This window comes from Oryctolagus cuniculus, chromosome 11, assembly GCF_964237555.1.
Source record: "Oryctolagus cuniculus chromosome 11, mOryCun1.1, whole genome shotgun sequence".
In the NCBI taxonomy this organism is placed as follows: domain Eukaryota; kingdom Metazoa; phylum Chordata; class Mammalia; order Lagomorpha; family Leporidae; genus Oryctolagus; species Oryctolagus cuniculus.
This window is the reverse complement of record NC_091442.1, coordinates 101,500,544-101,788,901: the sequence shown is the minus strand read 5'-3', so window position 1 is coordinate 101,788,901 and position 288,358 is coordinate 101,500,544. Positions and strand designations below refer to the sequence as shown.

The 288,358-nt window shown below is 42.8% G+C and overlaps 5 protein-coding genes, 1 long non-coding RNA gene and 1 other non-coding gene across 42 annotated transcripts in view; 2 read left to right on the top strand and 5 right to left on the bottom strand.

Annotated features, from left to right (window-relative positions):
- ANKS1B (ankyrin repeat and sterile alpha motif domain containing 1B) overlaps positions 1–80,229 on the top strand; it is a 1,216,905-nt gene extending 1,136,676 nt beyond the window's left edge. For 8 of the 28 annotated variants that reach the window (XM_051846539.2, XM_017342041.3, XM_070052746.1 and 5 more), the window contains 10 exons: positions 4,151–4,258; positions 6,194–6,373; positions 25,462–25,536; positions 31,612–31,740; positions 33,891–33,962; positions 49,502–49,513; positions 50,430–50,516; positions 57,442–57,579; positions 73,819–73,986; positions 78,369–80,229. In XM_051846539.2, the coding sequence (XP_051702499.1) occupies positions 4,151–4,258; positions 6,194–6,373; positions 25,462–25,536; positions 31,612–31,740; positions 33,891–33,962; positions 49,502–49,513; positions 50,430–50,516; positions 57,442–57,579; positions 73,819–73,986; positions 78,369–78,479 (1,080 nt within the window). In that variant the 3' untranslated portion in view covers positions 78,480–80,229. Of the gene's footprint in view, positions 1–4,150; positions 4,259–6,193; positions 6,374–7,124; positions 10,896–25,461; positions 25,537–31,611; positions 31,741–33,890; positions 33,963–49,501; positions 49,514–50,429; positions 50,517–57,441; positions 57,580–73,818; positions 73,987–78,352 lie in introns of those variants that run through there. The other 20 variants (XM_051846548.2, XM_070052748.1, XM_051846542.2 and 17 more) reach the window with 15 other exon arrangements.
- A 15,132-nt stretch (positions 80,230–95,361) lies between these two features.
- APAF1 (apoptotic peptidase activating factor 1) lies at positions 95,362–218,529 on the bottom strand. 4 transcript variants are annotated; one of them, XM_070052732.1, is made up of 27 exons: positions 218,279–218,529; positions 214,319–214,497; positions 213,998–214,187; positions 206,984–207,181; positions 194,359–194,542; positions 188,939–189,051; positions 188,680–188,811; positions 184,476–184,714; positions 183,568–183,735; positions 181,704–181,835; positions 179,993–180,106; positions 179,369–179,553; positions 175,592–175,718; positions 173,873–173,998; positions 167,138–167,269; positions 164,192–164,317; positions 144,507–144,668; positions 138,943–139,071; positions 127,166–127,291; positions 124,016–124,132; positions 118,072–118,188; positions 114,856–114,981; positions 106,864–106,983; positions 106,092–106,217; positions 103,884–104,009; positions 101,495–101,641; positions 95,362–97,641 (listed from the first exon to the last, which is right to left on the bottom strand). In XM_070052732.1, the coding sequence occupies exons 2-27, from the start codon at positions 214,454–214,456 to the stop codon at positions 97,495–97,497; spliced, it is 3,747 nt and encodes a 1,248-aa protein (XP_069908833.1). In that variant the 5' UTR covers positions 214,457–214,497; positions 218,279–218,529; the 3' UTR covers positions 95,362–97,494. The 4 variants fall into 4 exon arrangements, with proteins under 4 accessions (XP_069908833.1, XP_069908834.1, XP_069908835.1 ...); XM_070052733.1 differs by having other exon boundaries at positions 218,262–218,400; XM_070052734.1 differs by having other exon boundaries at positions 218,024–218,316.
- LOC138844414 (uncharacterized) lies at positions 207,598–208,191 on the bottom strand. Its single transcript, XR_011380220.1, has 2 exons — positions 208,071–208,191; positions 207,598–207,715 (listed from the first exon to the last, which is right to left on the bottom strand). It is a non-coding gene; the product is annotated as an uncharacterized lncRNA (long non-coding RNA).
- Positions 208,848–213,815, bottom strand: LOC100351148 (importin-7-like). The gene is given in 6 exon segments (XM_070052742.1): positions 208,848–209,944; positions 209,947–210,128; positions 210,575–210,751; positions 210,753–211,201; positions 211,552–211,696; positions 212,065–213,815. Coding segments are annotated over 6 exon segments (3,492 nt in total). The 5' UTR covers positions 213,654–213,815; the 3' UTR covers positions 208,848–208,994.
- Positions 218,530–218,534: 5 nt separating the features above from the next.
- On the top strand, positions 218,535–238,706 carry IKBIP (IKBKB interacting protein). Of its 3 annotated transcripts, XR_007919762.2 has the most exons (4): positions 218,604–219,050; positions 224,943–225,060; positions 231,562–232,505; positions 237,790–238,706. XR_007919762.2 is itself a non-coding variant. In XM_017342039.3 (3 exons), the coding sequence occupies exons 1-3, from the start codon at positions 218,875–218,877 to the stop codon at positions 232,396–232,398; spliced, it is 1,131 nt and encodes a 376-aa protein (XP_017197528.2). In that variant the 5' UTR covers positions 218,535–218,874; the 3' UTR covers positions 232,399–234,194. The 3 variants fall into 3 exon arrangements, 2 of the variants coding, with proteins under 2 accessions (XP_017197528.2, XP_051702524.1); XM_017342039.3 differs by lacking the exon at positions 237,790–238,706 and having other exon boundaries at positions 218,535–219,050; positions 231,562–234,194; XM_051846564.2 differs by lacking the exon at positions 231,562–232,505 and having other exon boundaries at positions 218,590–219,050.
- Positions 238,707–244,783: 6,077 nt separating this feature from the next.
- Positions 244,784–251,301, bottom strand: SLC25A3 (solute carrier family 25 member 3). Of its 4 annotated transcripts, none has more exons than XM_002711215.5 (8): positions 251,166–251,301; positions 250,779–250,939; positions 249,371–249,495; positions 247,339–247,518; positions 246,620–246,801; positions 245,804–245,976; positions 245,220–245,330; positions 244,784–245,125 (listed from the first exon to the last, which is right to left on the bottom strand). In XM_002711215.5, exons 2-8 carry the CDS (start codon positions 250,933–250,935, stop codon positions 244,965–244,967), a joined length of 1,089 nt encoding a protein of 362 aa, XP_002711261.1. In that variant the 5' UTR covers positions 250,936–250,939; positions 251,166–251,301; the 3' UTR covers positions 244,784–244,964. The 4 variants fall into 4 exon arrangements, with proteins under 4 accessions (XP_002711261.1, XP_002711260.1, XP_051702525.1 ...); XM_002711214.5 differs by lacking the exon at positions 249,371–249,495 and adding an exon at positions 249,080–249,201; XM_051846565.2 differs by having other exon boundaries at positions 250,779–250,935.
- LOC127491237 (small nucleolar RNA SNORA53) lies at positions 246,044–246,289 on the bottom strand. The gene has a single exon (XR_007919823.2). It is a non-coding gene; the product is annotated as a small nucleolar RNA SNORA53 (small nucleolar RNA).
- Positions 251,302–288,358: the final 37,057 nt, after the last annotated feature.

Sequence of the window (288,358 nt, the reverse complement as noted above, 5' to 3'; positions counted from 1 at the left end):
TTTAGCTCCTTGATCAAATATAAGTTGCTTGTAGATGTTTGGATTGATTTCTGGTGTTTCTATTCTGTTCCATTGGTCTGTCCATCTGTTTTTGTACCAGTACCAGGCTGTTTTGATTATAACTTCCCTGTAGTATGTCTTAAAAATCTGTTGTTGTGATGCTCCAGCTTTGTTTCTATTGTATAAGATTGCTTTAGCTATTCGAGGTCTCCTGTGCCTCTGTATGAACTTCAGCATCATTTTTTCTAGATCTGAGAAGAATTTGTTTGGTATTTTGATTGGTGTTGCATTTAATCTGTAAATTGCTTTCAGAAGAATGGACATTTTGAAGATATTGATTCTTCCAATCCATGAGCATGGAAGATTTTTCCATTTTTTTGTATCTTCTATTTCTTTCTTTAATGTTTTGTAATTCTCATCATAGAGGTCTTTGACATCCTTGGTTCAATTTATTCCAAGGTATTTGAATTTTTTGTAGCTATTGTGAATGGGATTGATCTTAGAAGTTCTTTCTCAGCCATGGCATTGCCTGTGTATACAAAGACTGTTGATTTTTTAGTATTGACTTTATGTGATGCTACTATACCAAACTCTTCTATGAGTTTCAATAGACTCTTAGTGTAGTCTTTTGGATCCTAGATATAGATATAGATATAGAATCATATCATCTGCAAATAGGGATAGTTTGACTTTTTCCTTCCCAATCTGTGTTCCTTTGATTTCTTTTTCTTGCCTAATGGCTCTGGCTAAAACTTTCAGGACTATATTGAATAGCAATGGTAAGAGTGGGCATACCTTTCTAGTATTAGATCTCAGTAGGAATGCTTCCAACTTTTCCCCATTCAATAGGATGCTGGCCATGGGTTTGTCATAAACTGCCTTGATTGTGTTGAGGAATGTTCCTTCTGTATCCAATTTGCTTATGGTTTTCATCATAAAATGTGTTGTATTTTATCAAATGCTTTCTCTTCATCCATTGAGATAATCATATGGTTTTTGTTCAGCAGTTTGTTAATGTGATGTATCATTGATTGATTTGCTAATGTTGAACCATCCATGCATACCAGGGATAAATCCCACTTTGAGTGGATGATCTTTCTACGTGTTGTTCGATTCAATTGGCTAGAATTTGTTGAGGATTTTTGTGTCTATGTTCATTAGGGGAATTGGTCTGTAATTCTCTTTCTCTCTTGCATCTTTTTCAGGTTTAGGAATTAAGGTTATGCTGGCTTCATAGAAAGTTTAGGAGGATTCCCTCTCCTTATTGTTTTGAATAACTTGAGAAGAATTGGAGTTAATTTTTCTTTAAATGTCTGGTAGAATTCAGCAGTGAAGCCATCCAGTCCTGGGCTTTTCTTTTTGGGGAAGGCCTTTGTTACTGATTCAGGTTTTGTTTTGTTTTGTTTTGTTTTGTTTTGTTTTGTTTTGTTTTGTTTTGTTTTTGACAGGCAGAGTGGACAGTGAGAGAGAGAGACAGAGAGAAAGGTCTTCCTTTGCCGTTGGTTCACCCTCCAATGGCCACCATGGCCGGCGCGCTGCGGCTGGCGCACCGCGCTAATCCAATGGCAGGAGCCAGGTACTTATCCTGGTCTCCCATGGGGTGCAGGGCCCAAGTACCTGGGCCATCCTCCACTGCACTCCCTGGCCACAGCAGAGAGCTGGCCTGGAAGAGGGGCAACAGGGACAGAATCCGGTGCCCTGACTGGGACTAGAACCCGGTGTGCCAGCACCGCAAGGCGGAGGATTAGCCTAGTGAGCTGCGGCGCCGGCCGCTGATTCAGTTTTCATTTTGGTTATGGTTCTGTTTAGGTTTCTGTGTCTTCATGGCTCAATTAAGGTAGGTTTATGTCCAGGAATCTATTTCTTCTAGGTTTCCCATTTTGTTGGCATACAGCTCTATGTAGTAATTTCTGATGATTCTTTTTATTTCTTTAGTGTTTGTTGTTACATTTCCTTTTTTCATCTCTGATTTTTATTGATTTGGGAATTCTCTCTCCTTTTTTTGGTTAGTTGGGCCAGTGGTGTGTCAGTTTTGTTTATTTTTTCATATTGTGAGCCTTTTTTTCAACAAACCCTAAGCAGTTTACAGGGTAGGAAAAGGTCCAGAGAATGGCAACTAAAATGATCTTTGGGAAAGAGGAGCTGCTTTAGGTTAACAAACTTGCAATGATTAGGATGCATCAGATTGGGAAGATAACAGTTTATAAAATCGTGAGGGTATGGTGCATATACACATTTACCTTGGTTAACACTTACCATCCCATCATCATCAACTGACATGGGGTTTGGGAAGATATAAAGGGGTTGACATAGTGCTAATTAAAATCTAAATCAGTTAAGGCAGAAAGACCATTAGGCTAACTGATAAATAGGTAAATAAAAATTCAAGGTACCAAGGGATGTGTACCAAAGAAATGCCCACCTCTCCCCAAAAAAACTTGTAAAGAGAGGAGAATTTTTACTTAAGTTGTAATTACTTTGGAAACTAATGACAAAGCCAAAGTTGCTGTATCCTGGCACTATACATGGGGGTGGAAGGAGTAAGTACATTTTTATGAATGGATTTACAATATATTGATTTTAAAAATCAGTAATATTTAGAGACATACCCAAGCTTTGCGGTGTATACCTTAGAATGAAACAAAAACCTGATTCAAATCCTGTAGTACTAGCTCTTGCGTAAGCAGTGTAACCACTCTGAACCTCCATTTCTCCATCTGTGACATGAGAAAACCCCTTCTACAAAGAGATCTTGTCAAAACTGAAGGGAGTGGCGTCTGTAAAGTATCAGGAATAGGACCGGGGCTTGAGGATCTGTGCAGTGCTTAGTTCCCTAAGACACTGCTTGCACAGCATCCTTCAACAGCATGGTCAGACTCCACAGCCCAGCCTGGGGAGACGCTGAGTCCACCCCAAGTAGGCAGCATTTGATTCTAACCCTCATTTTTCTACTTTTGTCCTTACATCCATTCTTTCAGATACATTGGGCACATATTATGTCAAGTATTGCTTTATTACTCAGGAAACAGTAGTGATAAACATAGATCTGTATCCAGGCCAGCGCCGCGGCTCACTAGGCTAATCCTCTGCCTTGCGGCGCCGGCACACCGGGTTCTAGTCCCGGTCAGGGCGCCGGATTCTGTCCCGGTTGCCCCTCTTCCAGGCCAGCTCTCTGCTGTGGCCCGGGAGTGCAGTGGAGGATGGCCCAAGTGCTTGGGCCCTGCACCCCATGGGAGACCAGGATAAGTACCTGGCTCCTGGCTTCGGATCAGCGTGGTGCGCTGGCTGCAGCGTGCTGGCCGCGGCGGCCATTGGAGGGTGAACCAACGGCAAAAGGAAGCCCTTTCTCTCTGTCTCTCTCTCTCACTGTCCACTCTGCCTGTCAAAAACAAACAAACAAACAAACAAACAAACATAGATCTGTATCCTGTTCTTAGGGAGCTCACAGAAGGAGATCGGGTTCACGAACTAGAAATAAAGTGATTTCATAGAATGGTCAAAAACAGGGTTTGTAGGGTCATGCACAATGAGGGTTGAGGCACAGCCCTTTTCCTGAAGAGTTGGGGGGGGGGGACACAGCATTTGAGCAGCCTCCACAAGGGTACAGTCTCTGGTTGTTTGAAAACATGCAGCATTTCCAGAAAATGGAGGAGCACGGGGAGTTCCCCAAGGCAGGAATGAGTAGGGAGTGTTCAAGGCCCAGAGGAGGCCTGTATGAGTGAGCATCCTGGATGGAGAGGGACAGGGACGTGGTTAGAGAGGGACAGAGGACAGCTAGCCCTAGGTGCTCAGGGCCAGGCCAGGACTCAGCATTAGCAGCCGTCAGAGTTTTCAGCTGATTAATGATGTGAGCTGGTTTGTATTTTTGAAAGGTATCCTGGCTACTGGGTAAACAATGGGACTCTGAGGGCAGCGGGACTCAAAGGAGATGGCTCTGTGCCTGCTTTTCCAACCCCACGCTCGTCCCTCCAGATTTCCTAGAAGCTGCTCCGTCCTCTTTCTGAACTTGACAGTCACACTGCCTTCAACGCCGCATCCCTCGAGCGTGGGCTACCTTGACACAGATGACTTTTGTGCTTGTCATGTTTTAGGACATATACAAGTTATGTTTTCTCAGGTGAGATAGTTAACCCAAATCATGTCGTTTCAGGTTTTAAAAATCAATTTGATTGGCCACAGGAAACGCATTTTGGCCTCTCTGGGAGACAGGCTGCACGAGGATCCACCGCAGAAGCCCCCTCGGTCCATCACCCTCAGGGTAAGTGCCAAGAAGTCCTCCGTGTCCTCTGCTCTTGGCCTCCAAAATCTCATCATGCAATAAAGCAGCTGAAGCTATGGGCAAGGAGTGCAGTTCCCTGTGGAGCTCACAATCCCCCTTTTGGTTGTGTTTTATAAAACGAGCTTTGTTTTTGTTGATTGGTTAGATCTGTGTTTTTGAGCTTTAGATGATACGCATCTGTCATGGAATTCAGTCTGGCCAACCTCCGCCTTTAGGAACCAGCTCCTATCCCACACTCCCGTCTACACCAAGAGAGCGGAAATGAGTTTTCTGTCAGACCCCTCAAACCCACAGAAAGAAAATCAATAAAGAACTGGAGTTAAGTAAAGATCAATTTAAAATTAACCTTAGGGTCTTCTTTTTTTCAAGACATGAAAATTGTCCATCTTTACCCCCTTCTAAAAAAATTAAGAATAGAGAACTAAAACTTTATTTAATGAACTCTTTCAGCTATATTTTAGGATTACAGGGAGAAGCAATAAGAGGAACCAAGGAAGGGGGAGGGAAATAAACAGGAAGGGAAAGGACAGAGAGAGAAAATGAGAGACGATTTCCAGGAGGAACAGCAGTGCCAAGGAGCAGCCGACATCTCCTGTTTTCATGGCTTCTCTAAGAACCTTTCCAACATTCATCTCAAAGTTGGGCTCTCCCTGGCAAGCTGGAGATTCCCCATACTGTTCTCTTCAGTCCTGTGCTTACTTCAGATTCCCTTTTCTGCAAGGTGTCAGGAAAGGCAGTGCGACAGTAAATGGGGGACACAGGCATGGCCCTTGGATGTAACTGTCTCTAAGGAGGCGCAGCAGAATGGTGTAGCTACCGTCAGGGTGGCAGGGGGCTGGGCAGGAGATAAGCTGTGAAGCTTCTGAGTCTGACTGAGCTTGGAAAGAGAAGAAAATATACCGAGATGTCAGGGAATGCCAGAGAATTGGCTCCAGGAGGGAACCACGAAGAAAATTGATTACTGGGGGAATCAGGATACACTGGCATGTTTGGAAGCTACTTGAGGGCTTTGAGAGTAGGGGAAGTAGAAATACAATTCATTTCCCCCCTCAGGAAGAGCAGCCTTAAATAAATTGAAGGAAAATTAGGCTAGAAAGGGATGAGGTCTTACCTTCCTTTTTTCCATAGAAGGGGAAGAAGCTGTAGGCGCCATCACTGTAATGACCTCAGAAGGACTCTGCAGAGAGCGATTTCCTGCTGCTTGCTGTGTTCCCTTCCTGAACCTCTGGCATTAACTGTCCAGAAGAGATTTAGGGGAGAAACAGATGGATCAAAGAGATTTCCAAAAAAAAGTGCAGGACCTAAATCTGTCAGAGAAAGTTCAGAACCCCTGGGAGACACATGCCGGGCAGAACCAGCACCCCAGCTCAGCCGTTCTGGACTTGGGGCAGCTCTCTGTGCTTGAGCACCCTCTGTCGTTGCTTGCCCTGCTCTGCAGTCCTTGCACGCGACATGCTGTGTGGCCCTCCTGTGTCCTCTCCTGGGTCCTACTGTCAGAACACTCTGGTGGAGGATCAACACCCATTCAGTTCCATGTTAGCTTTCCCATGATTGCATATTCCATGGTGAGGGCTCTGCCTATGCGAAGACCCCCTTCTCCCCTTGTGAACACACGTGATGGTGTCGGGGTGCCCAACAGAGCTGTGCTTCCCTACTCAAATCCCCATAGCTCTGGTTTAAGAAAACAAAGCCTGATTCTTGATACTTTAAGCCTTTGACCAGAAATGCTTATGGGGGAAAGCATTGACTAGATCATGCTGTTAATAAAATGACAGATGTCATCCTGTCCTTGGCAGTCGGTTCAAAAACCACTCCCACCTCCCCACGGGTTTTTGTCTTGTCAGTGTTTCGCAGTTTTGAACCAAAGGTTAGCCACAGAGCATGGTATTTATTTCATGATGTATTTCCATTCAGGAACCCAGTGGTAATCACACTCCTCCTCAGTTGTCTCCATCACTTAGCCAAAGCACTTACACCACTGGTGGCTCCCTAGACGTTCCTCACATTATCATGCAGGGCGATGCAAGGAGGAGAAGAAATGAAAACTACTTTGATGATATTCCCCGATCAAAACTGGAGAGGCAGATGGCCCAGGTAAGGTGTTCAGCAGTCTGTGATGTGTTTGCCTTTCACCCATATCAGGTAATGCATTCGAATATTGAACAGTGGCTCACAACAGATGCTTGTTGTCCACTCCTAACTGGAACTCTGCTATTTTATGGGGTATTTCTCATTCCCTGCTCACTGGAACCAGTCTGGAGCAGCCCTTCCTAGAAAAGGAATGTATGTACATATCCTTCTTACCCATTCTTCCCTAGGAAGTGGTGTCTCATCTCATTGCCCCACAAAGTCTTTGCCCTAAAGGGAATAACATCGAACCAGAATCAAGTTACAATGCAAATGAATAATAGAAGTTAGATTATAAAATGTAAACTGGTTGAATAATGGGGCAGAAGCTAGGGGATGGGGAGGTATTATTAACTCTGTGTCCTGTTGTTAGTATTCTCCTACATTTACACGTGTGTATAAAACTGTGCTACAGGGACTAGTTGCGTCATCTCATGTTGTCATCTTAAATATTTGAAAACGATGCTTCTGCCTGGGCCAGATCATTGAAAAGAGGTCTGTTGCCTTCAGACCTTGCCATGTTTTTGGTGAGGATGTCCCTGTCTAGCCTACCCTTGGATCACTGCTCAGACGCTGGAGTCAACCATAGCCCAACTGTGACACTGTTGTCAAAGCACATTCTGATGGACAGCTAGCTCTGCAGATTTGCCCTGCGATTCAAAGATATGGATTTGTTGATGACTATTGGCAGAATCCACTCTTTTCCTCCTCATTCTAGGTTCAAACTGATGTGCTAAGAGACTTCTCTCTGCCTCCCACACCTAAGATGAGAATCTCGAGGTGAAAATTTGACTGTAATTGCTTTGCCTTGGTTGTTAAATATTTTTCTCAACTGTTTGGTGAGATTCTGTTTTCAAAAGCCTTTTGTAAACATTCTGTGCTACAGCTCATAAAGGAAAAATGTGAAGAGAATGTTCTGGAAACTGTGACTGTTCCGCCTGCAAATGCCTTGGATTAAAAGAGCCTGGGATTTTGGTCTCCTTTGTGCTGTCTTGGTATAGAATTGTTCTCAGGGCCCTTTGTGCAGGGAATTGCAATGTTGGGATTACAGATCATGTTTTATTGAAGCAAGATGGAAAATGTGAGAGAGACATGGAAAGAATAATTTTCCCTTTCTCTTGTTAGGTGTTGTCTTTTAATCTTCATCACTGTTTTCGCTGCTGCTCTTTTAAGACAGTCTGAAAGCTCTTGTCTCCATCCAGCCCATTTATTTCCAGCTGCTTGGTAGTGTTTGTAGATCACATATGTGGTTAAATTTCCCTAATGACAGCATTTCAGAGACAAGAGTTGTTTTCATCTTAATCATGTAGTCTTTATATATTAATACAAATGAAATAGTTTTGAACCCTTATCTTTCCCGGGTAAGGAAGGGTGGTCCATTCATGAGCATTAGTTGTTATTGTCTGTGTTGATCTTACTAACAGAGATACCTGCTTGTATGATTTATGAAATTTCTTCTCATAGGACAGTTTTTTCAAGTATTAATTACTCTTAAGTCTAAGTGTGAACACTCAGAGGTAGTCAAGCAATGTTGCTCACGGACAGGGGCAATGTTACCTTTGGAATAGCCCAAATCTTTTTCCTGTCACTCCAATCAAAAATGCAGTCTGCTTTCTTTTACTGGGTGAGAAAGAAAGCCTTTCAGGAGTGTCTTGCCTGGAGAAAATAGAACAAACGTTTATCTGGCCAGGTAGGAAAAGCCCACAAGCAGACAGGAGAGTGAGATAAGCAGGTTGATGGAATGCGGTGATCTACAGGGCATCAATGAGAGAGTGCTTATTTCCCTACTGACGATCGAATGTCAGATAGAGACATGGCTCCATCCAAAACCAGCAGCTTATTAGAGGCTTTCTAAACTCCTGCTGTTTGATACAGCTTTTTTTTTTTTTCTGCAGAGAAAATCAGAGATGGCACTTCAAGAATCTGATCAATAAGAAAAAGGGATTCTGGGATTGTAACTGTTTAGGTTATGTTTTTTTGGAAATGTCCCCTAGTCTGACAAGACCAAAACTTAGGAATCAATGACGAGCATACCTCTTAAAAATTGTATCATTTCAAAGTGTTAACCTTTCAAAATATGAAATATTCAGTGATCTTCTTGTTGAGAAGTTCAATTTATGTGACTTTTCCACCATTCGCTCAGCTGATTTTTTTGTATATCCCCGCCCTGCTTTTTTGCTCATTTGCAGTAATACTGTATGAAATTCATTTGCTTTTATAACAACCTGTCACTCATTCTGGACTGTATTCTTCTCTGAAATTATGTGTTTAGACAATAAAGCTGGGTCTTCCTAAAGGCTTGAATTAGCAATTGAAATCCCTGTAAGGAACAGTTATACCTCCTTGCAACCCAGAGCTCAGTTCCTGTGGTACTTCCTCAAGGGAGTTCTCCCAGGAGGTTGACGGTGGCTTGCTTAGCGCTGTCTCCACTCTGTCTCCCACTGAAATGCACAAGTTCACCTTGAGGCTTTCCTTCTTTCCCAGGAAAAGAAAGCAGAATGCAGTTGAGGGAAAAAAAATCACTAAGACCGTTTCATGTTCTTAGAAACCCCTCTTTCTCTCTACATTTAGCTGAGCACACCACTAGACTGATTTGGAATTCTAGCCTGAGGCCAGAAACCTGAACTTCTTGGTGGCTGTAATAATTCATAGGTGCTTTTGCCTTCTTAAAGTCTACTCAACAAATGTTTGGGGGAGCTTTGCTTAACTTAGAAAAACACTGCCTAAAGTTAAATTGAGATAAATTTAATGTTCTTTCCATCTCTTAAATTAGTGTGTTAGCAAACATTGAGAATGTACTTCTGGAGGGACATTCAATTGCCTGTTTTCAATTTGAAACATTATTAAAAGATACCTGTGTTGGAATACAGGGGAATTGCAAATATTGTGGCCATTGTTTGCTTTTATTCTGATATAAGCAATATTCTGGCCTTTAATTGTCTTAAGTGAATATGTGAGGAAAAAAATTGATATCAGCGCTAATAGCATCTTTCAAACCACTGAATTGTAATGATGTAAACATTGCTAAACAAGGGACATCCTATCATGCTGAACACTTAGCTTCTCTAGCCTATAATCCTCAATTGGACTCATTAGGCTGAAGGTTCTTTTTTCTTTATGGACAGGCAGAGTTAGACAGTAAGAGAGAGACAGAGAGAAAGGTCTTCCTTCCATTGGTTCACACCCCAAATGGCCGCTATGACCGGCGCACTGCGCCGATCCAAAGCCAGGAGCCAGGTGCCTCCACCTGGTCTCCCATGTGGGTGCAGGGTCCAAGGACTTGGACCATCCTCCACTGCACTCCCGGGCCACAGCAGAGAGCTGGACTGGAAGAGGAGCAACCGGGACAGAACCAGCGCCCCAACCGGGACTAGAACCAGGAGTGCCAGCGCTGCAGGTGGAGGATTAGCCTAGTGAGCCGCGGCGCCAGCCGGCAGAAGATTCTAAAGTGCTCCCCCATTTCCATTCCCTAGTAGATAAATGCTACACTCACGTTTGAATGATGATACCTTAATGTACATAGAGCGTTTAAGTAGTCAGAGCACTTTGATATGTTATCGCATTCTACACAGTGTGTCCTAGCATTATTAATATGTGTATACACATTATTTCTGAGTTCTATGGAGACGACATAGAAGGAGGTAAAAGTTTCCAATATTGAGGGTCAAATTGGAATCCTTGGAAGTTTCCTTGAATGAAACTTAAAAGTCATTGTAGCCTTAAAATGAATAACAACAGATACAAAAGTTACACTTTGTAAATTCACATTTATTAAATAAAAAAATAAATAATAAAAACAGAATGAGTGATGCAGAAGAGAGAATATCGAACTTAGAAGACAGAGAACAGGAAAGTATACAGTCAAACCAAAGAAAAGAAGAGGAAATTAGAAATCTACAGCTCAATAGGCTAATCATCCGCCTAGTGGCACTGGCACACCGGGTTCTGGTCCTGGTCGGGGCACCTGATTCTGTCCCTGTTGCCCCTCTTCCAGGCCAGCTCTCTGCTGTGGCCCAGGAGTGCAGTGGAGGATGGCCCAGGTACTTGGGCCCTGCACCCCATGGGAGACCAGGAGAAGCACCTGGCTCCTGGCTTTGGATCAGTGCAGCGCGCTGCCCACGGTGGCCATTGGAAGGTGAACCAATGGCAAAAAGGAAGACCTTTCTCTCTGTCTCTCTCTCTCACTGTCCACTCTGCCTGTAATAAAAAAAAAAAAAGAAAAAATCTAAAAAATATTGTCGGTAATCTACAGGATACTATTAAAAAAACCAACATTTGGGTTCTAGGAGTTCCTCAAGGCATGGAGAGGGAGAAAGGATTAGAATGCCTTTTTAGTGAGATACTAGCAGAAAATTTCCCAGGTTTGGAGAAGGACAGAGACATCCTAGTACAGGAAGCTCATAGAACCCCTAATAAATATGACAAAAAAATGAATAACAACAGAGAATAATGGAATTCATAAGGCTTGGGGACCCCATTCTCCAAACTTATGAGAAAAGGAAGAATAGTTTAAGATGCTAAAACTTAAAATCATTTCTGGGCTTCCATTTATAGAAATGCATATAAAAATGAAATAGTATTTGTGGTTTCACAAATGGAAAAACTCTGCAACAGTAAGAAAAATACATATCTTTGCACAAAATTTAGTTTAAGCATTAGTGAGGCAAATCCATCATGTAGAAGTCCTTGGGTTTTAAGTGTTCTCGTGGAAATATATTGCCTGAGGCAATAGATCAGATACTGTAAAGACCTTTTCTAAATCATTAAAAAGTCAATTCAATTACAAGTCTACTGTTCCTCAATTTAAACAGTATTACATACTTAGGAGCAAGAGAGGTCTTCCATCCACTGGTTCACTCCCAGAAGGCTGCAACTGCTGGAGCTGCACTGATCTAAAGCCAACCAATTAACTTCTTTATTCGAAGCACTTGACATATTATATTAGTTCTACAAACGTTTGATCTTTTGATATTAAAGGAAGGGAAATAAGAACTGAGCCATGTGGAAGCCCCACAGTGGCCAGGTTCATACCTGGGGTTCCCCAGACGATGTCTGTTGAATCCCCATAACTGCCCATTTACATGGAGGAAGCCAAGGAAATGAGTCTTCCTCATACCCGGAAAATGGAAGGGCTGGAATGCAATTCCTGCTCCGCCTCAGCATATCCCCAGATGCCCCGTGGGCTGCTCCCATCAAAGTGAGAAATATTTGTAATAGTTCCACAGATACTGGTGTCCCATATATTGTAATGAATTACACTTACATAGGCAGCAGGGGACAAAATCATTAGCAGTGTAGTGGAAACTCAGTGAATCAGTACATGGGTATCACTATTCAACCCTTTAAATGCAAAAGTACAGTGATTACTTGTTGGTCCTTTGAGTGGAGACCTGCCCACCTTGGCAGAACTCTGCCTCTCCTGTGTTAGGGCAAAGTTTGTATGTAGTTGTGGGGTTTACTCTGTACACAGAGAAGTTGCTGTCTGTGGTCTCTCTCCAAACAACGCCATTTCCTTAGTGCTCCTTCAGTTGTAGTTCTGAACTGGTTTCTTTTTGTCTGTGTCACCTGGACAAGTCATGTGGTGTCTCTGAACTTCAGTTCCCTTGTCTTTAAAGTGTGGGTAAAGCCTGCTTCTCATATTTATGTCTAGCAGATAATTCATGCGAAAGCATATTCTAAACTGTAAATTTCTGTCATTTGATAGATAATAAATAGGTAGATGAAATGGCTATCAGTTCAGATGTATCACCTGCCAGTCCCTAATTCAAAAAACCCTGATTCATTGTAGAACAGAGTTAACAGCAGCAATATAAAAATGCAAGTGCTCCCATGGTTGTACCGTTCTGTGAAGACCAGCTTTTTATTCTTGTTATCCACACTGAGAATGTGTTCTGAGAGCAGAATTGGAATCTTCCTCTTTATCATTTTAACTGTATGAACACAAAGTCTGCGGTGGAGCATACCACACGATGAGGCAGGAGCCTCTGTGTGGAATGATCTCAAGCCAGGGAATGCTAAGGATGGATGGACTCCTCTGCCGGGCCAGGGTGTCGAAGAATACAGCAGACGCTATCTTACCACAGTAACATATTAACCTTATAGCATGGTTATAAAACACTAAGTGAAAGGAGGGGATCTTTTCCTTAAATAAATTCTAGAACCTTCTTGAAATACACAAAGTTGCTAACTAGAGAAGCTTGGAGATTCCAGAAAGCCATGAGGCAGACACATCAACATCACCGAGAAAAAAAGAAAAAGTAATTTATCCACCTATACTTTTATATATACTGTACAAGAAATTCTACTCAGCATGTCAGTGTTATTGGAATTTATAGAATCAGCCTTCAAAAAAGAGTGCAACTGTGTTGAAAGGAACAGCATTTTACAATGTTTCCCCAATTCATAAATATATCCCTTGACTATAGAAGTTTTCTTATTACCATGCCACCTCAGATTTTTTGATGTTAGTGGCTTGTTTTCTTTTTCTTGTTTTTGTTTTTGTTTTTGTTTTTTTTTTACTTTTTTATTTTTTTGACAGGCAGAGTAGACAGAGAGAGACAGGGAGAAAGGTCTTCCTTTTTCCATTGCTTCACCCCCTAATGGCCGCTGTGGCCGGCACACTGCACTGATCTGAAGCCAGGAGCCAGGTGCTTCTCCTGGTCTCCTGTGCCGGTGCAGGGCCCAAGCACTTGGGCCATCCTCCACTGCACTCCGAGGCCATAGCAGAGAGCTGGACTGGAAGAGGGGCAACCTGGACAGAATCCAGCGCCCCAAATGGGACTAGAACCCGGAGTGCTGGCGCCGCAGGCAGAGGATTAGCCTGTTGAGCCATGGCGCCGGCCATGGCTTGTTTTCTTAAAGATTTATTTATTTCAAAGGCAGAATTACAGAGAGACAGAGGCAGAGAGGGAGAAAGAGAGGCCTTCCATTCACTGGTTCGCTCCCCAGATGGCAGCAACAGCCAGAGCTGCGCCGATCCAAAGCCAGGAGCCAGGAGCTTCTTTTGGGTCCCCTCATGCAGATGCAGGGGCCCAAGGACTTGGGCCACCTTCTTCTGCTTTCCCAGGCCATTAGCAGGAGATGGATCGGAAGTGGAGCAGTCGGGACTTGAACCAGCACCCATATGGGATGCCGGCACAGGTGGGAGCTTTACCCGCTACACCACAGCACCAGCCCCCGTAGCTTGTTTTTAATTTAGATTTCCATCCCCTCTCTACTGTTCAGAACACCTCAATCTGTCCATGATTTCAAAATTTTCTTTCACTAATATCTAAAGAGTAACTCCTAATACTCAAGCACATATAATATGTAACCCAAAAAAGAAGGTTAGGAATAAACTGGGGAAACTTTTCCATCAGGAGCTCAAGTTTGACAGCTTGTCAGACTGACAAGCTGATGCGCTGGCTTCAGAGATAACTGGGGGTGTTGATGATATCTGTGCTCTGTTTCAAGCCAAGAACTCGAGACCAGTGACCATCTATTACCAAAGGCAGCGTTACCGAGCACAAGTAGAAAACGGAATTTCAACCTGTTGTGTGGTACATTTTGTTTATTAATGTGGTCAGCTAATTGCCTCTTCTCAAAGCACTCCCTGCTCTGCCTGTGACAGTCTTGAGGTTAGAAATTTCAATGATTTGTGTCATTCAGGCAACATTAATTCCAATATGATTAGTGTCTTGCATATCCCATACATCAGTCTTAAATGAAAGAATCAGAGATGGATTCCTTTTCAGGTTTTGATGGTCATCTTACAGGGCCAGATTCTTTCATTCTCTGTCAAGTCCAGCAAGGAGGCAAATTAGATGGCAAAGTTTTGCTGACAGGAGAGGCTCTGATGCCCCTGCCCTCCCCCTCCATGTGCTAATGCTTAACCAAGGTGACTGTTTTCAATTAAAACCGGACCATCAATTTTTTTAAAAAATCAATAAAAGAGATTCTATTTTCAGTTGAATAAATAAGAAATATGACAATATATAAAAGTCCCATTTCCGTGGAGTTGCCCTTGTGATATTTTGTAGTGCCTTAGGCTTGCTGACACTGAGCAGCTTGTTCTCAAAGAGGCACACCAGGCGATTTTTCCACTTGTTAAATTTTTGGAATGTTTCTCATTATATTCAGTCCAGTTTCTAAGTCCAGGTCAGAGTGTTGGCTGTTGTCATCTGACCTTGCTAAACTTTCAAGGGTAGAAGAATTCTCTTTTTCTTCTTCTCCATTTTCTGTTTTCAGTGGTAAAAGCAAGAAAGGTTTTTTAAAGTCTAGAGGAAATGGGACTGATCATGTAGTCTCAGCTCACTCTGTTTGAATGTGACTGAAGCACTCTTCTGGGCACAGGAAACTGCAACCCCACGCACAACAGCTTCGGCAGCAAAGGGCAAGTGTGTGAATCACGTCTTGGCTCAGTCTGGCTGTTCTGGATCCACGCACTTTTCCTTACCGCGCTCCCTGGGTCCACATAGCTTGGTTCTGCTCCCTTCTGCATCAGCCCTTTTCCCCAACAGGCCTTCTCTGCATGTTGGTGGGAAGGAGGGGTCTCAAGCCCAGCTCCTATTAAACTTGGCCCCACAAGAAAACAGAGCTTATCATTTCCAAGTGTTTCCTCCAATATTCCATCCCATCAGTGCAGGTCAACCTGGTTCAGATCATTTGTTCATCCCTGAGCCAATCACAAAGGAACATGGGGAGGGAGCTAATTATCTAGACATAGGTTGCAGGCCTAGAGGGGTGGTCTTAGCTCCCGGTGGAGCTGAGGAGTAGGGCGAGAGCTCCTCCCATGGACAGTCTCAACTCCTGTTACTAGAAGTGGGACTGATTTCTAAGACAGAAATAATAGGGGGCGATGAATAAACCCATTTTGACTTCCCAATTCTGACAATGTCTGGTGGAAAATTGTTGTATCACGTGGGTATCAACTCCTTTTTTTTTTTTTTTTTTTTTGACAGGCAGAGTAGACAGAGAGAGAGAGAAAGGTCTTCCTTTGCTGTTGGTTCACCCTCCAATGGCCACCGCAGCCAGCGTGCTGTGGCCGGTACACCACGCTGATCCGATGGTAGGAGCCAGGTACTTATCCTGGTCTCCCATGGGGTGCAGGGCCCAAGTACTTTGGCCATCCTCCACTGCACTCCCTGGCCATAGCAAAGAGCTGGCCTGGAAGAGGGGGCAACTGGGATAAAATCCGGCGCCCCAACCGGGACTAGAACCCGGTGTGCCAGTGCCGCAAGGCGGAGGATTAGCCTAGTGAGCCGCGGCGCTGGCCAGTCAACTCTTAATTTGATGAGCTTTGTTAGAATGCCAGATTTGAAGCCATGAGATCAGAGTTAAAAATCCTGTCCTGATACCTGTTAACCTCTGTAACCCTGGGACAAGCCTCTTAGTCAGAACCTAGTTTCTTCTTCCTAAAATGAGATTGGTAACAACCTGACACACACCATTGTCACAAGACACAAATAAAGCAATTTTTGTTGAAATATTTTACAGACTCTAAAGCTACACATTTTGGTTGTTTTAGAAATTATTATTTTGTGGTAATTTCTAGGCTACATCTGCATTATGCCTTTGCAGCTGCAGCTGAGTAAAGTACATTTTAAAGTTTATAATAATTAACTACATCATAACAAAGCCATTCTGTTTTCCAACTCAAACTAATACTTTTTCATTAATATAGAAACAGTTTTCTTATCAATGCAAACACTGTTCAAGAAGTTCCTATCCATGTTATAGTCTAATTATCATTGGAGCTCTGTAGTGAAAGATTGATGGATGATATCTACATTTAAATAGTTTAAAATATAAAATATCTTTACAAGTTAGTGTACTTCAAAATATGTACTTAGATTTCATTTAAAATGCACTCTTTTGGCTTTCAATTTATGTTGGCTATGTGGGGGCAAGGCTTGACTCATCATTTTTTTAATTCCCCTATAGTAAACAGTCCACAAGTGGAGTACTTGGTAACCAAATTACTTTATGTAACATCATATGCTTCTTAAAATGACAGAGCCCTAGAACATATCAGATTGAAGACAAATTGGGATGATCTAAGATCTTTTAGGGAAATAAACTACCCAGAACACGTAGCCAGTCACCTACCTAGCTTAGATCTGGTTCATGGGCATCATCTGAAGACTCAGCACTGATTAGCACAACTTTAATGTGAGGACTCTGAGTTTGGAGAGTTAGGTTGCTTGCCCAAGGCCACACAACGATCATAAGGAGTAGAGCCAGGATTTGAATCTAGGCACCATGGCTTCACAGCTTTCACTTGAACCACTGTAGTGATGAATGTACCAGCCTTTCTCTATAAGCTGGGTGCCAGCAGATATGACACATTCTAGAAACTCTAAAACTCCAGAAGGCTACAAGGCAATGTTCTAAAACTCTATTAATAATATACAATGCTTGATACAAATGCAGGGATAGTGGAGAATTGATTCTCTACAATAGCATGGATGAACCTTGTATTTAAAGAAAGGCCCTTGTTCTTGACATCCAGTTTTTCATCCCTTGCAGAGCAAGGATAGCAAACAATTGCTGCATGAAATGATGCAAACCCCCCCACCTTGTGAGTGGGTCTGTATCCTAATGAGGTTTGTTTATGTGACTGCAAGGTCGTAACATTTGCAATAATTCACATTTCTCTGTATGCATTAGTGGTTAGAGGATTGTTCTGTACTTGTCTTAAATAAAAGCAGAATTTTAGAATCAGAAGAGGCCAGAAAATCTATGCAGTCCTCTCTCTGAACTGAGTCAGGCACCCTTTCTCATACATCCTTAGCAGAAACCCACCAGTTTCTGCTGACACTTGTCACTGGAAAACTGCCTCCCTTTGAGGCAGCCCCGTCATTGGAAAGGTTCTTACTGATAATAACTTTTGCCTTATATTGAGATGAAAGCAGCCATTCTAAAACCCTACATAGTTAATGCTCTCTTCTGGAACAACAAAGAATAAATCTGCTTCCTTCTGCTGAGAATAGTTCCTTAAGACTGAAGACAATTTGATACCTCCTCCTCACTACATTAAATATACACAGCTCCTGACCAATGTCGTTCTCATAAATGAGATAGGGGCCCGTACAACATCATAGTTCCCTGGCTCTGGGCATGTCTGTTTTGTTACTGTTCATGCAGAGCAACATTGACATATCGTTAATCCTACCAAGCTTTTCTTTATGAAAAGTTCCCAGCCGCTATCAGTGTGAACCATGCCTCCCCTCACAGCCCTCAGCAGCACTGGTTGTTCCATTTACATTATTCTTTTCCAGATAAGATTTTCTTAGCAAGTTGCTTTTCCAAAAATCCTCGTCTATTGATACCTTCTTAGAACTTGGTTATCACTCAGTGTGTCAGTGATGCTGTGTAATGTGCTAATTTAGAAGCTCCCACCCCCCCAAAAAAAATACCTTCCAAGTCATCCAACACCGTAGCAAGTGAAGTGTTGAAGAGGGTAGAACTAAAGAAGAAACTGTAGACTTCTCCCAGAGACCTCTTTGGGTGGCATCATTCAAGATGGTTTTTCAACCAGACCTTGTTTTTCCATGTTTTTCACAAGAGTAAAATGAGGAAATGGAGTGTCTCAGTAAACATCATTGCATGAATGGCTTTGTTCAATGCCTCTTTTTTTTCCCCACCAGAAATAAGATACAAACATGGAGCACGTAGTTAATAAATGGGTGGAAGTAAAGGAAATGACAATCTCCATTTGCAAGCAGGGAGGATAATGTATATTTTAAAGAGATGTTATAGACAAAGAACAGCATTACTTTGCAAAGGCGAGTTTCTTTGCAGCAATTCACATTGAGATAAAAAGCTGATCGTGCCTTTCTGAATGTTATTAATATTTCTGCCTTTTAGTGGTCTTGAAAAATGTGTGTATCAGTAGTGATGGCATCTGAACTTTGAAATAGAACAGGTAAAATAGCCTATACTGCTAGAAACAGCATGAACCCAATTGTCTTAAATGCCCTGCAATACTCAGGGAACCTGGAGAGCTCTGCCATGAGATCTGGGTTGTATAATGTTCTTTCTTCTTCTCTGTATTTTTTTTTCCTGCAAAGAGATTTCATAAATAATTGTGTAATGCCACTGAGGGCTACAGCTGGCCTCTCAGGGAATGCAGGTTATAAATGATCTCTGCAAATGAAGAATAGGAATATCATAAACCTGTCATTCTCTCCTACTTTGCCAGCTGAGGACTTACTCTCTGTGCTCTCAGTTCCAGAATCAAGGTTAACAAGGGAGGGGAGGGGAGGGGAGGGGAGGGGAGGGGAGGGCAGGAGCACAGGAAAAAGCCTTAAACCTGAACAAGCTGTATCAGAATGTTCATCATGCCAGTGGACTTGCGATGGAACCAAATGTGCCGTTTACTTCCTCCCACTTGGGGTAGGTTGATCAACAGTGAGACCAGGAAGAGAAGGTCACACATGCAGATGCTGTTGGAGAAAGCAGCTGTTGGCCTGGCTTTTCCCTTCCGGCAGGTGATGACTGATCTGTCAAGAATCTTCTCCCTAGACACCAGGGGAAGCTCACAATCATGAAATTTTGAAGGGACTGCTCTTCATAAAGGCAGAAAAATGATGGGAAACAGCATTTTCTTGAATTGAGCATTCACTGCAAATAGAAGAGCTTATCTGAAACCTTTAGTTAAAAGGATCAGTTGTGCATTCATTTCTGTCTTTCACTCTTCAGAACTAGAAATCAACAAATTGGAACTATGCACATGAGAGGCTGACAGTGTAGCTGAAGAATCCAGATTGCATACAGGTGTTAAAGAGAGCCAAGTATGGTGTATCCTGAAACTCACCTGAGAGGAGAAAAGGAGGCTCGTTCAAATGCTGACCTGCAGCCTCTGGGTAACACAGGAGAAACAAAAACTTCCCTTATTTTCTGATCTCCAGGCAGGGTTCCATTCGTGCCCATGGAAGAAGCAGCAGTGGGCCTGTCAGTGCTGGAAGAAATATGTGTACAAAGTGTTTGGCGTATTATTCTTGCTGCACTGAATTTGTTTGACTTCATCCTTTGACAGATCTCACCTAAGTCTCTGCTCCAGGAGCTGCCATGTTTGCCAGCTCCTGACCGAAGCGTCCATTGCCGGAGTGCCCCTTTTCCTCTGCCTTTGAAGCTGTTTTCTCTGCTCTTCAAGTTTGTTTTAGTTTGATTTTAGTGGTGCTGTCATCCAAGAGATGGAATGGATTTCATTATTCCTTTAGCTTTCACTCTGAACCTTTCATATTTCCTGTTGGATTCTTTCTGGTCGATTTCTGTACACCTTGAAGTTTAAAAGTATTATGGCAAACGTAAGGGAGAAATGAGGAAAGGCCATTTATTTTTAGGGATTGAATAAGGCAGAAAATTTCATATCTGATAGACTCTGACTAGAGGATGGAATTCATGAAAAGCTGTTTTCTTAAACTAGCTACACAGCATCGGCAGACTCCCAGAAGGTTTCCAGGGCCTAATTGGTATTGTAGAATAGATGGAACTGTCAACAGCTTGCTCCATTCCGAGACCCAACATCAGCCTTCCAATCCCAGCCTACTCTTGGGTCTTACCATGGAACAAGGATCGTGTACAAGTACAGTTTCCATTCTATAAACATTGATTAAAAGCAGGGATGATCCCTATTCACTCTTGTGACCTGTGCTTTGCACACAGATGACCAGGAACTATCTTTGGTCTGGGTACCAGGGAGATAGATTCTTAGGCTCTAAACGTTTTCCTCATTTTAAATTCTACTTGAAAGGTTACTCCTCTCACAACGTGGAAAGCACAGCTGGGATCTGGATGTAAGTGTTCTCTGGGAAAGTGATGTTTGAGTAGAACCTGCAGGAAGTGAGGAAGCTGGTCCTGCAGTGTCTGGAGGAAGATCGTTTCAGGCAACGGAAGAACAAGTACAGAGGCCTTAAAGGAAGGCTTTGCTGTCCAGAACCAAGCAAGTAGGAGGGAGAGTATAGGTAGGAGTGTAAGTGGAAAGGTGAGCTGATCCACTGCCTGGAGATGGAGAACCCTGCAGGCCATTGTGAGGACTCTGCACTTTTCTCTCGGGAGAGAAAGGGAGCTGAGTGGCATGATCAGGCTTTCATGGTAAATGGATCATTTTTGACTCTAAGATTGAGAATTGACACTAAGGCAGCAAGGATAAAAGGAGTGGGACCAGTTAGGAAGCTAATGGAATAACCCACATGAGAAAAGGTAGTGGCCAGGAAGTAGATTTGCTGCTGGACTAAAGATGAAATGTAAGAGAAGGGTTGAGTTCAATATCTTAAGAGAAAGGGGGCTACTGTTTGTTGAGATAAAGAATCTTATAGGGAAAGTGAGGTCACTGGGGACTTGGTTTAGGGCATTTAAAGTTCAGATGCCTGTTAAACATCAGAGAGTTCAAGTAGACGTTTGGATGTCAAAATCTGGAATTCAGGGCAGAGATTTGGGCTGGAATTCCAAACTTGGAAGTCAGGAGTGGCTAAGACCACCTGGTATAGCCAAGAAATACTGGAGATGATTGAGCACTGACACTCCAGGGATGGTCAGACAATAGGGACGAGCAGCAGAGACTGAGAAAGGAGAGGGATGATGGAGTATGTGCAGTAGATCAAGGAATAGAAAAAGTGGTTCCAGGTTGCGAAGGATGGGCTCACTGAGGACAGGAGAAAAGGAAGTGGAGACCATGTCCACACCTCTCGGGGAGTTCTGTTTCAGGAACAGAAACACTGAGCAGGGCTGTGTTGGGTCAAGGGTTTATTTGCTTTTAATGGAAGATGTTACATCCCTTTTGGAGAATGTTCCATTAAAGAGGGTAAAATGGATACTGAAGAGGAATAATATACTGTAAACTACTGGATTGCTACCAACTGAGTAGAAAAATCCATGTTTAGGGGAAAATTTTGGAGATTGATAAGATTCTTTTTATTTTGTGTTTAGAATTGAATGCCAATTGTGTTTTTCTGAAATGAAGTCATAGTAATATGAGGGACAAGATGATAACAGGAAAGAGATATGTGTTAACTTTTAAGAAAATATTTCCAGAGTTAAGGGTGATATCTAAAGATAAAACTGTATACTGTTGATTTTATTGGCAAAGAAATAAATATGACATTCTTATAATTATTTCAGTTATAAGACCACCACATGTTTACCCCCATTTGGTTGGATTCCGTAGTAATTCAGGTTCAGGTAAACTGAATTTGCCTTTACGGTGTATGTGGAAAAGGAGTTGAGAGGAAATTAATAAGAAAATGAAATTGCAGAGGAATAATTATCATTCTTGCACCAAATTGCTTCTGAGCTCTCAACAAGCTGCCCTTTGACATATAGGTGTGCTAATGACAGGTGTTCCTTCTCTCTGTAGCAGGACTGACAGTCCTTTTTCAGCCTTTACCAGGAGAAATGAGGACTGTTCTAGCAAGAAGTCCGCAGCATTAATTTTGAGTGCATTTTATCAGCGGTGTGTTGGCAGTGACTTCCTCTACCAAAGGCATAAGTGGCAACAATAAAGCAGACCATTGACAAAGGATGACAAATAACAGTAGTAATGTTTGTGTAGTGCTTTACTGTGTACCAAGAATTTTTGAATATATTACACAATTCCATTCATTCAGGATGGAAGAGGGCTTTCTGTGTTCCATGCTCTAGGAATTTAGCCATGGAAAAGTCCCCTGTTTCACAAAGCTTAGTATGAGCTGCACACAACCTGGTGAAATAAGTAGGTCAAGCCCTATTATTATTCCTCTTTACAGATGAAGACATTGTAATGCCTAATTAAAACTCAAATTTAAATCACCACTTTTCTAGGAATTTGGGGCTTAGGTGAAATTTTATCACCTGTATGCTATTTTTCTCTCTCAAAACTTCAAAACTCAGTACCACCATACATGTTGTCCCCAGAAATATCATATTCATGAAGATAATGAATTTCTGCCATGGAAACCCTCTTGCATTTAAAAATATTCATTCTAGTACTCAGTCTGATAACCCTGTGTCTAGAAGAAGAGTCATTTTAGATTACGAATACACCAATTACAGCTAGTCCACCTTATGTTGCTGTTCTGTGAGCCTAATAAATCATTTACTGTTAACAATAACTGTGATATCTGGATTTATCAGCTTTATTATATAACAAAAATAGCTTTTATAACACTGACACAATTAACTGCCATCAGTGTAAGTTCTATTTTACAAGCTAACATTTTGCCATTTGCACTAACTCACACAATTATTAGAAATTCTAGAGACCTCACTTTTTCTGAGTTTAAAACATCATTGGAACTCATAAAAACTGTGTAAGAGCAACACATGGACTCTCCTCAGTGTACATGACTTTGTGCCTTGGGAGTGCTGAGTGGAAGTTGCAGGGACCCATGCTGGAGCCAGATCTCTTGTACACGAGACTGTACAGTGGAGAGCCCTCCAGAGACTTCACCTAGGTGCATAGTAGAACTAAGGTGGGTGCACCTGCTCCACAGAAGGCTGTGGATGCCACATGGGTGTTATCAGGAAAGCAGTGACAGCCATCGGGGAATTCAGCCACGGCCAGACAAGAAAGAGGATCCTTATCCTCCTGTACCCTTCTCCCCAACTCTTCCCATGAAGAAGGGAGAGCTTAGGGTGGGGGACAGCCCAGGCGAGATCATGCTGTGCCTCCCTCATAGAGAAGAGCAGGGGAAGAGAAGACAAAGTGTGGACCAAGCCTCTCCAATCTATGTATCAGAAATAAGATGGAGTTTTATACAGAATGGATTCTGTGAGCAGAAAGTTATGCAGTCTGCCTAGACTAGGCTGTAGTTTGATGCCAGTGAGGGCAAGGAGGTTGGATAAGGACCCATTTGGAAGGATTGGAAAACAAGCTTTTAGGTGTTTGAGCCCATGTGGAGTTGACACTGTGCCATGAACAGGTTATAGTTAGATAGATTTGTCTCAGGCTCTGTAAAACAGTCTCCATAAAACCAGGCTTCCCTCTGCTCTGTGATGAAGTCGGGATCAGGCCTGCCCTCCATCCAGGTCATCCCAGTGGACTGACACCTACCTCTCCCTGTATGACCTGAGCAAGCCACTTAACCTCTCTGAACATTTATGTCTTCATCTGTCAGATGACAGGTGGCCCATGGGTTATTGCTGGCATGAGACATGAGTAAACATTGCAAAAGCTGCAATTTATGTAAGAGAGTTAGCTCAAGACCACGGCTGATAGTGCTGAGAGGGTCAAGGGAACCCTGGAAGTGTATTTTGTGCCAATTATGCTGGTAATACAGCAAAAGCACAATCAGCTTTCCATATCCAAGGATTCCACATCAGTGGATTCAGCCAATGGTGAATCAAAAATATTTGAAAAAAAATTTGAGTCTGTCCTGAGCATGTGTAGACTTCTTGTCATTATTCCCTAAACAATACAGCATAACCACTATCTACAAAGCATTTGCGTTGTTTTAGGTGTTACAAGTAATGTAGGATGATTTCAAGTATACAGGAAGATTGTGGGAGCTATTTTTTTTTTTTTAAATAAAAGACATCAGCACCCATGGATTTTTGTATCCAAGGCAGGTCCTAGAATCAAGTTCCCACAGATACCAAGAGACCACTGCGTGGATGAAGCGGATAGTGGCTACTAGAGACAAGACCAGGGGGATTCATGGGCCCAAGATGTAACTGGCTAGAGAGACTTTGAAGATAGCAGACACTAGACCACCCACTGAGAAAACAGCATGACATTTAGAGAGGGAACTGAGAATACCAGAGTTGATTCAAGTGGGAGGCAGTTGAAGGTGCCCTTTGGTCAGACCTGGGGCTCTAACTTCCTTAAAAGAAGGCCGGTTACAGCCTGTCCTCAGCAAGCCATCCAGATGACTGAGGGGTGGAAAGCAAAAGTGGGTGTGGCAGGGATGTGTTTGTACCTGCAGAGAGAGAGCTTACATTTCTGGTGGGTGCTCCTGGGAGGGTAGGGAATAGGGAAACTTTCAGGCAAGGTAAGCTTGCTTTTCCATAATTTGGTTGCTGGTTTTCTAAACCGAATTGTGTGGATGTGCCTGTCTCTTTCCTGCAGTGATCTCTGTAGGAATCTGCTTGTGAATTCTGAGGATGCTCACCGTGCTTGCTGAATTAATCTAGGCTCTCTGCCATTTCAGTGATTGAATTCCACAGTGTCTTTTAGAACGATCGAATTCAGTAAAAGAACTCCGTAAAGGTCAGGCCGAGAGCCCCATCTCTTTCTGCTGTTTCCTGTAACTCAGCTGCATGGTACTTTCTGCCGGCACTCCAGGAGCGAGTGTCCGTGGGGTGTCTGTGGGTTTGGTGCTTCGTTCTGAGCAAACATTATTGCCTTAGATGGTTATTGGTATGGTAGAGCTCAAGTTATAGAGCTGATTCATTAGACCCATGAATGCTGTTTCTGGAAGTTTCTACTGGATTAACAGTGCTGAGCTTCCCTGACCCCAGACCCTCCCTGCTCCAGCCACCCTCCTGGCCTGTCTACCACTATGCCCCCTCCTGGGGGCAGAAGGTCACTACTCCTTCTGCTATCCAGAGTTTTGCCCTTTAGAACCCTGGAGAACAGAGTTTTTCCCTGAGAACTCTATTTTCTAGATTCATCAAATGGAGCAATGACTAATTTTTTAAAAAAAAAAAATCCTTCTATTGCAATATTTGCTCTTGGTCATTGAAGATAAGAAAATAAAAATGTTTAACCTGTTGATGGTTTTTCCCTCATCTTTCTTGAACTTAATAAAAATATTTATTCTGTGAAAGTAACCACATAAAGGTATTCTGTTCTTTTTGGCAAATGTAAGACACAGTTTGGTTTTTCCTAAATTTGAATGTGTTGGTAATTTCACTTGGTATAACACTAATATATAAATGGTCTTCTTTCCCTCAGCCAACCCAAAATGTTTTGTGCAAAAAGAATGATTTAGAAGTCAATGATTAAACCTTGGGTACCCTAAAACAGTTTTTAGTTGTTTTTAAAGAAATATGATTCTTTGCATTTTATTGTTTTCCTCTTTCCTTCCTGGATGCTACCGTGGTAGCTGTCATGTTTTAAATATTGACAAGATGAGATAGTTTTCTGTTTATATCAGCAGTCGTCTGTCTGTGAGATATGGACCAATCAGAACGCTGGATTTCCTTTCTCAGCAATCCATCAGGTTCATAATGTAAGGTTACATGTGGTTATTTCCTCTTCCTGAACTTGCGCTGTGTACTGTGTTGCAAAGTGTTGTCAACGGCTATAGGTACCATGTCCTGGCAATGCAGACAGTGTGTAACGTCTGGTGACTTCTGAGGTTCTTCGTCTTCTATACTTCATTTACTGTGCCTTGTGACTAGTTGATGTGCAAACATTGTCCTAAAGTGATAAACATGCTTGGTTTTAAAGTCCACGGTTAAAAATCTGTCCCATGTGAGTTCTGGCTTTCATTCCAGGCATCTGTGTTAACTTGCTTTCACAGGAAAAAGGAAAAGGGTAAATCGATATATATAAATATATATTTATACACACATACACACACGTATATATCAGTGTTATTCTTCCACACTTTGTACTTTCCCATGTCCATAGGCTCTTCAACCCTTTGTGTTTAATGATTCTCAAAGATTTGTGTGCTTTACTTGTGAGACATATTTGAGTATGATTTGCATGAAACCCTTACACATTTTATGCAAATGTGGGAGGAAGTTAGCAGGGGAGAGGCACTGTTACAGCTACAACGTGGTTCTCAGCCTTTTTCCACTTGAAAATACCGAATTGATCTTTGAAATGTGTGTGAAATTGTGACCCATTTTACTCTGAGCTGCTTAATATTCAAACATGCACATTTCGCCTTTGCAGACTTAAGAAAAATTCTTCTTTGGAAAGTGAACATTTTAATATTTGAGGTTTTTTATGTTTTCTATTTTAAAATACATTCTTATTCTCACAACCTGTTAAATTGTTCCCGCTGGGTAGTGTGCTGAGAAGTGGAGACATTTGGTTGAGAATCACTGAGTGAAGTTCTCGGAGTGGCATGCAAAGGGCCTCTGCTGGGTGCTGCACCAGGCGTTTCTGTCCTCCTGTGCATGGGCTGTGGCTCCTGAGGACCATGGTGTCTGAACATCGGTGCCGGTTCTTGTGACCCGGAAACTCCTCCTGAACCTGTAATTGCTAACCAAAGCTTTTATGTGTTCAGAAGTGGCCATCTCTGCTCTTTATCATCAAAAGGAACACATTCAGTATAACCAACTGCATTTGACCAAACTAACATTCTGTATCCTTGGAGATTTTTAGAAAGAACTGCAGCATCCTGGGTATGAATGTCTGCAGGAGATCTGTCCTTATGTGCATTCACACATTTGGATGCGTAGATCTGTACACAGCAGTGAGCATGGAAAGTCAATGTGATCACATCCACCATGGATATGTTGGGTAGCCCATCTCTGAAATGGATCAGAATTATTAAAAGTATAAAACCTTAAAATAACAGTTGTTGCTTTAAATCAATTTAGTTTTTCGTTAAGTGTTCTGAAGAAATAGAGAATAATAATTGTTAATATTCAGATCTAAATTTACTAACAGACCAGTGGGAATAGCAGAAAAACTTCTATTGAAAAAATGAATACTAATTCTAAAAAAATTTAAGAACAATAGATTCAAAGCTTGAAAACACCATACCTTTTCTGTTAATGTTAGAATGCTAAGTCATAATGATGACTGTTCATTATTTGTTGATATACTTATGGAGTTTTCCTCTCAAGAAGAAGATACAAGTGTGCAGGGTTTTCCCCTGTGCATTCTCAGAGCCTACAGAATATGTAATACTCAGTTTCCCTTTTTGGGGAGAGATCCAGATGATGTGATCTGATTCTGAATTTCCCCGAGATATCTGGTGCCTGTAAACTAAAGACTTATAGCCATCTAACAGCTTTTGAAATAATGGAAAGTTTAAAAGCTTATTTTGGAATCTGTCACCCAGTAAAATCTGTCTCTATAGACAGCTGTAAATGTCTTATATGTAATGACTACATTTGGCTGGTGGTTTTATATTTTTCATCTGATGATATAAGAGAGTGTTTGCTTTAACCACATTATTGTATGTGGCCCAGTTACAATCCATCACACTCAGCCAGACTATGAATTTATACTTCACAGTTGAGAAATATCTGCTAAACAGAATCAACTCTCCATTTAAAACTATAATCTCAAATTATGTTTCCCATTTGTGTTACAAGTTAATTTTTGTTTAAGTTTGAAGAGATAGTTAATGATGTTCATTGCCCTCTGTTGAATTGTTGTGTTTTAGTCTGCTTATAAAAAAATTGAAAAAGCCTAGAGGCATATATATATATATATATATATATATATATATATATATATATATAAAATAAATACCAAATAAATGAGATTTTAAGCCATGACCAAATTCTTAGAATATTGATCACTTAAATACATGAACCTAAAGGAAAGATTTTTCTCCAAGTATTTTAAGCTCTAAAGAAATAGCCTGAAGCACATATTACAGATTCCTTGAATTATTTCAGTTTCTCTTCTGTAACTACTTACAGAAGCCCTCTAAGCATATCTGTGTCAGTTATAGTTTAAAATGTGATGGAATTTCTAAACCAAACTTTTCCTACTTCATTTTGTTATTCTAATTAAGTATTCTGCCATCATTGTTACCCATGTTTAACTTTTTATTAAAGTTTTGATTATAAGCCATTATTTGAGGCAAGACTTCATAAATCTGCTTGATTTTTATTTAATATGTCATAAGCATTTTTAAATGGGGAATTATTTAATTTAAAATATTGACTGAGCAAATGCAAGTATTCTGTAGATATGAAGGTACTACTTAATAAGACCTAACCTGTACTTACAGGTCAAAATTATTTGATGTTTGAGATAAAAGCCCTTATTTATTTTTTGGTCTCTTCTACCACTCCACAGACTAACCACTCCGCTTAGCTCCTCCTGCAGCGTATTCCTGCTGTAATTCAGCCTCCAGGAGGGTTGAGACCTAAGGCACCCTTCTCTGAATTATTTTGTTCTTGCTGGTGGTGAACCTGATAGAGCTGAATCCCAGCCAAGGGCCAAGGTTGTAGCTGTCCTTTGCAATGGTGTCGAAGTCCTGCTGTTGGAGTCCATCCATTCCCATTTAACTAATTCCAAAGTGAAAACTCAACATCTACAGGTTGAGTCTTCTAAGTATTCTTAGATCTAAGCTTTTAAAAAGGGACAAAAGTTGATAAAATTACCAGGAAGAAAAGAAACTTATTTTCTTATAAATGCAATCTTAAAAACACTTTTCCCTGGGTTTGAAAATGAATTTCTGGAAATAGTACTATGTATGGCAGAACTTGACATCTATTCCAAAAAAGTAGATTCTGGCCTGTAGGGAATTTGAGAATATTTGGATTGAAACAATGTTTTAAGGCCACAAGGAAAATGAAGTAAGGATTGTATTTCTCTTCATTAAAATTATCTCTGAACATAGTATCTATGGAAGGTCCTATCAGATCACTCCAGATTCAAAGCAGGTGGTTTGTGGCTTTTGAACAAAGTAGAGTTACAGAAGAGCAGATGATGGCTCTACCTAAGTGGAGTTAAGTGGGTGCACTACTGATTTCTTCAACTGGCTTCGAGTAAGAGAGCCTGATGATTTCCAGACTGAGGTTGTATAGGTTGTCTGTTCTGGGGCTTATTATTCCCAAAGTGGCTGCTACAGTTTCTGTGGATGATGTAAATATTTGGATCAGCATTTGGCTGTAGTTTGTGCTTTAAGTGTATGGAACTCACATTAAAGTTTAATTATAAAAGTGCGTGAGATAATTGAACAATTAGAGAATGGATTTGCATATGATTTGCATGCTTAATGTACTAATACACGAAATGTTCCCATAATCTTAGCTTCACCCCACCCATTCCCACCACTGCCCTATTCCCAGTCCTTTCCCTGCAACCCATAAACCCCCAGCTCCTGCCATGTCTGTTCAGGCTTTTTGAGAGTCTGCCTGCTGAGCCCGGCCAAGCTGTTCCTCTGCTAAACTGGATCAGGGCTAACATGAAGATGCCATGCTTGGTTTGAATGGTCACATCAGCAGACACTGGATCAAAGGACCTTTTGATGCCAACCAGATCCTCCTTTTGTATCATTCCTCAGAGTTGTGTGCAAACTTCTGTTGTTCTGTTAACAGTGTTACCTGTGACTTAAATGTATAATACCTGTTTGCTATGTTGTTGTTTCTTTATCAGGGGAGGGGAGAGAAGTGGGGAGAAGCTAATGGGGCAACTTAGAGGATCTGGGGAGAACTTTGAGAACCCACAGCAGCACGTTTATAGAGTTTTAAGCTGTTGTGACTTAAAAGTTACTAAACTCAGCTTCAAAATCTTAACAAAATCCAAATATCCTCCATTTTGTATCTTCTGGTAGCTTTTTGAGAGCAAATCACAGCCAGTTGAGGTAGACTGGAGAGAGAATAAAGATCCAGACATTTTAGAGACAAGGAAACAAAAAACTCAAACTAGGAAGCTAGAAAAAAAAATTCTAAAATTGCATTCAGTTGTTGCTTTTTCCAAAGAACAATTCATATAAGGAGAAAACCTCAAGAATGGTCCAGGAACAGCTCACAAAACATGAAAAGATGCAAAAGTTAATATTAACAGGTAAAGTCTTAATACTCTCAACAGATAAGGAATGGGAGTATCAAGTAATGTATTAGTAAATCAGTAAATAGAACCAAAATAACAGAGTAGGTGACAACAGAGCAGAGAGACAGCGGGTGGGGCTCTGAGTGGTCACAGCTTGGAAGAGACCCACCTTGAGACAGCTGCCTCTAGCTGTCTACTGCTATGAAAGAGCCTCTGCATTTTTCTCTTGTTCAAAACCAGTTAGAAACTTCCAGGAGGCAAGGTCTTTGCCTGGCACTTTCCATCATTGGCAGCTGCCTCACATCCCATCTATCGTAAGCCCAAACTGCACAGCAGAAATTGCTAGGCTGCGAAGCTATTCCTGGATGACTGTGACTCTTAAATTTGGGAAGTATCTTCATGAAAGCCATGGACTTCCTTTCTCCCCCAAAACACGCACCTTCAGCCAAAATTTCACATTCTTGTCCTGAACTCTGAAAATTCTCCTTAAGAAATCCTACACCAGTGAAGCCAACCGCTACTGGTTCTATAGAACTTTGTCTCTCTCCAAGGTTTTATTTGGTTTTGGAGTTCATAAGACATTTTTATTCTGTTCCTCAATTTCTCATCATTCTGTAAGACCAGCCAAATCAAAGTTAGAAGAGAGTGTCTTCCAGAATCTGTTATTGTTTAGTTTATGTCCCCTTGAGAACAAAGTACTGGATTTTGAGAAATGAGAAAACAATATGAAATATCCTAGGTATACTATGTAAATCAGGTTAGAGCCCAGAAAAACCATGCCAACAGAGACCTTTGACTTTACAGATGCTCACACCAACCATTACAGTAATAAAACTGGTTGATGCTGACCTCATGGAAATTGATAAATATTTTAGGTCTTAGTGGGCATGGGTATTATGAGATACACTACCAAATGTGCCTGTGCTTATTCTCATAAATGAGGTTCCTCAGGTACATGCATAGGCATATCTGAGCAACCTTGGCATTTAAGCGTTTAGTCATCATTGGTGTTTTGGGTTTTCTGAGCAGGGTAGCTAAATATGTCCAAGACAACCATGGTGGCGCTAAGTCAAACACAGTTGAATTCAATGAGAGAAACTACTTGTTAGTCATTAGTAAACTTTTTGCTAAAATTGTTCATAGTATCATACTTATCTCCAAAAATATAAAATTATTCAAAGAACATGGTACATGTCATTATTTGGGAACTGAAATTTATAGAACTCTGCATTCTGAATGTAAAAGCTATTCAAACTAAAAATTTCAAATAGTCATCTAAAAACAGAAAATTCTTTCAAAGATTACAGATTTGTTTCTGTTGTAACAGAAACTAATAAACTAATAGATTATTTCTTAGTATCTTCATGTTTTATTTTAAAATTTTCTAACTTAGGCTGTTATTCTAAAAATGAATCAACTTCTTCACGCTTCAAAAGTTAACTTGGAGAAACGTGCTAATAAGTATACTCAAAAACTTAATAACCAATAAAAGTAACCAAAATGCATTTCACATTTGCAGCACATGTGTTAGAAAGTGAACTCAGGCTAGCTATAGGGGGTGAACTTTGCTTCCTGCTTGTACTGCCTCTAGAATAAATGTCATTTTCAGACAGGAGACTGGGGAGAACCTTCCATTACCTTGAGACCTCCAAACGAAGCCACAGCCTCAACTCCAGTACAGTACTGGCAACATCACCCAGAAAAGCTCATCTTCCAATCATGCGATTACAAAGCTTTTGTAAGTTACCCTGAATTCAGTCTTTGGGTACAAATGGGGATAGAAGTTATGTTTCTTATTTGTTTTCATTTATATTGAAAAAAATACCAAAATGGCCATGGCTGAAATTTCTAAAATGTTTCCCCTCCTCTTTTTCTTAAAGCATCATTCTGTCCAAAGTCCAAACAACCAGAGATTTATAACCCTTTTATTCTTGAAAGCTTAAGTCTGTTTTCTGCCTTCTTATACAGTCGTGTGTCTTAGAGTCAGTGTACTAAAGCAGTCTTGAAATGGAAACAAGTGTGAGTATAGCGTAGGTGCACCCTTTTACTCATTCCCTGTGACCTCAGAACATGGGGTCCACCACTTTATATAAATACCACATTCTTTTCATTGTCAGCAATAGTAGGGTTATACTCCTCTTTCTTTTTAGAGGTAAAGGAATAGTTAGGCTTAGGTGAGAATTGTGAGTAATAATATGCACCAGGTAAATGTTCAAAAAATACTGTGTGCTTGGGACAGGTGGTGGTTGTCATGTCTACAGCAGAAAAAGTGGCTGAACTCTTAAGCAGTCTTCTGAAACTGCCTGTCTTAAAGAAACACATTTCAATTAAGGCAAATTTTCCTGATAACTTAGAAGATAGGGAACCTTACCAAGATCGTTTTCCTTAATTTCATTTAGATGTGGCATTTTGGTTATCTCGTGGCAATTTGGACTGTTTTCCATTTTTGCGCTATCTGCTCCTTGACTGCTTCCTTATCTTGCAGCATTGGAATTATTTTAATAGCAATCACTCAAAACGTATGAGGTTGAAGTGGCTCCTGCCTTCAAAATGCAAGCCCAGTATTCCCTCAGCCTGTCTTCATGGCCTTCGACCAGGCCTGTGCTGTTGTGCCTTTGCATGTGCTACTCAAGTCAGGACCTCTCTGGTCTACAAGGCTGATCCCAGCCCTGTTTCTACAGTGTACCAGGGTGTCTCTGGTCATGGCAAGAAGTATTTTTCAAATCTCTCCTGAAATAATTATATTAATTCACTTTTTCAAAAGATGTATAGACCCTCTTTTTTTCTTGAAAGGCATTAGAGAGGAGGGAAAAAATGATAAAATGAAGGAATCCTGTTGAAGCTTAAAACTATCTACCGCCCACCAGAAGCTAGAGCATGGATGGCACTTTGCACCAGGCTAGTGTCAGATCCGCCCACCTGATGCATGATAGTCCCTGGGAGAAGATATTCTCATGCTTACCCTGCCTCCATCTAGCCATCCAAGCCCACCAGGGGCTCAACTCTGACTTCTGTAAAACTGAGAATAGCCTTCCCCTCCCCACCCTCCTATCCATTCTCAGGTGGATTAAACGTGGGGAACACAGCTGTGAATGAAAAGGGTCTAAATCTGCTTCTCTGCCTAAGAGCAGCCCAACACTAATTACCTATGGAGCTGAACAAGCCCAAATAGGGGGCATGTTGCTTGGTTTCTCAGCTGTCTCATACAACCCTGTAATTACAGAGAGAGTAGCATGATTTATTTTTACAGACATTACTGCCTCAAGGAAAAAAAAAGGAAAACATTTTTAGATGCCCCCATTTTGCAGTTAAATATGATTTGAACGACGGCAACTTTAGAAAATGCTGCCGTTTCATTATAAAGAGCAATTTTCAGCCTCCAAAACTCATGGTTAATTCTGCTGCATTCTAATTACAAATGTATTTATTTGTTAGGATTAGTTACTGTTTGCTTTGGGTGGTTTTTAGTTGGTTGGTTTTGTTTTCCAATGTGAAAGGCAGAGATCTTCCATCCACTGATTCACTCCCAAAATGGCCCCAACAGCTGAGACTGGTCCAGACTGAAGCCAGGAGCCCAGGACTCCCTCCAGGTCTCCCACGTGAGTGGCAGGGACCCAAGACTGGGGTCATCCTCCTCTGCCTTCCCAGGCACCTCAGCAGGGAACTGGATAGGAATTGAAGAAGCCAGGACTTGAACTAGCGCTCTGATATGGGATGCCAGTGTCGCAGGTGGCAGCTTAACTCGCTGCACCACAACACCTGCCCCTCTGTTCATTTTTAAAAGTCAGGCAATAATAAATAGGCAGGAAATCTAGCCAGTAGTACTTCCAGTTTATTTTTAAATTGTTATACTTTTCTTCATAAAGCATTGTATTTTTTATATTTTAGTATTTAGGTTCTATGCTGATCAAAGAGCTCAGGGGGACAGAATCAACCCAAGATGCTTGTGCAAAAATGCGGGTAAGTTTTCCAAATTGTTTTCTCTCTAGTAGCTGAAATACTAAATACTGGGTAAGGATACAAATTGCCACCTTTCAAATTGCTATTTTCTTCATTGGCTGGTCTGCTGGATCACATTGGGAGTGTATTTTAAAAAAAAAAAAAAAAAGATGTTTGGACTTTGTTCTTGTTCATACTTGAGCTTATTTCCCTGTGGTTTGAGTTAGTGTCTGTTTGACACAGTTATCCCATATTGCATTCCTCTTAAAGTTTTAAAGGTTTAAGGTGAATTGTATGAACATTGATCATTCTCCAGATTAGAGGAAGTATCTTCAGTTAAACAAGAAAATGTTTTAAGCACCCACATGACTGTCTAAGAATATTTGTTGAAAAGACCACCAATTAACTAAAAATTACTAAAGCAGAGGCATTGGGAGGATATTACATAAAGCTAATGATTTTCATGAGACCTCTTAACTATTCATCTTTTTTAAAAATAAAACATTTAACTCTGAGTGGAATGAGCCAGAGGCAAAATTCCAAATGTCTGATTTGTGGGTGCTGGTTCCCTTGGAGTCTGTTTTTGCCAAAGCAAACCCCTCTCATACTGCAGAGCCACCTGGGCACCTACCAGCATGGGTTCGTAAGCTTGCTTTCTTCATGGCACATGTGTAGAGGATATGGCAATTATCTGACAGTGCAAGTCAAGAATATTGAGCTCATTGAATACAGCAAGTAACCAAAGTCAAACTTAAGATCACTAGCAAGTGAACCCTACCTTTAATTTGGGACAGGTATACTTTGTCATTTATTTTAATATGAGTAGCTTTGGTTGGAAAATATTTCACAACATATAACTGAGCCAAAGCAATTATGAAGGTCAACATGAACTGTCCATTGTTCATGGAAAGCTAAATATGTACAAGTGTTCGTGAAATTGAGACCTCAGGATGTAATCACTAGGTTACTTTTCTGATTAATAGCAAAACAGCTATAATAATTGCCCTTCTACTAGATGTAAAGTTAATGCTTAAATTGTCAGTACCAATGATTTTTATCCCAGGTACTGACATTCTGCTTCTGTTGCTGCTCACTTGCCTTGGAAGTCACTTTTAATAATAGTAATAATAATAATTAATAATACTAATAAAGCTGCTCACATCCACTGGATAATCACAGTGTGTGCTCATACAGTTATTATTCCCATTTTACAGATTAAGAGCAGAGTTAGGGAAGGTATGTAACTTTCTTGAGGTCACACAGTTTGCCAATCTGGGCCTAAAATCTAGGTTTATCTGCCTCTGGAGTCCAAGCTTTTAACCACATTCTCCTGTTTCTCCTGAGCCTCTGCTGCTTACTTAGAAAATGAGAACCTTGGACTCGATGCCCTTTAGGGTTCTTCCCGCTTTTATAATTCTAGAAATCTTATGTTCTAAATATAGTTATCTGACCTAAATTGTGTCACCAATGGACAATGAGCAAATGCAAAAATTTTTCAATCATCAAGCCTCAGAATGACTTTAGAGATATTTATGAACATGTCTAAGAAATTAATTTGGCATCTCTGATTTAATACTATTAACTAAATTACCTGAGACCCAGCTACTTCCATGTTGTAATCAGCATAAATACTGCGTAGTGCTTGTAGCACCATTTAAAATACACCAGATCTGTGATTTGAACTTCAGCCAATTTCTTGAGATTGAATGTATCTGAAATTACATCCTGCTAGTGATAGCCAAGCCATTTTAATAGTCTCAGTAGAGAATAATTTAGTTAAATACTTGTCTGTCGCTTAAAATGAAACCTTGAAAAAGCTGTCTATTTAGAAGGCATTCTTCTATTCTTTGGGGCATTTTTCTGGTTTGCTGCCCTTGATGTTTGTTTTAGGTAGTTTATATGAAAATAGTAATTTTATTGCTTCTTAGACTGTCATAAACCCTTAATTCTCATCTTGATTAAATATATCTCAGTCCTTGATACGGTAGCTAACTTTGCATTCACTGGAACCACTAGAACCGATTTTGAACTGTTATCTGGGACTGTTGCATTTGTGAATTAGAATGTTTGCCAGCTAAAAGTGGAATGGATCTCACGTGGCAGTTAATCTTCAGTTTGAAGCCAAAGTGATAGTTTTCTCCATTTTCAACCTGGTGACATTATAGCCAAAAGTCCTAGTACTAGCAGATTTCCCCATGGAAAATACATTATGATACCAAAGATCTTAAATTCTGCATATAATAATATTATTAGGTCAAAATATTGTGAATTAAAATGTTACTCATTAATTTAAAAGACTCTCAACAGTATGAGTGTACTTGAAAAAGTTCATGGAAACTAGAATTAAAAGATAAGTGTATTCTGATGCAAAAAATGAAATCCATGCATACCTATTTAATAATACACATCTCCACTAACTTTATAAAGACCCCTCCTGTGCATGGATTTAAAAACAAAAATTTGCACTGAAGTACACTTAATATTTAATTTCATTTTCTGTGAACTTTCTGAGGAACACTGTTTTACATTTTAACAAATTAAAATTTCTTTCCTAATTTGAGGTAGTTCAGTATTTTGAGAAATATTTCTTTATTTTATCAACAAAGTGATTAAGATTCAGCCTCTGCTCTCACTGAGCTGACAGTCCAGTGGCAGAAACCAAGGTGTAGACATTGACCCCACAATGGGAGAAGTACCACCACGGAGGTGCTCACTTTACCAATCAGCCCACGGGCTAGTTAGAGGTGATCCCAAAAATGACATAGGCAAGGTCTCCTGAAATCAGTCTATCAGAGCTGGCCCCACATAAGTGAAGAATGTACACTGACTCATTAATCCACAAGGTAGGTATTGCTGTAGCCCTGCATTATACCTAAGGGAACAAAGACCAAAGGAAGCTTAGTAACTTTTCTAAGGTCCCTTCCCCGCTAAACCTGCACTGATCTTTTCACTGTCTCTCTCTATAGCCCTACATTTTCCAGAAGACCACACAGTTGGAATCACACAGTGTGCCTTTTCACACTGGCTTCTTTCACTTAGCCTTGTGTTTCAGGTTCCCCCATGTCTTTTCATGGCTGATTACCTCCCTTTTCTGAATAATATTTCATCACATGGATCTACCACAGTTGATCCATTTATCTATTGAAGGTCATCTTGCTTGCTTCCATGTTTTGGCAATGATATAGAGAGATGCTATACACATTTGTATGCAGGTTTTTATCTTAATGTTTTTCTTGGATCCAACCCTAAATGATGGCTCCTCTTAAATTTATCTTCTAAATTGTGTTTAGTGAAGAAAAAACTTGTGTTAAACTTTATTTTTTTTTAAGAAAATTGCAATTTGTGCCTTATCTTCTGGAGTTTCCTTTAATAAAAGCTTGAGGCTGGCTACGCTTTTAATAATGAGGTGTACTTTTAGGTAGAAGCAATTCTTTTTTAGAAAAATTTTTATTTATTGGAAAAGCCAAATGTCAGAAAGAGGGTGACACACAGAGCAAGAGAGAGAATCTTCCATCCACTGGTTCACTCTCCAAATGGCTGCAGCATCCAGGATTGGGTCAAGCCAAAGCCGGGATCCAAGACCTCCATCTGGGTTTTTCAGATGGGTGACAGAAACCTGAGCATTTGAGTCAATACCTGTTGCCTCCCAGGGTGCATTAGTGGGAAGCTGGATCTGAAGTGGAACAGCTGGGGCTCTGTTGAACCAATTCACTGTGCCAGTGTCACAGGCAGCAAGTTAACCTGCTACACCACTATACTAGCCCCTAAGTGGAATCATTTCTATGAACTATTTTGTTCCTTAGTAGTATAACGTGGCTGCTTATGTCCTTTACCATGGCATCTTAACAAGCATTTCAATTCAAAATTAAAACGAAAAACACATATTAGTAACATATGAAGAATTGTCAAAAATACCTATTGAATCTGAACACCATCATTTAGTGCTGCCTTTTATAATACTGGTTGGGTTTTCCAGCTCAGTCTGTGCTCAGAGTCGCATACTTCATCTTTGAAAGGATTCCTAAAGGAAGCATTAACTGGAATCCTGAGTACAATGCCACCAAGACATGGTCCCGCATAGGAGCCTTTCTTCTGCTATGCTTTCCTTCTGCCATGCCATACATCACACTGTACACATGCCTGGTTATCCATACCTCCTGGAAGGCAGGGACCATGTGTTACATCACAAGTGGAATTCACTGTTGGCCCAGGATACTGATCTGCTGACTGTTCATTGCTGAAGTCTGCCATGATAACATGTAGCCCAGAATATTCAGTTATGCTCACAGACGCTGATTTTACTTCTACTCTTCCTTGTCAGTGGGATGCTAATGCTTTGGAAAGGGACGTTGTGAAACATCCAATCTCAGATTAATAGTATGGCACTGAATTATCTTCTGTAATCCCCACAGCAACTCTACAAATTGGTTGTGGTATTAACATATCCATTTTACAGATGAGGTAACAAAAGCACAGCGTTGGCAAGAGATCAAATGAAGCCAGTACTCCAAACATGGCTTCCTGTGCTCCTACTTGCTGTACTGCAGTGCCTCCTAGAGGAAGGAGCTCATCCCTGGATTCCTTTGTAAATTCAAGATGACCACACACACACACACCCTGAAGTGTACTTACACCTGATAAATTTTAAAACTGTGTTTCTCACACATTTGCAATTTGCTTTTTAAACTAAAATCATACATTTCAACTTTGTTTCTTCTAAGATGTATTTGTTTATTTTGAAAGGCAGAATTACGGCGGGGACAGGGGGCAGGCAGGGCAGAGATCTTCCATTCACTAGTTCACTCCCCAAATGGCTTCAGTGGCAGGGCAGGAGCTGGATCCACCCAAAGCCAGGAGCCAGGAGTTTCCTCCAGGTCTCTCATATGGGTGCAGATGCCCAAAGAGTTGGTCTATCCTCCACTGCTTTCCCAGGCACATTGGCAGGGAGTTGGATTGTAAGTGGAGCAGCCAGGACTTGAACTGGCACTCATATGGGAAGCCGGCATCACAGGTTACAGCTTCACCTGCTACGCCACAGTGCCGGCCCCAACTTTGTTTCTTATTACAAAGGCACCGCATGTTCATTGTTATATATTATAGAGATATCCAAAGGAAACCGTTTGCAGCTGCCTAAGCCACTAAAATATGGGTGGATGTTTGGTGCAGCAATTAATACATTGGTTAAGGAGCTCATATTGGATTTCAGAATGCCTGGTTCTGACTTCCTGCTAATGCGTACCCTGGGAGGCAGCAAGTAATGACTCAAGTACTTAGGTTCCTGCCACCCCCATGGGAAACGTGGCTTGAGTTTCTGGCTCCTAGGCGTTTGGAGAGTGAATCAGTGAATGGCAGGTGTGTCTATTTCTCTCTCAGGAAATTAATTTTTTAAAATTTTTTCAATAATAAGCTACTAAATGTAGAATGGCTGGGTCAAGTTTCATCTTGAAACTTTGGATAACTGTTGACAAATTGCCTTCCAGCAAATTTGTCCCAGTGCGGTCACCCAGAAGCAGCACACAAGCATGTGTTAATGTCTGCCTGTCACATCTCTCAGTGTCGTGTGCTTGATGTGTTGGGTTTGCTCCTAGCTGAGGGACACTGGGGAGCTTTTATGAGAAGCCGTACATCTTCACCATGACCCCCAGTCTTCGCAACTTTCACTCGTCAGCATCTGTTCTAGATGTAGCTCTGGAATCTCTCTTCATGGCTTGTACTCTTTATTGTATGTGAAGAATGTTTTCTGCTTTCCCAGTCCCTGAGAAACCTGAAGGATTAAATAATTCTTGTTAATTGCTCTGAAGACCAAGAGCTGTAACTAAATGCTAACTAAGGATTTTTGGAAATCACTTGTCAAGTAGAGAACAGTGTGTTTTGATAAACTAGCTTCTCTCTGAATTAATGGAGGCTGCAGTACAACCGAGTTTATATGCAGAGCAGCAGAGGACGGTTCTGACAGTGGCTTTCCATCAAACTGATCAACTACATTTTTGGAGCAGTCATTGCTTGAAGTGTGGTCCCCAAACATGCAGCATCAGCAGCATCTGCAGGCTTGTTAGACTTGCAAATTCCTCAGCCCCACCTCAGATTACTGAATCAGAAACTCTCATCACTGAATCAGTCTGTAATGTAGCAAGCCCTCCGTGGGATTCAAATGCACTCAAAAGTTTGAGGACCACTGCCATGGTCCGCTGGGCCTTCTGCCAAGACTGCTGCGAAGGTCGGCTGCTCTCGGTAGAGTCCTCCTGCCCTGTGCCTGGAAACTGGCTGGGGCTAGAGGAGCAGAGAGACAAGGGCACCACTTTGTGTTGCACCAGACTTTAGCCAGTTCATGCATTACACAGGCAAATGTGACTCTCTTAAGCAGAGATGGGGTTTCAGTGGCCACTTGCCTACTACCTGTTCTTGTCACATGGTCTCAGGGTTCTGTGTTCCCCCCAGCCTTTGGGCTAGAGTCCTCGAGAGATCATTTACCCTCACTTCCCAGCCAAATGAGACTTACTCCTAAATCAGTAGTGACAGATGAGAGCCCAAACTTTATTTAAAGATGTCCAGAGGGAGAGACTTCCCAGCCACCCCTAGTAACCATTCTGCCCTCTAAGAAGCTTGCCTCTCAATGCTTGTGATCGGAGCCACTTTCCTGCAGTGTATGTGGATGCCTGACCCTTTTCTCCTTGAGGCTAAAAAAAATAAAATAAAAAATCACAGGATCTTTGAAGCCCTCCCCCACTCCAACAGGAAGCTCTGATTACCCTCTTGTCACATCTGGGGCTCTCCTCCCAGCCTCCCAAGGCCTCTGCTCAGGCTCCAGGCACCAGGGCTCTCTGCAAAGTTTGCTGAGTTCTCAATATGGTGAGGCCAACTCTGGTTCTTCTTTGTAGTGTGGACTCTGTTCTTGTCCCCAAACCTTAATTCATTGGATCGTCATTCCTTGAATCATCATGGGTTTCATCAGCCACTAAAATGAAGCCTTTGAAATTGCTGCTATTTAGCCATATTTTTCCCTGGAAAGATGGTGACCGTGGGGTCAGGCATCTGGCACAGTCATTAAAGAGCCATTTGGGATGCTCACCTTCCATATCAGAGCGCCTGAGTTCAAGTCTCAGCTCTACTTCTAATTCTAGCCTCCTGTTAATGCGCATCAGAAGTAGTCTGTAATGGCTAAGGTATTGGGTCCCTGCCACCCATGTGGGAGACCCAGATGGAGTTTCTGGCTCCTCATTTCGACCTGGCTGAGCCCTGGCTATTGCAGGCATTTGAGAACTGACCCGGTGGAGATATTCATTCTCTCTCATTCTCTCTCTCTCCCCCTCTCTCTCTCTCTCTTCCCCTCTCTCTCTGTTGTGTGTATATATCTGTCTCTCTCTCCTTCTCCCCTTGTCTCTCTTCTTTCTTTTTTTTTAAAGATTTATTTATTTGAAAGTCAGAGTTACACAGAGAGAGGAAAGGCAGAGAGACAGGTCTTCCATCTGCTGGTTCGCTCCCCAGTTGGCCACAAAGACCAGAGCTGTGCCGATCCGGAGCCAGGAGCTTCTTCCGGAACTCCCACATGGGTGCAGGGGCCCAAGGACTTGGGCCATCTTCCACTGATTTCCCAGGACACAGCAGAGAGCTGGATCAGAAGTGGAGCAGCCAGGACTAGAACCAGCTGCCTATATGGGATGCCGGCACTGCAGGTGGTGACTTTACCTGCTATGCCACAGTGCCAGCCACAATCTGACTTTCAAATAAATATATTTTTAGTGGTGACGTCATAGAAATCAGTGTAAGACTTGGCACTGGCAGTCCTCAAGGGATGTCCCATGCAGTAAGGCATCCAGAGCTCCCAAGAGCAGGGCAGTGCACTTGAAGAGCCAGTGACAGAGATGAGGAAGCAGTGCAGTCCGCCTGTGAGGCTGCAAAAGCCTTTGTGACCTTTCCCTGAGCTGCAGAGGGCGGGCGCACATTCCACATATCTGCTTTGGAGTCTGCTTTTATCCTTTTTTTTTTTTTTTTTTTTTTGACAGGCAGAGTGGACAGTGAGAGAGAGAGACAGAGAGAAAGGTCTTCCTTTTGCTGTTGGTTCACCCTCCAATGGCCGCCACGGCCGGCGCGCTGCTGCCGGCGCACCGCACTGATCCAATGGCAGGAGCCAGGTACTTATCCTGGTCTCCCATGGGGTGCAGGGCCCAAGCACTTGGGCCATCCTCCACTGCACTCCCTGGCCACAGCAGAGAGCTGGCCTGGAAGAGGGGCAACCGGGACAGAATCCGGCGCCCTGACCGGGACTAGAACCCGGTGTTCCGGCGCCGCAAGGCGGAGGATTAGCCTAGTGAGCCATGGCGCTGGCCCTGCTTCCTGCTTTTATCCTTTATAATCCCCACAACCTAGCTGGTTTTTGTTACATACAAAATCATCATAATAATGCTTGTTTTGTGTATGCTATAATCATTTGAAAGACAGGACTTCCAGGCAAAAGTATTTTATGCTATTTTAATTTACTTGCTGAAACTAAATTTAATAATTAAGCTTTGCAACTAAGGAAATAATACATAGCAAAACTAACAGTTATGACTCGGCATTGGGTGTCTAACCAGAAAGCATTCTGGTAGCCACAAGACTGTAGGTTAAAAATACTCTGGAAGTTGGATGGCCATAGACCATCTGGAAATCTCCTCCCAGTCTGCAATTTTTTTTTCCATCACTACTATTTTCCCTTTCTCTCTACGGGTGGTGGGCACAAATGATTCTTACGTGGAACATAATCATCATCCCACACTCACACCCAATATGACAGCTTACAACTGATGTGCTCCCAGTCTTAAACTTCTCTGCTCTTGTACAAACTCAGGAAAGTTGTGCTGTCAGATATTCCCATCTGTAGATTCTGCTTTCAAAAATGAGACACCACAGTCAGCTCTCCATAGCTGCAGGTTTCACATCTATGGATTCGACCAATCACAATTGAAAATGTTCAGAAAAAAATGGGTGTACTGAACATATGAAACTCATCTTTCTTATCCTTCCCTAAATGATATAACAACTATTTACATAACATTAAAATTGCATTAGATATGATAAGTAATCTAGAGATGCTTTAAAAATATACAAAAGGATATGCATAGGTCCTATACCAATAAAGGACTTGAACATTCAAGGCTTTTGGTAACTAAACACCCATGGATACCAAGGAATGACTACACCTGTTTTCAAGAATGCTTTAAAACTAAAATAAAAGTACCACTCTCTCTCTCTCTGCCTTTCCCCCTCTTTCTAACTATGCCTTTCAAATCAATAAAAAATAAATAAAAGCACCAGAAATTATTTCTAACCTGCAACCAAGAAGTTCATAATTCATAATTTAAAAAGAAAATAAATCATTATTACTTTTCCTTGACGAACCCCCAAACCCCTCCTTTTATAAAAATGTTCTAAAAGTGTTTAATTACTTACTAAGAATGACACTTCAAGTGGCCATACCTAGATATGAAGTAGTGATTTGATTATAATGATTATAGATTATGATAAAAATCCAAGTGCTAACTATAAAGCTATCTTTGAATTGAAGATTCAGATTTTACTTTAGGTTTCAGAAATGTACCATACCTGTATAACTAAATGTTTATGTTTCCCTGAGAATAAAAATCTGAATTTGGGAAATTATGAGCAAAATACAGTTGAATGCTTATTTGCAGGAGAGCAAGATGCTGCAAAGGTTAAGTTAATGTTGGGCATTACCTTTGAGTATTCAGAAGTCCTTGGTATAAATTGGTCTCGTCCTCACAGCTGGCTCTGAATGGGGAAGGAACCTGAGGATTCTGGGAAATCTCAGGAATCCCACCCAGAGCACAGCATAGAGTAAAGCAGAGAGAAAGGAGCCACAAGTTCAGGTCCGCCTTGAGCATCTTACTAGGCGAATGTGCCCGAAGAACAGGATCCTGTTTGTGCGCGTAGACAGAGGTTGAGTCCTCAGTGTGGACATGTGGAGGATTCATTATGCAGATAGCAGAGCACGCAGACAGGGCATAGGAATGTGTGCTTTGTAACCTGAGCAGGGGTGCTCAGGGAGGAAGAGAACATGGTGGTCACAGCACTAGAGGGGAAGTGGGAAAGGTGGGGCTTTGACTGCCTGAGGTTGGACTGAAGCTCTGTGCTCATGTTGCAATGGCTGCAGAGCCGTCATGAAGTGAAATGGGCACTTCTAGGATTTCTTGAGTCCCCCCTGGCTTAAGCCAGGGTATTTGCTTTCTTTCTGTGCATTCTCATCTTCTGCTATAATTATGTCTGAAAGATCCCTCCATAAGCTGTCACAGTACAGTGTTGGAAAATCCCCCTTGAAGAGATTGAGTATAAATACCACACAGGGGGGACCCTTCCCTTGAAGATCTTCCAAGGTCCCTTTGAACGCCGTGGCTGGCCAGGATCCCTCTTGTCAAGGGCCTCAGTGGGGAGAGGAGTACAGTGTGGGCTCTAGATTGGGATGTGTCGCCATACTAACTCTGCCATTCCCAAGGCCTGTGCTCAGCCAGCATCATTGACACCCCAAGAAGAACAGAGATTCTTGGAACACGTGAAAGAGAAAGAAACAACCACCCTGTGTCTTTGCCTTATCTGTATTCCGTTTGGCTGATCATCTAATGTGGAATCTTTGTATCATAACAGAATCACTGCTGGTGCCTGCATTCAGCCTAAGAGTGTATTTCCTGAGCTGGCCATTGTCCCAGCTGTCTTTTACTGATATCCCTTGCGAAGCTTGCCCTGTTCGTTTCTCTGTGCCACCATTCTCCTGAAGCTATTCTTAATCAAGTCAGCAACATACTTTTTTTTATTGCTACAGTCTGGGCTTTTACCCAGTAAACTCAATAAAAGCAGCTCCAGAGTGTGCCAACCACTGCCCTGGGCACAGGTTTTAGACCTTCTTGGTCCTAATGGCCTTGGGCACTTCTCTTGTGGGTGATCCCCACCTTGGCCCCTCCGATGCTGCACTGTGAGTGTCTTCCAAATCCACACAGGTCCTTCGACAACTCCATAAGAACTGATCTTCCCCTGAGGGGTTCTCCTTTGCCCTCTTGTTCATTGCTTGCTTGTTCTACCTCATATGCTCCCATCTCTAACCATGACTCAGATCTCATTTCTAATTCTCCACTGGACATTTCTACCTGGTTATGACATTGAGCACAAGCAAAATCATTTCTGTTTATGCAGAAGCTTGTTCCCCCCAGGGCACTTCATCCAAGTTAACAACTTCTTCACCCATGGCGTCGTCCCCTCATTCATTTTCCATAGCCAATCAAGGAACGCATCTTCTGGATTCTCCCTCCTCAGCATTGTGGCTCCTTCTGTTCCCCCGTGCCTCTATTTCAGCTCAGTGCTTAGAGTCTTTCCTTTGCATTTGCACAAAGCTTGCACCCAGCCTCGTGCTACTACAGTCCATCCTCCATATAACCACGAGAGCCATCTTTGTGGAACACAGATCTGGCCTATGTCCAACTTCAAAGCTTTCTGTGGATCTTAACTTGGCCAAGTAGGTGATAACCTTCCAGACCTACTGTACCACTCTCATTTCCCACCAGTTACCCAAACCACCATATTATTTCTCATTTCCAGGCCTCCATGTATGTGTGCATGCATGTGTGTGTGGGTTCTTCTACTAAAACAGCCTTTAAAAAACATATATTTATTTATTTATTTATTTATTTGAAACTAAGTGACAGAGAAAAGAGAGACAGAAAGAGATCTTCCATCCACTGGTTCATTCCTCCAAATGATCACAATGACTGAGGCTGGGTAAGGCCAAAGTCAAGAACCTGGCTCCATCCAGGTCTCCCATGTGGGTGGCAGGGGCCCAAGCACTTTGGCCACCTTCCACTGCCTTCCCAAGTGCATTAGCAGGGAGCTTATGTCAGAAGAGAAGCTGCCAGGGGCCTGGCATCGCGGCACAGCAGGTTAAGCTACCTACTGCAATGCCAACATCCCATATGAGATTCAAGTCCTGGCTGCTGCAGTCAGTTATTTGAAAATAACTCTACCTATTTTTCATTATTCTGGAAGCACTCTCTTCATCCCCTTATTGTTGCATTGTTCAACACTGTCTTATAGCTGTTCTTTTTTTTTCTTTTTTTTAGAAAACTTTTATTTAATAAATATAAATTTTGAAAGTACAACTTTTGTATTATAGTGGTTTTCCCCCCATAACCACCCCCCAAGTGCAAACCATCACATATCCTACTCCCCTTCCCATCCTATTCTTCATCAAGATTCATTTTTAATTATCTTTATATATAGAAGATCTACTTAATATATACTAAGTAAAGATTTACTATTTGCACCCACACAGACACACAAAGTATAAAGTACTGTTTGAAGATTATTTTTACCGTTAATTCTCATAGTACAACACATTAAGGACAGAGATCCTACATGGGGAGTAAGTGCACAGTGACTCCTGTTGTTGATTTAACAATTGACACTCTTGTTTATGACGTCAGTAATCACCCGAGGCTCTTGTCATGAGTTGCCAAGGCTATGGAAACCTCTTGAGTTCACAAACTCCAACCTTATTTAGACAAGGCCATAATCAAAGTGGAAGTTCTCTCCTCCCTTCAGAGAAAGGTACCTCCTTCTTTGATGCCCCTTCTTTCCACTGGGATCTCACTCACAGATATGTTTCATTTAGATCATTTTTTGCCACAGTGTCTTGGCTTTCCATGGCTGAGAAACTCTCATGGGCTTTTTAGCCAGATCCAAATGCCTTAAGGGCTGATTCTGAGGCCAGAGTGCTGTTTAGGGCATTTGCCATTCTATGAGTCTATTGTGCATCCTGCTTCCCGTGTTGGATCGTTTCTCTCCTTTTTAATTCTGTCAGTTATTATTAGCAGACACCAGTCTTATTTATGTGATCTCTTTGACAATCCTATCTTTATGATTAATTATGAACTTAAACTGATCACTTTAACTAGTAAGATGGCATTGGTACCTGCCAACTTAATGGGATTTGGAGTCCCATGGCACGTTTTTAGCTTTACCCTTAGGGGTAAGTCCAAGTGAGCATGTGCCAAACTGTACATCTTCTCCCTCTCTTATTCCCACTCTTAATAGGGATCAATTTTCAGTTGGATTTAAACTCTTAAGAATAATTGTGTATTAATTAAAGAGTTCAACCGATAGTATTAAGTAGGAAAAGAAAATACTGAAAAGAATAAAATAGTAAGCTGTTCCTCGACAGGACAAGGGCTGATCAAGTCATTGTTTCTCTTAGTGTCCATTTCACCTTTTAGGTGCTCGGTTAGTTGTCACCGATCAGGGAGAACATATAATATTTGTCCCTTTGGGACTGGCTTATTTCACTCAACATGATGTTTTCCAGATTCCTCCATTTTGTTGCAAATGACCGGATTTCATTTTTTTTACTCCTGTATAGTATTCTATAGAGTACATATCCCATAGTTTCTTTATCCAGTCTTCTGTTGATGGGCATTTAGGTTGATTCCATGTCTTAGTTATAGCTGTTCTTTATATGTGGCCTGGCCAGGAATGGCCATGTATGGCTTGTGTGTGCTCATTCCCCTCCTTCTCCCAGGACAGACATCATGCCCAGCCTTCCTTCCCCATGATCCCAGTCACAGATTCAGAACCCTTCTCAACACAGCATTCAGGCAGCCATGTTTAGCAAATTGACGTTAGGACACAATTTGAGGCCTGGGTGACATCCCTGAAATAGACTCTTGCTTTTCCAGGGATGATGACCATGGACTATCAGAAATAACTGCCTAGTTACTTGAAGAAAGGACAAATGGGCTGTTCTTTTTTTTCTTTTTAAAGATTTATTTATCTATTTGAAAGAGTTACACAGAGAGAGAAGGAGAGGCAGAAAGAGGTCTTCCACCTGCTGGTTCATTCCCAAAATGGCCACAACAGTCGTAGCTGCACTGATCCGAAGCCAGAAACCAGGAGCTTCCTCTGGGTCTCCCATGTGGGTGCAGGGGCCTTAGGACTTGGGCCATCTCCCACTGCTTTCCCAGGCCATAGCAGAGAGCTGGATTGGAAGTGGAGCAGCCAGCACTCAAACAGGTGCCCATGTAGAATGCCAGCACTGCAGACGGAGGCTTTACCCACTATGCCACAGTGCCGGCCCCAGTGGGCTTTTCTTATAATCAGATAAAGTGTTGGTGTTTTCATCTTAATGTTAGCTATGTAATATTTCATGTCACAGATGGATCTGTCCAGGAGAATGCATTCATGGCAAGAGATGAGCAAGGTGATTTGTTGAAATCCATTGTTAACACTTTGTAGGGAGTTCTTCACACACACATTTAACAAACCATTAGCCCATGCAGCCTCAGCCTTCTCTATTTTCAGAATTCAGACACTGCCTTGCCTTAAACTCATCAAACTGCACATTGTGTCTTCTACTCTTGCCTTTGTTTCATCTTGCACATTTTTAAGAAATTGTTGAGAAAGGCCATTAGAAAGATAAAAGTTCCTAACTTTATATTCAATTTTCACAATATCTCTTTTTGGCAGTCACAAAAGAAAACTGGAAAATCTACATATTTTATTGCTAGCTGAAAAACTCTTCAAGAGGACTGCTTTTGTCCATATTGTGTGAAACAATAAATATTAAATAATAATACTGGTAGGAATCCATTTTTGAAGTCTTTGAAAGAGGTATAACTCTCAAACATATGTATAAAACAGCCAGAAAAAAAAAAACAAACACCATTTTCGTGGCTCAACTGAGAAATTGTATTTACAATTATCATTACTGAATTCAGTGAGTTTCATTCACACTGTCCAGTGAAAAGCCTTCTTCAATTGTGGTCACATTTCCGAATTTAAAAATGGAAAGCTAGGTAATTCAAATGAAGAAATCAAAGACCACATTTTTTTCATGATTCCAGTAATACACATAACAGCTGGTTGCCTGGAGCTCAAAGCAGGAGGTTCTTGTGTGTCATTCCTAAGATTGTGCAGTGCAAGCCGGCGCCGTGGCTCAATAGGCTAATCCTCCACCTTGTGGCGCCGGCACACCGGGTTCTAGTCCCGGTCGGGGCGCCGGATTCTGTCCCGGTTGCCCCTCTTCCAGGCCAGCTCTCTGCTATGGCCAGGGAGTGCAGTGGAGGATGGCCCAGGTGCTTGGGCCCTGCACCCCATGGGAGACCAGGAAAAGCACCTGGATCCTGGCTCCTGCCATCGGATCAGCGCGGTGCGCCGGCTGCAGCGGCGGCCATTGGAGGGTGAACCAACGGCAAAGGAAGACCTTTCTCTCTGTCTCTCTCTCTCACTGTCCACTCTGCCTGTCAAAAAAAAAAAAAAAAAAAGATTGTGCAGTGCAGTAAACAAAGTGATGAGGAAACAGGGAAAGCAAAGAGAGATGGGTGCTGACAAAGCCCAAAGCCATTTCTGAAACAACAGTCGCACTCTACCTACAAATATCTGTAAAGCTGCCTGTCTTTTTATGGCACTCTTTACTTTTTAATGAATCTGTGCTATTGGTGAATTATTGAAATTGTTTCCTCTCTCACCTTTTTATATGTTTTCTCCCCTATTATGTTCCCACCTGTCTTATCTGGAAAATCCATCAGGCTAACTGTCAGGTAGGTTCTCCTTGCTATTTAATGTGACTATTACGATTCTCCAGTGATGGAAATGAAGTAATCAGACTGTTGGTGACTAGTGGTGAATGAGAAAAATGCAACAGAAAAGGCCCACAGGAAATGACAGAGAAAGTTTCTGCAGATGTGTAAAACTGTAGAAGCTATAAACCCTAAGCGCACTAAAGCAGTGTGCACATCTGTCATGAGAACTTAGCCTAAGGGAAGAAAGCCACTCCAAATGATAATCTGGGCTACCAGGACTGGCCGGCGTTTTGCTGAGACTGGAAACGCAGACTGCTCCTGCAGGACTTAGTTGTTGTAGAGCAGCGTTATATCCTCTGGTCGCGTGTGACTCTGCTGTGCGTGTAATATGTGCTTTGAAGAGTCTGGCCAGGTTGAAGAAGAATGCACAGACCTGTATTTTCAGTTTGTGTTTTAAGTACATATCTAAGCAGTCCCTGTGCTTTGAAGAGTGAAGGATGACTAGGAAGATGGGGTCAGTGGTGTCACATGTTATGTTAGTGCTGGTGTACCCTTGCAGTTAAATCTCACATGGTCCAGCTCTTACCAAAGGAATGATCACTTGAGATTGCAGCAGGAAACAGCTCTTCATTCTACCTTCAGCATCACAGAACAGCAGTGTCCCTTCTCCAACATGAAGCCACAGAATAGATTCTCTGCAGATCCTCAAATATGAGGGAGATACTTTATAAGCCCCAAGTATGGTTAAACCCAAGGGAAGAAAGAGAAACATTTAAATCAGAGTGTATTCGGTGTATGTTTGATGTGTGTGTGTGTGTGTGCACATGCGTTGTTTTTAACTTGAGTTCATTTTTATCTTTCAAAAGGAAAAATTATGTGCGTCAGTTGCCATGCAACACAAACTGCTCTAACAGCTTTCTAATTTTAATTGCAGAAGTCTACAGAGCAAATGAAGAAGGTCCCTACTATTATTCTTTCTGTCTCCTATAAAGGAGTCAAATTTATTGATGCAACAAATAAGGTAGGCACCACACATTTCTCTTTGGTTTAGATATCAGATGCAGTCCTGAGTTTGTGAACTAAAATCTTTTGCAGCTCCACATGGCCATTGTTCCCCATTTTAATCATTCCTCACCACACTTCCATTCTTTCTGCTCACACTGTGGCAACATGCATGTACATACAGAGAAACACTCATATCTATGGAAGGCACATTCTATTTGGGGGACGTTATCTAGGACTCCTATGCATGTTTTGTGTACCCTTTCATAGTGCCTTCTCTAATAGAATGTGGCCACTTACCTGGCATAACTCTTTGACACAGAAAAAAATCGCCTGTACTTGGGGTAGTCAAAGTTCATGGAAAATGTTTATTATGAGAAAACAATGCTTGGATTTCAAATTTTTTGCACCAAAATAAACATCTTTTAATTCCAGTTTTCCACAAAATATTTAAGTCCCCTGGTAGAATGAAAGGTAGCACTGTCATCATCTACCATTAGGTGAAGGGCTAGCACGTTTGTGTTTCCATTTCTCTAGGTGTATATATACTTTCTTTGATGCTGTGATTAATACCTCACACAAGGAACACATTCTGTGACTTCTATTATAACTGCATTGAATTTCCAGATACTTAGATGGGAGAGAGAATCTCTACAGAATTGTTTTCTTAAGAGACACAATCAGAAAAGAAAGTCAGGCCATGCTGTGACTGTGTACTCACAGTGGGAACAGTTTGAGGGCTCTGATGTCAAATGTAGAAAACTGGGTTGCATTTTTACTTTAAATGTGTTCTAGAGTTCCTTTCTGGGTGAAGACAAGAGTCTGGGTGCAGAACTAGAACGCTTGGGTATGACCGCTCTCGCTCTCTGTAGACTCAAAGCTGACTGTCATCTCTTCACAAAACCCCAAATGGCCGTATATTTTATTCCTGCATCCTTTAACCAGAGAAAGTATAGAAAGAGAAAAACGAGGTGGTTCTCCCTGGTCAATGCCATTTGCTTTCTGGGCTGTCCAGCCAGACCTGCTGCTGCATTCTGGGGAAAGGGAACCAACTCTTGAAGCAGGTGGACTTAAGCAGTGGTAATCCAGTCAAGCAGCTGGCTTTAGATACCAAGGAAAAGCCCAAGTGGCAATGGTTCTGGTTTCTGTAGTAAACCCAAGCATCTGAATAAGCCAATTAGAAGTTTTCCTGATTAGTTTTCTGAAGCATAGAAGGTTGCTGCATCAGCAGTCAGATGAGCCCAAGCTCCCCAAATCTACTTAGGAAACAGCTTCCCGGTTTTAGAGGAAATTCTGAAACCCAGGCAGAAAGCTTGGAAGCCAGCATCATGCTGGCTAGCGACATCCAAAGAATCCTTGGGGTTGACTGCCTGATAGGTGGTGATGACGCAGATGTGCAGTGTGCTATTGACAGTGACTGTTGTCATGGTCCAACTGTGGAGCCTCAAATCAGAGCAATTCCAACCAATGTGCTTTTTTGTTTCTTGGAAGTAACTTTAGTTCCTAGTACATAAAATTACCTATCCTTAGGTTATATTCAGTTGATTAAGAAGGGCATTGGCACTTGGATTTTTTTTTCACCTAACCTGGCTTAACTGTCTCTATCTTATTTACATTTGAAAACTTGAATAGCAATATATTCAGTGGATATGTTTGACATTATTTTAGATGAACAACTTTGGCAGACTTGGGTTCTGACAATTTCTAAAGAAGTAACATTTGCCCTGAGAAACTCGTGCCATCCTGAGGCTGTCATTCCCATGATGCCGGTAGGGTGACTGGGTCCATCCATATTAATAACTCCCCCTCTAGCCCACTCTCTACCATCAGAGCAATAAGGCAAGCACTGTCAGTTTTATTGCTTTTTGCTATTGACACATCAAGGGACCTAGTGCTCCTGTATCTTGGGGAATCATTTGTAAATAGGTGAGTTATCTGTAGACCTCTACTTTCCCAGGACTGCTCTTTGGAAACATTGACACAGTAAGATATGCAAAAGATAATTCTATGTATATAAAGATACTAAATAAAGAAGGACAGCATGTCCTTCAAGTCTTTGCTGTGTGGTTCTCAGCATAGTTTATTTTTTTAAGATTTATTTATTTATTTGAAAGGTAGAGTTAGAGAGAGGCAGAGGTAGAGAGAAAAAGAGAAGGAAAAACACAGAGAGAGAGGTCTTCCATCTGCTGGTTCACTCCCCGATTGGCCGCAATGGCCAGAGCTGCACTGAACTGAAGGCAGGAGCCAGGAGCTTCTTCCAGGTCTCCCATGGGGCTCAAGGACTTGGGCCATTTTCTACTGCTTTCCCAGGCCATAGCAGAGAACTGGATCGGAAGTGGAGCATCCAGGACTCGAACCGGCACCCATATGCGATGCCAGCACTGCAGGCAGCAGATTTACCTGCTGTATCACAGCGCTGGTCCCCATATTTTCAAACTCTAGATAGAGCAAATGCAAAGTGCATATGTTGATGTCAGGTGTTGTGACTGCAACAAAATGTGCTTGGCTCTTTCAAGAATTTAGGGACTTGAACCTCAATTGGCTATGCAGGGTCCCCAATCCCAGTGTGACAGTGAGTAGGAAGGGATTGGGTAGGTGGCTCAGAGCCCAAGTGTTGGATTTGCTGTGTGTAGCCAAAGACCATTCAGAAGGAAGAAAGGAGGAAATATGATACAAAGCCACATGAGTGAAGTTTGACCGTAGCCTAACTCTACCACCAGCCAGGGCTCAGCATGGGCTTTAAAAGGTGAGGAGGAGCCACAGGTGAAGGCTCATCCTCTAGCTGTGGTGCAGGAGACGTTGTGCTCAGAAACCTAGATCTGTTCATGGCTGCAGTGGCGTCATCATATGCCCCTTTGTTCTGGGGCAAAGGCCACAGCAGGAAAGGAGCACACTGATGAACCGCAGAGTCTGTTCGCTGTTTTCACCAGGATTTCCCCCACTACGAAGTGTTGACTTGGTGAACCACTGTGATTTGAAGTGAAGGACTTGGGAAACACAAGCATATGTGAAGATTTCACCGTTTCAGGTACTAGTGCCCACCAAGCCTGTATGAAGGCACAACCGAAAGACGCCTTATTATTCAGACTTTATGTTTCTGTTTTCACCATTGCACCCCTTTGCCACTGTCCTGGTAAGATGGAGGAGTTTAATGTGTACCATACAGCATCCGGGGCTTCTGAATGCCTCAGTACATTGGCTAAGTGCTTCCCAGGGCCACCCACCTACTGGTCACAGAGAACCAGAAGTTGAGTCTCCCACTTCCTAACCTATTGCTTTTCCTGTTACTCCACAGCTACCTTGCATCCATTAGTTTGAAGTGCCCCATCCTATAGCCCCCATTAGACTAAGTAAAAGATAAACCCTCCAGCAAAGCATTTCCTTCCTTTTATTCTAATGAATAAATGGCTTTGGCTGAGTTCATGAGGAAGAATGAGGTGCTTAGTTATAAACTCACAAACGAACTGCCTGGCAACTCAGGAAAAGAATTGAATCACTAATCCTGATTGAACAGAAAGCAATCTTGAATTAAAAATGGAACTTGAAGTAGACTTAGCACTAGAATGTCTTAGATAAATCACGTCATCAGCTTCCTGTAGACTCATAGCCCACAGGTAGCCCGCACAGGGAATTTGGCCCCGAGGACTGTGACTGCAGCGCCAGACCCTTCTGCCAAGCAGCAGTGTCTCCCAAGAGGTGACCCACTCAGCAGAGGGTGGGGTGCCACTTTGTCTCCTTACACTGACTCCCTTCTCAGTCTTCCTCTCTGACTAAATTAGAAACAATGCAGAGCTTAGTCTGCTTTTTTTTTTTTTTTTTTTTTTTTTTTTTTTGCCTTTGTTGGTAGGTTTTTTGAATGCCAACTTCCAATAGGGCTTATGCTATTTTTAAGGCACAAAATAATGCAGAACATTGACCTAAACAAGTGTCCCCCCCCCTTTATTTGGAAGTGAGTACTTCCTCTAAGAAGCTTAGAGTCAAGTTCAGACCACATTAAGCAAGTGTGCTGTTCTCATCAGCCTGGGGGCCCTACAGGGTGTCTCCAGCTAGCCTCAGCCTGGCCACTGCCTCTACCTGGGAGACCCTTACTGAAGGGGATGCTGCAGTCCTTCACTTGGGAAAACCTGGTCTCGGGGGAAACTTGGAGGAAAAGCCCTACCTGGCAGAGCTCAGATGGAAGGCAGCAGAGAAGGGCGCATTTCCAGGCCACGTCCGTTCATCATCACACACGCTTCGTAGAACTACACGATTAATTGGCCCTGCCAGACAATTCTGTTTCACACTTGCCAACCAGACACCTCTTTAGCTGTTTCTCAGCTAAAGGCAACAGATGGGCAAACAAAATCTCTTCCTGTTGAAGGTACTAAGCTGCCCAACTGTCATAAAAAAGAGAGTGACCCCCTCCCAGGTCCCTCTCCTGGACCTCTGGTCTCCATAGAATATGCTTAGAGCTGGAAGCTGATTGATATACAAGGAGTCCAGTGTTGAACTGAGATACATCCCCTGTTCTTCAAGATGAGGTTTCCTTTAATCTGTGGAGGAGCCACTAATTGATGCCCAGCAGGAGGTGGAAAGCAGGTAATGTTCCTCGTTAGCTCCTCCTCCAAGGAAGAAGCCAACTCTTCTGTCTCCCTGTGGACTACAGCTGCAGTATCCTTGGTTTTGGATTCATCCTAAACATAGGCAGCTGGCTTCATTCTGCAAAGGCAGATGGTGAGAGTGACAGAAGTTTCAGTAGTGACAACCCAGATCCTCACCACGTTCCAGCACCAGAAATAGATCACTAAGTTCTGTTCACAAATACCTCCCCACAGAGGCCATCTATAGGAGCTTAAGAGCATTGTTTTTTAAATACCCATAAGAATAATTAAACGTATCAGTTATGTTAATATTTCTATTAGCCTGCTTTCCTCCTTGCTTAGACCTGGAGAATAGAAAGCTGAAAAGTTTCAGAGGTAGAGGAGGCTGACTCTGGCACATGGGCCATCACAGAAAGCAGCCTTGATGGGCACTTGAACCACTTCCCTGGGCCTCTGGGGAATGGAGAAGGGGGCTCCAGAAAATTGAGGCAGAGAGACACCCAAGATACACTTTGCGTCCTTTGCAGTTTTGCCCAGGGCTGTGATGCCGTCACAAACCACTGAAAATTGACAAGAGTAGCATCCTGTGAATTAGCAAGATTCAGAGAATTTGGTACAGTAAAAATCACAGGACACTGCACTGTCACACTTCCCCAGAAAGTTGAACTACCACATACTAGCAAAGGATCTCAAGAACACAATATGCAAACCTAACTAAAAGTTGCAGTCAGTGCTGTATTTTCTGGCAAGGATCCTGGACAGGTGAGGCCAGACTTCCCAGTTAAGGGCAGGCCTGAATCCAAGTGACAGTGGAGGCTCTACGCACCTGTTCACGTCACACCCTTAAAAGACTATGTAGATCTCCTCATTGAGAAATTCATTGTAGGACACATTGGTTCATTTTCTACTTGAAGGATTGCTATCTGAATTGCAGAACGTGATCATGACCTCATGTTCTGAAACCATTTCTTTCTTGCAATAGCATGCTACTTGTTTATGGGATTCCAATTTCAATTTGAGTTCTTGTTTACAGAGCACTGCATATAATATCAACATACGGGGTACAGTGAACAATGTCTTAATTTAATTTTCTTCTATGTGTTAATTCTGTAATTGCCTTCCAGTCATCCAGCTCAGTAGAATGAGGGACAGGAGGTTCTTGCTGGGGGTGCTGGCAGGGAAGGACATTTTGTAAGCATTTTCAGGCATTGATGGGTGTCTGCAGAGCACTGTACTGATGACAGGTTATTTAAGACTGTGCAGTTAGAAAGTAATTAGAGTAACTAAAGCACTGAGGACTTCAGCTCTGTGACAGTGGCAGAAACCACAAATGAGATAAGTTTTAAAAAGAAGACTGCACTATGATGAGACTTTTTAGCTTTTTAAATAAGCATGTATCAAAAGAAGTTTCTAGCAGGGTTTGCAGCCAAGATGATGCTCCGTGATTATTTTGTGCTTCAGGACAACAGTACTTAAATCTTTCCTCCCACCAGCTCTTCTCAAAGGCAAGTAGGGATGGGGGGGGGGAGGCAGCATAGAGAAATGTTAGGAAAGAGAATGTAAATCTGATACGCTGGTAAGGAATAGGTGGGTTTGATGAGGGGCACTGTAATGTGTTTGTTTGAAAGACCCCGGGTTCTCTAGCCAGGAAACCCTGACTTTCAGTCCCAGTTTCACCACCTGCCCTGCGCAAGGCACTTAAGCTCTCAGAGCAACAGTTTCCTCACTCCTAAGAGAATGATGGTAACCACAGCACCGTTATCCATGGTGGGTCTTGTTAGAAAAGTGGTGTTATGGCAACAGGGTACTGAGTCAGGCCAGGCGGCCAAGACCTAACATTGCACTGTGGAGGCACCCTCACCCTAGCCCTACGCCTGAGTGTCCACGGAATGTTTAGTAGCCAGCTTGTTGTGACTTCCACCTGCCTGCTTGATTCTGTACTTGCCTTTGCTCTGGTGGAATAGGAACTGTGGGCAAACTCAGGCACGAGGGTTTGGACAGTCACCTGGGGTTAGGGTTCCTCCCATGTGTACGAAGTGACCGAACTAGCAGGAGGCGGTGCTGCATGTCTATAGGTGGACATGGGTAATGGAAACAGTAAAATCCTTAATTATTGGTTTTTTAAAAGTGTCTGCCACCCAGACAGCACGTGGTGAGAACTGCTGCTCCAGGGTGTGACTATCTTGAGATGTTTTTAATTAAATGAAAACATTCCTTCCAGACCGGATGTATATTGGCCTGCAGAGAGTGCACTGGATTGCCTTGGAGAAGAAAAGGGAATGCTTCCCAGTTACTTCTCTTGGCTCTAAAATATGATGACTTGCAAAGGAAGACGACAACGTTCATTTCTGTCGTTTCTTCCAGAACATAATTGCTGAGCATGAAATCCGTAACATTTCCTGTGCAGCCCAGGACCCGGAAGACCTCTCAACGTTTGCTTATATCACTAAAGATCTGAAGTCCAATCACCACTACTGTCACGTGTTTACTGCCTTCGATGTGGTGAGTACCTGCCCTCTGGGGCAGATTACATGCTCTCCAAATTGTGGCTGGGTTTTATCAAAAGTCCAATTTGTAATTAACAATCTTCTGGCTTGGTTATGTAGTTTTGAGGTATATCAAGTGTACTAGTGTGATAGGGCTGTCCTAACAAAATGCCACAGCCTGTGGGGAGGTGGGTGCCTTAAACAACAAGAAGTTACCCTCTTATTGTTCTGGAGACCAGAAGCCCAAGGCCATAGGTGTCAGCAGGTTTGGTTTCTTGGGAGACCTCCCTGGCTTGCACGTGGTACCTTCTCACTGTGGTCTTTTCTCTGTGGGTGATGTCTGTGTCCATATTTCTTCTTATGAGGACACCAGTCAGATCGGCAAACAGTCACCTGATACATCCTGAGATTCTAGAGGTTAGAGCTTCCTCGTGAAGTTTTATTCAACCCATAAAACCAAGTATATTTTGGTAGGATCAGCTTTTCCTGTATTTTAACTCTTCCTTCCAGCTTAGAACTCCAAGCCTGCTCGATGTTTGATTATTCAGCTGCTAACATGCTTCACTTTGAGACATTCCCTTCTTTATCTGGTGGCAAAGTGTGATACAGATTTTTGAGCCTCCTTGTTCCTTCCATACCTGTGTCAGGTCCTCCAGTAGCCATGTCTAAGGCATAATAGGTAAGTTAGTCTCATTTGGTATTTGTAGTTTCTTTTTGTTGAATACAAGTCCAGTCAGACCCATATAGATAATAACTGGAAAATCCGGGGTTTGGCTGGTTAGTCATAAATTTAGCAGAATTTGAAAATGCGACTTTAGTATGGTTATTTTGCCCTGCTCACTGGGTTTGAAATGGACATTGCAGTGTATAATATTTCTGAAAGGCCAGCCCAGGTTCAATGTCATTCATAGAAGACCCCTTGAAATAATATTTTCCAGTTTCTGATAGATACCATGGGCTGAGGCCAACCATAATCCGAAACTTATACCACCCCAGGGTGCATCAGTCAGGCTCATGCCCAAAACCTTTGCATCATGCTCACCCTGTTCAGTTTTTGAAAATTGAAAATGGGAAAGATTGCTCACAGGCCTTTAAAAACATTCATTCTATTTTGGGAGCCCTGTGGAGAATCATATGAGAGTGGTAGGAGGGAACAGGAAGACCTGCAAAGCAAAACCCTCCTGGCTGCTGAGAGTAGCTCAGGCTGCCTCTCTGCACAGGATGCTGCTGCTGACTGAAGCCATTCTGCTCCAGGCTCACCAGGATGCGCAGCATTAGGACTCTGGTGCCTTAACTTGCCATTCTTATGAAATTCAGACAAATGAGGTCCTATCCACATCCACTTTGGTCTCTAAGATTTATTTTATCTATTTGAAAGGCAGTGCTACAGTGAGAGAGAGGTCCTCCAGGTCCCCTCTGTGAGTGCAGGAAGCAGGGGGCTGGAGAAGTAGAGCAGCCAGGACTTGCACTGGCACCTGTATGGGAGGCTGGGGCTGTGCGCAGTGGCTTATCCCCTATGCACCAACCCCCAGCTGCAGTCTTTTGTGAGGTCTTTGAACTTGTATTTCTCTTGGACAGTCCAGTCACCAATAGTGGGGTAACACTTTGTGGCACAATTCTTTCAAAGAACAGCAACTACTTTTCAAATCTTTTTAGTAGACACTTAAAATTAAATCTAGTTTTGGTACCATGTGATGTTTTGATACATAAATGCATGTGTAGCATTCAAATCAGGGTAAACATACCTATCTCCTCATTTATCATTTCTATAAGGAAAACACTCAAAATCTTCACATTTTGGAAATATACATTATCATATCATTATCTGTGCAGTAGACCACCAGAAGTTTTTCCTCCTAACTAAAACTATGTAAACCCATTAATCAACCCTTCCCCATCCTTTCCTCCTCTTACTCTGCCAACTTCTGGTAACCATTATTCTACACTCAACTGCTACGATACCAGCTGTTTGATTCCCCATATGACTGAATCCATGCCATATTTGTCTTTCTGAGTCTGGCTTATTTTCACTTAACATAATGACCTCCAGTTAGAGCCAGGTTGGCAGCATCCATATTGATTTTGGTTTTCAGGAGTTAGAGGGGTGTCCTGAAAAAAAAAAAAAAAAAAAAAGGACCAAATTTCACATCTCACACCAACTGCCTCCTCACACCCAGATCTTAAACCTTCTCTGAGTCCTGATTTCCTCACCTGTAAAGCAAAGATAAGGATTTGAACCTCACACATTTAAAAAGCAGAATGTATATAGACTGCCTCATAAATACTAAATGTGGAGTGTCGGTTCCTTCCCTTTCTTGTTGACTACTGACAGCCCGACCCTTCTGCTCAAAGGGCAAAATAGACTTCCTTGAAATATATTTTCTACCCAGTCGTTCCACTGTCATTGTAAAATAACTGAAAAAGTAGGAACAATAAATAAAAATAAAAATAGAAGCAACAGGAGGACGGCATTGACTCCACAGACCTTGCTGCCTCTTTGCAGTGTTTTCATTGAACACTAGCATTGATATTGATACTTTTCAGCATAAATCCCAGCCTTTCCCCAAGCGTGGTAGTAATACATCATTTTCCTAAGTAAGAGGATAAAAAGCATTGTTCTACACCCAGACCAAAACGATACCTAAAGGGCATCTGCCTCCTTAAGTTTGTTAGCTGTATTATGTGACACCAGGAGATTGAAGTGAAATGTAGGGGTAAAAATTGTTAGACTACAGTTGTTGAGTTTTATCATCAGTATTTTGTCCCTGATACATTTGGAAAACATATGGAAATTGCTTCCGTTTTTATTTTTCATCCAGATGTTTGCTTTAGGATCAACATCCACAAGCTTAGGGTTCTCACATCAGCGCCGAAGGATTTTCATCTTACACAGATCCACCAGTTTAATCCTCTAGGTGAACACGGTTTGTCCGACTTCAAAGACAGTAACAAAGGGCCACCAGCCATGACCTGAGCCTTTGAGCACTTTTGAGGTGCAACAAGCTATGCGCGCACTAAAAAAAGCTTCTTTGAGCATGGGTTTTATATAAGGCACTTCAGTGTTTCAGTCCAGCCCCGAATCCATTTTATGTGAGTCAGTCCCCTGGGCTGCTCCAAAGGGCAGAAAAGTAAAGAATACCTTTTGGTACCCCAAGTATACATTTAACCTTTTCACTAGTACAGACAAGTACACGTATATTTCTAACTGCAAAGTTACTGCTGCTTTTACCTTGTAGACTTTTTATGAGCCACACGTATGTTTATGTACTAACATCACGTATCTTTAGCTGCTGTCATCAGGAAAATTCAGTGGTATTCAGGAAGTTTCTAGTTTATGAATGGTTAGAATTTTCCCACACAGAATCTATGGTCTGGGAAGGAAGGCTCAAAGCCAGAGTATGAGTTTAACATGGTTTACCTACCAGAGACAGTGCTAAGCCTTGAGTGGGCACAGGTATGAGGCAGAGTGGAGTATGCTGTACTTCCCAAGTTCACTTGGCACTGAGACCCTCTTTTGGAGAGCATCTCACAGGGGTGGCATCTGACACATTTTGGGAAAGATTATACCTGATGATCTATGAGCCTATTTTTATTACTTAGAATCTACTATAAATTCAGTTTGTGTTATTTGCAGTTGTAGATGAAAGGCAAATGCCAATAGGACTAGAGCAGAAACGGAATGAGGCTTGTCAAGAAAAAAGCCAGCACATACCCCTAGGTGGGCAACCAAGCCTGCTCTGAATTCCAGCATCTATGCTCTCACTGCCATGAGAGCCGATTTCTATTCATGTCTATACTTGCTAGGCCTGGAACACGCCTCACCCACTGAATAACGAGACATGTCCCAACTCTACCTTGTTGGGTAGAGAGGGAGAAGAAAGGGTGGGAAGGAAAGAAGGGTATGTTCTGAGACTCAGAGTTGTGAGAGTTAAAACACATTCAACTTTCTTCTCCTCCACTCTTCTCAAATGTGTGGTGGGAAATTCCACGCAGATGGGATTAAGTGGGAGAATGGCCCCTATAGGTAAGCAGCAGGTATAACTAAAATAATTTGGATACTATTCTCTTCTACATTTTCTTCACTTCATTCAAGATTTCTCAGTAATTTGAGGTGCCTTTGAAAAGTTCATGGAAATGTGTATTACAAAAAAAAAACTAGGTATGCATTTCAAACATTTTTGTACCAAAATAAAACTTATCTTTTAATTCCATTTTTTCCAAGAATTTTTTGACATTGTGGAGTTGATATAGGTAGATCAGAAAAAAAAATTGATGCAGTCTCTGTGGGAGTATAATATTTGCTTTAAAAAGCAGGGAAGGACCTCATCCAATAGCTTGAGTTGTTGAAAATTAAAAAAAAAAAAAAAAACTTAAAAGCTGTGACTCTGCTGCTAGACCCTTGCTAATTCTCACTCTGGGAAGAACACATTTGCAGTCTTTGGTATTTTTAACCATGCTTATTTTTCTCTTACTTGCAACTCCCAAATTGTGTCATCTTCAGTGTGTGGCATGTGGTACAGCCGAACCAGGCTCAGGCATACGTAAGAAGCGAAGGCCTTGGAGCCGGTAGGAAGTGCAGGTCGGAAACAGAGCCTCCTCTTCCATGTGCTTTCTTGCCTGATTACGGGCCATGAATGGATCTAAGTGGGAGAGAAATGAAAGCCTGCAGGGAAACGTGGTCAGGGACTGTGTGAGCGCACCATGGTGCCCTGCCACCAGTCAGTACCAAGCAAACCAAGACAAAAGAGAAAGAAACTTCTAGAGTCGAGACCTGCACCAGCTTCTGACTTTGGCTCTGCTACAATTTTCTCAGTCTGTTGAAATTTAAATTCCTGAGCCCTTTCTTAAACACTGAGATGATAGCCATGGAACAGTTTGAGGTTCCTGAAGCCAAGTATTTATGGCTTATGTTGCAAAGGTTGTTCTACAAAGTGGGAACTTGGAGATGCAAAAGTATGTTTGTTGTCGCTGATGACAGTGGACATCCTACAACTACATATAGTACCTGGAAGGAGGTGGTTTCCACTTCTATTTCTCCACCTAAAAATGGCCCTCAGACCATTTGTGCTACTGTGAATATAAATGTCAATTTAAGAAAATGCTAAAGCACAGAGTGCTTAGTATTGAACTGTAACACATTCCCTGGCTGGTCTTTCACGTTGAGAGTGAAAGCCCTCTCCAGCCAGCTGAATTCCATCCGCAAGTCAGCTGCTAGAGATACCCAGGAGCTCCAAAGAGCAGCAAATGGCCCTCACTGAATAAAAAAGTAGCAGTCCTGGTCCTGTGGTCCATCCACACCATCACCCCTCAAAAAGAATTAGTAAATTCACACTGGTAGGGTTCGTTCATCCATAGCTCCTCTCCACTGGCATGAATCACCAAGAATTAACTAAGGCCCCCATAAAGCCAAAGATGAATGTGTATTCAGAGATTAATAGTTTTTCTTTTTTTCTCATGATTGTTACCAGCACCTTAGAGGGAACCCATCTTTTTGTAAAGTTAGAAAACAGGCATTCTGAAAATTTTTCCCAGGTAGACTGCTTGAGGATTTTTATGTATCTAGTCATCCCTCAGTACAGGGTGTGGAGGTACAGAGAGTGGGTGGGATCGATTTCAGGACCTCCCCTATACCAAATTCTGTAGATGTTTGAGTTCTTACATATAAATGATATAAGATTTGTATAGCATCTACATACATCCTATTATATACTTTAAATCATCTCTGGATTACACATGATACAATGTAAATGCTATGTACACAGTTGTTATGCTGAATTGTTAAGGTAATAAGAAAAAAGCCTGTCCATGTTCAGAAAACATGATTTTTCTATTATTTTCTGTCCACGGTTGGGTTGGTTTAACCTACAGGTGCAGAAGGCGTAGATACCAAGGACCAACTGCATTCTTTATAATCCCCTCCTAAATAACTGAAAATCAAGTATCATGTTGAGGGTTGCAGCCCTTAGAATCATCCTTGTCTCAGACTCCAAGTTGGCTGTTCTTAGCTTCACAGTTTGGCAAGAATACCTTTAAGCCTCAGTGTCCTTATTTGTAACATGGAGATCACAACAGCACCCAGCTCCTATGGAATTACAGAGACTGAATGTGGTGACTCGGACCTGTTTCCAGCGCATGGTATTCAGTAAATCTTAGCGCTAAGCACAGGGAGAGTGGCAGTAGGTGTCATGGTAATGCTGGTGCCCTCATAGTCAGACCTGGGTGAGGATTTGCATCCCAGCGCTGGGTTTGCAACGTATAGTTTACTGCTGCCAGTGGTCCACATCTGAGGGGAAAAGACAGAGGCCATAGGAAACACATTCCTGCAATTATGGAGGGCCTACCAGGAGTCGGCACAGATCCCTGCTCTTCAGGAGCTCACAGTCAGCTTGGAGAAGCAGCAACAGAAATGAATAGTTTCAATAAAATCATACCTATTCTGTCCTGGAACTGTGCCAGGACCCAGCAGGGCAGGATCCCCCAGACGTGGGACACTTAGCTGGATGTGAACATTTGGTGACTTTGGAGGTGTGACAACTCACTTCGAAAGATGATCTCAGGGCATAAGGTAGGCATCTGTGGTAAGAAAAAAAAAAGTCATTTATACTCATAGTCAGCCCTCTGGTAGCCAAAAGTTTAACCACATCTGGGGATTCAACCACTTGTGGACCAAAAATATTGGAGGGAGTGGGCATTGTGGTTTAGCTGATTAAGCTGCAGCACGGGGCACAGGCAACAGGTATTGCAGAACCTATTTGAGTCCTGGCTACTCCACTTCCAAACCAGCTTCCTGCTGATGGTCCTAGAAGCAGCGAATGTCTCAAGTGCTTGGCCCCCTGCCACCCACACTGGAGATTTGGATGGAGTTTCAAGTTGCTGGGTGCTGTGTAGGCATTTGGGACATAAACCAGTAGATGGAAGCTCTCTACCCATTACTCTGCCTTTCAAGTAGATTAAAATAAGCTTTTTAAAAAAATATTTGAGAAAAAGATTTGTCTGAACTAAATATGCACAGACTTATTTTCCTTCTCATCATTCCCCAAACAATACAGTATAAAGCTATTTCCACAGCATGTTCATTGTATTATGCATAACAAGTAATCTGGAGATGATGGAACGTCTACAGAAGGCTGGGATACTACGCTGTTGTATACGAGGGCCTCGAGCATCTGCAGTTCTGGTATCGTGGGGGTCCTGGATCCACTCCCCTGAAGGTGCCAAGCGATGACTCTGCTGTGTTTACTAAGTCAAGGAAATGGACACCAAAGGGCAAATGAGAAGAGCCTGAACTGGCGAGTGCCCATTTCCAAGGTCCAGCAAGGCAGGTCAAGTTTACTGCAGCTTCAGCTAGGAGCTTTCATTCTTGCAGATCGAGAAGTCGGAATTTGGCAGATCTCTGTCCTCCACACTCCCTCTACAAATCCTCACCAAGTAGCAGGATAAACACTGTTTCCTCTCTGCCTTGGCAGGCCAGTCCCTCTGGGGTGGGTGTGAGAAGCCTGCCAGCAACTGCCTTCAACTGTGGTTCTGTGAGGACAGAGGTGACCATGGCCCACATTCCATGGAGCACCTGGAACGTTACAAGAGAGCAAGTCATGATTTAATGAGCAAGGCCTGACTTCCTGTACTTGGGTGAGACATGGAGTCTCACACCCTGGCAGATACAGTGGCAGAATGTTCCTGGCACCCTTAGAAATCTGGTTTTTAAGAACATTTAATGACATGCAAAAATAGTTCTATAACATTAGGTGAAAAAAGCAACTTATGAAACAGCACATAAAATATTCCAACTTTGTTTTTAAATCCACACATATAAATATTCATATAGCATATAAAAGTATGTGTATAGACACAAATATAAAAAGAAAATACACCAAGATGTTAGCAGTAGCTGTTTCTCCAACAGTGGAATTTTACAGGTGAAACTTGTTTTTTCTTCTTTATTCTCTGTTTAACTATTTTCAAAATTTTCGGCCAGTGCCGCAGCTTAATAGGCTAATTCTCCGCCTGCGGCGCCGGCACACCGGGTTCTAGTCCCGGTCGGGGCGCTGGATTCTGTCCCGGTTGCCCCTCTTCCAGGCCAGCTCTCTGCTATGGCCCAGGAGTGCAGTGGAGGATGGCCCAAGTCTTTGGGCCCTGCACCCGCATGGGAAACCAGGAGAAGCACCTGGCTCCTGGCTTTGGATCAGCGCGATGTGCTGGCTGCAGTACGCCAGCCGCGGCGGCCATTGGAGGGTGAACCAACGGAAGGAATACCTTTTTCTCTGTCTCTTTCTCTCACTGTCTAACTCTGCCTGTCAAAAAAAATTTTTTTCTACAAGTACTCCTGTTATATTTAGTGTGAAGAAAATATTTTCATAACTCTTTGAATTAGCAGAAATTATCCGTAAAGAAGCAGTGTGCATTTTGGACAGTTGATATCAGTCCTATCCTAGATAGGCTTGTTAGCAGAATTCCTGATATTTATTTTGAAATGCTGAAGACCTGTGGTTGGACAATATTTACATCTCTAATCTATTAAGATTACTTTCTGGCTGCTACTTGAGAGAACTGACTATGGGCAGAACTAAAGAGATGTCAATTCTGTGCTTATGCCTGGAATGTTCTCCAAGCTATCTTTGCCTCAGGACATGGGTGAAGCAAGTTGTAGATGAGGCTTACCCCAGGTCTTAGAAAAACAAAAAGTAGAAGCAGAGTACAGCCTGCAAAGAAATGGGGTCCTTCTCCCTGGAGATTCCACCCAAGACTTAGATTGAGAAACACTTTCCTTTGGCCAGTGCCGCGGCTCACTAGGCTAATCCTCTGCCTAGCGGCACCGGCACACAGGGTTCTAGTCCCGGTCGGGGCGCCGGATTCTATCCCGGTTGCCCCTCTTCCAGGCCAGCTCTCTGCTGTGGCCAGGGAGTGCAGTGGAGGATGGCCCAAGTGCTTGGGCCCTGCACCAGCATGGGAGACCAGGATAAGTACCTGGCTCCTGCCATCGGATCAGCACAGTGCGCCGGCTGCAGCGCGGCGGCCATTGGAGGGTGAACCAACGGCAAAAGGAAGACCTTTCTCTCTGTCTCTCTCTCTCACTTTCTACTCTGCCTGTCAAAAAAAAAAAAAAAAAAAAAAAAAGAGAGAGAGAGAAACACTTTCCTCTAAAACCCTGCTCACCTTTGCTTCACTGTGAGAGAAGGCAGAATGGAGGAATCGGCCCTGGCCATGGACACTCACCCTTACCTTATCCTTACGATGCAAGGCCCCTTATCTCAGGTACCTCTGAGGCGACTTCCTTGCTGCAATTCATCTAACAAGCTTAACGTAACAAGCGATACTTCATATATTCTGAGCCAGATTCATGCAAAACCAGATGAGACTAGCACCTGCCAGGAGCTCAGCCATCCGGGGAGTCAGACCTATAAAGAGAAAATCTGGACAAAAGCCACGAGAGTCAGTAGAGCTATGACCACCTTACTGAGCCTGGGGGGACACAGACAGGAAAGGAATTCAGAGACGGCTCTTCAAGGAATCGATGCCTCAGGTTTGTCTTCTAGGCTGAGAGTCATTCGTGCAAAGGTGGGAGAAGGGCAAAGGATATCTTACAAAGAAAATGGGTTGTTTTATAACAGACAACTGCTTGGCCAATTAGAATAGCTAAGCCAGCCTCTTTCTTAGGCACTGCCTCCTGAAGCACTAGCAGGTGGACTGCTGACCCCTGCAGTCAGGCCTCTGGGCAATGGGCTGCCCTTTCACCTGGCTTCAACTGTGCATGAATCGCAAAGATGAATGTGTAGTTGAGTAAAAGACAACAGCTTCCAATCAGAATCCTGGACTGTCAGGTGGAAGGGACAAGGGGTTCCCTGGGCCAGACTAGCTTCTCAGGGCTGTCCCTTCGGGGCAGTGGTGGGTGATGGAAGGCTTTGCCTATGGCCTCTGCTCACCAACACTGGCTTCTCCACACTGGGCTCTGTGCAAACTCAGTGCTTTCCTTGAATGTGTCCAGATCTATGCCTTCTTCACAACATAATGAACCTCTGCTGACCCCTGGAGGCCAAAGAACAGCCAAGTCTGGGCCTGTAGGTTTCTGATGCTTCAATTCTAGCAGTAGAAAATGGGGCTTTTGTGTCCATAATGCAGCGTTGCTGGAGAGGTCAGAAGGCCCACTGTGAAGCACAGTCTCACAGCCTGGGCTCAGAGGGCCACCTCCCCTGGGCTGTCTCCTCCCCTCTCACTCACTTCCCTAAGACCACATGCACCAGGCCAGCACCGCGGCTCACTAGGCTAATCCTCCGCCTAGCGGCGTCACCACACCGGGTTCTAGTCCCGGTCGGGGCGCCAGATTCTGTCCCGGTTGCCCCTCTTCCAGGCCAGCTCTCTGCTGTGGACCAGGAGTGCAGTGGAGGATGGCCCAAGTCCTTGGGCCCTGCACCCCATGGGAGACCAGGAGGAAGCACCTGGCTCCTGCCTTCGGATAGGCGCGGTGCGCCGGCCGCAGCGGCCATTGGAGGGTGAACCAATGGCAAAAGAAAGACCTTTCTCTCTGTATCTCTCTCTCCTTGTCCACTCTGCCTGTCCAAAAAAAAAAAAAAAAAAACATGCACCAGATGACGGGGAGACTTGGGGCTGCATTGGGCCTACCTTGTCAACCACACTGGCAGTAATGGTTGAAGAAAGTAAGCCCTGGAGCAATAACATCTGCTCATTTGAATTTGAAAATAGCAGCTCTTCCTCTAACCTGAAACCTCAAAACCTCTCTACTCCAAGTCCAGAGAGCTGAGCACATAGGGACCCAAGCTGGCACAGGGAGCCAGCCTCGTCAGGCTGCAAGAAGAGATCAGCTTCCAGGAGCTCGATGGAAATGGAAGGGGACAGTAGGAAGTCGATTCTTCACCATGTTCCATGTCCAGGGATAATGGTGAGAAGGCTGTAGGAGCAGCAACACAGCAACTCACACGAGGTGTCGCTTCCCGCATCCCAGGAACAGGGCTCGGAGCCACCTTGGAGAGCAAGAAAGGGAGACTGATTAACTTGGCCGAGTTCACATAGCTAGAAAGTGGCAGAGCCAAGATCCAAACCCAGACCCGGCCTCAGTGAGCCCATATGGGATGCCCCTGGGCTGTCTGCCTTCAGTGTTTCCCAGAGGCTACCAGTAATGCCTGCCCTGCACTTTCATTGAGGGACCCTCTAGGAAACCATCTCGTGTTCTAGAGACTTACAGTGTGGAGAAGAGACTCGTACACAGTATCTCTAGTGAGACCCAGGACAAAACTTTCAGATGTCAGTGTCTCTGAGGCTTTGTTTTCTGAGAGGAAAAAGCATACTTCTCCTGCAAGGAAATAAGCAGCATATAATTATCCTATTTCCCTTTTTGCCTTGACCTCCAGGAAACTCAGGCTCAGCCCTAAAAACAATAGAGAACTCTCTGGTCTGCATATTGATGCTGTAACTTTCCCCCTGGTGTACGCCTTCCGTTTAGTCTGTGTTGTCCTGATTCAGCTGTGTATCTGTGTGTTCTCACATATCCTACCTAGCCATGTCAGCTGCCTTAAATCCTGCGTAGAACGGGGCATGGGGTAAATAGTCTCCAAATGTTCACTTAAATAGCTGCCTAGAATTCCACTGCATGGAACTACGTAGTATACGTAAGTCCCCATTAATGAAAATGTTATACACTATACTGAATATTCTTGCATATACGCCATTGAGCCTGAAAGATTTCCAAACCACGAATGGAAAAGCCCTGATGATGTGCCAGGTCGGTATGATAACCTGAGTGGCCTGAACTCTTCCTAGGGGACAGGAGGCCCACACTCTGATGCAGTCTAATACCCGATGGAGCAGTGTGCTGGGTAGGTTACCCTCAGTGACTGGCATACAGGGGACAATGGGGGACACCTCTTGGCCTCTATATGAGCCTCCATTGGAAAGAACAAGAGACTTGACAGATGCTCTCACAACCCTGTGTCACTCGATGAGCTCGTCCCCACACCACAGGCCGGGCACAGAGGAGCCCATGGCAAATCCGGCTAGCCCTCCTGCTCCGGAAGCTTGCCTCTTCAGGTTCCTCTACTGAGGCTTGGTCCACAGATCTCAGTGCCTGGCAAAGAGAAGGGAAGGGGACCCATCACAACATCTGGGTTCAAATCCCAGCCCGGCTAGGTGTTGGCTTCATTAGAAAGTTACGTGATTGCACGTATTTACTCCTTTTTTTCATATGAGAGAATAAGTAAGACTAGACCTACCTAATAGAGGTGCAATTGAGATTAAATGGGATAGTTCACATAGAGCACTTAGCATAGTATACTGCACAGAGATTATAAATGTTGGCCAGTATTGACATTAGGCTAGCTATTAGTCGTGATTCTCAGGACCATCCAGTAATGTGATATTAAAAAGGATTTTTAATCCCCACTGCAAATCAGTGTCATCACTGATCAGGGTAATCACCCTCCCCATGCTCACAGATACACACATGTGTGCTGTCTTTCATTGGTTGGCTCGGGAAGGTAGGAAGTACTTACAGAAGACCAGCACGCTACCGAGGCAGGAGCCAAGACAGGGTCTGGGTTACGGCACTTGAGAGGTGTGAGGAATGAGCGCACAGCTAGCCAAGGTTGACTTCGTGCTCAGGGAAGCAGTCACTGGAGCTGAAGCATGACTGTGCCGACTCGAAGGGATGCTCCAGCTCTGTGGCTGCAGCTGGCAGATGTGACCCTGTCACCAGCGTGGGTCACAGTCATCTGCTTCCCCACGCAAGGGCCGGGGCTAGGAATGTTCCTGCGTGCTCAGTACTGCTCCTCTCGCTCACACTGCTGGCCCAGGGTGCTCCAGTCATGTGCCGGGAGACAAACTGTCCCAAAACATAGGGCACACAACAGCCTCCATTTCATTACACTCCTAACTCAGAGTCCGGGGTGAGGCTGGGTACGGCAGTGCTGTTCCCGGCTTGAGAACCCCTGGGGCCATCTGCCCAGAGCTCCCAGGTCCAGAAGGCTCCTTCACTCCCTACCTGGGGCCTCTCACCATGCCAGGCTCAGACAGCTTCATAGTCTGGTGATCTCCGCGTGGCCAGACCTCTCCACCAGGACTGATTCTCCCAAGGCAGTGTCTCCAGAGGTCCAGACTCCTCACAGTCTGTATTTACAGTCTTTATGTTAACATTAATACATGTAATATTGTTATTAATATGTAAATGACTTACATTTCGCTGCTATTGGCAGCCTTGTCCCAGTAGAGCTCTTTGCTCTCATAAGAACTCTCCTCCCGTTTTAAGTCGTGGGGCTGCTCTTTAGAGAGGCAGGAGAAATGGCCGTGCACACAGGGCTTCTCCTCCATCCAAACGTGTGTCCTCAGGCTCCATCAATGAGTGCCTCGTCCCCGCAGCAGCCCTGGGATGCTGGGAAGGTAACAGGGTAGGCGTGCCTCCGTGCCCAGGGGCCCTCCCTGACTTGCAGGTTGACACTTCAGACACAAAGGCTTCAGCAGAGAGGGAGGGAACAATGCCCAATGCCCTTTCCATATGGAATCACAAAAGAACACTGTAAAGCAGTCAAAAATAAAACCAAATTAGACGTCAAAGAGAATGCAGGCCAAACCAGGGGAGGCCGTTTGGCAGGAAATCTTAGTTCCCAAGGCTGCCTGTGTGTCGACTTTGAGCAGTTTTCTAATACGGAACTAATTAAAAATGAGAGGGCAGAACTTGTCTCCTGTTACCTTTCAAAAGCTTTCGGCTCCCCGTAATAGTCATGTGAAAAGTCTCACTTGCTCAAGTGAGCATCTCTGACTTTTATTTGAAAACACCGGAGCTTTAAGGAGATCTCATGTTCAGGAACTTGTTTTTAGATTGATAAAGAAATTCACACTCAGGGAGCCTCACTGTTCCAGCGTCTGAAGCTGCGTATTAAGGAATCCCTGTATCACTTTTCCACCAGTCCAGTGCCAGCCCAGAGCACGGGGTGTCTGCTGCATGTCCCTAACAGGTGGCCATTCGCCCTCTTCTGCAGTAGTGGGGAGCGGGATCAAGAGCCCTCGACCTCATTCTGAGCCCACAGAGGTCGGGACCCCCACCCACCTTCCCGAGGGACCCATGCAAGCCCGGAGCAGCAGAGCCAAAGCAAAGTGAGTGCTGTGCTGCGTGTAGGCAGTGGAGAGGCTCGGCCTCCTCGCGCAGGGACGGTCAGAGCTGTCTCTCGGCCTCCTCCGCTATCATTTGTTGATGTGTTACTAATTTACCGCCTGACTCATTCTGCGAGGCAAACACAGGCTCGGTGCTCATGGCCAGGAAGTGCTCTGCTTGCTGTGCACGGGGCAGGGTCTCCAACAAGCAGCTGTCTGCCTCCCAGGCCATCGTTTCCTAACAGGGAGCCCAAAGGGAGCAGGAGCATCCTCCGTCAAACCAACCCTTGAGCTCAGAGAGTGTTCCCCACTAAGGCAGTTACCATGGACCTGGCATCGATCTGAAACCTGACCAGTCCAGAACTCCCGGGCCTCCTTGGAAGAACATCGTGCATCTCCCTGTCTATCCTCGTCCTGTGACACCTGTCTCAGATACTTCTGCCCAGAAACCAGGGACTTGACTCCCACGTGCTTAGGCATGAGGAAGGTGTGGTTGCAATGTCCACAGAAGCAGAAGCACTGTTTTTTTTTTTTTCTTTTAAAGATTGATCAATTGATGGATGTGAAAGGCAGCTCTACAGCGGCCGATGCTGTGGAGTAGCAGGTAAAGCTGCTGCCTGCAGTGCCAGCATCCCATATGGGCACCGGTTCAAGTCCCTGCCACTCCACTTCTGATCCAGCTCCCTGCTAATGTGCCTGGGAAAGCAGCAGAAGATGGCCCAAGTCCTTGGGCCTCTGCACCTAGGTGGGAGACCTGGAGGAGGCTCCTGGCTCCCAGCTACAGATCAGCCCAGCTCCAGCCGTGTGGCCATTTGGGGAGTGAAGCAGTGGATGAAAGACCCCTCTTTCTGCCCCTCTATAAATATTCCTTTCAAATAAATAAGTAAATCTTAAAAAAAAAAAAAGCCAGGGCTACAAAGAGAAAGAAAGATCTTCCACTTGCTGGTTCACTCCCCAAATGGCTACACAGTCAGGTCTGGGTGAGGCAGAAGCCAGGAGCTCCATCCTGGTCTCCTGCATGGGCACACGCACTTGGGCCATTATCTGCTGCCTTTCCACTTAGGGAGCTGGATCGGAGGCAGAGCAGTCAGGACTCAAACCAGCACTCTGATATGAGAGGCTGGCATCACAAGCAGTGGCTTAACCTGCTGCACCACAAGGCCAGCCCCCAGAACGGGCCATTTCTGTGTCCTTGAGCAAACCAAGACTAAATGTACCAGGGACAGGCTCTAGAATGCAGACTGGTGACAGACTGTGCTGCTCCTGGCTGGCGCAGTGACCTGAGAACATCCTCTGTGGCCAGCATGGGTCACTTCCAGGATACACTGTGACCTCATGAAGTCCCAGTGCAGAAAGACCCTGCGTCCCCAGTAAGTGGAGACGGGAGCCGTTCTTGGAGGCAGAAATGGAAGATCCAACCTCTCTGGAGAAGAGAGGAGAAGAAAACCTCGTGAGAAGGGCCAGAGAAAAGATCTTTTCTCCAGGTGCTACGTGGCAAGGCGCTCTGGCCTACAGCCTCCTGTCTGTTGCTGATTTGATGATAAAATAGAGAGTGGACCCACAGGGAGTGCAGAAGCCTCCAGAAAGAGCCAGATAATTGGCTCTGTCTGAGCCCTGTTTGCATGCGTGCCGCCCTGACTGTGAGACTCCACAAGCATGACTAATGCCTCTCCCCTCAGCTTAAATTAGATTTTGATTGTGTTTCATAGATGTTCACTGAATCCCAGATGTTTGAGGTAAAAAGACCCAGGCTTGTCAGGCACACCTCCCATGGTGTGTGTGGGATGTCCTGGCAGGCAGGGCAGGCTCCAAGGACTGCACTGAAATGCCACCGGTAACCCCTTCCAGTCCACAGCCCTGGGAGCACAAGGCAGATCTGCACGGAGCGGGCTTCCGGGGCCAGCGGGCTGTGTGTGGGCCCTCGTCCCCAGGAGGTTCATGGCTGTCGGCAGGTATGCTGTGCCAGCAACCAGCGCCTCAGGCAGACCCTCAGCTGGTCTTGGAGTGTCCTGTTCCTCATAGACACCCACCGAATCACTGCTACCTTGGGTGGAGGAGTTCAAGGCCCCGGCTGGTCCACCTCCCGTGGTATTCCTCTCACATACTACCAGTTCTGACTTGCAGAATGCCCGTAGTAAAGACTTTCTCATTCTTCTTGCAGAATTTAGCTTATGAAATCATCCTGACACTTGGACAGGCATTTGAAGTCGCTTACCAGCTAGCACTACAAGCAAGAAAAGGAGGCCATTCCTCCACACTTCCAGAAAGCTTTGAAAACAAACCCTCCAAGCCCATCCCCAAGCCCCGCGTCAGCATTCGCAAGTCGGTGGTAAGTAGAAACCTCAGATGGGAGGGAAGGGGTAGGGGTGCTGGGTGTGGGTACCACTTAGACTCCAGGGTCTCCCCTGCCTCCTCCTTCCTCTTGGCCTCCTCCTGGCAGGTGTCAGTACTGTCTCAGGTTCCTGCAAAATCTTAGGGAGCAAGTCTACGAACTGGGAGGCTTCAGGGAAAAGTCCACTCCTCTGTCACCTGCAGGGACCAAGAGGGGTGCCAGGTGCTGCCACTGCCATTCCTAGTGAATCTGACCTGAAGGCCCAGGAAGGCTCCAGTGCAGTGCCCTGAGGCTTCAGTTGCCATCGCCAAGGGGGCAGAACCTCTACCCAGTACCCCCCAGCTCCCGGTGCTCTCCCTGGAACCCCAGAACTCCAGTCCATGTTGAATTTAGCAGATACCTGAAACTCCGTATGTCCAGAACAGGGAGCTTACCCTGCCCTCAGTAGCCTCTTCCTCCATATATTCCCAAGCTCAGTAAAGGGCACAGCTGTTCACTGTGAGGCGTGTACCAAGAATCCCCCACCCCACCTCTAGATCCAGCCCACGAGCAAGTCACGTCCACCCACTCTGCCCTAAAACAAGTGTCCCTTCTGCCGCCCCTGGCGCTGTGCTAGTCTAGGCTACTTCCTCCCACCCAGCCTCCTCTGTGCACTCCTGACTCCCTCCACACACAGATGTCAGACCACAGCACCCGCTGGGCCCAGACACCTTGAACCTAACTTCCCACCACGCTTCTCTTGGGAGCACAGGCCCTCCCTCTCCTAGAATATACCAGGCTCCCTCTGAGCTGAGGCCTTAGTGCCACCTGCTCCAGCCACCTGGAGTCTCCTGCCCTGACTTCTGCAGGACTTGACCCTATCTTGTCAACTTGACTGCATGGGGAGGGTATTCCTGACACCCAGTCACACTTAAGCATGTCACCTGCTTGTAACTACCTAGCATTTATTAATGGAGATGTGTTATCTTGTCACTTACTTGCTCGTCAGTCTCATGTACACTGAGATCTCAGACCAGACCCATCACAGGTGCTCAGTGAATGTCTGTAGATAAAGAAATGAGAACCTGTGGATGGGTTTAACACATTCAGCTTTAAGAATGATTAGGCAAGAATCTTCAGAATGTTGTGGGGGTTACCTGTCAGACTACTATATTCATTCTTTTGTGGGCTGGATAGATCTGTTCACAGCAGATGCCTGCTTGTGGCTTGCCTCTGACCTCCATAGACTTCTTCCAGAAAAGCATAAAGGGTTGGTTGCCATAGGGCTTACAGAATGTTCTAGACACCTTCGCTGGGATATAGGAAAACAGACAATAAATAACACTGGTGTTCTTTACCAGCCTCAAGATCCATCCCATTCAACTGGCATCCAAATTCCATTTATTAAGAAATAACACCCTTAGAAGAGATGTATAATTTGGGACATGCTCAAGCTGACTTGCCCCAAATGGTAGAGTTAAAAACATACCAGGGGATTCCAATTCAATCCCATCAAGGTGGCATGTACCAATGCCATCTCACTATTCCAAGTGATCAATTTCAGTTCACAATTGATCATAATGAAAGGACTAAGAGTCAAAGGGAGCACATAAACAAGTCTAGTACCTGCTAACACTAACCGATGGAATAAATAAAGGGGAGAGTGATCCAACATGGGAAGTGAGATACTCAGCAGACTCATAGAATGGCAGATGTCCTAAATAGCACTCTGGCCTCAGAATCAGCCCTAATGGCATTCGGATCTGGCTGAAAAGCCCATGAGAGTATTTCAGGCATGGAAAGCCAAGACACTCTGGCAAAAGATCTCTGCAAGTGAGATCCCAGTGGAAAGAACAGGTCATCAAAGAAGGAGGTACCTTTCTCTGAAGGGAGGAGAGAACCTCCACTTTGACTATGACCTTGTCTAAACAAGATAAGAATCGGAGAACTCAGAGGGCTTCCATAGCCTTGGAAACTCATGACTGGAGCATAGGGAGACTACTGATGCCATAGACAGGAGTGTCAATTGGTAAAGTCAACAACAGGAGTCACTGTGCACTTACTCCTCATGTAGGATCTCTGTCCTTAATGTGCTGTGTATTGAGATTTAATGCTATAACGAGTACTCAAACAATATATTTCACTTTGTGTTTCTATGGGGGTGCAAACTGTTGAAATCTTTACTTAATGTATACTAAACTGATCCTCTGCAAAAAAAAAAAAAAAAGAAGAAGAAATTATCAACTCCCAACTTGACTCTCACTGGGATTCAACTCCCAACTTGACTCTCACTGGGATTAAACATGACAATAGGTCTGATCTGATTTCATCTTCATTTTAAAAAAATCATCTATTATTTTTCACTTTATGTTTCTGTGTGAGAGCAAACTGTTGAAATCCTTACTTAATGTATACTAAGCTGATCTTCTGTATATTAAGATAATCGAAAATGAATCTTGATGTGAATGGAAGGGGAGAGGGAGTGGGAAAGGGGAGGGTAGTGGGTGGGAGGGACGGTATGTGGGGGAAGCCATTGTAATCCATAAATCGTACTTTGGAAATTTATATTCATTAAATAAAAGTTAAAAAAAAAAGAAATAACACCCTTAGAGAGACACAGTCAGAACATGGAAGAAAGCAGCCCACGGCATGGACCCCAGAGCTCACAGGGCAAGAGGAGTGAGGGGGGCCTCCGCTCCACCCCTGACCTCTGTGTCCCTGTGCAGAGCAGGCAGCCTGACATGGCAACAGCACAGGATGAAGCAAGCAGTGTGGGGAAGGTCCGGCCCCAGCCCTCTGGCAGAACTCAACCCTTGCCCCGGCAGTAGCTGATGACCTTGTATGCATGAAGACTAAGGCATTTTAGAACACAGTGGGGTTAGGTTCAAGACCGCCTGATAGGCCCCTTCACTCTCAACTGTCTCCCCTTCTGGGAACCGACACGAGCCCCAGCATGGGCACTTCCCTTCCCTCGGGCACCCCAGAGTTGCTGTGCCAGCTCCCTCCATGCCCTCCTCCTGCTTTCCCAAGCTGACACTTGCTGATTCTTCCGTTCCATTTAAACATCCCCGCATCCTTTTAATAATGTTTATTCAACAGTACTCAGTCCGTGGCTGTGAGTTACTAGGTTGCCAGGAGCTTTTCTAAGTTCTGGGGGAAACAACAGGGACCAAAATAGACAAAGGCCACCTTCATGAGTGTCCACTGCAGTGGAAGATGAACAGATACAATGTACATGGTGCCAGGCATCATGAAGAATGAAGTGAAAGCAGAAGGCAGGAAAGCCAAGGGACCGTTTTATATGGGGTAAAAAGTAAGGCTTCTAGGAGAGGAGGTGGTGTTGGAGCTGGGGCTTGAATGGCATTGGGGCATAAGCATGCGGGTGGCTACCTGGAGAAGAGCAGGAATCAGAGCCAGTGATGTGGGCAGAGTCCCTAGGAATGGGCCAGGGTGCAGGGAACAGCAGGGAAACCGGCATACCGCAGCCAAGAGGGCAGGCGGCAGGGCCGAGTTAGGACTCTGTTCCAGCTGTGATGGAAACACTGGGGGTGACAGCTACAGCATGGCAGGGCTTGGCTTCCTGGTGTGGTCTTTCTGGGCCCTACAGGGCAAGGGCTGTGTCTCATTCACAGTCACCCTTCCAGTGCCTTACACAGCAAGGGTTTAGCATAGCTGTTAAGCCACTGCTTAAGATGCTCACATCCTGAGTGGGAGTGCTCGGTTCAAGTCCCAGCCCTGCTTTCAATCCAGCTTCCTGCTAATGTCACGGTGGGGGGGGCAGCAGGTGATGGCTCAGGTACTTGGGTCCCTGCCATCCCTCTGGGAGACGTGGATTGAGTGCCCATCTCCTGGCTTTGGCTTGGACCTGCTCTGGCTGTTGTGGCATTTGGGGAATGAACCAGTGGATGGAAGCTCTATGTCTTCCACTTAAATAAATTCTTTAAGAATTTATCTATTTATTTGAAAGGCAGGGTTACGGACAGTGGGAGAGACAGAGATCTTCCATCCACTGGTTCGTTCCCCAGATGGCTGCAATGGCCAGAGCTGGGCCAATCCGAAGCCAGGAATTTCTTCTGGGTCTCCCATGAGGATGCAGGAGCCCAAGCATTTGGGCCATCTTCCACTGCTTTCCCAGGCACATTAGCAGGGAACTGGATCAGAAGTGGAGCAGCTGGGACTCAAACAGGCACCCATACGGGATGCTGGTACCCCAGGTGGAGGCTTACCCCACTATGCCACAGCACCAGCCCCTAAATGAATTTTTAAAACATATGCCATGATGTGTGCTAAGGAACCTATCAGAGGGAGCCTTCTGCATGGGGCCTGGGTGGGTGGGAGTTCACAAGGGTCCCAGTGGTTCCAACTACCAGATAACAGGAATTAGCCTTTCTGTTTTCAAGCAGATCGACCCGTCTGAGCAAAAGACTCTGGCCAATCTGCCGTGGATTGTGGAGCCAGGGCAAGAAGCCAAGAGGGGAATTAATACCAAGTATGAAACCACGATTTTCTGATACTCACCGTGCTCCCGTCCTCGCGGTGCCTTGCTCACCAAGCCGTCCCGGAGCAGGCTCTCCCTCGCCTCCGTTTCCACCCTGCCCGGGAGGAAGACTGCTCTGCCAGTGTGGCCTTGTCATGGGCGAAAGGCCGCTGGCCATTCCTGGGGAAGTTCTTTCTGCACCAGTGACGGAAAACGCAACCAAGACTCTCCGGCCGCCACCCTGGAGAGGTGGGAGTTGAGATGGGTTCCCTGGCGCCGGGCTCCCCTCCTCGCCACCTCCCGAGGTATTTCCAGAGACTCCACCCCAATACTTGCTTTGATTTGGGGATAATACCTTTAAAAAAAAAGTTAAGGGGATCTCTAATACTGCCTAAAAGAATACTAATCGAGAGTTTAGCGTACACTGTCAGCAGCTTGAAAGGTAAAATCAGAACAGAACTACCCCATAAAGCATCTGTAAAATCATTGCATCACAGACTATGGTTTAATGCAAATGACAACAGAAACGACCCCCTATGATTGCCAGGAAATTCCGTTCCCCAATTTCTATATTTGTGGCTTTTATATGTAATCAACTATGTCAGATAAAGAGAACCTTTAAATCTAATGATTGAGTCAAGATTTAAGAATGATTTAAAACAGAGGAATTTATTATGCACAGAAAAATGTGTCTTGTATTACATATTTTTATTAAAAGAATGTATCATTAATGCATTGATAAGAAAACTAGTTAGTTGTGAGGGATGTTTCTGGTTTCAGTTCAAATAACTAAATTTCTACTGCTACAACCAAGCAGACAGGCTCGGGTGTGGCAAATCCTGGTGACGCCACCAGAGCAGGAGAAGCGGGCAGGCAGACTGGCCTGGAACCGGAAGTGCTGACGCAGCCGTAGCTGCCAGGATGGTTTTTTAAATCTTCAGTGTTTTAAAGAACATGTTCAAAAAATAATCTAGGGCTCCTGCTGTCAAGATTTCTGTCATGGAAACCTTGCTTGAGAAAGGTGTTAATAAAATTCTATTGCAAAAATTTTTTTTCTAGAAAAAAACAAATACAAAAAAAAAAGAAATTCCAAAGTAATAAAATTTTTCTTGAAACAAACAAAAAAAGATGTTTGCTTACTATTTGATTAAATAAAATTTACTTACATTTCTTTAAGGTATTTTAATTTTTTTAATGTCTCTGTGGAGTATTTGTATGATACCATAATGTATATTTATGTAGAATCAAATTATATAAACAATACCAATATCATTATAGAGAAAAATAACATTTTAATGTATATTGTTCTAACCAATCACATTGTGAATCATTTTGAAATTCATTATAGCGATATTGATAAATTGTGGAATTGTCTTAATGTTTTTTTATTAACCAATATTATTTTAAACCTGAGATTATCAGTTACATTCATCAGTTGGTGAGTTTTGGAGGAAAATAACTAAATTTTATTTCAAACTGACAAATGTATATGGTTTTAGTTCAGTGTTGGAAAATTTTAATACAATATTAAATTACTTGAACTGAACAGTTCCTTGTATATATTTTGCCTATTCACTGTTGATATGTATGTAGTAAATGGAGAGGAAAATAACACTAAAATATGGTACCAAAAGGAGACTGTATAGGAGCAAAGTCAATAGCAGCTTTGCTGAAGCAGAAGCATATGTGTAAATAAGCTTGGGCTTCCAGTTATAAATTTTGTAATTTTGTCATTATTTATATCCTATAAAAAAGCACACAAAATAAAACCGAAGTTGTAGCCACCGGTGCTTGGCATCGTTCTATGAGCATGTCCCCATTCCACACAGAGCAGAACCAAAGCTCTGGCCTTCTCAGTATCCACAGTGAAAGGGATTTTCACAATTAGCAAAATCGTTGAGAAAATGTACTCATTTCCAAGTCCAACCAGTCTCTTAGAAAGATACTCTGAAGTTTGAATTTCAGCCGAAAGTCCCCATTACCTTTGTTTACAGATCAAAGGAGGTTGTAAAGGAGGAACTGCCAAACTAGAACTTTGGAAAAGAGAAATGACAACCAAACTGGATCACTTTTGGAGGATGATACAGCATGCGTGTTTGGAAAAACGTTACACAGCCAGTCCTTTCCTTGTCCTACAGCAGTGTGCCAGCTGTCAGGCGAGCGGCAGGGGCCACAGATAGAACCCGCTGGGTTCTACGCTCAGTGACACGCAGTAGCAAGACATTCTGAGGCCTTGGGGAGTCGATCTGCTGTTCCAAGTCTGTTACTCTCAGAGCAAGCCTGGGGTGCTCCCCACCTGACATGGAGGCCCAGGGTTTTGAACCCCCAAGAGTTCAGACCAGCCCGAGCCAGACAGGTTTCCAGAAGCTCTGGGCTGGGTTTTAGAGCAATGCTTCGACTAAGCTACTGTGGCCCCTTTTTTCCTTTTTGACCAAAAGGGGTCAATAATCCTCTTCTTCCCTCTGCAGATTGAACATGGTCCCAGCACAAAGCACACATTCCAATCAGGATAATTTAAGGATTTAATAGACTTTGCAAAGGTTTTGGCAGCCCTATAAAGGAAACCAGCGGGATGGGATGGTACCTCTGGGCTGGTCATGGCCCAAGGGAGAATGAGAAGAAGATTGGGGGTGGGGGGAGGAGGCTGCCCAGGTTGGAGGACGTAGCCAACTGCAGTGACCCCCAAGAGAGGGAGCTGAGGATTAAAGATCCTGATCTTGCTCTCCACCTGCATCCCGCATGACCTGAAGCCACAGGGTCTGCAGAGCAGGGAGGAGCAAGGAGTAGGCCTGGAGGGACAAACAGGAGAAAGCCAGCCCAGCCACTGAAGGAGAGGTTTGCAGCTCATTTTCTTTAGGGGAAAATTTGACAAATGCAATAAACATGGGATGGGAGGTTCTTTAATACTAACATTCAAAAAAAAAAGACATGTCTTCAATTAGTTCATTTAGTTTTTCTTCTTAGATTGAATTCTGTGATAAATTCAGGTAGATGAACCCTGTGAAAATCATGCCTAGTTAATTCAGCCGGCGCCACGGCTCAATAGGCTAATCCTTCGCCTGCAGCGCCGGCACCCCAGGTTCTAGTCCTGGCCAGGGCGCCAGCTCTCTGCTATGGCCCAGGAGTGCAGTGGAGGATGGCCCAGGTTCTTGGGCCCTGCACCTGCATGGGAGACCAGGAGAGGCACCTGGTTCCTGGCTTCAGATCAGCGTGATGGCGCCGTGGCGGCCATTGGAGGGTGAACCAATGGCAAAAAAGACCTCTCTCTCTCTGACCACTCTGCCTGTCAAAAAAAAGGAAAAAAAAATCATGCCTAGTTAATTCATCAATAAGTCATGAAGTGATTTTTCTCAAGACACACCAGATTCTCACATTGAAATACTTGGGAATATTGCCAGTACATGTCATATTTGTATTGGATGGAGCTGAGGGGAGGCTGCAATAAAGAACACATGGCCAAAGTCTCAACAATCAATAAAAAAATTCACACTTGGACTCCAAGAAACATTGCTCTTAAGCTATTTCTGAAAAGAAATGGAAATCTGATAAGTGGTCTAGCCACCAGAGAACTGAAAATCTATATGGCATAGTCTTTCTTCAGGATATTGTATTTTTCAGTTCTCATTTTACGTAGGCTACTAAGTGGGTATTTCCTATCAAAGCCAAGGAATCTGATGGTTATGAACATATTTACTTAAAATTGGGTAACCACAAACAAGCTAGCACACACTCTACCTGTAGCACAGCTCATCAGTCCATTCTACTCTCCCTTCCTGGCTCCCAGACACCAAGCCCAGCCCCACACCCATTTACCGCCGTGCTATCTGTGCCTTGAGGCAAACAGACCCAAACATTGCCAAGCCCAGCAACAGAATCCTGCTACCCACAGAAACCATTTCCAAAACAGCCACGCACGTGCTGTGAGCCTGCGTAGGCTTGATGCCAGGCACCTTCCTGCATACAGAACAGTGATCATCTTTCAGCTGGAACTTATTTTTGTGGCTGAATTAACCCAAAGACTGTGGTGCCACTTAACTGATTCCCATCTTCATATCTCATCAGTCTACTTAATGAGAACCATGTGCTCGGTCTGGGGCCATTTTCCTTCAACTTGCTTCTGCAGAGATGACCTTTGCAAACCCAACTTACTGTCCTCAGTGTGTAACTCAGAGGAGCACAGCTAAAAAGTACGCATTATCCAAACAGCTTTGGCTGCTCTCTCCAAAACTCCAGACCTGTGTTTGTAAAAGCTGCGTGGGCATTTAGCTTTCCAAAAGTAGCTAATGATCGGTGATGTAAAGATGTAGTCACTGGGCTGACATTGAGACCCTCCATTTGTCAGTTCCTGGGAGTCACCCTGGCTGTAGGAGCTGAGATTTCTCGGGGGCTGTTACTTGGTTCAGACAGTGGAGGGTGCAGAGGTCAGTAGAGCTGATGTGCGGGTGACAAGTCCTGCCACGGAGGAAATTATACTATCTCATCACACAGTGCAAGCATACTTGAAATGCAGTCAGCTCACAACGTGGTAATAAAAACCATTCAAAGCAATCCATATTTAATGCCCAATTTAATTGTCCTCTGCATGACTCAGTGCCTCAAACATCCCAACAGCTGCTCCCTGGGGAGCTGTATGCAGCCTGCAGCTCTCCCAAGCAAGTGGCAATAAGGCGTGTGGTGAGGGAAGTCAAGACGCCCCCAAGCAAGAAGCCACATCAGCCGCTTTCCAATATTGAAAGGCTGATTTCTCTCCAGTTTTCAAAAGTGTATGCTCAGTTTTCTGGGAGAAAAAAAAGAAATCCTGATGTGCGAAGTGTTGAGTCAGGAGTGAGTGGTACAAAGATTCAGAAATTCCGTGTTAGCCATTTCCAGGGTGTAGGTTTGTGAGAGGGGGAAGATGTTATAAACAGGTGCCATGAGTGAGTGGAGTGGGGGCCATGATGACCAATGGAGCTCCTGCCTCAACTTGGAGCAGCTGTTATTTGTTGTTAAGTAGAAATTTTCGACCTCAGGTCACCAGATTTTCTAAGTCTAGAACTTTATGTGAAACCTCTGGGTTTTGAAAGGTTTGCGACAGATCCTGTATTTCTACAGAATAAATGTAGGAGGCAGGCATTGTGGCACAGTGGGTTAAGCCACTACTTGAGATGCCTACATACCATATTGGAGTGCTTGGGATTGAGTCCCACCTCTGCTTCCAATCCACCCTCCTGCAAATGCACCTGGGAAGCGGCAGCGATGACCCAAGTGCTCAGGTTCCTGCCACCCACATAGGAGACCCAGATGGAGTTCCTGGTTCCTCGCTTTGGCTTGCTGTAGCCTTGGCTGTTGCAGGCATCTGGGAAGTGAACCAGCAAATGGGAGATTGCCTCCCTCTTCCTCTACTCTCTCCTCTTTCCCTGTTACTGTGATTTTCAAATAAATAAGACTTTTAAAAAATGTGGATGGGGGGCTGGTGCTATAGCCCCAGTAAAGCCACCACCTGCAGTGCCAGCATTCCATATGGACACTGGTTCAAGTCCTGGCTGCTCCACTTCTGATCCAGCTCCCTGCTATTTTGCCTGGGAAAGCAGCAGAAGATTGCCTAAGCCCTTGGGCCCTTGCACACCCCATGGGAGACCCTGAAGAGCCTCCTGGCTCCTGCCTGGCCCAGCCCTGGCCTTTGCGGCCATTTGGGTAGTGAAGTGGCAGATGGAAGATCTTTCTCTGCCTCTGCCATTCCTTCTCTGTAACTCTTTCAAATAAATAAACTAAGGTTAAAAAGTGCAGAGGCAGGAATTTGGCATAGCAGTTAAGCCCCTGATTAGAACGTCTGTATCTCTTATCAGAGTATCAGGTTTGACCAGGCTCTGACTCCTGACTCCAGCTTCCTACCAATGCAGATCCTGGGAGTAGCAGTGATGGCTCAAGTAACTGGGTTCCTGCCACGCATTCCCAGCTCCTGGCCATCTTCAGCCCCCTAATTCCAATCATTGCAGGCAACTGGGGAGTGATAGGAGCACTCTGTTTCTCATTTTTTTAAATGTAGGCCAAATAAGACCCACGTGTGGATTGGGAGACGTCCATGCCTCATTCATCTGTCAACTCTTTTACAGGTAAGTATCCCTTATCCAAAGTGTTTGGGACCAGAAGTGTTTCAAATTTTGCAGTTTTTTTTTTTTTTTTGTATTTTGGAACATCATCATAGAATACTGGTTGAGTGGGGCCGGTGCTATGTAGCAGGTGCTGACATCCCATATGGGCACCAGTTCAATTCCCAGCTGTTCCACTTCCAATCCAGCTCCCTGCTGATGGCCTGGGAAAGCAATAGAAGATGGTCCAAGTCCTTGGGACCTATATCCACATGGGAGATCCGGAGGAATCTCCTGGCTTCAGATCCGCTCTGGCCGTTGCGGCCATCTAGGGAAGTGAACCAGCGGATGGAAGACCACTCTGTTTCTTTGTAACTCTGTCTCACAAATCTTTAAAAAAAAGAATGCTAAATTAGCATCTGTAATCTAAAAAAAGAATATAAAATTCTCCAAAATCCAGAACTTTCTGAGCAGTACCTTTGGATTTCAGAGTATTTCAGACTTGGGGTTTTTGGATTCGGGATGTTCAATCTAGCAGCTTTCTGACTTTCTGATGTTCCACAAAGCTTCAGTAGCCTCCCAATTACTAACCAGAAGCAGAGCTGTGTGTGTGTAGCTGCAGCGAGGGGTAGAAGAGGCAGATTAGGCAACACTGTCATCTGCTGAATTCTATTCTACACCAGCTTGGTTTAAGACACTGTCAGGGGGCCAGCGCTGTGGCGCAGCAGGTTAAAGCCCTGGCCTAAAGCACCGGCATCCCATCCCATATGGGCACCAGTTCTGGTCTCGGCTGCTCCTCTTCCAATCCAGCTCTCTGCTATGGCCTGGGAAAGCAGTGGAGGATGGCCCAGGTCCTTGGGTCCCTGCACCCGCATGGGAGGCCCAGAAGAAGCTCCTGGCTCCTGGCTTCAATCAGCGCAGCTCCGGCCATTGTAGTCATCTGGGAAGTGAACTGACAGGTGGAGGAGCTCTCTCTGTCTCTACCTCTCTCTGTAACTCTTTCAGATAAATAAAATCTTAAAAAAAAGACACAGGAATTAAATTCAAGGATTAAGAGCAAAGATCGAATGAGATATCTTAAAGGAGGGATTGAATTTTCCCTGACGTCACAGGAACCTCAGAAATGGGCAGTACAGGGATAGAAGGGTAGCTCTATGATATAATCACCCCAAGATCTGTGGCTATTTCTACTCTACCATCCTTAACAAAGTAGCTTCCATCCTTAAGGTCAGCTCATCATAGAATGCCTCTAGCATCATCCCAGATTCACTTTCCAGGCTAAAAAAATAAATAAATAAATAAAGACAAAAGGATGGGAATGTTTCCCTACTGAGTAGGCAACTTTAAAAAATGTATTTTCATTTTTATTTCGAAGGTAAAGAGAGAGAAAGAGAGAAATGTTCCATTTGCCGGCTTTCTCCCCAAACGCCTACAACATCCAGAGCGTGGCCAGGCCAAAATCCTGAGACTAGAATTCCATCCGAGTCTTCGATATGCCTGGCAGGGACCCAAGTAGTTGGGCCATCACTGCTGCCTACCAGGGTGTGCATTAGCAGGAAGCTGTAATCAGAAGCAGAGCCAGGAGTCCTACCCAGATACTCTGATATGGAATGTGGGCATTCCTAGCAGCGTCTTAACCACTGTGCCAAATGCCTACCACAGGGAATCTTTTAGCTCTCCTGCGATCTCCATCCTACAACTTCTACCTGCAGCTCGCTGGCCACCCTTGCTATGTAGTTGCTGTTACTATTAGTTTTAGCTGAGCATGCTGCAGCCCCCAACAATACAGGGGTTAGTGAGGTCAAGGGAGATACTGGATATTGAGGAAGTCACTGGCACCATCTGCCACAATGAGTATCATTGGTCAAAGGCAAAAATTGCAAGCACACACAGGTGAGACACTTGAACAGAGAAACGGTGATTGTAGGAGGGATTTTTATAATCCTGGCAAAGCTGCCATATAAATTGGCCTCCAAACCCTCCAATCAAGATCCCCACAGCTGTGTTAATATCCATACCTGCACTGCCCACCAACACTCCTGAGAACATCGCAGGCAGAGCAGGTGCAGTCAGCTGAGACGGGGGAGGGAACTGTAAGTTTGGTTAGTCATCAACGGCAGCTGCTCCCAGCCTTCACTACACACTCGTCACCTGGGGAACTCTCAAAACTATTAATGCCTGGGCTGGGTCTGCTCTCCAGAGCGCCTGAATTCATTGGCTTGGGGAGATTTTTAAGTATCCTAGATAATTCTAGATGCAGCAAAGTGTGAGAAGTGTTGCTCTTGGGTGCACCAGGCCCTGTGGATCCCATGAGAAGCTGGGCAGCCCACTAGGAAGTAGATTCCTGAGATTACACAATTTGCTGACGTTAGTGCAGCCAGGCTCTGAACTCAGATCTACTTGACAGCAAAAGCTAGGGAGATGCCTCAACGTTTCTAAGCCAATGGCCCACAGTCCTTCTCTCATTCCAAGACCCTACCACTGGATGAATGCATGCGTAACCCAAAGAGTAAATGGGGGACACTCAGGAGAAAGTGAGAGCTTTCCTGTTCAGTCATTAAAAGTCAACAGCTATAAGGCGGTGAGGGAAAGAACTGCCCAGAGAGGTGTGTGACATGAAGCGGAAGCAGCGGGGTCCTAATCTGTAAACCATGGAGACTCGGGCAAACACAGGAATGGGGAACAAAATATGTCATTTACTGAGATCTGTCAGATGCTTAACATACATTTCCAAGCATCACGAAAGGCCTGTATGTTAAATGTTTTCTGTATTACAAATAAAACTAAGATTCCAAGGGTTTGTACCTTTTCAGATGGAAGGTTTCAAAGAAATAGGTTTCAAGGGGAAGGCACTAGCAGGACTGACAGCTCCCCCTGCTCAAGGGCTGAATCATCTAACAAGTGAGAGAGGTTAGGCAGCAGCCACCTGCTGGCAGATCCAATGCCTCCCCCAACCTCTGCCATCCATGTGGCTCCTATCAGAATGGCCTCTGCTTTTTTCAAAGAGCACCCTCTATGGGCACAGGATGGGTTAATCACACTACTAAAAGTAGAAGCCCTTGGGAGCACAGATGGCATCTAACGTCTCTCCAAGAGCTCAGCACTGACGCATCCATCCTGACGCACGAAGTGAATGCATGAAACTAATGAATTAAATGCAGAACTGAAATGATGCTCTTGGGTCTTTCAGCCTAAGGGTTTCAGAGAGGAGGTCCAGGCAGTGTTACCCAGTGGAAGCAGATTTCCATGGGCTGAAATCCAGCTCCAGGGCCAGCATTGTAGTGCAACAAGTTAAGCCGTAGCATGCAACACCGGCATCCCATATGGGCACCAGTTTGAGTCCCAGCTGCTCCACTTCCAATCCAGCTCCCTGCTAATGTGCCTGGGAAGGCAGCAGAGGGAGGCCCATGTCTGGAGTTCCAGGCTCCTGGCTTTGGTCTGGCCCAGTCCCAGCCACTAGGGCCATTTGGGGAATGAACCAATGAATGGATGATCTCTGTGTGTCTCTAATTCTGCCTTTCAAATAAATCTTAAAAACAAAACCAGCTCCACCACTTGACAGTGGGGCCCTCATAACTTAATTTCCTTCACCTGTTCCCATATCTATAACAGGGGAGGCGAGTATTTGGTGTGCTTGGGATATCTGTATCCCGGTTTGAGTCCTGTTTCCAATCCTGTATCCTGTGAATGTGTACCCTGGAAGGCAGTATGTCATGACTCAAGTAGTTGGGACCCTACCACCCACATGGTTTGAGCTGGATTGAGCTCTGGGATCCCAGCTTCTGCCTAGTCCAGCCCTGGTTATTGCAGGCATTTGGGGAGTGAACCTTGTTACTGGTCATGGAGGAGAGGCCAGTTGCTGGAGCGAGTCTTGTGGGTTCTTTTCCTCAGCTTAGTATAGAAATAAAAAGCCAAGAAACAATTTGAAAAGAGGCGGAAAATTTTATTAGACAGAAAACAAACTTTTGATTGGCAAGGACAGAGAAAGTGTCTGGTCCGAGAGAAGACCAGACGGAGTACCCGAGGGGGACACCAGCTTTGAGGAAGTGTCCCGGGTTTTTAAGGCATTACTATCTGTTTATTGGGTTATCCTATTGGGGGTGCCCACTGGACAGGGGGTTTCACATATGTTGATTAGCTTGGGGCTCAAGGAGATAGCACGGGTCTTTTGGAGACTGTCCGTCTCTTTAGGGGCTCAGCCCCCTCCTCTGCTAGCTCTGGGTGAAAGACTGCAGCCACCCTGGAGGTGTGATTTAAAACCACAAGGTCACACATGCAGCCCAGAAAGCTCTTAGAGGGGAGATGCCAGTTGGTCTGGAGACAGGCTTTCCAGCTACAGATGACAGCTTGCTGTGAAGGGCATTCTACCTCTGTCTGAGGGGCCCACAGACCCCCAGCCACACTGGACAGTCTCAAACCTGGCATGGGTAATGAATATATGGGCATATTAATTTTTTTAAAGAGTTATACAGAGAGGAGAGGTGTGGGGTGGGGGTCTTCCATCCGATGGTTCACTCCCCAATTGGCCAAAATGGCCAGAGCCACACCGATCCGAAGCCAGGAGCCAGGAGCTTCCTCCAGGTCTTCCGCGCAGGTGCAGGGGACCAAGGACTTGGGCCATTTTCCACTGCTTTCCCAGGCCATAGCAGAGAGCCAGATCAGAAGTGGAACAGCCAGGACTTGAACTGGTGCCCATATGGAATGCTGGCGCTTCAGGCCAGGGCATTAGCCCGCAGCGCCACAGCGCCAGCCCCTGGACATATTAATTTCTAATCCAGGATCTTGTCTCCCGCAGAGATAAATACACTAAGAAACTAGTACTATGTGCAAATAGGAACAGAATTTACTTAGCAGTAAATAAGGAATAAACATACATTCACACTTGAGTGTGGGCCACTCCACACAGAGAAATACCCAAAACAAGTGGTCAAAGAGTTGTCCATAAATGAGAGGGAGGAAAACTTTTTATAGGGAAGGGGGTGGTGCCTCCCCTCCCCTCATCAGACATACAAATGGGGTGGGGTCTGAGCATGTGCCCTGGATGTGGATGTGACAGGTGCACCCTGGGAAGGTGGGCATAGAGATAACATCACTTTTCAGGGATACAAAAGTTCTAACTCACCTAAACTTTTTTTTTTTTTTTTTTTTTTTTTAAGATTTATCTGCTTGAAAGACAGGTATAGAGAGGTAAAGGCAGAGAGAGGTCTTCCATCCGCTGGTTCACTCCCAAAATGGCTGCAACAGCTGGAGCTAGGCCAATCCAAAACCAGGAGCCAGGAGCTTCCCCGGGGTCTCCCACATGGGTGCAGGGCCCTAAGAACCCAGGCCATCCTCCACCGCCCTCACAGGCCATAGCAGATCCGGATCAGAAGCAGAGCAGTCGGGACTCCAACAGGCACCCACATGGGACGCTGGTACTGCAGGCGTGGTCTTAACCCACTGCACCACAGCGCCAGCCCCATCACCTAAATTTTAATTAACTGCGTGGTTACACCATATCAAACCAGTGGATGGAAAACTGACCTTTCTCTGTCACTCTGCCTTCCAAGTAGATAAAAATAAACATTAAAAAAAAAAAAGAGCTTTTCCTTCCTCCTAAAAAGGATTCAGTATGTCTCAGACATTTAACTGACAGAGTAGGGCAATAAAACCAAGGTGAAGGGTTTACAATCACTGCTAATTGAAGGTGAATTAGAAATAAGAGCTCCAAAATCCACCACGTAAGCTAATGGGTTATCTTCCCCAGCTGCTGAAACCCAAGACTTTTAACCTCTAGCATGGCATTGATTCATGCTCTACTAATTCCAAGCGTATTCTACTTCCAAATATGACTGACAGTCCAATATGTCTGGGCCTTTCTATAAAAGAAAATCAGACTTAGATTCTAGCCCCAGCTTTTTTGCTGGTGAGCTGTTCTTCCCCTTAAGACTGGGGATGCTTCATCTGCGATCTGCCCAACTTCTATGAAGATGAAGGGCTGAGAAGTGCCTGAACAGACAGGCAATAAATATTGGAATGCAGGGCTTGGGACACTCACATTCCATACTGGAGTGCCTGGGTTTGAGTCCTGGCTCAGCTTCCTACTAATGCATACCCTGGGAGGCAACAGGTGATTAGTACCTGGGTTCCTGCCATCCACATGAAAGATTGGGATTGAGCTGCAGGCTCTGGTTACAGCTGGGCCCAGCCCTGGTTGTTGCAGGTAGTTGAAGAGTCAAAGCAGTGAATGGAAAATCTTTCTCTGACTTTCAAATAAAGAAAAATAAATTCATTTAAATAAATACTGGAATAAATGAGTGTTTGCTCCAGGTCCTCCAAACAGCCAGGCAGCAGTCTTCACTCATTTGCTAAGTTTACCAGTTTGATTATTGGTCAGAACACCAGGCCTAAACTCAGGCCGCGCATGCTCTCTGTAGATTCCTATTCTAGCCCTGGGTGATGGGAACTACAGCGGCAGATTTTCTATTCATTTCTATAGAAGCAGTATTCCCAGTGCCGAGGGCCTGACCTCATAAATGAATTTACAATGAACACCAGCAACTCATTTTCCTGAATCACAACTGAAATGAAAATTGCTCAAGCTTTAGCCCCCTCACACCATCTGACTCAGGAGCAAGTCACTGATGCCAGATGACTTCAAAGGCCTGCTCTCTGATGAGCCCCCGTTTTGATCCAATTCTTCTGCTTCTTCCATATGAACATACACAGTAATTCTTCCATGGCTGAACTCATAGCCCAAGAGCCACTGAGGTTCTAATTCAGGCACTTTAATAACTGTATAGCATATCTGTAGTCCTAAGGGGAGGGGTTATGAGCAAGCAATCTATTCCAGTGACAATCTTGAGAGACTCGGATTTATTAGAAAATCATTTTCTCCTTCTCTAAAGGCCAGTAAGTAAATTATAATATAAAATGCTTGTTGAATAATAGGCGGCCATGCTTGCTGACTTAAACACCCAGGGATGTGTTTATTCATTTCATATAATTTGATAGCAACCCTTTTATTCAAATTAAGCTTTACTTTCCCCTAATGATGTTTCACAGCAAAATGCCAAACTAAAATGGGAAGATATGGAAAATTCTGACAATATGCTACATCTTACTTTGACAGCCCCATGATATCTTCATGGAGGAAGAGAATGTAGAAAGTGCTGTGAATGTATGGGCACATAGGACTTTTCAGTTATTCAGCAAACATTTATTGAAGTTCTAACTGCATGTCAGCCTATATTGGGCTCTGGTATAAAAGATCTGGCTTTCAAGGAGCTTGCAATCTAATGGAAGACTCCAATAAGTAAACAGACAATTCCAATACAAAGCAAACAAAGACACGACAGAGAAAAGGTAGTGCTACAAGAGGGTAGGGCAAGCTCTGAGAAGATGCAGGATTTTATATGGAGAGGTTCAAACATGATTAAGATGAGCGCTTTAGAAAGATAATGCAGAGGGGAAGGAATGGTGGCGGAGAGAGCATTCGGGAAACTTCCCAAAGGTGATGGAGCCCACATAAGACCAAGGCAAGTTCACTGAGCACTTTCATAGTGCAGTGAGATAAGTACTTCATAAGCACTACCTCACTAAATCCTCAAAACCCTGAGGGAGGAATTAAAACTCATTTTACAGGTAACTGCTGACCCCTTCTTGTTTTCTTATTATCTATTGTTCCCCTTTCCCCCAACAATAAAATATATCTACTTATTGCTCTGTCTGGTGTTCAAAGTAGTGACTGGTATTTGCTCAATGTTCATGGCATACATAGGTGGTTGGGCAAACTGGTACAGGAATTTTCCCAATATCACACGAAGGAATCCACACTCACTGCCTTCACTATACTTACCACACTAAATTGCTATTTTTAGTTTTTGCTGGTTCCTTATCTTACTAACTTCCAGATTGCCCTGGACTCATTCTTAGGGCCTCCTGTCCTTCCTACCTAAACTCACCTCATTACTAACTTCATCCAGTCCTGTGGGTTTAAGTCCCACCAATTCATTGATAACACTTTGGTTTCTAACTGCAGCATGGACTTCTCCCATAAATTCCATACCTTTGTATCCAACCACCTCCTCAACATTTCCACTTGGATTTCTCACAGGCATCTCAAATTACTGCCTCTGAAAACCTGCTCCTTTCATGCTGTCCTCCTCTCAGTTGCTAACAATAATGCTTCCAGCTGCTCAGGCCAAAACCTGGGCATCAATCTTGTCTTGTCTCTCCCACAACCTTTATCCCATCCATCAGCAAATCCTATTAACTCTTCAGAACATATCCAGAATCCAACTTGTCACAACCTCTGGCCAGCTTCATTCTGCCCAGATTATTGCATGAGCTTCTCCTGGATCCCCGTTTCAACTGATTCCCACTGTTGCTCAGACTCCAACGTGGGCTCCCCCATCTCAGCATCAAAGCCAAAATCCTCCCAGTGGTCTAGCAGGCAGTCGTCAGTGCGGCCCTTATTCCTCTCGGCCTCCCTTGCCTCTCACCCTCCCCTACCTTGCTAAGGTTGATTTGTTTCTGAGAGGATTCGTCTGAGAGGAGGAGCGTGGTGTGGGCAAGAGGCACAGAGTCACCACACAGACCCCGGGAGTTGGGTGAAAGCAGGCCTGAAGCAGCAGCCCGCAGACTCATTTATTTCAGTTGCTACAGCTGCTTATATAGCCAAGGCAGCCAATCCGGTCAAGGGGCAGTCTATGCCCTAACCAATCACAGTCTGTTGCCAGTCAGGCTCTGTTGCCAGGTAGTTTCTGAAACCATCCAATCACGGCCTGTTGTCAGTCAGGCTTTGTTGTCATGTGGTTTCCGAAGCCATCCAATCACGGCCTGTTGCCAGGCAGTTTCTGTTGTCAGTGGCCATCTTGGCATGACCTTTTCACCTCCTCATTCCACCACATTTCCCCCTTTGCGTTTATTTTTGAGCAACGGGAGGCATGATTCTTTGCCATACCATTGTTGACCCCGTTTCCATGTGGTCTCCGTACGTAGCTGTGCCTGTTTTAGATTGTCCCCCAGGGGATCTTACCCGTCATTGACTAACAAGCACTCAAAACGAGAGACCACAGGATTGCTTGCTCAGATAGAGGTAGGAATGAGGAATAATGGTAATCAGGAATGGCATGACCGCACACAGGCTGTGGGCCGTTTGAGTGGCTGACCAGAGCTAGTGGGGTATAAAGTAGTAATGGAGTGGCTATGGGCAGTTTCTCGGGGTAGGATGATAGGGCAGGTGCATCTGCTAACAAGGCGGAGTCTCAGTCTTTTTTCAGCTGGTTGGGGTTGGCTGTCAGTTGCAGGCTTGATGTTTCTGGCTGGTACCCAAATGGGCTGTTCCGCGTTCTCTGGAAAGACACAAGCATATCCTCTACCCTTGGTTAGCAGAAGCCTTTTTACAGGCGTTGGAATCCAGGGCCTGAATTTTGCATACACTTCAACATTAATGGCAAACATGCGGGTGGGATGGGGTCTAGCGGCTGCCCTTAGAGCCTGGGGTGCCTGGGGACTGCCACAAATGTGGGGATCCTCACTGGGTGCAGATGGGATGACCTCGCATGGGTTATTGTCTCAAGGTCCTCTAAGTTCATCCCATGGGTATGTGGGCGGTGGCTGACTAGGCACTGCTACATTGTTTGCTACCTTGTTTGCTACTTGTTTGCTGCATTGTTTGTTGCACTGTTTGCTACATTTTTTTTTTTTCACTGTCCGAGTTCTCTCCCCCTAAGTTATCAACTGTTGTCTGTGAGACAGGGACCTGGAGTGTCAGGCTCTTATCACTCACAGATTCACTATGTTTGGTAATCTGCATGGGATTCTGAGAGGGGAGTGCGCCACACCAACTCTAGCCAAGGAGACACCCACAGCACTGCTGCCATAACAAAGCAAATTCCTAGCATCTCAGCGGCTGATGGCATTCTGCAGGGGGTTCCCTACGTTAGACAAATAGACAGTGGTGTATCAGGTCGTACGTATGTCCTGTGCTTAGTGGGGGACTTCCTTGTTTCGTTAGGTCAAGGCCGTTTGCCCACACGGTGTCTCCGGAGCGTCACCTCTCTCAGTGAGGGAAGATGACTTGGTTCTGAATTCTGGGATGATCAGTCCCTTATAAGAATTCGCCGGGCAAACCGAAAGTAAAAGGAGGAGCCGAGAAGCAGCGTATGCTTCTGGGTGGTGTGTGCTAACCTGGGGTCACTTAGACTGAGGACAAGGACAAGGAAAGGGGCATAGGAGGGGGTTCTGTGCTCACCCTCACAGAACCAAACAGCACACAAAACACCGAGGGGCCTACTTGCCAAAATCAAGGAGGGACCTTGCCGAGTACGACATGCTGTCTCTCTCTGTCACATTGGCACGCCAGACAACAGAAACTGCCTGGCAACAGGCCGTGATTGGATGGCTTCGGAAACCACATGCCAACACTACCTCTCTTCTCCAGCCACACTAGCCTCCTTGCTGGTTACGGAACTCACTAGCCCCTTCCACTCTACAGTCAGACTCCAGAGCCCACACCACCCACAGCTGTGACCCTTGCCCTCTATTTACACTGCCTGCTTCACTACAGTTCTTTCTGCCCCAGCTGCAGCAGGACAGGGACTTGGCTCATTCCTGTATCCCGAGGACCTACGGGAATGCCAGGAACAGGAGCGACCTCAGTAAATATTTACTGAATGAATAAATGCATTCTCATTTTCACAGATCTTCCCCAAGCCTGCCACACCAGGCAGCCACCACAATGAGGCAACACTCAGATAATTCTGAGAGAATTTACAGGTAACTGATAAAGCAGACAGAAAAGCTGATAGATATTTAGCCTTCTAATCAACAGTTAAGCGACAAGCAGAGTCTAAAACAAAAATGTTGTTTTTCAAAAATTTTAGAAATTTTATTTGTATAAAAATTTGGTAAATTCATATCTTAAAATATATGTGAAGGCAAAAACAAATCAGGTAAGTTTTACATGAAATACAAAACCAACAGTTTCCAAAACATACAAGACACATAAATGTAAAAAAAATCCAATGTAATTTCTCTTAAGAAAAAATAAAGTAAGGAAAATGCCACAAAACAAAATCCACTTCTTGGCAGATCCCATGAGCTGCCATGAAACTTGCAACTACATCATATTAAGTATTTCTTCTTTCCTTGTGTTATCTTGTTTTTCGTCCCATTTTTCTTTCGAACTTCTTTTTAAGACAAGGGCCAATCAAGACTTTTTAAAAGCTCATGTATTGTTATACTTTAACCAGTACTTAGCTTTTAATTCCAAAAGTCAATATTTAATATTCAGAACTACAGATACGCACCTAAACAATGTAAACAAATTAAAGTATAATTGGAATATGCTAGGCAAAACATAACTATTTACAGAAATATTCTATAAAATTAAGATTTTCACTGATCACATTTGCTTAAATCACATTTGCTTAAATCACATTAAGGCCTATAACCTAGTTTCTTAAGTTAGCACTTAAAAATTAAACAAAAAAATTAACAATGTAAAACATTTTATTCACTATATTTATGGTTCCCTCAATGCTACACAGGAAATCTACATAGGAATATCTAGTCAAATACATCAGGTAAAAAAAAATATATATATATATATAGCCTGGTGGTCCATTCCCCAATTACTAGTAAGTACCACCAACAAAAACAGGTTCACTGCTATGAACTATTAGTGCTAATATGTATTTTATTTATGAGTTCTTATTGTAAATAGAATAACAAAAATCTCGCATTTTGGTTATTTATGGAAACCACATCTATTATTATTTTATCTCCATTGCCCTTAATAATACATTGCAGGTGAAATGTCTAGATTCAAATTTCTATTAAAGTTCCTTATCAGGAAGTAAAAACAGCTGGTTACTGACTCTCGTAAGTTTTTTTCCTGTCAAAAGGTATCTTTCCTGATTAACCCTGGAGGGAATGGGGAAGAGAAAGGGAAGCCAGAAGGGAGAAAAGTCAAGGAAGGAAGGGGAAGAGAAGGGGGACAAGCTGGTTGGAAGTTAAGGGTGACATCCTCCAGGGTCGCAGTGACCCTCTGCAGCTGCACAGAAACCCGAGAATTCTCTGGAAATTCACTAAGAGAAAGAACGGCGATGACAACGCTGTCCATCTAAAGTAAATAGAATTAGAAGAAAGTTATCTTTTACTATTTCACATTTTTATAAAAATATTATTAAAACTTATGGTTAAAATTGGCTCTCCCTATTCCCCCCATAAAATTTTTATTTACTAACATTTAACTATCATGCAACTGCTTTTAAAAAAAAGGATTAGAAAAGGTCAAGTCAATCAGGTAAGAAATCTGGTATGTAAAGCAACAGAGAGAACAGGATGGGGCCCAGAGAGGGCACAGGACTGACATCAGCCAGTGAGAAAAAGGTAGACCAATGGAACTGACTCTCTCCAACACTTAACTTTTGCTTCACATAAAGAATTGTTTAAATCTAAGACTCATTTATTGAGTTAATTAGAGGAAATGTAGCAAATTGTGCACACAGACACAATATTCTTAAAGCAAATTGAAAGAGTGCAAACAAGCTCCAAAATTGTTTTTGGGAGAAGTAGACCTCACATGAGAGAGGTACGTGTGTTCAGAAAGCAGGCCACGGCATCCCTGAGGCACAGCCTGTATAATAACAGTATTAGACTATAGATTGCTTTCAAATTATTCTCATTAATTATGTCAACCAATTTGAGTGCATCAAGAGAGAATTTTACCAACAGTATATAATAAGGTATGTATTTACATTTTCATTTGCATCTCCAGGACAAACTTAATGATAATGATTATGAAAAACAAAATTAAAGGTGTCCATTTGGAAAAAAGTACATCAATATTATTCATAAAGCCACAAACACTTTTGTAATAAATGAACACTGCAAAACAATTCACAGCTTTGTAAAAAGTTGATATATGGAGTTTCATTCCAATTTTTTTCTAATTCAAAATTAGAGTTCAACTTACTTTAATACTTCGTTATTTTACTCTAAAACCTGTAAAATATATAAAATACCAAGATTGTCAACAGTCACATATGTTTTGAAGTCAGGAGACACATGGATTTTCTTAAGACTGGTTCCATTTGTGTAGAAGGTCTGTAAGGATTCCCCAGTGACAACATTCCACCACTGTGCAGAGAAAAATAAAATTCTCGTTAGACTGATAATTGCACTACAGGACAATTTTTAGCACAAGCCAGATCCTTCGTCCTGTCACTTTCCCTCTCCCAAACTGAAGCAAACAGCAGGAAAGAATTTTAAAGTTTAATGCCAAATGTATTATCAATCTGATCAGCATTTCCCAATCAACCATGCAGATGGCCTCATAGCAATGTCAACACTTAACTCCACTGCAAAGCTTACTGGGGAAATGTGCAGCCTGCTTAAGAGCTGTGGACACGAGGTTACCTGGCATCCATTATGGCAGTGGTTCTAAACTGAAATCCCCCATCTGCATGTCTTCCTCCATGGACAAGTACACTGGCTTCCTTTCCCTTCCAATCATGGAATTCACAAAGTTCTAACAATATTTGTATTCATTTACCAAATGGATATAGAATTTGGTAATGAAGAATTTGGTAAATGAAGATTCTATATCCATTTGGTAAATATCCCAGCTACAATGAGGACAACAAACAATGCACATGAACACATTCTGAAAAGGCCTTAGGTACATCAAGATTCCAAGTATTCTCAATTCAGTAACAGTGTCATTCACTTTTGAGTAAAATAACAACATAATCAAGTCTCTTTTGTAGATTACGTTATTTTACAAAAGAGATTTGTCATTTCAGGGAAGTTCCAGGTTAGTGCTGGTTTACCAAAATCAACAGGCTATATTTGTGCCACTTACTGTTACTAACTGTGAACATGAATAGTCAACCCAGTTGTAATCAAGACTGCAGAGGACACACCCCACCCACCTGAGAGAGATCTCTTCAGTTTTCAGTCACTAAGCCTCCTGAGATCACCCAGTGCTACCTCCTCATTTTACAAATAAGGAAACTGGAACACTGAAAGAAGGAAGATGACGTAGCAGGCAGGTGGCAAAGGTAGGACACTTCGTGACTTCCTAATCCGGTGCTCCTCCTTTTCCCTCTATTGAAACATACCACCCCACCTGGAAATTCTACACCAGTCACTGGGCTGAATATGGAGTAAAAGCCAGTGGTACTGTTATAGAAGCTAATACAGAAGATGTTCAGGGACTTGAACCTACTCTTTATGACACTTTAATGGTAAGTACATGTCATGACAAATTTGTCCCAATCTATAAAATGTCCAACACCAAGAATGAACGCTAATGTAAATGGTGGACTTTGGGTGGTTATGATGTGTCAGTGTAGGTCCATCAATTATAACCAATGTACATCTTTCATGAGGGATGATGATAGCGGGGAAAATCATACGTGTAGGGGCAAGAGGAACATGAGAAATCTCTATAATAAGGTAGATAGTATTATCATTATACCCATTTTGCAGATGACAAAATTATGGCATAGGGAGGTTAAGCAATCTTGTGCAAGGTTGCAAAGCTACTGAGTCAGACTCAGGCTTTGAACTCCATCAGTCTGTCCCAAGGCCCACTCTCCTGACTGTTACACTCCGCTGCCCCTGAGTAATGACACAGCTCTATCCATCATCGTGTAGTCCGTACTTCAAACCATCCTCTTCTTTCCCAAGTATGAAATAATGTGACTTTGTTATCATCCTAACAGTATGTACCCTGTAACATAATGTTAAGGAAGCAGCTTTAGCTAATGCTTTAGCTGCATTATTTTTTAACTTCTAACAAATAATTTTGAAAGTTAAGAACTTTTTGGCTACTGGATTCCTATTTTATCTCTCTGGCACTCTATTTAAACAGCTTAGATTCTAAAAGGACTCTTTTCCTTAGCCACTACAGCAGCTGTTCCTCCTCACTTTTAATTTGCTCTGTGGTTTTAGATAGTCTCATTAACAGGCTGGGTCAATGCAGGCTGGGCTATAACATAATTAGTTTAACCAGGCAAGTAATCAAACCAGAAGGTGAAAGCAGGCCTGATCTTCACTTACATATACAGACTAAATATAGAGGCTATCAGTTCTTTCACCCTTAAGACGCAGGCACTAAGGCACAAAAATCTATTCTGCTGCTTCATTTCAAGGTTCTCCAAGAACACTGAAACTCTGGTCACTGAACTTTGTAACAACTAATGAGCTAGACACAATTATGTGATAGCGTTCTATGGGGCCCAGTGACTCGAGGGCATGGTTTCTAGAAGTATGCTGCAAAACTGAGCAAATTTTTGAGCAGACAATATAGTTGAAGAGCTCAGCCTCCAACACAAAGACAGCACTGTCTCTCTAAGCACCATCCCTCTTTACCAAAAGAGGACAAGCAGTGATCATGTCTCAAGATCCCCTCACAGGTGAATAAAGCATAAAAAAGGTGTAGGTTAAAGTAACACTTTATAAACAGGATTGTACTTTCAATGCTACTTTGTAAAGGGATCACAACATACATCCTGTCATTAAGTTAAAATCTGTCCTCTATCTTTTTTATAAGCTAACTTTTATGCTGAGTAAAACTGCAACTCTGAGTCCTCAATATAACTAAAATTTCAAATATTTCTGAACACATATACTGTGTGAGTCAATTAATTAGAATCATCTATTTATTCTCACTATTTTCATTAAGAACAGTATTATGAGATCTTATTTGGGATCTATTTTAGTTAAAAAGCTTTCTACCCCTTTGACAAGCAAATCACTATTCAAAACACTCCTCTCAAGTAGCCCCTTCTGTAGGAAGTTCTGCTAACTGTCCAAATAGGGCTTTTACTCTCCTTTGTGCCTTCGCCACCCCCTCAGTGTCCTACACTTTAGGGGCTTCACTTCTTTATCCTCTGTTTCCACGCAGACTGCAAGATGCTGAAGGGCAGGACCAAGACTTGCACATTATGCCACATGGCAGGCTCTTGGCACAGTGGGTACTTGGCAGTCCTACTGAACAGATGGGTAACTACTAGATGCACCTGAAGAACCACAACACAGTCATGGCTTGGCCTCAGTAGTTACCAGTAAGCTTCCATACGCCAATGAGCTAGAGAAAATGGAGGAGGAAGATGATCTGGGTTTGAGTCTAGGAAAGTCACAACCTCCATGGAAATCAGTTTCCTTATCGGCAAACCAAGGATAATAAAATTTAAGCCTCACAAAGGTGGCTAATGAGATGATGGAAGTGAGGCATTTTGTAAATAATCAAGCGATATACTGCTGCTATTGTCTTTAGTATACCACACATTATGTTTTAAATATATTTAACATAAAATACGTTGTTTTACATAATTTCAAACAAAAACAGTTAACAATGAGTGACATGGAAAATAAAGTTAAACACCACTTCTGCTAGTCATTCTAATCATCTAAGTTTTGTACGCGGCAAAGTGAGAGCTCTGGACTCAGGGCATCCCTAACACTGTCACCAAAGCTTCTCTACAGCATGGGATCAGAACAACTCTTTCATCACTCTGCTGGATTTTGGAGGCCCAGATGAGAAACAGGAAGTAAAGAAAGACTAGAGATGCCGGCGCCGCAGCTCAATAGGCTAATCCTCCATTTGCGGCGCTGGCACACTGGGTTCTAGTCCCAGTCGGGGTGCCGGATTCTGTCCCGGTTGCTCCTCTTCCAGTCCAGCTCTCTGCTGTGGCCTGGGAGTGCAGTGGAGGATGGCCCAAGTGCTTGGGCCCTGCACCCACGTGGGAGACCGGGGGGAGGCACCTGGCTCCTGCCATCGGATCAGCGCGGTGCGCCGGCCACAGCACGCTAGCCACAGCAGCCATTGGGGGGTGAACCAATGGAAAGGGAGGACCTTTCTCTCTGTCTCTCTCTCTCACTGTCCACTCTGCCTGTCAAAAAAAAAAAAAAAAAGACTAGAGAGTAGACTAGAGAGTATAATATAAACTGTTCTTTTCTTTCACAATCTTTGAGGAACTCTTACCTTAAGATATCCTCCAGCAGAGACAAGCATTTTGCTATCTGGAGAAAAGCAAAGATCAGTCACCCAGCCTCCATGGGTGGCAGCTCCCTCTTCTACCGAAACAGGCGCAAACAGATGAAGCAGCTCTCCATTGGAGACATTCCATATCTGCAGCAAAATGACATAATTCATTAAGAAGGTTAGAAAGAAGCTTCCTAGTGTGAACTATATAAACATACCTACTGGGAAGTATTTAGAAATCTTTTTTTAAAAGATTTTTTACTTATTTATTTGACAGGCAGAGTTACAGACAGAGAGAGGGAGAGACAGAGAAAGGTCTTCCATCCATTGGTTCATTCCCCAAATGGCCCAACGGCTAGAGCTGGCCCGATCCAACAAAGTCAGGAGCCAGGAGCTTCTTCCATATTTCCCATGTGGGTGCAGGAACCCAAGCACCTAGGCCATCTTCTGCTGCTTTCCCAGGCCACAGCAGAGAGCTGGATCTGAAGAGGAGCAACTGGGACACTAACTGGAGCCCATATGGAATGCTGGCGCCTCAGGCAGAGGCTTAACCTACTGTGCCACGGCACTGGCCCCATAAATCTTTCTTAAAAAACAAAGAGGCACGCTGGCCTTGTGGCATAGCAGGTAAAACTGCCACCTGTGACGCAATATCCCATAAGGGTGCCAGCTGGTATACCAGCTGCTCTTCTTCCCATCCAGCTCCCTGCTAATAGCTTGGGAAAGTGCAGAAGACAGCCAAGTGCTTGGGTCCCTGCACCCATGTGGGAAACCCAGATGAAACTCCTTGCTCCTGGTTTCATCCTGGCCCAGCCTTGGCCATTGTGGCCATTTGAGAGTGAATCAGCAGATGGAAAATCTGTCTCTCCCTTTCTGTCTCTGTAACTCTGACTTTCAAATAAATAAATGTGTAAAAAATAAAACAAAAAAAATAGCTAGAGCGACTGATTAGAATACTTTTTACATTTACTCAGAATTATGGGAGAAGTAAGGAATAAATATAGAAGGCCTAAACAGGAACTATCACCAAAAGGGGCAGGGGTAGAGGAGTGGCACAAAGAATTCTAGTCCCAGGACTAACACCATGAATGCTGACAGAGTAAGGTTGTGTGTGTGTGTGTGTGTGTGTGTGAATGTGTGTTGTGTATGAAGATTATTTTATTAGACTTTAAAACAACCAAATAATTTACAGATACTAATATTTCCAGTGACACTTAATATGATCAGTGCTCTAAGAAATGCACATCATGGTAAAAAAGAAAAGAAAAAGAAATAGAGGGACAGGCCTAACAGTGAAGAAATCCTGGAGAGCCTGGCTTGGACACCTGGCTCTAGTTACTGACTCCAGCTTTCTGCTAACATAAACAATGGGAAGCAGCAGTGATGGTTCAATTAATTTGTCGCCTCTCACTCACATGAGACCTGGACTGAGCCCCAGCTCCTAGCTTCAGTTGGGGAACAGCCCAACCACTGCAGACATCTGGAGAATGAACTACCAGACTCTCTCTCTCAAATAATTTTTTAAAAAATTTTAAAGAAAAAAAAAAGAGGCAAAAACAACGAAAGAAAATAATCAGAATCATCATTTCCAAATGTCTCCCTAGAAAATCCGAGAGAACCAAATGGAAAAAAAAAAAAAAAAAAAAAAAACCCAGCTCATACACTGGTTGACAAAGCAGCCATCCCAGTGCCCAAACTTTTCCCACTCAACTTCCAACTCTCCCTCCTAACACCACAAAGTCCACTGCTTGCTTTTCCTTGATTTCTGAGCTTTCAGCATATAGTACTATCCGTATTGCAAGGTATTTCCAGACACAAAGACAACAGCATTCCATGCACTGAGGGTAACAAAGTGGACCCTATCTCAACAGAGCCCTTTTGTGTGGGAGGCTCTGTACTGTTTAATTAACAAAGGCAGACAGCCCAAAGAGGACCTCAACAAGTTACACTGTAAAGGGTGATTAATAGGTATAGTGTAAAGGAGATTTTTTTCTTTCAGCACTGAAAACAGCACAATCTACAATTCATTTAAAACCTAGACAATCATTTACAAAATTATGTTCCTCAAATTCTGCCACTAGAAACAACCTTTGGTTCAAGTCCAAGAATTAAGATGAATCATTCTCAAACTAACAGGAGACAATTCAACTGCAAGTAACTAGGGCATTTGCCTCCTCACACATACAGGAAATGCCTCAGTCTAACTGTAAAACAAAACCTTTCTGCAGTCAGGTATGGCTGTGAACACAATGTGCATAAGAAAACAAGCACACCTCAAGTAACCAGAAGCCCAGGCTTGCCTGTCCCATGAACAAAGGTCCCCAGTGTGGTGAAGAGCATTTGTCCATGCTCCCAAAGCACAGTACTCTCATGTCAGCAAACCACCTACCCTGATCTCTCCGTTGTCATCTCCTGTCGCCAGCAGGGAACTGTCCACAGAAAAGGCAGAACAGCGGACGCAGCCATTGTGGCCCCTCAACTCATGAAGAGGGGAAAGGAGTTCAAAAGTCCAAATCTGGAAAGCAATTATGATTGTTTAGGAATGGAAAACACCCTCAAAATAAGCATCTGCAAACCCTGCCTTCAGTGCTACTTAGCCATGGAATCAATCACATGGAAGTTCTAACTCTGATTGTTCATACACTTTGATGAGATATCCAAATTCCAACTTGTAACCTTGTTAATTTTTCTAAGTTTCCCGTTAACTACTTAAGTTAATGCCTGAGAAAGCAGCGGAAGATGGCCCAAGTGTTTGGGGTCCTGCCACCCATGTGGGAGACTGTCGCTCCCCCTCTTCGTGGAGGAACAACACAGGACCCTGCGCTGTTCTTTTGTCTGCTTGGCCCTCCCCGGGTTTGCTGCTGGTTCTTTCCGGGTTGGCTACCAACCCTTCCACCTCCGTGGAAAGGCAGTTCCCCCTGCCACTTTCCCCACTTCCGCGGGGGAGCGGCACACCGCCGGCCGGCTCTCTCGGGGGATGCACAGGTGTTCCCCTTAGATGTTCCCCTTAGATGTTCCTCGTGCATGTTGTCTCTCTCCTCCTTTATAGTCCTCTTCCGCCAATCCCAACTCTGCTACCCACACGCCGAGTACGCTGCTCTCCTCCAATCAGGAGCAGGTCCTACAGTTTATTGGTTGAACTGGAGGCAGCTGTGTAGAAGCTGTTTCTCCCTTCTCAGTGTCATATTGTGGGAGAGCAGATGCATAGAATAAGTCTTAATTCCAGTAACTTAGTCTAGTCCGAGTTGCTCCCAGTTGCTCCCCACAGGAGACCTGGAAGAAACTACTGCCTCCTGGCTTCAGCCTATCCCAGCCCCAGCTGTTGCAGCCATTTGGGGAGTGAACCAGTGAATAGAAGACCTCTTTCTCTGTTTCTCCCTCTCTCTTTCTAACTCTGCCTTTCAAATAAATAAATAAATAAAATCTTTAAAAAGAAAAAAAAAAAAAGAAGATTGATTCAAGGAGGCACAGGTCAAAGGAAGGATGGGAGGACAGTCCGCCAGTGAAGAAGGAAGAGAGTGTGGTCTTACGGGTGGAGACAAGAAGTCTCATTTAAGAGACACTGAGGAGTAATGAACACAGCATGAAAGACAGAATAATGTCCCTGACAACTGCAAGGTCTGTAGTTTGGAAAACTTGACAGATGGTGATGCCATTAACAAAGGTGGATAGGCCGGCGCTGCGGCTCACTAGGCTAATCCTCTGCCTTGCAGCGCCGGCATACCGGGTTCTATTCCCGGTTGGGGCGCTGGATTCTGTCCCAGTTGCCCCTCTTCCAGGCCAGCTCTCTGCTGTGGCCAGGGAGTGCAGTGGAGGATGGCCCAAGTGCTTGGGCCCTGCACCCCATGGAGGCTAATCCTCTGCCTTGCGGCGCCGGCACACCAGGTTCTAGTCCCGGTCAGGGCGCCAGATTCTGTCCCAGTTGCCCCTCTTCCAGGCCAGCTCTCTGCTGTGGCCAGGGAGTGCAGTGGAGGATGGCCCAAGTGCTTGGGCCCTGCACCCCATGGGAGACCAGGAAAAGTACCTGGCTCCTGCCATCGGATCGGCGCGGTGCGCTGGCCGCAGCGTGCCGGCCGCGGCGGCCATTGGAGGGTGAACAAATGGCAAAGGAAGACCTTTCTCTCTGTCTCTCTCACTGTCCACTCTGCCTGTCAAAAAAAATAAAAAATAAATAAATAAAAACAAAAACAAAAAAACAAAGGTGGATAAAAAAGAAGAGAATGGAGTACTCAACGTTAACTAACCAGCAGTCACTAGAATGTGATATTTATAAGCACCAACATACAACTGTATAGAAATTCCCTGTGGATGTTTAATTAATTACAAAATTTCTTCCAATGATTTTAATTATCTATAATATGCAGTAGAGACTCCATTTGATTAGTCATAGGCAAAAATTTAATCCATACAGAGAAATCAGAAATCCTCAATGTCATTCATTTAATCGATTTGACCCCAAATAAATGCCAATGAGCATCCACCAAATGCTCACAAAATATACAGACATGCAGAAACTGTTACTATTCTGTTTGGTACATTATTTGAATTCATAACATAAACAACACTAAGTTTCAGACATTTCAATTGACTGACCTACCTTTGCAGTCTTATCAGCTGAGGTAGATGAAAACTTGGTTGCATCAGGAGAAATATCACAAGAAAGTACAGTGGCCTGGTGACAGACAAAGTCTTTTTCTATTCTTCCAGTAATAATATTCCATACCTTAAAAAAAATTTAGAAGTTGACATTTTTTAATGTATTCTAGTGAAATGCACATTTTGAGATTCAATGCTTGTTTACAGCCCTTGTCTCTTCCATTGAAGAACAGTGTTTTGTTTCTTCATACTATTTATTGGACTCTTACTTAGTACAGGGTTAACTATATGATCATTAAGTAAACTGAAAATAGATCTTTGTAAAAATTAAGAGTAAGAATGGAAGAGGGAAGAGGAAGAAGGGTTGGAGCGTAGGCAGGAGGGAGGGTAAGGATGGGAAGTATTACTATGTTCCTAAATCTTTATATATGAAATTCATGTAACTTAGGTAAATTTTTTCTAAAATTCTGAAATAAAAAAGTTGACATTTTTAAGTATAGTTCATATAAAAGAGCATAATCAGTTATAAAACAAATTTGGAAAACAAGGGCTTTAGCACACTGGCTGTTTTGATCTCTTTAAGTATCCTTTTGTATAAATGCTCATAAACACAGAACAGTCATAGGAGACCACAGTAAACAGAAAACAGGCATGAAAAATTAAAAGATTTAAATCCAGGTAATCACTAACATCCATGTGCTTTTGGTTGCCACAATATAATTATTACAATATCAGAATACTTTTTAACAAAACAAATCTGAGCTTCAAATTACCTTAACTGTTCCATCAAATGACCAAGAAAGTAGTCTTGAATTTTTCAAGAGCCTAAAATCCGTCACAGTTTCCTGATGGGCTTGAAGGAAGACATATTCATCTGTCTGCCAATTCCATACCTGAATGTCAAAGAAATAAATCTGTTATAATCCTCCCCAAGTAACATTCCAATGGGAGGCTGGGAAAGTATGGACTGTCTCATCTGAGGTCTTTTATCCACATGGCATTTCAGAAAAAACAACGATGCATGACAAGGAAGTTTATGGTGTCCACAACTTATAAACAGAAAAGCTGGGGATAATTAACTTGACTAAAAGGGCAAAGTAAAATATTTTTCTTTCTAAATAAAATTTGTTTTTTCAATTGCTTAGAGAACAGTTAATTACCAGAAGATCGGGAAAGCAACAATATGCCCATGAGGTCACCATTTGATTAAATTTTCCAGAGAAAATTATCCAAATCCCAAATCACAGATTTCTGAACCTTCAAGCTGGATAAGTCTGCAGATTCTGGCTCCAACAAAGCCAGCCCTATCGCCTGGGAAGGTCAGCTGACCAAAGCAGTTTAAAATCAGGTCATTTCTACACTTCAGAGATCACAGATCTTAGCTACCCACTTAAAGCAGTCCTCAAAATGACAGGAGAGAGAGAGCATTCATTCTCATATGGAGCTTTAGGACACCAGTAGAGGCAGGAGATTGAAATAATGAGTAACTGGCACAAAATAGCACACAAGCATATCTGAGACACATGAGTGAACAGAAATCACTTCTATGCCAAGTCTATTTAAAGAATTTCTCTTAATTACTACATTAAAGCGTTTATAATTAGTCTTACTAATTCTTGACTTCAAATTAACTTATTTACCAAATATTTAGCACCAATATGTAAGACAAATATGGATCAAACAAAAATCTAGCATTAGAAACCCTAAGAATCTAGCAAAGAAAATGTCCTACCATTAAAAAATCTATAATTAGAAGATATTAATAACAGAGATAAAATTTTGGGGAAATCAAAAAAGCAATTCCTCAGGGAAGATTTGGTGGAGACGGCGCATTTAGAGTACCTGAGGAATGGGTTGGAAGTATGATTCATAAACCGAGAAGGGCAACTCAAACAAAGGTAATCAATGCTGGTGTCAAAGTACAAGATGGGAAAATGTGAAAAGACAATAGGCACCTAGCTCAGGGTTCAACCTAACTGAAGCACAGGATATGCAGAAGTAACAGTAGAGCAAAAAGGCTCGGAAGGTATTTAGAGAAACACCCCAAAGGGCCCAAAGGCAGTCTCCAAAAAAATAAAGACATAGAAAAGTGAGCCCCTAGCAAAGGTATGCCAATCAGTGATATTCTGGGTCTAGTTTCTGATTGGTGAAGATTAAACAGTAGAAACGTCTTTAAGCCTTTTCCTACTAGGCTCCTACAAAATTGTACAAGAATGACACCTTTTATTACCCTTTCTTTACTCTTTATCCAGTGCATTTAGCAGTCACTCTCTCCAACATGGCAAAGCTCTCAGATCTCTCCTTATCTTCTGAGTGCTCACTCACAGAGGCAGGACATCAGAAGCACACTAGCTTATATGCAAGCAAGGAGATTTTAGAAAATTGGAAGTGAGTAATTCTAAAGAGAATGTATTAGAATTTTGAGTATTTTAAAAACCCAATGATAAATGCTGAGGGAAGGAAGGGAAAGAGGCTTTTCTGGCTTCCCAAATCATACCAGAAAATCTGTGTGATTAAGCATAACACACCCTAGACCACTTCCACCAGGAACTTTCTAGCTCCCTTTTCCCATCTTCCAGGATTTACTGGGCTAGAGCATCAGTGGCTACTCTTGACAACCCTTCCTGGTTGACAGACATTGCCAACCCTAGCTGTGTTCAATTCAGTGTTCATTCTTACTGCTGTCCTACATACCAAGAAGCCAGCTTTTGTGAACAAATGTAACAAAGAATTTGACAATCAGTAAAGGATATTAAGAACGACCTTCACAGCTTTTGTTACAGAACTCAGAGGGCTTCCATAGCCTTGGAAACTCATGACTGGAGCATAGGGAGATTACTGATGCCATAGACAGGAGTGTCAATTGGTAAAGTCAACAACAGGAGTCACTGTGCACTTACTCCTCATGTAGGATCTCTGTCCTTAATGTGCTGTGCATTGAGATTTAATGCTATAACGAGTACTCAAATAATATATTTCACTTTGTGTTTCTATGGGGGTGCAAACTGTTGAAATCTTTACTTAATGCATACTAAACTGATCCTCTGTAAAAAAAAAAAAAAAAAAAAAAAAAAAAAAAAAAAAAAAAAAAAAAAGAAAAGAAAAGAAACTATCAACTCCCAACTTGACTCTCACTGGGATTAAACATGACAATAGGTCTGATCTGATTTCATCTTCATTAAAAAAAATCATCTATTATTTTTCACTTTATGTTTCTGTGTGGGAGCAAACTGTTGAAATCCTTACTTAAGGTATACTAAGCTGATCTTCTGTATATTAAGATAATCGAAAATGAATCTTGATGTGAATGGAAGGGGAGAGGGAGTGGGAAAGGGGAGGGTTGTGGGTGGGAGGGACGGTATGGGGGGGAAGCCATAGTAATCCATTATTCGTACTTTGGAAACGTATATTCATTAAATAAAAGTTAAAAAAAAAAAAAAAAAAAAAAAAAAAAAGAACGACCTTCACAGCTTTTGTTACAGAAGCTTTCCAACAAGGCAACGAGAGTGATACTTTTGTTGCTGGCCTCAAATATACTGTGTTAATTGAATCACTTTCAGATAACAGCTAAACTTTCAACTGCATTCAACAAATACGAAGCTGAGTTTGGGAATACATTTACCTTTGTTTTGCAATATACATTGTTGCAATGATATATATATTCTGTACACATTTTTCAGTTATATAAAGAGGATTTAAATTTTTTAAAGAAATTTCTTAGGCCTGTAAGAATCAATAAAGCCTTATATATTGGCTCAGGTGAACATGACTAATACTTGCGCTTTATTTACTTAAAGGTAAAGGACCAAAAACTACAAAGGGAGACCTCAATTTTCATAACTCAAAGTGCTTTAACTTTGACAATACCTTCAGTTCAACAAAGATTTACTGAACATACAAGGCACTGAGGATACAAAATGATTAAAACAAATTTCCATTCAGTCATTTATTAAAAACATTAAAAGGGTCAGCATGGAGAGTAAAGCCACTGAATGTGATGCTGACATCCCATACAGTCACAAGTTCGTGTCTCAGCTGCTCCACTTCAGCTCCAGCTCCCTGCTAATGGCGTGGGAAAAGCAGCAGAGGATGGCTCAGATGTTTGACACCCTGCCACCTACATGGTAGACTCAGGTGAAGCTCCTGGCTTTAGCCAGGCTCAGCTCTGGCTGGTGTAGCCACTTGGGGAGTGAACCAGATGGAAGATCTGTCTCTCTGTCTCTTCTCCTCTCTCTGTAACTCTTTCAAATAAATAAATCTTTTTTTAAAAAAATTAAAAAACTGAAACAAAATCCAACCAGTTACTTATTGGATATATCATTCAAGAGTTGCATTATATCAATGTGTACTCATTAAAACATTGTAAATGTAAAAAATATTGAGCAGAACACAGAAAATAGAATGAAAAACAACTTAATTTATACTTTAAAAATGGATTTTTATTCAAAAATTATTTCTAGAAATTATTTCTCCCTCCATCTGAGAATATTTGAAATCTTCAAGCAGGTCATAAAATCTTATGAATTTAAGTTTTGACAGAAAGGCTATATGGGGGCCAGCACTGTGGCGCAGTGGGTTCTAGTCCTGGCTGCTCCTCTTCTGATCCAGCTCTCTGCTGTGGCCTGGGAAAGCAGAAAAAGATGACCCAGGTCCTTGAGCCCCTGCACCCACTTGGGAGACCCGGAGGAAGCTCCTGGCTCCTGGCTTCAGATCGGCTCAGCTCCAGTCATTGCAGCCATCTGTGGAGTGAACCAGAGGATGGAAGACCTCTCTCTCTGTCTCTACATCTCTCTGTAACTCTTTCAAATAAATAAAATAAATCTTAAAAAAAAAAAAAAAGAAAGAAAGATTATATGGTATACAACATCTCAACAGAATTTCATCAGATACAGATTAGTCTCACCCATTTCAAAGACATCTGGATAGGAAGAAATGTGGCTATTACACTGAGTTTAATGAAGTACTATTATGGAAGCCCATAATTAATAAGTTCTGCACTGAAGGAAAATTTTTTTTTAAGATTTATTTATTTATTTTGAGAGACAGAGTTACACAGAGAGAGAATGAGAGGCAGAGAGAGAGTGTCTTCCATCCGCAGTTCACTCCCCAATTAGCCGCAACAGCCAGAGCTGTGCTGATATCCAAAGCTAGGGGACAGGAGCTTCTTCCGGGTCTCCCATGTGGGTGCAGGGGCCCAAAGACTTGGGCCATCTTCATCTGCCTTCCCAGGCCATAACAGAGAGCTGGATCAGAAGTGAAGGCGCCAAGACTTGAACCGACGCCCATATGGGATGCCAGCACTGTAGGCAGCAGCTTTATCCACTAGGCTACAACACTGGCCCTGCCAAATTTTATTCCAAACATATACCTTTCACAGGACCCACAAAGAGATAACATAAAGAGATATTTTTTTTCTAAAACAGTATGTAATAGCACAATTAATTATTGTCACTAGAAGAAAGATTTACACTAAATAAAAGAATATCCTAACATCTGTTGAAGATACACATTTATCTTCTTTTCTGAAACTACTAAAATGTCAAGTCAAGAGAATGGGAGAGGGTTATGGGGGGGAAAACTGCTATAATCCAAAAGTTGTAATTTTGAAATTTATATTTATTAAATAAAGTTTTTAAAAAAACATGGGAGAGGCCGGCACCGCGGCTCACTAGGCTAATCCTCTGCCTTGCGGTGCCGGCACACCGGGTTCTAGTCCCGGTCGGGGCGCCGGATTCTGTCCCAGTTGCCCCTCTTCCAGGCCAGCTCTCTGCTGTGGCCAGGGAGTGCAGTGGAGGATGGCCCAAGTGCTTGGGCCCTGCACCCCATGGGAGACCAGGATAAGTACCTGGCTCCTGCCATCGGATCAGCGCGGTGCGTCGGCCACAGCGGCCATTGGAGGATGAACCAATGGCAAAAAGGAAGACCTTTCTCTCTGTCTCTCTCTCTCACTGTCCACTCTGCCTGTCAAAAAAAAAAAAAAAAAAAATGGGAGAAGAGATAACAGCAAAATGTTGGGAGCTAGGAAGCAGGAGAATGGTAACTGACTCACAGAACCAAGAAATCAGAATCTAAAAGTGTTAAAGAAAGTCAAAAGCAACAAAATTGAGAGTAAAAGTTCCCAAAACATTCATGACTTGGACATACTAGGAACATCCAGAGGTGAGACTGAAGGGGACCTAAGAACAGAAGTGTTAGGGGTTGTAGGAAAACAGCAGCAGTACAGGTACATTTCAATCTCCCTAGAGCTCTCCATTAAAAATAGACACAGCAACTAGAATAGCTAAACCAAAAGTTCACAAACATGTCCAACAAGATCATGTTAAGGGACAAAGTATTCCCATAAATCCCCGATACAAGTGGATGGGAACAGAAAACTGGTTAACAGCAAGTGTTTGGTAAGAAGCAGAGAATCCCCAAACAGCCCACTGGCATTCACTGGACAGTGCAGTGGACCAACTAGAAAAGAACAGCAGAAATTGAGTGCCAGAAGACTGTTGCACAATCCAGAGGGCTCTGTAAATTATCAGAATTAACTAAGAGAATTCATTGTACAATGAGAAGAAATCAGTGAGAATAGCATCTAAATGTAAACCAGCAACGATGGCAACAAAGGAAAGAGAAGATCCAATAAATGATGGTGCAGATACCTCACCAAACAAGATGGTGTTTCTAATGCTTTATAAAAACAATAAGAGAAGGAGCTATGGAGCTGTGAAGCTAGAAATGACGGACATCCTCACTCCTGCAAAGAGCTCAGGAAAACTGATTGCATGTTATTAAAAAAAAAAAAAAAAAAAAAAAAAAAAACACAGAAAGAAAAGAATCATAAAATCATTGCAAAATCCCTAAGTTAACTATGAGAAAATGAAAAAGGAATAAAGTACAGAACAATGCTCCTACAAACAGGGAAAGCCAACAGCAGAATTTCTGGATTAAAGAGCACCAAAACAATTTACAGTAAAATTACAGTTTTGGGAACAGGAGATCAAGTGAAGATTTACATCTTAAATGTTGAGATCCAACCTCTACTCCCAGTTCTCTTCCCTCTCTGAACTCTGAGAATCTGTCAGACAGATTTATCCTCCAGACAGGAGACAAGATTCTTCTCTAGGTAACTCATAGAGGTATTCTTATCTCAAACAAATTGACCCAAAGTTACACAGAATGGCTCTTTACCCAGATCACCTCTCAGAGAAGGTCTCCATCAATATACAGGATTTTTTTGTTTGTTTATTTGTTTTTAATCTGACAGAGTTAGACACTGAGAGAGAGACAGAGAGAAAGGTCTTCTTTCCATTGGTTCACCCCCCAAATGGCCGCTACAGGCAGAGCTACGCCGATCTGAAGCCGGAGTCAGGTGCTTCTTCCTGGTCTCCCTCACGGGCGCAGGGGCCCAAGCACTTGGGCCATCCTCCACTGCCCTCCAGGGCCACAGCAGAGAGCTGGACTGGAAGAGGAGCTAGAACCTGGTGCCCATATGGGATGCCGGCGCCACAGGCGGAGGATTAGCCAAGTGAGCCACGGCACCGGCCCCCAACACACAGGGTTTTCAATCAATCTTTTGATAACCAGGTCTGAAGTCAATGATCACTACACAGCTAAGGAGGCCCTTAAAATAAAAGGCCAAGGGCTGGCATTGTGGCATTGTGGCATGGTGGGTAAAGCTGCCACCTGCAATGCCATATAAGAGCTAGTTCATGTCCCCACTGCTCCACTCTCAATCCAGCTCCCTACTGATGGCCTGGGAAAAGCAGTAGATGGCCTAAATGCTTGGGCCCCTGCCATCCACACAGGAGACCCGGAAGAAGCTCCCGACTCCTGGCTTCAGCCCAGCCGAGCCCCAGCCATGCAGCCATCCAGGGAGTGAACCGGCAGATGGAAGATTTCTCTCTCTGTCTCTACCTCTCTCTGTAACTCTCAAATAAATAAAATAAATCTTAAAAAAAAAGCAGTAAATAATTTTTAAAGAATATATGATAAAGCCTTAGATTCCATATCCATAAACCTTAATTATGGCAAACTATTCTCTTTTTCATACTATGATAAACATTTCATTCCTATGATAAACATTTTATTCTTAAAAAGAAAAAATAGGGCGGCGCTGTGGCACAGTGGATTAACGCCCTAGCCTGAAGTGCCGGCATCCCATATGGGTGTGAGTTGTAGTCCCGGCTGCTCCTCTTCCAATCCAGCTCTCTGCTATGGCCTGGGAAAGCAGTGGAAGATGGCCCAGGTCCTTGGGCCCCTGCATCTGTGTGGGAGACCAGGAAGAAGCTGCTGTCTCCTGGCTTCAGCCATTGTGGCCATCTGGGGAGTGAACAAATGGATGGAAGACCTCTCTCTCTGTCGCCACCTATCTTTGTAACTCTTTCAAAGAAATAAAATAAATCTTTAAAAAAATAAATAAATAAAAATAAAATAAAATTACTCAAGCAGATTTTCTGTTATAAAGAAAAATAGAGAGAAATTATATAAATGTGACCAAAAGATCACCTGTTAACACAAATCTAAATACTCAGGCATTCAAATGAATGCCTTGATTTTCAAAATAAACAGCTTTCCTATAGAGGGTTTTAAGTCAGAGTACCTGCCTCACCCACAGAAAAACACAAAACACAAACAAATTTCATCTAAGCCCATATGCATAATCTGAATGTATGCCCAAGGTAATATATTTAAAATGCACACCAGATTTAAGGTACAATCAGAGTGTTTCTCTGCTATGGTCAGCATGACGTATATCAGGAGGCTATCTTCCCTCTCACCTGAATTGCAGAATCATCAGAACTTGAAATCAGAGTCTTCCCATCAGCTGTGAACTGAATATGCCGTACAGTTTTCTTGTGCCCAATCCTGGACTGGAAGATTCTGCTGTTTAGAAGTTCTAAAATCTTCACAAAGTAAGAAAACCACCGAAAATTAATACAAAGAAATTAAGCAATTATACCCCAGAGATATTAAACTAAAATTAGAGCACAGAAGGCTTTACAGTTTCCAATGCATGGTGCTTTCAGCTTAACTAAAAGCACACTAACAAATAACACACACACACACACACACACACACACACGTACACATACACACTAACATAAAGCACTCACTAGAATGACTAGAGGCAGTAGGAACCAGTAGTCCTTCTGAGTACTCAACTACCCAATTCCTCAAGTAAGTGGCAGTCTGGGCTCAGCTTCCAAAAAGAAAATGACATTTAAAATGGATGAGAAAGGAAAAAGGAAAAGATCTTGGCTGAGACAAGCCAAGCTCTTCGTGAAGCAATTGAGACAAGGAAAGACAAAGGATGACAAGGCAGGCAGGTAGAGGAAAAGACATGAGAAGGCCAGGGCAGTTCAATGAGAAGTCTGACAAGGGCTAAAAACTAGTACACGTTTGCCAAGTGTAGAGACTAAGAAAGTAGTGACAGAAACTCAAAAAATAATGACTTACATCAAAAAGACTATCATAGTGCACCCTCTCTAAAAAAAATAGTAAATGTGGTTGCTTTCCCCAAATTATAATATACTCAAGGAAATACAGATTATGCTAAAATGGGGTTCAGAAATTCAAACCTAGACCACTTCTGAAAGTCTCCTCAGAAAAGAGGAATCTTATGAATGAGGCTTTCCTAGATGTGCAGAGTGGACAGCCTCACAATTCCTATGAGGAGACTGTAAGACTTGAAGCCTAGCTCTGCCACTTACTGATTTTATGAAAGTTGTGGAAGTTAAAGAGTCCAGACAGTGTCAAACAGGAATAATAAATACCTAACATCCAGGATGTTAAAATTCAGTGTAAGGATCATGTTCAATAAACACCTAATAATAGGTGCCATTATTATTTTCTTATTATACTTGGCTGAATCATAAGAAATTTCCATTTTATAAGCTGAAAGCAGTCAATTCTTAGTGATTTCACATGGTTCATTATATTTTATTTATATTATTTGAAAAGTTAAGGATGTGGATGGAGCACAGGTGTGTTTTGTGAGTTGTTTCTAAAAACTAAGCTTTTTTTTTAAAAGATATTTATGGTAAAACAAAAAAAATATGGTACTAACTTGGCAACAAGGCCCTTTAAGAATAAATAATATACAACAGCTTAAGAAAAGAAACTGAAAGGAAAACACTAAGGTTCAGTTGTACAATAATCCTTTGCTTAACAAACACCCATAATACACTTTTCTCTGCCCATCTTAACAAATTTTTCACAATAATGAACAAAAAAATGGGAGCAGTCATTTGACCTAGCAATTAAGTCACCTGTTAGGATGTCTGCATCCTGTATCACAGTGCTTGGGTTCGAGTTCCCTGTTTAAACTTACTGCTAAAACATACCCTGAGAGGCAGCAGGTGCAGTTTCAAATGACTAGGTCCCCGCCACTCACATGGGAAACGTGAATGGAGTTCCCAGCCCCAAGCTTCAACCTGGCCCAGCCCCAGCCCTTATGGGCATTTGAGCAGTGATCCAGGGGATAGCAACTCTGTCACTGTCTCTCTCTCTCTCTCTGCCTCTAAAATAAATGATATTTTAAATAAAAATAATGAAGAAAAACAAAACCTTTACTCTGAATCCATGCTACAATGGCCACAGCAAATATATTAAGATCACTTTTCAAAATGTTTGTCTCTACTCTGTGTATAAGTACACAGCCTCCTCTCTGTGAGGCAATATGGACTACAGAATATTTTCGTAACTCATTATGAAAATGAATCCGGGGGCATAGCAGGTTAAAGCCCTGGCCTGAAGCGCTGACACCCCATATGGGCACCGGTTCTAGCCCCGGCTGCTCCTCTTCTGATCCAGCTCTCTGCTATGGCCTGGGAAAACAGTGGAAGATGGCCCAAGTCTTTGGGCTCCTGCACCCATGTGGGGAGACCCTGAAGAAGCTCCTGGCTCCTGGCTTCGGATCAGCGTGGCTCCAGCCATTGTAGCCATCTGGGGATGAACCAGTGGATGGAAGACCTCTCTCTCTGTCTCTGCCTCTCTCTGTACCTCTTTCAAATAAATAAAATAAATCTTAAAAAAAAAAAAAAAAAGAAAATGAATCCAAAGTAAAATAAATATAGCTAGTGCCAAAATTAATAAAGAAATAATTCCCAAAAGCCTATGTGAGAAAAAGTGAAAGTAGGAACTATGTTCTTTGAAAGACTATCATATAGAGAAAAATCTGTTTTAATGATGAATTTTATTTGTGATAAAAATAGCACTTTTATCCAGGATGGCTTTTATTATACTTCCTTTTTATGTCTTACACCTGATTCCACTTTTACTTATTTAGTCTTGTTAGATAAGTTAAGGAATTGAGGTGGTTAACAGGTGTACTTTTTTTTAATACTCTTTTTATTTTTTTATAAAGGTCTTCCATCCGCTGGTTTACTCCCCAAATGGCTGCAATGACCGGAGCTAAGCTGATCCAAAGCTAGGAGCCAGGAATTTCTTCCAGGTCTCCCACATGGCTGCAGGGGCCCAAGCACTTGGGTCATTTTCTATTGTTTTCCCAGGTGACAGCAGAGAGTTGGATTGGAAGAGGAGCAGCTGGGACACACAAACTGGATCCCATATGGGATGCTGGCGCCGCGGGTAGAGGCTCAGCTTACTACACCACAGGGCCAGCCCCGAGTAGGTGTACTTCTAACACCAAAAGTAGAACAGCAAGGACTGGTGGACAAGCACTGATATTCTCAGTGAGCCCTGTCAGTACTAAAATGGAAACAACTTACAAAATGCTCTTTGCATTGATCACTGATAGACACTGTTTGATATACATCGAGAATAGGATAACAACTAGGTAGAGAATAAAAAAACAAACAAAAAAGAAGCCACAAAGACAAAAAGCATGATAAACAGCAGTAAAGGCAATCTGAAAAATACCAGATGGATAGAAAGATTTGTTTAGTATATAAGTATACAATGCCAGCCATTTGTAATTAATTTTAAATAAATAACTGTACTGCACAGTAAGACTGGAGACTAGTTTTGAATACCTCAATGGTTCCATCTTCATCTCCAAATGCAATGTACTGAAGATGAGGACTTAAGCAACAGCAGCTAACTTGAGCTTCAGTCCGGTAATCAATCTGACCTGTTTTTCCATTAATGAGCTAATGAAAAATAAGGCACAATCAGTTATTACACTGTAAGAGCAGTTTTTGTTCTTCAAAACAAAGGCTTCAATGGGAAAAGTAAAATAAACCACAGAAAATCACCAACATAGCTCCCAGGGGAGCAACAAAAGCCCTAGCCTAGTCTCGGCAGCTGCATTTAGCACTTCATGCTTTCATTTCATTTCACTTTTGTGATTCAAATGCATTTTCATAAAATAAAACAAGCTGTAAAAGGTCTAAAAAGCAGCTGCTGTGCCCACCACCTGAGACACATCTGCCTGATTCATAATCCCACAGCTAGCTCCACACCCTGTTTTCCACTTCATCACAAAGCCCATTTTCAATAGGGCTATCATTTGTTAAAATATACTCTTCTGGAATCTTTCAAGAGGGTTGGTAAAACAGGAATGCAGCAGACATTACATAAAAAGATAAATGCAAATAAAAATGCGCTGTCTAACCTCCAAATTACTAACAAAACAGCATACATTAAAATTATTTTCTGTTGGGAGGGGGTACTGGAAAAGAAACCAAAAGCATCATTTTTAAAATTTTATTTATTTATTTGAGTGACAAAAAGACAGAAATAGCTCTCATCCTCTGGTTCACACTCTAAATGCCCACAATAACCCGGGATTGGGCTAATGCCAAGGCCAAAACCAGAAGCTGGTAATTCAATCCAGGTCTCCCACATAGGAGACAGGCTCCCAATTATCTGAGCCACCATGGCTGCCAACTGGGGTCCACATAAACAGGAAGCTGCAATCAGAAGCCAGATACACCACTGAATGCAGACATATTGATGAGGAACACAGGGGTCGTAACCGCTATCTCAACCGCTAGGCCAAATACCTACCCTCAAAAGTACAGTGTGTGTGGCTAGATCTGTAATCCTTAAACGAAGATTACTCAATTTCATAATCTGTGCCATTGATAATTTTTTTAATCCTACAAATAGACACGTCTACCACTCAATCAAAATACATGACCTGGAAAATATTTTTCAATCTTAAATCAATTATCAGATACCTCTCTCCTGGTGTCACAACCCAAAGCTGAGGATGTTCCTTCTCTCAAGAATCAATTTCAAGAACTCTTTTAAGACCTTAAAAAATAATAAGGGCTGCTGCTGAGTTGCAGCAAGTTAAGCCATCACGTGGAGGCCTGGGACACTGGCATCCATATCAGAGCAACGTTTGACATCCCAACTACTCTGCTTATGTGCTTGGGAAAGCAGTGGAAGATGGCTCTTGTAGGAGACCCACATGGAGCTCCAGGCTCCTAGCTTCTGTCTGGCCCGTGTCAGCTGTTGTTACTATTTGGGGATTGAACCAGCAGATGGAAGATCTATCTCTGTCAAATAAATAAAATAAATCTTAAGAAAAATAAAAAAGATGGCTTAGAGCTAAAAAAAATTGTTTTGTTCACTTAAATAATTTAGCTATCTTCTAAACTCTCTCTTAATCACTGATGTAAAATACTTTTATAGTTAGGTGGCTTCTAAGTCTCCTAGTTATGACAACTGTTAAAGAAAGGCTGTGGGGTCGACGCTGTGGCATAGTAGGCTAACTCTCTGCCTGCGGCACGGGCAGCCCGTATGGCCACCGGTTCACGTCCTGGCTGTTCCTCTTCCGATCCAGCTCTATGCTTATGGCCTGGGAAAGTAGTGGAAGATGGCCCAAGTGCCTGGGTCCCTGCACCCACGTGGGAGACCTGGAAGAAGCTCTAGGATTCTGGCTTCAGATCAGCCCAGCTCCAGTCATTGCAGCCATTTAGGGAGTGAACCAGCAGATAGAAGACTTTTGTTTCTGTCATCTCTCTCTCACTCTGTAACTCTGCCTTTCAAATAAACAAATAAGTCTTTAAAAGAAAAAAAGTGCATGAAATTAATAAAGGAAACACAAGTATGAGGGCACTGACCTTGACAAGAACTCTACAATGAAAAATACCCCAAGTGGAAGAATTAACTGTTAAACCCAGTTAATGAGGAATTCACATCCAGTTCCACATCCTAATTCATGCCAGAAATACAGGGCATCGGGAGCCCCTAATCAACACTAAATGTACAGCACAGCTTGTACAATATAGAACACTCCATTCTTAGGGATGTCTCCTAGCCTGACTTTCGCACAGCACATGAGGACAAGTTATGACATGCCGTACACAATTTACAACTAGGGCTCTGTCTCCTGAATTTGTCTTCTACTTTGACTATGTAACTAAGTCATAGACTGCTGAAGATGAAAAGGCCCTCCCAGGTGAAGAAAGTGAGACTCAGAGAAGTGATGCAATTCACGCAGCATCAGAGAACTAGTTGATGATGAAATGTGAACTTGCACTTGGGTCTCATGAGTGAAGTCACCGTTCTCTCCACTACACCAAGCTGAGCTCTTCAGTTTTAGAACTTGTTAAACTCTTTCCTAGCCTCTGTCAGTGTGTCTCAAGCTCCTGTCATGTCTCATGCCTTCCATGTCCATGCTTTCTCTCTCCTCTCTACCTCAACTACACTATCTTCTCTCATTCTCACACACACATTCTTGCTTCCTACCTTTGATAATCAAATCAAGAAAAAGCAAATGCAAAGAGATGGCATAAGATCACATTATCACTGCTTAACTCCTTTCCCTGGAAGTTAAAAAGACACTTCTATAGCCCACCTGGAAAAAAGGTTCTCAACTTGTATAATGTGCTCTAAGAGCTAATGAAGGGACCTAAAATAACATACCACAGTGAATAGTTCATAGGATCATTAGCCCTCACCTGTGACAGGTTTCTGTCCTTCCCAATCCTATACTTCTCAGTCCTCAGAAAGGAGGAATGCCTCACTGTTCACATAAAAACCATGCCTTGCCCCTCTTCTCTACGGCAGCTCTTAACACCTCTCTCAGCCACAAGTCACTCCACTCCACTCCACAGGCTGACAACTCCTACACTGCTACACTACTCAGTTGTTCTACTTGGGCTGGCCAACAAGAAGAGTCTCTCGTGTCTGACCTTTCATAAGGTATATACTTACTCCTGCTGCCACTATCTGCAGTGCCACCATCACTTCCAGGACTTCTATGTCAATGCACTACAACCTGCTCTGGGCTTATGGATAGATGACATTTTACTTGAGTCATCAATACAACAGTGCTAACCTGATACTGAACACCAATGCTCTGCAGGACACCTGTTCTCTCTTACTATTGCTCAAAGTTACTTAATAGCATTTCTCTAACAACAGATCTCTGGGACTCTTTCTCTTCAGTTGGTCATGATATACTTCCAAGGAAGGGAGAAGGAAGGAGGGTGGGAAGCAGAAGAGAAGAGGGAGGGAGAGAATATCATTATGCTCTTAGAAGCTCTTAGAATTGTGTCTACAAAGCACACTGAATCTATTAAAAACTAATTAAGAATTAAAATTTAGAAATTAAAACAACCAAAAAAAGAAAAAACAAAAACAAAGATATACTTCCACTTATGTGTCCCACTATGTTAGAGGGCAGGGGGAGAGCAGTCTGAGTAGCGCTGTTTGGATTCCTAAGCAATATAGTTCTTCCAATTTTATTACACAACCCTTTCCTTCTCAAACTAAGAATCATTCAATAAATACTTAAATGAATGAACAGGTACATGTCATCATGTATGTAAACTTCTGCTCTTACCACCTAAGTCTTTTGAGTCAGACTCCTTCACTTAAAGTGACATCTGTTGTTTCAAAGACTCCATCAAGGCAGAGGTTGTGGGTTAATCCACCTTTTGGGAAGCCTACATCCCATAACAGTGCTGGGACTGGGTCCCACCTCTGATTCCAATCCAGCTTCCTGCTAATGCACACCTTGAGAGGCAGAGATGCTAGCGCAAGTACTTGGGTTCCCTGCAACCCATGTGGAAGAAGACCCAGACTGAATTCCTGCTCTTGGCTTTGACCTGGCTTAACCCTGGCCATTGTAGGCATTTGGGAAGTGAACCAGTGGATGAACGATACCTTCCCACTCCTACCCCATGCCATCATTCCACCTTTCAAGTAAATAAAGGTAAATAAACAAACATTTTTTTCAAAATCATGTCTGGACAAGTAATGTGTTTAAAAACATCCAAAAAAAAATATATATAAAGACCCTATTACCCTTCCCCTACAAAAATACTTCCATTTGGGCTAAAATCCTGTCTGGACAAGTTATGTGTTTAAAAACATTTTAAAAAAAGGACCCTATTACCCTTCCCCTGCAAAAATACTTCCATTTGGGCTAGTGTTGTGGCACAGAGGGTTAAGTCGCCACTTAACAATACTGGCATCCTATACAGGAACACTGGTTCAAGTCACGGCTTCTCTGCTTCTGATCCAAATCCCTATGATTGCACCTGGAAAAGCAGCAGAAGAAAAGATGGCTGAAGGGACCTGTGTCCATGCTACTACACAGGAGACCCAAATGAAGTTTCTGCCTCCAGGCTTCAGCCTCTTCCAATCCCAGGCTTTGTGCCATTTGGGAAGTGAACCAGAAGATGAAAGATCTTTCTCTCTCTGTCTTTCCCTATCTTTCTCTCTCCCTCTCTGTCACTCTGTCTTGCAAATAAATAAAAGTGAATCTTTAAGAAAAAATGCTGGGCTGGTGCTGTGGTACAGCAGGTTAAGCTGTGACCTGAAGTGCCGGCATCCCATATGGGCACTGGTTCAAGTCTTGGCTGTTCCACTTTTGATCCCTGTTAATGGACCTCGAAAAGCAGCAGCAGATGGCTCAAGTCCCTGGGCCCCTGCATCCATGTGGGAGACCAGAAAGAAGCTCCTGGTTTCTGGCTTCAGCCTGACACAGCTCTGGCTGTTGGGGCCATTTGGGAGTGAACAACTAGATAGATCTCTCTCTCTGTCTCCCCACTCTCTCTCTGTAACTCTACCTTTCAAATAAATAAATAAATCTTTAAAAAAAAAAAAAAGAAAAATACTTCCATTAGTATGCTCATCTTATTTGCAGATTCCACCAGATATGCCTGAATCACTATTGCAAACAAGCTCAAGTTTGTCCTCATGGTATTTCTAGACATCTTGCAAATCAAGGAATGTGATCATATATTTGTCTTTAAAGGGCACCATTTTTCTTTAGTGATTTATGTAAAAAAGACTGTTGACATAGTTAAATTCCCAATACCCTGAGTTGTTTAGAAATGGATGAAATGGCTGCCATCATCACTTACAAAACTGTCTTGAACTGGATGGAGCTTATGTTCAGAAACAAAATTTATATTTTTATCTTTTAATTCCACTTTTCCACAAACTTTTTGAAGTTCCTTTTTATACTCACATGCGAAAGGAGTTACTGCCTAATTTAATTCTAAATATTGGCATATCTGAACTTCAGCTCAAAACCTAGATATTTATTCAACTAATGCTTGCTGGGCACTTGTTAGTATTGTGCATAATCCCATGGCTTAAAAAAAGGAAATAAGAAAAATTGTGGGGGCCAGCACTGTGGCGTAATGGGTGAAGCTGCCACCTGCAGTGCCAGCATCCTATATGGGCGCCGGTTCAAGTCCCGGCTCCTCCACTTCCAATCCAGCTCTCTGCTATGGCCTGGGAAAGAAGTGGAGGATGTCCCAAGCCTTTGGGCCTCTGCATCCATGTGGGATACCCAGAGGAAGCTTCTGGCTCCTGGCTTTGGATCAGCACAGCTCCGGTCATTGTGGCCAATTAGGGAGCGAACCAACGGATGGAAGACCTCTCTCTCTGCCTCCTCTTCTCTCTCTGTGTAACTCTGACTTTCAAATGAATAAATCTTTTTAAAAAACTGTGAATTATGAATTCAACTAAAACAATGTTTTCAATTATTTGCTTAAAAATACTCACTTGTAGATGTCTTACATCAGCCGCAAGGACCATCACTTCATTGTCTTGAAAAACAACATCTACTTCTTGTTTTAACACTATTGCAGAGTTCTTAAGTACCTTGTTAGTCTCCCAGACCTGATTAAGAGATAAAGAAACTAAAATAACCATCTGTTATCAGCCCATCCTCTGAGATAATGTAAAGATATATCAATATCTTAAAGCAAGATACATACTATGCTTCACAAGTAAAATACCTATGATGATAGAAAATTTTCAATTATATTATATTCAAAAGAGTAAATATTTATTATTCATTATACATTCTACAATAAGAAGTGGTTAGTATTAATAGTTATGGGCTTGGGGCCAGCTCTGTTATGGAAGGTTAAGCCTCTGTCTGCAGTGCCAGCATCCCATATGAACACCGGTTCAAGTTCCGGCAGCTCCACTTCCAACCCAGCTCCCTGCTAATGTAACTGAGAAAGCAGCGGAAGATGACCCAAGTATTCAGGCCCCTACACCCATGTGGGAGACTGGAAGAAGTTCCTGGCTCTTGGCTTCAGGCTGGCACAGCCTCGGCCATAGCAGCCATTTGGGGGGTGAACCAGCAGATGGGAAGATATCTAGGTATCTTTCTCTCTCTCTCTCTTTCTCCCCACTCCAACCTCTTTCTTTCTGCCTCTCAAATAAATCGATCTTTTTAAAAAAGGGGGGGTGGAGGGTATGGGTCCAGGGCCAGCACTGTGGCATAGCAAATAAAGCCACTGCCTATTCTGTGTCGGTGGCGGTTCATGTCCCGGCTGATTTACTTCCAATCCAGCTCCCTACTAAGGGCCTGGGAAGCGCGGTAGAAGATGGCCCATGAGCTTGAACCCTGTCACCCACATGGGAGACCTGGAAGAAGCTCCTGGCTCCTGACTTCAGCCTGGGTCTTCACTGGCTGTTGCAGCCACTCGGTGAGTGAAGCAACAGACAGAAGACTTCTCTCTGTAGCTCTGACTCTCAAATAAACAAATCTTTAAAAAAAAAAAAAAAAAAAAGGCAGCAGCAGCAGCTATGGGCTCAAGGGTAGGTATTCAGTCCTAAGGTTAAAGGTGCTAACTAAGACCCCTGCATCCTGCATCAGAGTTTCTGGGGTCAAGACCTAACTCCAGATCCTTCCAGCTTCTTGCTAACATAGACGGTAGGAGTCAGTGGATGATGGCTCAAATGAATGGGTCCTTGCCATCCACATGGGAGACCTGCATGGTGTTCCTGCTATCAACTTCAGCTGGCTGCTGCACACATTTGAGGAGTGAAGCAGCAGATAGGACTACTCTCTTTCCCTCTGTCTCTGAGTCTTGCCCTCTGTTTCACTCTCTAACTCTCCTTGTCTCTCTGCCTCTCAGATAAATAAACTTAATTAAAAAGGAAAAAAAAGAGTTTTGGGCTCTGGAGTCAAAATGTCTCAGAATGAATCCTAGCTCTACCTAAAATTGTAACTTTGGGCAGGCTACTTAGTCCGGAGCTGCTTCTCAAACTGTATGACACCCATCTACAAGATGAAAAGCTTACACCAGAAGATAAATCAAGTCTATCACTAAACATGCCATAACAGCATGCTTAGTGATACAGTTTGTTCTTTTTTAAATAACATTTTTTGTTGTGTATTCACTCACACTCCTTGAAACTGACACATTAAATAGCACTGATTCTTCTGAACCTAATTTTTTTGTGCCTGTTTCATTAGTGGTAACAAAGATTGCTGCAACATTTAGTAAATTAATACATACTCATACAAAGTACTTGTACAATATCTGGTTTATAGCAAATATTAAATAAATTTTAGCTGCAATTTGTATAAAACATTATATAGGGACCAACCTGGATGAATGAACTCTTCACTTATAACCCAACATGTATAAATAAGGGAACCAGTGCAGTGTTGGAAGTAAGAAGTAAAGAAAATCTGCACTCTACTTCAAGTCAGAATGTGATACACACCATTGGAAATTGACACAGAAGTATACAGCATTAAAGAATACAGACATTCCTCTGAATGGGGAATTCAAGAAAGGGAATTATAGAATGGTTAGGACTTCAACAAAGAGAGATAGAGGAAAGTAGAGTTTGCCAAACATAAGAAATCACTCAAGCAAAAGCACTGAAACAGGGAACTACTGAGTCTGAAAAATGCAAGCAAGTCCAGTTTAAGTTACCTGTAGGAATAAACTGGAAGAATGGAGCAAAATAGGCCATACTGTGGAGAAGCTTAATAGTAGACCTATAGGGGCTGGCACTGTGGCACAGAGGGTTAAATCCCTGGCCTGAAGCGCTGGCATCCCATATGGGCACCGGTTTAAGACCTGGCTGCTCCACTTCCAATCCAGCTCTCTGTTGTGGCCTAGGAAAGCAGTAGAGGATGGGCCAAGTCCTTGGGCCCCTGCACCCGCGTGGGAGACCCAGAGAAAGCTCCTGACTCCTGGCTCCTGGCTTCGGATCAGCGCAGCTCTGGCCATTGCAGCCAGCTGGGGAGTGAACCAGCGATGGAAGATCTCTCTCTCTCTGCCTTTCCTTCTCTCTCTGTGTAACTCTGACTTTCAAGTAAATAAATAAATCTTTAAAAAAAAAAAAAAGTAAACCTAGAAGGATATTTCATATGCTTACTTTGACAGACAATGGAGACACCATTTTGGACAAACATGGAATGACTGTATTGTACACAACGAAAATAGCTTAAAAACAGCATGGTGAAAAGAAAGGTTTCCAGAAGAGACTAATACAACATGAAAAGTTACAGGTTATGAAGACCTGAACATGGTCAGTAAGAATGAAAAAAACAGTAGAAAACAAAAGGGCAGAATCTGAAAATCAGCAAGTGATCAGATGTAGGAATTCAGGTAGAGGAACAGTCAAAGAGTATTCTGAGGAATCAAATGTAATATATTTAAATTAACCAAAATACAGTTTATTCTTTGGACTTCTCATAGCTCCTGGTCCAAGGTAATAACGAAATGTGCTGAAGGAATGAGACTCTTACAGTCCACATAATAGTACTTAACAGGCTGAATATGAATCTAGTAATTTCCTGTCTTACTTTCCCCAATACTGTCCATCAATTTTTTAGTTTGTAAGCTATTTAGTTCAGCATCAATACATGTTTAAAATAACAATCTCAGTATTTCTCACCCTGATAGTCTGGTCATCAGAAGATGTCAAAAATGATGATCCATCAGGAGAAAACATCACACCATGAACCCAACTTAAATGTCCTCGGCAATCAGCTACCTTTAAACGTGAGTCCATATTCCACAACTACAGAATAAACACAGCATATACGAAATCACATTCATAAGTTTCAAATGTACCAGTAACAGTGAAAATAGCAATATTACTTCTATGAATTTAGCCTAAAACCAATAATCAAAAATACAAAATCTTTTATACAAAAGACTATTCATTGCATCTTTATTTTTAATAACAACAACAACAAAAAAACCCTGGAGACAACCCACTGGCCAAAACTATGGAACCAAACGAATAAACTGCAGTAATCCCATAATGAAATGTTATGCAGCCATCAATGGAATGAGAAAAACATCCTGAAATGACTATATCTTTTTTCTGTTTTTTATTTAAATTTTTTATTCATATAAATGGGACAAATTTCATGTACCTCCTAATAGTTTTAAATACATAATGACACTTCCCAACTCATCCTCCCTCCCATCCTTCCTCCTGCTTCCACTCTTATTTTTCTTTTAATTTTTGCAACATGCTTTTTTTTTTTTTTTTTTTTTGAGAACAAATTTTATCATTAATCAAAGAGCCACCTAAGGAAACAGGCAATGGAGTTGGGCACTTAGGCTTATCTAAAACCTATGAGGCAAAAGAATATGGTCACTCCACTTCTTTTTTTTTTTTTTTAAGATTTATTTTATTTATTTGAAAGACAGAGTTACAGAGAGTTAGAGACAGAGAGAGGTTTTCCATCTGCTGGTTCACTCTGCAGATGGCAGCAATGACTGGAAATCCGAAGCCAGGAGTAGGAGGTTCTTACGGGTCTCCCATGTGGGTGCAGGGGCCCAAGGACCTGGGTCATCTTTTACTGCTATCCCAGGCCATAGCAGAGAGCTGGATAGGAAGAGGAGCAGCCGGGACTAGAACTGATGCCCATATGGGATGACAGCGCTTCAGGCCAGGGCTTTAACCCGCTGTACCACAGTGCCAGCCCCAGTTGCTCCACTTCTAATACAGTTCCCTGCTAATGGTCTGGGGAAGCAGTGGAAGATGACCCAATGCTTGGGCCCTGCACCCACATGGGAGACCCAGAAGAAGCTCCCAGCTCCTGGCTTCGGATCGGCACATCAATGGCTGTTGCAGCTATTTGGGGAGTGAACCAGCAGATGGAAGACTCTCTCTCTCTCTCTCTCTCTCTCTCTCTCTTTCTCTCTCTCCCTCCCTCCCTCCCTCTCTCTCTCGCTCCAACACGGGAAGCAGTCCTATGCCTCTCTGTAACTCTTTCACATAAATAAAACTTTAAAATATGTATATAATGAATATCCTCTACTTAATACAACTTTGTTAATTCTCATGATACAACTCTTCGAGGACAGAGGGCCTGCATGGGAAGTTACTGCACAATGACACCTGTTGTTAAATTAACAATTAAAACTCTTATGAATGACATCACTGATTACCCAAGGCTCTTGACATGAGCTGCACAGGCTATGGAAGCCTTTTGAGTCCACAGTCTCTGTTAGTATTTAGGCAAGGCCATAAGCAAAGTGGAAGTTCTCTTCTCCCTTCAAAGCAAAGTACATACTTCTTTGATGGCCCCTTATTTCCACTGGGGTATCACTCAGAGATCCTTCATGTAGGACATTTTTTTGCCACAGTGTCTTGGCTTTCCATGCCTGAAATACTCTCATGGGCTCTGCAGCCAGACCAGAATGCCTTAAGGGCTGATTCTGAGGTCACAGTGCTACTTAATGCTATTGTCATTCTGTAAGTCTTCTGTGGGGACTGCTTTCCATGTTGGAGCATTCACTCCTTTTTAATTCTATTATTATTATAATACATGTAATCCTATCAATATGATCACTTTAACATTTAAGATTGTATTTTTACTACCCAGCTTAAGGGGATTTGGGATCTCATGGCAAGTTTTTAAATTGTACCCTTAGAAGAAAGTCTGGGCCGGCGCCGTGGCTCAATAGGCTAATCCTCTGCCTAGCAGCGCCGGCACACCAGGTTCTAGTCCTGGTTGCCCCTCTTCCAGGCCAGCTCTCTGCTGTGGCCCAGGAAGGCAGTGGAGGATGGTCCAAGTGCTTGCGCCCTGCACCCCATGGGAGACCAAGAGAAGCACCTGGCTCCTGCCTTTGGATCGGCGCAGTGCGCCGGCTGCAGCACACCAGCCGTGGCGGCCATTGGAGGGTGAACCAATGGCAAAAAGGAAGACCTTTCTCTCTGTCTCTCTCTCTCTCACTATCCACTCTGCCTGTCCAAAAAAAAAAAAAAAAAAAAAAAAAAGTAAGTCTGTAGGAATGCATGCAGAACTATACAGCTTTAAAGTTACAAACTTTATACACTTCATAATTACAACTTTAGGAACATGTTGATTTCCCACCATGCCTACCCTCCCATGCATACTCCCAGCCCTCTTACTCCTCCCTCTCTTATTTCCATTCTTATTTTTTACTGAGATACATTTTCAATTGACTTTATACACATATGTTTAATTCTATGTTAAGTAAAGAGCTCAACAAATAGTATTTTTAAAAAAACTGTTCCTCAACAGTGAAGACAAGGACTATTCAAGTCATTGCTTCTCAAAGTGTCAATTTCACTTCTACAGATTGCCTTTTAGGTGTTCTATTATTCATCACAGGCCAGGGAGAACATGTGATATTTGTTGCTTTGGAACTAGCTTATTTCACTAAGTATGAAGTTTTCCAGATTCATCCATTTTGTTGCAAATGACTGGATTTCATTTTTTTACCACTGTGCAATACTCCAGAGTGTACATATCACATAGTTTCTTTATACAGTCTTCAGTTGATGGGCATTTATGTTGATTCCATGTCTTAGATATTATAAATTGAACTGCAATAAATATGGGGGTGCAGATAACTTTTATTTGCTGATTTAATTTCCCTTGGGTAAATTCCCAGGTATGGGATGGCTGGGTTACATGATAGGTCTATATTCAGATTTCTGAGGTATCTCCAAACTGATTTCCATAGCAGTTTTTACCAGTTTACATTCCTACCAACAGTGGATTAGGGTACCTTTTTCCCCACATATTCACCAGCATTTGTTGTTTGATGATTTCTATATGAAAGCCATTCTAACTGGAGTGAGGTGAAACCTCATTGTGCTTTTGATTTGCATTTCTCTGATGGCTAGTGATCCTGAACATTTTTTTTTTCATGTGTCTGTTGGTCATTTTGATTTCCTCTTTTGAAAAATGCCTGTTTAAGGCCTTTGTCCATTGCTTCACTGGTTTGTTTTGTTGTTCACTTTTTTGATCTCTTTATATATTCTGGATATTACTGCATTATCAGTTGTATAGATTGCCAATAATCTCTCCCATTGTGTCAGTTGCCCTTCACTTTCCTGAGTGTTTCATTTGCAGTACAGAAGCTTCTCAATTTGATCAACTCCCATTTCTGAATTTTGGTTTTGATTGCCTGTGCCTCTGGGGTCTTTTCCAAGAACTCTTTGCCTGTGGCAGTGTCTTGCAGGGTTTCCCCAATGTTCAATAATAATTTGATGGCATTGGGCCATAGATTTATGTCTTTCAACCATTTTGAATGGATTTTTCTGTAAGGTGAAAGTAGGGGTCTTCCTTTCTCTCTGTCTCTCTCACTATCCACTCTGCCTGTCAAAAAAAAAAAAAAAAAAAAGGGTGTGGGGGCCAGCGTTGCAGCTCACTAGGCTAATCCTCCACCTTCAGTGCCGGCACCCTGGGTTCTATCCCAGTCGGGGCACCAGATTCTGTCCCGGTCGCCCCTCTTCCAGTCCAGCTCTCTGCTGTGGCCCAGGAGTGCAGTGGAGGATGGCCCGAGTGCTTGGGCCCTGCACCCGCATGGGAGACCAGGAGAAGCACCTGGCTCCTGGCTTTGGATCAACGCAGTGCGCCGGCTGCACTCTGCGCCGGCCACAGTGGCCATTGGGGGTTGAACCAATGGAAAAGGAAGACCTTTCTGTCTGTCTCTCTCTCGAAACGAAGGGAGGGAGGGAGGGAGGGAGGGAGGGAGGGAGGAAGGGAGGAAGGGAGGAAGGGAGGAAGGGAGGAAGGAAGGAAGGAAGGAAGGAAGGAAGGAAGGAAGGAAGGAAGGAAGGAAGGAAGAAAAATGGGGTCTTGCTTCATACTTCTGCATGTGGAAATCCAGTTTTCCCAGCACCACTTGTTGAAGAGACTGCCCTTGCTCCAGGGATTGACTTTAGCTCCTTTGTCAAATATAAGTTAATTGAAGAAGCTTGGGTTGATTTTTGGTGTTTCTATTCTGTACCACTGCTTTGTCCATCTGTTTTTGTACCAGTACCAGGCTGTTTTGATTATAACTGCCTTGTAGTATGTCTTGAAATCTGCTATTCTGATGCCTCCAGCTCTGTTTTTGTTGTATAAGATTGCTTTAGCTATTTGGGGTCTCCTGTGCTTCCACATGAATTTCAGCATTGTTTTTTTTCTGTATCTGAGAATGTCCTTGGTATTTTGATTGGTATCCCACTGAATCTGTAGATTGCTTTTGATAGTATGGACATTTTGATGATATTGATTCTTAGAATCCAGGAACATGGGAGATTTTTACATTTTTTGGTATCTTCTATTTCTTCCTTTAATGTTTTATAATTCTCAACATAGAGATCTCTGACATTCTTTGTTAAATTTATTCCAAGGTATTTGATTTTTTTTTGTAGCTATTGTGAATGTGATTGATCTTAGAAGTTCTTTCTTAGCCATGGCATTGTCTGTGTATATAAATGCTGCTGATTTTTGTGTACTGATTTTATATCCTGCTACTTTACCAAATTCTTCTATGAGTTCCAATAGTCTCTTAGTGGAGTCTTTTGGATCCCCTATATATATAGAATCATGTCATCTGCAAATTGGGATAGTTTGACCTCCTCCTTCCCAACTTGTATCCCTTTGGTTTCTTTTTCTTGCCTAATAGCTCTGGCTAAAACTTCTAGGACTATATTGAATAGCAAATGGTGAGAGTGGGCATCCTCGTCTGGTTCTGTATGTTATGGGGAATACTTCCAACTTTTCCTCATTCAATAGGATGCCGGCCTGGGTTTGTTACAAATTGCCTTGACTGTGCTGTAGAATGTTCCATCTATACCCAATTTGCTTAGAGTTTTCATCATAAAAAAGTGTTGTATTTTATCAAATGCTCTCTCTGCATCTATTGAGACAATCATATGGTTTTGTTCTTCAATTTCTTAATGTGATGTATCACATTGATTGATATTCGAACATTGAACCACCCTTGCATACCAGGGATAAACCTCATGTGGTCCAGGTGAATGATCTTTCTGATGTGTTGTTGAGTTCGATTGGCTAGTGTTTTGTTGAGGATATTTGTGTCTATGTTCATCAGGGAAATTGGTCTGTAATTCTCTTTCTCTGTTGCATCTTTTTCAGGTTTAGGAATTAAGGTAATGCTGGCTTCATAGAAAGAATTTGGGAGGATTCCTTCCCTTTCAATTGTTTTGAATAGCTTGAGAAGAATTGGAGTTAGTTCTTCTTTAAATGTCTGGTAGAATTCAGCAGTGAATCCATCTGGTCCTGGGCTTTACTTTGTTGGGAGGGCCTTTATTACTGATTCAATTTTTGTCTTTTATGGGTCTGTTTAGGTTTTCTTTGTCTTCATGGTCAATTTAGGTAGGTTGTATGTGTCCAGGAACCTATTCATTTCTTCTAGGTTTCCTAGTTTGTTGGCATACAGCTGTTTGTAGTAATTTCTGATGATTCTTTTTATTTCTGTGGTGTATGTCATTACATTTCCTTTTTTATCACTGATTTTATTGATTTGGGTCTTCTCCGTCTTTCTGTTTTGGTTAGTTGAGCCATTGGTATATCAATTTTGTTTAAAAAAAAAAACGGCTTTCTATTTCACTGATTTTTTTGTATTTTTTGTTTAGATTTTATTTCTTCCCTAATTTTAATGATTTCTTTCCTCCTACTAGTTTTGGGTTTGGTTCGTTGTTGATATTCTAGGTCCTTGAGATGCACTGACAGCTCATTTATTTGGCACCTTTTCATTTTCTTCACGTAGGCACTAATTGCTATGAACTTCCCTCTTAACACTGCTTTTGCTGTATCCCATAGGTTTTGATATGATATATTGTCATTTTCATTTGCTTCCAGAAATTTTTTTATTTCTCTTTTGAATTCTTCTATGATCCATTGTTCATTTAGGAGCATGTTGTTCAGCCTCCATACATTTATATATATATAACTCTAGAGTCTTCTGAGTTGTTGATTTCCAGCTTTATACCACTGTAGTCAGATAAGGTGCATGAAATGATTTTAATTGTTTTGAATTTGCTGAGACCTGCTTTGTAGCCTAGCATATGGTCTATCCTAGAGAAACTTCCATGCATTGATGACAAGAATGTGCATTCTGCCACTGTGGGATGAAAGGTTCTATAAATATCTGTTAGGTCCTTTTGGTCTCTATTGTCAATTAACCCTGTTGTTTCCTTGCTGATTTTCTGTCTGGCTGTTCTGTCCATTGCTGAAAGTGGGTTATTGAAGTCTCCTGTTATTATTGTATTAGAGTCTATGTGTCTCTTTAGGTCTATTAACATTTTTTTAAGTAGCCAAGCATCCTGTAATTGGGTGCATATATGTTTTATTATATTTTCCTGTTATACTGATCCCTTGATAATTACAAGTGTCCTTCTTCATCTCTTTTAACAGTTGTTATGTTAAAGTCTATTTTGTCTTAAATTAGGATGGCAACAGCAGCTCTCTTTTGTTTTCTGTTAGCATGGACTATCTTTTTCAAACCTTTCACTTTCTGTTTATATGTATCTTTGTTGGTGAGATGTGTTTCTTGTAAGCAGCAAATAGATGGGTCTTTTTTTTTTTTTTTTATCTTTTCAGCCAATCTGTCTTTTCACTGGAGAATTGAGGCCATTTACATTCAAGGTGACAAGTAAGGACTTGGCCCTGCCATTTGTCTACAATTTCTTCCTATCATTTATTTTGGATTTCTTTTGTACTTCTACTGGTTTTTTGTTTTTGTTTTTGTTTTTGTTTTTTGCCTTCTCATTCTTTCACAAGGGTGGTTATCTTTCTGTGTTTCTGTGTGTAGCACATCTCTTAAGCGTCTTCTGTAGGGCTGGATGAGTGTCAACAAATGCTTTCAATTTCTGTTATGAAAGTCCTTTATTTCACCTTCATTCATAAATGCAACTTTTGCGGGGTACAGTATTCTGGGTTGACAGTTTTTTTAAAGACTTGACTATATCTCACCATTCCCTTCTAGCCTTTAGGGTTTCTGATGAGAAGTCTGCCATGGAAAGAGATGTGGCATTTTCTCATGCCCATTTTAGAATATTTTATGTTTTACTGTGGAGAGTTTGACTATAATATGTCATGGTGGTCATGTCTGTTAGGAGTCCTATGTGCTTCCTCTATTTGAACATCCCTTTCTTTCTCCGAGTTGGGGAAGCTTTCTATAGTTATTTCACTAAATAGGCTTTCTACTCCCTCTCTCTTTCCAGTCCTTTGGGAATTCCTAAGATCTGTATGTTTGGTCATATGATAGTGCCCCAAAGGTCTCCAACACTATTTTCTTGTGTGTGTGGTTTTTTTTTTTTTGGTCTAACTATAAGATTTCCAAAGATTTGTCTCCTAGTTTGGATATTCTTTCTTCTGCCTCATCAAGCCTGCTGTTAAGAATTTCCATCACATTTTTTATTTGATCGACTGAATTCTTCATTTCTAACATTTCATTTTAATTTCTCTCTATTCTCTATTTCCTGGGAAAAGTTTTTGTTCATGTCTTGTATAGTTTTCTTTAGTTAATGGATTTGTTTCAGATTTTAATAATCCCATGATTAATTGTTTACATTCCATTTCTAGCATTTCCTCGAGCTCTTCATCTTTGCATTCTAATATTGTTGTGTATCCTCTGGGGGGTTTATGGTAACTTCCTTATTCTTGTTATTTGCATTTCAGCTCTTATTTTTCATTTTTGGAGTTGGTTTTTAATTTTTTCTTCTATTGACTTTTTTTCCTGCGGCTTCCTGGAATGTCTGCCCTTTCAGTGAATACCAGGAGCTGTGTAGTGGGTGTGGCCTGTGGGCTCTGGTCAGTGCTCTAGGGTGGGGTGAGTTTCCAGGGTAACGATTCCTAGCTATGCCCTACAGCTTTTCATAGCCACCTAGGCCCCAAGGTCTCAGCATCTAAGGTTCCCCCAGATGCTCCTTGCAGGCGTGCCCCCCTTTTGTTGGTATTTTCCCAGTCACTTCCCAGTCAATCTCTGAGACACTGGGTGCTGCAGAGCATTCCCTCGGTTCCTAGATCTCAATCACACATTACAGTCACTGGTTTAATGTCTGCCTGCTGCTGCTGCCAGTGCTGCATTCAGGTGCCCCCTCTCAGTGGGCTGTTATGTGTGCACCTGCAGGCTTCCCTGGTTCTAATCCTGAATTAAAATGGCATCCAATCTCTCTCGGCCGGGTAGCTGGTTTTGTTTTGGAGAGATTAGTTTTAATCAGCCGTCTCTTTCCACTTTCACTTGGACCTCAGGTGACCGCCAGCAACCTCCGGCTCCCCAGGTTGTGGACTGCTACACAGACAGATTACTGCCATCTGTCCTGCCCCTACCCTGGCCCTGTCTCAAAAATACCACTGGCTCTGGCTGTCCACAGCTTTAGTTTTCTGAGCTCTCTGTGTGTGCATCGACACTCACCACACCAGTTCAAGCTGGTTCCCCTCCTCCCATGGGACTTCCCAGGCAGTTTTCTCTTCTCATCTCTGATGAGTGTATACCTCCTGTGTCTCTTCGCTGTTTCTCCCAAGCCCTATGCAGCATGCCACTCTCTAATCTGCATGGTTTTTTTTTTTCCTCTCAGCCATATTGTTAACAGAATAAAACCAAAGTACATGGGCATAGTAGGCTAAGCCTCTGCCTGCAGCAGTGGTATCCCATATGAGCACTGGTTCATGTCCTAGCTGCTCCTCTTTCAATTCAGCTCTCTGCTTATGGCCTGGGAAAGCACTGGAAGATGGCTCAAGCACTTGGGCCCCTGTACCCACTTGGGAGGCCCTGGAAGAAGCTCCTGATTCCTGGCTTCAGATCAGCTCAGCTCTGGCCATTGGAGCCATTTGGGAAGTGAACCAACAGATGGAAGATCCTCTTTCTCTTTCTCTCTGTCTGTAACTCTACCTATCAAATAAATAAAATATTAAAAAAAAAAAAAGAGGCCAGCACCACGGCTCAATAGGCTAATCCTCTGCCTGTGGCACTGGCACACTGGGTTCTAGTCCCAGTCAGGGCGCCAGATTCTGTCCCAGTTGCCCCTCTTCCAGGCCAGCTCTCTGCTGTGGCCAGGGAGTGTAGCAGAGGATGGCCCAAGTCCTTGGGCCCTGCACCCACATGGGAGACCAGGAGAAGCACCTGGCTCCTGGCTTCGGATCAGCGCGCGCGCCAGCCACAGTGACCATTGGAGGGTGAACCAATGGTAAAGGAAGACCTTTCTCTCTGTCTCTCTCTCTCTCACTGTCCACTCTGCCTGTCAAAAAAAAAAAAAAAAAAAAAAAAAAAAAAAAAAAGAGAAGAAGAAGAAGTAGTACAGAAGAGCATACATACTACATTACCTTTTATGTAACAGAAATAAATGGTTACAGATATAGAGATAAATATATATGTTACAGATACCAGCTTGTATGAAGGTTTTTTTTAAAGATTTCTTTATTTATTTGAAAGGCAGAGTCACAGAGGCAACAGCAGAGAGAGAGAGAGAGAGAGAGAGAGAGAGAGGTCTTCCATCCGCTCATTCACTTCCCAAATGACCACAATGGCCAGAGCTGGGCCTATTCAAAGCCAGGAGCCAGGAGCTTCCTCCAGGTCTCCTATGTGGGTACAGGGGCGCAAGGACCCAGGCCATCTTCTACTGCTTTTTCAGTCCATAGAGAGAGCTAGATCAGAAGTGGAGCAGCCAGGACTTGAACCGGCACCCATATGGGATGCAGGCACTGCAGGTGGTGTCTTTACCTGCTATGCCACAGTGCCAGCCCCATGAAGGTATGCCAAAACAAACTGTAGAAAATGGAATTAAAAGGTGAGCTTATTCTAATACAAAGAAATTCATAAACATACAGTTTTTTCAGAATGCACATTTTCCATAACTTTTTGAAGATTCTCCATATGTAAAATCTTGAGATACCAAAATAAACTTATCTTTTAATTCCTATTTCCATAAACTTTTTGAAGTGCCTTGTATATGCAAAAAAAAAAAAAAAACACTGGAAGGTTAAAACAAAATAAAAATATGATTACCTATGGGGTAAGGAAGTAGAGAAGAAGGAACAGGGAGGGATCACAGCAAGGCTTCTCTGAATATAATTTATTATAAAGCTTTAACTTAGGAATCACGCAAATGTTTTGTCTATTTTTTTGAATAACCTAAAAAATTCTGATGAATATAAGCAGTTTTCATAGACAATTTTCCACTAATACAGTCATCTAACCTTCATTTTAAATGACTGCAGAATCCTACAATAAATGAATGCACTAATTGTAACATGTAAACATTTCCCTTGTAATTCATGCTTATTACAAACTGTTGATGTCTGCCACTAGGCTGGCTGTGTTTTGTCCTAGGTTCTGCTGTAAATTATTCAAATACATTCCAGTCTTATGAAGTACCATATGCGCCTGAGCTCCTTTCACTACATTTCGGATTATAGACCTTTACGATTTCAGAACCAGCATGGACAAACCAGTACTTCACCACACGCACAGTGGTTTTCATTCAGTGAGTTCTATGGTTACAGACTAATTATATGATATCTTCTCTGCCTTATCTCTAGAGACCAAGCTGGGACATACAGAAATGAAGTAGTTCCTCAACTGAAACACCACCTTTGAAGATCCTTTCCTTTATTCCCCCCGTGGCTCCCTATTTCTCTCCCATCATTGCTTTGCCATTTGGGGCCATCAGAATCAACCCCTACATTTCAAGAAGGAAGAAATTATTTCCTGCAGCTTTCAAAGTATTTTCATAAATGACAGTGAAGCATGAAAGATATTTATAGTGTCTTACTCTTCCACTCCTTCTAAAAATCCTGAAGAAACGTGGAGAAGTGAAAACTCCAACCACACCTACCTTGAGGAGGTCCAGAGTTAAGACCTTCTAGTGGAGCTGAAACGTTCAGTTCAGGTCCACTGACCAACAGAACCCTGCCCGCAGCACCTACTTCTTCCCACGGATTTGAACAGCCTGCTTACAGCGGGAGAATTCTCAGCAGGAAGTTCCTCAGTGTTAGATGCACTGCTGTTTTCAGAATTAGGAGGTGCCTGAGGAGCTCATCCACTCACTCTCATCTTCACAGAACCTGCACTGTGAGGGGCTATAATATATCAGCTCTTGCCCAATGCCTTCATGGAAGGCAAAGTTGACAAACTCACTAAAAACTACTGAAATTAAGCCGTGGATACTGAAAAGGTGTTTACAGTTAAGATACCCTTGAAGAGAAGCCTGTAAACCAATTAAATTTCTCTATTTTACAGACAAAGACCCACACCAATCAAGCCTTCAATCATTATTAAAGTATTAAAGCTGGCTGTACAGGTTAATATCATAAAGCTATGTAGATCATAAAGCTATGAAAATACAGTTTCTGAAGCAAGCAAACTCAGTGTGAATGATTTACACAGGCAATTCTCGATTATCCTTAGATTTCAAGAAATTCAGACTTCAAAGAATAAACTACTCACCTCCACACAGTATTGAGACAAAGCCACCACTGCCAAATGATTATGAGGGGAAAAGTCACAATACTGGATAGTGCTGTCACGGCCTGTTTGGATTTCGGCCAATAGGTCACTGGTATGAAAGTCAAAAACCTATCAACAAAAATAGAGATATCTATGAAAGTAAAATATTTAAAAAGGCAAGTTATACCCAAATAGAATCTAAATTTGGCCGGCGCCACAGCTCACTAGGCTAATCCTCCGTCTGCGGCACAGGCACCCCAGGTTCTAGTCCCGGTTGGGGTGCCAGATTCTGTCCTGGTTGCTCCTCTTCCAGTCTAGCTCTCTGCTGTGGCCTGGGAGCACAGTGGAGGATGGCCCAGGTCCTTGGGCCCTGCACCCACATGGGAGACCAGGAGGAAGCACCTGGCTCCTGGCTTCAGATCGGCACAGCGTGCCAGTCGTAGCGGCCAATTGGGGGGGGGGGGGGTGAACCAACGGAAAAAGGAATACCTTTCTCTCTGTCTCTCTCTCTCTCACTGTCTAACTCTGTTTGTAAAAAAGAATCTAAATTTATTTTTCAAAGAATCTTCTTACCTTTTCAAATATAAGTCCTGAAAAAATATTACAATTGCTAGTAATTGGCATAATTAATAAAAGTCATAAACAAGATTTATATTAACATACATATACTTTTAAAATATTTCTTAACTTGAAATATATTTTCTATAAAGGAAAATTCATCACAGATTATCTATCAAGGTTGCCTAGACAGAAATAACACCACCTTTGTGACTAAATGAGGAACTAGCCAAATTAACATACCAAACAGTTCTCCCTAATGCTTGTTTATTCAAGAGAAAATGCATACTCATCAATGATGATCAAAATAATACAGAACAGACTTCCTAAAATGATATTAGCTCAATCATTTCTATTTCTCTCCAGAGCTATCAAATTACTCATTACAATAAATTATTTCTTATTTCTAAACAAAAAAAACCCTATTTTTGAGTAATTTAAGCTTAAGTGTCTTCAATTTTTAAATAACTTTTAAATGCTGAATACAGTCTTCTAAAGTTTTTGTCAAATGATAACATGGTTTGTATTTATGAACACACACATTGATACAGTATAGTGATTTAAGACCAAAGCAATTCCAGCAATTTTTAAAGAAGGGCTTCCAATCAGAGCCAAAAATATGTTCAAACAAATGTATACCCCTGAGGGGCTGGCACTGTGGTGTAGCAGGCATTCCATACAGGCCCTGGTTTGAGTCCCAGCTGCTCCACTTTCAGCTGCTCCACTTCCAATCCAACTCCCCACTAATATACCTGGGAAAGCAGCAGAAGATGGCTCAAGTCCTTGGGCCCCTGCACCCATGAGAGAGACTCTGAAGAAGCTCCTGACTCCTGGCTTTGGATCAGCCTAGCTCTGGCCTTTGTGGCCATCTGGGGAGTGAACCAGTGGATGGAAGATATCTTGCTCTCTCTCTCTCTCTTTCTCTCTCTGTCTCTCCCTCCCTCTTTAACTCTTTCAAATAAAAAAAAAATAAATAGATCTTAGAGAAAAAAAAAAAAAAAAACAAAAAACAAAAAAACAAAGAGCCTGCACTGTGGTGTAGCAGGTTAAGCCTCCGCCTGCAGTGCTGGCATCCCATATGGGTACTGATTCAAGTCCCCACTGCTCCAATTCCAATTCCAGCTCCCTGCTGATGCACCTGGGAGAGCAACAGAGGATGATTCAAGTTCTTGGATGCCTGCACTCACATGGGAGACCCAGATGAAGCTCTGGCTCCTGGCTGCAACCTGGCCCAGTCCTGGCTGTTACAGCCATTTGGGGAATAAACCAGCAGATGGAAGATTTCTCTCTTTCTCTGGATCTCTGCCTTCCAAATAAATAAATAAATAAACCTTTAAAAAATTAACTATACCCCTGAAAGCAGGCACAGATGGTAAGCAGCATAGCACTGAAGGCCAAAATCAAAGGACAGGAAATCAAATTTAAAATGCTTCCCAGGACAGGTTGTTCTTAAAAATTACTGACTGAAAGTGGTAGAAGAAATTTGTCAAATGTGGAACAGTCAATTGTCCCAATTACAAGGCAGCAAAAGACAAAAGACCTGACAACAGGAGTAGACCAAAACATAAAAGAGTTACAAAGAAGTAAGGAGGAAAGAGAGATCAAGACATACGAACTTGGGATCTACATGTGGTTAAGGGTCATCTTGGGACAGCTTTACTTAGCATGGTAATATGTGAAGCTGGGTACAAACTTTTAAAACCAGAAGGCATGGGGCTGGCACTGTGGTGTAGTAAATAAAGCTGCCCCCTGCAGTGCCAACATCCTATATGGGTGCCATTTCGAGTCCCAGCTGCTCCACTTCCAATCCAGCTCTCTGCTATGGCCTGGGAAAGCAGAAGATGGCCCAAGCCCTTGGGCCCCTGCACCCACATGGGAGATCCGGAAGAAGCTTCTGGCTCCTGGCTTCAGATCGGCCCTGCTCCAGCTATTGCAGCCATTTGGGGAGTGAACCAGCAGATGGAAGACCTCTCTCTCTCTCTGCCTCTCTGTTACTCTGCCTTTCAAATCAATCAATCTTTAAAAAAAAAATACTAGAAGGCATTTCATACAACATACATTATTTTCCTCTCTCACTAAAACAGATCTTTTAAAATCTTTTAAATATTTTGCTTAACACCACTGATAATTAGGAAAATGCAAATCAACCACAATGAAACACCACTTCACACATCAGGGGCTGGGGAAATAGGGGAATAGAAGTATGAGGTGATGAAAAAGCTTTGGAGACACAGGCATTTAGGCAAACACTGAAGATGCCCATGCCCATATCAGAGTGCTTAGGTTTGACACCCACCTCCAGTTCCTAACTCCAGCTTCCTGTCCAAGCAAATCCTGGGAAGCAGTGGTGGTTGCTTACGTTAACTGAGTTCCTGACACCCCCAGGAAATATCTGCATTGATGTCCCTGACACCCACAGGAAATATCTGCATTGATTTTCTGGCTCCTGGCATTTGGGGAATGAACCAGCAGATGGGAGCTCACTTGCTCTCGCTCTCTTTCTGCCTTATTTATTTGAAAGGCAGAGTTACAGAGAGATCTTCCATTCATTAGCTCACTTCCCAAATCACAATGGTCAGGACAGTCCAGGCCAAAGTCAGAAGCCAGGATCTTCTTCTGGGTCGCCTATATGGGTGCAGGGGCCCAAGCATTTGGGCCATCTTCCACTGCTTTCCCAGGCACAATGGCAGGGAGCTGGGTCCGAAGCAGAGCAGCTGGGACTCAAAATGGTGCCCATGTAGGATGCTGGCGTCACACGCAGAGGCTTAACCTGCAACACCACAACACTGGCCTCAAAACTTTTTTTTAAAGTCTGAGGAATATACAGGGGTAATGGTTGTACAACATTGTAAATGTAATTAATGTCACTGAATTACATACTGAAAAACAAAGAGACAACTTTTACATTAATGTAATTTATAACACTAAAAATTGTTTTAATCTTCAAATCTCACAAATGCAGTGGTTCCTTTTCTGTTCTCACAAATTTTAGCAAACTTAAGATAAAAGAAGATTGTTTTTCTCTCCAAAGTTTTCTGATAAAGGGGTATAAACCCATAAGCAACCAAGTTCCTAAGGCCACAGCAACCAGATCAATAAGAACCATACATGTGGCCCGCGCCGCAGCTCAAAAGGTTAATCCTCTGCCTGCAGTGCCGGCACACCAGGTTCTAGTCCCGGTCAGGGCACCAGATTCTGTCCCGGTTGCCCCTCTTCCAGGCCAGCACTCTGCTGTGGACCAAGAGTGCAGTGGAGGATGGCCCAAGTGCTTGGGCCCTGCACCCCATGGGAGACCAGAAGCACCTGGCTCCTGGCTTTGGATCAGCGCGGTGCGCCAGCCACAGCGGCCATTGGAGGGTGAACCAATGGCAAAGGAAGACCTTTCTCTCTGTCTCTCTCTCTCACTGTCCATTCTGCCTGTCAAAAAAAAAAAAAAAGAAAAGAAAAGAAAAAAAAGAACCATACATGTGATCCCTTGGTGAATTTTTATATAACTGTATTGTATATTTCAAGTATGCTATTTAGAATACTGATAAACTATTTAGGTGTTAAAAAATATGACTAGAAAAATCACTGAGCCAGGGCTGGAGCTGTGGCATAGAAGATTAAGCCACCACCAGCAATGCCAGCATCTCATGTGGGTGCCAGTTCAAGACCTGGCTGTTCCACTCTCCACTTCCAATCCAGCTTCCTGTCTATTCACCTGGGAAAGTAGCAAGAAATGGCCCAAGTCTTTGGGCCTCTGGAAACACATGGGAGATCCAGATGAAGCTCCTGGCTCATGGATTCAGCCTAACCCAGTCCCAGCCCTTGAGGCCATTTGAGGAGTGAACCAGTAGATGGAAAATCTCTGTTACTCTCTCTCTCGTCTCTTTATCTGTGCCTTTCAAATAAAAAAATAAATCTAAAATTAAAAAATTTATTGAGCCATAAATCAATCCTGACTCCCCTCCTATTCACAGTAACTTTGCACAAACTTTGGCTGCTCTGCCTCACTAGTAACACAGTGCTCTTGGAATCCACTGTATCTCTCTGATATTTATATCAAAAGAAAGTATTATGTGAGAGCATTCTCAACAACTTAAATACAAGCTACTGTTAGATTTGGGAGGAAAAAGGAAGCTATTTTTTTTCCCTTTACCTTTTTTATGCACATCTTCCTCATTTACTTTATAAAAAGCTCATCTTATTCAATTAACTTTTTAAAAAAAGATTTATTCAGAGTTACAGAGAGAGAGAGAGAGAGAAAGAGAGAAACAAAAAGGGGGGGAGGGTCTTCCATCTGCTGGTTCACTCCCCAAATGACCACAGCTACCAGAGCTGGGCTGATCTGAAGCCAGGAGCCAAGAGCTTCTTCCGGAGTCTCCCACATGGGTGCAGGGGCCCAAGCACTTGGGCCATCTTCAACTGCTTTCCCAGGCCACCAGGAGGGAGCTGGATTGGAAATGGAGCAGCCAGGACTTGAAACGGTACCCATATGGGATGCTAGTGCTGCAGGCAGAGGCTTAACCTACTACACCACAACGCCGGTTCAATTATTGATGTGAGCCACCAAATCACAGAATTTTAGGGAAAAGAAAGCACTTTGAAAATCATCTCCTAAATATATTTGAAATCACAAAAGAGAGAAACAAAGAGAAAAAGAAGTGATACTGAATGTATTCCATATTTTAAGTAAATTCAAGGAACATGGCACAGCCTAAATTACTTCTGCATTGTAGGACTTGCCATATCATAAATGTGTTAGCTCACACTATGACATCTAACAGAAGAAAGCAATACCTACACTTCCCAGACCTGCATGACTAAGGAGACTTTTCCTTACAAGGCCATCCACAGCCTCCAGAGCACAAGTCCCAACAACTAGGAGGTTAGGGAGCCTGCCCAAAATCACACAGCTCAACTTCATTTAGAACATTAAACAGTATAAAAATCCAAAAAGTAATAGAAGTTTTAATTTTCTTTAATTCAGCCTAAATCTGACTTTTTGAAATACTAATACTTACAAGGATCTTATTTTTTGCTGCCACCATTATCCTAGCACCATCAGCAGACCAGGAACAACATTTCACTATTACTTCCATATCCTCTTGCGGGTCCTCTGAAGTTAGGAAGAATTTCTTCACATTGATGCTTTTCACCTCATTTGCTGATTTCACATCCCAAAGCTTCAAATTAAAAGGAAAAAAAAAAGCTTATTTTCATCTTAAACTATACCTCTAGAATTTACCCTGGATTAAATGTCATGCAAAATTATTTACTTCACCTAATGAATTATTTTTAGCTAGGCATGACTTTCTGTAAGTTAAGTACTCCAGTTTCACTCATCATTTTCCTAAAACTACAAATAAAAAAGAGACACACTGCCCAAAATGCATAATGTAAAATTAAATAAAAAGTTAACAGAGCCTTGCATGGCATGGAAGCAGCTAAGGACTAGGTGCTGGCAGCTAAGGACAAATGTAGAATAAAGCAAGCTGAGGGGAAGAGACACAACTTGCCATTGCTGCCCTCTGCTGTGCCAGGCATGAAGTATGCTTCTCATCTACTCTATGCACAGCAGGAAGGCTACACAGGGCCCATCCAAGATGAGTTATAACCTAGCAGAGCAAACAGACACAAAAGGAAGTTCCTGAAAATAGAAAATAAGATATACTGAAAGGAAGCATGACTTCTTATGTTCTTGATGGGCTACAGAAGGCTATAAAATTGGATCCTGAGGAACAGGACACAAAATATTCTACACCTCACTCACTATGGGGTCATTTGAACAAGACACAGGCCTTGGAGAAGGTTCATCTTCACTGTACTGAACCTTAAACATTGTCCCAGCTTCTACAAGTGATAAGGCTACAAAGTCCAGAATCTAGGGTTGGTTTAAAAGGAAGGACACACACACACACACACACACATACACACACAAACACACACAAAACCCCTCCCAGCTCCCCCCCAAAAAAACCTACACTGTTTCTCAGACCTTAACTCATCTTCCAAAGCAAAGCTCCAAGACAAAACCTGATTTGTCTGGACAAACACATTTTTAAGTCTCTTTTAAGTTTAGGAAAGTATAATATATACTAAGAAATACAGCCAAAACCAAAACCTTTCCCCTTCAAACAACTGTGTATGAACTGGATAAAGCAAAAGACACAGCAGGGACTAAAACAGTTGGCTTTTCCCTATATTAAAGAGAGACAGAGACAGAAAATAACTTAAATACCAGAAGCTTCAGTCTCTTCAGCCAGAATGTATGAGAAAGCAGACTCTGCTTCCCTACTAATACAAAAAACAAAGCAACCATTGCCTGGATTCAGGAAAGAGAGAACTAACAAAGTCCAATTAAATTATATCTGCCCAGGGAGAGGCCTGTGGCACAGCACTCAAGAGGCCACATGTGATAACTGCATCCCGTATCAGAGTACATAGGCCCACATCTGACCTCCACTCTTGATCCCAGCGTCCTACTAAAGCACACTCTGGGAGGCAGCAAGTGACAGCTGACGCAGCTGGGTCACTGCCACCCCTGTGGGAGACCCAGAGTGAGTTACAGGCTCCTGGCTTCGGTCTGGACCGGCCCTGGATGTTGCAGGCATTTGGGGAGTGAACTGGGAGAAGGAAGATCTTTTCTCTCTGCCTTTCAAGATAATCAGTAAACAAATAAGCAAATTTAAAAAAAAAATAAGTAAATAATATCTGTCTGAACTATATCTTCTGCTGCTGGCCTGCCTTTAGCTCTTATCAAAGTAGCAATGAAATCCTACATATCAAAGGATTATGTACTCTCATACCAGCATTTTAGTTTGAGTGAGTCACTGCCCTGTATTCAAGGTGCCTATGTGCTCCGTGCCCTCTGTACTTTAAGAGGTAATTATTAAATAAAGTCCCACTTTGAGATAGCTTATAATCAGAGCGTGAAAAACACAAGCTTATAAACATGATAGCTGACAAAAAGCTTAAGAAAATTACATAGTCTATGGGAGAAAAAATAAGTTCATAGTTTTCACCCTTTCGGAAGGTAAAAGCTTTAGAAGACTTTGACCTTGAAATACTGTTATCTAATATCATTTTGCAAGACCCCTGCTTACTACCTATCACTGCATTAGTGAAAACCAGCCAGAAATACTGGCTTAACAGCACTGTGGGAAGGCCACCACAAACACCAGGCAGTTCTCACCAAGAGTACCGTAATGTTGGTCCCCTGCAGCTAGTACTTTGTGCTACATAATCACCTTTTGATATAAACACAAGGAGACAGAAATCAAAATCCTGTACCCAACAAACAAAACTCTTTCTAAGTTTCCCTCTGAGTTTGAAGAAGTCTTAGATTAATTTGCAGGGACATAAAAGGGTCTAATCATCTTTAACACATTTCTTTAAGATTTTTAAAATTTATTTGAAAGAGTTACAGAGAGAGGTAGAGAGAGAGGAGGAGAGACAGAGAAGTCTTCCATCCACTGGTTCACTCCTCAAATGGCCACAATGGCTGGAGCTGTGCCTATCTGAAGCCAGGAGCCAGGAGCTTCTTCTAGGTCTCCACCATGTGGGTACAGGGGCCTAAGGACTGGGGCCATCCTCTGCTGTCTTCCTAGGTGCATCAGCAGAGAGCTGGATCCAGAGTGGAGCAGCTGGGACTCAAATCAGAGGCCTTTTGGGATGCTGGCGCTGCAGGCCAGGGCTTTAACCCAATGCGCCACAGCACTGGCCCCTTAAAAACACATTTCTTTGGAACCCAGTCCCAAAGGGACAAATATCATATGTTCTCTCTGATTGGCGACAACTAACTGAGCACCAAAGGGGAAACTTGTTGAAGTGAAATGGACACTATGAGAAACAGTGACTTGATCAGCTCTTGTCCTGACGGTTGATGTACAATGTAATACTTTATCCATTTTAGTATTTTTTTTTTGTTCTAGTACCATTGGTTGAACTCTGTAATTAACACACAATTATTCTTAGGTGTTTAAATTTTAACTGAAAAGTGATCCCTGTTAGGAATTTGGAAAACATTATGCTGAGTGAAATAAGCCAATCCCAAAGGGACAAATACCACTTGTTCTCCTTGATAGGTGACAACTAACTGAGCACCAAAAAGGAAACCTGTTAAAGTAAAATGAACACTATGAGAAACGGTGACTTGATCAGCCCTCACCCTGACTGTTGATGAGCAGCTTAATATGTTATCCCTCTTAGTATTTTTTTTGTTCTATTTAATACTTTTGGTTGAATACTGTAATCAATACACAATTCTTCTTAAGTGCTGAAATTTAACTGAAAAGTGATCGCTGTTAAATATAAGAGTGGGAATAAGAGAGGGAAGAGATGTGCAATTCGGGACATGCTCAAGCTGACTCACCTCAAACGGTAGAGTTAGAAACATACCAGGGGATTCCAATTCAATCCCATCAAGGTGGCATGTACCAATGCCATCTCACTAGTCCCAGTGATCAATTTCTGTTCACAATTGATCATAATGATAGGACTAAGAACCAAAGGGATCACATAAACAAGAATAGTGTCTGCAAATACTAGCTGATAGAATAAAAAAGGGAGAGAATGATCCAACATGGGAAGCGAGATACACAGCAGACCCATAGAATGGCGAATGTCCTAACAGCACTCTGGCCTCAGAATCAGCCCTTAAGGCATGCGGATCTGGCTGAAATGCCCATGAGAATATTTCAGGCATGGAAAGCCAAGACACTCTGGTAAAAAAAAAAAAAAAAACACCTAAATGAAAGATCTCCACGAGTGAGATCCCAGTGGAAAGAATGGGTCATCAAAGAAGGAGGTACCTTTCTCTGAAGGGAGGAGAGAACTTCCACTTTGACCATGGCCTTGTCTAAATATGATCAGAGTCAGTGAACTCAGGGGGCTTCCATAACCTTGGCAGCTCATGACAAGAGCCTAGGGTGATTACTGATGCCATAAACAAGAGTGTCAATTTGTTAAGTCAACAACAGGAGTCACTGTGCACTTACTCCTCATGTAGGATCTCTGTCCTTAGTGTGCTGTACATTGAGATTTAATGCTATAACTAGTACTCAAACAGTATTTTTCACTTTATGTTTCTGTGTGGGAGCAAACTATTGAAATCTTTACTTAATGTATGCTAAACTGATCTTCTGTATATAAAGAGAATTGAAAATGAATCTTGATGTGAATGGAAGGGGAGAGGGAGTGGATAAGGGGAGGGTTGCGGGTTGGAGGGACATTATGGGGGGGAAGCCATTGTAATCCATATTCTGTACTTTGGAAATTTATATTCATTAAATGAAAGTTTAAAAAAAAAAAAAGAAACAAAACATTGCTGAAATGACTAACATCCCCAGGTAACCTGTCCCCATGTGCCTTCCTACTCAGTGGTGGCTATTAATCAGAATTAGATATATATTACTCCTGTGTATCTTTTTATGCTTTTCTTTATATAGTATCCATCAGTGATACATGGTGTAGTTTTGCAACCTTTCAATTTTCATGATTTTGGCATCATATTGTAATTGTTGTTCAGTGTTCTGTTTTGGGGAGAAGGTGGTGAGCATTGTTTTTGAAATTTGTCCGTGTGGGTATACATATTTCTTGCTTGCTCATTTTCCCCTTTCTATATTTCACTGTGTAATTATATTTCATACATTTCCTGTTAATGGGCATTTGAGTTGTTTCCGTTGTTTATTCCTTATAAACAGTGTTTCACTAAAAAAAAAAATAAAAACACATTTCTTAAAAACTATTCTTGTCACTTTGAGATTATATAAATGAATCCAGATATAGACACACATACTACCCTAAGGAATTTACAGGCCAATAAGAGAATAAGAGAAAATAAATATCTCTAACACAACATATATCAGATGTGTCATATGAGAGGAAAAGACAGCACTGAAGGAACGCTGCATTCAGTCTGCAGGCTTAAGGAAACACTGTGTGATGCCTTACTCCTTAAAGTTGAGAGTCTACCTTATACCAACTTAAGAGACAGTTTTGACATCAAACAGACAGAAGAAACACTGTAGGGCTAGAGTCTATCTAGGCCAAGGTGTCAATGAAAAGGGAGAACTAGTCCAATTTGATTATAGCATCAGGGGCTGGAACGCTTCCCACAGAGTTCTCATAGCACCTTCCATCTACTTTTTTTTTTTTTTTTGACAGGCAGAGTGGACAGTGAGAGAGAGAGAGAGAGAGAGAGAGAAAGGTCATCCTTTGCCATTGGTTCACCCTACAATGGCTGCTGCGGCCGGCGCACCGCGCTGATCCGAAGGCAGGAGCCAGGTGCTTCTCCTGGTCTCCCACAGGGTGCAGGGCCCAAGGACTTGGGCCATCCTCCACTGCACTCCCAGGCCACAACAGAGAGCTGGACAGGAAGAGGAGCAACCGGGACAGAATCTGGCACCCTGACTGGGACTAGAACCTGGTGTGCCGGCGCTGCAGGCATAGGATTAGCCTATTGAGCCGTGGCGCCGGCCTCCATCTACTTTTGCTGTAGATGGGCATATAGAATAAAATTGATCAGGTTTGTGAGCTGAAAGATCACACCTTCACCACGCCTCTGTGTGACCTCATGCCCCTACCTGACCTGTGTGCCCACCTGCCAGTCAGGCTAATTAACCACTCCCCTTTGGAAGTGGATTAAAGGCCTGGGAGACGGTGGGCCCGGCCCTTTTTGCCCTCTTTTGCCATTATGGACCTTTGTTGCCCCGTGCCTTTGGGGGCGTAGCCTTTGGGCCGCCCACGCTCTCTGTCTCAGCTCTGCTGCCCATGATAAGCTGTTAGTAGCTGCTCACAATGTTCGCTGCATGTGGCTTTTGGCCTGCTTTCTGCTTGGCATGAATTCCAACTTAATTTCCAGACTTTCTCTTCTCCCTTAGATTAGACTAATGCCTTCACTCCCCTATGCATTTCTCTCACTGAATTAAAAGCTTAAAAACTTATCACGCTGCCTGGTTTATTTATGCCAGTATTCAGAATTCTTCTCTGAATATGAGGCAAGAGCCCACACAGCTTATTAATTTCAAATTTATTAATAAGTATCTGGTAACATAATTGGCACCCCAGATGGGACTTTTAAGGGATATGTTACCGATATTACTTTCATCATTTTCTTGGTTCATTTATTCACTTACCTCTTTTCTCATCTTCACTCTAAAAACTTCAAGACAGAAAGTGTACTTTTTTTTTACTGTTTAAAATAAAATGTCTAGCACGGTTTCTGGCACACAGTATTCAATAAATGATGAATAAATACATTTAAATAAAAGATAGATTACAGGGGGCCAGTGCTGTGGTACAGCAGGTTAAAGCTGCAGCCTGCAGTGCCAGCATCCCATATGTGCGCCAGTTCAAGTCCTGGCTGCTCCACTTCCGATACAGCTCTCTGCTATGGCCTAGGAAAGCAATAGAAGATGGCCCAAGTCCTTGAGCCCCTGTACCCACGTGGGAGACCCGGAAGAAGCTCCTGGCTCCTGGCTCCTGGCTTCAGATCAGCTCAGCTCTGGCCATTGTGGCCATCTGGGGAGTGAACCAGCAGATGGAAGACCTCCCTCTCTATCTCTTTCTTTTTCTTTCTCTCTCTCTCTCTCTTTCTGGCTCTACCTCGCTCTATAACTCCTTCAAATAAATAAAATAAATCTTTAAAAAAAAAGATAGGTTATTCCCAAGTTTTAAGTACAGAGAAGTAGACAACAATGTTACTCAAAGAAATAGGGTTCAGATTAAAGATGCAGATAGAACACATACATTCCTCTCCATACCCTCCCCAAATTCAGGTAAAATAGTAATAAAGGGAATTTTTCCTACTAGGCATAATCCACAAAATGAAGGAGAATGGAGGAAAAGTTAACAAAAACAAAACTGTAAAGACTAGAAAGCAGAAAGATAAGTGATAAGGGCACTACTAAAATTTGAATCTGAGGTTGTAGGAGGAGAAATCAACCCTCCCAATTCATACCACAGAACTCTTAAAAGACTTAGGAAGTGTTGGCACCTAGTAACTTGTGGCAAAGGTGAAATTAACTCAAGAGAGATATTTTAAAAATCTATTTAAATCCCCTTCCTACAATCCAGGTGAGTTGTGTTCCTATGCTGGCCAAAGGACAGAGGATTGTTCTAAACCCTACACAACAGAGAGCACAGTCACCATACTGAAAAATAGGGAAATAGACAAAGCCTGTACTCCAAATGTTGAAATCTCTGCCTACACATCTCAGAACTTTCCAACTAGCCTTACATCCTTCAAAAGGAGACTGTAAAGACTGTCCCCTCACCACACAATCAAATAAATACAAAAGACATTAAGATGTTCAGGCCGACATTGTGGAGTAGCGGGTTAAGCCTCTGCCTGTGATGCCAGCATCCCATATGGACACAGATGTGTAGTCAGAGATCTCAAAATTTGAAATATAAACTTTCTCTATGCCCCTATTTTGAAGTATGGTGATTGTGCTCTCTACTCTCTGTCCTTTGGCCAGCACAGGAACACAGCCCACTGGACTTTTAAAGATTTCTCTTGATTTAAACCCACCTTTGCCACAAGGTACTGGGTGCCAACACTTCCTGAGCCTTTTAAGAGTTCAAGACCTAGTTGTTCCACTTTCAATCCAGCTCCCTGCTAACGTGTCTGGGAAAGCAGTGGAAGATGGCCCAAGTGTTTGGGCCCCTGCACCCACGTGGAAGACCCAAAAGAAGCTCCTAACTCTTGGCTTCAGCCTGGCCTAGACTCAATCATTGTGGTCATTTGGGGAGTGAATCAGCCCCCAAAAAGGTTATTTCCAGGGCCAGCACTGGGGCACAGTGGGTTAAACTGCTGCCCACGGCTCTGGCATCCCATGTGGATGCCGGTTCAAGTCTTAACTGCACGCACCACTTCTGATCCAGCTCCCTGCTAATGCACCTTGGAAAACTAGTGGAAGATGGCTGAAGTCCTTGGACCCCTGTACCACATGGGAGATCCAGAAGAAGTTCCTGGCTCCTGTGTTTGGCCTGGCACAGCCCTGGCCATTGCAGCCATTTGGAGAGTGAATCAGCAGATGGAAGACTGATCGCTCACTCTCTCTTTCTGTCTCCCCTCTGTATCTCTGCCTTTCAAATAAATACGTATATCTAAAAAAAATTACTTCCAAGTAAACAAAATGTAAAGTACCAGATAAAATTTGAATACCTGACAAGTTTGAATAAGGAGCAAGTTTAGACAATAGAGAGCTTTAAGATTAAATTTATATATAGCAGATATAAACATATATAAAAATATATACACACACACACACCAACTAAGCAAATGAAAAACTATTAACCCTAGGAAAAACAGGAAGTTGCATGACAAAGGAAAAAAATTCATACTACATGGCTCAATTGCAATTATTCATAATGATGTAAGCACTGTTCTAAGGAAAAACGTGAAACATAAAAGAATAACAAAAACTGGGTCATCTTTGAGAAGAAAGTAATTGGTTCAGTTTAGAGTATAGTAGTGCTGAGGCTCAGTCTGTTATTTAAGTGACAACTAACAGGTAGTCAGGGATGCATATGGGAAAAACGGGGACTAGAGCTAACACACCTGAGTCACTCATGGAAGACATGAGAGTTGAAGCCATGCACTTGGACGAACGGGGACACAGAAGAGGTGATGGAAGTGGTAGCCAAGGCTAGAAGCTACAGGAACAACTATATTTTAATAGGAAGGGAAAAGATAAAAGGGATTAGAGAGGTAAGAGAACAAAGAATAAAACACTGATGTCAAACAGAGTTTCAAAAATGAACTAGATGGTCAGTGGAGGTTTGAACACTGACCATATAATAAAAAGGATAAGATTAAGAAAAATATCAGTGGGTTAAACCACTGGCCTGAAGCGCCGGCATCCCATGGGGCGCCGGTTCTAGTCCCAGCCACTCCTCTTCCAATCCATTTCTCTGTTATGGCCTGGGAAAGCAGTAGAAGACCCGAGTCCTTGGGCCCCTGCACCCAAGTGGGAGACCTGAAGGAAGCTCCTGGCTCCTGGCTTCGGATCGGCACAGCTCTGGCTGTTGCGGCCATCTGCGGAGTGAACTAGCGGATGGAAGACCTCTCTCTCTGTCTCTACCTCTCTCTATAACTCTTTCAAATAAATAAAAATAAATCTTTAAAAAAATTAAAATATCATATTTCACACTAATAAAGACAACAAAACAATGGAGACTGAAAATAAAACTATTTTACGCTTTTCCAGGAAATATAAAGAAGGGGGTTAAATAGTGGGTGGATACTCAGAAAAGAGAGGTTAAGATAGATGACTTAAGTTTAGTCATAAAAGGAAAGGAGAAAACAGAAAGAATATTTCATTTATTTATTTAAGAGACAGAGAAAGACAAATAGACCTCCTAACCACTGGTTTACTCACCAACATGCCTGCAACTGTGGCTGAGTCAGGCCAAAGCCAGAGCTGGGAACTCAATTCAGATCTCCCACACATTGGCAGGGATTCAACAACAGGAGCCATCACCCTACTGCCTGGCAGGAAACTGGAATCAGCATCCAGAGTCAGGAATCAAATTCAGTCACTCTGACGTGAGATGCAGGTACCTAAACCAGAGCCTGAACCAGAGTCTGAACCTGCCCCAGAATGATTATTTTAAAGGACAATATCATCAAGGAAAAATCAAAGGCTTTTCACTTTTTTTGGTTTTATAAGGCTAGGGAACACTCAACATTTACAGGGTATGGGAAAGAATTTAAAAAAAAAAAATCTAAAGCAGAAGCACAGAGAGGAAATAACTAATGAAGCAAGTTGCCAAGGAAAGAAAGAACAGTAGGCCTAAGGAAAGGATTTTCCAGGCAATGGCACAAGGAAAAAGGGGGAAGAGTAGAGAGTATTTACAGAAGTTTTTTAGGAGGATTAAGGTGGGGAGTTCTTAGTGGATCATTTTAACCCCCTGTATATGTATAAAGTAAGGTTAACTCCACAGAATGAAAGGGTTGGGGTATAAGAACATGAGAAAAGGAACAGAATAGGCATCATGGTAAAAACAGAAAATCAAACAGGGATTAACAGACAGTAACTTAGCAGGAAAGAAGGCACAGTTAATTCTACAGGCCAGGTTTGTAGAACAGAAAAATTGCCTGGTTTTAAAACTGTCTTGAACATTCAGCAAACTAGTGATAATGGAATAATACTAAGGATAATGTAATCTTTTCAGAACTTGGAATTAGCAATGGAGATATCATGAAGAAGAACTTGGCTTAAGAAGCAGAATGTCTCCTTATGAAGTCAAAGGAAGGGAGGGAGGGAGGGAGGGAGGAGGGAGGAAGAGAGAATAGGCTGAGAACACCATAAGGACTACACAGAAGAGAGCTGCCTAAATCCGTGCAAGGTATTTTGAAAAATCTCCTATGATTTGTATACCAAAGGAAGAATGTTTGATACTTATAGATACCACATCAAAGAAGTCAAAACCTTTTTCCCTGAATATTCTATGTAAGATCTTCCCAGCATCCATTAATAGCTAGCTAAATTTTCTGCAATCAGATTCTACCCAGAAAAGGTCCCTGGATGCTCTGCAGTGATTTATATAAAAAATTAGTTCTCAGGGATTGGATTAAGGTGGTGGAGCAGGGAGGGAGCTTACTGCTCTAGTCTAGGAGAAGAAATTTTTAAAAAGTGGAGAGAGTGCAGTCTCAGGGGAAGAGTTAGGGAGAAAACGGCAGAGGAAACTGCACACAAAGTAGAGGGACACAGTGGACCTAGGTGGAGGGTGTAGATGTGCACAACTCAGGACCCCAGCAGCTGGGGGCTCTGTAACACCTTTGGACAGATTGCAGTAGCCCAGGCCACTGGCAATAAAGCTGCAGGAAGAACCTGGAAGGAATCTGGCTTGGAGTTCGGGGGACAGAGTACCTGCCAAACTAGAGAAGAAAAGGGCGAGGGCATGTTTCTCTCTCCCCGATTACCTTGCAAATGGCATCCTATAACAAGCCAAGAAAGAGTGGGTACACCATTTTGGACATGCATAACAGCTGCACCAGCTCATGTCAGCACCCAGCAACCAGCCAAACGGAGACTCCTGAGTCTGGCAGAGAGAACTTACAGAGAGGGCTGGGTGCTCATGACTGTGGCAGACTTGTGCGTCAGAACTGTGAAAACACTGAGGCTTCATGGGAGGGCTCAGGGCGTGGCTGGGTCTTTGGGCAGTCACTGTGGGAGGCTCCACATGCTCAGGGCTCCCTGATTCCCTGGTGAGGGACATTGCTGGGGAATGTGTGCTTACACCAAGGACTGAACAGATCCTTTGTGTGGTCCTTGTGGCAGCAAGGACGAATATTATACCCACTGGGGATAGCGCCCAAGCATTGGAGTCCTTTGAGGAGAGGAAGTGAGCTGACTACACCAACAGACCAGAACAAACCTCCCCTCTGATTAAAAAAAAGAAGAAATTTATCACACTCAATCTGGGTGTCACCTTAGACACTCCCTTCATCCTGGAGCACTGAACAGAGCTCCATGGCCATGCCCACCACACACCTCTAGGTATTCACGAAAAATGGACACTTCACTAATCCACAGAGGCATAGTCCAAAGACAAAAACCATCACAGGAAATAAAAAAGAGAGAGAGAGAGAAAGAAAGAAACCGGTGAGTATCTCCACAAATGCAGAATAATAAACACACCAATTCAAGAAACAAGAATAAGGAACACAACATGATGCCCCCAAAAGAACACAACACTTTAATACTAGACTGTGAAGATGAAGAGATTCAAGAAATGCCAGAAATGGAATCCAAAAAATTGACTGTGGGATTACTTAGAAGTAATCAGAAGCAAAAACATATATATGGCATGAAATAAAATTTCTACCACGAAATTGAGATCTCAAAGAAAAAGCAAAATGAAATCTTGGAAATGAAGAATTTAACAGAACAAATACAAACTGCAGTGGAAAGTCTTAACAACAGAATTGGTGAAGCTGAAGAAAGAATATCTGATTTAGAAGACAAATGAAAGGAAATTATATAGTCAGACCAAAAACAAGAAGAAGAAACCAGAAGACTAAAAAACATTGTTAGGAATCTACAGGATACTATCAAACAATCCAACATATGTTCAGGAGTTCCTGAAGGCATGGAAAGAGAGAAAGGATTAGAAGGCCTTTTTAGTGAAATAGTGACAGAAAACTTCCCTAATATGGAAAAAGAAAGGGACATCCAAGTACAGGAAGCACAACTCCTAACAGACATGACCACAAAAGACCTTCACCACAATACATCATAGTCAAACTCACCACAGTAAAACATAAAGATTCTAAAATGTACAAAACGGAAATGCCATATTACTTTCAGAAAATCTCCAATTAGAACTACAGCATAATTCTCATCAGAAACCCAAAGGCTAGGAGAGAGTGGCGAGATAATACTCTAATCATCAGAGAAAAAAAAACTGTCAACCCAGAATACTGTAATCCTGCAAAGCTCTCATTTATGAATGAAGGTGAAATAAAGATCTTCCTTAACAAACAGATATTTAAAAAATTTGTTACCACCTGTACAGCCCTGCAAAAGATGCTTAAGGATGTACTGCACACAGAAACACAAAAAAACATGGCCAAAACTACAACATAAAAAGGCAGAAAATCTCCCATTAAAAGTACAATGGAAATCCAAAGTTAAAAATGGGAATATTTATGGAAAAATGGCAGGGCAAAGTTCAAGTCCCAGCTGCTCCATTTCTGATCCAGCTCTCTGGAAATGCAGTAGAAGATGGCCCAAGTCCTTGGGCCCCTAACTTAAGTGGAAGATCCAGAAGAAGCTCCTGGCTACTGGCTTCAGAGCAGCTCAGCTCCGACCACTGGGGCCAACTGGGGAGTGAACTAGCAGATGGAAGACCTCTCTCTCTCTCTGCCTCTCATTCTCTCACTGTGTAACTCTGACTTCAAATAAATAAATAAATCTTTAAAAAAAAAAAAAAAAAAAGACTGAATCACCCTAATTCCTAAACCAGAAAAAGAAACAACCGAGAAAAAGAACTATAGACCAATATCCCTGATGAACATAGATGCAAAAATCCTCAACAAAATACTAGCTAACATGCTAACATCAGAAAGATCATTCACCTGGACCAAACAGGATTTATCCCTGGTATGCAGGTATGGTTCAAGATCTGTAAAATCGGCTGGCGCCACAGTTCACTTGGCTAATCCTCTGGCTGCGGTGCCGGCGCCCCGGGTTCTAGTCCCCGGTTGGGGCATTGGGTTCTGTCCTAGTTGCTCCTCTTCCAGTCCAGCTCTCTGCTGTGGCCTGGGAGTGCAGTGGAGGATGGCTCAGGTCCTTGGGCCCTGCATCCGCATGGGAGACCAGGAGGAAGTGCCTGGCTCCTGGCTGCGGATCGGCACAGCACACCGGCCGTAGCGCCCATTTGGGGGGTGAACCAACAGAAGGAAGACCTTTCTCTCTGTCTCTCTCTCTCTCTCTCTCACTGTCTAACTCTGCCTGTCAAAAAAAAAAAAAGCTATAAAAAAAAATCTGTAAATCATAAATTTGATACATAACATTAACAAACTGAAAAACAAAAATCATATGACTATTTCAATAGATGCAGAGAAAGCATTTCATAAGATACTACATCCTTTCATGATGAAAACATTAAGCAAATGGGGTATAGAAGGAACGTTCCTCAAAACAATCAAGGCAATTTATGACAAATCCACAGCCAGCATCTTATCGAATGGGGAAAAGTTGGAAGCATTTCCACTAAGATCTGGAAACCAGACAAGATGTCCATTCTCACGACTGCTATTCAATATAGTCCTATGAGATTTAGACAGAGACATTAGGCAAGAAAAGAAGTCAAAGTGATACAAATTGAGAATAAGGAAGTAAAACTATACCTATTTGCAGATGACATGATCCTATATATAGGGGATCCAAAAGACTACCCTAAGAGACTACTGGAACTCATAAAAGACTTTGGTAAAGTGGCAGGACATAAAATTAACACCAAAAAAATCAATAGCCTTTGTTTACACAGACAATGCCTTGGCTGACAAAGAACTTCTAAGATCAATCCCATTCACTATAGCAACAAAAACAATTAAATGTCTTGGAACAAATTTAACCAAGGAGGCCAAAGATCTCTATGATGAAAATTATAAAAATTAAAGAAAGAAATAAAGAAGACATCAAAAAATGGGAAAATCTTCCATGTTCATGGATTGGAAGGATTAATATTATCAAAATGTCCATACTACCACCATAAGCAATTTATAGATTCAATGTGATCCCAATCAAAATACCAACCACATAATTCTCAAATCTAGAAAAAACAATGCTAAAATTCATATGGAAACACAAGAGACCCTGAATAGCTGAAGCAATCTTATAACACAAAAACAAAGCCAGACAAGGATATAGGGGAAAAGGTACCCTAATCTACTGTTGGTGGCAATGTAAACTGGTAAAACCACTACACAAGACAGTTTGGAGATACCTCAGAAATCTGAATATAGTCCAACCATGCAACCCAGCCATCCCACTCCTCAGAATTTACCCAAAGGAAATTAAATTGGCAAATAAAAGAGCTGTCTGAACCTCAATGTTTATTGCAGCTCAATTCACAATAACTAAGACATGGAATCAACCTAAATGCCCATCAACAATAGACTGGATAAAGAAATTATGGGATATGTACTCTATAGAATACTATACAGCAGTAAAAAAGGATGAAATCCAGTCATTTGCAACAAAATGAATATAGGAAACATCATACTTAGTGAAATAAGCCAGTCTCAAAGGGACAAATACCATGTTTTTTTCCCTGATCTATGATAACTTACAGAGCACCTAAAATAAAACCTATAGAAGTGAAATTGACACCATGAGAAGCAATGACTTGAACAGCCCTTGTCTTAACTGTCAAGGAACAGTTTTTTTGTTTCATTTTTTTGTTTTTCCTTCTTAATGCCATTGGTTGAATTCTTCACTTAACAGAGAATTAATCACATGTATATAAAGTCAATTGAAAATAGATCCCAGTAAAGAATAAGAGTAGGAATAAGAGAGGGAGGAGCTGTATAGTTCTGCATACATTCCTACGTATGTACTTCTATGGGTGGGTTGGGAATGGGGGAGAGGGCAATTATGGGGGGAACAGCTACTATATTCCTAAAATTGTACTTGAGAAATTTGTACTCATTAAATAGAAAGTTTCTTTGGAAAAAAAAAAAAAAACAGAGACATCACAATACCAGATTTCAAGACATACTACAGGGCAGTTATAATCAAAACAGCCTAGTACTAGCAAAAGAAAAAAAAAAAAAAACGGACTCACAGACTAATGGAATAGAATAGAAACTCTAGAAATCAGTCCACACATCTACAACCAACTTATCTTTGACAAAGGAGCTAAAATTAATTCCTAAAACAAGGACAGTCTCTTTAACAAGCAGTGCTGAGAAAACTGGATCTCCATGTGCAGAGGTAAGAAACAAGATCTCTACCTTACACCTTACACAGAAACACACTCAAAATAGACCAAAGACCTAAATCTATGACTCGATACTATCAAATTACTAGAGAACATTGGAGAAACTCTGTAAGACATTGGCACAGGCAAAGACTTTTTGGAAAAGACTCCAGAAGCATAGGCAATCAAAGCCAAAATTTACAAATGGGATTACATCAAGTTGAGAAGCTTCTGCACCACAAAAGAAACACCCAACAAAGTGAAGAGGCAACTGACAGAATAAGAGAAAACATTTACAAACTATGCAAATGATAAAGAATTAGTATCCAGAATCTATAAACAGCTCAACAAAGTCAACAACAAAACAATCAGTTGAGAAATGGGCAAAGGACTTAAACAGGCATTTTTCAAGGGAGGAAATTCAAATAGCCAATATTCACAAGAAAAAATGCTCAAGATCACTAGTCAGCAAGGAAATGCAAATCAAAACTACAATGAGGTTTCACTTTACCCCAGTTAGAATGGCTGTCACGCAGAAATCAACAAACAATAAATGCTGGCGAGGATAGGCAAAAAGGTACCCTAATCCACTGCTGGTAGGAATGTAAACTGGCACAGCCAATGTGGAAGACAGTATGGACTGATAGAGTTTTTGGTCACAAAAGGCTTCCATAGCATTAGCAGTTCATGGCAAGAGCCTCAGGTGATAATTGACATCATCAACAAGAGTGTTAATTGTTAAATTAACAACAGAAGTCACTGTACACTTACTACCCATTTAGGACCTCTGTCCTTAATGAGTTGTACTATGAGAATTAACTGTAAAACTTGTTATCAAACAGTATTTTATACATTGTGTGTGTGTATGTGTGTGTGTGTGGGTAGGTGGGTGTGTGGGTGCAAACTGACGAAATCTTTGCTAGTACAGAGTTGGTTTTCTGTATATAAAGTTAATTAAAAATGAATCTTAATGAAGAATGGGATGGGAGAGGGAGTAGGAGGTAGGGCAGGAGATGGGGTGAGAGGGTGGGTATAGGGGGAAGAACCACTATATTCCTAAAGTTGCACCTATGAAATTTGCATTCATTAAATAAAAACTTAAAAAAAAAAAAAAAAAAAAAAAAAACAAAGACAGTATGGAGATACCTCAAAAAGCTGAAAACAGATCTACCATATGACCTAGCCATCCCATTCCTGGAAATTAACCCAAGGGAAATGAAATCGGTGTATGAAACAGTTATCTGTACCCCCACGTTTATCACAGCTCCATTATAGTACACATATACTATGGAGTACTACTCAGCTGTAAAAAAAAAAAAAAAAAAAAAGAAAGAAAGAAAGAAAAAGAAAAAAAAAGAAATCCTGTCGTTTGCAACATAATGACTGCAACTGGAAACTACTATACTTACTGAAATAAGCCAGTTCCCAAAAGACAGATATTATATGTTTTCCCTGATCTGTGGTAACTAATAGAGTACCTAAAATGTAATGTATTAGAGTAAAGTGGACATTTTGAGATTCAATGATGGTTTACAGCCCTTGTCTCAACTGTTGAAGAACACTGGTTTTTTTCTTCATACTATTTGTTGAATTCTTTACTTATTATAGGGTTAATCTTATTAGTATAAAGTAAACTGAAAATATATCTTCATAAAAATTAAGAGTGGTAATACAAGAGGGGAGAGGAAGAAAGATGGGAGTGTGGGCAGGAGGTAGGGTAGGGTGGGAAGTAATACTATGTTTCTAAATCTGTATATATGAAATACATGAAATTTGTATACTTTAAATAAAATTTTTAAAAAAATAAAATAACCATGTTCACCCCCCCAAAAAAAAACAGACCAAGAAGTTTGCCACCTATGTACATAAACAGGTGGATATAGATATGTACTCTAAACCAAATAAATAGATGTTATAAATTAAAAAAAAAAAAAAACACTTTCTGAACAAGGCTTTCCATAACGTTTTAAGGGTCTTCAAAAAAAAAAAAAAAATACAGCAGATGAACTGGAGGCAAGAAATATCCCCAGAAAGGCTACAAAGACACATATGGGGACCATGAAAAACTGCAGGGACGGTACCTGAAATAAGCATCAGAAGATACTTTGCCCAGAACAATTAATGTATAGGGGCTACAACAAATAGGCAGGAAAGGTGGCAGAGTCCAGGTTACCTATAATTTATTATTTGGTATTATTTGTGTTCAGCTGAGAGTGGCAAGATGAAAACAGTGGTACTTAGATTAGCAGAAGCGGAGAAAGCATTTTAGAAGGCTGCCATCAGACATAATGGGACAACAGCCTGAACCAGAGTTCATATAAAAGAGGATGTGGAAAAGTAGATCAAAATACAAGAAGATGGGTTGAACTTAAAAACAAAGAAAGGAGAATCAATAAACACAAGACCAGAATGACAGTAGAAACACAAATAATAAAGTAGAATTAGAATACTGTCTGAAAAGTGAGGTATTTAATCAAGAATTTATCTTTACAAGGACCAGTGTTGTGGTGCAGTGAATTAAGCTGCAACACCAGCATCCTGAAACATGATAAAAGTCCCAGCTGCTCTGCTTCCCACTGAACTCCTTGCTAAAGTGCCTGGGAAAGCAGCAGATGACCCATGTACTTGGTCCCTGCCATACGCGTGGAAGACCCAGATGGAGCTCTGTGCTCCTGGCTTTGATGTGGACCAGCCCTAGCCATTGTGGCTATTTATGAACGTGAACAAGCAAATTTGTTTGACTTACATCTCTTTCTTCACCCTCTCTTCTCTCTCTTCCTATCACTCTGCCTTTCAAGCAATAAACTCCATTTTTAAAAAAATATTTACAAGGCTGGCACTAAGGCATGGTAAGTTAAACCTTCACCTACAGCACTAAAATTCCATGTGGGCGCCGGTTCATGTCCCCAGCTGCTTCTCTTCCAATCCAGCTTTCTGCTTATGGCCTAGGAAAGCAGTGAAAGATGACCCACATGCTTGGGGCCCTGCGTCCATGTAGGAGACCTGGAAGAAGCTCCTGGCTCCTAGCTCCTGGATCCTGGCTTCAGATTCGCCCAGCTCAAGCATTTCAGTCATTTGGAGAGTGAACCAGTTGATGGAAGACCTCTCTCTCTGTCTCCCTCTCTCTGTAGATCTGCTTCTCAAATAAATCTTCTTTAAAAAATTTACATTTTTATGAATATAAATTTCAGGAGGTCTGAATAAGCATTTTTCTGAACTTCTGCCTGCCATAGACAACCCGTAATGTAAGTGGAAAAATGAACAAATGATAAATAAAAACAGGTCCTTTACAAATCTGACCCTATGGGAGCTGGCACTGTAGCACAGTGGGTAAAACCACTTTTGCAACACTGGGATACCACATGGGTGTCAGTTCATGTCCTGACTGCTCCACTTCCAATCCAGTTCCCCTCCTAATGGCCTGGGAAAAGCAGCAGAAATGGTCCAAGTGTTTGGACCCCTGCCACCCAAGTGGGAGCCCAGATGAAGCTCCTGGCTCCTGGCTTCAGCCTGCTGTCCCACCCTGGCCATTGCAGCCATCTGGGGAGTAGACCAAGGAATGGAAGATCTCTCTCTTTCTCTCTAACTCTCTCCCTGTCTCTGTTTCTTCCTCCAACTCCTTCTAAATAAATAAATAAATTTTTAAAAAAATTACCAAACCCTGCAAATCTCAAAATATTTTGTGAATACATGTCCAATGTAGAATTCAGTTATTAAAATTTAAGAATTCAAATTATATGGACTTGGAGAAGGCATTTGGTACAGAAGCTTAAATCAAAACTTGTGACACCAACATTCCGTATCAGAGTGCCTAGTTTGTATCCCAGTAATTCTACTTCTAAAAGAGATTCCTACTAACATGCACCTTGGGAGACAGCACATGATGGCCCAAGTACATGAGTCCCAGTGTTGGGGAAGCAGATCAAGTTCTGGGCTTTTCGTTCTGGCCTGGCCCAACTCCAGCTATTGCAGGCATTTGGAAAGTGAACCAACAGATGGAAGATCCCCTCTGCCTGTCCCTTTTCCCTTCTGTTTCACTGCCTACATATACAACAAAATTCTTAAATTATATGAAATTTAAACATTAAATTATTTTCATTTATAAGCAATCATTAAGATTAAACATTTACAGTTACATCAAAGCTGAGCCTGGAAGTTGAAGTGATGAGCTTTCTTTAGAAATGTGAAAAATAGAAACCTATTTCCAAATCCAAATCATAAGACTTTCTGTGAAATTACAATCCATTTTAATAATGTACAAAATGCATACCTTTAGTGTTCCATCAGCTGAACAACTAGACAAAAGTTTATCATCTGGTGAAAATCTGCAATGATTGACTGAATTTGTATGACCAAACATCGTATTTCGGCATACGTTTTGATTCAAATCCCAGAGCTACTTGAGAAAGATAAAAAGATAAAAAAATAATTAGTACTGAGCAGGAAAAAGTTACAAATCATATACAGTTCTTCTTTCCCTCCCATTGAAATTTTGGTTGTAAGACATGGCTCAATTCACAGTAACACAAAGGTGTCAAACACAAAGATAAATTTGTGACTAACAAGTAAACTGGGCAGCCTTTAGATCAGCATCTAAATCTACTATGGAACTCAAAGGTTCACCTAGACTTTGGACAGTGCTCTAAGTAACTAACAAAACAATTACTGTTTTTAAAAAATGTTCATTTTTTTCACTTATTTGAAAGGCAAAGAGAAAAAGAGGGGGCTTCAATTCCTAAGTGCCCACAACAGTGAAGCAGGGTAGGCCAAAGCTAGGAGCATGCCTCCATGTGGGTGACAGAGACTCGAGTACTTGAGCCATTACCTGCACCTCCCAGGATGTGCATTAGCAGGAAGCTGGAGTTGAGTGCAGATCTGGGACTCAAACCCAAGCACATCAACATGGGATACAGGCATCCCAAGCAGTGTCAACTGCTGCAACAGAAGTCCACCCCAGTGACTGATGATTTTAACTAAGTGGTTTAGAAGCACTGTTATTTTACTCAGTTATAATGAATTACAGTAGGTAATATGTAAGTTGCTAGGTTATACAACTCTAAAAATGGTCACTTATAAAATTCCTTAATGCAAACCTTGAATCATCTAACCAATCTCAAAGCTATTACTATTCTAAAAAAATTATTCAAAAAATCCAAAGATAGGCATTAGGTATAAATACATTGGACAGGAAATATAAGGGGTTAGAAGGGTATGTCAAACAAAATCTCCAGAAAGTAATTACCCAACTCCACAATGTGGCACATTCTGTGGGACAAATGACTCAATTTTTCTAACAAACGGCACAAGAAAGGGTGTAAAGGGAAAGGGAACTTTTACAGAATAAGAGTTTAGAGACATAACAACCAAATGTCATATGATATGATTGGATTTTGATTCCAATAAACCTATGACCAAAAAACATGTTTTTAACACTATGGGGGAAGGGAACATGGACCACATAATTACAAAGCTATATTTGATTACATTTGGTATGAAAATGGCATAGTACTTATGTTTAAGACATCCAAGATGCATGCTGAGGTATACTGGATGAGATGACACAATATCCGAGATTTGCCATAAAATGCTCTAACCAAAAGGGGGGAGGGTGGTGGAAAGTAAGATTGACGAAATATTAATAATTGTTGGAGCTAAATGATAGATACCACGTTGGTTCATTATTGTATTTTCACTCTCCGGGTATATTTGAAAAAACTACATTAAGCCCAGAAGAAGAAATCATAAATCCCCAATCTTATAATCAGTAAGTGAGCCAAGTCCTGTTCTCTGTGCCTATTTCCATCCTTGGCTTCTTTATGCCAAAACTATATTCAGAACTGATAAGGCAAGTTACATAGAGGCAGCTTCAGATGTACATATTTTCACTGACTTCTCTCAGCTCAAAACCCAACAAAGTACCAATAAGTTCCAATAGTCTTTATGGTAATGAAGGTATGGTTTGAGTATAGTAGATCTTAAAGCAAAATTTGTCCTCTATTAAAATTGTTTACTAATTGATGAGCTCCTCCTACATGGTAAAAGTTTTTGACCGTATTTAAGAGGAAGAAATATAAATTTTCTCAATCTACAGAATGCTTAAAAACAGCATCCAAAGTTGTTCATACATATGAGGATCTTCAAAAAGTTAATCAGGGCAGGCGCTGTGGTGTAGCGGGTAAAGCCGCCACCTGTGGCACCAGCATCACATATGGATGCCAGTTTGAGTCCCAGCTGCTTCACTTCTGATCCAGCTCCCTGCTAATGTACCTGGGAAAGCAGCAGAGGATAGCCTGTGTTCTTGGGCCCCTGCACCCACGTGGGAGACCCACAAGAAGCTCCTGGCTCCTGGCTTCGGATTGGCCCAGCTCTGACCATTGCAGCCATTTGGGGAGTGAAGCAATGGATGGAAGATATGTCTCCCTCCCTCTGTCTGTCTCTGTAACTCTGCCATTCAAATAAATAAATCTTTTAAAAAAAGTTCATCAAAAATCTGTATTATGAAAAAAACCATACAAAGATTTCAAAAAGTTTACACCAAAATAAACATCTTTTTTAAAGGGAAAAAAAAATTTAGAGTGACAGACAACGGAAGAGACCCAAAGAGAGAGATCTTCCATCTGCTGATTCACTCCCCAGATAGCTGCAACAGTGTCAGAACAAAGCCAGGAACCTGGAACTCCACCCAGGTCTCCCACATGGGTGGCAGGGGCCGAAATATTTGGGCCATCTTTGGCTGTTTTCCCAGGCATAGTAGCAGGAAATTGAATGGGAAGCACAGCAGCCAAGATTCAAACCAGCACTCTTATAGGGGACACTAGAATTGCAGGCAGCAACTTACCCCCACAGCGTTAACTCCTAAACTTATCTTTTAATTCCATTTTCCATGAACTTTTTTAAGTACTCTCATAGTACAACAGTTCTTTTTTTTTTTTTTTTAAGATTTATTTATTGGGGCTGGCACTGTGGCACAGTGGGTTAAAGCCCTGGCCTGAAGCGCAGGTCACAGTTCAAGCACTATGCTATGCTGAAGGCCATATTCCCTACAGACTTTTCAGTTACATCAGCCAATATAAATTTTTTTTTTTACTTAAGCTAATATGAAAGCTTCTATTCCTAACCAAAAAAAGTTAGGGTAATACAATCTATAAGAAATCAAAGGAGATGTTCTGATACATCAATTAAATTTATCAATATATTTCTCAATAGCCACACCTACTTTGAGGAAGAAGTCACTTGACCCAGTGGCCAAGAGAAGGTACTGACTTTGGTTGGTGAAACAGCAGCAGTTGACTTGCTCTGAGTGCTCATCATAAGTACGTACTAGTTCCCCAGTCACAGAATTCCAAATCTAAAGAGAACAGAGAAAATCAGTTTACAAATATCCACTATTTTCAAAGGCAGAACCAAAGGACAAGGCAAGCTTGAGTCACTTTGCAGTTTCCATCTATCCTGCCAGGGCAGATTTTCCCAGGCATACATGATGAGCACTTCTCCTTCTCTAAAACATGGCTGTATTTTGCCTCAATGTTTTTTAAAAAAAAAAATCAAAAATTACCTGCAAGTTTACACATGTTTTTCAGTAGCATAACTGGAATCTCATGAAAGCAAAACATTATTCAAAGGCAAGATTTCATATATTCCTATGAATGACGGCAGCAGAGAAGTGCTGTAAAGAAGGTGGCATACAGGACTGCAGATCAAAAGATTAAGCCCAAGACGTGACTCTATCACTTAATGATTTGTGTGTTCTTAACTTACCTGCACCTCAGCTCTCTCTGTGAAATGGGGATATTTTTAACTCTCCTACACAATTCCAGGTATCAAATGAGATAATAAACCTAAGTATATTGTAGACTTCAAGGTTCCATATAAATAAGTAAAGGCAGATTGCTCAGTTAAAAAAAAAAAAAAGTGGGGGAGAGGCTTGTGAGTTTGAGAGAAACCTAGCTTTCAACCCTGATATAATTTTTTTAAAAATTTATTTATTTGAGAGTCAGAGTTAAACAGAGAGAGATGGATAGAGAGAGAGAGAGAGAGAGAGAGAGAGAGAGAGAGAGAAAGTCTTCTATCCACTAGTTTATTCTCCAATTGCCGCAATGGCCAGAGCTGCGCCAATCTGAATCCAGGAGCCAGGATTCTTCTGGATCTCCCACACGGGTGCAGAGATCCAAGGACTCAGACTATTTTCCACTGTTTTCTCAGGCCATAACAGAGAGCTGGATCGGAAGTGGAGCAGCCGGGACTCAAACCGGCATCCATATGGGATGCTAGCACTGCAGGTGGCAGCTTTACCCACTATGCCACAGTGCTGGCTCCTGATACTATTTTTTAAAGATTGATTTATGGGGCCAGCACTGTGGTGTAGCAAGTAAAGTCTTTGCCTGCAATGCCAGCATCCCATACGGGTGCTGGTTTGAGTCCCACTGCAACACTTCTGATCCAGCTCTCTGCTATGGCCTGGGAAGGCAGTGCAAGATGGCCCAGGTCCTTGGGCCCCTCCACTCACATGGAAGACCTGGAAGAAGCTCCTGGTTCATGGCTTTGGATCGGCTCAGCTTCAGCTGTTGCGATCACTTGAGGAGTGAACTAGCGAATGGAAGACCTCTCTCTCTCCCTACCTCTGCCTCTCCCACTAACTCTGACATTCAAATGAACAGATAAATCTTAAAAAAAAAAAGAAAAAGAACTTGTTGAAATGAAATGGACACTATGAGAAACAGTGACTTGATCAGCTCTTGTCCTGACGGTTGATGTACAATGTAATACTTTATCCATTTTAGTATTTTTTTTGTTCTAGTACCATTGGTTAAACTCTGTAATTAACACACAATTATTCTTAGGTGTTTAAATTTTAACTGAAAAGTGATCCCTGTTAGGAATTTGGAAAACATTATGCTGAGTGAAATAAGCCAATCCCAAAGGGACAAATACCACTTGTTCTGCTTGATAGGTGACAACTAACTGAGCACCAAAAAGGAAACCTGTTAAAGTGAAATGAACACTATGAGAAACGGTGACTTGATCAGCCCTCACCCTGACTGTTGATGAGCAACTTGATATGTTTTCCCTCTTAGTATTTTTTTTGTTTGTTCTACTTAATACTTTTGGTTGAATACTGTAATCAATACACAATTCTTCTTAAGTGCTGAAACTTAACTGAAAAGTGATCGCTGTTAAATATAAGAGTGGGAATAAGAGAGGGAAGAGATGTGCAATTCGGGACATGCTCAAGCTGACTCACCTCAAACGGTAGAGTTAGAAACATACCAGGGGATTCCAATTCAATCCCATCAAGGTGGCATGTACCAATGCCATCTCACTAGTCCCAGTGATCAATTTCTGTTCACAATTGATCATAATGATAGGACTAAGAACCAAAGGGATCACATAAACAAGAATAGTGTCTGCAAATACTAGCTGATAGAATAAAAAAGGGAGAGAATGATCCAACATGGGAAGCGAGATACATAGCAGACCCATAGAATGGCAGATGTCCTAAACAGCACTCTGGCCTCAGAATCAGCCCTTTAGGCATGCGGATCTGGCTGAAATGCCCATGAGAGTATTTCAGGCATGGAAAGCCAAGACACTCTGAAAAAAAAAACAACCTAAATGAAAGATCTCCACGAGTGAGATCCCAGTGGAAAGAATGGGTCATCAAAGAAGGAGGTACCTTTCTCTGAAGGGAGGAAAGAACTTCCACTTTGACCATGGCCTTGTCTAAATATGATCAGAGTCAGTGAACTCAGGGGGTTTCCATAGCCTTGGCAGCTCATGACAAGAGCCTAGGGTGATTACTGATACCATAAACAAGAGTGTCAATTTGTTAAGTCAACAACAGGAGTCACTGTGCACTTACTCCTCATGTAGGATCTCTGTCCTTAGTGTGCTGTACATTGAGATTTAATGCTATAACTAGTACTCAAACAGTATTTTATACTTTATGTTTCTGTGTGGGAGCAAACTGTTGAAATCTTTACTTAATGTATGCTAAACTGATCTTCTGTATATAAAGAGAAACGAAAATGAATCTTGATGTGAATGGAAGGGGAGAGGGAGTGGGAAAGAAGAGGGTTGCGGGTGGGAGGGACATTATGGGGGGAAGCCATTGTAATCCATATTCTGTACTTTGGAAATTTATATTCATTAAATAAAAGTTAAAAAAAAGAAAAAGAAAAAAAAAAAGACTCCGCATGCTTATCAACACAATATTTTCAAAAAAAAAAAGTTGATTTATTTATTTGGATGGCAGAATTACAGAGAGACAGAGGGAGACAGAGAATCTTCCATCTGCTAGAACTCAATCCAGGTCTCCCACATGGGTGAAAGGGGTCCAAATACTTAGGCCACCCTCTGCGGTTTTACCAGGTGCATTAGCAGGGAGCTGGATCGGAAGTGGGACAGCCAGCACTCAGAAAAGCACTATACTAGAAATCAGTGTGACAGAGGTGGCTTAATCTGCTGTGCCACATAACCAGCCCCAACCCTGTTATTATTAATGTGAAGCTAGGCAAATGACTGTATCTCCAAATATGTTATCTTCTGTAAAATGGAGTCAATATTTACCTTGTCAATTGTAGTAAGAAACTCATAATGTAACATAAAGAAGTGTGTACATGAAGCCTCTCACAAGGCTAAGTTTTCAGTAATCATCATTCAAGTTACTATGTAGGACAAACAAGCACTCTGTTCCATATCATAATGAACAAAGAAATAAATTAATTAATCTTCACTGGGATTTTTACTTTTTAGAGGTACTGATGTCCCCTCTCATAGTATTCACTTTTGATCTTATCAAAGCATTTATTAGAAGATCCAGAATTCCAACGAGTTTATCCTGGGGTCAGTGCCATGACCTAGCAGGTAATCATACCGCCTGCAGTGCCGGCATCCCATATGGGCGCCAGTTCAAGTCCCAGCTGTTCCACTTCCAATCCAGCTCTCTGCTATGGCCTGGGAAAGCAGTAGAAGATGGCCCAAGTCCTTGGGCCCCTGCACCCAAGTGGGAGACCCAGAGGAAGCTCCTGGCTCCTGGCTGCAGATCAGCACAGCTCCAGCTGTTGCGGTCAACTGAAGAGTGAACCAGCTGACGGAAGATCTCTTTCTCTCTGCTTCTCTTTCTCTCTGTGTGTAACTCTTTCAAGTAAAATAAAATAAATCTTTTTTTAAAAAGTTTATCTTTAAAAAAAAAAGATATTTCTTTGAAAGGCACAGCTACAGAAAGAGACAGAGAGAATCCTCCATCTGGTTCACTCCACAAATGGTCACAACAGCCTGGTCTGGGCCACAACAAAGTCAGGAGCCAGGAACTCCATCTTGGTCTCCTACAAGAGTGGTGAGGGTCCAAGTCCTTGGCCCATCTTCTACTACCTTCCCAGGAACAACATCAGGAAGCTGGGTTAGAAGCCGAATAGCCAGGACTCAAAGCGGGACTCCAATATGAGATGTCAGCATCACAAGCAGCAGCTTAACCCACAGTGTCACAACACCAACCCCACGAATTTATCTTATTTTGGAATTATTCAACAAGTATTTCTGCATCACCATTTATATTTTGAGTTCTTAGGAAATCTGTGCAGTTCTGACTTTGGAACTACCCAGAGTGAGCAACTCCAAGTATCACTTCAAAGTAAATGAATGTTAGGACGGCTATCAAGAATTAGATTTTACCAAGGTTTGAACTGTTCCACAGCCTCCATTCCTTCAACTGAGTGAATACTCCCTATACAACCTTCTTACCTGCCGCACGTAGCCAGATTCAGTACCTCACAACTTCCTTGAAGAAAGCCTAAAGTGAGGTCTCGCCTCCATGTATCAGTGATAAAACATCCCCAAGTCTTCAGTTCCTTTTAAATTCCATATTATTATAAATGCTCCAGTAAAAAGTCAAATGTATGACTTGACGGGGGTGGGGCAAGATGGTGGTATAGCAGCAGGATGTTCCAAGTCACGCAGGGAAAAATGGATAATCAATAATCAATGAGTAGAGGTGATACAAGCAGGTGGCAGAATCACAAAAAGTTCACTGCATAAAGCAATTGTGGGATATGTACACTATGGAACTACACAGCAGTTAAAAAAAAAAAAAAAAAAGATGAAATCCGGTCATTTGTAACAAAATGGAGCAATCTGGAAAACCTCATACTTAGTGAAATAACCCAGTCCCAAAGAGACAAATACTATATGTTCTCCCTGATTTGGGAGAATTAATAGCGTTCCTAAAATGAAAGATAAAGAAGTGAAATTGACACTTTTAGAATCAATGACTTGAATAGCTCTTGTCCTGACTGTAGAGGGACAATTTACTATTGTTACTTTTTATTTTGTATTTCCTCTGTTTCTTTGTTTCCTTTCTTTTTCTTTTCTCTTCTTCATGTTGTATGTTGAACTCTATGTAACATAGAGGCAATCATATGTATATTAAGTCAATTGGAAAAAGATCCCAGTAAAAAATAAGAGAGGGAATAAGAAAGGTGGGAGGTAGTCTATATAACTATAAATCAGTATAGTTCTGCATACAGTCCTACAGACCTACTTCTAAGGGTACAGCCTCAAAACTTGTCATGGGACTCCAAACACATTAAAATCAATGGTGTAAAGGCCATCTTAACTGTTAAAATGATCATATTAAATAATAAAGTCAACATATAGATAGGTTTAAGTGTAGAAGTGATCATATAAATAACATCAAGTGTCTATTAATAATAGATAGAATTAAAAAGGAATGAATGTCCAATATGGGAAGCAGTCCACACAACAGACTCCTAGAAAGACATTCCCTGTAAGTAACACTGTGACCTCAGAATCAACCCTTAAGGCTTCCTGGTCTGGCTGAAAGGCCTGTGAGAGCATTTCAGGCAAGGAAAGCCAAGACTCTATGGCAAAAAATATCATACACGGAGGATCTCTGTGTAGACCTCAGTGGAAAGAAAGGGCCATCAAAGAAGGGAGGAGAGAACATCCATTTTTCTTATGGTTGTGTCCAAATACTGATGGATTCTATGGTCACAAAAGGCTTCCATAGCCTTGGCAGCCTATGGCAAGAGCCTCAGGTGATCACTGACATCATAAATAATAGTGTTAATTGTGAAAGGAACAACAGAAGTCACTGTGCACTTAGTCCCCATGTAGGACCTCTGTTCTTAATGAGTTGTACTATGAGAACTGATTTCAAATCATGTTCTCAAACAGTACTCTATATGTTGTGTGTGTGTGTGTGTGGGTGCAAGCTGTTGAAACATGTTCTTAACATGGAGTTGGTCCTCTGTATATAAAATTAAACTAAAAATGAACCATAATAAAGAAGGAGATGGGATAGGGAGAGGGAGGTGGGATGGGAGTCAGTGGGAAGGTGGGTGTGGGGGAAAGAACCACCATATTCTTAAAGATCTACCTATGAAAAATGCATTCATTAAATAAAAACTTTTAAAAAAAAGTTAAATGTATGGACAAGAGACAAGAAAGAATAATTAGTAGATACAAATTACCCTTTATTTACTTCTCAGATCAGTAACCCAGCTGTTGCTCACCCATCTGGCTTTGCACTAAATATATGTCAGTTTGTAAAAATGTTTTAAAAATCTAGTCTGCATTTCACAAATTATATATTTTACATCAGGAATCTAATCTTAGACAATAATTTTGTGCGACACTTCTGATCACAATGCACTCAAATTTTTCAAATGATGTTTAACCCACAGACCTATTTATGGCAAATTCATTAACTTGTAATTTTTTTTCTGCCTGGTAAATTTCTCAGGCTGATCAATGTAGGCATTTTTGCTGATGCTTAAAAATAAAAAAACTTTCAAACAGTGTTACTTTATAATGGATCAAGTTAGAGGATCAACAAGCAAGAGTACTGTTATTCCTACTTACCCTAGTCCCCATTACAGGAAATGAAAATGAATTCTGTGGTAATTACAACTTAAGAGGAAAAATATTTTCCTACCTTCACTTTCCTATCCACTGAGCAGGTTGCTATAAAATTTTCATCTGTAGAGAATGTACAACAAAGTACTTCATCTTCATGAGCCTTGATTTCTAGAAGTTTCTCTCCTGTTTCAGCTTTGAACACCTACACAAACAGTAGTATCTTTTTAAAATAAGCCACCTAGCCATGGGCCATTACTCAATACAAATATTTCTTTACAAGTTCGGAATCTTTATTATTTACAAAACAGAAATGAACTAGGCAAAATCACTCCAAAATCGAAATGTCTGTCAGAATTTGTAAAACTTAACATAAACTGGGAGATCTTCAAAAAGTTCATGGAAAATGTGCATTTTCTGTTAATTCCACCTTTCTTTTTTTTTTTTTTTTTTTTTTTACAGGCTGAATGGACAGTCAGAGATAGAGACAGAGAGAGAAAGGTCTTCCTTTTTCACTGGTTCACCCCCACAATGGCCGCTGAGGCCAGCACATTGCACTGATCCGAAGCCAGGAGCCAGGTGCTTCTCCTGGTCTCCCATGCAGGTGCAGGGCCCAAGGACTTGACCCATCCTCAACTGCACTCCCAGGCCATAGCAGAGAGCTAGACTGGAAGAGGAGCAACCGGGACAGAATCCGTCGCCCCAACCGGGACTAGAACCCGGGGTGCCGGCGCCGCAGGCAGAGGATTAGCCTAGTGAGCTGGGTGCCGGCCTAATTCCACCTTTCCATGAGCTTTTAAAAATTTTATTTATTTAATTTATTTGTCAGAGAGAAAGAGGGAAAAGAATGCTAGTTCACTCCCCAATGTCCACAACAGGAGAAAGCCAGGAGCCAGGGACTCTAGTCAGGTCTCCCATATGGGTATTAAGGACCCAACTATTTGAGTCAACACTTGCTGCTTCCAAGGGTGTGTACTGGCAGGAAGCTAGAATCAGGAGTAAAGCCAGAACTCAGGCCCAACACTTTGATATGGGATACATGCATCCTTAGCAGCATCTTAACTGGTACACCACTCACTCACCATGAACTTTTTAAGGCACCTTCATAGAGAACTATCTATTGTTGAATGTTGAAAAGTATCAATAAAAATAAACAGAATACAGTTGTAGTTTCTGAAACTATTTTGGCAAATTCTTTTTTCTTAAATATTTATTTGTTTATTTGAAAGGCAGAGTTTACAGAGAGAGAGGGGGAGAGACAGAGAGATAAAGATCTTCCATCTGCTGGTTTACTCCTCAGATGGGCCAGGTAAAAGACAGGCGCCCAGAGCTTCCTCCAGATTTCCCATGTGCGTTTGGGGGCCCAAGAACTTAGACCATCCTCTGCTGCATTCCTAGGCACACTAGCAGAGAACTGGACCAGAAGTGGAGCATCTGGGTCTCAAACCAGTGCCCATATGAGATACCAGCATCACAGGCGAAGGCTTAACCTGCTATGCCACAATATTGACCCTCAAATGTGGGTATCTTTTTCTTAAAGATTTATTTATTTATTTGAAAGGCAGAATTACAGAGAGGCAGAAGCAGAGAGAGAGAGAGACAGGTCTTCCATCCACCGTTTTACTCCGCAGATGACCACAACTGCCGGAGCTGCGCTGATCCGAAGCCAGGACCCAGGAGCCAGGAGCCTTATCCAGGTGTCCCTGAATGTGGTATCTTAACCAATGAACCAAATGCCTACCCTATACAAATTCTAATCTACACGGGATTGGGTACATTTATCTCATGAGATGTTTACCTGCAAGGTTTTGTCAGCTCCGCAAGAGGCTATTCTCTGACCATCCATCGAAAAGCAGGCGTGGTAAACAGCATCTGTATGGGGGCGGACAACTAAGCGGGAGAGATTCTTGATGTTTTCTTTGTTTCTGAATACAAGGAAAAAAATTCACAGAAATCCAATAAATTAGAGTAAAAGTAACTATTTTCTCTCAGTAACAAAGTAAAGCATATCCTTTAACATGCATATATTCCCCAAAACTACAAAATTCTAAAAGTAATAACATGCAAATAACAATATACCTCTGCTAAACAGAAAACAAAATCTAACAAAAGTGGCATTTTGCAAGAAATGCCAGGCAACCTGTTATGTTACAAATGTCACTGAGTTAGTAGAAATCTAGTTAATCAAATACATATCACTTTCTATTTCCTTTTGATACTTTAATATAGTCACAGGTAAAGACAAAACATTATGTAAGGGTACCTTCCAAAAAATCTCCATCTCTTAAAATGAAAGAAACCATAGCAAAATGAAGTTTGTTTCCTACCTAAAATCTGACACTATGCCCACCATTATGATGATGTACTTTAAAAATTCTTCTCTCTCACTCTAATTTTCAAACACATAAGAAAAAAGGTAAAACAATGTTATTTTCTTTGTATCCTTAATGAATACCAACTATTTATATTAATATAGATATTATTCCTCATGAGCTAAAGGATAAAGGAATATAATATGTACTTAGGACAAAGTCCTGTCTCTCCCTCTCTCTGTAACTTTCAAATCTCTGTCTCTTCCTCTCTCTGTAACTTTCAAATAAATAAATATATCTTTAAAAGTAAAATAAAATAAACTCTAATTAGATCAAGAAAAAATTCTTTCTTGAGCTATGCAATTGCCAAAGGCTCAGAAAATGATCTTCACAATAAAGGGTATATTAGGGGTCGGCACTATGGCAATGATTCGAGTCCCAGCTGCTCCACTTCTGATTCAGTACTTTGGCAATGCAGCTGGGATAGCAGTGAAGTACTTGGGCTCCTGCCACCCACATGGAAGACCCAGTTGGAGTTCCAAGCTCCTGGCTCTGGCCTGGCCCAGCCCCGGCTCTTATAGCCATTTGGGGAGTGAACCGACAGATATAGATTGTGAATTCCTTTGGGAAAACTTTAGCACCAATGCTTAGCACATCAGAGACACTCAAAAGCTAGTTGAACTAAACTGAATCAAGGGAAACACTTGATTCAGTTTAAGCAACCTTATTGGAAACAACACTTGGGGTCATAAAATTACATATATCAGGGCTGGCACTGTGGTGCAATGGGTTAAGCCACAGCCCACACTGTCAGCATCCCATACGGGCACGGGTTCAACCCAGCTCCCTGCTAATGCACCTGGGAAAGCAGCGGAGGATGGCCCAAGTCCAGTCCTTAGGACCCTGCACCCACATGGGAGACCTGGATGAAGCTCCTAGCTCCTGGGTTTGGCCTGGCCCAGCCCCGGTTGTTGCAGCCATCTGGGGAATGAATCAGCAGATGGAAGACCTCTCTCTCTCTCTCTCTGCTTCTGTTTCTCTATAATTCTGTCTTTCCAATAAATACATCAATCTTTTATAAATAAATTATACATATAAAAAGACAACCACTCACATTATCTCAAGCTGTAAGGAAAGCACAGCATATAGAAAGAGCACTGTGGCGTAGCAGGGTTAGCCTCCACTTGTGGTGCCAGCATCCCATATGGTTGGAGTCTAGGTTGCTCCACTTCCGATAACAGCTCTCTGCTAATGGCCTGGGAAAGCAGTGGAAGATGGCCCAAATGCTTGGGCCCCTGCACCCAAGTGGGAGACCTGGAAGAGCTCCTGGCTCCTGGCTCCTGGCTCCTGGCTTCAGATGGGCCCAGCTCCAGGCATTGTGGTCATTTGAGGAGTGAACTAGTGGATAAAAGATCTCTCTCTGTCTCTCCCTCTCTCTGTGTGTAACTCTGCCTCTCAAATATATAAATAAATATTTTTTAAAAAAGCATGAAAATAAAAGTCACAGAGACCCAGAAACTAAATCCCATTCAATCAAACACATGAGTTCAGTCAAGTAACAATTTCCTTGTGCCTTAATTTTCTGGTTTGTAAAACAAGGCAATTAATACTTATCTTAAAAGGTTGTTTTGAAGATTAAATGGAATAACATGTGATTATACAATACATAAAATACACTGATGACAGCTCATCCTTTCCTTTTTACTAATTGATGAGTCTAAGAGCAAAAGTGAAGGGGCAGGCACTGTGGTATAGTGGGTAAAGCCTCCACCTGTGATGCCAGATCCCATATGAGTACCAGTTCGAGTCCCGGCTGCTCCACTTCCAGTCCAGCTCCCTACTAATTCACCTGAGAAGGCAGAGAATGGACCAGGTACTTGGGCCCCTGTGCCCAGATGAAAGACCTGAAAGAGGCTACTGGCTCCTGGCTTTGGCGGGGCCCAGGTTGTGGCCATTTGGAGAATAAACTAGCAGATGAAGGATCTCCCTCTCTCTGTGTGTCTCCCTCCCTGTAACTCTGCCTTTCAAATAAATAAAATAAATCTTTATTTAAAAAGAAGAGCAAAAGTAAAGAGCCTCCTTCAAGAAGTAGGAGAATTAGGATTCTGTGGACATTTAATAATGGCAAAGTACAAATTACCTTATAGCCATTATCTCACACAAATTTTCACAAAAAGACTACCTTTAAGGATTGCTATCAGGGCCAGTGTTGTGGAACAGTGGGTGAAGCCACTGCCTGTGATGCCAGCATCCCCACAGGTGCCAATTCATGTCCTGGATGCTCCACTTTTAATTCACTCCTTGTTAATGGTCTGGGTAGGCCCTTGCTACCCATGTGGGAGACCCAGATGAAGCTCCTGGCTCCTGGCATTGGCCTGGCCCATTGCTGGCTATTACAGCCATCTGGCAAGTGAATCAACGGATGGAAGATCTCTCTGTCTTTCCCTCTCTCTGTCTCTCCCTCACTCTCTGTAACTCTGACTCCCAAATAAATAAATAGATAAATAAGACTGATGTCATCATTTTACATATCAGAGAGTAACCCTGTTTAAAATCACAAAATTTCATATAATTGTGTTAAAAGGTTTTTTAATTTTTATTTTTATTTGAAAGGCAGAATGACACAGAGAAGAGTAGAGAAAGATAGATCTTCTATCCACTAGTTTACTCTCCAAACAGCCACAAGAGCCAGGGATAGGCCAGGCCAAAGCCAGAAGCCTGGAACTGAAACCAAGTTTCCCACACGGATGGCAGGAACCCAACTATTTGAACCATCACCTGCTTCCTCCCAGGGTGCTTAATAGCAGAGAGCTGGACTGTAAGCAAAGCAGACATGACTTGAATCAGGCACTCCAATAGGAGATGCAGACACTCCAAGGAACTGCAGGCATCCCAAGGATCTGCTTACCCTACTACACCATAACACTCACCCCAAAACTATTAAATTTTAGAACTGAGATTCAAATGCATGTCCGTGTCTCCAAAGCCCATATTCTTCACCACCAGCCCAGATTACAGGAAGTCAAGCATCTGGTACTAACAATTAGGATGACTTCTCAAAAATGCCTATAAGGACTCTGAAAATACAATCATTTTCTCCTATCCTTAATTCCCTGGAACTTTTCAATAAGTACAAATGCTTATTAAAAGTTCCAGTCCTTTCCAAAGTAGTTAAATCTTCCTGGAGTGAATTTATTCACTATTTGAAAAATAATGACATAGTTGGTGCTCCACTCCCTTTGATTCTCTCCCAACCTACGTACATCCACTCCAGGTAAAGCATTCCGTTATCGACCTCCTGCTTGGCCTGCAGCTTAGCTTGCTGATAAACTTCTGAAGTTTCTGATTCACAGAGACCCAGCTGTATAATGTTAGGAAATGGCTGTCGTCCAAGAAGGTGTCCATTTAAAGATAAAAACTCCTGAAAATTTTCACAAACTGTACAATCCTGTGAATAAATGAAAAGTTCTTAGAAAATATGACCAGAGCTAGGATCTGACATCTTTCTGTTTCTGTGATCTTATCACTTAAAAGGCTTAAACAAAATATTCTCTATATGAACTAAAAATTAATAGCCAACCATCAGGTAACAAATATATAGTCATCCTCTTCTGACTTTGAAACATGGGGTAAAAACCTCATTACTGAACATATTTCTTAATATATTTTTTAAATCACTGAAAATCTTACTTCCCCAACTTTCCAGTCTCATTCCTACATATATTCTCGGTAGACTAGGCAGCAAATCAATTAGAAAAATCAAAGATCAAAGTAGGGAAATTATCTCTCTTCATCCCTTCTATTCTGCTCATTCCCATCATAAAACTTAGAATTAAATGTCAACATGAGATGTCCATTAAGCACTAACTTTTCATATTACTGTATACCTTTTCATCCAATATATGCCTATATTCCACAAATTCATGAATCAGATGAGCAGGGCCAACAAGTTCTGTTTTTGCTTTAATCCAATCCAGGGAAAACATTAAAGCACAAAGTTCCTTTAAAAAAAAAAAAAAAGTTCAACACTACTGTTAAAGAATCAAAGAGCTTTAAGCATAACATTATTACCCTAACACTACTGAAATAAACTTGGCTGATATCTAGAAAAAGAATCCATAAATAATTCCAATGAAATATAAAATGGGCCTCACGTTTTAACAAAGTCAATTTCAGTTGCATTAAATATTTAAATATAAAACGCAGAATCTCAAAGAAAAACTAGAAGATACAGTTAAGTATTTTTATAACCCTGAGGTGAAGGACATCTCTGTAAACATAACACTGAAGCAGAATACAAAAAAAAAAAAAAAAAAAAAAAAAAAAAAAGCTGTATATTTAACTACCTAAAAATTCTAATGGAGTTGGCGTCATGGCACAGTGGGTACAGCAATCCCAGCAGCCCCACTTCTGATACAGCTCCCTGCTAATGTCCTGGGAAAAACAGAAGATGGTCCAAGTGATGAGGCCCCTGCCCCCCAACATGGGAGACCTGGATGAAGCTCCTAGTCTCTGGCTTTGGCCTGGCTCAGCCCTGGCCACTGTGGCCACTTGGGGAGTTAATCAGTGGATGGAAGATCTTTCTCTGTCTCTCCCTTTCTCTATAACTGTGACTTTCAAATACATAAATAAATCTCTAAAAAAAATTCTAATCTTCAGGGGTGTGCATTATAGTACAGCAGGTTAAGCCACTACCTTCTGAGCACCAGGTTTGATTCCTGGCTGCTCCACTTCTAATCTAGCCCCTGTTAATACACCTGGAAAAGCAACAGAAGATGATCCACATACTTGAGTCTATGCAACCCATGTGGAAGACCCAGATGGAGTTCCTGGCTCCTGGCTTCAGCCTGGCCCAGACCTGGCTGTTGTAGCCATTTGAGGAATTAACCAGAGAATGGGAGAGATATCTCATGCACGCTCTCTCTCTCACTCTCTCTCTTTCCCCATCACTCTGCCTTTCAAATAAAAAGATAATGGGCCTGGTGTTGTGGCATTGCAGGAAAAGCAGCCACCTGCAGTACCAGCATCCCACATGAGCACTGGTTGATGTCCCAGCTGCTCCACTTCGATCCAGCTCACTGCTATGGCCTGGGGAAGCAGCAGAAAATGGCTCAACTGGCACTGTGGCGCAGCAGGTTAAAGCCCTAGCATGCCACACCAGCATCCCACATGGGCGTCAGTTCGAGTCCTGGCTGCTCCACTTCCAATCCAGCTCTCTGCTATGGCATGAGAAAGTAGTAGAAGATGGCCCAAGTCGTTGGGCCCCCACACCCTCGTGGGAGACCCAGAAGATCATGACTCCTGACTTCAGATAGGCCCAGCTCCGGCCGTTGCAGCCATTTGGGGAGTGAACAAGTGGACAGAAGACTTCTCTCTCACTGCCTCTGCCTCTCTGTAATTCTACATTTCAAATAAATAAAATAAATCTTAAAAATAAATAAAATATAAATTAAAAAGTCTAATCTTCAGTATAGCAGAAAGCAATATAAATAAAGATTAAGACCAAAAAAAAAAAAAAAGAAGAAGAAAAATATTTCAACATACACGGAAAGAGGAAGGTGAGATAAAACTTGAGAATTTTTAAACAGGTCATCTTACTTTGTGCATATTCGCACTGGCCATGTGGTAGGCCAGAAAGTTGTACCAATACATGCAGTCCTCCTGATCAGGGGAGAGAGTGTATAGCTGGTGATACCTCTGGAACTGAGTGACCACCTTTTTATGTAGATCCTAAAACCCAAATTAAACATTTAAGAGGACAGAAACAATTTTATAACCCAAGCATCACTGTAGCTCCAGCTTCCAAAGCCATTCTAAATATACAAAGAATCTCCTCACAAGATATCTATTAATTAAAAAAGGAATAAATAGTAACTTTATAGCAGAGAAACCTGGTGGATACCACTTCAAGCAAATTATCAACATTAACTTATACAAAATAAGACTCATCAACACCAAGTACTCCCTGATACAATGTACTGAGAAGTATACAACATCATTTCTCTGGCATTCTTGCCAAAACATGTAAAATATTTATCTAGTCAAGAGAAAACATATGATAAAACCAAATTAGAGGGGCTGGCATCCCATATGGGCGCTGGTTCAAGTCCCAGCTGCTCTACTTTTGATCCAGCTCTCTGCTATGGCCTGGGAAAGCACTGGAAGATGGCCCAAGTCCTTGGTTCCCTGCACCCACATGAGAGACTTGGGAGAGGCTCCTGGCTCTTGGCTCCTGGCTTCAGGTCAGTGCAGTTCTGGCCGTTGCGGCCATCTGGGCAGTGAATCAGAAGATATAAGACCTCTCTCTCTCTCTCTCTCTGCCTCTGCTTCTCTGTAACTTTGCTTTTTGAATAAAAAATAAATCTTTAAAAAACAAAATAAAACAAAACAAAAAAATGAATTAAAGGACACTGTACAAAATATCTGGCCAACACAAAAGTGACAAACCCGGGGGCCAGCATCATGGCATAGAGGGTAAAGCCACTGCTTCCAATGCCAGCATCCCATTTGGGCGCTTATTTTATTCCCAGCTACTGCACTTCTGATCCAAACACCCCAAAAATGGCCTAGGAAATCAGCAGAAGATGGCCAAAGTCCTTGGGCACCTGCACCCATGTGGGAAACCCAGGAAAAGCTCCTGGCTCCAGGCTTCAGGCTAGCCCACTCCAGCTGTTTGTGACCATATGGGGAGTGAATCAGCATCTCTCTCTTTCTCTGCTTTCCCTCTCTCTCTGTAACTCTGCCTTTCAAATAAGTAAATAAGTCTTAAAAAAAAAAAAAAAAAAGTGACAAGGCCATTAAGACAAACACTGAGTATCATAGATTTGAGGCGACTAAGGAAAATGAAAATGAGAAAATAAGACAGTAATTTGTAACATGGTATCCTAAATTGGATGTGGAACATAAAAAGGACATTAGAAAAATTGAAATTCCTAATTCTGGGGCGGCTGTCGTGGCATAGTGGTAGGGAATAAAGCTGCTGGCATCCCATATGGGCACCAGTTGGTGTCATAGCTCCTCCACTTCCAATCCAGCTCCCTGCTAATGGCCTGAGAAAAGCAGTGAAAAAAGTCCCAACTGTTTAGATCCCCGCCACCCATGTGGGAGACCTAAATGAAGCTTCTAGCTCTGGCCTGGCCCAGCGCTGGCTATTGCAGCCATCTGACGAGTAAACCAGCAAATGGAAGTTTGCTTGCTCTCTCTCCCTCCCTCCAAGTAGCTCTTTTAAATAAATAAATAAATCTTTTAAAAAAAAATCACACTCTCTAAGTTAGTTAACAGTACTGTATCAATGTTAATTTTCTGGTTGATCACTGTGTTATGGTTATATAAGATGTTAGCATTAGAGGAAGCTAAGTGAAGAGTTGATACATGGAAATTGCTACTATTCTGTAACTTTTCTATAAGTCTAAAATAACTTCAAAATATAAAAATTTTTTTCAGTGTACAGTAACACAAGTACCTGAAGCTGGCTGCGATTCTTCTCTGTAAGAAAATCTACTTGGAGATCATGTAAATAGTAAGAAAATGATTTTCCATTCCGATCACAAAATAAGAGAGACTTATTAACAAATTCCTGCAGTATGTCTTCAACTTCTTCAGTTTCCATGTCCCAGAGAATACATAACACCTGCAAACCATTTTAAGCATTTAATATGTCATAGAAGTATAATGCCCAGGACTGCAGCCAAGATATTAACATTAAAAACCCTAATTTAAAGCCTTGAAAAAGAATGCCTCCATTTCTTAAGAAACTCAACTATTCCTTAAGAAAGAAAGAAGTCAGATGCTTTTCCAGTTTAAAAATGGCTGAGAAATAGACAACTCACACCTTAAACAGAGAGCCCTTGAAGGGAAGTAAGAGCAGAGGGACTGCTGGTGCCGCAGCTCAATTGGCTAATCCTCCACCTGCGGCGCTGGCACCCCAGGTTCTCATCCCGGTTGGGGCGCCAGATTCTGTCCCAGTTGCTCCTCTTCCTGTCCAGTTCTCTGCTGTGGCCTGGGAGTGCAGTGGAAGATGGCCCAGGTCCTTGGGCCCTGCACCTGCATGGGAGACCAGGAGAAAGCACCTGGCTCCTGGCTTGGGATCAGCGCAGCGCGCCGGCCATAGCAGCCATTTGGGGAGTGAACCAACAGAAGGAAGACCTTTCTCTCTGTCTCTCTCTTTCTTTCTCTCTCTCTCTCTTACTCTGCCTGTCAAAAAAAAAAAAAAAAAAAAAAAAGAGCAGAGGGACTGCTACATCTTCTAACCCACCATCTCAGTTCCATGGATTATATCCTTTCAACATCCTCCCAGCAATGTGATCAACACTATATAAAAGGTTACATGCTATAAATACCCATGATGAGGACTGCTGGTCCATCTGTTACCTTTGTAGGAACCTTAACATCTTTCTGAAAGATGGAAAGATCTGTGTAATAATCTTTGATGTCTTCTCTGAGTACATCAACACTTATGGACATGGCTTCATCCAGAGCTTCATAATCATAAGATGAAGATTTCCTTATTCTCTTAAATTGCTTATTCTGAAGCTGCCTGAGGTAGTACTCCCAGCGGTTGGGAAAATCACGTAAAAGTGCACCAATTAAAGACACTACAAGAGGAGAACCTTAAAACAAAAATGTGTTAATATCACATTATGTTCAAAATCACCACTAAATTAAGAATCTATGTATTCTTAAGAAACAGTCCTACAAAAATTTGAGGAGTGCATTAAAGTAGGATATATCTTTGCCCACCCAAAGAATTCCCTTCCTGACTCAGAAGATGAATGAAACCACCATGTGGACCTTTTAAGGTAACTCCCTTGAGGCAGCCACCCGGATCCATGAAATGAGTGGCCGGCTGGCGCCGTGGCTCACTAGGGTAATCCTCCGCCTTGCGGCGCCGGCACACCAGGTTCTAGTTCCGGTCCAGACGCCGGATTCTGTCCTGGTTGCCCCTCTTCCAGGCCAGCTCTCTGCTGTGGCCCAGGAGTGCAGTGGAGGATGGCCAAGTCCTTGGGCCCTGCACCCCATGGGAGACCAGGAGAAGCACCTGGCTCCTGCCATCGGATCAGCGCGGTGCACCGGCCACAGTGCGCCGGCCGTGGTGGCCATTGGAGGGTGAACCAACAGCAAAGGAAGACCTTTCTCTCTGTCTCTCTCTCTCTCACTGTCCACTCTGCCTGTCAAAAAAAAAAAAAAAAAAAAAAAAAAAAAAAAGAAAGAAAGAAAGAAATGAGTGGCTACAGAAGGTCTGCAGAAATGGAGATGTGCTATATCTAGACACATTCCTCTACCTTTCTCAGGCACAAATGCTATGTTAATGAGAACTATTCTGCCTGCCAGCAAAAGAAGCAGACGGCCAGTGTCCATGGATTATATTCCCTGGAGGAAAACCCTAAACAACTGACAAGTGAGACTGATGTTGGTAGCCCTGTGAGGGGTTTGGGGTGTGGCTACACATGGGTTATGACAGGAATAGACATGAACTCTAGACTGAGCTTTGATTACCTAGTGCAAGGTGTGTTTCTGTTTCAAGTGCAATGAAAGAACAGAAGACACTACACAGATTTAGAAGGCCAACAGTCATTTCTTCAGATCAAGTAACATTATAGAACTAGCTCATAATGTTAAACTATGGGCAGAGAGATACCCTCCTCAGAGTACAGTCTGATGAAGTGGAATGAGCAATTAAAACACTGGTATCTACAATGGGGGAAGACACAAGACTAGGACTGGCTTACATGCCTTCACAAGTACACGCTCACATGCAGTGTGAATGGCCTAAAGGAATGTCCCCACTAGATAGTCCTCTGTTTTCCTTGTGGATCTCAGGAGGAGGGACTTGGAAAGTATGCTGTATGACTATGCAACTCTTGCCAAGGGAGGAATAGTGATCATTTAATTTTTTTCCTTCCTTTCCCCTATCACCTCGACTTTTTTCCTCCCCCTACTTAATACAAGGGTCCTATGAGGATCAGGGCTGCAGCTACAACTTTTGTAAGGAGGGATATTTCCTAAATAAGAAATTGTAACTGTTTCTAAAACTTGTATCAGAATTCCTAAGGGCATAAGAGAGTGGGTTGCGCCTTCATCCCATTTGGCAAAACTGGTTAACAGCATATACAGTTATATTGCCTGGTGGTAAAAGCAGCCCACTAGTTTTGCACCTAACTTAACCTTATCCTATCTGAATGAACACTCCCATTCTGAGGGGGAGTTAATTGCTAAACCAGGATTATGGGAGAACCTCAGAAACCTGAATATAACCCTACCATACAACCCAGTCATCCCACTACTTGGAATTTACCCAAAGGAAATTAAATGGGCAAACAAAAAAACTGTCTGCACATTAATGTTTATTGCAGCTCAATTCACAATAGCTAAGACCTGGAATCTACCCAAATGCCCATCAACAATAGACTAGATAAAGAAATTATGGGACATGTACTCTATAGAATACTATACAGCAGTCAAAAACAATGAAATCCGGTCATTTGCAACAAAATGGTGGAATCTGGAAAACATCATGCTGAGTGAATTAAGCCAGTCCCAAAGGGACAAATATCATATGTTCTCCCTGATCGGTGACAACTAATCAAACACCTAAAAGGAAACCTGTTGGAGTGAAATGGACACTATGAGAAACAGTGACTTGATCAGCCCTTGTCCTGACTGTTGATGCACAATTTAATACTTTATCCCTTTTAGTATTTTTTTGTGTGTGTGTTCTACTTAATACTATTGGTTGAACTCTGTAATTAACACACAATTATTCTTAGGTGTTTAAATTTAACTGAAAAGTGATCTCTGTTAAATATAAGAGTGGGAACAAGAGAGGCAGGAAATGTACAATTTGGAACATGCTCAATCAGACTTGCCCCAAATGGTGGAGTTAGAAATGTGCCAGGGGATTCCAATACAATCCCATCAAGGTTGCATGCATGCACCAATGCCATCTCACTAGTCCAAGTGATCAATTTCAGTTCACAGTTGATCATACTGATAGGTCTAAGAGTCGAAGGGATCACATAAACAAGACTAGTGTCTGCTAATACTAACTGATAGAATAAAAATGGAGAGAACGATCCAACATGGGAAGCTGGATACATAGCAGACTTGTAGAAGGGCAGATGTCCTAAACAGCACTCTGGCCTCAGAATCAGCCCTTAAGGCATTTGGATCTGGCTGAAGAGCCCATGAGAGTATTTTAGGCATGGAAAGCCAAGACACTCTGGCAAAAAAAAAAGATCTAAATGAAAGATCTCTGCGAGTGAGATCCCAGTGGAAAGAACAGGCCATCAAAGAAGGAGGTACCTTTCTCTGAAGGGAGGAGAGAACTTCCACTTTGACTATGACCTTGTCTAAATAAGAGCGAAGTCGGCAAACTCAAAAGGCTTCCATAGCCTTGGCAACTCATGCCTAGAGCCTAGGGAGATTACTGACACCATAAACAAGAGTGTCAAATTGTTAAGTCAACAACAGGAGTCACTGTGCCCTTAATCCTCATGTAGGATCTCTGTCCTTAATGTGTTGCTCAATGTGAATTAATGCTATAACTAGTACTGAAACAGTATTTTATACTTTATGTTCTGTGTGGGTGCAAACTGATGAAATCTTTACTAAATATATACTAAATTGATCTTCCATATATAAAGATAATTAAAAATGAATCTTGATGTGAATGGAATGGGAGAGGGAGCGGGAGATGGGAGGGGTGCGGGTGGGAGGGAAGTTATGGGGGGGGAAGCCATTGTAATCCATAAACTGTACTTTGGAAACTTATATTTACTAAATAAAAGTTAAAAAAAAAACTCATATAAAATAGAATTAGAGGTATCATTTTGTGGCACAGCAGGTTAAGTTGCCACCTGTGACAATGGTACCCCATTTGAGCAATAGTTCAAGTCCCAGCTGCTCTACTTCCAATACAACTCCCTGGTAATTAATATGCCTGGGAAAGCAGCAGAAGACGGACAAAGTGTTTGGGTCCCTGCCACCCATGTGGGAGACCTGGATGAAGTTCCAGACTCCTGGTTTTGGCCTGGCCCAGTCCCAGCCATTGCAGTATTTGGGGAGTAAACCAGCAAATGGGGAGATCTCAGTCTCCTTCTCTAACTCTCCTTCTCTCCCCCTGTTAACTTTGTTTTGGTACAAAACAAATTTGAAATCCATGCATACAAAGGATTTTCAAATTTTCATGAAAATATTTACGTGAGAAACTTCCTAATAAAAAACACTACACTAGTTTTTACTTACAAAATTAGAATATCATTTTTATAAAATTCCAACCAAAAAAACTTGAAAATCTAACTCTTACTATAGTTTTTAACTTTTTAACAACAGAAGTCACATATTCATCTTATCCTTCTCACTAAAACCATCTCTAGCATATTATGGGTACACATTAACATTATTTTAACAAATGAATCAATGCCATAATATCATATGTCCATTTAAAGTATCAGGGAAGAACTTAAAACACTAAATATCCTAGAAAAGTTTTTGGATGCTGATGTGCTAAATTATCATATTCATTAGCTTCATTTACAAAAAAGGAATTTATATCCTTATGACAAAATAACCATACCTTTACATTCTTTTATAATACTATGAGCTTGTTCTGGCAAATCTGTTTTCTTCATATTAACAAATAGGGATAAAATTTCAAGTCCTTTTTCTTTTCCTAGGCTACTCTCCACAGGGACTACATATTTAGGACCTGCAACAAAATCACATTAGACACAGTAACTAATTTGGTATGCCATATATTTAGATGTAATTGAATAATACTTCTATTAATTTAATACCTTTATTAAAGTATCAAAAAGTAAGTCAATAATCCTTACCCATTACTGAATCTGTAACACTCTTATCTCTGGTTGTAAGAAGAATCTGACATTGATTGTCAAAAGCTTTTAACACCCAAGGATCCCAAACATCATCCAAGATCAACAGAGACCTAATTAAAAAATAAACAAAATGAACCATGAATAACATGCAAACCTTTTCAAAAAAAAAAAAAAAACAACTGTATCTTTGAAAATCTACTCAATAATTTAAAAAGAAGAATAGATGGCTAGTCCAAAATTTCTCCTTTTTCATGTAAACCGTTTTCAAATAAGGGCAAAAAAATTAGAGACTTTTACCTCCTCACAACCCACATTAAGAACCTATTAAAATTAAGGGTCCAGGGTCCAGTACTGTGGCATAGCAGGTAAAGCTGCCGCCTGTGGTGCCAGCATCCCGTGTGGTCGCTGGTTTGATTCCTGGCTGCTCCACTTCTGATCCAGCTCTCTGCTATGGCCTAGGAAAGCAGTAGAAGATGGCCCAAGTCCTTTGGCCCCTGCACCCATGTGGGAGACCCGGAGGAAGCTCCTGGCTCCTGGCTTCAGATCAGTGCAGCTTAGGCCATTGCAGCCATCTGGGGAGTGAACCAGAGGATGGAAGACTCTCTCTCTCTTTCTCTTTCTGTCTCTCTCTCTCTGCCTCTGCCTCTCTGTAACTCTGCCTTTCAAATAAAAAAAAACTTTTACAAAAATGATTAAGGGTCCATAAGTAGACATTGTGGGGTAACAGGTCAAACCACCACTTGGGATGCCTGCATAATGGAGCGCCAGTTTAATTACTGGCTTCTCCACTTCTGATCTAGCTTCTTTATAATGCTTCCTGGAAGGCAGCAGATGCTGGCTAAGCCTGGGTCCCTGTCACTATGTGGGAGACCCAGATGGAGCTCCTGGCTCCTGGCTTGGGACTGGTCCAGCCCTGGCTGTTGTGGGCATTTAGAGAGTGAGCTAGCAGATGGAAAATCTTTCTCTCTCACTGTTGCTTTGCCTTTTCAAACGAAAATAAACATACATTTTTTTAAAAAATTAAGACTTTACAAAAACAGGACTTTTTATAGCATGGAAGTACTAAGAATTTATCAGTTCAGACATCACTTATTGAGTGCCTAAAGGATTATACAATTAATGGAATTTTTCCCAATTCAGTCGTTAAGCATACCAGAACTAGGCTCAGATTAATATCAGAAAGACAATATTTGATTGTATCAGTGGCAATATGTGATGTGATCATTTTTTACCTACAAAACTAGCAATTTCATGTATACTAACCTGAAAGAAAACTCTAGAAAGAATATTATTTTGGGGGCAAACATTTGAACTAGCAGTTAAGATACCAGTTGGGATACCCATATCCCATATCAAAGTGCCTGGTTCAAGTATTAGCCCTGCTCCAAGTTCCAGCATCCTGCTCAAGTGTATCCTGTGAGCCAGTAGGCGACGGCTCAAGAACTTGGGTCTCTGCAACTCACATGAAAGGCATGGATTGAAGGGCTGGCACTGTGACGTAGCAGGTTAAGCTGCCATCTACAGCATCAACATCCCAAATGGGTGCCAGTTTGAGACCCAGGGCTGCTCTACTTCTGATTCAGCTCCCTACTTATGCACCTGGAAAAGCAGCAGAGGGGCTGGCGCTGTGGCACAGTGGGTTAAATCCCTGGCCTGAAGTGCCGGCATCCCATATGAGCACCGGTTCTAGTCCTGGCTGCTCCACTTCCAATCCAGCTCTCTGCTATGGCCTGGGAAAGCAGTAGAAGATGGCTTAGGTCCTTGGGCCCCTGCACTCATGTGGGAGACCCAGAAGAAGCTCCTGCCTCCTGGCTTCAGATCAGTGCAGCTTAGGCCATTGCAGCCATCTGGGGAGTAAACCAGTGGATGGAAGACCTCTCTCTGTGTCTCTACCTCTCTCTGTTAACTCTTTCAAATAAATTAAAAAAAAAAAAAAAAGAGAGAGAGAGAGAGAGAGAGAGAGAAGCAGCAGAACATGGCCCAAGTGCTGGGGCCCCTGCACACATGTGGGAGACACTGAAGAAACTCCTGGCTCCTGACTTCAATCTAGCCCAGCTCCAGCCCTTGCAGTCATTTGGAGAATGAACCAGTGGATGGAAGATCTCTCTCTCTCTCTCTCTCTCTCTCTCTCTCTCTCTCTCCCATCCTCCCTCCCTCCCTTCCTCCCTCTCCATCTCCATTTCCCCCATAACTCTGCCTTTCAAATAAAATAAATAAATCTTAAAAAAAGAGAGAGAGAGAGAGAGAAAAGATCTGTACTAAGAAAGTGGCTCCCAAGCTTCAGCCTGGCCCAGCCCCAGGTTCAGTGGGCATCTGGGAAGTAAACCAACTAATAGGAGATCTCTATTTCTGTATGTGTATGTGTGTCTGCCTCTCAAATGAATTTTAAAAAAAAGATTACTTTCCAATTGCTATACTAGTGAGATATTTTTAAAATTTTTTATTTATTTATTTGAGAGGTAGAGTTACAGAAAGACAGAGATAGAGAGAAAGGTCTTCCATCTGCTGGTTCGGTCCCTAAATGGCTGCAATGTCTGGAGCTGAGCCAGCCCAAAGCCGGGATCTTCTTCTGGGTCTCCAATGCAGGTGCAGGGGCCCAAGTGCATGGGCCATCTTCCACTGCTTTCCCAAGCAATTAGCAAAGAGCTTGATTGGTAGAGGAGCAGCTGGGACATGAACCAGCACCCATATGGAATGCAGGTGCTGCAGGCAGAGGCTTAGCTTACTACACCACAGCATGGGCCCCATGGTAAGGTTTTTTCTTTTCTTTTTTTTTTTAATGAGACATAAGAATATCCTCCATTTAATACATTAAAAGAAAGTAAGCCCCTAGAACAAGTTTTATCATTAATTAAGGAAGCACCTAAGAAAACAAGCAATGAAGTTGGACACCTAGGCATAACTAAAACTTTGAGACAGAAAAATATCCTCCACTTACTACACTAAAACAAAATAAACCTTTGTGAACAAGTTTTACTGTTAACTCTCATAATACAACTCTTTGAGGACAGAAGTCCTGCATGGGAAGTTAGTGCACAGTGACTCCTGCCGTTAATTTAGCAATTAACACTCTTATGTATGATGTCAGTGATGACTCAAGGCTCTTGACATGAGCTGCCTACGCTATGGAAGCCTTCTCAATCCACAAATTCCTTCAGCATTTAGATAAGGCCATAAGCAAAGTGGAAGTTCTCTCCTCCCTTCAGAGAACAGCATATCCTTCTTTGATGACCACTTCTTTCCACTGGGATCTCACCCACAGAGTTCCTTCATGTAGGGCTTTCTTTTTTTTTTTTTTTTTTTTTTGCCAGTGTCGTGGCTTTCTATGCCTGAAATGCTCAGTGAGGTTTTTTCTACTCAAGAAATCAATCTGCTCATTCACAATAACAATGAACTTCTATGCCAGTTCCTGATGGGTTTCCACAAACTTTTTTAAATTCATCAAAACAGACAAAATAATAATAACAATAATAATAGCATGATTATGCACTAGCATTTTTATCTGAATGGTACACTTCTTCTGTACACCTCAAAAGGCAATAGTCCAAGGGCCAACGTTGTGATACTGGGGGTTAATCTGCTGTTTGCAACACGAGCACCCCTTATCAGAGTGCTGGTTTGAGTTCTAGCTTCTTTGTTTACAATCCAGCTTTCTGCTAATACGCCCTGAAAGGCAGCAAGATGGCTAAAGTACTTAGAAACCTGCCTCCCAAGTAGAAGACCATGATGGAGTTTCTGGCTACTGGCTTCAGCCTGGCCAGATCTGCCTATAAAATAAATATATAAGTAATTTTTTTAAACAGGAATTGCTTTAGAGGCCAGTGTTGTGGTGCAGCAGGTTAAACCACTGCCTGTGATACCAGCATCCCATAGGAGTGCCAGTTCAATTCCCAGCTGCTCTACTTACCACCCAGCTCTCTGCTAACATGCCTGGGAAGGCAGTAGAAGACGGCCCAAGTACTTGTACCCCTGCCACCCACATGGGAGACTTAGATGGAAGATACCTGCCTCTTCTTCTCTCTGTGTAACTCTGCCTTTCAAATAAATAAATCTTAAAAAAAAAAAAAAAAAAAAAGGAAATCTTGAAGAAATTCATTCCTGACCCAGTCTTTTACCCCTTGCCTAGTTTATTTTCTCTTATTCTATGTTAATCCATTAGAAATGTACTCAATGTGAGTGGTCCGCACTTTCTAGCAAAAACCACTACCCAACTCAAAACATATTTCTCTGGAGCCAGCACCATGGCGCGCTAGGTTAATCCTCCACCTGCGGCACCGGCATCCCATATGGGCGCCAGTACTACTCCCAGTTGCTCCTCTTCCAGTCCAGCTCTCTGCTGTGGCCTGGAAAGGCAGTGCAGGATGGCCCAAGTGCTTGGGCCCTGCACCGGCATGGGAGACCAGGAAGAAGCACCTGGCTCCTGGCTTCGGATCGGCATAGCTCCGGCCATTGCAGCCATTTGGGGAGTGAAGCAACGGAAGGAAGACCTTTCTCTCTGTCTCTCTCTTTCACTGTCTAACTCTACCTGTCAAATAAATAAATAAAATCTTAAAAAAAAAAAAAAAAAAGACATATTTCTCGAGAGCCCACAATGAGATGGTAGTATGGGGCAGGCACCTGCATCTGGCCTAGCAGTTAAGAGGTCTGTGTCCCACATCAAAGTGCCTGGATTTAATGTCCAGCTCCAGCTCCTAACTCTAACATCCTGCTACTGTAGATTCTAGGAAGCAGCAGCAGTGGCTCAAATAACTGGATTCTTCCAACCTACAAAAGAGATCCAGATTAAGTTCTCCATTCCTGGCTCTGGCCCCAGATGGGAGCCAGTGCAGGCACTTGGGGAGTGAGCCAACAGACAGGAGCTCTGTCTCTGCCTCTCAAATAAAAAAATAAATAGATAAGTAAATAAATGGTGGTAGGTAAAAAAGAAAGAACTAGGGGCAGGCATTTGGTATGGCAGTTACGCTGCTTCTTGAAACACCTACATATTGGAGTTCCTGAGTTCAAGTCCCAGCTCTGCTCTCTATTCCAGTTTCCTGCTAATGCATACCCTGGAAGGCAGCACATAATGACTCAGGTGCCCACAAGGGAGCCCCAGATTGAGTTTCTGGTTCCTGGCCTGGCCCAGTCCTGGTTGTTGAGGGCAACTGGGGAGTGAACCAGCAAATGGGAGGTGTGTTTCTGTGTGTCTCTCTCTCTACCTTTCAAATAGAATTTTTTTAAAGAAAGAGGGCAAGTGGTAGCCCCTTGTCCCCTCCTTTTTTTAATATGAGAGAGAGAGAGAAAAAAAACAATAGGAAGGCAGCAGTTCTTTTGTAGTCTCTCTGCAGAACAGCAGGAAAAGGACACAATGTTCTCAAGATGTCAGTGGTGAAGTCTTGCTGAGACCTCACACACCGACTACATCTGACCATCTGTACCTTGGGTGTTTGTGCAGCATCAGAATGCGGAGACGGTCTTTAGCCTCTTCAATGTTAAGTGGAAGCCTCTGGAAGAAACTCTCATCCTGATCCAATCGTGAGCAGAGATTCTGCAGTTTCATCAGAAGCTTAGCTTTGTCCTGCTGCCCAACTGAAACCCAATGCACACCTCCCGGGAAACAACCTGGTGAGGAAAAAATAAACAAGGATTCTGAACAGCAGCCCTCCTCGTAATGGCTTCACTGTTAGGCATCATATTTATACAACCTTCAATCTCATCTTCACTTTTTCTTGATTCATGCTGTATATTTTGTTTGGGTGTTATTGTTGAGTTTGTTTGTTTGTTTGTTTGTTTACAGGCAGAGTTAGACAGTGAGACAGAGAGACAGAGAGAAAGGTCTTCCTTTTTCCATTGGTTCACCCCTCAAGTGGCTGCTACGGCTGGCGTGTTGCAGCCGGCATGTTGCGCTGATCCAAAGCCAGGAGCCAGGTCTTTCCTCCTGGTCTCCCATGTGGTGCAGGGCCCAAGCACTTAGGCCATCCTTCACTGCCTTCCCGGGCCACAGCAGAGAGCTGGACTGGAAGAGGAGCAACTAGTACAGAATCCGGCGCCCCAACTGGGACTGTGTCAACTGTAAAAGGTTATAATAGACAGGATTACCAGTGTTATAAGAATGCTAATGGAGTGCTAAGCACCTGCCTCCTGACTGACGAAAAGATGTGCAGCAGGGTACTACCTCCTGGCCCAAATGAATATGATGTTGAGTCAATTCTGAAGCCACACTAGAAAACTCCGAACTTAATTTACAGAAAAATAAAGAAGGTAGGATCATTAGAAAAACAAAGATTTCAAACTTCCTAACACAAGGACCAAAAACTGCAACAGAGACCAATGTAAACAAATATGAAGAGTGTCCTTCTGGGATTCCTCCAAATTGTGAAACAAATTTCAAGAACTATGTTTAAAAAAAAATATGGACAATAAATCTCAACCTCTTTCTTTTCCAAAATGCTCCAGAAAAGGTACACTGAAGAATGAAAAAAAAACTCCACAGTGAACAATCCTCAAGTGAAACCCAAAGGAAAGAGCTTACTCAGTATTTTGAAATCAATGACAGACTTGATCCCTATTAAACAGAAAATAAAAGCTGACAAGTCAGGCCTTGAAAAGAGGACTAAGGACGCTGAAAAGCCACAGGCTCTTTTTTTTTTTTTTTTTTTTTTTTTGACAGGCAGAGTGGACAGTGAGAGAGAGAGACAGAGAGAAAGGTCTTCCTTTGCCGTTGGTTCACCCTCCAATGGCCGCTGTGGCCGGCGCGCTGCAGTCAGCGCACCGCGCTGATCCGATGGCAGGAGCCAGGTGTTTATCCTGGTCTCCCATGGGGTACAGGGCCCAAGGACTTGGGCCATCCTCCCCTGCACTCCCTGGCCACAGCAGAGAGCTGGCCTGGAAGAAGGGCAACCGGGACAGAATCCGGCGCCCCAACCGGGACTAGAACCTGGGGTGCCGGCGCCACAAGGCGGAGGATTAGCCTAGTGAGCCACGGCGCCGGCCAGCCACAGGCTCTTGAATAAATAAACACATGTGGGGGTTTAAAGCAAAGAACTGACTTGGAAACAAAAGGCACACAGGATATATTTAACTTGACAGAATTCTCCAAGACACTATAGCAAACTTACATGCTCAATTTACTGAAAAGATTTTCCTGCTTATGTTAAATACATCAGGAAACTGACAGAAGAAGGAAAAAACAAGCAGAAAATTTGGGAGCTGTCAACTCTTTTCTATCCTTTTCTAAGGAATTCATACTATTGAAGTGAATGAAATGAAGCATTCTAATACTCGTGTAAGAAATGGAAGAAACATGGAAGAAAAAAGGATGGAGGCCAGCATTGTGGCACAGCTGGTTGGGCTACCATCTGTGATGCCGGCATGACACATGGGCTCCAGCTCAAGTCCCAGATGGTCCATTTCCAATCTGGCTCCCTGCTTAAGTGCATGGGAAAGCAGCAGAGCATAGCCCAAGTGCTTGGGCTCCTGCCATCCACTCCTGGCTTTGGCCTGGCCCAGCCCTAACTGTTGTAGCCATTTGAGGAGTGAACCAGCAAATGAAGGGTATCTCTGTATGTTTGTGTGTGTGTGTGTATCTCTTTTTCTCTGTAACTCTGCCCTTCAAATGAATAAAATAAATCTTTCTTAAAAGATTTTAGTTACAGAGAGGCAGAGGCAGAAAGAGAGAGAGATCTTCCATCCAATGGTTCACTCCCCAGAAGGCCACAACAGCAGTAGTTGAGCCAATCCAAAGCCAGGAGCCAGGTACTTATCCTGGTCTCCCATGCAGGTGCAGGGGCCCAAGCACTTGGGCCATCTTCCACTGCTTTCTCAGGCCGTAGCAGAAAGCTGGATTGGAAGCAGAGCAGCTGGGACTCAAACCAGCACCCATATGGGATGCTTGCACCACAGGCTGCATGTTTACCCACTACAGCACAGCGCTGGCCCCTGAAATAAATCTTAAAAAAGGATAGTATTGGGCCAGCGACGCGGCTCACTAGGCTAATCCTCCGCCGTGCGGCGCCGGCACACCGGGTTCCAGTCCCGGTCAGGGCGCCGGATTCTGTCCCAGTTGCCCCTCTTCCAGGCCAGCTCTCTGCTGTGGCCAGGGAGTGCAGTGGAGGATGGCCCAATTCCTTGGGCCCTGCACCCCATGGGAGACCAGGATAAGTACCTGGCTCCTGCCTTCGGATCAGCATGGTGCTCCGGCCGCAGCTCGTCGGCTGCGGCGGCCATTGGAGGGTAAACCAATGGCAAAGGAAGACCTTTCTCTCTGTCTCTCTCTCTCTCACTATCCACTCTGCCTGTCAAAAAATAAAATTTAAAAAAAAAAAAGATAGGATTGTATTTATATATACCTATAATATAAAACCAATTTTGCTTTTTAATCTACTTGGCATAGCAAAGTCAGTGAGCTTCTTGTACTTTCTTATCTGTAACTGGTATAACTGCATTTATTTGGAATTGTGTTTTTAAGATTGGCATTTGTTTATAATAAATTGTAAGTCCAAAAGAGTCTCAGTTGGAACCATCTTTACAAATGAGTTCAATTGCCTTAATATTATAAAAATAATTATTGATTCTTTATTGGAGACAGTAAAGTTGATATTTGACAGTCACACCATAAAAGTAGCTAATTTTTTGTACCTTCAGATGAAATAGTACAGTAAAAAAGAGAATGTTAGGGCCAGTGCTGTGGCATAGCAGGTAGCTGCCCCCTGCAATGCCAGCATCCCACATGGGCATCATGTCCCCGCCGCTCCTCTTCAGAGCCAGCTCCCTGCTCATGGCCTGGGAAAAGCAGAAGAAGAAATGTCCAGGTTCTGGGGCTCCTGTACCGATGAGGGAAACCTGGATGAAGCTCCTGGCCCCAGGATTCAGTTTGGCCTAACCCTGGCCGTTGAGGCCATCTGGGAGAAAACCAGGAGATGGAAGAGCTCTGTCTCTCCATCTCTCTAATTTTTTCAAACAAATAAGTAAATCTTTAAAAATGTTTCCTTAAATATCACTTCTAGCCATTCATTCTTTAAATCATGATGGTTCTTCAAAGAGAAAATAGTGTAATTATAAAAGACAATTGGAGGCCGGCGCCGCAGCTCACTAGGCTAATCCTCCGCCTTGCAGCATCGGCACACCGGGTTCTAGTCCCAGTTGGGGCGCCGGATTCTGTCCCGGTTGCCCCTCTTCCAGGCCAGCTCTCTGCTGTGGCCAGGGAGTGCAGTGGAGGATGGCCCAACTGCTTGGGCCCTGCACCCCATGGGAGACCAGGTTAAGTACCTGGCTCCTGCCATCGGATCAGCGCAGTGCGCCGACCGCAGCGCGCCAGCCGCGGCGGCCATTGGAGGGTGAACCAACGGCAAAGGAAGACCTTTCTCTCTGTCTCTCTCTCTCACTGTCCACTCTGCCTGTAAAAAAAAAAAAAAAAAAAAAAAAAAAAAAAAAAAAAAAAGATAATTGGCTGGCGCCATGGCTCAACGGGCTAATCCTCCGCCTGCGGCGCCAGCACACAGGGTTCTAGTCCCAGTTGGGGCGCCAGATTCTGTCCCAGTTGCCCCTCTTCTAGTCCAGCTCTCTGCTATGGCCCGGGAGTGCAGTGGAGGATGGCCCAAGTCCTTGGGCCCTGCACCTGCATGGGAGACCAGGAGAAGCACCTGGCTCCTGCCATCAGATCAGCGCAGTGAGCCGGCCGCAGCGCACCGGCTGCGGCGGCCATTGGAGGGTGAACCAACGGTAAAGGAAGACCTTTCTCTCTGTCTCTCTCTCTCTCATTGTCCACTCTGCCTGTCAAAAATAAATAAAAATAAAAAGACAATTATGGCTGGTGCTGTGGCGCAGCGGGTTAACGCCCTGGCCTGAAGCGCCGGCATCCCATATGGGCGCCAGTTCTAGTCCCAGCTGCTCCTCTTCCCATCCAGCTCTCTACTATGGCCTGAGAAAGCAGTGGAAGATGGCCCAAGTGCTTGAGCCCCTGCACCCATGTGGGAGATCTGGAAGAAGCTCCTGGCTCCGGATCGGCGCAACTCCGGCCATTGAGGCCATCTGGGGAGTGAACCAGCAGATGGAAGACCTCTGTGTCTCTACCTCTCTCTGTAACTCTGTCTTTCAAATAAATAAAATAAATCTTAAAAAAAAAGGCGATTATAACTCAAGACAATATAACAATGAACCATCTGAAAAAAAAAATGGCCACTCTTTTTATTATTACTACTACCATCAAAATCATCAGAGGCTGGAGTACCTGTTCAAATCCTGGCTGCTTAACCTGTGGCCTAGCCCCCTACTAATGTGCCTGGGAAGGAAGCAGTCTATAGCCCAAGTACTTGCATTCCTGCAACCCATTTGGGACACCAGGACAGAAGCTTCAGCCTGGCCCAGGTCTGACTGTTGTGGCCACTTGGGGAGTGAACCAATAGAAGGGAAAATTCTCTCTCTGTGTCACTCTGCCTTTCAAATAAATAAATAAATCTTTTTAAAAAAATATTAAAATTTTTTAAATATATTGCTAATGAACTGTAACACATCTTGAAATGTGTATTTTACTTACCTACTTATCAGAAGACAAAAATCTTAAGTCTTTATAGACTATAATTAATCACTGCCACATAAATTTCAAAAAGTTCATGGAAAAATGTATTTTTGTTTTTAATTATTTGAAAGACAGAAACAGAGGGAGAAACAAAGTGCTCTCAAACTCTTAGTTCACTCCAAAAACACTTGCAATGTCAGCAACAAGTCTGTGCCAAAGTTAGGAGGTGGGGATTCAATCCAGGAACCCAATTACCTGAGACATCACCACTGCCTCCTGGGGTCTACATCAGCAGGTACTGAACCCAGGCAATGTGGGATGTATCTTAACTAGTATCTTTAAGCACAAGGCTAAAGTCCTGCTCCTGCATTATCTGCCCCCCACCAAAGAAACCCTTTATTTAAGGAATACAAACTTCATGCATTTCATAAACACAACTTTAGGAACATAGTGATTCTTCTCACTGTACCTGTCCTCCTACTAACACTCCCACCCATCTTCTTCCTCCGTCTCCTATTCCCAGTCTTATTTTTTTTACTAAAATCTATTTTCAATTAACTTTATACACAGAAATTAACTCTACTAAGTAAAGAGTTCAACAAATTTTATGAAGAAAAAAAAACTTGTTACTCAACAGTAGAGACAAGGGCTGTACAAAGACATTGCATCTCAAAGTGAATTTCATTTTTTTTAAGCATTCTTTTTTTTTTTTTGAGAAACTTGTCTTTTAAGAAGAACCCAAGAATGATACATCTTTTGCATGCACTTAGACATAAGTATAACTTATGAGACATAAGAATATCCTCCACTTAATACACTAAAACAAAGTAAATCTTTGAGAACAAGTTTTACTTAACTCTTATAATACAACTCTTTGAGGACAGAGGTACTACATGGAAGTTAGTGCACAGTGACTTCTGTTGTTAATTTAACAATTAACACTTTTACATATGACATCAGTGATCTTGACATGAGGCTCTTGACATGAGCTGCCTAGGCTATGGAAGCCTTCTGAATCCACAATCTCCATCAGTATCTAGACAAGGCCATAAGCAAAGTGGAAGTTCTCTCCTCCCTCCAGAGAAAAGTACATCTTTCTTTGATGACCACTTCTTTCCACTGGGGTCTCACCCATAGAGGTTCTTCATGTAGGACTTTTTTTGCCAGTGTCTTGGCTTTCCATGCCTGAAACTGCATTATCTTTTAATTCCATTTTCCATAAGCTTTTTGAAGAATACCCTATTTATATTTGTGTGTGTGCGTGTGTGTGTGTTCCTATGTGTCCAATACAGTGAACAAAAGCATTAGATCATTATCAGTGATGTGAATCATAAAAATTTCTACTATGTGGCTGGCATTGTGGTGTACAGATTAAAGCCCTGGTCTGTGGCGCCAGCATCCCTTATACGTGCTGGTTCGGGTCCCGGCTGCTCCACTTTTGATCCAGCTCCTTGCTAATGTGCCTGGGAAAGCAGCAGAGGATGGCCTCAGTCTTTGGTTCCCTGCACTCACATGGGAGACCTGGAAGAAGCTCCTGGCTCCTGGCTTCAGACCAGCTCAGCTCCAGCTATTGCAGCCATCAGGGGACAGAATCAGCAAATGGAAGACCTCTCTCTCTCTGTCTCTACCTCCCTCTGTAACTCTTTCAAAAAAATGAAATAAGCCTTTAAAAAAATTTTCTACTATGTAGCCTTAAAAGTATAAAACAAAAAACACATACAAAAATACATGTGTTAAATTACAACAAAAGACATGCATATTTACTGCTATTCACAAATAATTGAATACAAAAATAAATTAGTATTTTTAAAAGTTAATCATCCAAGAAAAATATGTAAATAAAAAATCTATTCATGACAGATATTTATCAAGCACTATTCTAAGAGTTCTATATATTTAGATTCACTGTATTCTTATACCACCCTATCAAGCAGACTCTATTTTTTAATCCCCATTTTTCCAGTTCCAGAAACAAGAGTTATAGAGAAGTTGAGAAATTTTTCCAAGCTTACAGAGCCAATAAAGCAGAGCTGGGATTCAAATCTTCAGCATCAACCCTCAACTTCTACACTATGCTGCCTCCAAAAGCTATTCATTGAAGTGCTACTTAAAACAGGAAAAAGCTGGGAATAACCCACAATGGCCATCTTAAGCCACTGTCCCACCACAGACTTAAGAACCTTACGTATAAAGGAAGTTTATACAATTAGATATTTTTTAATTGTTAAAATGTGTAACTTAAAGTGACCTGCACAATATCATGGAAAGAATCAGTCCAGGAGAAGAGGTCTGAAAAGACAATGAAAAGGAAAGGAAAGTAGTTTCTGATTACAGCCTACAAATCACAATATCATTACACACACTACATAAACCTAACAAAATTGCTAAAGTTTATGATCACAAACTTAAATTGTAACTCGGCAGGGTGGTTTTCTCCAGAGAATAGGAATTAAGTAATGGTCTAACTGAAGCCATGGGAAGCAAGAATGAATACCTTCCTACTCCATCTCCTAGCATGGAGGAGGAGTAATAAGTTTTCACTGCAGATAAGGTGAGAACTTAAAGAGCCAAGAGTGTATGACTGAATGATGGACAACAAAATCTAGGCCCAAGTCTGGAAGGAGGCTGATGAGGTTATAGAATGAAGATTATGGAGTTATTGTGAAGTCTCTATTGGTCTAACTAATACAGCAGTGAACTTTAAGAACAGAATAGGTGGAGGTAGGCAAAGAGTAAACTAGAATGTTTAACATCAAGATTTTAAAAAGCTATGGTCCTAACAATGAGAAGGGTTAGCGTCCAATCTGCAATCAGGGTAGAATATAGCTAAGAAAATGGTTATGGGAACAAAGGCCAAGGTTTTGGACGACTCATCTACATAGAGGGAGATGAAGAAACAGATTACAACACTGGGTAAGACTAGAGGAAATGAACCTCAAAGAATTTAGCTGGAGAGGAAGGCAACAACAATGGCCTGGAGGTGGCAACAGAGAGCAAGGACAACACCACCTATTTCCTGGTGCTGAAGGACATGAGCTATAAAAGAAAAAAGTTGCCAACCACTGAACAAGGCCATGTGGACGGCAGTATCCTGAGGAATCTTCTCCACTGGAGATAAGAAGGTGAATATTCTTAAAACAGGTTGATGATACAGAGGAGGAAATTCAGAGGGTATGGCAGAAAGCATGGGAATAAGAATTCAGCAAAGTAATGAGTAGTGAGTACATGAGAATCCAAAAGATAACAAATGGCGAAGAGACAGAGAACTCTGAAACAACTAATGCAGACTGGTTTGATTATCAGTGCCAACTTCTTAGAAGAGGACAGACAAGAAGTCCTACTGCTTTATTCTTCCTTCAGTGAAGTCAAGCTATCAAACAGGAAATCCGTGTGGCTTCACAATGTTACAGTTGGGTTCTGTGTATATCTCTATTTGCAAGTACACAGAAAAAGTTTGAAAACCTAACCCTAACCCCAAACAGATAACCAAGATTATATGTGGGGTAGGATACAAAATTTAGGAGAAAAAGGAAAAGGACAATTGAGGAGAACTTTTACTTCTTTCAAATGAAAACCGAAAGTTATAAACTATCTGCTACTCTATTTTTTTTCTAATTTGTGCTTTCTATGTAAATTTTTTTTAAGATTTATTTATTTTACTTGAAAGTCACAGTTACAGAGAGAGAGAGAGAGAGAGAGAGAGAGAGAGGTCTTCCATCCACTGGTTCACTCCCCAGATGGCCCCAACAGCCAGAGCTGCGCCAATCCAAAGCCAGGAGCCAGGAGCTTTTTCCAGGTCTCCCACACAAGTGCAGGGGCCCAAGGACTTGGCCATCTTCTTCTGGCTTCCCAGGCTATTGCAGAGAGCTGGATCAGAAGTGGAGCAGCTAGGTCTCGAACCAACGCCCATATGGGATGCCGGCACCACAGGCAGAGGCTTTATCCGCTATGCCACAGTGCTGGTCCCTCTATGTAAAATTTTTAAGTTATGCATGGATTAAAGATAAAGCAAAGAAAGTATCCTGACTGTAAAAAAGTTGTCATACCACTGAAGAAGGCCATGTAGACAACAGTGTCCTCAGGAAACTTCACTGGAGATAGAGCAAGAAGGTAACACTCTTAAATCAGGTTGTTAATACAGAGGAGGAAGTCTATTGGATACGGCAGAAAGCATGGGAATAGGGGGAGAGAACCAAGATTAGAATTTAGCAAAATACTGTGAGAAAGGTAAAAGGCCTTTATCTCCTAAATTTAAAACTAAAAAATTAAAACATTGCAAACATATGCAGGGAAATGAAAGACAAGGCTGAGCATTTAATATAGTGGTTAAGATACTAGTTAAGATGCCAATGTCAGGGCCAGCATCATGGCATAGAGGGCTGAAGCCACAGCCTGTAGTGCCAGCATCCTATGTGGGTGCCGGTTTGAGTCCCGGCTGCTGTACTTCCAATCCAGCTCACTGCTAGTGCCCCTGGGAAAGCAGCTGAGGATGGACCAAGTCCTTGGGCCCTTGCACCCATGTGGGAGACCTGGAAGAAGCTTCTGGTTCCTGGCTTCAGCCTGGCCCAGCCCCAGTCATGGCTGCCAGTTAGGAAGCTAATCAGCAGATGGAAGATCATTCTGTCTCTCCTCTCTCTCTGTAACCCTGCCTTTCAAATAAATAAATATATTTAAAAACAAATGATGCCCATGTCTCCTATCAGAATGTCTGAGTTCAATTCCCAGTTCAGATTTCAGTTTTCTGATAATGCAGACTTTGAAGACATCAGTGACGGCTCAACTGACTGGGTTCCTGCTGCCCATGTAGGGCATAGCTGCATTCCCAGCTCTCTCCTTTGGCCCTGGCCCAACCCGATCATTTGGGGACTTTGGGAAGTAAACCAGCAGATGGAAGCTGTATTCCTTTGTATCTCTCTGCCTCCCAAATAAATAATAAAAATTAAAAAAAAAAGACAGACTAAATGACCAACTGACCTGCAAATCTCTTACCACCACAAAATACGACATTTAGTTAAATACTGAACTATTATTCTAACATTTCAGAAAGAATCTAAATATCAAACATCTTGGCTGGCGCCATGGCTCACTAGGCTAATCCTCTGCCTGCAGCGCTGGCATCCCGGGTTCTAGTCCCGGTTGGGGTGCTGGATTTTGTCCTGGTTGCCCCTCTTCCAGTCCAGCTCTCTGCTGTGGCCCAGGAGGGCAGTGGAGGATGGCCCAAGTCCTTAGGCCCTGCACCCACATGGGAGACCAGGAGGAAGCACTTGGCTTCCAGCTTCGGATTGGCGCAGTGCGCAGGCCGTAGCGGCCATTTGGGGGGTGAACCAATGGAAAAGGAAGACCTTTCTCTCTGTCTCTCTCTCTCACTGTCTAACTCTGCCTGTCAAAAAAAAAAAAAAAAAAAAAATCTTGACTATGGGCACGAGAGGGAGCAATTTAGTCTTGAATAAGGTTTATACACATAATGCATTCAGAGAAACTTATTCAGGAAAAAACTGCATTTTTCAGATAAAACTAACCCCATCCTACTTTCACATGATGTTTATTCTGGTAACAATGAATAATCTAACAACATCAAGAAAATCTTGGGACAGACAGAAACAAACAGGTAAACAGCATGTTTTTAAAATTCAGCATATTAATACAGCAATGTAAACAGTTTAAAGATGTCAAACTCTTTACAATTTCCCTACAAGTAAGAAAAGGAAGGGCTGAACTTTAAAAAAAAAAAAAAAAAAAAACTAAGTTAATTGAAAACACATCTAGTTAACTTAATATATTGTCTTTACATCAACCACCACCCTAAAATAAACTTTCTATAGCAACCATGTTTTTAAGATTTATTTATTTACTTTGATAGAGTTATATAAAGGGAGAGATGGAGGTATCTTCCACCTGCTGGTTTACTTCTCAGATGGCTGCAACCGCCAGAGCCGGGCCAGGCTGAAGCCAAGAGCCAGAAGTTTCATCAGGATCTCCCACAAGGATGGCAGGGGCCCAGAGACTTGGGCCACCTTCCACTGCTTTTCCCAGGCCAATAGCAGGGAGCTGGATTGGATGTGGAGCAGCTGGGATTTAAACCAGAGCCCATTTGGGATGCCAGCGTCACAAGCAGTGGCTCTGCCTGCTTCGCAACAATGCCGACCTCAGGAACCATAATTTTAATCAAGTCTGTAACCCCCTTATTACTAAAAGAAAATGCTTTATACCATAATTTAAGGGCAAAACAATGCCAAGCTCATGATAGTTTCCCAAACATTTACTGAATACAGGAATATCTGAAGCAAGAAAAGTCAGTCACTAGATGTCAAATGAATCTAAAGCCGATCTGAAAAACCTACTAGTTGTTATAGTCAACTCCCACACAACGGTAGACATGTTATAAAAATTTTTATTTTTAAAGATAAGAAATCAACAGAATTGCGGAATTAAAGTAGTATAGGATGCCACTAGAACTGCCATTCCACTGGAATTCATTAATGGAATCAAGTTTCAAAAATTTCTTTCCCTTTATAAAGAGCTCTGTGCTAAAGTGGACACTAAACTGACAGGAATGTTTAAATCTAGTCCTGCCTGAAACCTCAGAGCAGATTGAACTGCTGCCTGTGACACTAACATCCAGTATGAGCACTAGTTTGTGTCCTGGCTGCTCGGCCTCCCATCCAGTTTCCTGCTAATGTACCTGGAAAAGCAGTGGAAGATGGCCTGAATGCTTGGGCCCCTGCCCCCCATGTGGTAGACCAGGATGGAGTTCCAGGCTCTTAGCATCAGCTTGGTTCATTTTTTTTTTTAATCCATTTTCAACCTTATAGTCTCCTAAACTGTAAAGATACAAGGGAACTAGTTTTATTCCAGTGTTATTAACAGTCATCTGATATCTTTATGAACTTCTTGGCCTGGCTAGTCAAGCCTCACTATGACAGTTTAAGAAAAAAAATAAATTCCAAATTTAATCATGCCTATAGTAGGCAGAAAAATCTCTCCTGGCTAAAAGATGTACACATGCTAATCCACAGAACTAATAAATACATGGTAAAAATGACTTAGCAGATTCATTAAATATTAAAATTAAGGAGTTTGAGATAAAGAAATTATCCTGGACTATCAAGTGAGCACAACAGAATCACAAGGGTCCTTATAAAAAGGAGGTAATACAATCAGAATCAGAAAAGGAGATGTGAGACAGAAGCACAGATTAGAGAGAATAAAAGATAAACATTTAAGATGCTATGCAGGGGCCAGCGCTGTGGCATAGCAGTGCCAGCATCCCATATGGGCACCAGTTCGAGTCCCAGCTGCTCCACTTCTGATCCAGTTTTCTGCTCTGGCCTGGGAAGCCAGTAGAAGATGACCAAGTCCTTGGGCTCCTGCACCCGTGTGGGAGACCGGGAAGAAGCTCCTGGCTCCTGGCTTTGGATCGGTGTGGCTCCGGCTGTTGCAGCCTAATGGGAAGTGAACCAGTGGATGGAAGACCTCTCTGCCTCTCTTTTCTCTGTGTAACTCTGACTTTCAAATAAATAAATCTTAAAAAAAAAAAAAAAACTTACCTTCCAAGAAGGAATGATCTCGAACAGCTTCTGCAGCTAACACAGACTTCCCACTCCCCGCCATTCCATATATGGTGACCCAACCTGGTTCACCATTCAACTTCAAGAGCTTCTGCTGAATTGCATTTACCAGCTTCCTCCTGGTAACAAAAACAACCGGTCTCTGTGGTACTCCACCTTCACGCAGCACTGTCCTCACTGAAATACAAAAGAAGCATGAATGAATAGAACTTTCAAATGGGTATTCATGTAATACTATAAAAACCAGAAAGCCAAGTTGAACCTTAGCCTCTGAATTTATAAGAGAAATAATGTGGTTAACATGTTAAGTTGAAATTTCTGATTTCTCAGGACACAGAAAACAAAAGCAAGGACAGAAAAAATGTAAGTCTCCATCTATACCTACCCTTACTCACCCTATTACTCCTTGAATCCCTAGTATCTTTCTCTTATATTGAAAGCAGTATAAAAGGAAGAGAGCTTATGAATTCCCTTCAAGATAATGGATTTCTAAAAATTATCATTCTTTTCTACAAACACACAAAACTGGAAAATAACATAAATAGAATCCTACATACCACCCTATTATCTCTAAAAATTAAGAGCTTAAGTAATTTTTTTTGCCAAATTAAGTTCTTTTAATAGATTGCATATATAGATGTTTAGCCATACTCTAAGATCAACTCTTTAAGAGTAAAACTTTGTATCCAATTTACATGCTTCAGATATCACCTTTCGGCCAGCGCCACGGCTCACCAGGCTAATCTTCCGCCTTGCGGTGCCGGCACACCGGGTTCTAGTCCCGGTCAGGGCACCGGATTCTGTCCCGGTTGCCCCTCTTCCAGGCCAGCTCTCTGCTGTGGCCAGGGAGTGCAGTGGAGGATGGCCCAGGTCCTTGGGCCCCGCACCCCATGGGAGACCAGGATAAGTACCTGGCTCCTGCCATCGCATCAGCGCGGTGCGCCGGCCACAGCACACCAGCGGCGGCCATTGGAGGGTGAACCAACGGCAAAGGAAGACCTTTCTCTCTGTCTCTCTCTCTCACTGTCCACTCTGCCTGTCAAAAAAAAAAAAAAAAAGATATCACCTTTCTTATTTGTTACAGTAAGGTCTCATATCCAAATATCCACTTAAACACTGAGAGCTTTAAGAAAAAAACAGGACACAGAGGGAGTTGCCATTTTTAGCAGCAATGAAATATCACTAACTCCTTTTTACATACCGAATTCAAGTCCCTATCAGAGGTGAGTGTACCACAAAGTCAACAGGTACAAAATTGCTAGTTCATTTTTAAATTAACAACTTGAAATTACCCCTACCCCCCACCCCATTACATCCCCTTCCTTTTATAAACAGCAAACATTTTGCTTTTATACATAGGCTAGCAGGCTTGTTTCAATATGAAAGTGCTAATTCATTTACAGAGCTTTAAATCAGTCATGTAGTACTACAATAAATGTCCAATAATCTACATAGGAACAATCTTTGATGAATGAAAATGATAAAGATGGAATAAGGCTATCAGATTACCTTATCTTATTTACATATAAAGTATACTCAATGGTGAGGAATAGACAAATCGGACAAATACTCATAGGTGTAAAAATTACATCTACCTTTGAGTTTTATACTGTAAATGAGACATTTTAAATAGTCCTGTAGCCCATGCTTATTTTTTCCTCAGAAAAAGAAAAGCTGCCTTCATGACATTCCCTCTTGTTTCAGATTTCCACAGTGTCACTTGAAGCTTCAGAGTCAGGATCTTACTTTCTTCAAAAATAAAGAAAATGCCAGTCCTACCTCCCCCATTACTCCCCTCCCCCCAAGAATCCCTCTGGTTTCTTTTCCAGTGCCAGGTTGCATGATCAGGTCCCACCTCCTGGGGTTTTGCTTTGTGTGCATCTATTGATCAATGAGTTTAGAGTAGATAACATAAACCAGTTCTGGAACCACTACTAGGAGGAACACAAGCTCTTCACTACAATCACACGGCAGGAAAGAAAATGACAATTCAATTCATCCCTGGTGCCGGGCCTCCAAAACTGAAAGAACCTGGCATAACTGGAGCACTGAATTTGTACCTTCCATGCTTCTCAATCATTTTGGATTCATGGGCTGCTCTTCTTTGATCAGCCAGAGTTGCTATGTCTTGTAACTGTTTCCTTTGTTCTTCATTAAGACCATGAGTCAGAGCCTGATACCACACAGGATTACAGTTTTGAATAGTCTGAAATATAGCTTTAAATATCTGATACTCATCAACAGGGTTATCTTCATCATCAATGATTGTGGAATAGCCTTCTAGAGCAGTTTCCTCAGCATCATCTTCTTCCCAGGCCTCATCATCTCCATCTCCACCTGCTTGCTTAGCCAGAATCTCCAAATATTCTTGACCACCTTCATCAATATCATCCTTGTCACTCCCCAGTTCCTCAGTGTCATCATCATCTTCAGCTTCATCATCCTCATCACTGTCATTCTCATGTTCTGCATGGCAGGCATATGCTCTTTTCAATCCATTAAATAGAAGGATAAAAGCTGGCAAAATCTGTCCAGAAACCTGATTTAAAACCTGTGGTATTTGTTCCGTATCAATAAGAGCACACAGGCCAAGAACACACATCTTTCGGTCATGGAGCCCCAAGAAACAGTCAACATCATTAAGCCACTGTGTAATAAAATGATTTGTAACTGGTTCAACATTATTAGGGAAGCGAAGATTTTCTAAAGTATTAAGTAGTAGGTGTGGGTTATAATATAAAGCTGCAATTGCAACTTGCAGACACATTGTTCTAAGTTCACTTGTCTTAACTTCTCTTGTCAGTCTCTCTAAAGCTGCTTCCACGAATAAGGGAATGCACTGGTCAATGCCATGCCCTTTGCACTGCAGAATGATGACCTCTAATAATTTTGCTGCGTGACACTCTGCATCTTCTCCTGCAACTCCTGTAAGAACCTTTTGCACATACTGTATATCATTTCAAGATACTTGGTATCAGACAGAAAAGTATCTGTATCAACTGTTACATAATTATGCAGAAGAGGCATCATATCTGTAAAGTAATCAAAGCCATCTTGCTGAAAGACTTCAAATACAAGGGGCAAAAGCTGCCACATCAGTGGAGACACTTGTTGACATGTCAAACTGTGGTGGAATGAGAAGGCCATGCCAAGGTGGCCACTGGCAAGCGAGCGTCAGTTACTCAGGAATGGCTTTGAAACCCACCTGGCAACGGAGCCTGCCTGACAACAGGCTGTGATTGGATGGCTTTGGAAACTGCCTGGCAACAGGCTGTGATTGGATGGATTTGAAACTGCCTGGCAACAGGCTGTGATTGGTTGGCTTTGGAAACTGCCTGGCAACAGGCTGTGATTGGTTGGGGCATAGACCGCCCCTTGACCAGATTGGCTGGTCTTGGCTATATAAGATGTGGTTCCAACTGTAATAAATGAGTCTGTGGGCTGCTCACCTCAAGCCTGCTTTCACCCGACTCCGAGGGTCTGTGTGGTGACTCCGCCCCTCTTGCCCCCACCACACTGCTCCTCTCAGAAACGAATCCACTGCAACATTGTTGAGAAATCAACGGCAACATCAAACTATGTGCTAAGGAGAAGATCTCCTCATAGAATTCTAAGACATGTTGCTGTAAAACAGTACCAATAACCTGTAAGCAGATTCCCTCAAGCTGCTGGGTTATCTCTTTATGATCTTCAACTACACTAAGAAGTGTGTCAATTGTATTCAAAATTCCCATAGCAGTGACTGTTGTCATCACTTCCTTCTTCTGGCCCCATCTGGATTACCTGGTTAAATGTCATTGCCAAATGTTGTGTCATTTCTACTGCACTAGGAGTAACTTCTTCACTATATTCACAAATCATTTTCTGAACTACATTGGTAAGATCATCATTTTCTGTTTCTCTTATAATATGAAGAAGAGCCTGCATTACAGGTCTGATGAATGGTGTGATGTATTCTTTAGCTTTTTCTTGATTGCTTATCAACACTTGAAGAGCTATTGCAGCTTCCACTTTCACAGGCATTTCTCTGTCATCAATCAGACATCTCCTTGTTAGTTCTAAAGCTGTTTGAAGGTTCTGGTCACTTTTGAACTTCACTTCACAAAAATAGTGAAGTACCCAGCAAGCCCGTGCTCTCATGTAGCCTAGATCACTGCTGAAAAGAGGAAATACATGATTCTGCAACATGTATTCCATCTGTTTTTTTTTTGTTTTTTTGTTTTTTTGTTTTTTTTGACAGGCAGAGTGGACAGTGAGAGAGAGACAGAGAGAAAGGTCTTCCTTTGTCGTTGGTTCACCCTCCAATGGCCGGCGCGCTGCGGCCAGCGCACAGCGCCTATCAGAAGGCAGAAGCCAGGTGCTTCTCCTGGTCTCTCATGGGGTGCAGGGCCCAAGCACTTGGGCCATCCTCCACTGCACTCCCTGGCCACAGCAGAGAGCTGGCCTGGAAGAGGGGCAACCGGGACAGAATCTGGCGCCCCGACCGGGACTAGAACCCGGTGTGCCAGCGCCGCTAGGCGGAGGATTAGCCTAGTGAGCCACGGCGCCGGCCCCATCTGATCTTTATAGATCTTTTTCTTCAAAAGTATTTCAGCTAAAGAGCCAATCATATGCAAGGCTCCATCCTTTTTTCGAGGATCAGCATTTGGTTCTGTAAGAATCTGGTAACAAAATCCCATAGTCTTTTTTTTTTTTTTTTTTTTTTTGACAGGCAGAGTGGACAGTGAGAGAGAGAGAGACAGAGAGAAAGGTCTTCCTTTGCCGTTGGTTCACCCTCCAATGGCCGCCGCGGCCGGCGCGCTACGGCCGGCGCACCGCGCTGATCCGGTGGCAGGAGCCAGGAGCCAGGTGCTTTTCCTGGTCTCCCATGGGGTGCAGGGCCCAAGCACCTGGGCCATCCTCCACTGCACTCCCTGGCCACAGCAGAGAGCTGGCCTGGAAGAGGGGCAACCGGGACAGAATCCGGCGCCCCGACCGGGACTAGAACCCGGGGTGCCGGCGCCGCTAGGTGGAGGATTAGCCTAGTGAGCCGCGGCGCCGGCAATCCCATAGTCTTTTGTAGTACCTCTTTCCTTTTACTACAGGGTGTAAACAGAAGTGTCTGGGCAGAAGTGGTAGGTGAAATGAAATCTTCAAATACATCAAACTTCATGTGCATATATTCATAAGGGTCTTCTTGCCAAAGTTCCTCATCAGCATCTGCACAGCACATCAATGGAAAAATGACATCTTGGATAATGCCTTGTATGTGAGGCTTCAGATTCTTCCAGGTAAGAGCATAGGAAACTCCTTGATTAATATAATTTAATGTCTGCTGTAAAACTCGAGGAGCCAGGCCAGCGCCGCGGCTCACTAGGCTAATCCTCCGCCTTGTGGCGCCGGCACACCAGGTTCTAGTCCCGGTTGGGGCGCGGGATTCTGTCCCGGTTGCCCCTCTTCCAGGCCAGCTCTCTGCTGTGGCCAGGGAGTGCAGTGGAGGATGGCCCAAGTGCTTGGGCCCTGCACCCCATGAGAGACCAGGAGAAGCACCTGGCTCCTGCCTTCGGATCAGCGCAGTGCACCGGTCGCGGCGGCTATTGGAGGGTGAACCAACAGCAAAGGAAGACCTTTCTCTCTGTCTCTCTCTCTCTCTCTCTCTGTCCACTCTGCCTGTCAAAAAACAAAAAAAAAAAAAAAACAAAAACAAAACTCGAGGAGCCATATATTGCTTCTCCTTGTACTGATATAATACCTTCAACAAAACTTGCTGGACACCAACAGCAAATGCCTTCAAAAATACTTCAGCAAATTCATTATACTCCTTGGAAATATTGCCGGGGCTTCCATATCTCTCAAAGAGCCTTGCTAAACTATGTAAAGCCCACTTCTTACATTTCCACCATGGTAACTCAGGTCTATCATCTTCTTCAACTTGAAGTGTTTCATTAGGTACATCTCTGTTCACAACAATCTTTAAAATTTCTATCCACTCTGTCTGGTTCTGTTGGTTTATCAGCTCCAGCAGTAGTGTACACTGAACAAGAGCATAGAAGATCTTGAATATTTGTTTCTGGATGAGGACAGATTGATTAGACTGATCAGAAAGTGGCTGGATGAAACGATCCTTTAGAACCAGCAGAAAATGCCGCATCGCTGCTACCAATGGACTCCGCTCCTCTGGTTTCTTGTACTCATAATTTTTCACAAGCTGATAAAGGCAAAGAAGAATTCCTAGCCAACAAGCACTGTTACCAGACTGAAGATAAAAGCCAATCTTATCCTCAATGGCAGTCCAGCGATTTGGATCATCGTGTTTGTTGATGTGATGAATGCACGTAGTAAGCTGTACTCTGATTAACTCGGGAGAATGGAGAATGGCTTCTACAATATTTTCTCGAATACAATGTCGATCTTCTTCTGGAATAGTATAAGGAGATATATCCCCTGGTGCCGTTTCCCGATCAGGCCAATATTGTGTTATCAAATTTTTCAAATAGCTAGCACCTGCCTGTCTCACAGGTAAGTCCAGTTGTTCTGACATAGCAATCTGCAGCAGTGTTGAAACAAAATTCAGAGACTTGTGTGCTTCGTTGAGCTGGCGCTCCGCGGCCTCACGTAAGGCTGGGTCCATGGTGCCCCGTAGGGCCTTGATTATGGTGTTGGGGTCCATGGTAGCGCGGACTCCGTCAAACCCAGGACTCCGGTGCAACTGTGCCAGGAATAGCACCACTCACTGCGCACATGGACCCGCCGCACTCTGCAGCGGCAACCGGCGTGAAAGGAGAGCTTAAATAATATTATCTCAACAAAAAAACAGTTCCAAGGTAAAAAAAAAAAATGTAAGAAGTAACGCATGCAAGTAAGAAATATTTAAATTTAAAACACCACTACATTTTTTTATAAGCATTTTTAAGTGAACTAATTACTCTCTCTTCAGAGGATTACAGTCAGACAAACCTGCAGCAATGTAGCCATCATAATAGCATTACGACAGAAGATATCATGGATACAAACCATATGAAGTTATTCCACCAACTGAATCTTTGCCACTGGAACCAGAGACAACAGGAATGCCACCATGGAGAAGGGCCGCAAGATCCTTATATCCTTCATAAAGCAGAGCATTGTAGAATGAGATGTAAGAATTATTATCTTTCTTAAGTATCATTTTAATTAGCATAGCTGCTCGTTGACGTTGAGTACACTAAAAAAAAAAATTAAGTAGTTTAGTGTATAACAATCAATATGTTTACAACCCAAGTTAGTGGAGACCAGCACAAGTTCTGGAATTTTAAATAGTTTTAAGAAGGCATAGAGCATCTCAGCGGGCTTTACCTCATTTTTCACTTTTTCTTCTTCCAGTAATGTCAAAACTCCATCGCTAACCATGTGATCTATGATGCAGGATGTCTTGATGTCTTTTTCCAGAGCTTCTCTATGTTGCAATAAACAATTCCGAGCTTTTGCATCCATCCTGTCTCAAATTTTTCTCTCTCTGAACTACCAACCATGAGCTACAGGCAAAACATCAAAATAGTTGTCAGGACAATAAATATTTAAAAAAGATGTAATCTCACTGGTCATAAGAAATACAAAGAAAACAATTTTTTTTTTGCAAATTCTTATAAGTGGAAAAAGCTGATGCTTTGAAAGCTGTGAGAAAACAGGCATTCTTATTCACTACTTAGGGAGAGAAAAAAAAATGGTTGCAATTTTTCCAGAAGGCAGTAAGATATAGAAGTGTTTAAAATAATTCTCAATAACCCAGAAATCCCACTTCTAGAAATCTACCTAAAGAAGATATTCACATATGTATGCAAAATATTTACAAGGAGACTTACTAAAAAGTGCTCAGGTGAGGGGAAAAAAACGAACACAACCTAAATGTCCAGCATTCTGAATATAGATTTAAAAAAATAAGCTGGGGGCCAGCACCGTGGCTCACTAGGCTAATCTTCCACCTTGCGGCACCGGAACACCGGGTTCTAGTCCCGGTTGCCCCTCTTCCAGCCCAGCTCTCTGCTGTGGCCCGGGTGTGCAGTGGAGGATGGCCCAAGTCCTTGGGCCCTGCACACCATGGGAGACCAGGATAAGCACCTGGCTCCTGCCATCGGATCAGCGCGGTGTGTTGGCCGCAGCGTGCAGCCGTGGCGGCCATTGGAGGGTGAACCAACAGCAAAGGAAGACCTTTCTCTCTGTCTCTCTCTCTCTCACTGTCCACTCTGTCAAAAAAATAATAATAATAATAATAAGCTGGGGCAAGTGTTAGGCACAGCAGTTAAGAAGCCTCTTGGGATGCCAGGGTTTAAGTCCCTGTTTGGTTTCTGATCCACCTTCTTGCCAGTGTACATCTTGGAAGATGTACACGTGACAGCTACAATACTTGGATCTCTGTCACTCATGTGAGAGACCTGGATTGAGTTATGAGCTGCTGTCTTGGGCCTGGCTGAGCTCTGGCTGTTGTAGGCATTTGGAGAGTGAACCAGCAGATGGAAGATCTCTTGCACGTGCTTGCTTATTCAGTCATTCTGCCTTTCAAACAAATAAAAATAAATACAATTTAAAAAACTATACTACATTGGGGCCAGCACTGTGGCGTAGTAGGTTAAGCCTCTGCTGCCACCCAGCATCCAATATAGGTGCCGATTCATGTCCTGGCTGCTCCTCTTCTGATCCAGCTCTCCGCTTATGGCCTGGGAAAGCAGTAGAGGATGGCCCAAGTCCTTGGGCCCCTGCACCATGGGAGACCCAGACAAAGCTCCTGGCTCCTGACCGGATCGGCCCAGCTCCAGCCATTGTGGCCATTTGGGGAGTGAACCAGCAGATGAAGATTGCTCTCCGTCTCTCTCTCTGTAACTCTGCCTCTCAAATAAACAAATCTTTTTTAAAAAAGTATGCTACATAATGAAACATTAAATAAATAATATTTATAATATATAGCCATTTAAAATTATAAATGCGCTAAATATTTAAAATTATACATGCACTGAATATAAAGATGCTCATGACACATTGATTGAAAAATAAAAATATGATCCTATAAATAACAAGAAAATGTATTGGTACAGAAAAATATAGGAAGAAGCTTAGAATTTTATTCATCAAAATGTTTAGACTACTTCTGAGGAGCAAGATTTGGAGCCACACTCTTTTCTTCTCTCTACTGTCTTAATTTTTTCAATACACATTACCTTTTTTTTTAAAGATTTACTTTATTTTTTGAAAGTCACACAGAGTTACAGAGAGAGGTAGAGACACACAGAGAAAGAGAGATCTTCCATCTGCTGGTTCACTCCCCCAATGGTTGAGGACAACTGGGGCTGGCCAAGCCAGGAGCCAGGAGCCAGGAGCCAGGAGCCAGGATCCTCTTCCAGGTCTCCCCCGTGGGCACAGAGGCCCAAGCACTTGGGCCATCCTCCGCTGCTTTCCCAGGCACATTAGCAGGGAGTTGCATCGGAAGTGGAATGGCCAGGACTCAAATTGGCACCCACACAGGATGTGGGCACTGCAGGCCAGGTCTTTAACCTGCTGCGCTACAGCGCTTGCCCCCACATCACCATTTTTAACAATAAAAATATTCCTACTATAAATTAGCATTTTATAAAATAGAGGTGGGCATTTGGTAGAGCAGCTAAGAGGATACTTGGGAAGCCCACATCCCATAGCCGTGCCCAGGATTCAGTCCCAGCTCTGCTAGTGATTCAGCTTCCTGCTAATGTACACCCGGGAGGCAGCAGGTGAAGACTCAAGTACTTGGATTCCTCAAGAACTTTGGTCCTTGGAAAACCCTGACTGAGCTCCTGGCTTCGGCCTGGCACAGTCCCAACTGCTGCAGGCATTTGGGGAGTGAACCACAAGATGGCCTCTCTCTCTCTCTCTCTCTCTCTCTCTCTCTCTGCATTTACAAATAAAATAAACACATTCACATGGACCTTAAAAATTAATTTAAAAAATAGTGATCATATTGAAGTCCTAATGTTTCAAACTTCCTATTTTCTTTATCCAACATAAAACCAAACAGAGCATTGTTGGTACTGAATACCGATTCTTGAAGCAGATTTCTTGAATTAAGAAAGAACAATATTCTTTGCAGTAAATACTTTAAGTTTCTACCAATTTTATGTCAAGTAGAACATGAAGTTTTCCATGAGTATAAAACTCAATTCAGACTGTTTCTAGAAGAATTCACAACACAGAAGAAAAGAAAACGAGAGCAAATAATTAGAAAGTTTATGTCCTAAGTGCAAAACCGGAATTAAGCACAAGTAATTTAGAGCACACAGAAAAGGGGCAATAATCATCAAGCTTCAATGATGACCATAATCTTTAAAAGTCACCAACTGTAGCACTTGCAAAATTAAGGAAGTAGGGCATTTGTCTGTGTTGTCCAAGATCACAAAACGCCCAGGACCACCATGAAACTTAACTGACAGATACGATGAGAATCAAGGCCTTCATATCTTCAAACAACGTTTCTACTTTCTTAATTTAAACAAGAAAATTCCTCTATTCATTGCAATGGACTTGACAAAACAAAAACGAAATTTTTCACTTTAGTGTCTAGGCAAACAGTCGCTTGTTAGGCTTGCTGCGACTAATTCCCAATTCCACCTATCCATATTACACTTAAATTTTGTACACCGTACACTTGCCCCAAGTGAAATATTCTGTCCCACCCGTTACAATCACATCAAAATGGAAAGCCAAAACTTTTCACTGACATAAAATACAAAGTCGAGAGCAAATTCATCCAGGAACCCTGTAGCTTACTACTTCCTCATTAGATAATTTCTCTTCCTGCTAAGGAAGATAAAGGATTACTAAAGATCTCATTGTCCCCTAACCCTCAGACCCTGAAATCTGCTAAAATTACCTGGCTCAGAACATCGAGCAGGTCAACTTACGCAAACCTTTGATCAGAGATCTCATCGCGGGTGCGGCCAGTGGCAGTGGGGCTTCCCACCGGGAACGCAAGAAGCGGGGCACAAGCTGTCCACGTCCCCAACGCCCCAAGGAACATCAGCCGCGCAGGTGCCTCACCTGGGCCTTCGCAACCCCGAGCGCAGGAAAACCCGCGGGGCGGACCCCGCCCCGGGACACAAAGGGAGGAGGGCCAGCCGAGCTGCCGCTCTTTCCCTCGGGCGGCAGCTGCACCCGGGAGAGCCCGACACCACTCTGGACGCCACTACGGCTACTTCAAGCCCCACGCGGGTCGCCGACGGCCCGGCCTCCCCGCCTCCGGCTCCCTCAGCCCTTCTTTCTGCCCCAGGACACGCACTTCACACCAATCGTTACCTCCTCCTGCCTCAGGACCGACCAGCAGTCAAACACCCGCCGGGCCCGCCCCGCTGGATCAGCGCGCCCCCGCGCATGCAAATAAACACGCCGCTAGTCCCTCGAGGCGGCTGCCGCCGCGCGCGCCCCCGCCCGGCTTGTGCCCGGGCGCGTACGGGGAGGTGCACGCGCACGTAGGGAAGCGCGCCCCACACTCTACGTGGGGAGGCGTGACTAAGCCACAGGGGCGCGCCGCGTTGCTACCCAGAGCCGACCTAGACGGCGACGGCGGCCGTGCCGTTGACGTGGCGCGCGCGGCCCCGCCCGGCTCCACGCCCTCGGGTCCCTGCGCGCGCCCAGGAGCTGGGGTTCCTCTGGTCAGCCGCGGTGACGCCGAGGAAGGGGGAGGTGGGGCTCCGCCTCAGCAGAGGGAGCTGGGAGGCGGGAGTCTGGGAGACTGTGGAGCTGCAGGATGGCTGGGAGAGAAAAGGGACTGGATTCTGGGCGGCGCCAAGGCTGTGCGGGGGCGCGCTCACCGCCGGCGAGGCAAAGGCGGCCAAGTCCTGCTCCCCCCGGCTGAAGAAGCCGCCCCGGGTGTGTCCTCTGGGCCTCCAGACATGTCCGAGGTGAAGAACAGGAAGAAATCTGGGCCCAAGGGAGCCCTCGCGGACCCCGGCAAGCGGAGCGAGGGCGGCCAAAGCTCAGAGGCCCAGGGCGGCCGAGGCGGGGGCTGGGCAGACCCCCGGACGGGCCTGAGCCTCCTGTCGCTGGGGACGTGCCTGGGCCTGGCCTGGTAAGTGGACGCGGAGCCACCCGGGCCGTGTCCGGCCTCCTGTGGTCGCCCTGCTCATCGGAGTCCAGCCCCTGATCCTTCCACCAGACCGGGCATCCCCCTAACCTCCAGCCCCCATGCTGGCGGCTGCTGGTCCCCCAGCCGCGACCCCCGGGGCCGTGCCTCTGAGGTCTGCAGATTAAGGACAAACCTCGTTAGGCGCCTGATCTTTGACGTTGCTGTAAACCGTTACTCGTGGGCGCTGGGTGCCGGTCACATTTGCCCCATAGATGCCTAATGGGAACTTTGTAACCTTTAGATTTCATTATCTCAAAGCAGCAGTGTTAGCTGATTCCAGAGTTGGAAGGATTTCTCCTATTTCGATCAACGTGCATGCGTTGTGAATTTAAAGTCTTCCTAAATTACAGGTTAAACTTCTGTATGCATTGTAAAACTACAAAAACAGAGCGCTTGTGTTTACTTGAGACTAAATATATAGCCTTACACCCAACACAGTTGTTGTTAGGAAAAATTAACATTGGAAACAACCATGGGAAGCTATTTATTTTACTTAACCTATTTTCTTTAGGAATAATCTAACTCATTTTAATAGCAAGACTGACACGGTACGATTAATAGAGTTTACCTTTCTTCATCAATTTGTAAGATATTTAGGAACAGTTGTTACTCTTCCAGAGACCCTGAAGTTCCTCTAATCTAAAACATTTTTGATGCTAGCACATTTTGAATCATACTTTACTGGTGACTCATCCCAGGTCGTGTATTTCTTGAAGTTCATAAAAAATTTGTTAAAATAAAGTGAAATGTTGATTATTATACGTTCTTTTTCTTAAAAAAAAGTATGTTTTACTCAGGTGATACTTGTTTATGTAATTAGGTGTACTGGATTTACTGTTTAAATAAACTGCTCTTACACCTTCAAGTGCCTCACCTTCTTTAGATGAATTTTTTTTTTTTTTTTTTGACAGGCAGAGTGGACAGTGAGAGAGAGAGAGAGAGAGACAGAGAGAAAGGTCTTCCTTTGCCGTTGGTTCACCCTCCAATGGCCGCCGCAGCCAGCACGCTGCAGCCGGCGTACCGCGCTGATCCCATGGCAGGAGCCAGGTACTTATCCTGGTCTCCCATGGGGTGCAGGGCCCAAGCACTTGGGCCATCCTCCACTGCACTCCCTGGCCACAGCAGAATGCTGGCCTGGAAGAGAGGCAACCAGGACAGAATCCGGTGCCCCGACCGGGACTAGAACCCAGTGTGCCAGCGCCGCAAGGCGGAGGATTAGCCTAGTGAGCCGCGGCACCGGCCATGGATGAATTATTTTCAAAATACCTTTTTGTATTGGGAAAGATACTGAGTTAATAGAACTTATGCTAAAACATTTTTGCTGGTTTTAGTTGCTAAATTTATTAATTTCCATTAATTAGCTAAAACTTCATAATCATGTGAGATCAATTACATCACAAAAATGTTCAGCTTTCCTCTAATTTGGTTGCTGTCCTCAGAAAATGCTGCAATAGGAAACTAAACTTTTAAGGAAATAAAACTTGAAATACTGTTGGGGGTTTTTGTTTTTAATTGCCTACCATAAAGACAAAAAACATGTTGCACTGATTTGGAAGTTTAAATTTGAACTATGTCCACAAAATGTTAATGCAGAATCAAAAGTTATTTTTTAAATGGACAGTTATATCATCTTGAAAATAGTTGACTTGGTTGCTCTTATGAAATCTCCCATAAGAATTTAAGTATAAATATGTATACTCTACATATACATATATATATGTATATATACATAACGTATACATATACATTGTTCACTGTGGCAAAATATTCATGGTCAATTTGGGAATTCAAATTTATCCTCATAAGACATTTGCAAGCAATTTTCAAATAAACATTCGGCACCTGTTAAAATAGTTAAAAGCACACTAAAGGTGCTGCGCGCCCCTTGGGATGCTCACATCCCACATGGAAGTGCCTGGGTTCAAGTCTACCTCCACTTCAATGCAGCTTCCTGCTGAAGCACACCCTGGGAGGCAGCAGCTGATGGCTCAAATGCTTGGGTTCCTGTCACCCATGTGGAAGACCTAGATTGAGTTCCACACTCCTTGCTTTGGGCTGGCCCAGTCCTGGTTGTTGCAGGCAGTTGAGCAGTGGACCAGCAGATGGAAATATTGTGTCTCTTTCTCTCTAAGTAAATTCAAGATTTATTTACTTGAAAGGCAGATTTACAGAGACAGGTCTTCCATCAGCTGGTTCAATCCCCAGATGGCTGCAACTGGCAGACTGAAGCCAGAAGCTTCTTCCAGGTTGCCCACATGGGTGCAAAGTCCCAAGGATTTGGGCCATCCTCCGCTACTTTCCCAGGCGCATTAGCAAGGAGCTGGATTGGAAGTGGAGCAGCCAGGGCTTGAACCGATGCCCATATGGGATTGCCGACACTGCAGGCCGGGGCTTTAACTTGCTGTGCCACAGCACCAGCCCCTCTAAGTAAATTAATTTTTTAAAAAAATTTAAAAACCACGCTACCCTTATCATATCAACCTGGATGCCAGTTTGAAAACAGTTTTTCAGAACCAAAGCAGCCTTCTCATGGCACACGTAGCTTCTATAAAATTATTATCAAGCACTTAAAATAGTGTCTAGCACATGTAAGTAGTAAATAAAATGTTTTATAATTCATCACCATTCAGCCCACTTTTCATTGCTTGTGCTTAGTCGTCTTCGTGCTTGTTTTTTCATGCATGAGCTATCCACGTGTAGCAAGGGTGAAATCTGTTTTTATTATGGTGAGAGGCTAACCATTTCAAAAATAACAATCATAAGAATATTTTCACTAACATGAGAGTTCTCTTGAAGTTTATGCTTGATACATAAATTTGAAGAGAAATCCAGAGATGGGTATTAAAAATATTTAATAAAACCAAATGTTCTGGGGCCCAGCTGTGGCACAGCAAGTTAAGTCACTGTATGCAGTGCTGGCATCCCATATGGGCACTAGTTCGAGTGCCAGCTGCTCCACTTCTCATCCAGCTTCCTGCTAATGCACCTGGGAAAGCAGCAAAAAATGGCCCAAGTCCTTACCCACATGGGAGTCCTGGAAGAATCCCCTGGCTCCTGGCTTCTGCCTGACCCACCTCCAATCATTGGAGCCACGTGGGGAGTGAACCAGTGTATGGAAGATTTCTGTCTCTTTCTCTGTTTCTGTAACTGCCTTTCAAATAAATAAAAATAAAATCTTAATAGTAATCCAGTTGGCCTTTCTAGAATCTCCTACCTAGCCCCAAGCCAAAGGAGTATATCAATCTGATTGCCTGGACTTGGAAGATCTCTTATTTTTCCCTCTCTAACTCTGTTTTTCAAATAAATAAAATATTTTTAAAAATCAGAATTCTTAATGTATTTTTGTAGAAGATTAACCTTCACACTCTTTTATAAGAATGCTTTCATTTTGAATAAATTCCCTGATCTATAGGATAAATTACAATGGAGTAACATTGTGAGGTAATGAATAATGAAACTAGCCCCCGAAATTAACTTTCTTTAAGGTGATCTCTCTATCCTTGGCCTCTAGCTCCTGATTTTAGATAAACCTGTACTCTTAAAAAGGAGAGGGGGGGAATTCTTAAAACCCAGGAGTAGGAATGAGATAGCCATTAAAAAATATTATGTCTATCCATCTGTCTTTGAAAATTAGAGTAACTGTTTTCTAATAACCAGAAGATTTAAAAGTTCATATTGGTGCAACTGGAAACCATTATACTTAGTGAAATAAGCCAGTCCCAGAAAGATAACACCTTTCCCCTGATCTGAGGTAACCAACAGAGTACCTGAAATACAATGTGTTGGAGTGAAATAGACATTTTGAAAGTCCATGATTGTTTACAGCCCTTGTCTCTTCAGTTGAGGAACAGTGTTTTCTTTATCTTCTTCATACTATTTGTTGAACTCTTTTACTTAGTGTAGGATTAACTATATGATCATTAAGTAAATTGAAAATAGATCTTTGTAAAAATTAACAATAGGAATGAGAGAGGGAGGAGGAAGAAGAGTATGGAAGTGTCACTATGTTCCTAAAACTGTATATATGAAGTACATTAAACTTGTATAACTTAAAATTTAAAAATAAATTTTAAAAATGTTAATATTGGCATGCATGACAAAAGACAATCTGTATGTAACCTAGGATTGTAAGTATCTCATATGATAGACACTAGCCAGCATCGTCAATCAGAATTTCATGTAACATTGTAAACATTGTTTAAAAAGCAAAAAATTTGGGGCCAGTGTTGTGGTGCAGTGGGGTTAGTCTGCAACGCCAGTATCCTTTGAGTGCTGGTTTGAATCCCGGCTGCTCCACTTCTGATCCAGCTCCCTGCTAAATGTGCACATGGGAAAGCAGCAGATGATAGTCCAAGTACTTGGACCCCTGCCATTAATGTGGGAGACCCAGAGTTCCTGTCTCCTGGCTTTGTTCTGGTCCAGCCCCAACCCTGGCCATTGTGGCCATTTAGGGAGTGAAGCAGCTGATGGAAGATCTCTTCTCTTTTCTCTCCCCCCCGCCCCACTCTCTCCTCTCTAGCTCTGACTTAAAATAATTAAAAAAAAAAAAAAAAAGAAAGCAAAAAATCCATTTTGACTTGGACAGTTTTACAGCAACTGTCAGATGAATGATGCCATTTATGAGTTTGGAACATCACCCACCATCTTGCAAAGATGCACAAAGCTAAGACAGCTGCATTTGAGAAGTGTTTCACCTCATTAAGTTTGGGGATTTTTAAATATTTCTCTTTCACTGGAAATGAAATTTTACTAAACATGGTCAATTAGTGGTTCTCAGCTTGCCTGTGTACCATGTCACCAGGAAAGCTCTTGAAATTTTCAATAGCTCAGCCACATTCCATACCAATCAAATCACAATCTGTGGGTAGGACTCAGGTATTGGACTTTGTTACAGCTGCCAGATGATCCCAATATGCTGTGAAACTTTTGAACTACTGGCCCCAGTAAAATGATTTAGGCAGGCACTTCTCATGGTCCTGCTCCACTGCTTTTTGATGACTCAGTATACAAAGAGTTTCAACTGCTGCTTTTTCTGAGCCTGAAGAATTGAGCTAAAGTAGATAACCAAAATGTATTAGATCCAAGGCATTTCTTTTGTGCTTGCTCATTCAACTCCTGTTCAGATGTTGATTTATTGGGATAGCTCTTTTCCTTTTTTATGCTTCTGCCCTGTACTGTTTGCCAGATGAGGAACACACTCCAATTTTAGAATGTCTAAAGTGCATCTATATCAGTTGTATCACATATCATGGAGTATATTCAATTGTACAGTTTATACACCCTGCATAGCACCTGTGTTCTGTTGTCTCTGACAATGGCTGTCTTGTGTTTTCATACCTCTTCTGTTACTTTGCACTTTCTAATCACTGTCACCTCTCCTTTTATCCCACTGTTTTTCATTAGTCTACTTGCCTACATTTTAGTTTTAAAACTCTTGATAATCTTGTTTCTCCTACATTTCAATGTAAAAGCACTTTTTTTTTCTAGAGATTGCCCAAATGGCCTTGAGAAAAAAAGTTAAGATCAAAGATCTTGTTCTAAATAACGTAATGTATCTTCCTCCAAAATACTTCTTCTGCATATAGCCAATAGATATTTTACATCTTACAGAACTGTGAACTGTGAGCAAGGGCAATGTTCTACTCTTCTTCTCATGAGGTAAGCCAGTACCTACAGTGCACATGGCTGTTTTGAGTGTTCATTAAAATAAAATAAAGGATGCATCTTGGCCATGCAAGAATGTATGTTCTTAACAGAAGAGGGTATAATACTTCTTTGAAGTTCAGATTTAAATGGATATAAATTAGGCAGTAATGATTATTTTTTCTTTTCCAGGTTTGTATTTCATCAGTCAGAAAAGTTTGCAAAGGTGGAAAGCCAGTATCAGTTACTGAAATTAGAAACCACTGACTTCCAAGGACTTCAAAGGAAAATCAGTTTAATTTCAGAAAAGGTAATTATTGATTGACTTATCTGGGGGTGTTTGTCCAGTTTTTCTTCCCCACCACCATTCTACCCCACCAGAATTTCTTTCCTCATGCCTTTTATACCACTACTCTTTTAACTCTCATTGGTCTTTTTTCTACCTCTTGACATTCTCCCTCTAATCCAATTTGGACTTAGATTATATGTATTTTTTTAAGATTTTATTTACTTATCTGAGAGGCACAGTTACAGAGAGAGAGAGATGGAGAGACAAAGAGAAACACCTTCCATCCGCTAGCTCACTCCTCAAATGGCTGCAACAGCCAGAGATGGGCCAATCCAAAGCTGGGGCCAGGAGCTTCTTCCAGGTCTCCCATGTGGGTGCGGGGACCCAAGCACTTGGGCCATCTTCCACTGCTTTCCCAGGCCATCAGCAGAGAACTGGATCAGAAGAGGAGCAGCCGGGACACAAACCAGCACCCATATGGGATGCTGGCACCGCAGACAGAGGTTTAGCCTACCACAGCAGGGCGCCAGCCCCTCAGATTGTACCTTGAAAGGACAAAGATTGTTTTATATAACAATTTCTAATATTGGATAAAACTAATACCTTCATTTTAATATGTTCATTTTCTACTTATGTGTCAGTTATCTAAAGCATTGAATATATGGTTGATCTTTAGGTATGAAGTTAGAATATGAATAGCACTTACTGGAAAAAGATCAATTTTTTTCTTTCCATTTTTAAGGATATATACATATGCATGTATGAATGACTGGTCTAAAAATAAATGTTTCTTTAGACAAATAAGAGTTCTAATGAAAATTAAAATAATATAATGTCTATGTTGTGTTTCTTCAAATTGCAAATGCTGATTTCTACCAGGCATATCATTATTGTGATTCTTAGAAATGTGAGACAAAGCATTTTGTAACCCCCACGTTTTCAGGGTTGAGTCAACTATAATCAGTAAGCATCATGTGAACCTTTTCTAGCTACCAGAAACCAAGCTAGCACTAGGAATCATGCTTTGTTCATTATTCATTCACTAAATCTTTATTCATGTCATAAAGTATACAAGGGCTTGTTCTTGGGACCATGGTGGTCAAGGGTGTTACAAAACTAAGGTGAGGGGTAGGCATTTGGCACAGGATTGAGATGCCTGTTGGGACACCAGCGTTCTGTATCAGGAGTGCTTGGGTTCACATCCAGGCTTCACTGCCAATTCCAGCTTCCTGCTGCGCCTCCTGGAAGACAGCAGGTGATGGCTCAAGTGGTTGTGTCCTTGCCACCCACATGGGAGATGTAGATTGAGTTCCCAGCTCCCAGGCTCGGCCTGGCCCAGGCCTGGCTATTGTGGGTATTGGGGGAGTAAACCAGTGGTTACGAGCAGGCGCTTGCTCTCTCTTTCCCTTTCAAAGAGAGAGATGAAATGGAAGCCCCAAATTCCAGCCACCGCATGCGTGGAATGAGTATGTAATCTTCCAGAAGAGAAGACCGTAGGTGAAAATTGAGCATCTCTACACATGCTGGGTAGTCCAAGGAAGGTGAGCTTGGCTGTGGACAGGAACTGCAGTGGAGTTGATATTTTGACGTAAAACAGAGTTGGAATCTGGTTATAATTGTTGGGAGCATTCCACCTTATTGATTTAAATCCAGAAACTAGAAATTCAGTCTACTTAATTAGAAACTAATGAAAATATATTTTGAACCAAGTTAAATTTCCTTTTTAAATGAAAATTTTTGTGACAAGTAAAATGCTTTTGAGGCAGATTTCAAAATATCATCATAGAATCCAAGAAATCGTCTTTTCATAGCTCTTTGTCTCACAGTCTGCCCTGAGAGTAGTTTGCTAATAGCTGCCTTTTCACAAAGCTGGCCCTAAAGGTCAGCATAATGTCGTAGGAGGGGAGAACAACTGGATGTGGGCTCTCATCACAATTGTGTTCTTCGATAAATCACTTTGACTTCTCTTGGCCTTCATTTCATCACTTATTAAATAAGATTTTTAAATGCATAAGACAACATTTAATATATATGCAAACTCTGAAAACCTTCAAGCACTAATTTAAGGTATTTGCTTTAAAAAAAAAACTGTTAAAATATATTGACAGCCTATAAATGCTAGTTACTGTGGTATACTAGTCACTAAATGTTTTCACATTAAATGTTGAGAGTTATTTTCCTGGTAAGTTGATCTTGGACCTGAGGAATACCACCTCTGATGACAGTGATGTTCTTCTGGTGAACAGCCTAAATGGGAAGACACCTCAGATGAAGATAAGTTTGCCTCTTCAGAATACTGCTAATGAAAGTACTAAACCTAATACTGCACACATACTACCAATATATCAGTACTTCTCAGAAGTGGTATTTTAAGGGAGTTTGTACTATAGCTATGTATGTACATTCAAAATAATTTCTAAACAATGTCTCAGAGTGCTCCAGTTATCTTACTCGGTACGGTCAGTATGGATACACTATGCTACCTATCACCTGCAACTTCTTTAGGTCTTGATTGGGGTGGGCCCAGGAGGCATATGGCATTTTTCTTAAACACCAGCAAACTTGGCCTTGTATACTGAAATATGGGGACCATGAAAAAACTATGACTTGGTCTCTTCCCCTAAGGAATTTAGATAGAAGCTTTCAGAACTTCACATGGATAATTCATCAGTCTGTTAAAGAATCAGATTTCAGAGTCACTTCTAAGCCTCTTTTTCACTGACCTCCAACTTCGTATCTCTACTCTGAGCATACATTGTTCCCTGTGCTAACTCTGTTGTGATACTAATCATAGTAGATGTGATTTTTGTCAGTAATGTGCCTCCCTTACTTGTCTTTAGAGTGAATACTCTGTGTTTTCTATTTCCCTAGCATCTAATAATGGAACTAGCTCACAGCATACACTCAATGGATCTTATTGTGACTCTAGAATATAGAACACGGAAGACCCAAAACAGTATCTCCCCTATCAAATTGTGAAATCAAGGATTACTATGTGTATATTTTACATCCAACGTCTAGTACAAAGCCTGCCACAGAAACACTCTCAGCATTTTTAAATTATTTTTGCTAAGTGCCAAATATGTGGGAGGTGCATAATTAATCAGTTTTACAGGACAGGTGTCCAGCCTGACCGGTGTTCAGGCTGTCAGAATTAGAGCTGTGGAAGGGTGTTGCACTAAAGGACTGAGATCTTGCCTGACCCTTAAAGTCAGGATAGAACTTAAGTAAGGAGGAGAAGAGAATAGCACAGGGAGAGGTATTAGAATTTGGGACTTTATTCTAGAAATATTAGGAAACACCAATGGTTTTTCAAAAGAGTACCATGATACACAAGCAGTTTTTAAAAGCTTAATTTGCTATTAGGGTGATATAGAGAAGAAGTGACTAGATAAGACTCCTTCTAGACTACTTCCCCAGATCACTAAAGTCTGGGTTGGGTCTCCACTTAAATGTTTCCATTGTCTTTCACCTGTCACAGTGCATATAGGCACATCCTTCTCCCCAGTTAAACTAAGCTGCTGGGCAGAACTGTGTTTTTTGTTTTTATTTTTTTTGGTCTTGGTTTTGGTACATTCTTCAACACAATGCTGCAAGCATTTGATGAATTAATGATCACTTCTAGACATTTTAGTAGTCTCCAAAGCTGTTGTCTATGCATGTGTAGACTAAAGAGGTCCATGACCTGGCCTTTTTATATTCCAGATACATATTAGGAGGTATCAGAGGCCTACCATGGTTTTCTTTTTTTTTTATAGGAAAAAATGCATTTTATTTAATGACCAAGTACACACACATATTCACATGTATCACTAAAACAATATTTACTTTTACCCAGTGGGACCCATCACAAAATGTTCTGCTCTTGTTCTTGCATTTTAAAATTAAGTAAACAAATTTTGCAGATCATGAATCTGTCATAAACTATAACTGCTGCAGAAAATTGTCAGCAGTAATTTACAGTCTTCCTCCTTCTTAGAATTAGCCCACTATAGCATTCATTACTCAGAGAGAGGAAAATCTTACATAGCCTTGCTACTGTGTACCAGCCTGGACTGGTTTATCACCTACCCTTCCAGGCCTAACAGCTGAGGAAATGACTTGCAACCGTGTAATAGGGCCCTATGTCTGTTAAATATTTTGTATAAAATTTGATCCCTATTTGATCTCCACAACAACCCTGTGAGGTAGGCAGGGAGAATATTGTCAGATTCACTTTACAGATAATGAAGTTGAAGTTCAGAGAGGTTAAGTAACTTCCCCAGTTACTGTATATGTTGCAGGAGGCAGAGTAAATACAGCAAGACTCAACAACCTTTAGGTTGAGAGCTCTCGTCCCAGTACAATACAGTTTCTAACCTTAAGTATTTTTATCACCTCATTCTTTTTTAAATTATTGATTCAACATTATAGAGGATACAACAAAAGATTTAATTTGAAACTTATGCCAAGCTTATGCTTCTCCAACCATGGCCACAGAAAATAAATGTTTTTAGAAAGCACAGTTCTTTTGACTCTAGTCTAATGGAACATAAGTAACAGGAAAGACCTTCAAGGTCAAAAAAATTGAAGAGAAGTCAGAGGAAGGGATATAAAAGGGATGTTATTAATGGGTTTCAGTCCCTTTAAGCTTTGACTTTTGTGAGAGGGTTCAATGGAGAGGTTTAATGCAGATGAGACTTGAAACTTTTGAAGAGGATCTGAGTCTTGATGAGGTTATTCAAACTCAAATCTTGAATGCACAATGATAGGCCATGCTCTTCAAAAACTTGGTACTTTATGCTCTCTCAAATTGCTAGGATTTGAATGCCACCATACAAATTGATTCATGTTTTTTGTCTATTAATGGTCTGTGGCTTTCTTTAGATGAAGTCCATGTTAGAATCCATAGTTATCAGTGTTCTGCAAAACTGCAGGAGATCCAAGGCTCCCATCGGACCACAGATGAACCACCCCTCTCATCACAACACCTACCACCCTACTATGGTTTTCACATGCTTAGAACACTTTACCATTTGATATGAACTTGCCCTACTAAAGATTTAAAGATAAATTTATTTACTTATTTATTTATCTGAAAAGAGTAACAGAAAGGGGGTGATACCAACAGAGTCCTCCATCCACTGGTTCACTCCCCAAGTGTCCATAACACCTGGACCTGGACTAGGCCAAAGCCAGGAGACAGGAACTCCATCAAGGTCTCCCACAAGGGTGGCAGGAACCCAAATACTTAGGTCACCATTTGCTGTCCCCCAGGGACATTCGCAGGAATCTGGACCAGAAGTAGAGGCAGGACTCAATCCCAGGCCTCCAAAAAACCCACAGCACAAAAAAATGCATTTCCCTAAACTGTTTTCTTTTTCATTCATTCTTGCCTTTGTAAAATGTGATTGCTAGTACCTTCTCTGTAAGAGGTTAATCAAAAAAGGTATATTTTTTTTTCCAGGTAGGAACTCCTCCAGAATCATAGCATTTAGGAAAAGTAAAAAAAAAAAAAAGCTAAATAACAATAAAAATGACATGTATGTTACTTTCATAGGAGCAAAAAAAAGGAAAAATGATGTATTTCAAGCTTCTCTAGCATTTTTAAGAAATATTTATTTATTTATTTTGAAAGTGAGAGAGAGAGAAAGGAAGAGACACACAGAGAGAGAGGTCTTTATCAACTGGCCTACATCCCAAATGGTTGCAATGACCAAGACTGGGCCAGGCTGAAGCCAGGAGCCAGGAGCTGCTCCCAGGTCTCCCAAGTGGGTGGCAGGGGCCCAAACACCTGAGCCATCTTCTGCTGCTTTTCCCAGGCCTTTAGCAGGTAACTGGAACTGAAGTGGAACAACCAGGACACAAACCAGCACCCATAATGGGATACTGGCATCACAGGAAGCAGTATAGCCCACTATACCACAACACCAGCCCCTTCTCCAACATTTTTATCCTCAATATATCTTTATGAAGATGCACAAGTTGGGGCCTGCACTGTGGCACAGCGTGTTATGCCACTGCCTGCAGCAATGGTTTGAGTCCTGGCTATTCCACTTCCAATCCAGCTCCCTGCTAAAGCACCTGGGAAAGCAGTGGAAAATGGCCCAAGTCCCTGGACACCTGCACCCGCGTGGGAGACCCAGAAGCAGCTCCTTGCTCCTGGCTTCAATCTGGCCCAACCCTAGCCGTTGTAGCCATTTGAGGAGTGAACCAGCAGATGAAAGATCGCCCTCTGTGTCTATCCTTCTCTCTCTCTAACTCTGCCTTTAAATAAATAAGTAAATTTTTTTGAAAAAGAAAAAGAAAATGCATAAATATCCAGGATTCAGGTGTATATTTTTCTAAAATGAGGCTAATCTAGTAAATTTGTTTAAAACAAATCAATAAATGTTTTTGTCCATATAATTCTGATATACTTGGATAGTTTAGACATCCTCAGAATTTGAAGTGGGTATATTATGCTCCTTATTGTTAAAGTTTGTTTCTCCAATGTAAAAATTATTAAGTAGCCTTAGGAATTGTTTTGTGTTATAAATGCAGCTTGAGTCTACTGAAAGTATCCTGCAGGAAGCTACATCATCCATGTCTTTGCTGACCCAGTTTGAACAGGAAGTATCCAGCCTCCAAAGTATCATGCATGACATTCAAAATAATGAAGAAGTGCTCACTCAAAAGATGCAAAACCTTAATCAAAAACTCCAGAATATTACAGATTTCTGGAAGAGAAGCCTAGAAGAAATGAATGTTAACACAGACATTTTCAAATCAGAAGCAAAACACATACATTCTCAAGTTACTGTCCAAATCAACTCTGCTGAGCAAGGAATAAAATTGCTCACTGAACGGCTAAAAGATTTGGAAGATAGCACACTAAGAAATATTAGAACAGTAAAAAGACAAGAAGAAGAGGATCTTCTGAGAGTAGAAGAGCAGCTTGGCTCTGATACAAAAGCAGTTGAAAAGCTAGAAGAGGAGCAGCACGCTCTCTTTGCCAGAGATGAAGATCTGACTAATAAACTTTCCAACTATGAACCGAAAGTTGAAGAATGCAAGACACATTTACCAACAATTGAAAATGCTATTCGCTCTATTCTCAGAGTCTCTCAGGATCTGATAGGAACAGAAAAGAAAATGGAAGACTTGACTTTGCAGATGTTTAATATGGAAGATGATATGCTGAAAGCAGTATCTGAAATAATGGAGATGCAGAAAACCCTTGAAGGAATGCAGTATGACAATAGCATACTAAAGATGCAAAATGAACTGGATGTTCTAAAAGGAAAAGTTCGTGACTTTGCAGCATATTCAAGTACAAAAGAAAAGGGAATTCTAGAAGATCATACTCTAGAAAATAAAAGAATTGATGATGACTTTTAAATTCACATTTATTCTGATGACCTATATCATTATATGTAAATTGATCAGTTTCATGTTTTTGGGTTATTTGAAAATGCCTCACTTTATCCTGCATTATTGGAAGATAGGTGAGATATCTACACACATGGATTATCCACATAATTAGAGCTTATATTTTTTAACTAAAACATTTTTTGTTTTTATCATTTAAAATAGAAAAAATTTGCAAATATACATTTCTCTATTTTAAAACAATATGTTTAGTGTTTTGAAAACATTTTTCTAATAATGAATGAGCGTCATTATTAATTTCACATACTATTTTGGGCCCAAATACACTGCTGTCTCTAGGAACTATTAAACAGTTTTTACCATTTCATTAAATTACTGTTTTTCAAACCTGTGTCTATATCTTATACCTTTTCTATCAACTTACCTTGCTGTCAGGTTAGTTGGGAATATGCCTGTTTCAGCCATATTCTTCATGTTCCTTTGTAATTCACTGCAGGCTGAAAATCCATATAACCAAGTTCATAGGAATTTTGTTCAAATAAAAGTTAATGTGCCTGAGGGAGAGCCTGGAGGCTTTGCTATGAATTACTATGCACTTTCTAGAAATTATAAAGCCTGGAGCCGGTGCCGCGGCTCACTAGGCTAATCCTCCGCCTTGCGGCGCCAGCACACTGGGTTCTAGTCCTGGTCGGGGCACCGGATTCTGTCCCGGTTGCCCCTCTTCCAGGCCAGCTCTCTGCTGTGGCCAGGGAGTGCAGTGGAGGATGGCCCAAGTCCTTGGGCCCCCACCCCATGGGTCTCCCACCCCATGATGGGAGACCAGGAGAAGCACCTGGCTCCTGCCTTCGGATCAGCATGGTGCGCCGGCTGCATCGCAGTGGCCATTGGAGGGTGAACCAACGGCAAAGGAAGACCTTTCTCTTTCTCTCTCTCTCTCACTGTCCACTCTGCCTGTCAAAAAAAAAAAAAAAAAAAAAAAAAAAAAAAAAAGAAATTATAAAGCCTGGGAAATGATTTCTTTTTTGTTAAGGTTCTAAACTGTGTTACAGATACTAGTAAGAAATTTTAAATACACTTAAATATGTGCTTATTTAAGACCTTCCTTATGAATTGTGTTATGAGCTTTTGGATTATCTTCATATACATGGGCTTTTTAATAGAAAGCTTTTATTTAATAAATATAAATTTTATAGGTACAACTTATGGATTATAGCGGTTCTTCCCCCCATACCCACCCTCCCACCTCCAAACCGTCCCACCTCCTACTCCCTCTACCATTAAGGTTCTGTTAGACTCTTGAGTTTGCTAGATATATGATCTCTAGATAAACGAGTCTACTTAAAATAAAAATACACCAACAAACTTATGAAAAGGAAAGGCAGCATTATAATAAATGGTGACAAATGTGATATTACAAATATGATATTACAAGTATGTCATTAAGGGCCAGCACTATGATGTAGTAGATTAAGCCGCCACCTGCAGCATCCCTTATGGACACTGGTTCATGTCTGGGCTGCTCCTCTTCCAATTGAGTGCTTTGCTAATGGGCCTGGGAAAACAGTGTAAGGTGGCCCAAGCACTTGGGCCCCTGCACCCGCGTGTGAGACCCAAAGAAGCTCCTGGCTCCTGTTATCAAGTTTAATAACAACTTTATTTGAACTTATATATACCCTGGTAATGGTTATAGAGAGTAAATAAAAACAAGATGACCACTGTACTCTATAGTGACATTTACAAGGGAAGCGAAAACTTGTACTTCTACCTTATTACATGAGTAAATTATTGAAATATATTTACATGTAGATGTTTGTGTCTCTGTGTATTCCTTTACTAAGCAGGTTTTCCTGTTTTTAAAAAACTGCATTAGGGACCAGTGTTACAGTGGGCTAAGCCGCTGCCTACAATGCTGGCATCTCATATGGTACCAGTTTCAGCCCCTGCTGTTATGGCCATCTGGGGAGTGAACCTGTGGATGGAAGATATCTTTCTCTGTCTCTCCCTCTTTCTCTGGAATGCTGCCATTCAAATAAATAACTAAAAAAGAGAGAAAGAGAGAGAGAGAGAGAGAAAGACTCCCTAGAGATAAATACACTCATATGTCTTCCTCTGTTTCTTCGATTCATTTATTTCAAACTTGAAATTTCAAAAACTTCCCTGTATGTCAGATATTAAATTACATTGTTCATCTTTTCTTTAAGGAAAACTACCAATATCCTAAGACTCATTTTCTTAGCTTTGTAATTAATGAAAAATTCTATCAATTATGAAGCAGCACTTGGGTTGCCCCCTGGCACCCCTCTCCATTCCAGATTCCTGCTAATGCGCACCCTGGGAAGCAGCAGGTGATAGCCCTAGTACCTGAATCCCTGCCACCAACCAAGGAAACCCAGCCTGAGTTCCAGGCTCCTGGTTCCAACTTGGCACCAACTTGTGAGCATTTGGGGAGTGAACCAGTAGATGGAAAAATCTCTGCAGGGCTTTCTTTCTGCCTTTCATATTTATTTTTTTTTTTTAATTTTAAACTACAATTTCAAGACTATTACACTATAAGCTACCAAGTGAGACAAAGAGGTTTACCAGCAGCTCCCTAATCTGATCCTTCTAAGAAGCAGCTAAGCTCTTTCCGAGGTGCTGGAATTATGTAATGCTCTTAAGCTACAGTTACTCTGCCAGAATGGATACGTTAATAAAATGTGACCGAAAAATCAAATAGATGAAAGTAGGCTACCTACTCCTTTCACCCTTGGGAGACTGTTTCAGCAAATACACTGTATTAGAGAACGTTCTCCTTAAAAATAAAACATGGTTTTGCAATTACTAGTTGATTTCCTTCCTAATTGAAGCTACTCCTTAATGTCCTATCCCACAATAACATTTTCACAAAGCTGATTTCTCTAACAAAAACAGTTTGAATCACCTCCTCCATGAATGATTAACATAATGTAAAGCAATTGAAGAGAAAAAAATCCTAAAATACGTTTTAAAACCAAACATATGATGGCCAAGGAAGGAATTGCTACTTTGACTTCACTGTCATACTGTCCCATTTCAGCACTTCACCATAATTCTTTTGCACCTATTTAAAGTTAAAACTATTTACAACCATTTAAAGTTAAAACTGCCATCAAAACAATATTCTGAGCATATTATGTTTTTATTTGCATTGAACTAAATTTATGTTAATAAAAATAGCTGAGTAAGCCAAATTCAACTTAAGAAAGATAATTCACAAAGAAATACACATTTTGGCCTGCGCCGCGGCTCACTAGGCTAATCCTCCACCTTGCGGCGCCGGCACACGGGGTTCTAGTCCCGGTCAGGGCACTGGATTCTGTCCTGGTTGCCCCTCTTCCAGGCCAGCTCTCTGCTGTAGCCAGGGAGTGCAGTGGAGGATGGCCCGAGTACTTGGGCCCTGCACCCCATGGGAGACCAGGATAAGTACCTGGCTCCTGCCATCGGATCAGCGTGGTGTGCCAGCCGCGGCAAAAGGAAGACCTTTCTCTCTGTCTCTCTCTCACTGTCCACTCTGCCTGTCAAAAAAAAAAAAAAAAAAGAAAGAAAGAAAGAAAAGAAATACACATTTTAAGAAAAAAAAGTTTCTTTTAAACTACAAATTTAATTTTGTAAAGATGTTTTGCATTTTGCAATTTGTTTTATTCTTGCTCTCTGAGTTTCAAATTATCCATTTATAGACATTCTACATCCAAACTATACTACAAGCTCTCAGAAAGTAGAGACTATTCTCTTTTTTCTTAATATTTTAAATTTGAACAGTAGAGAGAGAACTTGCATCCACTGCTTCACTCCCCAAATTCCTGCAACATCTGGAGCTAGGCCAGGAACTCCATCTGGGTCTCTCACATGGGTGGTAGGGACCCAAGTACTTGAGCCATCAAATACTGCCTGCCAGGACTTGAACCTGGTGCTCTGATATGGGATGCAGGCTTCCTAGGTGGCATTTTAACCAACGCATCAAACACCTACTGCCCCCCTTCGTTTCTTTTCTTCTTTTTTTTTTTTTTTTTTTAAGATATATTGATTGATTTGAAAAGCAGAGTTGACAGAGAGAGGGAAAAATGGTGGGGGAGGGAGGAAGTGGGTGTTTGGTGTTTCCATCTGCAGGTTCACTCCCCAAATGTTCACAATGGCAGGAACTGGTCAAGTCCAAATCCAGGAGCCAGGAGCTTCTTCAGGGTTTCTCATGTGGGTGCAGGGGTCCAAGGACTTGGGCCATCTTCCACTGCTTTCCCAGGCACATTAGCAGGGAGTTGATGGAAGCAGAGCAGCCAGCTCAAACCTGTACCCATTTGGGATGATAGCACTGCAGGCAGCAGCTTTATCCATTACACCACAACACCATTTCCCTTTATTCATTTATTTTCACTTTATTTGAAAGGCAGCGTAGGGGAGAATCTTCTACTTTAAAACATAGTCCTGGGGCTAGCACTGTGGCGTAGCGAGTAAGGTCGCCGCCTGCAGTGTGGGCATCCCATATAGGTGCTGGTTCGAGTCCTGGCTGTTCCACTTCCAATCCAGTTCTCTGCAGTGGCCTGGGAGAGCAGTAGAAGATGGTCCAAGTCCTTGTGTCCCTGCACCTGTGTGGGAGACCCAGAAGAAGCTCTGGCTCGTAGCTTCAGATTGGCCCAGCTCCAGCTGTTGCAGCCATTTGGAAGAGTGAACCAGGGGATAAAAGATCTCTCTGTCTCTTCCTCTCTGTCTGTAACTCTGCCTCTCAAATAAAATTAAAAAAATAAATAAATAAATAAATACAACTGCCCCGTTACCACACACACACACACACACTCTCACACTTAAAACCCAAAACCCATTACCATCACCAACAATAAAAATAACAACTTGAAATGTTGCCAGGCAGTTGAGTGGCTCAACATGTTTATCAGCTAATATGTCCAAGTTTAAACCAGAATGGCAATTTAGAGATATCAGGATATAATGTATGAGCATATACATACATCAAAACATCAGATTATATACCATAAGTATATTAATAAAGCTGAAAAAATGTTACCTAGTCTCACTTCACAATCTACCAAAGCCCATTGCAGAGATTTCCATTTTCATTTTCCAGCAACTGAAAATCACATCACTTCCATTTAGCTCATTTTGTTACAACACAGAAGACCTATATTTCAAAAATGATAACAGAAAAATGTAATTTCCAGTAGCATTTTGTGAAATGGCCTTAATATTTACCTTCTTATTCTTTAGTAATGAACTTAAATTGTTCCAAAGGATCTTACTTTTGAAGTCATCTTTTACCATATGCTTTCCCAAACAGCAGTGAAGTTGTAGGTAAAAATAACACATTAAAATTTAAGTTGAATTATGTTAAACTTTTAGTGGACTTAATCATTGTGGTATTATATTTTCTTATAGTGTCAGAAATCTGAAGCTGTCATGGAACAATTGAAGTCTTTACAAATAAATGCTCATCTAAAGCGTCTACAGGAGGAAATTTATGAAGTAAAAACTTGGTCTGGCAGGATAACTGAAAAACAGGATATTTTGAGCAACAATTTGACAACTCTTTCTGAAGACATTACAAAAGTAGACCAAAGTACAACTTCGTTGGCAAAAGATGTCAGTCTCAAGATTACAACTGTAAAAACAGACATACGACGCATTTCAGGTTTAGTAACTGATGTAACATCATTGACAGATTCTGTGCAAGAACTAGAAAATAAAATAGAAAAAGTAGAAGAAAATACAGTAAAAAACATAGGTGATCTTCTTTCCAGCAGCATTGACCGAACAGCACTGCTCCGAAAGACAGCATCAGAAAACTCACAAAGAATTAACTCTGTTAAGAAGACACTAACTGAACTGAAGAGTGATTTCAACAAGCACGCGGATAGATTTTTAAGCTTAGAAAGTGACAGAGCAAAAGTCCTGAAGACAGTGACCTTTGCAAATGGTCTAAAACCAAAGGTATATAATCTAAAGAAGGACTTTGCCCGTTTGGAACCACTGATAAATGACTTAACACTACGCATTGGGAGATTGGTTACTGACTTACTACAAAGAGAAAAAGAAATTGCTCTCTTAAATGAAAAAATATCTAATTTAACAATAGTCCGGGCTGAGATTAGTGATATTAAAGATGAAATAACACACATTTCAGATATGGATTAGTTTGACATTTAGGTTAGATCAAGGTGACTTTTTTATTTTAAAAGCAGGACCACTGTTATGTATGGGAAGACTGATAAATCAGAAATAGTGATATTTTGGAAAGAATACCATTTTGTATTTGATTCTATTTTATACAGGAAAAATAAAATTCTTAAACAACATTTTATTTTCCAAAGTAAATAATATAAAACCTACACTGGTAACTTATAGCAAGAACCTTATCCATACCCTTACATACTCTTAGACAATAGCACACATACACATGCACATACCCTCAGTGCCCATCAGGAACCACAGTATATATGGTTGGGGCCCTGACTGAAGAACCTCTCCTTAGTGGGCAGGGCTGTAGAATTCAATCAGAGGTGGAAAACGCCCAGCTATAAAAGCTTAAGAAATCATTTGGTCTTGCCCTGCAAGGGCTAGCCCAGGTCAAAGCCAGGAGTTAGAAGCTCCATCTGGGTTTCCTATGTGGGTGCAGGGGCCCAAGGACTTGGACCGTCCTCCACTGCCTTCCTAAGTGCACCAGCACAGAGCTACATCAGAAATGGAGCAGGTGGGACCTGAACCGGTGCCCATATGGGATGCTGGCACTGCAGGCAATGGTTTAACTTGCTACATCACAGCACCAATCCCAGTTACTATTTTTTAAAGGTTTATTCATTTATTTGAAAGGTAGAGTTAGAGAGAGGTCAGTTTTTGATCCATTGGTTCACTCCCCAAATGGCCACAATGGCAGGAGCTGAGCCTATCCCAAGCCAGGAGCCAGGAACTTCTTCCATGTCTCCGACATGGGTGCAGGGGCCCAAGGACTTGGGCCATCTTGTACTGCTTTCCCAGGCCATAGCAGAGAGCTGGATGGGAAGTGAAGCAGCTAGGATTTGACCCAGAGCCCATATGGGATGCCGGAACTGCACGCACCAGCCCCCCAGCTATTATTCTAATAGCTTTATTTTAACTAGGAAACTACTACCCAGAAAATGTGGAAAACTTAAATACTTAACGGAAAAAAGCATAAAATAACCAATCAAGCCAAACACGCAAAGGAAACTATGTAAAAAAAATCACTTGATAATTACCAGAAAATGTGAAAGCAGCACCTCCTGAACCAGAATCCAGCTGACTTCTTCACTGGAATTCCTAACACTCTAAATATGTGAAAATATACCAAAAACAGTAAAAGGATGAGCTATAAGTAATTATCAAGTAGTTATTCTTCCCACACTCCTCCTTGTAAAGACTGCTGCCTGCGTGTCACAGCATAGGCTCTAGGTAGCAAGAAACTACATAGTATAGGACTATTCTAGGGTAAGCAGCTCTACAAGGGTACTTCAAAAAGTTTGTGGGGAAAATGGAATTAAATTTTTTTTAGCTCAAAACTTTTTGAAATACATATAAACTTTCATAGTACTATTTTCCACCATAAACTTTATGCAGACTTCTCTTATACATACATTTCAAAATATTTAATACCAAAATAAACATGTTAATTCCATTTCCCCACAAACTTTTTGAGATTCTCTCATGTACACCACATAGATAACATCACTGTAATGCATTCTGATATATTTTGTATTTATAATAGTACCCAAATGAAACACTCTACTCCTTGTTATTTTAATAATACATTTTTGCTTAAAATTTTCAAGGCAGGGGAAGCTGGATGTGGTTCATTAATTGTGACAAAGATACTAATATGAAATGTTAATAGGGAAAATGGGGTATGGGTATATAGGAGCTCTTGGTATTACTACTTCACATTTTTTGTTCTGGAAAACTATTCTGAAATGTTAAAAAAAAAATAAAATTTCAAGGACAGGCACAGTATCCCCTATCAGAACACAGGTTTTTGAGTTCTGGCTTCCAGGTTTCCTATCCAGGTTCCTGCTAATGAACAACTTGGGAGGCAGCAGATGATCGCCGGAGTACTTGGGTTCCTGCTACCCACATGGGAGTCCCAGCTGACAATCCTGGCTCCTGGCTTTGGCCTGGGCCAGCCTCAGCTGTTGCAGGCATTTGAAAAGTGAACCAGCAGGTGGAAGATCTGTCTCCCTATCACTCTGCCTTTCAAATAAAATTTTTAAAATATTTCATCCCTTAAAAAGCATAATTCCAAGTTCCACTCCCATCCTAATGGGATTTGCTGCTCCTGCTTCCCTGCCTGCCCTCTGGCAAAGTTTTAAAAGGACCTGTTCCTGAACACATGGCTCACGTGTGCGTGCACGTGCTCGCTCTCGCTCGCTCGCTCTCTCTCTCCTCTCTTGCTCCCCTCGCTTTTCTCTTGTCTCTTTCTCTCTTTTTCCTTCCTGCCCCTTCCCTCTGGCCTGCTGGGTTTTCTCCAACAAACCCTTTCCCTTTAAAAAAAAAAAAAAAAAAAGCATAATTCAGCTATCTGAAAATTCAAATATTTGTTTCTATCAGTGCCAAGTAGAACACTCATCTGATTGGTGCTAGTTCTACTCATCATTATGGGAATAGCAGTTCACAAATCTGTCACTGTTATCTGATAGCCATACTGAGCAAGACTTTCTTGATAGAACTCCCAAATCTACAATATCTCTAGGCTAATGATTTTTATTTTATGATTTTGGCTTCAAATCAGGTAGCTTTTGTGGCAAATATAGGGTAATAGAAACCTTTGGATTTATTTCCTAACAGTAGAAAACAAAAATTACTAACTTCAGTAATGCTATAAATCTTTTTCCGTTGGTTCACCCCCCAAGTAACGCACCGGCTGATCCGAAGCCAGGAGCCAGGTGCTTCCTCCTGGTCTCCCATGTGGGTGCAGGACTCAAGCACTTGGGCCATCCTCCACTGCACTCCTGGGCCACAGCAGAGAGCTGGACTGCAAGAGGAGCAAGTGGGACAGAATCCGTAGCCCCAACCAGGACTAGAACCTGGGGTGCCAGCGCCGCAGGCAAAGAATTAGCCTAGTGAGCTGCTGCACCAGCCTGCCTTTTTTTTTTTTTTTTTTTTTTTTTTAAATTTTTTAAAGATTTGAAAGGCAGAATTAGAATCTTCCATTTGCTGGTTCACTCCCTATATGGTGCCAATAGCCAGGGCTGGGCCAGTCTGAAGCCAGGAGCTTCGTTTGGGTGTTCCATGTATGTGCAGGGGGCCCAATTTGGGCCATCTTCTGCTGTTTTCCCAGGCACACTAGCAGGAAACTGGATGGGAAATGAAGCAGCCAGGAACCCAACTGGCACCCAGTTGGATGCCAGCATTGCAGATGGTGGATTAACCCACTACGCCACAGTTCTCGTCCCAGTAGATATGATCTTGAATGAGTGAGCCATCTTCAGTTTCCTCTGTAATGTCCTTGCTTATAGCATCATTTCAAGTCTATGTAGTCAATAAAACCAGTAAACCATAAGGAAAAGTTGAGTACAACATATTCAGGTATTAATGACTGGAGATTTAAGTTTTAATGTTGGCTGATAGAGCCATCTGGTGTCAAGATTGTGGACTCTTGGAATGTATCACCTCTCAAGAATTATCCTCCTTCAAATCTTGCAGCACACTGCATTCCATGAGGCCAACTGACATGTGTGTGTGTGTGTGTGTGTATAAACCCTTATTCACAGAACTAGGTAGGAATCATTATCTTGTGTTGAGAAACACATCCAAGTTCTTTCATTCAGGATAGCAATACTTTTAAGTCACTGCTGCATGCACGGCACTTCAGTCTATAAACACACACCAAATGTTGGCATAGCCGCTTTCTATGAAACTTGTCAGGTCACGCCTGCCTAATAACCAGATTAACATTAAGACCTTCTGCGAATATTTCTGAGAATGCGGAGTCAGAGCTGGCTTGTAAATGATTCAATAGATAATACCCAAGATAAGGAGCTAACAAGTATAGTGGATCTATTAATGCACCATATTATTCTTTGATATTTCAGGGAAAGCACAGCATTCAATGGCCAACTACCACCTCCTCTAAAATCAAAATTTCTTAATCATGTGGTATATCAAATTTTTTGTTATAATTTAAATTTTTTACATCAGCCATTAAAAACCTGTGTAAATATTGTAATTTTTATGCTAAAGAAGCCTTGTATAACTCCCACCAAATTTCATTATGGACACTTCTTTCCAAACTCATAGAGCAACTTTAAAAGTGTCAGAAGCTTTCACACACTGAAGACAGTTTTTTTTTTTAATATTTGAGGGGCCAGCACTGTGGCATAGTGGGTAAAGCCGCCTGCAGTACCAGCATTCCATGTGGGTGCCAGTTCAAGCCTCAGCTGCCCTACTTTCAATCCAGCTCCCTAATGCACCTGGGAAAGCAGTGGAATATGGCCCAAGTGCCTGGACCCCAGTACCCATGTGGGAGACCGGGAAGTTGTTCCTACCTCCAGATTGCCCCAGTCAGTCTCAGCTATTGTGGCCATTTAGGGAGCAAACCAGCAGATGGAAGATCTGTCTCTCCCTCTCTGTAACTTTCAAATAAATCAATCTTAAAATATATATACTTGAAAAGCAGTTACAAGGCTGGCACCGCGGCTCACTAGGCTAATCCTCTGCCTTGCAGCGCCGGCACACCAGGTTCTAGTCCTGGTCGGGGTGCCGGATTCTGTCCTGGTTGCCCCTCTTCCAGGCCAGCTCTCTACTGTGGCCAGGGAGTGCAGTGGAGGATGGCCCAAGTCCTTGGGCCCTGCACCAGCATGGGAGACCAGGATAAGTACCTGGCTCCTGCCATCGGATCAGCGCGGTGTGCCGGCCACGGCGGCCATTGGAGGGTGAACCAATGGCAAAGGAAGACCTTTCTCTGTCTCTCTCTCTGTCCACTCTGTCAAAAAATTAAAAAAATTAAAAATTAAAAAAGAAAAGCAGTTACAGAAACAGGCCAGGAGCTTCTTCCAGGTTTCCCATGTGAGTACAGGGGCCAGCACCCACATAGGACAGCCACTTTATCTGCTTTGCCAAAAAGCCAGCCCCACACTGTTGCTTTTCTGTTCAATTTTGTTGTACCCATCACCAGCCACAGATAACTTACCAAAATCAGAGTTCCTTAATTGCTCTGAAACACAATTTGATTCATAATTCATCCCTCTGGAAAAATACAATGCTACCTCATCCTTGAATTACAATATAATTCAAACCACCAACCTCATATAGTTATGCCTCTAGATACTACTTTATTGGAATTGACATTTGATCTTACTAAATGTGGGGGTAAAAAGCTCAATATTGAAATCTTACTGGAATTTAGTCAATTAATTGTGGCACAGGTTAAACTACTGCATGCAAGGCCAGCATCCTTATCCCAGTGCCAGCTCAGTCCCAGCTACTCACTCCACTTCCTCTTCGAGCCTGGGAGGCAGCGGATGATGGCAAGTACTTAAATTCCTGGATCCAACCTGGCCCAGCTCTGGCTACGGCAGTCATCTGCGGAGTAAAGCAGTGGTGGAGAGAAGACCTCTCATTCTGCCTTTCAAATACATTTTTAAAGGATGAGGTCTATGTTATCTGGCATTTGTCCCTGTTGTAACCAAGAATATGGTGGAAGTTATGTGACTTTGAGTACAAATTTGTTCCTTGCATTAGAGTGCCCTTGACTATTTTACATCCAGATTATCAGCCCTTTCTAAATGCTACACCCAAGGGCCTGAAGGGAAAACTGCATTGCATTACTTTCTGAACAACTTTAAAAATGTTTGAACTTACACCTGTCACCAAATCAGAGACATTCAAGTATGGTACTTTCCCCAGGTCATTCACCTATTTCAATTTAGGACTTTAGGACATGATTCCTAAATGTACAAAGAGACAAAACTTGAGACATGATAATTTGTGAATAGGGATTGAAATATTCAACCACTGATGGTTAGCTTGAATTTGTACCTTGAATTTTTACACTTGGGTTCTTTCAATCCTGTTTTAGGATTAAATCTTTTAATAAAAACCAGTGTTTGGTTTTTTTATTTACTTTGCAAAGTCAGAGTCTTCCATCTGCTGGTTCACTTCCAAAATGACAACAGCTGGGGCTGGGACAGGTCAAAGCCAAGAGCTTCTTCTGGGTCTCCCACGGGGGTGTAGGGGCCCAAGGACTTGGGTCATCTGCTGCTGCCTTCCCAGGAGCATTAGCAGGGAGTGGATTGGAAGTGGAGCAGTCAGAACATGAACTGGCACCCATATGGGACGCTGGCATTGAAGATGATGGCTTAACCAACTCTGTGCCATGGCACCAGCCCCTAAAAACTAGTTTTTAAAATATCACGTCACAGACAAATCATGAACAGATAGGTTTATTTCAACAGTAAGTTTGAAACTCTTGCCTTTAAGCAAGGGTACTACAGTAATTTTATCAGGAATAGACAATATCCTACACTGTCAAATATATAAAAGTTCCTTTTGCACTTTTTTCAACACTGATCAACAAGCAGATTCAGTCCACATTTGCTTCGATCTATCTACTGAGTCAACCCAAGCTTCTTCTTCAGAGACTCTGGCATCTCAGGTGGAGGGGGGCGAGGGAGTCTGAAGTAGACCTTCACAGAGTCATAGATGAACCACTGTAGTGCAGTCAGAGTACCAATCATGATGATACGGGCAAAGAGTCCCTTCCATACACCTGGATCAAACAGGAAATATGAATGTAGGCATGCCATATACCCAAAACCAATGTTCTTCACAGGAAATTAAAAAAATAATAATAATAATCCTACCTTTAAATCCAAGTCTCTGGAGAACCTGAGACGCACTACTACCTTTCTCTTTATTTAACACAGATACCACAGAATCAGCAGGGTGAGAAACAATTGCACAGAAGACTCCAGCTGGGGGGAAAAAATGATTCAATACAGGGTTAAAAAATTTCACACTACAGACAACTGTCTTTTTTTCATGACTTCTTTCCTTTAGTTATAGAATCATTTAAAGATTGGCAAGGTTATAAAGCAGTCTATGCTATGTAAAAACAACCTTTAAGTTTTTAATATGACATTTTAATCAACACTTCTTCCTGCATTAAAAATGTATTCTTAATAAGCTAAACAAAACAAAAAATGCTACAGTAAAAGAAACACATTCCCACGCCTAATAATGACATTATCACAAAATTATCAGGCAAACCTGAAAGCAATCCTTACAGGAAATAATTAGAAAGTACTTCTTAATCCAGAAGGTACATAAAATGTTACAGGAAATCAACTGACTTTATAACCTTTGGAATATTTTTTCCTCAAAGAGGTCAACATGGAAATTATCTGCCCATAATTCTACAGACAAGTGTGTTCTAAAGAATTCATACCTATGTAACCTGCCACAAACGTTACAACCAGCTGTTCTGGCTTTGAACATTCACTTCGGGGCTTAGGAACCACAAACTTGTACAATGCTTCAACAGTACGTTCAAAGCAGGCAAACTTCATCATGGTGTATGGTATCTGTCTCATCCAGAGAGGAGCAACGCCCTTGTAGAATCTAGGTAATGAAACTTAGTTACATGGTTGCAAATATTCATATAGCACCGAGTTTCATCATTAACAGAAGTGTCCGCACACCAGCCTAGTCCTGATAGTGAAAACTGACAGCATTACTGCATGTCATTTCTATCAGAACATTAGACTAACATGCAGGTATATTTATCTCACATGCCAATGACTCAAGCACCTTTGACTATACAACCAAAAAAGTTGCTGGATGTTTCTTTAACTGGAACTACAAGAAACAAAAAGTTTACAAGTAGAACTCAGTTTAAGATTCATCCACAAAGGTGGATCTAAGGAAGCATGTTGTGGCCTTATAGCTAGATTGCAAGAATTTTAACAAGTCCTCCCCCCAAATTAAAAAAGTACATGTTTAGGTCAAATATCAAAATCATTTGCAGAGTAACAAATGGTTCTTACTTGAGAGGAAAAAAAGTTAATTCAGGACATGAACCTTGTATTAACTTATCTTACCCCTAGAATTTATGGGCCACCTACAGGTAACTAGAAGTTAAATAACATAACTTTAAAAAGACCTACAAAACACTCTGGTGAGCTTACTGCCAAAAAAAAAAAAAAAAAAAGTTACCCCCAAAAAGTATTTTTAAAACTATAAATTTAGTGAAGTGCTTACTTACGCTTTTAGACCTTCTTCCTTATACATTTTGGGAGCTGCATCCCTCAATGTGTTGGCATAACCTGGCTGGGTTTGAATTCGAACCTTAGTAGCTTCCATTGGAGCCAGGGCAATGTCAGCAAAGAATTCAGCACTAGCAGAGGCAGCCAAATATAGTGATGTGCGCCACAGATAGGCATTCTCCTAAAATACAAAACATAAGGAGACATATGAATTGTTGCATCTGTTTAATTTAACTTTAATTAACCATTCTAGGAAACCACTAGGTTGTCAGCCATTTTAACAGTATTTCTTACCACACAGTCCATGGATAACACACATTACATTAGATGTTGTTTTCAGTTTCATTAACTTAACTATACAACAATGTGAACTTTTTTTGAACATCTATCTAGGTGTCAAGTACACGTGTAATTGGCACTGGATCAAAACAAATGAATACCTAGGACCTTCTTTTAAGGAAAAAAAAAAATCAAACTCAAAACTCAACTTAGGCAAGTGACAAAGTGTAATACAAAAGGCACTGAAATTTAGTGAAATATTGTTTCTCACCCTATCTCTGACAGCAGTCTTATGATTTCAGGCATGTTGCCCATTCTTCCTGGGACCATTTCTCCAGTTGTAAAACATGGTGAGTCACACAAAAGTAACTAGGATCCTTTTTGATATTTAACTTTTAAAAACACCCAGGACTTTCAATTTCAAAGTTAAATCACATACCTCTCCAAGCATGTTGCTGTACAGGACTTTGAAGACTTCATAAAAGCCAAACTTGCAGAGCCCCTGCATAGAGTAGCCAATGAAAGTCGGAGCCCATCCTTTAGCCAAACCACGAACACCATCCTCTTTAAGTGTAACTGAGAATCCATTAAATATGCCCTTGTACTTCTGAGGGTCCACCTTTATTTAAAATAAGAAAACAAATCAATTAGCTGTACTTTTCATACACAATTACATTACTACCAATTTTTCTTTTAAAATAAAATTTCAGTAACTACACAAAAGGTCAACATGAATTCACTGAATATCTAATAGCTTAAAAAATATATAAGTATTTATTAAAGTCTAGCTCTGAATCAAACTAGGTCTTGGAGGGATAAAGAGGGTAAAATTCCCTCAAAAATATATAACAAAACTGAGGCCGGCGCCACGGCTCACTAGGCTAATCCTCCGCCTAGCGGCGCCGGCACACCGGGTTCTAGTCCCGGTTGGGGCGCCAGATTCTGTCCCGGTTGCCCCTCTTCCAGGCCAGCCCTCTGCTGTGGCCAGGGAGTGCAGTGGAGGATGGCCCAGGTGCTTGGGCCCTGCACCCCATGGGAGACCAGGAAAAGCACTTGGCTCCTGGCTCCTGCCATCGGATCAGCGCGGTGCGCTGGCCGCAGCGCGCTGGCTACGGCGGCCATTGGAGGGTGAACCAACGGCAAAGGAAGACCTTTCTCTCTGTCTCTCTCTCTCACTGTCCACTCTGCCTGTCAAAAAAAAATAAATAAATAAAATAAAATAAAAAATAAATAAAAAAATAAGTGAATAAATAAAAAATATATAACAAAACTAAAGAGATTTATCACCAACTCCTACATTTTAAAATCTATAAAAAGATACGTCTGTATCCCCAGTATATGGTAATCCGTTAGAATTAATGTTTTGTGAACATTAGACAAACTAAATACAAATTTATAAGGCCTATCAACACAATGAGAATCTTAAGAAATTAAATTCACTTCAAGAAACAAGCATACAAGATTTCAGTGAAGATATATTGCATATCCATTCTATTAACTAATAGAAAACAAAAAAGCTTATCTCACTATTTCTGCCAGTACCAAAAGGGCTGGTATACATCACCTTCCTCTCTCTCCCTCCTAATATTTCACCTTCCTTTATCTTTTAGGTAAGTAGACTTCTAATCCTGTTTGGGACAAATAAATTTTTGATGTTTGATTATTTTTGTTTCAATAATTCCAAGTAAAAGTCTATAAGAAAACATTTATGTAAACATAAATACACTAGGCTATCCACATCAAATTTTCCTAGTAAGATGTTATGAGCATTTTTAAGACTGTGTTCTTTGCCCTGGTCTTTAACAGTCAGGGACACGAAGTTACTTCAAATGAAAAACATAAAAATTGATTACCCACTCTGATATGTAACTGCTTATGACTATTTGGAGCATAAAAAACTAGTGTCTTAAACAGAAACTCTGGCTAGTTCTGAACAGCAACAGTAAAGAGCCACTTATAGCCGAAGTCTTGAGAGTGAAAAATCTGCCCACCCTTTTTACAAAAGAGGCATTTCTTGAATTTAAATCACTAATAAAAATAAAGATCATCAAGTTATAGAAATTAGGGTCTGGTTTCCTACTGAACTTGCTAAAAATTATGTCTTCAAAGTCTCATTTGTGATTAAGATTTAGAACCCGGTCACATGAAAGAACTTTCAACACTGTCATCTCAATACAAACCTGCATACGGCATTTCACTAAATCCAGGGGAACGACAGCAGTATGTGTCAGCCCACAACTTAAGACCCCACCAAAGCCACACAGTGCATAAAACTTCATGGAGCCATATTCACAACTGTACTCTGTAATAAGACAAGACACACCATGCATTTTAATTTAAAACTCAAGTTATCGGGTCATTAACTTACCTTCTGGACAGTTAGGTTTTCACACAGCTTGTTAGTAGACTACATCTTACAACTTAAAGGCCATGCTTCCACAATATGCTTTAGTCCAGCATGCAAAACAAACCTGCATTCTGCATTTAACCAGATCTAGAGGAACCAATGCTGTATGTGTTGTGCCACAGCTAATAATTCCTCCAAGTCCACAAAGGATAAAGAATCTGCCAGATCCATAGTCACAGCTATACTGCTCTGTTTGATTGGGAAAAAAAAAAATCAAGTAAGTACTTCAGAGTTGACTCGGGCCATGGGGAAGAAAGAAAATGATGCTTCCCTGTGATACAGAACTGTCACAGCTGCAGAGCTTTGGAAACTTTTTACAATTAAGTGGAAAGATAATTCTCCAGTGAATAACAAATTCACTACCAAAACCAGATCACTTAAAAAAAAAATCACAAGAATTCTATATTTTTTAGACACTAGCTACCTTATTTTGCTGTTAACTTTAAAAAGCTTTTTCTTCAACCTTTTACAATTAAAAAATGAAACTTCATATTAACAGCTGCCAAGAGCACACTTCAAAGTAATTAACAAGCTCAGAGCATTCAACAAGTTTAAATCTTGGAAACAACTGCAAAGTCTACCTCAGCCACTACCCAATTCTATTTCCACTTAGAAACTCCAACATAAAACAAGCTAAATTCCTACAACCAAGTATGTTTAATACAGAGACATTAGCTTTAACTTTTTAAAGTTAAAACACAGAAGGACAGCATACGGACTTTTTATCCACACTATAAACACAACAGAAGCACATGAATAATTGAGAAGAAAAAAAAAAGGCATTCAGATTTTACAGGCACAATGTAGGTAACATTCTCCCGACTCCTACAATTCGGTTTTCAGGTTTCTCTGAAGGTACATTCCACTAAGATTGAAAAGATACACAATTAGGTTTAGTCCAGCCACCTGAAACCCACGATAAGACCAAGGAACGCCCACCGCGAAAATCCTTTCTATTGCTTAAGTGGGGCTGCAGGTCACCCGCTTCCTCTACGAGAAGAATTAAAACAGGAGACCCAGTTATCGCATACAATTAAGTGGAAAGAATGACGGATCCTGCGGCAACTAAGGTAAGACACTGGAAACGCTTGAGGAAGGGGAAGGAATTTAAGACCAATCAAGTAACAGGTAATACAGCTAGAACTGTGGGTGGCCAGGGACTAGGAAGGTGACATTTTACATCTACAGTCTGCTGACCAAGCGGCCTCAAGTGGATAAGATAAGGAGCTACTCACGGCCTCTCTGCCTCTACTCTCCTGGGGACATGGAGGTCACAGAGGGACGCTAGGCCCAGTCCCTTCCACGCCCTTGAGGGAGGGCCAACGAGTCGATACCAGCCGAGAGCACCAAGGGGTGACTCCCTGGGCAAGTCACTGGACGCCGTCCGCAGCGGGCCGGGCCCAGGCCTCCAGGGCAGAGCGGACCGGCAGTGGCATTAACAACGACCGCAGCGGGGCAGGGTCTGGTCTTACCTTCCACAGCCGCGGCCGCCAGCTTGCGGGAGCGCTGGGGCTGGCCCGGGGGCCCGGCGGGGCTGCTGCGGGGGCCCGCGAGCCCATCGTGCACCAGCTGCAGGTGCGGCGCGTTGAAGGGGTTCGCCCGCGCCAGGTGCGCCACGGACGAGAACATCTTCCTAGGAAAAAAGGGAGCGGAGGTTAGAAGGAAGGCAAGAGGCCAATGTCACCGGCGCCCTAGGACTTCCCCTGGGGCCTTCTTCCTGCCTCCGCGCCCTTGAGGAGGTCACGGCGGCTTCCCAAAGGAGGCTTGGCCCGACTAGGCTTGCAGCCAAAGCAGCAGCCCCAGAGGCCCCCAGGCTCCACTCCTCGAACCCACTGCGGCTAAGACTGGGCCACACTCACTCCCTAAGATGGCGAACACCCAACCGCTCGCTGGGGAAGGCTGCGGCTCACAGAGGCCGAACGTCCTCCCGGCCCTCAGATCTGTGCCCTTCGCGCGTCGTCAGCGTGACGCACGCAGCGCGCAACTACAGGAACGTGTCGCCCATTGGCCGATAAGAACGCTGGGGCCGTAGCGTCATCGCGTTCTCCTAGCAACCTTATCCCCGCCTACGCCCTTCCCAGCCCTTCCGGCTAGAAATGCGCAGAAGTGTTCGTACTACGCACGCGCGCATTCCGGACCACCCACCCCCCCCCCCCTTTTTTTTTTTTCCTCTTGAGTGGTGTTGGCTTGTTCTCATGACCTAATCTTTTTGTCTGTCACCTTCAGGTGTCTCTCCTTGACGCCAGGCCGTCAGTTCTTTCCCTGTAAGCGAATCCCAGTGTAAAGTAATTGAAAAAAGAAACACGAATGCTTGATGAAGTATTTTTTAGATATTGCCGTTGGGACATTAAGGTGGTATTTTGTCACAGCTTCTGCCAGTGTAGTACTTTCTTTTTAAATTTGGTTCATTGACATTAAACAAGCATGTCTGCATCTTCCATTAGACTTTAGAATATTTTAAATGGAAATGTGTAGCCAGAATTCTTAAGTTAGAATACTTGCTGCTTCATCACAAGAATCGACATAACAAGAAAAATCATGGAATAAATGCTTTAACATCTAGGGATACAGAGGTGCACTAGAGTGAAAGTGAAAGCGGAGTGTATGTGGTTGGAAATTTTTCATTAGCTTCAGTTCAATGGAGTGAGGAGTTGGGGTTAATTGGAGAGCGTTTAATAGGGATCAAACCTCAGATCTTGAGAACATAACCTTGGGAATTTACTTTATCTCATGAACCTGCTTCTTAAATTTAAGATGGGGCCAGGGCCAGTCTCTGGGTCCTCCTGTTCAGTTACACAAGGCCTGATTTAGTCCTCTGCTGTTACCGTTTTGACATTTTTTAAAATATTTTATTAATGTATTTGAGAGGTGGAGTTACAGACAGTGAGAGGGAGAGACAGAAAGGAAGGTCTTCAGTCCATTTGCTCACTTCCCAAATGGCCTCAATGACCAAAGCTGGCCTGTCTGAAGCCAGGAGCCAGGAGCTTCTTTTGGGTCTCCCACAAGGGTGCAGCGGCCCAAGCACTTGGGCCATCTTCTACTGCTTTCCTAGGACATAGCAGAGCTGGATCTGAAGAAGAGCAGCTAAGACTAGAACCAGTACCCACATGGGATGCTGGCGCCACAGGAGGAGCATTAACCTACTGTGCCACCGTGCTGGCCCCTCGACGTTCTTAACAAATGTCTGAGTAAAGGGCCTCACATTTTTATTTTGTACTGAGCTCTGCAAATTATGTACCTTGTCCTGCACTGGAATAAAACCTATCTTGCAGAGTTTATGAAATTCCGTAAGATAATGTCTAAAAGTCTACAAAAGACATAATATTGCAATATTTAAGAAAGGTCCAATATAAGAATGAGATAGACAGACTTGAATCACAGAATGAATTTCGTTTACAGTACTTGCCAACAATGCTTTCAGGAGAATCTCAAAAGAGCTGTTACTAGTAAGGGGGATTGCTTTTGAATCAGGTTCTAGCACTAAACAGGTCCATGACCTCCGTCACATCCATGGAGATAGCAGCAGTCGGAACTGGGTTGAGACCAAAAGTAGAATCTGGACACTTTGGTAGTGTGTGTTAGATGAGAGCTGGTTTACAAGGCCAAGAAGAACCTGAGCATCACTGTGTTCTGGCAACCCTGAGCCTCTCCCTGCCTTTCCCACCCAGCAAAAGTAAGAAGATTCAGGATTAGGATATATGAAGGGTAGTAGTGGTTGATAAATGTGAAGTGTACTTAAAACACCAGATTGTACAGGGCCCCACATAGCAGACTGAGGAGTTTATCGTATAGACAGATTCACTAAAGATTCTCTCTCTCTCTCTCTCTCTCTCAATTCAAATTCACAGCACTTTTCTGATTTAAAAATACTTTGTCATTTAAAAAATCAAATACTATATAAAGATACATGATTGCAGCAAATGCTCCTCCTCCCCTCCTCCAGCATATCACGCTGGTTCACACTGCTGAAAATTTTCTGGCTGGAGCACTGATACTCTTCATTGTGGTGCTGCATGTGCCCAGAACTCAGGAAAGCTAACAGAGGAGGAGATCCAGTGCGAGTGGGAGCTGAAAGAGCTTCAGGCCCATGGTGTAAAGGCTGCTGTTTCACTTCCGCTTTCCAAACCTTACCCAAATTTCTCTTGTAGTTCACCATAACCCAAAGTCATCCAGGGAAAGGAACTCAGGAGGTACAAAGATGTTCAAAAAGTATATGGAAAATGGAATTAAAAGATAAAATTTTTTGGTGCAAAAAAGAATTGAAATCCATGCATTGTTTTTTGGTCATATGTATTTTCCATGAACTTTTTGGAGACTGCACATATAGTTCCAACTTAGCTAAATTGACATAGAAAAAAAAAAAAACAAAGTCCATCACTTGTCAGCATGACAAAAATACACTCCTCCTTTAATGCACTCCCTATTTTACCTCCAAATAAAGACCAAACAACAAAATAAAGTTTCTCCTATCATGATGCATACATCCATTTTACAACCATAAATACAATAACCCTATCCCCAAAGGAAAATACAAAATTCTTTTATCCATCTTTGAAGGATGTTCTTTCTAGCTGAAGTTCTCTTCTAGTCAAATCATACTCCCCTTTATAAAATGAATATTGATATTTAAGATTAAACACTATTAAAATATCTTATGTTTAATGGTAAGAGAATGACAAGGGTAAAGAAAAGAAAGAAAATTGGTTAATATATCACAAATGTATGAGGGTACTCCAAAATGCTCATGGAAAATGGAATTAAAAGGTAAGTTTATGGGGCCAGTATTGTGGTGTAGTGAGTTAAGCCACCCCTGCACCATCCTGTATGGGTTCCACTTCTGATCCAGCTCCCTGCTAATGCACCTGAGAAACCATTGGAAAATGGCCCAAGTGCTTAAGCCCCTGCACCCATGTGGGAGACCTAGATGAAGCTCCTGACTCATGGCTTTGGTCTGGCCCAGCTCTGGCCAATGAGGCCATTTGGGGAATGAACCGGCAGATGGAAGAGCTCTCTTTCTCTCTGTTTCTCCCTCTCTCTCTAACTCTACCTTTCAAATAAAATAAATAAATCTTATTTTTAAATTGTAGTTTATTTTGGTCAAAAAATTTTAAAATCCATGCATAGTTTCTTTTTTTTTTTTTAAAGATTTATGTATTTGAAAGTCAGAGTTACACAGAGAGAGAAGGAGAGGCAGAGAGAGAGAGGTCTTCCATCCACTGGTTCACTCCCCAGTTAGCCACAACATCCGAAGCTGCCCTAATCCAAAGCCAGGAGCCAGGAGCTTCCTCTGGGAACCCCACACTGGTACAGGGGCCCAAGGACTTGGGCCATCTTCTACTGCTTTCCCAGGCCATAACAGAGAGCTGGACTGGAAGTGGAGCAGCCGGGACTTGAACCAGCACCCATATGGGATTCTGGCACTGCAGGTGGCAGCTTTACATACTATACCACACCACTGGTCCCCATGTATAGTTTTTCACAATACACACTTTCCATAAACTTTGAAGGCCCCTCATATGCGTGTATATCAAAATTTTTGCACCAAATTTCTTTTGGTTTTCCGTGAATCTTTTTTTTTTTTAATTTATTTATTTGAAAGAGTTACAAAGAGAAAGGCGAGACAGAGAGAGAGGGAGATCTTCAATCTGCAGGTTCACTCCCCAGATGACTGCAATGGCTGGGGCTGTGCCAGGCCAAAGACAGGAACTTCCTCTGAGTGTCCTGCATGGGTGCAGGAGCCCAAGCACTTGGGCTATCCTCCACTGCTTTCCCACATGCAATAGCAGGGAGCTGGATCCAAAGCACAGCAGCTGGGACTCAAACCAAATGGGATGCCAGCACTGCATACCGCGGTTTAACATGCTACACCACAGCTCCGGCCCTCTTCCATGAACTTTTGAAGTAGCCTAATATTTAAATCAAATAAGAATGTGTCACTTGCTTAGAAGTGGGAGGAGCTAGATACAACAACTTGTCCTTCCCCTTGAAAGAAATTAATCAACATGCTCCAGCCATCTAGATGAGTCACCACAGAGATCAAGGTCCTTGGGAACAATGACATAAAGCTGGAGGTAGGCAAAGCTCTGAGGTGAAACAATGGAAATGTATGGCTGGCGCTTTTAGCTGACAGCAAACTGTTCCTGAAGGCCCTTACTAATAGGGAAGAAGAAGCATTCGCCTGCTCAGTAGCTGCATACCAGGTGCCAGGGAATATACTAATTTTCCCCAGCAAAATCACATCTAGGAAAACAGCTACAATTGGAGTTTACGATAAGCTACTATTATTATCCAAGATCCATTTGTCTTCTACACAGTTCACATAGGCAGTTGAATGAGATTGTGGTAGGAATCATCACATCATAAAAAAAAAATACTAATTATAGGGTGAGTTCCAGCTGCTTCACTTCTCATCCAGCTTCCTGCTAATGTGCCTGGGAAAGCTGTAGATGATGGTCCAGGTACTTGGGCCCCTGCACCCACATGGGAGACTCAGAGGAAGCTCCCATCTCCTGATTTTGGTCTAGCCCAGTCCTGGCTTTTGCGTCCATTTGGGGATTGAAATATTGAGTGGAAGATTGCTCTCTCTCTCTCCTTCTCTTGATATATACAACTCTGTCTTTCAAATAAATAAATCTTTTTAAAAAAGATTTATTTATTTGAAACCAGAGAGGCCAGTGCTGCAGCTCAATAGGCTAATTCTCCGCCTGCGGTGCCGGCACCCTGGGTTCTAGTCCCGGTCGGGGCGCCGGATTCTGTCCTGGTTGCCCCTCTTCCAGGCCAGCTCTCTGCTGTGGCCCGGGAGTACAGTGGAGGATGGCCCAAGTGCTTGGGCCCTGTACCCCATGGGAGACCAGGAGAAGCACCTGGCTCCTGGCTTCGGATCAGCGCGATGCGCCGGCCATTGGAGGGTGAACCAACAGCAAAAGGAAGACCTTTCTCTCTGTCTCTCTCACTGTCCACTCTGCCTGTAAAAGATAGGAAGGAAGGAAGGAAGGAAGGAAGGAAGGAAGGAAGGAAGGAAGGAAGGAAGGAAGGAAGGGTTACAGAGAGGCAAAGGCAGAGAGAGAGAGAGGTCTTCCATCCACTGGCTCACTCCCCAGATGGTTGCAACGGCCGGAGCTGCACCAATCCGAAGCCAGGAGTCAGGAGCTTCCTCTGGGTCTCCCACATGGATGCAGGAGCCCAAAGACTTGGGCCATCCTCCACTGCCTTCCCAGGCAATAGTGGAGAGCTGGGTCAAAAGTGGAGTAGCTGAGACTCAAACTTGCTATGCACAGCGCCAGCCCCAAGCCTCTGCCCTTTCAGTGTAGCCAAAACTGCAAATTCCAGAATGTTGCTAACTAGGAACCAGCACTAGCTGGAAAAACCTCATATGGCTGTAGGGTAACCTTTAGATCACCATAATGTCATTATAACAAAATTCCACGGCAGGTATTCCCACTCCCATCATGCAACTGACACCATGATACATCTGATATTTCCCAAAAAGCTCATGGAAATAGACTGTGCTAGAGCCCTCCATGCTATTCTCCCTGTCTTCCCCACTCTCTTGAGCTGGCCTGACTTGCTTTTTTGAGTGTGCACTTTTTCTTTGCTGTAAACAAATCCTGCTTCCTTGTAAACCTTTTTATGTCCACCTTGAGTTTTTTCATATATGGAGAGAAGAACCTGGAATAAGCCTAGCCAGGAATCCCACAGCCCACAACAGTACCATCCTGAAAGCAAAGAACAATCCCTTATGTTCCCAGCTGACAGAATAGTGCGAAATAAATTTCTTTTATTTCTCAATTACCAGTCTAAGGTGTTTTGCTACAGCAGCAAGTATGGGCTAAGACAAGGAATTTGACTTTCTTTACATTCAGGGGACTTGGGATCTCTGCCCTGACACAAGTATGGGAATTGTTCGAGTTAAAAAAAAAGGTTGGGAGGGGGGGCAGCGCAATGGCTCACTAGGTTAATCCTCCGCCTGCAGCGCTGGCATCCCATATGGGCACCGGGTTCTAGTCCCGATTGCTCCTCTTCCAGGCCAGCTCTCTGCTGTGGCCCTGGAGGGCAGTGGAGGATGGCCCAAGTGCTTGGGCGCCTGTACCCACATGGGAGAACAGGAGGAAGCACCTGGTTCCTGGCTTTGGATCTGTGTAGCAACGGCTGTGGCAGCCATGTAGGGAGTGAACCAATGGAAGGAAGACCTTTCTCTCTGTCTCTCTCTCTCACTGTCTGTAACTCTACCTGTAAAAAAAAAAAAAGAAAGAAAGAAAGAAAGAAAGAAAGAAAGAAAGAAAGAAAGAAAGAAAGAAAGAAAAGTTGCCATAACTCTCAACTGTGAACACTCAATTAAGACTTCCATCCACCATATTCTGGAATCTTTTCACTTACGCACATAACTAACTTTAGTTGGTTGCTCATATGTTTTAGTTCTAAGGGCATCATGGTCAATTAACCAATGCCAAAGATCTCTTCTGGTAAGGCCATATGGCTATTTTTTCTGCTACCCAGTACATTAATCACACTTGCCTGGTCTTTGACCAGTCCTTCACCCCAGGACTCCATTTAATTTAGGGAGCTTCTGTTTGATGATGGTAGTTTCTGTCATTATTCCTGGTCTACAGAGAATGGCTACTATATAAACTCCTCAAGAATTTGAGCTCCTCTTGTGAATGTATTTTCTATGACCTTGGTAAAATATTGTACTCTAGACTCTTTTGAAGGATATAGTTAGGAGATGGATAAGCACATATTAAAATAGTACATCTGGGGGCCGGCGCTATGGCGCAGCAAGTTAACACCCTGGCCTGAAGCACCGGCATCTCATATGGGCGCCGGTTCTAGTCCCAGCTGCTCCTCTTCCTATCCATCTCTCTGCTGTGGCCTGGGAAAGCAGTGGAAGATGGTCCAAGCCCTTGGGCCCCTGCATCCACAGGGGAGACCCGGAAGAAGCTCCTAGCTCCTGGCTCCTGGCTTCGGATCAGCGCAGCTCCGGTCGTTTCAGCCAACTGGGGAATGAACCATCAGATGGAAGACCTCTTTCTCTTTCTGCCTCTCCTCTCCTCTCTGTGTAACTCTTTCAAATAAATAAATAAATCTTTTAAAAAAATAAAAAATAGTAAATCTTATCTAGAATTCTTATCTCTCTAAACATTTAGATACTATCAAGTGGGGGAAAAAGTCTGACACTTGAGTCTGGTACTGTGGCACAGCCCACTAAGCTGCCACCTGTGCTGATGGTATCCCATATGAGCACTGGTTCAAGACCTGGCTGCTCTACTTCTAATACAGTTTCCTGCTGATACATTTGGAAAAACGGCAGAACATGGCCCAAGCACTTGGGCCTCTGCCATCCATATGGAAGACCTGGCTCCTGGCTTCCACTTCATCCAGGGCACTGGCCATTTGCTGACATCTGGGGAGTGAACCAGCGAATGGAAGATCCCTGTTTCTGTCTCTCTTTCTCTTTCTCTCTCTCTCTCTCTCTCTATAATTTTGCCTTTCAACTCAATAAATAATTTTTTTTTAAATCTGACACTTGTTAAAGATCCAGTCCAGCTCTCTGCTGTGGCCAGGAGTGCAGTGGAGGATGGCCCAAGTGCTTGGGCCCTGCACCCACATGGGAGACCAGGAGAAGCACTCAGCTCCTGGCTTCAGATCAATGCGGTGCACTGGCCACAGTGGCCATTGGCGGGGGGCAACGGAAAAGGAGGACCTTTCCCTCTGTCTCTGTCTCTGCCTGTCAAAAAAAAAAAAAAAAAAAAGATAGTTAGACCTAATGTTATTTGAGACAATCATGGTAGGTTTAGGTATTACTGCAATAGACTTTATTTTTTTTTTAAAGATTTATTTATTTAATTGAAAGGCGTGGTTGCAGAGAGGCAGAGGCAGAGAGAGAGAGAGAGGTCTTCATCTGCTGGTTCACTCCCCAAATGGCCACAACAGCCAGAGCTGTGCTGATCTAAAGCCAGAAGACAGGAATTTCTTCTGGGTCTCCCACGTGAGTGCAGGGGCCCAAAGACATGGGCCAGGCCATAGCAGAGAGCTGAATCAGAAGTGGAGCAGCCAGGACTAGAACCATAGCCAATATGGGATGGTGGCACTGCAGGCAACTGCTTTACCCATTATGCCACAGCATCAGCCCCTGCCATAGACTTTTGTAGTAGGGAAGAATGATTGGGCTTAACTCCAAACAAAATGAAGAAAAGTAGGGATTAATAGTCCAAGAGCAGGTCTGGAGACTGATGAATAGAAAAATTACCAAAAAGATGTGGTAATTATTGCTGAAGTAATTTAGTAGAATTCTTGCTGAAGGCAAATCAGGGTAACCAGATTATCACCTGTGTGAGGGATGAGGAAGAAGTAGATGAGGAATTTGATCACCATTGGAGAATAATCAGATACCCAGAATGGGGGATTCTGGCTAAGCCAGACTGACAGGATTCTGTCTGTAACTGGGCTCTTGGGGGACATCCCAATACAGGGATATACTAGTTGAGAAGTGTTCAACCAGGCAGCTTCCTAATGAAAGTTTAATCAAAGAGAGTTTTTGTCAGTACCTTCATATTCAGTATGCCAAGGAATCCCTGCCTTTTAAATTTCATTTAGTGTAGACCACCATTGAATTTATTTTTTAATTTTTTTTTTCTTTTTTGACAGGCAGAGTTAGACAGAGAGACAGAGAGAAAGGTCTTCCTTCCACTGGCTCACCCTGCAATGGCCGCTGCGGCCGGCGCACCGTGCTGATCCGAAGCCAGGAGCCAGGTGCTTCTCCTGGTCCCCCATGCGGGTGCAGGGCCCAAGCACTTGGGCCATCCTCCACTGCACTCCCTGGCCACAGCAGAGAGCTGGACTGGAAGCGGAGCAACTGAGACAGAATCCAGCGCCCCGACCAGTTCTAGAACCCAGGGTGCCGGTGCCGTAGGCAGAGGATTAGCCTACTGAGCCGTGGCACCAGCCGACCACCATTGATTTTAGATTTCAGCAAATCGTTAAAAATGCTCCTAGCCATTTGAGTAAAAAACAATAAATTGAGACACCTGTTTATACATATAACAATACATTTTATTCGATCTCCTAATGTGTTCCTTTTACTGTAACTCCACTGTCTATCAAATTACTGCAAATGTAGGAGCAAAAAAAAAAAAAACATTTTTCATCTCACAATTGCTAAGTGTCTGGAATCTGAGTGGCTTTGCTGGGAGGTTCTGGTTCAGGATCTCTCATGAGGTTGTAGTGAAGCTGTTGGCTAGGATGGTCATCTCTGAAGACTTGACTGGGGCTGAAGTATACGCTTCTAAGCTCTCTGGCATGGCTGTTGTCAAGAATTTTTTTTTTTTTTTTTTGACAGGCAGAGTGGACTGTGGGGAGCAGCCCGGACTGGACTGAGTTACTGGAATTAAGACTTATTCTATGCATCTGCTCTCCCACAATATGGCGCTGGGAGAGAAGTAAACAGCTTCCGCACAGCTGCCTCCAGTTCAGCTAATAAACTGTAGGACTTGCTCCTGATTGGAGGAGAGCAGCGTACTCGGCGTGTGGGCAGCCGAGTTGGGATTGGCGGAGGAGGACTATAAAGGAGGAGAGAGACGGCATGCACCAGGAACATCTACGGGGAACATCTACGGGGAACATCTAGCTGAAGGAACACCCGTGCAGCCCCCGAGAAAGCCGGCCGGCGGTGTGCCGCTCCCCTGCGGAAGTGGGGAATGTGGCCAGGGGGAACTGCCCTTCCACGGAGGTGGAAGGGATAGTAGCCAACCCGGGAAGAACCAGCAGCAAACCCGGGGAGGGCCGAGCAGACGAAAGAACAGCGCAGGGTCTTGTGTCGTTCCTCCACGAAGAGGGGGAGCAACAGTGGACAGTGAGAGAGAGACAGACAGAAAGGTCTTCCTTTGCCATTGGTTCACCCTCCTGCGGCTGGCACACCGCGCTGATCTGAAGGCAGGAGCCAGGTGCTTATCCTGGTCTTCCATGGGGTGCAGGGCCCAAGTACTTGGGCCATCCTCCACTGCACTCCCTGGCCACAGCAGAGAGCTGGCCTGGAAGAGGGGCAACCGGGACAGAATCCGGCGCCCCGACCGGGACTAGAACCTGGTGTGCTGGCGCTGCTAGGTGGAGGATTAGCCTGTTGAGCCGCGGCGCTGGCCGTCAGCAATCTTAAGTTCCAGGACACATGGTCCTCTCCATAGAGCTGCTCATGACATGGATTCTCAAAGTGAGTAAGCCAAAAATAAAAGCAGTCAGTTCAGAAGCTGCAGTGTCCTTTATAACTTAATCTCAGAAATGACACGTCTTCACTTCTGTTATATTTTATTGGACACACAGACTATATTAGCCCAGAATGCCTAAGACTGGGTAATTTATAAAGTCAAGAGGGTTATTTTGGCCTATGGTTCTAGAAGCTGTGAAGTCCAAGGTTGACTGACTACATCTGGTAAGGGCATTGTGCTGCTTCAACTCATGGTGGAAAGCAGAAAGGCCAAGTGACATGTGCAATGGAGAGAAAACAGAGTTGAATTCCTGAAACGGATAACCCATTCCCACCATTAAAACATTAATCCATTTATGAGGGCTTCATCTCCGTGACCCAGACCCCTTCCCCAGGCCTCACCTCCAGCAGTCTCACTGAGGAATTAAGATTCTAACAAATGAAGCTTGGGGAACACAAACTATAACATAGACCAAATCCAGGAACAGTGTGGAAAGGGAGGCGGGGCTCTTTGGGCATATCCTAGAAGGTGGCCACTGTACATCCAATTCAACATTTTTAGACTCCAGCCCCATATTTGTTGTTCAGGCCCCTATTCTTTATCTTAGTCTCATGCAGGGGGTCTAGAACAACAGGAGGTAATGACGTTAGGTTTTTTTTTTTTTTTTAGAGATTTTATTTATTTATTTAAGAGGTAGAGTTACAGACAGTGTGAGAGAGAAACAGAGAGAAAGGTCTTCCTTCCGTTGGTTCACCCCCCAAATGGCCACTACAACCGGAACTATGCCGATCCAAAGCCAGGAGCCAGGTGCTTCCTCCTGGTCTCCCACACAGGTACAGGCGCCCAAGCACCTGGGCCATCCTCCACTGCCCTCCGGGGCCACAGCAGAGAGCTGGACTGGAAGAGGAGCAGCTGGGACTAGAACCCGGTGCCCATATGGGATGCCGGCGTCTCAGGCGGAGGATTAACCAAGTGAGCCATGGCACTGGCCCCTGACATTATGTTAGGTTTTGAGGCAGATAAATACACTCTGCAAAGCAGCTGCCTCAGGGGAGGCCTGTACCGAGTTTATAGGTAAGGAGAAACAACTGGAGGCTTATTTCTTCTCCTAAGAGAGTCTTAGCAGAATTTAGGGGCTTATGATTCTAGTTTCATCAGAATCTATCCATGTGATTCTACTCCAAAATTTAGGATTTTATTGCTGCTCAAAAAACCAAAAATTCCCTAACTTAACATGAAATGTTGCAATATGCTTGCATTGTGGCATAGCAGGTAAAGCTACCACCTATAATGCTGGCATTCAATATGTTCGTATCCTGGCTGCTCCACTTCTGACCCAGCTCCCTGCTAATGTGTGGGTGATCCTGTACCTGGTGGGGAGTCTGCCTGCCCTGCCCTGCCCATGCAGGAGGTTGAGAGGGCATGGCGCACCATGCCTCACAGGAAGGACCCCACAACCTGACTGCTGGCAGGTGGCGGAAGCCCCAGGCACATTTCCCCCACTCCCGCCAATCAGGTCAAGGGCTCCCAGGTGTGTCCCAGGCACACCTGGAAAGCTACCCTAGTTAAGTGACCTTCAAGCTGATTGAAGAAGCATAGCAACGCCAATATCGGCTCTAACTATAGAATTAGTGTTGTCCTGATAAGCAATGCACCCTCTGCCTGCCCTTTAAAAGGTGTGCTTGGTTGTTAATAAAGCAGACACATTCACCAAAACTGTCTCCAGTGCTTCTTGTCGAAGAATACCATCGCCCCACCATCCCGGCATTTGTGGATCTCGCAGGTTGAGTCTGCACTAATGGCCTGAGAAAAGCAGCAAAAGATGGCCAGAGTGCTTGGGCCCCTGTGCTGGGAGACCTGGAAGAAGCCTCCTGGCTGCTGGTTTCAGCCTGGCCCAGCACTGGCCGTTGCAGCCATCTGGGGAGTAAACAAGTGGATGGAAGATCCTCTCTCTCTCTCTCTCTCTCTCTCTCTCTCTCTCTCTCCCCCTCCCTGTAACTCTTTCAAACACATAAATAGTTTTTTTAAAAAAGTTTCAAGATTGGGAATTTGATTTGTATCATAATTCACAATGAGATTGTAGGTTTGAATTTGAAAATTTATAGCCTTACAGACATAGGAAGGCAGTTATATAAATTTTCTAGTGATTTATTTGATCTTTAACTGAGAACTTAGAGCCCACAGCTCATCATTTCGTTTCCCCCAGTATTGCAACATAATTAGAAGAAACCGACCAACTCCACAGTACTTCTTATTTTCACTAAAACATTTTAAATTAATTTAATTATTTTCATTTTATTTGAAAAGTAGAGAGACAGAGATGGTATTCCATCTGCTTCTTTACTCCCCAAATGCCCATAACAGCTAAGGCTGGACCAGGCTGAAGCCCAGATCCAGGAACTACATTCTGGTCTCCTACATGGTGGCAGGGACTCAAGTATGTGAGCCATTAGTGTTGCCTTTATAGGCATATTAGCAGGAAGCTGGATTGGAAACAGAGTGGAGACTTGAACCAGGTGCTCTAAGATGGGATGTGGGGACCCCAGGTGACATAATAACCACTGCACCAAATGTCCACCTTGTTGCTAAAATATTCTGTGGAAGCATGCATTTGATCACCCAATGCCTTGCCTTCTTTAGACATTTGATTGCAGGGGGCAATGGTTGATGATTTAAGAAACTTTGTCAATGAACAATCAGTATTGACTATCATTGACAACTTGTCATCTGTGCATTTAAAGTAATCAAACCACAGAACCACTTCAGATAAACAGAAGGAATAAAGGGGAGAACCCATTGTGGTGTTTTTTTTTTTTTTTTAAAGATATATGTATTTATTTGGAAGGCAGACTTGGAGAGAGAGAAAGAGCGAGCGAGAGAGTCTTCCATTCACCAGTTCACTCCCCTAAATGGCCACAATGGCTAGGACTGTGCCAGGCCAGAGTCAGGAACCAGGAGCTTCATCCTGATCTCCTACATGGGTGGCAGGGGCCCAAGCACTTGAGCAAACTTCCACTGCCTTCTGAAGCACACTAGCAGGGAGGGAGCTGGATTGGAAGTGGAGTAGCCAGGACTCAAACTGGCACCCACATGGGATGCCAGCATTGCAGACAGCTGGCCCTGGAGAACCCATTCTTAACATTCTGTTCTGCTATTGGTTCCAGTATTAGTATCAGGGTTTAACCAACGTACATAACCACTAAGAGTCATATGGAATGAGAGATTTGTTCTATGAATTGGACCTTAAGGAAACTGTGGGCAGTGGAGAAATCTGTTAGGGGCTATTGCTTCTGTGTCTGGGGCTGAATATGAGATTGGTGTAAATCAACAGAGTTTACAAAGAGATAGGAGAGGTGGACATGAAGTGAAGACAATCTATAACCCACAAAGACATACGGAATCCCATGAGGATAAACTGGACTATGTATCTGTTTTTTTACCACCTATAACCTCACTGATGCAGGTGCTTACAGGAGACATGTGCTGTGTGTGTATCTGGCCCAGGACTCAGAAACTGCAGGAAACACATCGAGTAGGGACTGAATGAGCCCCTGGCCTGGCTGCTGCCCCACACCAAAATGAGCCAGCAGATCAGCAAAGGGTGTGAACTGCGACAGTACGCACTGTCCTGCACTGACTTAATCTTTTATTTATTTATTTATTTATTTATTTGAAAGGCAGAGTTACAGAGAGAGAGAGAGAGAGAGAGAGGTCTTCCATCTGGTGGTTCACTCCACAACTGGCTGCAACAGCCAGAGCTGGGCTGGGCCAAAGCCAGGAGCCAGAAGCTTCTTCTGGGTCTCCCATGTGGGTGCAGGGGCCCAAGGACTTGGGCCATCTTCTGCTGCTTTCCCAGGCACATTAGCAGGGAGCTGGACTGGAAGTGGAGCAGCCGGGACCCAAACTGGCAACCTTATGGAATGCTGGCACCACAGGTGGCTGCTTTACCCGCTATGCCACAGCGACGCCCCCACCCCATCCCTGCAGTAGCTGCAGCTTCACTTCTGCCTTCCAAATATTGCACAAATGTCTCTTTTGGCTAGCCCTAACCCAAACTCATATTTGAGTGATAGGGGTTATTAGAATTTTCTTAAAGATGCATTTATTTATTTGAAAGTCAGAGTTACACAGAGAGAGGAGAAGCAGAGAGAGAGAGGAAGAGAGAGAGGTCTTCCATCCTATGGTTCACTCCCCAATTGGCCGCAATGTCCGGAGCTGCGCCGATCCAAAGCCAGGAGCCAGGAGCCAGGAGCTTCTTCTTGGTCTCCCACGCCGGTGCAGGAGCCCAAGGGCTTGGGCCATCCTCTACTGCTTTCCCAGGCCACAACAGAGACCTGGATCAGAAGAGGAGCAGCCAGAACTAGAACGAGAGCCCATATGGGATGCCGGTGCTTCAGGCCAGGGTGTTAACCCACTGCGCCACAGCGCCCACCCCAATAAATAAATCTTTTAAAAAAAAATTTAAGATGTTGGAGACAGGACATTCAAATGGAACTTTTCAAAAGGCATTTATGGGCCGGCGCCATGGCTCACTAGGCTAATCCTCCGCCTTGCGGCGCCGGCACACCGGGTTCTAGTCCCGGTCGGGGTGCCGGATTCTGTCCCGGTTGCCCCTCTTCCAGGCCAGCTCTCTGCTGTGGCCCGGGATTGCAGTGGAGGATGGCCCAAGTACTTGGGCCCTGCACCCCATGGGAGACCAGGAGAAGTACCTGGCTCCTGCCATTGGATCAGCGCAGCGCGTGCGCTGGCCGCGGCGGCCATTGGAGGGTGAACCAACGGCAAAGGAAGACCTTTCTCTCTGTCTCTCTCACTGTCCACTCTGCCTGTCAAAAAAAAAAAAAAAAGAAAAGGCATTTATATACTCAAGAGTTAGGGGGCCAGCGTTATGGCATAGCAGATAAAGCTGCTGCCTGCGACACTGATGTCCCATGTGGGCGCCAGTTTGAGTCCCAACTGCTCCATTTCTGACCCAGCTCCCTGCTAAAGGCTTGGAGAAAGCAGCAGAAGATGGCCCACATGCTTGTACCCCTGCCATCCACGTGGGAGACCTGGAAGCTCCTGGTTCCTGGCTTTGGCTTGGCCCAGCCCTGGCCATTGTGGCCATCTGGGGAGTGAACAAGTGGATAGAACATTCTCTCTCTCCTTTCCCTCTCTCTCTGTAGCTCTGATTTTCAAATAAATAAGTAAATCTTAAAAAAAAAAAAAAAAAAAAAAAAACAAAACTCAAGAGTTAGTGGTCAACAATGTGCTTATAGATTTGAGAATCACTCCTTTCATGGGGAATCACAAGAAAATCCTTAAATACTTCCTGGCACTAGCATGTAGTAGAGGGATCCAATACCTTATGCAGAGCAGGCTAAAGTCCCTATGACAACTCTTTTCATATCTGTTCTGAGGGAAAAAAAGATTAACATCCATTAACACCATAGCTAGTGACACCTTTAAATTACAGATTTTTTTTTTAAAATAAGGTCACAATTTCCATTCTGAACAGTGTGACAAGAACAAGGCATTTCCACTGGGGCCAGCATCTTGCCTAGTGGTTAAACTGCTAGTTAGGACCCCCCATGAGACTGCTTGGGTTCCTGTTCAGCTCTGCTTTCCATTCCAGTTCCTGCTGGAGTTAAAATGATCAGACTGGATGTCTGTGCATCCTGGGGGATAGCAGGTGATGGCTCAAGTACTTGGGTCTCTGTCACCTATGTGGGAGGCATGGATTGAGTTCCCAGCTCCTGACTTCAACATGATCTACCTCAGGCTGTTGCAGCATTTGGAGAGTAAACCAGCAGACCAGGAGCAGGCTTGCTTTCTCTCTCAATCTCTCCCCACCCAAAAAAAAGTCCATATCTAAATTTGGACGGTAGTGAATTGGGGAGGAATGGCTTTAGAGAATCAAACTGCTAGAGAGCAGTAGCTTCATATTGGAATTAACTGACTGGCTTTATTTTTCTAAGATAAATGAGTATTGCTGACTGTTACACAATTACAATTAATTTATATAACATTAACTGTTGCTCCCCGTCTTCACGGAGGAACGACACAGGACCCTGCGCTGTTCTTTCGTCTGCTCGGCCCTCCCCGGGTTTGCTGCTGGTTCTTCCCGGGTTGGCTACTGTCCCTTCCACCTCCGTGTAAGGGCGGTTCCCCCTGCCACTTTCCCCACTTCCGCGGGGGAGTGGCACACCGCCGGCCGGCTCTCTCGGGGGCTGCACAGGTGTTCCTCTTAGATGTTCCTGGTGCATGTTGTCTCTCTCCTCCTTTATAGTCCTCTTCTGCCAATCCCAACTCTGCTACCCACACGCCGAGTACGCTGCTCTCCTCCAATCAGGAGCAGGTCCTACAGTTTATTGGTTGAACTGGAGGCAGTTGTGTAGAAGCTGTTTGCTCCTCTCTCAGCGCCATATTGTGGGAGAGCAGATGCATAGAATAAGTCTTAATTCCAGTAACAGTCTAGTCCGAGTTGCTCCCAGTTGCTCCCCACAATTAACAATTACTTGGGGCCAGCAATGTAGGTTAATCCTCCACCTGTGGTGCTGGCATTCCCATATGGGCACTGGTTCTGGTCCTGGTTGCTCCTCTTCCAATCCAATTCTCTGCTATGGCCTAGGAAAGCAGTAGAAGATGGCCCAAGTCCTTGGGCCCCTGCACCCACATGGGAGACCGGGAAGAAGCACCTGGCTCCTGGCTTCGGATCGGTGCAGCAATGGCCGTGTCGGCCATTTGGGGAGTGAACCACCGGAAGGAAGACCTCTCTCTCTCTCTCTCACTGTCTGTAACTCTACCTGTCAAATAAAAAAAAAATCTTTAAAATAAAACAAAATAAATAAACACAATTACTTAAATTTTCTACAATTTCTGCTGCTTTGACACACTGTGGAGAAGAAACAGTGTTTTTCTTCTTTACAGTTAAAAATTTTGACATTTGAAAATATTGAAATCAGTCTTCATTTAAATTTCAAAATAGGAGAACCTAAAGACCAAAGTAGATCAATGATCTAATTAAACAGGGCCAATTGTGGGACTGAATAACTTGTTTTTTTAAATTTTTTTTATTTTTTATTTTTTTGACAGGCAGAGTGGACAGTGAGAGAGACAGAGAGAAAGGTCTTCCTTTGCCGTTGGTTCACCCTCCAATGGCCGCCACGGCCGGCGCACCGCACTGATCCGATGGCAGGAGCCAGGAGCCAGGTACTTCTCCTGGTCTCCCATGGGGTGCAGGGCCCAAGCACCTGGGCCATCCTCCACTGCACTCCCTGGCCACAGCAGAGGGCTGGCCTGGAAGAGGGGCAACCGGGACAGAATCCGGCGCCCCGACCGGGACTAGAACCCAGTGTGCCGGCGCCGCAAGGCGGAGGATTAGCCTAGTGAGCCGCGGCGCCGGCCATGAATAACTTGTTCTTGAGAGTTAAAATGATCAGACTCGATGTCTGAATTAAATGAACAAGATTATTAATTTCATTATTTAAATAATATGGCTAAAACTTTGGAATAAGTTACCTATTCTAAATATCTGAAGGCTGTGCAAATAAAAATGTAGTTTACTTTTAGAGAGTAGCTATAAATTGTTTGCATGCTGAGAGTTCAAGATTCCTTGCACCTGTACAATGGTATTTGTTCCAATTTTTTTATTATTTGAATTTCAAAGAAAGTTGTTTCTTACAAATTGTATGTGGCCTGATTTGTCTTTAAATATTATTGCTTTCCTAACTTTTAGATTTTAATCTTATATGACAGACAGAGATAGAGACATAAACATAAATTTCCTATCTGCTAGTTCCACCCCAAGTATCTGCAGCACCTCAGGCTGGGCCAGGTCAAAGACAGGAGCCTGGAACTCAATCCTGGTCTCCCACATAGGTAGCAGGGACTCAACTTTTTGAGTTATCATCTGTTGCTTCCCAGGTGCACATAATAAGAATGCTGGATCAGAAGCAAAGGATATGCTATGTGGACATACTAAGCACTATCTTAACCACTGCACCATCTAGGCTACATATTTTTTAAATTATTTAATATTTATTAAACACCTAGTTTAGAGTACCATGAATATTTTCAAAGTGCTGTCTTCTTTTATATCCCCTCCCCTGGAATCTCCTTTACTCCTATGGGATCAGTTTTCATCCTTTAATGGAAAATTCTCAAGCTTCTATTTTTCATATCTTCAGATTTCACTTATTTTCACTTTGAAATAATTTCAACCTTACAGAAAATATGCAAAATAGTACAAAGAATTTTAGAACTCTACCCAGGTTTCCTGATACTAATGTTTTCCTATATTTGCTTTATCATTCTGTGTCTCTATCCATCTTCCATTTACATTTACATCTATGTCTATATAGATAGACACATGTAAATCTACACATTCATGTATGTGTACATATGTAGACACATGAATACATATTCATAGAGATGTAGATTATAAATACACACACACATATATAAAATGTAACCTACATACACACGCATATATTTTTCCAGAACCATTTGAGAGTTAAGTTAAATACATGATACCTTATAACCCTTAAATGCTAAAGTATGCATTTCCTAAAACACCAAGCACAAACATTAGACAGAATGTTAATTTGCAATATTACCCTCTGATCTATAGGCACCATTCAAAACCCAAGTTTTCCAGTAATAGTAGCAAAAAACAAAATGAGACAAATCAAAATATGTCTATTATCCAGTCCAGGAACACATGTAGCATTAATTTTCATGTCCCTTGTCCCTTTAATCTTCTTCCATCTAGAGTTGTTCTTCTATTTCTGTCATTCATAACCATAGCATTTTAAAATATATATTTATTTATTTGAAAGACAGAAAGAAACAGAAAAAGAAAAAGAGAGATGAATCTCCCACCCACGGGTTCAATCAAATGCCTGTTATAGCCAGTGCTGGGCCAGGTCAAAATTGGGAGCCTAGAACTTAATCCATATCTCCCATGTGGGTGGCAGTGACCCAACCACCTGATCCATTACCTCCTGTCTTACAGGGTGCCCATTAGTAAGAAGCTGGAACTGAGAATGAAGGCACTTCAAGATGGGATGCTGGTGTCCCAACTGGTGTCTTACTCTCCAGGCCAAACAGTCACTTTGATTGTTACAGCCCTATCTGTTGCAGGCATTTAGGGAGTGAGCCAGTGGATGGAAGATTTCTCTCTTAGTCTCTGCCTTTCAAGTAAAATGAAAATAAATAAATAAATAAAATTGATAACAGTTGATACAGTATTCTCAAAATAACTGGTTGTTGTCTTAGCTTTCTGTTGCTATAACAATACCTGAGACTGGGTAATTTATAAAGAGGGGTTGCTGCTCCTCCACACGCAGAGGAGCCGCACCGGACCGGACGCTTGTTGTTCCCTTTTTTACAAGTCTTTTCTATAGTAAAGTAAGAATGAGCAAACAACGAACTCCCAAAGCAAGAATGAGTAGAGAGAAATGAGAAAGAACGAAGCAACGAACTTCCCCGCGAACTCTCCAACACACTCTCCAACCAACCCACACCACCGTGCCGTCGCTCTTCTCCTTTATAGTCCTCTCCACCAATCCGTGCTCCGCCTGTCCACGTGTCGAGCATGCTGTTCTCTTCTAATCAGAGGATGAATCGGCTCCTGCAGCTTCTAGTAGTCAAGATGAATCAGCTGTGTAAAAGCTGGTTACTCCTTATCAGTGCCATATTGTGGGAGGCGGGCTTAGCCTCCCACAGGAGACGGATTCTGCCTCCCACAGATCCCCCTTCTTTTTATTTTTTAAGGCGTGGATACGTGCCTGCCCCGCGGCGCACACTCTGCTCACCTGCCATCAAGGATACAGGAAGCATGTCCTGTCCTCTGTTTTAGGCTGCCCGAGTTGCCCGCAGGTGCTTACCCGTCTTTTGACTATCGGTTCAACACGCTCATCACCTGTTTGATGACAACCTCTGACTGCCGTTGTCGTTGAAGCAGCTTCAACGTTACATGTTTGCAGCCTGTATAAAGTTCAGCATGATCTTCATGCTATTGACTGTCTTGTTTATCATGGTACTTCAGGGTTCGTTGAAAATGTCCCATATTCCAAGGATCCCAGGGATTGGTTATTCATTGTTTCCTTCCTCAAATGGAGTATTTTCTTCTAGCTCCTCTGCTGGTAGGTTCACCAAGTGAATTCTTCTCTCAGAGGTCCATATTGGTTGTGCCGCACCCTGCGGAAACAAACAAACGGCGCCTTGTACCCTTCTGAGTAAGGGGAATGGGCCTTTCCATTGGTTATCCTGTACATCCTTCCACATTACCCACTGTATTGATTCCTTATCAGCTGATTGAGCATGCATTTCTGCAGGTGTTTTGCTGTTCTTCTTGTTCAAAAAATTAATTGTATAAAGAGCTAAGGCCAAATCATCCTTATTGGATGCAGCCATTTCCCCTGTTCCCCCTTTTTGTTTAATTATTAAATTTTTTAAATATAAGTGAGTGCGTTCTACCACAGCTTGCCCTTGTGGATTATATGGAATACCAGTAATATGGGAGATTCCAAATCTTTAAAAAATGCAGCAAAATGAGCTGATGTATACGCTGGGCCATTATCCATTTTGATCACATGAGGAACTCCCCAGGCTGCAAACGCCTGCAAGCAGTGTTGGATTACTTGTTGTACTCCTTCTTTATTCATAGCTGTGGCCATAACTATGCCTGAATATGTATCTACAGTGACATGAACACAGCTTTGTCGCCCAAAAGAAGGAATATGTGTAACGTCCATCTGCCAGATATGTCCTGGTTTAAGGCCATGGGGATTGGCTCCCGCAGGAATCTTTGGAACTATGGCAACACCACACTTTTCGCAGGACCTAATAATACCTTCTGCTTGCTTGCAGGGAATATTAAATTTAAAACTTAAAGTGTGGGTGTTAACATGCCATTTAGAGTGATATTCTTTAGCTTGTTCCAAAGTGGTGCATGCAAGCAAGAATCTTGAATAATGATCGGCCATCATGTTACCTCGAGTAAGTGGGCCGGGTAAATTGGAATGTGCTCTTATGTGGCCTATGTAAATAGCATGCTCTCTCTGATTTAATAACCCCTGAATTTTGCTTAAATAAGAATACACTGAGGAGGATTTAAGAATAAGGCACGGTGTAGCGAGCATCTGAACTGCATTCACCACATATGCACTATCAGACAAAATATTCATGGGTGCGCTCTCTCTGTGTAACACTGTCGCAATAATGGCTAATTCTGCATGTTGTGGAGAAGGGGATGCTGTTAAAACAATATCGTTGATTGCCAAGTATAGCTGCTCCTGTTCCGCCTTTAGCTCCTGTTGCTCCCCGTCTTCACGGAGGAACGACACAGGACCCTGCGTTGTTCTTTCGTCTGCTCGGCCCTCCCTGGGTTCGCTGCTGGTTCTTCCCGGGTTGGCTGCCGTCCGTTCCACCTCCGTGGAAGGGCGGCTCCCCCTGGCCACTTTCCCCACTTCCGCGGGGGAGCGGCACACCACCGGCCGGCTCTCTTGGGGGCTGCACAGGTGTTCCTTCAGATAGATGTTCCCCCTAGATGTTCCTTCAGATGTTCCTGGTGCATGTTGTCTCTCTCCTCCTTTATAGTCCTCTTCTGCCAATCCCAACTCTGCTACCCACACGCCGAGTACGCTGCTCTCCTCCAATCAGGAGCAGGTCCTACAGTTTATTGGTTGAACTGGAGGCAGCTGTGTAGAAGCTGTTTCTCCCTTCTCAGCGCCATATTGTGGGAAAGCAGATGCATAGAATAAGTCTTAATTCCAGTAACTTAGTCCAGTCCGAGTTGCTCCCCACAAGCTCCATCCGTAAATACGGTAACTGCCCCTTGAATTGGATCCCTTCACACCTTCTGCACCCGTTTTATTGAAACCTGTGTGCAGAAGTTAACAAATGGATGGCGAGGGTAGTGATTGTCAATCTCTATTTGTAAAATGAGAACTATGTATGCCCACTGCCAGCATTCCCTTGTAAAGGCTTCTACTGCCTCTTGAGCAAAGGGAACTACACATCGCTTTGGAGTCTTCCCTGCAATTTCTGTCGCCTTTTTTATTGCTGTTAATATCAAATCAGCCGCTGCAATGCCTTGGGTGTATAGTACATGCGGTGCATGTGAATGTGGGTATACGAACAGCAAAGGTCCTCCTTGCCAAATGACTGCAAAGGGATACAGCTGTTCCATAAAAATTAATATTTCTAGGGCTTGTTGTAAATCACATCTTTCCATCTGCATTGCTTTAATTTGTTTTTCGATTTTCTGTAACGTCAAGCGGGCTTCTTTTGTCAACCTACGAGGGGAATCAAGCTGGGCATCTCCCTCTAAAATATTAAATAATGGCATCTTATCTTTGGTGGTTAATTTACAATAGGGCCTCAACCAATTTAAATTGCCACATAATTTTTGGAAATCATTAAGCGTCTGCAACCCATCTATTGCAATTTCAAATTCTAATGGGGTCACCTTTTCAGAAGTTACTTTAAGTCCTAAGTACTGTACTACTTCCCTTTTTTGTATCTTCTCTGGTGCTACTTGTAACCCAACTTTTTCCAAATATAATAGCAGCAGCTTATATGCTTCCATAAGGTTACTTTCACTTTCAGCCGTTATTAACAGGTCATCCATGTAATGTAAAATTTGTACTTCTGGGCACTGTTGTCGAACTGGCTCCACTGCCTGATCAACATATAGCTGGCATATGGCAGGACTGTTAGTCATACCTTGGGGAAGCACTTTCCATTCATATCTTTTGTTGGGAGCTTGATGATTAATGGAAGGTACGGTGAAAGCAAATCTGAGTGTCTTGTTCATGTAAAGGTATGCTAAAAAAGCAGTCCTTCAGATCGAGTACTATTAATGGTTAATACTTTGGGATCATAGTAGGAACCGGAAGTCTGGGTTGTAATGCCCCCATGGGTTGCATCTGCTGATTAACAGCACATAAATCATGCAACAACTGGTATTTCTCCGATTTTTTCTTTATCACAAATATTGGCGTATTCCATGGGTAGGTTGATGGTTGCAAATGGCCTGCCTCTAATTGTTGTAACACTATATCATTTACCACAGCCAGCTTTTCCTGGGTAAGGGGCCACTGTGGTATCCACTTTGGCTTGTTGTCCAGCCATGACAATGGCAGCAGCTGCATCTCAGTGGCCCCCACAAAAAACCTGTGTCTTGTCTTTTAAAGTCGCCTTTGGGCTGGGCTAGGTCCCTTCTGCCTTCTCCCTTGGAGCCTAATCCTCTCTCCTGATACCCCTTTTTATACATAATACGCCGTCCTGGGGAACTCTCTAACTGGTCCTCATTGGTTGATGTCAGTCCCATTTGTTCCAAAATGTCTCTTCCCCATAATGTGATGGGGAGTGCACTAACTTAAGGTTGCACATTTCCCTTGTTCCCTTCTTGATCCTCCTAACGAAGCACCTGAGCACTCCTTGATGGTGTCATGGCTGTACCTAGGCCTACTAAAGTATTATCTCCTGGCTGAAGGGGCCATGACTTTGGCCAATCATTTTCCGAAATTATACTTGCATCTGCGCCCATATCTAGCAGGCCCTGAATCGACTTTCCTCTAATGGTTAAGGTCCATAGGGGTCGATCTGCTAAAGACATGGATAAGGCTGCAAATTTCTCCCCTTAGGGTCCACAAACATCCTGTGCTCCAGTCATAATCAGCATCTGAGCCACAGGTTCCTCCGGCTTAATTTGTACAATGCCCTTTGTGGATTGTAGCAGCACCTTTAACTTATCAAAGTGTGGGGAGCAACCGGACTAAACTAAGTTACTGGAATTAAGACTTATTCTGTGCATCTGCTCTCCCACAATGTGGCGCTGGGAGAGAAGTAAACAGCTTCCGCACAGCTGCCTCCAGTTCAACCAATTAACTGTAGGACTTGCTCCTGATTGGAGAGCAGCGTACTCGGCGTGTGGGCAGCCGAGTTGGGATTGGCGGAGGAGGACTATAAAGGAGGAGAGAAACGGCATACACCGGGAACATCTAGGGGGAACATCTGAAGGAACACCTGTGCAGCCCCCGAGAAAGCCGGCCGGCGGTGTGCCGCTCCCCTGCGGAAGTGGGGAATGTGGCCAGGGGGAACTGCCCTTCCACGGAGGTGGAAGGGATAGTAGCCAACCCGGGAAGAACCAGCAGCAAACCCGGGGAGGGCCAAGCAGACAAAAGAACAGCGCAGGGTCCTGTGTCGTTCCTCCACGAAGAGGGGGAGCGACATAATGGTGCCGTGACTCGGATATGAAGCCTAGACAGGGTTTAGTGTTGCTCCTCCACGAAGAGGGGGAGCGACATAATGGTGCCGTGACTCGGATATGAAGCCTAGGCAGGGCTTAGTGTCGTTCCTCCACGAAGAGGGGGAGCGACATAATGGTGCCGTGACTCGGATAGGAAACCTAGCTTGGATAGGAAACCTAGGACGGAGATGAAACTTAGGAGGGAAGAAACGGGAAGAACTGGGAAAATACCGGAGAGAGAGACTAGCAAACAGCCTAGGGAAAAGCCGGACGAAAAGGGTGCCGGAAGAAGCTATTGAAAGCCTAGGCATAGATTCGGATACGGACTACGGGGGGAAGCTGGGAGAAATCTCTAAGGTCGAAAGCGAAAGTGAAAGCTAGAACAAACAGACTCGGATGCGGACTGTGGGGAGAGGCCAGGAGAAATGAGGGAGGAATATCGTTGGAGGAAAGCTTGGGGAAACATACCGGGTAGAGAAAAATGTTAGGGAAATTGAAGCCGCGGGGGGCAGGCCAAGGCGGAAACGGAAGCCACTTTGGGATTCTCAAGTTAGCCCGGGAATAGGGGGCGAAAAGTTGAAACCAGAAGCTGAAACGTGAGCCAGATTGGGATCCGTCTGATTAGCCCGGGGAGCAAAGGACGGGAAGCCAAATCGTGGGGCGGAGACGTACTCTGGGTTGAATTCGCCAGGCTAGCCCGGGGAACTTGGATTGAATGCTAGTGGTGGAGACGCAAGCTACGCTGTGTTACTCGCGGAAGCCGCCGCGTGCAGAGAGAGCACGGGGCGTGAATAGATAGGGAACGGGGCTGGCGTAGGCCGTGGTTCAGACGCGAAAGGGTTAAGCGTGGAGACCACGGAGCGCGCGAAGCCAAGCTGCGCAAAGCCGGGAAGCTGTGCAGATGAGAGAGGCGCGCGGGCTGAAGCGGCGCAGAGCCGGGAACCCGCCGGCAGGGCGAGGTGCCGGAAAGCCGCAGGGATAAGAGAAACAGAAGTTTGGAAGTGAAGTAAAAGAGAAATGGGAATGCTGGAAGATAGAAGTGAAATGGGAGAGGTAGGAATGCCCGGAGATAGAGAAATAGAGAAAAATAAGGCCTCCCCTCAACATGCCAATTAGAAGGCTTGGATTCGGTCTGCCTAATCAAGTGAGGCGATGAGCACCTGCGGGCAGCTAGCAGCTTATGCGCCGCAGGTCACCGAAGACAGGCACGAATTAACATCAGTAAAGCTTCCCCACAATGCAACAATTAGGAGGCTTGGATTCGGTCTGCCTGATTTAAGGTGGTAAGCGCCAGCAAGCAGCTCGACCAGAGTATGAGCTGCAGGTCACCGAAGATAGGCACAAACCAACACTAATAAGTCTCCCCCACAATACGGCAATGAGAAGGCTTGGATTCGGTTTGCCTGATAGGTTTTGTAAACACCTGCAGGCAGTTCTAGCAGAGCAGAGCATGCGCTGCAGGGCACCGAACACAGGCACGCATCAGCGCCTAAAAACCTCCTCACAATGGCGAAGAGAGGACCCGGATTCGGTTTTCCTGATTGATAGGACTTGTAAGAGCCTGTGGCAACTCTAGCAAGTAGAGCAGAGTGTGTGCCGCGGGACACCGAAGACAGGCGCGTATCAACGCCAAAAATAAAAAGAAAGGGGGATCTGTGGGGAGCAACCGGACTAAACTAAGTTACTGGAATTAAGACTTATTCTGTGCATCTGCTCTCCCACAATGTGGCGCTGGGAGAGAAGTAAACAGCTTCCGCACAGCTGCCTCCAGTTCAACCAATTAACTGTAGGACTTGCTCCTGATTGGAGAGCAGCGTACTTGGCGTGTGGGCAGCCGAGTTGGGATTGGCGGAGGAGGACTATAAAGGAGGAGAGAAACGGCATGCACCGGGAACATCTAGGGGGAACATCTGAAGGAACACCTGTGCAGCCCCCGAGAAAGCCGGCCGGCGGTGTGCCGCTCCCCTGCGGAAGTGGGGAATGCGGCCAGGGGGAACTGCCCTTCCACGGAGGTGGAAGGGATAGTAGCCAACCCGGGAAGAACCAGCAGCAAACCCGGGGAGGGCCGAGCGGACAAAAGAACAGCGCAGGGTCCTGTGTCATTCCTCCACGAAGAGGGGGAGCGACATCAAAGGGTAATTGGACAACCCCAGTAATGACCATTAGACCTCTTAGAGTGTTTGTTGCCTTTCCTATAATTATTCCAAGTCCCTTCTTCCCAGCCAAAACTGTTTCTGCTTTCACCTCTATGGCTTGTGCTCCCATTTGAGGTGTTAGTACCGAATACCCGGTGGCTTGTAACTCTGAGCAGCAAATACTTGGTTTCTGTATTGTTGGGACCGCGGCACCCACCTATTGTTTTGGCCCCGGGGTGCAAAAAACATTTCGTTTTTTGGCTGTTGTCCATATACACCTGGTCTTTTAATGGGGCCTGGCTCATTTGGCACCCTCAGGGGATTGTCTGCCCTATGCATTTTAGAGTAACATTCACTGATCCAATGGTTCCCTCTTCTACAGTGTGGGCAAAGGCCTGGTCTTCTCGAGTTCTCCATGCCCTGCTGATCTTGGGCTGGAAATTTCTCCCTACATTCTCTCATTAAATGCCCTTCTCTACCACATTTAAAGCATTTTCGTCCCCTGATATCTCATCTAAATTGTCAAGTCATTGCTACTGCACCATGTGATCCAGAAGCCACATCATCCATGACATCCCTACAGATTTTCAAAAAGGTAGGGATGTCCTTATGCTGCCATGGTCTAAGAGCTTCACGACATGTTTTATTTGCTTGTTCATACGCCAATCTTCTGACTAAGGACATAGCTTCCTCCACAGTTTCAAAAATATTTCCCGCTGCTTCCATTAATCTGTTCACGAAATCAGTGTAAGGTTCGGTAGAGCCCTGCACTATCTTAGTCAAGCTGTGTCTTATCTCACCTTTTCTGGGCACCACCTTCCAGGCTCTTCTTGCTATCTCTCTTACTTGTAAAAGGACAGCTGTTGGTAGTCGGGCCTGATCATCGGGATTGGCAAATCGCCCTTCTCCATTTAACATTTCCTCATCCCATGTTTGATTCCCTGCTCTATAGTTCTGCTTTGAATATTCCCGAGCAAATTCTCTATAAGCAGCTAACCATAAGAGGAAGTCACCCCCCACCTAACACCGCCTTTACTAAGTTCCTCCAATCCTCAGATATCAGGCCTTGCTGTCCTACATTATCAAGGATTGCCTGTGTAAAACTTGCATGGGGACCATACAGTTGTACTGATTGTTGCAATTCCTTAAGTAATTTGTGATCAAGAGGCGTCCAACCCCTATTTCCTTGCTGATCTTGAATTGCAGGGAACACCTGGTCTGGTTCCTGGTATTGCTCCCAAGCAGGTTTTCTATAAACAGCTCCCCTTTGCTTGCTTTCAGTTCTTGGCCTTTCCATCTCTTCCTGCATTCCTACTCCCTCCATCATTCCTTCTTCCTCCTCCTCCCACTCTTCTTCAATCTCATGTGGAAAAAAAGGGCTTTTCTTTACAGAAGGAAACTTTGGCAGTACTAATGGGCGATACTGGGGTGGCGATTCATCCTTTATGGTTGAATTTGCCAGCCTTGTAGAGCCAGGATATATTCTTGGCATCTCTCTCGGGGGCAAGGTTCCCTCTTCAGCCCCCCCCCCCCCATAAGCTTCCTGGCTAAGTCCTTCTTTGATTTTTTTCTCACTTGTTCGTTACAATAGCTGCTTGCCTGGCTGCCCTGCCATGATTCTTCCTGCAACTCACTCCCCTCATTAAGCAATAATTCGATCCCTTCTGTGGGGTCCTGAAGCGCTTGATCAATGAGTTGCCACAGCCTTAGCACTTCTATCAATTCCCCAGCTGTGCACAATTGCCGTCCCACCTGTCTCCACTGCTGTAGAAACCAGGGGGACATCTCTGCGACTGCTCTTAGGAATGTGAAATTTCCTCCCCCCTCATTTCCCTCGCTTAGAAGAAAAGCTGTGAGGTGGGGAGCAGGGAGAGAGCGAGAGAGGAACCACATTTAGCCCAAAACGGATGAACTTTAGGGAAAAATAGAGGATGGTGCCCAGCATGAGGAAGAAGACGTAGCCAGTGGGCGGGCAAGGAGTAGCCAAAGAACTCCACTGTCTGTACTGTCCGCGACATGTTGGAGTGGCGGGCATAGTGGAAGACCAAGTCTCCCAGGCGTCCCCAGTAAATGCTTCTTTCCTAGCTTCTATTTTTCTTCCCCTGCGGCTTTTTGCCTGGGTTCTTGCTAGCTTCTCCCCGACACTTTCTGTCCGGCTTTTTTCCTAGGCTCTTCCTATTCTCTCCAGTATTTTCCAGCTTCTTCCCCCACGTCCGGATCCGAGTCACGGCACCACTTGCTACTCCTCCGCACGCGGAGGAGCCGCAGCGGACCGGACGCTTGTTGTTCCCTTTTTTACAAGTCTTTTCTATAGTAAAGTAAGAATGAGAGAGAAATGAGAAAGAACAAAGCAACAAACTTCCCCGCGAACTCTCCAACACACTCTCCAACCAACCCACACCACCGTGCCATCTCTCTTCTCCTTTATAGTCCTCTCCACCAATCCGTGCTCCGCCTGTCCACGTGTCAAGCATGCCGTTCTCTTCTAATCAGAGGATGAATCGGCTCCTGCGGCTTCTAGTAGTCAAGATGAATCAGCTGTGTAAAAGCTGGTTAGTCCTTATCAGCGCCATATTGTGGGAGGCGGGCTTAGCCTCCCACAGGAGACGGATTCTGCCTCCCACAGGGGTTTATTTGGCTCACAATTCCGGAAACTTGAAGTCCAAAATCAAGTGGTTGCATCTAGTCAGCTTCTGGTGAGGGTCTTGTGTTGCTCCATGCATGCCAGAAAAATACAGGGCAAGTGGGTATGTGGGAAGAGAGATCATATGGGCAGGAGAAGCAGGAGAAAGCTAAACAGGATTTATAACAACTTGCTCTGGAAGTAACTAATTCACACCCACAAGAGAAAGGCTGCCAGAACACGTCACTCTCACAAGACAGCATTAATCCCTTGTGACTGAAATACCCGCACCAAGCCCTCCCTCCTAACACTGCTGCATTGAGGAATTAAGCCTCAAGTTGAGTTTTGGTGGGGACAAGCCATATTCAAAACATACTAGTTGCTTTAAAATTTTACTTCAAGATTCACGGAGTTTCAAATGAGCAAGAAACTTAGGAAAGCCTGAGTTTATGTGTTAAGTTTTGACTTATTAAGGATTCTTCCATTCAAAACCACCTAATGAAAGGTAATATAGTATGAAAATAATATAGAAGCGGTGGGGGGGGGGCCCTGCGCCATGGCTCACTTGGCTAATCCTACACCTGTGGCGCCAGCATCCCATATTGGTGCCAGGTTCTAGTCCTGGTTGCTCCTCTTTCAGTCCAGCTCTCTGCTGTGGCCCGGAAGGGCAGTGGAGGATGGCCCAAGTGCTTGGGCTCCTGCACCCGCTTGGGAGACCAGGAAGAAGCACCTGGCTCCTGGCTTCGGATCAGCACAGCTCCAGTCGTAGCAGCCATTTGAGAAGTGAACCAACGGAAGACCTTTCTCTCTGTCTCTCTCTCTCTCACTGTCTATAATTCTACCTGTCAAAAAAAATAAATATTTATTAAAAAAAAAGAGTAAATAACATAGAAGGATCTTGGTAGGCAAAACCAAAAATCTATTTATACTGTGTTTGGAAATCAGAAATCACCTACCTAAAATATCACAGCATTCTTGACTAATGAAAAACAATATAAAATATATATTATGGAGCTACTGACATTTTTTGGATTATGGTTAAGAACCTGCTTGGAACATATCCTTCCCTTGTTGCAGTTCCTGGGTTTCAGTCCTGGCTCTGCTTTCAATTCCAGCTTCCTGATAATGTGCACCCTGGGAGGCAGCAGGTGACAACTCAAGTACTTGGGTCCCTGACACTCACATGGGAGACCCAGGTTTAAATTCCTTGCTCCTGGTTCAGTCTGGACCAGCCCCAGCTGTTGCAAGCATCTTGGGGAGTGAATCAGTAGGCAGAAAATCTCTGGTATTCTATGTGTATGTGTGCCTTTCAAAAAGATACAAAGCAAAAATAAATAAAAATTTATTTAAAAAGAAAGTATTGTTAAGTTGGAAATTGAATGCATCTAACACTGAATGTCTGAACTTTGAAACAGGACACCTGAACGTTGGTTGTCTTTCCCCAGGGTCTGTGTCTGAGAGCTGTGGCTCACTGATGCCACCTAGCATCTGAGGAGAGTATCACACCATGTATACAAATTTCAAAATCAAAATTTGAAGTATAGTTTCTGTTGAATGTATATTGATCTCTTCTATTATAAAGGTGAAAAATCTCAGGCTGAGCCATCATAAATCAGGAATCTGTAAATTTATTTATAAGAGCATTTTGAATAGTCTTAGTCATTGCTATTATGACAATTGGAAAAAACAATACCTTGGTGTTGTTTTATTGGTTTAAACCAATTTAGTTTAAGTAAATCTCCTGGGTACCCTACTGACCATTAATTTAAAAAAAAAAAAAAACTTCTCTTGCTCTGTTATCGGAGGCCAGCAGCACTCATTCAATTAATCAAGCTACTCGTCAAGTATTTATTTATTTGGAAGTCAGAGTTACACAGAGAGGAGAGGTAGAGAGAGAGAGGACTTCTATCCGATGGTTCACTCCCCAGTTGGCTGCAATGGCCGGAGCTGGACTGATCTGAAGCCAGGAACCAGGAGCTTCTTCCAGGTCTACTACACGAGTGCAGAGGCCCAAGGACTTGGGCCATCCTCTACTGCTTTCCCAGACCACAGCAGAGAGCTGCATCAGAAGTGGAGCAGCTGGGTTTCGAACCGGCACCTATATGGGATGCTGGCGCTTCAAGCCAGGGCATTAACCCACTGCGCCACAGAGCCGGCCCCTAAGTATTTATTTAACTAAAGCATTGAGTATGAGTATTTGGAATTATTTATCTTGCTTAGTTGTGTCTAGCTTGACATTTCTTTGCTGTCACCACAAGTAAAGATATAAACCCTTGGGACAGATCTGTATCCAAAACTTCAGTCTTGCTCTCCTTAGCATGTGAACTTAGGAAAACTATGTAACGCCTTTGAGTTACAGTTTCCTCAGCTGCAAAACAGAGCTTTAATCTAGTCATAGAGATGAATAAGCAGTGGTGATAGTGTCCTTAATTATTTCCTGAAATAGCTGTCTAGGAACTATGTATTTTGTTACCATTATTTTCGTATTAAGGGTGTCATATAACTACGTTTTTGATTGTCAACCTTCACCAGTTAGGAACTTCCCTTCTACTGCTGGATTGCCCAGTTGGTTTTGTTGCTGCTGTTGTTTAAATAAGGAAGAGAGGTTTATTTCATTAAGTGTTTTTTCTGCATATTTTGGATTGTTTACATAGTGAAAATTATAAGGAGCAACATGTTTATAAATACATAGGATTGGGACCAGTGTTGTGGCACAGTGGGGTTAGCTGCTGCCTGCAACACTGGCATCCCATATCAGAATGCCAGTCTGAGTCTTAGCTGCTCTGTTTCCAATCTGCTTTTCTGCTAATGTGCCTGGGAAGGAAGTGGATAATGGCCCAAGTACTTAGGCCCATGCTGCCATGTGGGAAACCTGGACGAAGTTCCTGGCTGCTGACTTCAGCCTGACCTGGCACCCTCCTGTTGAGACCATTTGGGGAGTAAATCAGCAGATAATAGAGATCTTTCTCTCTCCTTGCCCCCTCTCCCTATCGCTCTAATAATTTTTTAAAAAAAGGATTTATTTTTATTTATTTGAAAGGCAGAGGTACAGAGAGAAGAGAGAGAGAAAGAGAAAGAGCGTTCTTCGATCTGCTGATTCACTCCCAAATGGCTGCAATGGCCCAGCGTTGGGCCAAGCCGAGGCCAGGAGCCAGGAACTTCAGCCAAGTCTCCCAGGTGGCTGCAGGGGTCCATGGACTTGGACCATCCTCCACTGCTTTCCCAGGCACATCAGCAGGGAGTTGCATTGGAATCAGGGCAGCTGGGATTCTAACCAGGCAGCAGTGTAACCCATTACACCACAAAGCTGGCCCCTCAAATAAATCTTTTAAAGAATTCCCAGTGGGGCTAGCGCTGTGGCGTAGTGGGTAAAGCCAACTCCTGCAGTGCTGACAACCCATATGGGCACTGGTTCGAGTCCCAGCTGCTCCACTTCCAATCCAGCTCTCTGCTATGGCCTGGGAAAACAGTGGAAGATTGTTCAAGTCCTTGGGCCCATGCACCCATGTGGAAGACCCAGAAGAAGCTCCTGGTTCCTGGCTTCGGATCAGAACTGCTTTAGCCATTGTGGCAATCTGGGGAGTGAACCAGCGGATGGAAGACCTCTCTCTCTGCCTTTCCTCTCTCTGTATAACTCTTTCTAACAGTTTATGATTTTTGGCACACAGGAAAAATAAGTCACAAAACCAGACAAAGATTGAAAACATTACATATTATTTGTAACCAGAACAAAAACTAAGCTAATAGCACAAAAATAACTGAGGATATTTAAATAATATCCACAATGCTTGCTCCACTCATTTTATCTAGGTATTTAGAAAAGGCCATAAGCAAAGTGGAAGTTCTCTCCTCCCTTCAGGGAAAAGTACATCCTTCTTTGATGACCACTTTCCACTGGGGTCTCACCTACCGAAGTCCTTCATGTAGGACATTTTTTTTGCTACAGTGTCTTGGCTTTCAAATTTTTTTTTTAAGATTTTATTTATTTATTTGACAGGAAGAGTTGCAGACAGAGAGAGACAGAGACAGAGAGATATCTTCCATTCGCTGGTTCACTCCCCAAGTGGCCATGATGCCGATCCGAAGCCAGGAGCGGGTGCAGGGCCCAAGCACTTGGGCCATCCTCCACTGCCTTCCCAAGCCAGAGCAGAGAGCTGGACTGGAAGAGGAGCAACCAGGACTAGAACCCAACGCTCATATGGGATGCCGGTGCTGCAGGTGGAGGATTAACCTAGTGCTGCAGGTGGAGGATTAACCTAGTGCACAGCACCAGCCCCCTTGGCTTTCAATTTTTAAAAAAGATTTATTTATTTGAAAGTCAGAGTTACACACAGAGAGGAGAGGCAGAGAGAGGTCTTCCATCTGCTGGTTCACTCCCCAGATGGCCACAACAGCTGGAGCTGTGCAGATCCAAAGCCAAGAACCAAGAGCTTCTTCTGGTTCTCCTACGTGGGTGCAGGGGCCCAAGGACGTCAGCCATCTTCTACTGCTTTCTCAGGTGGCGGCAACTTTACCTACTACGTCACCGCGCCGACCCCAGCTCTAGAAATTTGATTCCTTAGTTTCCATTTCTCTCATTACATTCATGATTTTTTATTTTTACTCATTTATTAAAAAACATTCCTGGCCGGCGCCGCGGCTCACTAGGCTAATCCTCCGCCTAGCGGCGCCGGCACACCGGGTTCTAGTCCCGGTCGGGGCGCCGGAGTCTGTCCCGGTTGCCCCTCTTCCAGGCCAGCTCTCTGCTGTGGCCAGGGAGTGCAGTGGAGGATGGCCCAAGTGCTTGGGCCCTGCACCCCATGGGAGACCAGGAAAAGCACCTGGCTCCTGCCATCGGATTAGCGCGGTGCGCCGGCTGCAGCGCGCCGGCCATGGCGGCCATTGGAGGGTGAACCAATGGCAAAGGAAGACCTTTCTCTCTGTCTCTCTCTCTCACTGTCCACTCTGCCTGTCCAAAAAAAAAAAAAAAAAAAACAAAAAAACAAAAAAACAACAACAACAACAAAAACCATTCCTTAGGCTATCTCTACTGACTTTCCTCCTTGGGGCGGATCACATTTTCTGGTGCTTTGCACTGCTAATTGCTTATTGGAGCTGGATATTGTGAACATTACATTATTGCGAGTCTGCATTTTACTATTTTCCTTTAAATAAGGTTCAACTTTGTTCTGAGACAATTTACTAGGTCAGCTTAACCCTTTAAAAAAAGGCTTTTTTTTTTTTTAAGGTTTATTTATTTGAGAGTTTCAGAGAGATCTTCCATCTACTGGTTCACTCCCCAGATAGCTGCAATGGCTGGGGTTAGGCCAGGCTAAAGCCAGGAGCCAGCATCTTCTTCCAAGTCTCCCACAAGGGTAGCAGGGGCCCAAGCACTTGAGCCATCTCCCACTGCTTTTCCCAGGTCATTAGCAGGCAGCTATATCAAAGTGGAGCAGCTGGGACTTGAACCAGCACCCACATTAGCTGTCCCCATTGCAGGTGGCAGCTTTACTTGTTACACCACAACCCCAGCCCCAGAGAGGTTAAGTTTTGTTAGAGTGTGCGTTTAACAGCTCATTCTGGAGTTCATTTAGTATTAGTCAGGTGTGACTCTTTGGAGGTCTGTTAAATACTGAGTATTTTATGTCTCTCCACTCTGGCTGCTTAGAACTCCACCGTAGAGGCAGGTGCCATGGCGCAGTAGATTAATCCTCCGCCTGCGGCACTGGCATCCCATATGGCCGCTGGTTCAAGACCCAGCTGCTCCACTTCCGATCTAGCTCCCTGCTATGGTCCAGGAAAGCAGTGGAAGATGGCCCAGATGCTTGGGCCCCTGCACCCGCATGGGAGACCAGGAAGAAGCTCCTGATTGGTGCAGCTTGGTCATTTGGGGAGCAAACCAACAGAAGGAAGACCTTTCTCTCTGTCTCTCCCTCTCACTGTGTAACTCTACCTCTCAAATAAATAAATAAACTTAAAAAAACACAACTCCATCGTTTCCCAACCTTGTGCGCGTTGACTGTTCAGCTCACAGCCTGTGTAGGTGTTCCTCATCTAGTAACAGGTAACTTTACCCTATGCATGCACTTTGGTTACTTGGTCAAAGATTCAAGGGGCTCCTATGCAGATTTCTGGAGTTTTTTCCTGCATGGTTACCTTATGCTAATTTGTCTCACAAGTTCTATCTGTCTCAGCCTCCTCAAACTTTGATCTCTGTCTTTAATAGTAAACTGCACAAAATCTTAAGTTTTTATTCATTTTCTGCATTTGTATGTACCCATGTTGACCATACATGAAGCTACAAACATTTCTATAACCTTCCAAGAGTCTCTCATTTTAATACTCACCCTTTCCCAAGGTACATACTATTCTTTCAACACCATATAATATTTGTTTTCTTGATAAATTTTGAGTAAAATTATATATTTTCTGCTAGACTTGCTCCAGTCAACATTATGTCTGAGGGAATTCATCTGTTAATAGTGTTGTAGATTATTACATATTATCCCACTATGACATTTCTACAATTTATTTTCCTTTTGGTGAACAGGTTAAACATTTTTCTGTTGTTGGGTAAATGCGTCAGTGAAACTGCTAAGTCATGGCATGGAAATGATTAGTTGTATTCTGCTTTGTGATACTGGGGTTCAAACTCCACAACCACATTTGTTTTCCAGGCTTTGATAAGGGGAACACAAGAAATTGAAAAGGCCGGGGCAGCCGGCACTCTGCCACAGCAGGTAAAACCGCTGCCTGCAGTGCCAGTATCCCGTATGAGTGCCGGTTCATGTCCCGGCTGCTCCACTTCCAATCCAGCTCTCTGCTATGGCCTCGGAAAGCAGATGAGGATGGCCCAAGTCCTGGGGACCCTGCAGACGTGTGGGAGACCTGGAAGAAGCTCCTGGTTTCGGATCAGTGCAGCTCCAGCCGTTGCGGCCAATTGGGGAGTGAACCAGAGGATGAAGAACTCTCTCTCTGCTTCTCCTTCTCTCTTTCAAGTAAAAATAAATAATCTTAAAAAAAAAAAAATCAAAAAGGCCAGAGAAATGAGTTTTGCTCCTTCCTGTAGATTCCCTCCCACCTCAAATTTATTTGAGATATAGCAGTTCCATTAATGGTTTAACTCCCCAAATGTATACAATAGCCCAGGCCAGGACCCAAGCTGAGATTCGGGAATGCAATCCCAGTCTCTCATGTGCGCATCAGGAGCCATCACCACTACCTGCCAGTCTTTACATTAGCAGGGAGCTGGAATCAGAACTGGAAGTCAAGCTCACTCTCCAATGTGAAATGTGGACATCTTAACTCTTAGGCTGAACACTCCTCCATTTTCTGTGGACTCTGCAATTAGCATAAGCATTAGTCCAATTATTCTTCTACACTATCCCAGCATTTCCCCTCTGTCCTGAAGTTCTATACAACCACCCCTGCCCCAAGCTGGCAGCAACCCCTTTCACAAGGTCTGCATTTCAGCCCCACGGGTCCCTGTTTACTAATTCCAAAGCCTTCCCATGTTCTGAGTCTTAAATGTTTGTAGATGCAGCGCTTCTATCTCCACAATACCTTAGGATTCTTATTACTTTCAGTTAGTAACCATGACTGGTGATTCTGTTTGACTTCTGTTCAAACAGCAAGTGATTTCTCCCACTATACATTGACAAAAGGCTAGTATCCAGAACATATAAAGAACTCCTACAAATCAATATGAAACACAGAAAACCAGCACATAAAGTTTACAGCCAGACAGGAGTACATACATGCCCACCAAAGACCAAATGGGAATGGTCGTAGCAGTATTTTGTTACAGCCCCCAAAGTCCAAACTACTCAAATGCCCATCAAAAGTTAAATGAACAAATTGTTATTTACACAATAAAAACAGT

Coding starts and splice junctions, on each gene's coding strand:
- APAF1 (XM_070052732.1), bottom strand. CDS start 214,456: ATGGATGCAAAAGCTCGGAATTGTTTATTGCAACATAGAGAAGCTCTG. Junction 139,072..144,506: donor CAGCAAAAAATAAGATCCTT/GTAAGTATTAGT, acceptor TTTTGTTGATAG/GTTTTTGACTTTCATACCAG. Junction 101,642..103,883: donor ATGACAACGGAGAGATCAGG/GTAGGTGGTTTG, acceptor ATTTTGCTGCAG/ATATGGAATGTCTCCAATGG.
- SLC25A3 (XM_002711215.5), bottom strand. CDS start 250,935: ATGTTCTCGTCCGTGGCGCACCTGGCGCGGGCGAACCCCTTCAACGCG. Junction 246,802..247,338: donor ACAGCAACATGCTTGGAGAG/GTATGTGATTTA, acceptor TTTGTATTTTAG/GAGAATGCCTATCTGTGGCG. Junction 245,126..245,219: donor CCAGAGACTTGGATTTAAAG/GTAGGATTATTA, acceptor TGTTTGATCCAG/GTGTATGGAAGGGACTCTTT.
- IKBIP (XM_017342039.3), top strand. CDS start 218,875: ATGTCCGAGGTGAAGAACAGGAAGAAATCTGGGCCCAAGGGAGCCCTC. Junction 219,051..224,942: donor ACGTGCCTGGGCCTGGCCTG/GTAAGTGGACGC, acceptor TTTCTTTTCCAG/GTTTGTATTTCATCAGTCAG. Junction 225,061..231,561: donor TCAGTTTAATTTCAGAAAAG/GTAATTATTGAT, acceptor TTATAAATGCAG/CTTGAGTCTACTGAAAGTAT.